Source organism: Bactrocera tryoni, chromosome 2, assembly GCF_016617805.1.
Source record: "Bactrocera tryoni isolate S06 chromosome 2, CSIRO_BtryS06_freeze2, whole genome shotgun sequence".
NCBI classification, from domain to species: domain Eukaryota; kingdom Metazoa; phylum Arthropoda; class Insecta; order Diptera; family Tephritidae; genus Bactrocera; species Bactrocera tryoni.
The window spans coordinates 10,436,881-10,680,673 of record NC_052500.1 but is presented as its reverse complement, the minus strand read 5'-3'; the positions used below and the strand labels follow the sequence as shown (position 1 = coordinate 10,680,673).

At 34.9% G+C, this 243,793-nt stretch overlaps 17 protein-coding genes across 28 annotated transcripts; 9 read left to right on the top strand and 8 right to left on the bottom strand.

Moving 5' to 3' along the window:
* Positions 1-10,007: 10,007 nt before the first annotated feature.
* On the bottom strand, positions 10,008-12,878 carry LOC120769173. Its single transcript, XM_040096056.1, has 2 exons — positions 12,793-12,878; positions 10,008-11,378 (listed from the first exon to the last, which is right to left on the bottom strand). Exon 2 carries the CDS (start codon positions 11,373-11,375, stop codon positions 10,101-10,103), a length of 1,275 nt encoding a protein of 424 aa, XP_039951990.1. The 5' UTR covers positions 11,376-11,378; positions 12,793-12,878; the 3' UTR covers positions 10,008-10,100.
* An 8,850-nt stretch (positions 12,879-21,728) lies between these two features.
* LOC120769174 (epidermal retinol dehydrogenase 2) lies at positions 21,729-29,649 on the top strand. Of its 3 annotated transcripts, none has more exons than XM_040096057.1 (6): positions 21,729-21,853; positions 24,982-25,130; positions 28,313-28,466; positions 28,568-28,722; positions 28,798-29,158; positions 29,226-29,486. In XM_040096057.1, exons 2-6 carry the CDS (start codon positions 25,108-25,110, stop codon positions 29,484-29,486), a joined length of 954 nt encoding a protein of 317 aa, XP_039951991.1. In that variant the 5' UTR covers positions 21,729-21,853; positions 24,982-25,107. The 3 variants fall into 3 exon arrangements, with proteins under 3 accessions (XP_039951991.1, XP_039951993.1, XP_039951994.1); XM_040096059.1 differs by lacking the exon at positions 21,729-21,853 and adding an exon at positions 21,862-22,002; XM_040096060.1 differs by lacking the exon at positions 21,729-21,853 and having other exon boundaries at positions 25,108-25,130; positions 29,226-29,649.
* Positions 29,650-30,161: 512 nt separating this feature from the next.
* Positions 30,162-35,242, top strand: LOC120767445 (rab3 GTPase-activating protein regulatory subunit). Its single transcript, XM_040093507.1, has 9 exons — positions 30,162-30,349; positions 30,443-30,749; positions 30,813-31,738; positions 31,964-32,828; positions 32,886-33,102; positions 33,162-33,289; positions 33,349-34,474; positions 34,536-34,733; positions 34,824-35,242. Exons 1-9 carry the CDS (start codon positions 30,274-30,276, stop codon positions 34,998-35,000), a joined length of 4,020 nt encoding a protein of 1,339 aa, XP_039949441.1. The 5' UTR covers positions 30,162-30,273; the 3' UTR covers positions 35,001-35,242.
* A 10-nt stretch (positions 35,243-35,252) lies between these two features.
* LOC120767446 (WD repeat-containing protein on Y chromosome) lies at positions 35,253-41,930 on the bottom strand. The gene is made up of 10 exons (XM_040093509.1): positions 41,336-41,930; positions 40,859-41,187; positions 40,603-40,797; positions 39,825-40,537; positions 39,465-39,702; positions 39,135-39,402; positions 38,864-39,062; positions 37,434-37,634; positions 37,142-37,313; positions 35,253-35,610 (listed from the first exon to the last, which is right to left on the bottom strand). The coding sequence occupies exons 1-10, from the start codon at positions 41,928-41,930 to the stop codon at positions 35,254-35,256; spliced, it is 3,267 nt and encodes a 1,088-aa protein (XP_039949443.1). The 3' UTR covers position 35,253.
* A 200-nt stretch (positions 41,931-42,130) lies between these two features.
* On the bottom strand, positions 42,131-43,260 carry LOC120767451 (60S ribosomal protein L7). Its single transcript, XM_040093517.1, has 4 exons — positions 43,167-43,260; positions 42,805-43,101; positions 42,401-42,746; positions 42,131-42,336 (listed from the first exon to the last, which is right to left on the bottom strand). The coding sequence occupies exons 1-4, from the start codon at positions 43,175-43,177 to the stop codon at positions 42,223-42,225; spliced, it is 768 nt and encodes a 255-aa protein (XP_039949451.1). The 5' UTR covers positions 43,178-43,260; the 3' UTR covers positions 42,131-42,222.
* Positions 43,261-43,390: 130 nt separating this feature from the next.
* On the top strand, positions 43,391-44,422 carry LOC120767452 (vesicle transport through interaction with t-SNAREs homolog 1A). The gene is made up of 2 exons (XM_040093518.1): positions 43,391-43,573; positions 43,632-44,422. Exons 1-2 carry the CDS (start codon positions 43,483-43,485, stop codon positions 44,225-44,227), a joined length of 687 nt encoding a protein of 228 aa, XP_039949452.1. The 5' UTR covers positions 43,391-43,482; the 3' UTR covers positions 44,228-44,422.
* Positions 44,407-45,988, bottom strand: LOC120767453 (ras-related protein Rab-19). Its single transcript, XM_040093519.1, has 3 exons — positions 45,737-45,988; positions 45,556-45,635; positions 44,407-45,489 (listed from the first exon to the last, which is right to left on the bottom strand). The coding sequence occupies exons 1-3, from the start codon at positions 45,834-45,836 to the stop codon at positions 45,034-45,036; spliced, it is 636 nt and encodes a 211-aa protein (XP_039949453.1). The 5' UTR covers positions 45,837-45,988; the 3' UTR covers positions 44,407-45,033.
* An 889-nt stretch (positions 45,989-46,877) lies between these two features.
* LOC120767448 (retinoid-inducible serine carboxypeptidase-like) lies at positions 46,878-49,984 on the top strand. The gene is made up of 5 exons (XM_040093515.1): positions 46,878-47,107; positions 48,403-48,974; positions 49,051-49,270; positions 49,361-49,546; positions 49,616-49,984. Exons 1-5 carry the CDS (start codon positions 47,047-47,049, stop codon positions 49,909-49,911), a joined length of 1,335 nt encoding a protein of 444 aa, XP_039949449.1. The 5' UTR covers positions 46,878-47,046; the 3' UTR covers positions 49,912-49,984.
* Positions 49,985-50,989: 1,005 nt separating this feature from the next.
* On the bottom strand, positions 50,990-52,277 carry LOC120767449 (26S proteasome non-ATPase regulatory subunit 14). Its single transcript, XM_040093516.1, has 3 exons — positions 52,149-52,277; positions 51,322-52,087; positions 50,990-51,246 (listed from the first exon to the last, which is right to left on the bottom strand). The coding sequence occupies exons 2-3, from the start codon at positions 52,084-52,086 to the stop codon at positions 51,085-51,087; spliced, it is 927 nt and encodes a 308-aa protein (XP_039949450.1). The 5' UTR covers position 52,087; positions 52,149-52,277; the 3' UTR covers positions 50,990-51,084.
* A 1,561-nt stretch (positions 52,278-53,838) lies between these two features.
* Positions 53,839-85,775, top strand: LOC120767447. Of its 5 annotated transcripts, none has more exons than XM_040093510.1 (8): positions 53,840-54,056; positions 65,788-66,891; positions 66,985-67,059; positions 76,412-76,767; positions 76,831-77,788; positions 78,957-79,055; positions 82,013-82,102; positions 85,035-85,238. In XM_040093510.1, exons 2-8 carry the CDS (start codon positions 65,809-65,811, stop codon positions 85,236-85,238), a joined length of 2,865 nt encoding a protein of 954 aa, XP_039949444.1. In that variant the 5' UTR covers positions 53,840-54,056; positions 65,788-65,808. The 5 variants fall into 5 exon arrangements, with proteins under 5 accessions (XP_039949448.1, XP_039949444.1, XP_039949447.1 ...); XM_040093511.1 differs by lacking the exon at positions 53,840-54,056 and adding an exon at positions 57,155-57,297; XM_040093514.1 differs by lacking the exon at positions 82,013-82,102 and having other exon boundaries at positions 53,839-54,056.
* Positions 85,776-88,391: 2,616 nt separating this feature from the next.
* LOC120769467 (diacylglycerol O-acyltransferase 2-like) lies at positions 88,392-94,010 on the bottom strand. 3 transcript variants are annotated; one of them, XM_040096480.1, is made up of 7 exons: positions 93,757-94,010; positions 92,746-93,031; positions 92,582-92,679; positions 91,234-91,365; positions 89,071-89,412; positions 88,829-89,007; positions 88,392-88,745 (listed from the first exon to the last, which is right to left on the bottom strand). In XM_040096480.1, the coding sequence occupies exons 2-7, from the start codon at positions 92,848-92,850 to the stop codon at positions 88,588-88,590; spliced, it is 1,014 nt and encodes a 337-aa protein (XP_039952414.1). In that variant the 5' UTR covers positions 92,851-93,031; positions 93,757-94,010; the 3' UTR covers positions 88,392-88,587. The 3 variants fall into 3 exon arrangements, with proteins under 3 accessions (XP_039952414.1, XP_039952416.1, XP_039952415.1); XM_040096482.1 differs by having other exon boundaries at positions 93,871-94,010; XM_040096481.1 differs by lacking the exon at positions 93,757-94,010 and adding an exon at positions 93,091-93,686.
* A 527-nt stretch (positions 94,011-94,537) lies between these two features.
* On the top strand, positions 94,538-161,958 carry LOC120768577 (polypeptide N-acetylgalactosaminyltransferase 5). 3 transcript variants are annotated; one of them, XM_040095329.1, is made up of 11 exons: positions 94,538-95,391; positions 142,997-144,641; positions 150,701-151,050; positions 151,214-151,380; positions 151,519-151,640; positions 151,721-151,917; positions 152,575-152,752; positions 156,514-156,694; positions 159,841-159,980; positions 160,060-160,293; positions 161,730-161,958. In XM_040095329.1, exons 2-11 carry the CDS (start codon positions 144,462-144,464, stop codon positions 161,874-161,876), a joined length of 1,896 nt encoding a protein of 631 aa, XP_039951263.1. In that variant the 5' UTR covers positions 94,538-95,391; positions 142,997-144,461; the 3' UTR covers positions 161,877-161,958. The 3 variants fall into 3 exon arrangements, with proteins under 3 accessions (XP_039951263.1, XP_039951265.1, XP_039951264.1); XM_040095331.1 differs by lacking the exon at positions 156,514-156,694 and adding an exon at positions 152,998-153,178 and having other exon boundaries at positions 94,539-94,747; positions 144,263-144,641; XM_040095330.1 differs by lacking the exon at positions 156,514-156,694 and adding an exon at positions 152,998-153,178 and having other exon boundaries at positions 94,539-94,857; positions 144,263-144,641.
* On the bottom strand, positions 114,177-115,053 carry LOC120767651. The gene is made up of 2 exons (XM_040093821.1): positions 114,837-115,053; positions 114,177-114,385 (listed from the first exon to the last, which is right to left on the bottom strand). The coding sequence occupies exons 1-2, from the start codon at positions 115,051-115,053 to the stop codon at positions 114,177-114,179; spliced, it is 426 nt and encodes a 141-aa protein (XP_039949755.1).
* Positions 161,959-166,923: 4,965 nt separating the features above from the next.
* Positions 166,924-167,788, bottom strand: LOC120767272 (60S ribosomal protein L37a). The gene is made up of 3 exons (XM_040093144.1): positions 167,677-167,788; positions 167,323-167,451; positions 166,924-167,253 (listed from the first exon to the last, which is right to left on the bottom strand). The coding sequence occupies exons 1-3, from the start codon at positions 167,677-167,679 to the stop codon at positions 167,107-167,109; spliced, it is 279 nt and encodes a 92-aa protein (XP_039949078.1). The 5' UTR covers positions 167,680-167,788; the 3' UTR covers positions 166,924-167,106.
* Positions 167,789-168,543: 755 nt separating this feature from the next.
* LOC120767270 (4'-phosphopantetheine phosphatase) lies at positions 168,544-170,422 on the top strand. Of its 2 annotated transcripts, none has more exons than XM_040093142.1 (2): positions 168,544-168,790; positions 168,869-170,422. In XM_040093142.1, exon 2 carries the CDS (start codon positions 168,873-168,875, stop codon positions 169,962-169,964), a length of 1,092 nt encoding a protein of 363 aa, XP_039949076.1. In that variant the 5' UTR covers positions 168,544-168,790; positions 168,869-168,872; the 3' UTR covers positions 169,965-170,422. The 2 variants fall into 2 exon arrangements, with proteins under 2 accessions (XP_039949076.1, XP_039949075.1); XM_040093141.1 differs by having other exon boundaries at positions 168,545-168,790; positions 168,860-170,422.
* Positions 170,423-207,599: 37,177 nt separating this feature from the next.
* LOC120767271 (inhibitor of growth protein 3-like) lies at positions 207,600-208,354 on the top strand. Its single transcript, XM_040093143.1, has 2 exons — positions 207,600-208,062; positions 208,282-208,354. Coding segments are annotated over exons 1-2 (414 nt in total). The 5' UTR covers positions 207,600-207,649; the 3' UTR covers positions 208,283-208,354.
* A 4,838-nt stretch (positions 208,355-213,192) lies between these two features.
* LOC120767273 (probable cytochrome P450 309a2) lies at positions 213,193-215,085 on the top strand. Its single transcript, XM_040093145.1, has 7 exons — positions 213,193-213,401; positions 213,462-213,720; positions 213,777-213,881; positions 213,936-214,358; positions 214,416-214,545; positions 214,606-214,869; positions 214,922-215,085. Exons 1-7 carry the CDS (start codon positions 213,202-213,204, stop codon positions 215,083-215,085), a joined length of 1,545 nt encoding a protein of 514 aa, XP_039949079.1. The 5' UTR covers positions 213,193-213,201.
* The last annotated feature ends 28,708 nt before the right edge of the window (positions 215,086-243,793 follow it).

The following is a 243,793-nucleotide window of genomic DNA, read 5'->3' as shown; positions in this document are numbered from 1 at the left end:
TATTATATATAAGTAGTATATAAGTAGCAAAGGCAACAGAAACGCAAAAAAGGTACTAAACTCGATTTTATTTTGTAGTACTTAATACAGTGTGTTTGAAAATTGTGCAGATAATGAACAGCATTTTTTAAAGGATAAATTATATTTCGAAATTTTAATAGTCTATGCTATATATTACAACATGTTAAACGAAGTATAAAATAATAGTTTAATTCTTCTAAACTAATCGGGTTACATATATATATACAAATAGAGTTATTTGTACAGTATTAAAATTATCAGGCTATTGTGGCGATTTGAATACCCTTTATCTATCTGTACATTTGCCTGAGTAAAATGATGATATATTGATCAAATTTCGTACATACAGATGTACATATATTCTTTGGTACACTGAGGAGATGGGTATTGCAGATAGACGAAATCGGTCTATTACTACGCCTTTCTGATGCCGTTAAGCATAAAAATGCACCAGCGTCTCATCATCCTCCGCGCATGCCCTGCATTCGGTTGACTCCACTTTTCCCAATTTTCTCAAGATAGGAGCTTAAGGGTAGTTGCCATGTGATGACCTCACAAAATTACTGAGTTCCTATATGCCTAGATGCAGAACATTTTTGGCCTTTCCACACTACCTCAAAATAACTTTGTGTTACGGTCCGTGTTGTTACTGTTCCAAGTCCTGAAGTGTTTCTCTAGGATCCATTGCTCCAAACAACTTTTGAAGTTGCTGAATGGTCTGGGACAGCTTGGAAAAATTGTGTCTCCAGCTGCCCAGGAGCGGACCAGCTTGTCTGCCTTTTTATTTCCTTCTATATATATGACTAGGATGATGGGAGATGATGTGAGCGGAGTTACCTACTGAGAGCCGAGTTATTGTCTGCTTGAATAACCGAATTCCAGTTAGACTTAGTATTGGATCTACAAATTGCAATACACTAAAAGATTTATGGCCTTTCTGAATAGAGTAGAAACCCACTGCACCTTCTTTTATGCCCACAATTTCAGCCTGAAAGGGGGAATTATAGCCATTTTGCTTAAAGCTACAGTCTTTGTATGGATTACTATAGAAAAAGCCCGCACCTGTTCCTATTAGTTCATTAACAAGGTTAATTATGATAGTATGATTGTCTGACTCGCTTGCGTATATATTGACCGAATTTTAAAGATAACCTCCAGAACCTCAGTTGACGTAGTTTTCATTGTTCGACAATAGACCATATGAGGTCGTAAAGCCCACTTTGGGGTAATGAATCTTCGGAAAGGATTCTCGATTGGAAAGGCTTTTGAAGCCCTGCTCTCAATGTGTTCTCTTCAGCTTACTTTTTTATCTAAGTTCACACTGGATAGTCGTTTAGGATCCATTCCCGAACAAAGAACAGTGAGATCGTCCGCAGAACAGACGAGCTTAAAATTCCCCCTGTCGAGTTGAAGTATGAATTCATTGATTAAAGTAATCCAAAGCAAGAGAGAGATAGAATGCCTCCTGGCGGGGCCACAATTGATCTGATGACCGATTTTTATACCTTCCCCAACGTATGTGGCTTGTATATTGATTAGCATGTGATTTAACCAGGCCAGCAGGTTGTGAATCATGTCAAATGTAGCGATAGCCGCTATCAGTGCAGCCGTACTAGCGTTATTGAATTCACCATCCTCGTCCCCTAACCCTAATATAACCAAATATAATGATTTCTACTCATCTGGTTGCCTTTCATGTCGAATTTATCGATCTTATTCCGATTAATTGTTAACGATTTACATCCGAACTTAGACGAACCGATGGACGAAGCATTAGCTTAATGTATAAGTTTAATATTTGTAGATTGACTCGTTCAGCACCATATATATAATTCTCAAAATAGTGTCAAAGTCAAATGAATGCCACTAAATTACAACACTAAGTGTATTCAATCAGATCCCATAATTGACTTTAGAGATTTTCGCGTGTGCACTGGCACACTAAACATCGAAGTTCCGCGAATAAGAACTCTTTTTTCCTTTAAGTCCATTCTTATATAACTGCCCTCGCCTGCCGCTGTTAAGTCTTCAACACTTTCCAAAAACTATAAAATACTAAAGACACTAACAATTCAAATGTTATGTATTTACATTTTCGTTTTTTCTTTAACTCGGACTCATCAATCGTATTGTACAAGCGCATTGTCCTCTCCTGCTTATCCTTCGATTGGCAACTATGCACGCACGTACACGTAAATATGTATTGTATGTATGTTTTAGCAGCCTTTGGCACCTACACACCTTCATACATTCATAGATCCATATATACAAGTAAGAATAGTTGACTCGCTGCCACACGCTGCGACTTTAATGGCTCTATCGACATGCACTCGCCAGGTTGTGCCCAAACAGTTTCCAGTCGCTGTTTGAAAACATTTCGGTTTACAGCAGTCACTAGGCACAGTTCCTCCTTGCAAGCAATAAATAAATAAATATTGGTGTGTGCTTATGTACTGACAATGGCCTTGCATACTTGCACATTATTTATTATGTGTACTGCTTTGTTGTTTTTGCTGTGTCACATTGTTGCAATTCACTTAAGATGAAATTAAATTGTCAGCGCGACAAGGTCGTTGCGATCATTAACAGATGATCGATACAGTAACATAAGCATGCCGCGCAACTCAACTGCCGAAGGTCAGTGCACAGTTGGTGCGAACATCCGAACATCGGAATTGTCAACACGCCAAGCCACCCACTGACTTGTCGTTTCGTCCTTTGCGCAGAGCTCCTATTTGTTTGCGCTCGTCGCTTTCGTACTTTCGCAACATTGTTCCGCTCACAACGCCAACAATTCGCTTGCATTTCGTGTATTCGTCGCCTGCCTTCGGTTGGACTTCGTTTTTTTTTCATACGGTGTATGTGTGTACGTATGCATCGCTTTGTTTGTTGCCGCTAACTCAGTTTGATTTCTATTTACGTTGGAAATTCAGTTCAGGTTTTGATCTTCAAATCGCTCTAATCGATTATGAATGCTTAGTGGGATCAATCGTTAGCTGGGACGTGGCGTGTATTCTCAGTGGAGCGTTGTTGTGGTGTCTTTCTGTTTGGGTGAATTTTCAGCTTCCTTATGGACAGTATTATAATAGATTTTGTGTTCGTTGGAAAATGGTAGTGATTTTGTGTGCGAGTAGTTGGATACGCTATGAGGCGGGTAGGTTGGAAAATTCAATTCGAAATGGTCGTGTTGGAAGTTATGTGGTTTTCACTGAATTTGTCTTTTGTGGTTTCCCAGTATGCCAGAAAACAGTATGCTTGTATGTATGTTAATTATAGGAATATCGATTCTAGAATAAACAATATATGGTGATAAAAAACATTTCATTTCGTTGAGTAAGTAAAAAAATCCATTAAATCTAAGTCTAGAACACGTTGTCTCACCGCTTTTGGAAAAATAGCCGAATTGCATCCATCAATTCCGTGGGATTATGATATCTTAAACATTCAAATTATTTAGCAAACAAGGTATCTTTTCTCTTTCATAATATATGTAAAGCTGTTCGCTTATTTAGGTGCCTATACGGCTGGGAGTCCTTTTCATATGGCGGGTCCCAAGCCCAGCGCTCGATCTGGAGAGGGACTGGGACTTTAGCTCGCCTTCAAGCGTCGGTTTTTTGGCTACCCAGAGGATACTTGGTCTAAAATCGAAAGTCGTGAGCTGCTTAAGCCATATGTAAAAGAATTGATCCTCGGGAGGGACAGGGACTTTAGCTCTCCTTCAAACTGATGTTTTTGGCTACCCAGAGGATAATTGGTCTAAGACCGGAAGTCGTGAGCTGCTTAAGCCATATATGAAAGGATCGATCCTCGGGAGGGACATGGACTTTAGCTCGCCTTCAAACGTCGGTTGACTCCCTAGAGGACACTTGGTCTAAGACCGGAAGTCGTGAGTTGCTTGAGTCATATGTAAAAGAATCTATCCTCGGGAGGGACAGGGACTTTAGCTCGCCTTCAAACTGATGGTTTTTGGTTACCCAGAGGATACTTGGTCTAAGACCGGAAGTCGTGAGCTGCTTGAGCCATATGTAAAAGAATCGTTCCCCAAGTGTATGGCGCTCAGACAACTTTCCTCACTTACGTAAACCTCTACACATGGTTCCATCCTCTGGAACGGCTGGAAGACTACTTATTCTGAGATCTAAATGGGGAAGCTCTCTGGCATTTTATAAGGTAATTTGAACCTGCTGCCTAGAGTTATACTGAGCACATTTGGTACATTACACGGCTTCTTAAATAATGAGATCAGATTGATTACAGATAGACGGTTTTACCCATTGCGCTTTTAAGACCACTCGAGTCGATTAATAACTTCTTGTTGTAACTGTCTTCTCGAACTTCTGTATTAGGGCATTTTCTTTAAAACGACATTTTAAAATTTATATTGGTTTCGCGAAATCATTACTTCTTTCATTGTACCGTGTATACTATAAATCTCCAACTTCCACCATGACAAAAAAAGCATCCCATACATTTTCACATGCTATTCAAAGAAATAGTAGGAGATCATTGCTGAGGTCGCAGCTAGTTTTCCCAATAATCATACGTATATCCTTCAAGCTTTTATGACCTTGAAATTATATTTATGAGATCTTCCGTTATATATGTCGAAATTATAAGCGTATTTAAGATACTTGGTATGTAATTTTTGATAGCGCGTACTTTTAAAGTGAAACTCTCTATATTCTACTATCAAAGAGGGGCTAAACCCACAAGTTTTGAGGCGAGACCAAATGGGTAATAATTTTTATGAAACACTATTTTCATAGGAGAAATTCGTTTGAAGGAGCGGTTGCTAAAAGCAAAAACATTTCTTGATCTACTTCTCTTCGGAACTGGGATCATCAATTCTATGTCAAACTTCATCATTTCTTTCGGCGATACAAGCCTACAGAGCATATTATTACATTCTGAACAGGGTTTATTAAGTTTTCCACGAAATTTCTAAGCCCAAGAGGAAACGTCGAAGACCTTATAAAATATACATACATATATGTACATATATAAATTATCAGCTACGCGCTAATCCTACTAGCAAAGAGATATCGAGCTTAAAGTTTGCACACATCCTTTCCTCCTCCATAAATTGCTTATTTATCGTAACCGCCAATATTGAACCATTATAGTATATAGCTGCCATACGAAGTAACCGATCAAACCCAAGTCATTGAATAGAAAATTTTTTATTTAAAAAAATCGCGGGCGCCAGCGTTGGGTAAAGAAATTAAAATGTTTAAATTAGCCGACGGTGAACTTCAAACGCTTAACAGCAAATTATACCGTAAAAGCACACCTACATACTTGATCTCACAAGCAGATATGCTTCGACTATTATATAAAACAAGTAAGGAAGGGCTAAGTTCGGGTGTCACCGAACATTTTATACTCTCGCATGATAAAGTGATAATAATTTACATATTTTTTTATTTGGCTGTAAAATTAATTAGATTAGATCTATTTGTGTACTTCGAGTATTGAATTGTATTTTTATTTCCTATGTATGTATATTATACAGAAAAGGCATCAGATGGAATTCAAAATAGCGTTATATTGGAAGAAGGCGTGGTTGTGAACTGATTTCACCCATATTTCGTATAAGTCATCAGGGTGTTAAGAGAATATTATGTACCGAATTTCATTGAAATCGGTTGAGTAGTGAGATATGGTTTTTGGTCCATAAGTGGGCGGCGCCACGCCCATTTTCAATTTTTAAAAAAAGCCTGGGTGCAGCTTCCTTCTGCCACTTCTTCCGTAAAATTTAGTGTTTCTGACGTTTTTTGTTAGTCGGTTAACGCACTTTTAGTGATTTTCAACATAACCTTTGTATGGGAGGTGGGCGTGGTTATTATCCCATTTCTTCCATTTTTGAATTGTATATGGAAATACCTGAAGGAAACGACTCTATAGAGTTTGGTTGACATAGCTATATTAGTTTCCGAGATATGTATAAAAGACTTAGTAGGGGGCGGGGTCACGCCCACTTTTCCAAAAAAATTACGTCCAAATATGCCCATCTCTAATGCGATCCTTTGTGCCAAATTTCACTTTAATATCTTTATTTATGGCTTAGTTATGACACTTTATAGGTTTTCGGTTTCCGCCATTTTGTGGGCGTGGCAGGGGGCCGATTTTGCCCATCTTCGAACTTAACCTTCTTATGGAGCCAAGGAATACGTGTACCAAGTTTCATCATGATATCTCAATTTTTACTCAAGTTACAGCTTGCACGGACGGACGGACGGACAGACGGACGGACAGACAGACATCCGGATTTCAACTCTACTCGTCACCCTGATCACTTTGGTATATATAACCCTATATCTGACTCTTTTAGTTATAGAACTTACAAACAACCGTTATGTGAACAAAACTATAATACTCTCCTTAGCAACTTTGTTGCGAGAGTATAAATATACTTTCATATATACATACAAACATACATACATACATATGTATGTATGCGCATCAATACAATTAATTCCATAAAAGCGATATTTAATGATTAATGATAACTTTTATGCATAGCACTTGCAGTGTTAAGCTATTAAGCCATATTTTATACAGAACCTACACTCAAATCATTTGCAGCTAATATCCTGCATATGTCGAGCACACTGTATACATGTACATATATGAATTACAGAACAATCATATACATATGTATACATTTGGTATTTAAAAGTCATCGCTGAATGCCTCCCTTGTGCCTTTCATGTAGAGTTGTTGATGATATTGGCGATAGTGACCGCTAACTCCACCACATCAACGCCACACTTGCCGTCGCCGTCGTCGTCGACTATGTGCCACTATCAGTGTTAATGGTTTTCCATTGCGGCAAAATAGCGCAATGCCAATGCTAGTTCTTACCAGCATTTCAGCTCATTTACGGTAAATGCGTCAACTGCGGTCAGTCGGCCAACGCCACTTGACTATTTCCATGCATATATGGCCATGTCAGACACTGCTCATATGTATTACATACATATGTATGTATGTGCATATGTATAAAATAAACTTATACGCATGTTGACTTACTGACATTAGTGGCTGGTCATTGGTTTCTGTTTGGCCGTTGGTTGGCTATTAGGTCGCTTGGCTGGTGCAGTGGGATTCCTTAATTTCGGACTGCGTTCGGCTGACGCCTAGCGTGACGATCGCAATTGCCTTTATTACATTATTATTGCGCCGTTTATGTGTTTGTGTGGCGCTCAACGGTTACGGTTACGCTTTTACGCAAACAAAAAAGAATAATAAACAATAACCAAAAAATAACTAAAGAATAAACACACATACACAGGCATAGCAATGTAAGTAGGCTGTAAGGCCAACAAAAATAGGCAAGAAGTCTCAGTCTGAAGCACTAAAGCAAAGCTTAGGTGTTGAAGTACACACAGCGTAGGCGCAGTGGAAGAGCCTAGGAATCGGTCTTAAATACTTGTTTGTGTGTATGCGTAGTGACGTTGGCTAACTAAATTGGCAACCTGCTAACGCTAAGCTAAAGCTTGTTGTGCGCAAGAAATTTGTTGTGCACTGAAATGACGTTGGCAGGCAATAACTTTTTATATTCTAATTAGTTCTATATTTTTTTTGTGGTATATGTATAGTAGTTTGTTTTTCAATGTGCAAAGTTGTTAAAGATGGCAGGCGGCAGGTAAGGTTAACGAAAATGTTGCATGCGCGGCAGCCAAAGGAGTAACGAACGACATTGTCCGATATTTAACGGCGTCGTTGAAAGCCTATCTACATACTAGGCAACCAGTTGTGAAACATATAAATACACAGCAATAGGCACACTCATAAATACATACATATGTATGCAATGCAACAATTCTCCTTCACCCCAGTCAGCAAGGACTTTGAAAATTTTTCTCATATGATATTATCAACCGATACCACTGAATTTATTGAAGGTGCTGCTCAACATTTCCATACAGGCATGTAAAGTTAACCTTTTTTACTGTATAAATATAGTAAATATAGGTATTTACATCAAATTACAGTCTGTAGCATTTTAGGTATTTTCGTAAAAAAAGGGGGCTTTGGCTGCACAAAAGCTATAAGACCCTTCACCGGTACATTTCTTTTCTATTTATCTTGATTTTGATTGGATAGTTTGTATGAGAGCTATATGCTACAGTGAACCCATATCGGTGTTTCTGACAAATATGCAGATACTTAGAGAAAAAGAGAGAGTGCAAAATTTCAGAATCATATCTCAAAAATTGAGGGACTAGTTTGCATATAACGGTATTTAATGGGGTTTTCAATAAGAGCGCTACAAAAGTATGGACTTGGAATATCAATGAAATTCTTTATTCCTGTGAAAGTACATTCGATGCCATTATGTATGGAACTCGATTTCTTTTGCATGACCAACAAGGGCATGCTTGCAGAAGACCGGACGCTGAACTCAAATTTCGACGGTTTTCGAGCATAAATCGACTGATATTGCTGCAATTTCACAGTAAATAGTCTAACGGCGTCAAATCGCATGACCGAGGTTGCCGATTGACTGGGCCATTTCGTGAAATAACATGTTCACCGAACTGGTTTTTCAATAAATCGATTGTGACATTCGTAGTGTGCCTTGAGGCGCCGTTCTGTTCTGTTGGAACCATATAATGTCCAAGTCCATATCATTCAATTCGGCCCATAAATATTCGGATATCATTGAGCGGTAGCGATTTCCATTCACAGTAAGGTGCCGGTCTTGATCAATACGGAAGAAGTACGGCTTAATGACGCCGCCGGCCCATAAACCGGAACAAACCGTAATTTTTTCGGGATGCAATGGTGACACATGAAGTACGTGTGGATTGCTGACTGACCAATAACGCATACTTTGCTTATTTATGAAGCCATTCAGCCAGAAATGTAGATGATTTTTCGATGAAAATCCGGATAATTTTCAAGTTGTGGCTCACTCCAACACACGAACATACGACGATTGTGCGGTTTCAATTCCTGCGCCAATTTGACCTAGTAAGGATGTAAGCCAAGATCTTTTCGCAAAAATCGCCACAACGACGTCAGAAAGATGCCCAACGCTTGAGAACGACGTGTGTGGGACTGATTTGGGTCTTCCTCAATTGATGCGCTTGCGGCAACAGCGGTATTCTCGACAGAACGGTCATTTTCTTGTTTCACTGGAACAAGAACATTTTGTACTGTGCCTGTGGATTAAAATTTTTCCACTAGACGCTCAATTGTTGATCTGAGAGGACGATTATGACAACTGTTAAAGTTGAGGCCACTGACTCCGAATTTTGGTAGTAATTTCTAATGCTTTCAACTCGTTGTTGGAACGTACATCATTCCATGATGAGATGGTAAACCTTACTGAAGTGAAATGTCAAAAAAGCGGAAAAAAGTATGGCGTCGTTTGCTGTCCCTATTGATCTACTTTTGTAGCGTTCCTCTTGATAACCCTGTTATAAGATGAACAGACAGACATACGTGGCTTAATCGACTCAACTCATCACGCCGTCATTTATATATATGTACATATATATACTATATAGCGTCTCCAAAAGTTTTTCTTTTGTCAGTCCTAATGGGCTCTTAGAAAACTTGAGATTCCTCAAGCATCTTCAGCCAAACAATTATTAGCAATATGCGTTTTGTTATTGGATAGGTATCCTAAGCTGTAATTGTATTTCACTGGGTCGAATCATATTACGTATATTTTTTGTTTCGTAAATTTGTCGATCCTTTGGTCTGTCCGCTTCTCTTACAGTGACGTAAATTATTCACCAAATAGTTTTAGGGATGGTTTACTACTCTAGGGGTCTATTTCGGTCACTTAGAACCCAGGATATAAATATTATGAATCAACGGTCGCGAGAATGGTCCATTCGTCGATTCAACTCAACAAAACTGAGAGTTATCATCTTCTTTATTTATTTCAATACTTAGTTATAAATGCTTCCAAGTAATAAATTTGTTAACCTATTAGATAAACCTTTTATTTTTCATTATTGCTACAATTTATCGATTATCCCTATACAAATCCTACACTTACAAATATTCACAACCTGTCTTTCTTAACTCTTTATCACAATATATAGCGTCTTGGAGAACAACTAAAAGGTGGCGGAGCGGCAGCGCTTCCATTTGCACGTTTTAACTGCAGCCACATCGTCATTTCTGGCATGTCCGCAATGTGGGCACTTCTCATCGGGTGGCTTTTTCCAACGCACGAAATATGTTTTATAAACGACGGCGTGTATTTTGTTTTTGGGCTTGGGCGCTTTCGTGCGCTTGAAGAACCAGCGAAATACGTTTGTGCGACGTTTTGTTGCCTTGCTTTCCACTGGGGATTTGGTGTTGTCCTTTCGAAAAACTTGCTTCATATCCAAGTCATCATCATTTATCCAGGCTGCGTGTTGTTCTAGCGAGACTGCATCGTGCAGGGATGTCTGCAAAGCACCACCGAAGAAAGATGGTGTTGGCGCCACTTTTAATGGCGTGTTTAAAGGACTACCAAAAGCGCCTTTATCAACTTTGTTATCGTTCTCTAGAACCGGCAAGCCATTCTCGGCGTTACGAGCTCCCTGGTAACGCAGGTCCAACGGTTCCGCTGTGTCACTTTTAGTAGGTTGTATTGTTATCACTTTTCCGGGCGCTTTCTGTTTCCAAAATAGTCCGAAAATTTTTGTGCGCGTGTCAAACACCTCAGGTGTTTCATATGTGCGCCAACAATGCGCTAGTGGACACTTTAGCGTGGAATGAGTTTTGCCAGCATTCGTATTCGCAGCTTCTTCCATTTTCACCCTACTCACGGTTGTCAAAGGTAGTACGCGTCGATTTCTTTGGCCGGGAAAATAACGCAAGAAACCTTTTCGTTGCGCACAATTATCACTCGATCTGTCTTCTTCTTCAGCAATTGTATCCATAGTGGCAACATGTTCCATTTGCGATGCAGGTATCTTTACCAAAATGTAATGATCATTGACTAAACAAATCTCCGAGACACGTTTCGGCCGTGTAGTGTTCGTCGTATTGAAAAAATCCGTTACATTGGCACCCTGATAAGCAATGAAATCGCCACGTGCGAGTAAATCATCTGGCAAACGATAAAAGCTTTGACTACTTCTAATGCCACCGGCCCCCGAATTCGGAGTGTTCGACGTGGTAGCGCTGCTATGACTCAAAGTGTGTGAAAAACTCTCATCAGAGTCATCCAGCGCAAGTTGTGGGTGACGTATTGATGGCTGTAAGCTGGCTGATTGGCATTCGTGTCTTCGTGTCGACTCTTCACTATGAATTTCACGAAAATGGACATGTTTTCGGCGTGTTGTATCAGCTGGAGCAGACGAAATATATCGAGTTTTTTGTATATTGCGCTGCACTGACATTTTCTGTTGAAACAAAACAAAAAGATTGCTATTAAATATACATACATATGTATACATATGGATGTATGTACATACGTGTGTGTTAAAAATAAAATGATGTTAGGGTGGTGCCATAAAACTTCAGGGGCATTATTTGAAAATTATAATAAAGACATTTTAGGTTTCAACTATTTCAAAATTAATTTAATAGTCGGTGAGCAGGGCTGCAAATAATGCATCAAAAGGGTAAACGAAATAACAATTTTTAAAAATATATATTTTTTTTTTTTTAACATAAAAATTTTTTTTTTTTATTTTTAACAATTCAAAATACTTTTTTTTTGTAATTTTAACAATTAAAAAATATTTTTTTTTTATTTTTTAAATCCGAAAAACTTAAAAAATCTTAAATCTCAAATATCGGATTGAAAAATTAACAATAAATTTTGAAGCCCAAAAATTGGATCAAAATTGAGAAATTAAAATTTAATTAAATTAAAAAAATAATAGTACTTAATCAAAAAATGAATGGCTCTTAAAAATAACATACTAAAACTCCCATCTTTTCGGTATGTGGGAAAAAATACTCCGCTTAAAATAATAAAAAAAATCCGGGACAATATCAATAAATTACTTTAAACAAAAGTTATAGAAAATAAAAATGTGTATAAAAATTGAATAATATTTTTTTATAAGATTAGATTAGATTTTAAGTTAGAAAAAATGAAAAAAAAAAATGTATTTTGCTGTATTTGATCAATATCGGACAGCTAGATAATTTTGGATTAGGCAGGACCAAAAATTGTAATAATTTTTTATTAGGGACTTATTTTTTCATGAAATATAAATAACCTTTTTAGTATTAGAAAAAAATATAAATAACACAGCTCCCTTCTTTCTATAAATATGTACATATGTACATATTTTCACCTAAAATGCAAAATAACATAACATCACTTCATAAGTTGCGAAGGAAAAACAACACTCATATTGAAACAAAATTTGAGTTCTGGTTATAAAATGGTTATATATTGGTTATATCTCAAGCGGAAGGCCAAAATTTTGTGATACATATGTACATACATATATTTTAAACATCTGAAAATATTTATATTGACAAAGTTGACATATGAGTAAAAAAAATGTAAAACCTAAATTTAAATTAGATAAGATGATACTAAAAATAGTTATGAGAATAGCCGAACACGCATTCACTTTCATCATCCGCCATCGAACAAACTGATGAAGGCGTGTTTTATTCATATAACAAAACTTGAATACTCATTTAATGGAAAGACACTGGTTTAACCAGTTGCTGTGTGAAAGAGGGAGGAGTCAATGCGCTGAGTTCATAAGCAAAGAAATCTTTTACACTCAATATGTTAAAACCTATAAAAAAATACTCAAAATACTATTATCTTAAAATACCATTGCATACTTCTAGGCAGGCGCATGCTGCGTCCGTATCACAAGAGGCTACCGCGCGAGTAGGTTGTAGTTAGGCGGTTAAACTTTTTATAAATGACCGTTAGTTTAAGTTTTTCATTGTAATTTTTCACATACATATGTAATTATTTAGCAACAGTTGCACATACACCTTTACACCAAATACACTGCAATGTCTATTGGTAGTGGTGAAATATTATTTATTTCCTTTGTGACACTGCAGTATTTTATTTATTAAAGCAAAAGCAAAAATAAATAAATTCACGTTGCCGCAGCGACATTGAAGTAGCGGTGGCAATGCCAATAAAAGTTCAGCATGCACACATACACACATGTACGTATGAATATACTATACATGTATAGCGCAAAGGCAACACACTCATTTCACTCGTGTTGAATCGTAAACAACGAAACGTCTATGAATTTCTGTAAGAGTCAATGGCACTGTGCTGATATTCAGAAAAAAGTTTCATGTGTTGTAATTGTAGTTTCAGTTGTTTATGTGCCTTTCACCGCAGCTGCAGAATTTTTCATTTCACTAGTTATTTTTCTGACTTCACTATTGTGAGTGCTACGTACGAGTATTGAAAGGTTCTTATTTGCTGCGCACACGAAACTCGACTGAAATTTGTTGAATTCTTGGCGCGTTGCAAAGCTCCTAGCACCGGCACACTGGCACACTATGTGCATGTGTGTGTGGCGGTTGTATATGTTTTATATTGTCGAGTTTTAGGCTGCATTGTTGCAACTAAAGTTACGAGACATACATATCGACAATTAAAATGCAAAGGAACGTAAATTCAAATAAGAAAAATAGAAAAAACGTCAACTTCGACTGCAGCGAAGCCCTCATACTCTTCACAGGTGTATATTTGATAGAATAAAAGGGTCCAGAAAATATTTATCTAGATTTTGATACGCCAGTTTGTATGGCAGCTATATGCTATATTGGTCCGATCTGAACAATTTGTTCGGAGATTATATCTTTGCTTTGGACAAAATTTCGTGCTAAATTTCGTGAAGATATCTTGTCAAATAAAAAAGTTTTCCATGCAAGGACTTGATTTCGAACGATCAGTTTGTATGACAGCTATATGCTATAATGATTCAATCAGAACAATTTCCTCAGAGATTATAGTACTGAATGAGGCAACAATCTGTGTTAAATTTCGTGAAGATATCTTGTCAAATAAAAAAGTTTTCCATGCAAGGACTTGATTTTGACCGATCAGTTTATATGGCAGTTACATACTACAGTGATCCCATAAAAGCGATTCCGATAAATGAGCAGCTACTTAAGGAGAAAAGAACGTGTGCAAAATTTCAGTTCGATATCTCAAAAACTGAATGACTAGTTCGGGTGTATACAGACAGGCAGACCATTTGCTCTTCTGGTGCAAACTTATGAAAAGTGATGTTATGTTATTTTGCATTTTAGATTGCAATATGTATGTATGTATGTACATATATTCATATGAATTTGTAGAAATAACCATACATTTTTTTTAACAATATATTTACTACTGATAGCTTAGTATTTGTAATTTTTTCCCACATCGGCTATTGAGCGAAAATCTAACGGTAATGCCCCACATAAGGGAAATGAACAAGTCATATATTTTATATTTAACGCTTTTACTGAGCAACAACAAACTGAAAGTTGGCACGAAATTTTAGTCATCCCAATAGGAAAATCTCTTTAAGATTTTTTTTTTGTATATTTCAACATACATATTTAGAATATGTTTAAATATAAAACCAATACCTAAATTTGTTTTGTTCTTTAAGACTGAACAATCATATATGCACAATAAATTCCCAAAAACTTTTGAATTAATATAATAGCGCTGACGATAAAATAAAAGCAGAAAAAATATACCTAATTGCTGCTATTAACTTCCCTTCGTAACAAGCTTCAATATTTCGTACAAATAATATCTGCTAAGAAGGAAAATATTCATATAAACACACCTTTTCAATATTTCTAATACCGATTTGTGAAAATAATTTTCTCATAAATATTTTTCCAGAAACAAAGTTGCATAAAATTTGAAAATATTAAATTTTTTATAACGCCTGAAGATAAATGTCGAAATACTTATCATTTCAGCTTGCATAACAATTTCCTACTGGGTTCACACCTAGTAAGCATATGCAGTCATTTGAAGTTGTACTCACACAAAATTAGTGTTTGTTGTTGCTTTCATTTTCGTATTCGAAGTGCTGCATTATTATTCGGTTGTTATTTAGCCAATATCAATAATCAAAGTTAGAGCATTCAATGAATCATTAAAGCACGTGCTACAACAGAACTACTGTATGTACATTCATATGTATGTAACTATATACCTGTATGTGTGTAAGTACTTTCGCTAACAGTGTTTCGTTTTGGCTGTCATAAGTAGAAATAACGTTTTTTGATGGAGATTTTCCAAGATAATTGGAAAAGGAGAGCACGTAGCCGGCATAACCGCGGCGGCCGTCATAAGGCCCATTGTGCTCCCGGCTGGTACCCAAATTAAGCCTTATCCATCAACTCAGTGGATTTGGTGAAAAATCGGTTTTTTCCACCCCATCCACGCTATATCCTTCAAGTCGGAGCATTGAGAGTCGTGGAATATATTTCGTCTCATCCAGCTGAAGAGGTTACATTGGTTTCCTCGAGTAAAAACAGCCTTTTTTCAAAAATTTCTTCTCATATAAAAATTTAATATTTTATTTTATTAGAAATGTTTTTTGTTACAAACATACACTATTAATAAAGAAATTTTGAAATTTTTGGAAAAAAATATTTTAAACTCGGCCATTGCGACGCCGTTTTCGATGACCCCTCGGAAAAAAGATTCGTCCGCGTTGGCAGTATAACTACTTACTGGACCTAAAACTTTAACTTTAACTTAACTTAAACTTAAACGAAGAAAAAAACTGAAAATCGGATTTTTGGCAGACGTTTTTACAAAATATTTAAATTTCTGTGAAAATTTCTCGACATTTTTTTTCAAATAGTTGGAATCGAAAAAAATCCTTCGCCCAAGCCTTTAAGAATTGTATCTTAAAGACCTGTGTAAAGTTTCATGAAGATCGTTGAAGATGAAGTTAATTAGTTCTCCAGAAATCTTTCCAACCATCCAAATTTCAAAAACACAGTTTCGAGAAAAAAACATTTAAAGACGGCGCACTTAGCCTAGCTAGCCTCGGTCGCACAAGTTCTCAAGAGTGTATCTCCGAAACTATTACTCGGATCAACTTGAAAATTTAGGACAATATTCTAGAAGTGTTGTAGAATTTAAATAGGACAATATAAAAATTGATTTTTTGAAACCCGTAAACCCATGTAACTGCGGAAGGCTGTCCATTTGTATAGATGCCGTGCCAGTGTCTCGTCATACTCCGCGCATGCTCTGTATTTTGTTGAATCCACTTTGCCAATTTTCTGAAGGTGTGAGTTTAAGGGTAGGCGCACTGTGATTACCCCTACAATATTACTCCAGAGCCTTTGCTGAGGTAGTGTTCATTGCATCCGTAAACCCCAGCAAGCAGACTCGTTGCACTTGTTCCAGGTTTTTAATACGGCATTTTCCCGATACAATATTCATTTTATGGTAAAATTACATACATACGTACATATGTATATATGAAAAATATTAATTATTTTAGCTAATTTAGGAAAACAAAATTATAATTTCTAATTTAAAAAAATTTGATGTAAAGATTAAATTTAAAATAAAACTTTTAATGATGCAAAAGCTCGGAATGAAGAATTTAAAATTTTATTATTGAGAAAGAAAAGTTAGTATTTTAACTTGTAATCCCAAAAAAAGAGAAATATTTACATTTTTATCTATTCTGTATTTATTTTATGATATTTAAATTTTTTTTTGCAATTCTGCTTTTACATTTCCAACCACTGTGTGTAATTGCTTACTATCTATTTGTGTGCTTAATCAGTGCATCAACTAAATATCCTAATAATTACTTTGTTTCACACACATACGCGCACATACATACAATACATACGTAATTGCATGCATGTTTTCTATGCTGTCGAGTATTAGACTAACAAAAGAATTGTGTATACACAAATACAATGTAATAATAAAATGAATAAAATATGCAATGTAAACATTGTCATGGACAAAATCAATTTACCTTTTTACCCCAAATAGATTTCCTTGCTATACATATTAGCTTACAAACTTTGGGTTGATCTTCTTCCAACTAAATTATTGTACATGTATGTATGTATGTATGTGCTAATGGCTGGTCAGTTAATTTTTTTTATAAAATGTTCATATGTTCGAAATTGTACTGAAAAAATCCTAGAGTTTTTAAGAAATAAATAGATTCATCACTGCTTGGTATTGAAAATATTCAAAAGCTAATCAACAATTTCCACAAGTTTTTATTTCTCACTTTATTTTGATGTAGAGAATATTTATGTGTGCTGTTATAATTGTTTAGCTTAATGACATACATACACAGCACAGAGAAATATGAATGTCCAAATAAATAACATGAGATAGGCGGTTAAACACCTCCTATGCCCTTCAAGTGCGCTTTAAAAAAGCGTTGTTGGTGGCTGTGATTAATGGGACTCCATGAAACCAAATTCGCAGCAATAAATATACTTACATTTTCTATCAACTTCATGGTAAAGCCTTAGCTTTATTTCTAAAACGTAGCCGTAGACCTAGCCGCGGCCAACATTTGAAAGGGATAATCTTCAAAAAATAAATGCCAAATAATGTTCTTTCGAATGACAATAAACATCCTCATTAAATTTGAAGTTTCTGTGGTTTGCTTTTTAAATAGGGAACCTCGCAATAACCACCCTATATATGTATGTATGTGTAAAAAATTTACTTACACTCCTTTCCACACCTGCATTTCTTTATTTGCTTTCGCCTCATTTATATGTAAGTATATTTCATGCGCTTGTTCGCAATCAGAAGCATAACAAAGTTAGCACTTACATACATATTTACGCACCGGTTCCTTAATCAAGCACATGTGCTATGCTAACTTCAGCATAAGCTCGCTGCATTCTTCTGCCACGCTAACCTTGAAAAGCGCAAAACTTGTCGCGATAAGCAACAGTTCAGTAAACAGGAAATGTGAAGGGACTACAAAGGAGTTAAAAATCTTAATAAATGTGCACACGTATGTAGCTATCTATACATAAACAATAAATAAATAAAAGTATACAAATGAAAAATACTGAAATGATCACAAAGTAAAGATAATATTTATATGGTTATGGCATAACCCAGGGAACAAAATGAACGTAGAACGAATGTAAATAAAATTTTATTCAAACAAGTAAGGAAGAGCTAAGTTCGGGTGTCACCGAACATTTTATACTCTCGCATGATAAAGTGATAATCGAGATTCCATTATACATACGTCATTTACATATTTTTCAAATACCGTATTTTTGTAAAGTTTTATTCCGCTATCATCATTGGTTCCTAATGTACTATATATTATACAGAGAAGGCATCAGATGGAATTCAAAATAGCGTTATATTGGAAGAAGGCGTGGTTGTAAACCGATTTCACCCATATTTCGTACATGTCATCAGAGTGTTAAGAAAATATTATATACCGAATTTCATTGAAATCGGTCTAGTAGTTCCTAAGATATGGTTTTTGGTCCATAAGTGGGCGAGGCCACGCCCATTTTCAATTTTTAAAAAAAGCTTGGATGCACCTTCTTTCTGCAATTTCTTCCGTAAAATTTAGTGTTTCTGACGTTTTTTATTAGTCGGTTAACGCACTTTTAGTGATTTTCAACATAACCTTTGTATGGGAGGTGGGCGTGGTTATTATCCGATTTCTTCCATTTTTTAACTGTATATGGAAATGCCTGAAGAAAACGACTCTGTAGAGTTTTGTTGACATAGCTATAGTAGTTTCCGAGATAAGTACAAAAAACTTAGTAGAGGGCGGGGCCACGCCCACTTTTCTAAAAAAATTGCGTCCAAATATGCCCCTCCCTAATGCGATCCTTTGTGCCAAATTTCACTTTAATATCTTTATTTATGGCTTAGTTATGACACTTTATAGGTTTTCGGTTTCCGCCATTTTGTGGGCGTGGCAGTAGGCCGATTTTACCCATCTTCGAACTTAACCTTCTTATGGAGCCAAGGAATACGTGTACCATGATTCATGTTTCATCATGATATCTCAATTTTTACTCAAGTTACAGCTTGCACGGACGGACGGACGGACAGACGGACGGACAGACGGACGGACGGACAGACAGACATCCGGATTTCGACTCTACTCGTCACCCTGATCACTTTGGTATATATAACCCTATATCTGACTCTTTTAGTTTTAGGACTTACAAACAACCGTTATGTGAACAAAACTATAATACTCTCCTTAGCAACATTGTTGCGAGAGTACATATAAAAATATACTATGGAATACATAATTTATGGGGGTTTGTAAATCATAAAAATTATGTGTCGATTTTCGAGATGGATTTCTTATTTCATTCTTTAGTTAAGAATTTTCCCGTAAATAAAATTTCAGACAAAAGTATTGTTATAGGTTATGTTGCGTCGGCTTAGTGAATATTCTGCGCCCAACCTCAGAAGATACCATATCTCGTCACATAAAAAAGTTTTTCGTATAAAGACTTGAATTCGATTGCTCAATTTGTATTATAGCGATATTTTACCAAATAAGGAAGTTTTCCGTACATAAACTTGATCCGATCGTTCAGTTTGCATGGCAGCGATATGCTATGGTGATGCGATATCGGCGGTTTCGACAATAGGGCAGCTTCTTGAAGAGAAAAGGACGTGTATCAGATCAAATCGAAAGAAGAAGAAATGCGCTACATTTAGAAATATTTGTATAAAAAGGGAAGAATGCCACGCAGGCCACGCAGGCCACCAATGAATTTTATGAAGTTTAAGGAGACGATGCTGTATCAGTTCGTGCAGCACAACAATGGTTCGCTCGCTTCCGTTCTGGAAATTTCGATGTGAAAGATGCACCTCGCTCTGTGCGCCCTATCGTTGAAAAAGTCGATGAAATGATGGAAAAGATTGACCAGAATCAGTCACATAAGCAGCCAAGACATCGCTAAGGAACTATACATTCATCATCAATTGGTTTTGAACCATTTAATAAAGGCTGGCTACAAAAAGAAGCTCGATGTTTGGGTATCACATGAATAGTCTGTGAAAATTTTAATGGACCGAATTAACATCTGCGATTTTTTGCTGAAACGAAATGAAATCGAACCATTTCTGAAGTGAATGGTGATAGGAGACGAAAAGTAGACCAAATACGACAATAATGTGCGAAGAAGATCATGGTCCAAGCGTAGTGAAGCTCAACAAATGGTCGAAAGGTAATTACCCACTATGAGCTGCTCCAGCCTGTTCGAACAATTGATTCTACATTTTACTGTCAACAACTGATGAGATTGAAGCAAGTAATAGAAAAAACGGCCAGAACTGAGCAACAGAAAGGGCTTCGTCTTCCATCAGGACAACGTTGCACCACACACATCTTTGCTGACGCGGCAAAAACTGTTAGAGCTTGGCTGGGATGTTTTGATGCATCCACCATATAGCCCTGATCTTGCACCATCGGACTACCATTTGTTTTACTCAATGCAGAACTCCCTTAATGGAGTAAAGTTGGCTTCAAGAGAAGCCTGTAAAAGCTACTTGTTGCAGTTTTTCGCCGAGAAACCAGAAAAGTTTTACACTGATGGAATATTGTCTCTAGCGGAAAAATGACAAAAAGTGATCGATCAAAATGGTACATACATACATATGTATTTGGTTCATTAAAGTTCATTATAAATATTATATAAAAAAAAAAGTTTAAGTTTGATTAGATACATATGCGAAAAGACTTTTTCGACTTCCTTTAGCTTTAGAGTACAAAAAATGATTTACTGGGAAGCGTGTTTGGTATGAAATATAAGATACAAGCATGTTCATTGCGTTAAATACATACATATATACAAACATGTATATGTACATAACTCAAATTGCATGCTGTTGCCATTACTTTACTGTTTATGCCGAGAACACTGGTCTTGTTTCTGTTCAAAAGAGACACTAATTGGAGTTGGTCATCGCTGACGTTGGGCAAGGTCAGTGTAAAGCGTTGATTTCATCAAAAGAAAAAGACAATATTTACGTGCATGTGCACGCACAGTGAACATGTGTACATATTAGTAAGAGTTGCTTTTTTATTTTTGGTTTTTTGTTTGTTTTTTTTTTGTTTTTTTTTTTGTCGTGTTCTAAGAAAGATCAAATAGTGTCAATTGAAGAAGTCAACAAAAGTGCGAAATGGATTGTCGATATGAACTTTATGTGCTTGCAGCAATCTGTGTAGTTGTACTTGTGGTATATACATACATACATACATATGTATTTATGTATGTAATTTTTATTATTTAATTTAATATTTCCAATATTTAGTTTGAAGAATGTTTTTGCAAAATAAGCTAGGAATTAGAATTTATACAAAGGCGACTTAAATTAGTTTTTTTTCTTATATAATGCAAAACATATATTTTAATAAAAATTAATAATAAAAATATATAAATTAATAAAAAATAATAATAATAAAATTTACTTACAAATATACATACATACATACATATGTACATACATTCATGAAAACCGTTTCGAAATTAAAAGCGCGCTCAACACATTCCAACTAGCGGCCGCATCTGGTTGGCGGGCAACTGCACTTGTCGGCTTTGTAATTGTCACAGAGCAGCTTTTTGATGTTGTCACCGCAAATGTAAGCCAATATACTTGTATGTATAGAAACTGAGCAAAAATGCGCAAAAAGCTTGCATTATGCGATGCTTGCCAAAAGCCCGGCACTCAGGCCGCAGTTAAGCCAGCGGCCACCAGCGCAGCACCAAACAGTTTGCATCGAACGTCGGCCGATGCAAGTTCAGTTTCCAACTTTAAACCGTTAAGCAAAGTACACAAACAGACTAACGGCTACGCGGACAATTTAATATTCTGAGCCAACAAAGACCGTGTGCTGTGCGCAGAATTTGAGTGAGGACAAGCCTTTGCATACTTAAAAGTCACAATAAAAACAGGAAAAAATTACTTAAACAAATACAACAGTGATTTATAGCATTTGTTTTTGTAAATGCGGCACAAATGTAGTGAACAAGAGGAAGAATTAGCTACAAGTACAAATTGTGAGCGTAATTTAAGTGTAAATATTTTTTTTTGTTTTTGCAGCATATAAATAAATTTCCAGTGCGTATACTTACATATTTATATTTTCCTACATTTACGTATATAAAAATATAAGTATATGTATGAATGTATACACGGACATTAGCCTGCATTGTGGCGTCTGCTCGACTGTCTGCCTGTGGCTTCGTTACCCATTGGGGAAACCAGTAAAAGGCCCACATTCGCTGCAACAAATCCACCAAAACGGCACTTCCACTTCCGCATTTTCATGCAGCGTGCACAAGCATGCACAGACACACACACACACACATACATATGTGCTTGCAAATGCTCTTATAGAAATACAGATTTTTATTCACAAACTGTAAACAATGTTGCTGTGCAAACCTACTGCTGTGTGCCACTGTTGCAACAAGTTTAATGTTGCACATAATGTCAACACACCAATTGCGATTATTGTAGGGTAATGGTAATGGCGTTTGAAGCCAGTTTTCGGTATAATTGACAGTACGAAAGGAAATTTAGGTTTTTGAAAATATTTATTCTGACTTAATTCTAATTTTTTTTCGAAGTAACTAGGAAAGTTACGACGTTTATTGTTAAATTTGCAATTATTTTGAAAGTAATAATTTTTCCGGAATTTTGCTAATTATTTATTGCTGCAATGAAGTATTTTTTTTTTTTTTGGTAATTGTATTATTTTCTCTCACATAAATATTAAGCAGTACTGCTCTCAGGGTTTTTTGAAAGACTTTTTGTTCGTAGAGTTTTTGGCAATTTCAAGTTTTAACCGTTTTGTGGATCTCCAGTTTGAAAGCGCTTAAAGAAATTTAAATTTAAGTGTTGTTATGCTCGAATTTGTTATGGTGTGGGGACTAACTCAGTGTGTGTTGAATAGAATTTTCAAATTCTAAAAAAAATCTGATAGCGGTTGGACCTCTTAAAGGCAGTAAACAATTTCTGAGGGTATTTACAACAACAAAAATTGTTAACTTCGGTTGCACCGTAGAGAGTTTCCATACAGCAACTTAAATTTTATCTAGCAGTTCGTATGGCAGCTATATGCTATAGTGGTTCGATTTAAACAATATGTGCACAGATTTTAGGTTGCCTTGGACAATAATCCATGACAAATTTTGTAAAGATATCTCGTCAAATGAAAAGGTTTTCTATACAAGAACTTTAATTGATCGGCCAACTTGTATGGGAGCTAAGTATATGCTATAGTGATCCGATCTAAACAATTTGTTCGCAGGTTCTGCCGTTGCTTAGAACAATAGTTCTCGCCAAATTTTGTGTAGATATCTTGTCAAATAAAAAAGTTTTCCATACAAGGTCTGAATTTTGATTGTTCAGTTTATATGGCAGCTGTATGCTATAGTGAACCGATCTAAACAATCTCTTTGGAGATTGTACCATTGCCTTCTAAAATGTTCTATGCGAAATTTTGTGAAGATATCTTTGCAGATCAAAAAGGTTTTCATATAAGAACTTGCTTTTTATTGTTCAGTTTGTATGGCAGCTATATGCTTTATTGATCCGATATCAGCGGTACCAACACATGAGCAACTTCTTTATAAAGAAAAGCACATATGGAAAATTTCAATATCTCCGAAACTAAGGTACTTATTTGCGTATATACAGACAGACATGGTTAAAGCAACTCAACTCGTCGCTGATGATCATAAGTATATTTTATAGGATCTCGGACATTTCCTTCAGGGTACTTGAAGTATACCCCACAGACCGCTTAGCACATCATTCGCAAAATTTTTCCTTGAGCTTTGTTGAGTAGTACGAGTATAATTACTCTGCTGCTAGATCTTTCAGGGCATATTAATTTTCTACGACGTTTGCAACACCCAGAAGCAAACAACGGAGACTCTATAAAATGTATCTATAAATGATCAGATTACGAATTTCGGTTAAAAAAAATGTCCATTACCTACAGCTAGTTTTGTAATTTTTTGTAAATGGTGGTCATTTGACCCCTACATCCCTTGACTACAACACAAAAAATCCACGTTTTAGTACATTTTTGCTATCAAATTAGGTTTTACCAACCAAAATTAGCAGGAAACAGACTCTAACAACACAGTTGTAAATTAACTGTTAACTAGTGTCTCACCAAAGCAATAGCAAACCTTTTAACGGTACATTTATGAATTATTTCACTTTTACTTTATTTACACACACTAAACTAGTTCGCACCGCAAACACGTTAATAGAACTTCAGCTAAAAGCACATAAGCTTCTTGAGCCGCTACCCACTTTTCTAACTTTTTTCACAACAATCCACAACAAATATTGAACAATTAACATACCGCATGGGCAAACAGTTGCAATAACACACAGCAATTATTTGCAACACATCCAGGCATGCAATTATCGTGTCGGCATATCCAGTTGTTGCGTTAGCACCAACGACAGTTGACTTACCCCTTCCTCTGCTGTTATCGCTGCCAAAGCACCGAAGCAAGTAAGAGGCGCGCCACTGGACACTGTGCAATGGAGTAGCGGAAAATTATTGCCGACTACGTTGCAGCGCAAAAATTTCGACGGATTTGCGCATGTCTAGCCAACGTGTTTGCCGCTCACCGCGACGCATAAAATCGGATGCAGAAGTGAGGTGGTGGCGGTGATTTGCGCAAACCGCAGTCTAAGCATTCGCATTTCATTTTTGCAACATTTAGCGTTGCATTAGAGCATAATCGCACACAGTTTTGGAATTGCAACATGCAGTAATCGCCAACCGGTCTGTCGGACCAGTTTCGTTCGATTAGTTCTCTGTCTGGCAACTTGTGCAAACGAAAGTGAATGTGCTGACGGCTAAAAGCTACGTTTCGCCGGCTCGAAAAAACATAAACAAACTTTGCTAGCGGTAGTATTTGTTGTAAATATTTACCTGTTTTTATATTGTGTGTGTATTTGTATGTTCGTGTGTGCATCTATGTTTATACATATTTACGTATTTGTAGATTCAGTTAGCCTAGACGTGGACAGAGCCGCAAGAAACCATACAAACGTTAATCACGTGTGACTGCGCACCTACGCAAGCCCCTTTATATTATTGTGTATGGTATAAAATATAAAAAAGTTCCAACATGATTGAGCGCGACGTCATACAGTAAGTAAATATGTGTAAAGTACTTAGCAATTTAATCGATTATTATTGAATGTATAACATTATAATAAATATATTTTTTGTATTTGTGTGTATGTATATATATTTTCAGTAACATATTCAAAATTAACGGTAAACACAAACTTTTTAAAAGCATTCTACGTGGTTTCTTTAGTATTTGAACCTTATTGGGTAAAATAAAATATGACATATTTAAATAATACTATTAAAACTTATTGTAAATATAATATAAACAAAAACAAAATAACAATTGCTATTTTTTTTATAAAGAGATTAATTTTTAATTTTTTTTGAAATTTAATTTATACATATATTCCCAAAATCGGAATATGAAATTTAAAAACTAATTTTTTAATCACAAAATCGGAATTAGAAATTGGATATTGAAATTTTTTTAAACTGAAAAATTGAAAATTTAATCTTTTAATTTGAGATCAAAATTGAAAAATAAAATTTATTATAATAATTGGAATAAAAATTGGAAATTTAATTTTTTAATCACAAAGTCCGAATTAAAAAATGGAAATTTAATTTTTTAATCACAAAATCGAAATTAAAAATTTAAAATTTAATTTTTTAATCACAAAGTCAGAATAAAAAAAATGGAAATTTAATTTTTTAATCACAAAGTCGGAGTTATAAATTGTAAATTAAATTGTTTAATCCTAAAATCGGAATTAAAAATTAGAAATTTGAACTTTCAACCAAAAAATCAGTATTAGAAATTGGAAATTTAATTTTTCAATCACAAAGTCAGAATTAAAAAATGGAAATTTAATTTTTTTTTAAATCGGAATTAGAAATAAGAAATTTAATTTTTTAATCACAAAGCCGGAATTAGATTTAGGAAATTTAATTTTTTATTCACAAAATCGAAATTAAAAAATGGAAATTTAATTTCTTAACCCGAGATCGAAATGGAAAACTGATAAAATATTTTTGAATTTCAAAATTTGAGTAATAAATTTTTTTTTTTTTTCAAAAGAAAAGGTTTCCTAAAAAGTTATAAAAAGGAAAGATTAACATTTTTCTTAATAAAAAAAAATTAATAGTAATTAAATGTAAATAAGACAAAAAATGCTAAACTATGTTGTAATGTTGTATGTAAAAATATATCGTCCTTTTACAAAGATAACTACAACATTTCAAAACCTTTCTTATTAAATTTATTCAATTATGTTTCAAAACTTGTTTGAACATGTATTCCTAAGATTCTTTGTATTAAATATATTTTTTTAATGTGGTATTTAGTATTAATTTTAATTTTTAAATTTATGGTTCGATTTTCGGAATTAAAATTATTGGAAATATTTTTAATATTTAAATCCGATTTTTCAATAATTTGAAAATTATTTTTAAATAAGATACTAGTTCAATTACTGTTCTGTTTTTTTTTTTATTTTGCACAAACATAAATGCATTAATTTTATGTACTGTGACATTATTTTTCTGCTTCACCAATTTGTTTAGTTTATTATGTAAAGAAAACCGCTTTCGTTGTTCCTCGTATTTAAAATTTAAGTTTTGTCGAGACGATCCCTGCCAAGCCGGCTGGCTATAACGTATTTTATGAATCAGAAGTCTTGAGGGATTGCCACATATACTTTTTATTCTGATCGAAATGGCAATCTTTTGAAATTACTTCTTAAGTAATTTTAAGAAATATTATGCAACTGCTAGCACTACAATATCTAAACTGCACATCAGAAACTTAAAGTACATTTCCATAACACAACATCATTTATGATCCAAGCAAATAGCAATTAAAAATTTAACGGGTTAAGACCACGGCACTACATAAACAAATGCTTTGTATGCTAAGTTAATATGCACAAACTACTACTACCAATTTATTTAATTGAAATTACTATCACGTTTGGTTATCCGTGTAAGCATATTTACAAACAAACAAACATTTGTTTTGCATTACCATTAACCAAAGTAGTACTCATATTGAATATGTTCCAAAAACGTAGCTTGAACTTGAGAGTATTATCTTTCCACTTAGCCAAGCACTTAACACACTTTCGATTTCCACGCTAAACACCGCCTACATTGCGTCATTCGCAATTTTCCGCCGGCTTGGCATACAAATTCACTAATTAAATTGACAAATTTCGCATTGCATTTGTGCATGAAATGCAATAAAACATAAAAAAATAGTCATTGCTTCACATTTGCGTGTGGTTATTAGGTTAATTGATTTTTAAACCATTAAATTAACGTTTTTTTTTAAGTCATGCAAATTTTTATATTTTCCATTAAATACTAATTGCAGTTGTTGCCACATTATCTCCGCAATCATATGATATTTGTTTGTGTGTGAGCCTACCACTGCTGTCAAAACACTTCTATCCTTACCTTGTGCACCATTCATAATGGCGTTGCTTTTGTTTACGTTTCGATAACACATTTGCCGCCTTCTTGCCGGCAACAAGTGCCAGATTTGAGTAGTGAGAGGAGGTGCGTGTGGGCAAACAAATACACATATGTATGTATGTATGTATATAAAAGAGATTGCTGCTTTGTGTACCATTATTGCAGCCAACAATGGCGTGACATGCAAGCTAGTCGGCCCAGGCTATAAAAATGACCGGCAATTACTAGAAATGCTTAATCCATACGTTAACGACGTTTTTTTTGCTTTATTTAATATTGTTTTTTCAGTTGTTTTATCAGAGTTTGAAATTTGCTTAATTTGTTCAGTTTTAATTTTTTAAATGATCGTCGCTGACTATTGCGAACATCAACATGTTTATTTACATTTCATTCAAAACGAACGAATTTTATTCGTTATTATTTGAACTAGTTTACATTTTTGGACGAATGTTAAGAAAGTGTATCAAAATCAAGAGCAGGTTGCAAATTCTTAATAATATTTTCTTTAATTATTAAATTACTAATAAAATATATTTCAATCGGGGTCAGCTAGGCGTATGAGAAACATTAATGTTCAAGAAAAAAAATGCGAAAAATCAAGTGCAAGTAAACATATGTATGTATGTAAATATATAAGAGCAAACACCATTGAAATAACAAATTTTCAGTTCGATCATTATAATATACTATATATTATAAATAAAAAATACAGTAACTTATAGCTAAAATTTTATTTAATTAAAACTTGCGTTTAAAGGCATGCTTGCACTTATTCACTTTTTCAGCACAAATAAAACTTCAAAACGCATAATGGACATCATGCAGGATATAAGTGAATTCTTTGTGGTATTTGTAAAAATACTTTTAGAGTTATTGCATAGTCTTTTCGAAAAGTTTATGACCAAAAAGCTGAAGGATATTAGCGGTGAGATTATATTAGTGAGTATTTGTTAATAAATTATTAAATGTTTGATTTCATAACAAATATTACCATAAAAGCAAGAAAAAAAATATATCTAAATTATAAATAAACTCTGTAGATAACAGGCGCTGGCCATGGTATTGGACGCGAATTGGCGCTGCATTATACCGCATGGGGTAGTGTTGTTGTCTGTGTCGATATAAATGAGAAGAACAATGAAGAGACTTTGAAGAAAGCTAAAAGACTTATGCAAAATTCTGTTTACGCTTACACGTAAGAAAACTGCTGATAAAATTGTATATATGTATGTAAGTAGTTTCAGTGTAAATAAACATTATCTTGTTATAGTTGCGATGTTGCGGATCGTGATGCAGTTTTGAAGTTAGCCGCCAAAGTTGAAGCTGAAGTTGGTCGTGTCTCTGTGTTGGTAAACAATGTCGGCATCATGCCGACACATCCGCTGGAGCAACATACTGCTGAAGAGATAAGACGCGTATTCGATATAAATGTCTTATCACATTTCTGGACACTTGAAGCATTCCTGCCGCAAATGAAGCAACAGGGGCGTGGTCATATCATATGTATTTCCTCGATTGCCGGAGTTGTAGGGCTAACAAATTTAGTGCCATATTGTGCAACTAAGTATGCTGTGCGTGGCATGATGGAGGCGTTGCATGAGGAAATACGCGAGGGACCCTACAAGGACTTTGTAAATTCCAAAATTGCTATGCATTTTATCCAATGAGTATTTAAGTACTTATCTATTTTTTTAATAGATAAAACTGACAGTTGTTTACCCCTATATGACCAACACTGGTCTCTGCAAACGGCCAAAAGTGAAGTTTCCTTCAATGCTTGGCCTACTGGATCCCAAGGAGGTTGCCAAACATATTGTGGAAGCACACCGTTCAAATGTTAATGAAACTACAATACCTGGTAGCCTGCTCCATGTCAATAATTGGTGTCGCTTGTTGCCTTTGCGTTGTGGTCTTTTACTTAAGGATTATATAGATAGTGGTGTTGAATCAGATTTGTGAAATTGTTTTACCTTCAAGCTAAGCTAACTTCAATGTTTATTTTCTAATTGGCTTTGTATTATAGTGTGTGGGTTTTGTTTTGTAAGTATGTATTTTATAAAGAGTAATAAAATTGATGTTCGGTTATATATGAACAATAAACAAATTACGAGCAGTAGGAAAACTGCGTGGTATTTTTTGCACTTAGTGAGACTTTGGTAATATAATTTTACTATATGTTTATTACTCAATTGGTTCCGTTGAAATGTAAATCATAATTAAAAGATAAATGAATATATATATTTTCAGATAATTGAGAATAGATTAAACATTTAGTTGATAAATAAATTACAGGACCTTTTCTTTTATTTTTTTGCATAAACATGGAGAACTTTTTGATATCCGAAATACAATCAGCTGTTTTACACAGGCTTTGAAAAACTTCCATTTTTGTTCTTATCGAAGCCTTTCGGAAATCTAATAAATACTTATCAGAACGACTTAAAACCGAAAAATTGCGTTTCGGATATCATTTTTTTATTAAATAATAATATTTCATAAATATATCGTAATTATGACAATTTAAAATTTTGCTCGCTATTTTTTACTGTGTATATAAGTCACCCTGCATTTTCTATCATAGCAACTCTGTCATTGTTGTCAAATCCGATCAGCTGTAAGTAGACAACAAAACAAAAACGATACAAAGATATAAAGTTCAATAAAATTGTGTATATTTATCAACTCTTTGTTAGTTAAAAACAAAAATTAATTTTGAACCTAAAGTTTATGCCGTGTAACTGCGAATATGTCATGCGAAGTCAAAACGTTTGGCGAAATCCGTGATTTCCACAAAGTACAAGAATACTTCGGATTGAGTCATGGTAAGAGCGTCGCCTCTATCGAATTCCCAAATACATTTAATTAATATAAAACAAAAATGTGTAACAAATTAATTATAATATTAACATTTTCAGACGAAAATTGGTTAAATGCCATAAATTTTGCAATTTCACCAATGGGTGAGCTCATCGCTTTGGGACAGGGTGAAAAATTAGCATTACTCTCATCCCAATGGGATAATAAAAGTCAAGTCAGTACTTATGTACTGAGTTGGTGTGGTGAGCTCGATGATCCCAATCAAATTATTACATCGCTACTGTGCCTGCCCATATATGGCAAGGGTGTTAGCGCAGGCGCCGAGTGGACTTGTATTGCAATTGGACTTAACTCAGGCATGGTGTTATTTTATACTGACGCTGGCATAAAAATATTTTCCCAATGGTATATTCGTATCTTTTAATTTAAATATATGTAGTAAAATTTATATTTTCTATTGTTTTGCAGTTATCATGATGATCCTGTTCTCTGCATTAAAGCGTACAGTCCGCCTCGACATTCCGAAGCCGATTCCTTCTTATACATAACCTACAATGAATGTATGTGTATTATTAAAGGCGCCGATATGCTACCACTTTTAGTTAATATGCGTCTTAATTTCAATCGCACATATGGACGCAACGCAGCAATTGACACTTCGGGACTACCCGCCGCCGACTTGTTGCAGTTTCAAAAATTTAAATTTTCTGGCCAAAACGGTGCAATTGTTAACGATGCCGCACTCACAGGTTCACGTTACGTTACTATGTATGATCATATCATTGAACAGGCGGTTGGTATTGGATGTTATGCCAAAGTGAATACATCACCTGTTCAACATTCGATGGTGGTAGGTGTGGGTGCTGAACCTTATATAGGTTTTTACTATGCAGAAGAAGGATATCGGACCACAACGCTGGGTGAAGTAGCCAAGGGAGTCCTAGACTTAACGTATCGAAGTGTTTGGGGTAAACTATTTGGCCAGCCAGAGAAGCCGACAGACTCGTCAGCTACGCATGCGCAAGAGTCGATGATGCGTACGCGTTGCCGGTTTCATGATGGCAAACGTGATGGCTACACAATTGCACTGGCGCCGAATGGACAGCTTGCCGCAGTAACCGACAACTTGGATCGCGTTGTGCTAGTCGATCTGCGGCGTGGTGTATTGTTGCGCGTTTGGAAGGGCTATCGTGATGCGCAATGTGCCTTTGTACCAGTTAAGGAACGTTCATTAAAAGGTGTAAAAACACAACATCGAAAGGCGCTTTTTCTAGTTATATATGCTCCACGTTTAGGTTGTTTAGAGATTTGGGCATTGCAAAACGGTCCGAAGGTGGCAGCTTTCACTGTCACAAAGAGTGGACAATTGGCATATAATACGCATGGCCTGATGGGTGAGTAAACATCCTAAATAAGAAATTAAATTGTTAAGACATTTTTAATTTGTGTATAAGTTTTGTTATAAAAAATGTTTATATAATTTTTTTATTTTTCCTTTTCATTCTATTTTTTATTTTATTTATTTTATATATATATATATTATTTTGTTTTTTATTTTAATTTTATATTATATTATTAATTATTAATGTATATAATTTTTTTATATTCTTTTATTTCAGGTGTCACACCCGGTTTAAAGGTAAAATCATCTACACCGAATTATTGTCTGTTCCTAGACCCCAGCGACGGCAGCGTAAAAGAGGTGCAGATACCCTTTCATTTCGCGTTAAGTGAGACAAACTCTAAAACCTCACGAGACATACATTTGTTCCGGCGTCTAAAGAATCTCTTGCGTAATTTGGATAGTACTGCCAATATCGAGGAAATTGTCAAAATATCAGCTGACTTTCAAACGATTGAAGTACGCCAGCAATGTTTGGACATGTTGAAGAAGAACAAGCAATTAAAACCGCAAATATTTCATAAAATTATGAGCGCATTCGCCGATACATTACTGTCAGAAGTCAGCGATGACGACCAAAGTGAATCGAATGCAGAGCATGAGAATTTTAAAACCATAGTAGACAACTATCAGCGGCTCGCAGAGTTTTATGTAACCATGAAGCGACCGACTGAGGTTGAATTTGATGATTACTTAGAGCTGGACGATTGTGATTTGGTGACCATCAATCAAATTATATTGCTGCTTGGTGACAAATATGCCGAATCAAGCCCGAACGAAAACAAAGCTGGCGCACAACTCAGCGGGAAAGTCACATTCCAGGAGCAGTGTCAAGAAGATGGCGACTTTGTTGACTTTTTGAGCATATTCAAAGTGGATGCTAATGATAAGCTAACGTTATTGCGTGAAAAAATCGATAGTTTTGGTTACATCAGTGGTCAGCTTTTTAAAGAGTTCTTCGCATGCGGACTTTGCTTCGAGGAGCTGAAGGCGGCAACTGTTAAAGCGAAGATACCCGCCGAAGATTTGCTGATATTAGCGCTACACTTTTGGATGGATAAACCGTTTCGTTACCAGAACTGGTAATATTATATTAGATAATACGCTTCCAATGCTCCAAAACACTTTTCTCTTTTCAGTGATGAAGTTATTGCGGATATGTCACGGTTGGCAGCCATGATACGGGCCATTTGCGAGGTTGCTGGTGATCGTGTAAACGATTATGCTTATAATGAAATTTCCCAATGGTGGCAGGATATACGCGAAATACTCTTGGATTGCCCCAAATCGTTTGGTTTACTAGCGGCAATCGTTTGCAAATCAGTTGCAGCCAAACTACGTCGCGGATACAGAGAGGTACGCCAAATAGTATTTAGACTCTTTCTATAGTGGTAATCACTTTTTCCATTCCTTAGGGCTCCTGTGACGAAGGTTCACAGACAGAAGAGGAAGAGAAGTGGGAGCAAATCTCACACGATCAAGCACAATGGGGTTTACTCATAGGAAAATTGGAGGACATCTCAATACTAGGCGCCACAGTGGAGTAAGTAGCCAAATATTATTTTGTTTGTAAAATAACTAAAGTACTTGCGTTTCCAACAGGCATCCAATTCAATGCAGCGAACCTGTTATGCCTGAACTGCCTTATGAACCGCCAGATTGCAGTTTAAAATTCATTGTCAACGGCGGTAAAGGTATCGTCACTGATCTTACTGCCAAATGGTTAATTAATTCACGTATACATCCAATGAAAATTGTTCCAACCGAATTGAAAGTAGAGGACGGCAATGCACAAGAAAGCTCTCCGACACCGACAAATAAAGAAGAGACAGCAGACAATGTAGCTGCGACACCAACTGACAGCGGTGATGTTGATCAATGCTTAGCCAGCAATGAGGATACTGCCGCTGATCCAGTGCTTACAAAGTTACTGCTCTTACGTGAACACTTTCCATTCAGCTTGGAACCCGGCATGCTACTCAGTCTTATGTCGTGGCACTATATGGTGCATTGGAGCAAAAACCTGCCGCTTTTGGAGTATATGCGTGCATCACTCGCTTGCTTGAGCCAATTCAAGCCGGAAGATTATGCGCTTAAACATGGCATCTGTTGTATGCTTTGGAATGCCGCATTGAAGTATCCACTGCAATCGACGATGAAGCTGATACAAAAGGCGGGTCGCTTGCCAAAAGATAAAATGTGCCAACAGGACATTGAAATGTCAGCGGCTTTGGTACCCAATTTCCTAGAATTATGTTTACAATTTTTGGAACATTTCATTAGCTCACTGGAACACGACAGTCGTGAATTGAAATTCGAGGAATCGTTAACCGAGGGTCCGCTGCCCTTACAGTACCTGGCACTGCAACAACACAATGCCATTGAGGAATTACTACAGTTGCATTATGAGCTTTGCGCTGTCCTGCACCTAATTGCCTCGTTGCAGTTAAAAATGCCTAAACCCATTACGAACGTATTCGATGCCATGGCCAATAAAGCGTTCTTCACCGATATTAACAAGGAATTACCCTATGAACTGCCAGAAGCGGATTTGGTATTGCAACAACAACGTGAGCATTTTCTATGCAAGGCTATAAGTGCCTCAATGGATTTGATACGCGAAGACCTGGAACAGCTGTACACACAAGAGCACATGGAGTTCATGGCGAAGATTATGGGCTTGGCTGAACGTTGGAAATTGAAGAAGACAGCACTTATACGTCAGCAGGTAAGTAAATATAATAAAACAAAAAGGAAAACAACAATAACACATTTTTCATTTATTTTAGGCGGTGGAAATGTACGCGCATTCTTACGATGCGCAAGGTGAAGTGCTTTTGAAACAGTTACGCGATGATGAACATGTTCCGCGCTTGCTGCTTGAAGTCGCTGGTAAACGCTTGAATTTGGTAGCAAACAGATCACGTGATGCTTACTTGAAAATAGCTTCGGTGGGTCAACAGCTGCTGCACTACCTCGATAGACTGGTATATATAATCATATCTCTATATCTTCATATACAATCATATTTATATATCTTCATACATTTATCTTAAACTTCCTTCAAATATTAATAGCGTGAAACACCCAGCGGCACCGTACAAATATCTGCCTCCGAAGCCAGCGAAATTAATATAATTGACTTGTCGAAACTGGTGACGCATTGCTTCGATTTACTCTCACAGCGAGAACCAACTAAATATGTACATATTGCCGGTCAAATGTTTGATGCCTGTTCTATATTGCAAGATTAGTTACGTAATAATATAAGTCTATCGAGTTATGTATATGAATTATGCACAATTATTTTGTTCTGTAAGGTTTTAGGTTTGTAGGTTTTAAGTTATATACGATTATGTGTCATGTAATTAGTTAAATATATATTTTATTTTTATTTTATAAAATAATAAAAATAGATCGTACGCAATTAAAGTCGTTAAAAATTTTATAAAATTTCTTAGAAAAACATTTCTTATGAGATGCGCATTATCTGCATATTTTCATTATTCATGAGTCTCGTTTCTTTTGTCCTGGTCGCTCCTTCTTGTTTGGATCGTAGAACTCCATATAGTCTTCATTGTTTATGCGACGTATGGCCGGCGGTGTGGGTGGGCGCTCAATATCATCTGCTTCGTGTATGCGCAAATGTGAAAATACCGGTATATACGAAAGCGATGTATCCAAATCGATGCGTTGCTCTGTAGCACTTTTGCCGGGCAAAGCGAAATATTTGCCAAGTATTGGTTCCCTCAGTGGCTTACCGTACATACGCGCAGTGGCCTCTGCTTCGACAGCTTCCTCATCTTCCGCACCTTTTGGATCGTAACGTACCGGTCGTTTTTCCTCTTGTACGCCAGAGATTACCTATGGGCGATAAAGATTTTAATTAAAGTCAAATCGTGAGTTATTAAGTGAATATAATGGTTATGAAATTATGGATTGCACCAAATAATGCTTGTTTGCACTTCGGACGTTATTATTATTAACGTAGCTTACGTATATATTGTTTAAATTAATAATTAATTTTACTCTGCGGTGAGCCGCTCACATGCCACTTAAATTCTGATTGTATACAAATTTCATAACGTTTGTACGAAGGCCTTAAAACTGTTTTGATTTATTTTTGCATGGCATACATATAGACAGCATTTTATTTTCCGTTTCCCCCTCTCTAAATTTCAAATTTGTCTCTAATTCATTGCTTAACTTTATTTTGTTGGCAGCAATAATAAACACCACCCTGTAGTTGTTTACTTGCGTTTCCGTACAGCTAACGGGATCTAACGAATGTCAAACAACGCGCCAGTATTTGTGCATAATTGTCCGAAAACGTGCGTGGAAATTAATTCTTACAAATTGTTCGCAAAATGTGTAATTTGTCTAGCGAATGTAAATAAAATGTGTACTAATCGCTTGCTAAATGTTTAAACATTATTGCAGAAGAAAGTGCATAAGGAAGAAAAGCCTATTTGAATAAGTGCGATGGTAAATATCTCGTGGCTGCTGTGTGCGGTGAAAATGTGTTTGTGCAAAATGTATCGCCAAATATAATTATAAAAGCGAAGTGTTTAGTGTAATTGAAAGTCAATTTGCGTTAAGAAATCATTAAGAATGTGTTTAATGTACATATGTATATATATTTATAAGAAATGTAAATGAAAAATTTGTGTGCAAGTAAATCCAAGTCAATCCAATTGTAATAAGCCGTAAGCATACATGTGGATGTGTATGCATGCATGCAGCTGTCAAATAGGCTGCCATTTGTGAATATGAGATTATTATTTTAATTGAGTGTTTCAACAAAGTGTATTTAAGTATTCATACGCGATTATTAATGTCTCAACCACGCAAATGCTGATATAAATTCAACAAAGAACAATAAAAGTTTGGCAACTAGCTGAAAACAAATTAATTTAAATTGGTAAGTTATTATTGTTATTAATTTATTAGGTTAAATATTATTTATACATAATATTTTAGAAACTTATAATTCTGAAATGTTTAAAAAAGATAAGAAATTTATAATTCTGACACGTTTAAAGAAGATAAAAATACAAAAATTGGGTATTGAAAATGCCACACTTTACGCGAGAGCAAACGAAAATTCTTATTTTTAAACTTACGTAATTTTTCTATACTGATAGTCTCCGAATCTAATATTGGGTATCTTGTAAATTTAATTTAATTTGCAAGTTTTGCAATAAAAGCCTTAGTTTGTTGGGGAAAATTTTAACACCCGTAAAGTTTAAATAACTGATGCAGAGAGCTTTTTTAGATATTTTTTTAGATAATCAGACTCTGGCATAAAGTTTTCGGTACACTATGGCTTTTAAATTGTTTTCTTATTCTTTTCGAAAACCAAACGTTGCAAATATTTTTTATTTAAAATTATTACCTTCATCGTTGTGGAACTTGCCACCTTCTTGATATCTGGCGGCATACGATATCGTTGATCCTCCTCCACAGATTCAAAAGGCGATAACTTAAGCCAAGGTAGAGGTGTACCCAAAGTACCCAGATAGCGACCGCCTAGAGACCAAAGGCGACAAGAGCAGTCGTGACTGCCGCTGGTTAGGAAGTTAAATGAAATATTGTAGGAAATAGAGAAATCAGTATAATATTATAAAAAAAATAAAAATAAAAACGAAAAAAAAATTAAAATTAAAATTCGAGGGAACAACACTTACGTTAATAATATTTTTGGCGTATTTATATAGACTATCGAATTGACCGCTTTTATATGCGCTTTATATGAGCTCAACAGCATTGGCTCCGGCTGGTTTCTAACTATGCGCTTTGAGCGTGTCAAAAAGCGTTCCTTGCGCAAAAATATGAATTGTAAGCGAAGTAGTGGCATACAAACGTGCTGCTTCTCGCGCTCCGGTATGCTGGTAAAGCCAAGTCATGCAATGTAAACAGAAAATTGCTCAGTAAGAATAATAAGTTTCTTATTTGGTATGTGGGTGATGCAACAGGTAATGGCAATTTATATGGCATGCCACATGCGACAAGTCAAAGTTCAGTTATGCATACTTATAATAACCAAATCATAAACCACAAAAGTCGTTAAAACGTCAACAGTTGTTTACATGTGTCTTACATTTTGACATGATTGTTGTAAGAATATGGCTGCAAGTCTGCATTCATATGCCCATCTCTATTATAAGCACGCACACATGCACATATGTTTGTTTCAAGGAAAAAAATTGAATATTACATTTATTTACTGGTACGCCCGTTCGCCATTTACTAAATTCCTTCAGTGCAGTGAACTAACTTCTTGTTAAATGAAACACGCAAGCCAAAGTTTACCAAATGATATGCAATTTACTTCTATAAATGTTCCTATTTATGCATACATTTGTATGTGCACACATTTTGTGGCTCACATTTTGCTCTAAGATTGCTTGTCCTATTGACTCCCACGAAAGTTTGCTTAAGTAGTTATTTCTTGTTTGCGGCAATTCATAAAATGTTTTCATAAATTGATTTTTTCCTTAGATGCATATGTATGTACATATGTATGTACGTAAATATGTCTAAATTATTGTAAGCATCCCATGTCTAGTTACTCTATTAATATATTTCGTAGTTTCAATCCATATCAATCAAGTTTCTAGATTTCCTCTTGATTGTGGCTGTAATCTCCTAAGGTTTTTTGTACAAATTTACGAAGTTCAGTCTTCGCGGCTTTTCCACTAATTGGAAATTCTGTGCTGTCATTTCCACTAACTGGAAGTCCTGTCTACATGGTGCTTCCACACATAGAAGGCTTCTTTCTAGAGGGCCGCACCGCACTTTCCTTTACCACCACCTGGTGGTGCAGGCACCTTAAAAATTTTAGAGAATTTTGTCTCTTATCATCAAATTGGTTGGACAGGTGGTCCTTGTGCTGCTGAAAAGCACTTAAAACATTTCAGACTTCGATGAAGCCAATAAGCATATTCATTAAAGAAAGTTCCTCTATCTACGAATTAAAATTAAAAGGCAGACCTACTATGGCAATGAAAATAAGGAAACATGAATATTTCGTTGTCGTGGCAGCTGTAACCTATGGATCTTTCTATGACGTGGTTTATGACATGACATGCATAAAAGAAAAAGACACTTCGCTTACCAATAGTTGAGAACATGCCAAATCTTAATATAACCAAACGCCGTGCCCGTAAATAGATAACGATTCTTCCGATCTGTTGCCATTGTTAGAACACAGTCGCCAGTGCGATGACTTGAATTGAACTCTTTGAGGTAACCGCCGCGCTGATGATGCGAATACACCTGAATTACGCCCGTGTCGAGGGCGACGAAAATGCTACCTAAACATTTAAAAGCACACACAAACATACACATACGACCATTAAAGATTTTTCTACGCTCTATAAACGCACCATGCTCCTTTGTCATTGGACGCGTCTGTAGAAAGAGTACAGCCTGCACGGAAACGGGTCTGGTAGAACGCAACGACACTGCATATGCCAAATCATCACGAATATCAGCATCGGAAAAGGTGCGATCAAATGAAGTGGGTCTCTTGTTCAGTTGCGTTTCGATCTTTAGTATGTTTTCCGATATTGATTTGCGCACATAACGCGAAATGCTCAGATGTTGTGAGACACGCCTACCGGATCCATCAGCCTCAGAATCTCTGTGTTTCAGCTAATCATATATTTGCGAAAAAATTATATTATTTAAAAAAATGAGATAGCGTCACGTTATACCTCGATGAATCGCGAAGGATCTGCTACGCTATATCTACGATATGGTTGACCGGTTTCAAGCTTCCAAAATATTAATTCGCCGGAGTAAGTGGCGGTTACGACACCCTCACCTAACTTTACATCAGCACAAGTGATATCGTCATTATGGAATTTTGTCCATTTCTTTGGGTCACCGTATTCTCGTCCTTCAACATCATTAAATTCCGTAACTTGTTGATCCCATCCAACTGCTAATATCCTATTGAATATATTGATATAATTTGAACGAAGATCATATGGAAGTGGTGGTGGTTTGTCTTGTCTTCTCCACCTCTAGTGTTTAAAGATTTGCTTTAAGAGTTAGCTTCTTATTTGACTCACCTCTCAACGACCCAAATTACGGCCGTGACTTCGTGCTCTGGTTTTATGCTCATATTACGCATGCAGACAGCGTTATTGTAATTCCATATTTTCAAGGAACCATCACGAGCTCCGGTCAGCAGAAATTGCTCCAAGGGATCAAAACATGCTGCCGTAATTTCAATGTCAATTGTTTCGCCATACTCCATTTTCGTGTGACAACTCTTCATAATAATTTTACGACGTCCGGTCCATGGATCCCAGACTATTATATAACTATCCAAGCCACAAGTGACCACATTGCGAAATAGTCCATTATACAGGACTACGGAGACGGGTGCGGCATGAGTATTACCATCGGTAAGATCAACACGAATGCGTGCGCAACATTTTATACTGATCAACTTACGACCACCAACGAGCAGGTCACGTGACAACGGATGATACAAATAACTCAAATCGGTTTCAGAAGCCAAAATGCGTACTAAATCGCCAAAGGTCTGCAGCAATGTGTACTCGGTCATGTGCCAGATTTTTATAATTTTATGATAATCGACGCTATAGATTTTTTTCTCCTCGGGTTGCACGAAGATATAAACAATACCGCCATTATGACCGGTCAGGATACCAGATGGCTTACTTGAAATGTACACATCCCAGACACGCACAAAGGTATCAGGTCCACCAGTGACAACGATGTTATTTTTTTCAGCGACAAAAAATGTCGAAACGCCCTAAATGATTACGGTACGTTAGCACAGCGTTATATACCTAATGTTAAAAGAAGGCATATACTAACCATTGGTATGCGGAAGTAGGTTTTATCTTCGCCGGAAGCTATAATTAAACCCGGACAGCGTGCACGATACTTCTTCGCATTGCGATATTCGGCGGCCACGAGCAGTGAATTCATGCGAATCGAAAAGTAGAGATGCTGTATAAGCTCACTGTGGATATTTGGATATTCACGTACGCTCATTAAAGGTAGTTTACCCTATTTGTCGAAACAAGGGACATAAATTTATATATGTATACGCTCGGAAAACGGAACTCACTTTAAGAACGTCGGACCAGAAGAGCTCAATGAGTGCGGCGCCGGGCTTACTTTGAAATGGTCCACGTAGAAATGATGTGAATTCCAGAATTCTTACATTTCCACCGAAATCTCCGAGCACCAGTCGCGAATTGGTCTTCCCTTTCGGATGAAAACTGTAGGACATGCAGCAGACAGCAAATGGTAAACTCCGAATCACAATGCGCAAAGTAAAGGTAGAGGCTACTGTTTCGTGAAAACGTAGTTCACGTTCAGTGGAAGAGGTACAAACGATACTGACGTCGGAGAGCGCTTGTACTTGGAGTATCCATGTAGGCATTTTGAGATTGACTTGAAAATTTTAAAATGGAATGAAGATTTAAATATTGAATAACAAAGGAGTAAAGATTACTCTTCTGCATTCATATGTTTTCTTAAGGAGCTATCGTATTTTTTCGGTAAACGTTCTTACTTTACGTAAACGCTTTAGCAAACTTACTACTATGGGAGACGCCTGTACGTAGCGGTTCAAGCAAATTGGACCAAAAACGTACTTGTCCCTCACGGCTGGCTGTTATCCACATGCCACACGCCTCGGGGGAATCTTCCAGCGCTCCATTCAGTTGTTTTCCAATATCTTCCTCATCAACATCATCGGATTGCACGCGCAATAAACTTATGGAACAAATTGGTGAACGATGCTCTGACTTTTTAACTATTGGTGCTGTCGATATTGGTAATATGAGTGCTTCTTTTTGGGTACTGGGATCGTCTTCTTGAAAGCCAAATATCAAATATGAAATGAGTTCATTCCAATCGCACAGAAAGTCACGATTCTGATTGATTTTCAGGAATAGACGGTTATATTCGATGTCGGTGAATTTTATATTGAGATTGTCAAAAACTTCTCGCAGTTCCTTTAGGTTGAGCTTTTGTAATGGATGAGAGAGGAATTTGTGCCTTATATATTCGATATCCTCCGCTTTAAGCCATTCATGTAGACGCTCTGGACGTTCAATACTAATGGAATGACCGGTTGAAGCTGTTTGGTAGTCGATTTCTTCGTCGACGAGGGAGTCATTTCTGCTAGACATTATGAAAATATATTTTTCTCGTAATTTTTTTCTTTTGTTTTGTTTGTGTTCCGATAAAATATTGTCTACGCAGCACAGAAGGAAATATCTTCTGAAGAAAATATTTTTATGAAATAAAATTCCATTACCACTCAATTCTCTACCTGAGCAATTTTTGTTGAGTGCAGTAAGATTTCAAATTAAGATTAATAAATACATCATTTATTGATATTCACTCAACTTATGCTACAATTTTATTTTTCAAAAGTAAAATAAAAAAAAATTATGCAAATACTTAACTATAATAACACATTTACAGACAACGCATTATTAGATCATTTATCGCATCACCTCGATCGCCATACTCGCCTCCTCTTTTGTAAGGCACGGAAACTTTGTTCTTCCATCCATCTCGCGGACTGGAAAGCTATCATAAATTATTATTAATATTATATTTGTCATGTAAGAAATATAATTTTTTTTTAACCTACCATAAAGCTGCAGAGGAACAATTTCACTGCATCGAAGTTTGGTCCTACTGTGTAAATTTCATGAATTATATCTTCCAAACAAATTATTCCTTTCTCTCCAAGATGTTCTTCTACCATAGCGTTAGATTGTATGGGCGTTTTCCTTGAATTGACACGCGCAAAACCTCTCTTAAATAGCAATTCACGTATTGTGCTTAGTGTTGGATATCCATAGACTACAAAAGGTTCTATGACTTTAAGTAGTACTTGAGTTTCCTTATCGTTGCGCAGAAATACAGCATTGTGACGAGTTGACAGGTGCAATGTATTTAAAATTTTATTTGTTGTTTCGTCGAAAACCTTTTTGCTGTAAATGGAAATATGTTACTATATCTCTATATTTTACGGACTAACTTTTAATTTACCCTGCATGCCTCATAACCAAAAGCAGTTTTTCATTGGTCTTCTCTGGTTGTTTGAAGTCAACTATGTTGTTGCGGCGTATAGTTTGCTTGATACGTTTTGCTGTACGCTCTGCTTTAAGATAATTCATAACAAATGATTCTGGACGTCGGAATTTGTGATGTCTCTTTGCTCCTGCAACCCTCTTAGTTTTCAAAGCTTTCTTCTGTTCTAGTGTTGCTTTATCTTGAAGAATGCGGCGTTTACGATGCGCCAGCACCGACACAGTTTTGCCTGGTAACTTATTGGGCACTGCGTATCTGCAATTTGATGGAAATAGCAAAATTGTTATAGTGTCCATGAACGAAACGTTTTATTCACTTACTTGTCCGACATTTTAATGTATTTAATACAGATATTTCCTGAAGAATATAAAAAATACGCACTGCAAAATTTTGTAAACACGTGTGGCAAATGAAAGAACGAAAATTGAGCGACTAGGATAAATTTTTGACATAAACCGATGACTTTTAAGTACTATTCACAATAATTTAAATTTGTTTTTTTTTGATATATTGAACTGACAAATTTGATCAGCTGTTTTTCATTGTGACAATTTTCTTTCAATATACTGTTTTAAGTCCAATATTTTGGAATAATATATTGGGAAACATATTGTTAAATCGAAATAGAATTTCAATATGATTTTACTTGAACAATATGAGCAACAATATGCTGTTTTAATAGCGGAAATCACATCTGAAATAGCTCAACTAAAGCAGTTGAAAGGGGGTAAGAATTTTGTAAATAAATCCTGTAAGATGAAAATATAACAGCTTATTCCTTATAGTGGAAAAACGAGATCTTAGCTCTAAAATAGATGGAAGTCTTGCTGAAGCACATGAACTGTTAGAACAAATGACTTTAGAAATTCGCGACATAGACGTAACATTACGACCAAGTTTCCAAAATAAGGTCAGTTGTGCACAAGTAGAATTGAAAAGGCTTCAAAATGATTACCGTAGTGCTAAAGAAGCTCAGCAAAAACAACATATGACAGTTTTAGAACTGGGCGGAGGAGACGGCGACTATTATGATGACGTATCCATTGGTAATGATCAGCGACAACGCTTATTAGAAAATTCGGAGCGTATAGAACGTACGGGAAATCGTTTGGCTGACGGATATCGCGTAGCGCTTGAGACAGAAGCTTTGGGAGCGCATGTGCTTAATGATTTAAGTCATCAGCGTGAAATTTTGCAAGGTGCGCGTTCACGTTTGAGAGAAACTAATGCAGATTTGGGAAGAGCTTCAAGAACACTAAACTCCATGATGTTACGAGCATTGCGAGAAAAGGCTGTATTATATGTAGTTGGCGTGTGTTTTGTTGTCGCTGTAGGTGTAAGTCTTTACTTGACATTTTCATCAAGTGCCCCTACCGCTTAATAAATTTATTAAGGAATTATATTATTTGTTATATTACTTTAGACAATATTTTACATACATATTTATTTATGCAATCGACTTCTTTGTTATACATTCCTCTCGGTTTATGACAATTTAATCTTGTTGAAGTGTATAAAGTATATTTTGGCGTTATTAAATTAAATAATCAAACGTCGTTATAAGACAATTTTATTATATTTGATTTTTTATTGAATTCAAAACTAAGCTGTGGATACATTTAGTTTCTATTCCTATGAGTATTTGAGATAAATGAGTTTCTTATTTTAAAAGAACCCATGCTATGTATTTTTCTGTAAGTTGCTAATTTTATCGATATAAATTTTACTTTTGTATAAAAACAGTATTCTTGCCCTTAGCCAGTTTAATTCGACAAGCAATTTAAGGTTTTTTGTTTGACTTGGCTTCTGATCCTTTCCCCGTTAAACTTGTCAGGTGTTAATTTTTTGTTCTAAAATCATGAAAGCTCCAAGAATGTTGGACGGATTACAACCAAAATTTTAGGTAACATTAAATGCAATTTATGTTTTGTTTTGTGACATTACAAATTGTTGTTGTTTGTGAGTTTTCGGTGACACAAAATAAAGCTTATTATATATTGTAAAAATAGAAATATTCGTAAACACATACAAACTGTTTTGATATAGTTAACATAAATACGTTTTAACATCAAATAATAAATAAACTAATAAATATATAGAAGCGCATTCTACTTCTAACACCACCATCATTCGTTATATGAAGTTCGTACCTACTTCTCTTTAACCGAACTCCACATTCCCCATTTGCTAGCAAATGCATTGTGAACTTTCTTCATTCGCATCAGCTTCGGCAGCTGAGTCGATTTTGAAGCTGTGCTGTTCCAAAGCCTGCAGTTCCATTTTAGAGCGATTAGCATCCACAAGAATACGAGATATATCACGAAACATTTCCTCAACACCATCCGATGATTTGCAGGATGTCTTGTAAGTAGCACTAATTAAACTGTGGCACTGTTCACAAAATGCTTCTACTTCAGCATCGCTCACTTGTGGTTCACGCTCGGCCAAATCACTTTTATTGCCACAAATGAATATCTTTGCATTTTCAGCGTAAGTTACAATATCTAGTAAATGTTGTGACAGGGAATGAAATGAGGCGGCATTATCCATGGCGAAAACTAGTATGGCACCCTCAGCAAATTTGTAATAAGACGATGTAACAGATGCAACACGTTCCATACCGCCGGTATCCCATAATTGTAGCTTGTTTTCCATAAAAAAAGAAATATAAAAGTGTATTTCAATTTTGTATAATACAAAGTGGCTTACCTTGATTTGTTTATCACCGACAGTATAGTCACGGTCTATATGATCCAAGCCTAATGTTGATTTGCGATCTGTGTCTGTTACTGTTGTTATAAATGAGGGAAAATCATTGTGTTTGTGTGCCAAAGATAATTATAAGTATTTATTTTGCTTTCCATCGTATTATACAATTATGCCTACAAACCAAATGTGTTGTTGGTGAAGCGACGAAACAGTGAACTTTTTCCCACACCATAATCGCCACAAAGTATCACCTTTTGTTTCGGTATGCGTACCGTAGCCATGGTATTAGAAATTCTTATCTACAGCTGCACTTAGAAGCCAGACAATAATAATTTTGATTATGGTTAGTTGTAGTTTTATGACTGCACCTGTGAAAATATGTTAGTTTTTCTTTAACCAATTAGCCGCACAAAGCTACCACTTGTTTACGAAACGATGATACTTTTTCATTACGTGAAACCTATTCACAATTGAATTTTGATATAAGTGAGAACAGTTGCTCTTTAAATACTGTACACAACAAGGTACTCTATTGATTCTATTGTGTAAGTCAGTATGAGGATGCGCAAAACCATTTTGTTTTGTATTTAAACCGTTTGTATTAAAACCGTTATTAATGCTATCTTTTAAATGACATGACAGTAAACGTTTTTCATGTCATTCGGAGTTTGCTATTTGATCTTTTTGTTTGAGTACGAAGTATTTATAAGAAATAATTTGATGTACAAGTAATTCTATGGCGTTGAAAAGTTTATTTAAAATTCATTCGCTTACTTATAATCCTATGTTATTGAAACTAAAAACTACTTTTATAATATCCATTCATATGTACATGTGTATGTATATCACAATTTAATATTATTATTGAGTCGATTTTTTTTTTGCGAAAAATCTTCTATGGATCATTCTGAACAACATTACCTAAGAGGCAAAGGGTCCAAACCGGTTTCGAGTCAACGATTTTTATGGCGAAGTTTAAAAAATCTGAATAATCGAATTCGCTGACTCGAAACCGTTTTTAGATCAATAGTCTCTTTGGTAAAAACGTTCAGAATGACCAGTAGAACATTTCCCGCATACGCGATTATTCCGTTTTTGGGCCCCTGTCAATCCACCCGCTCTAATGTGAGTAAGCACTTAGCATTTTATTTGCTATTTGATAGACTCTACAATTGTATATAATTAGTTCACATATTTTGAAAAATCCCTCTATTAATTTATGTATACTCCTCTCTCTATTAAGTCACGCGTGTTGTTGTAGCTGATAAGAAGCTGCCTAGCATATTTGCCAATAAAAGGCTTGATCAACACCGCTATCCGGGCAGAAGGTAATTCGAACACTTTCTCGTCGCACGCGACTTCGAGTTGTAAAGAAGTCTATAAAAAACAGTAACATCATAGATAAAACGTATTGTCGTTGAGTTTGCCCCATTTTCGCTTTTGTTTTATACGCGGTTTTGCTTTTTTAGTGTTTAATTTTATTGTCTTAAAATGCGGGTCGAATTAATCTGCACAGCAATTCTGTTGGCAATTTGTGTTACAACCACTACAGGTAAGTAAATAATATAAAAAAATGTATACAGAATTTAATTTAATCAAGAGTATTCACGTTGTATATAGATGTTGCACTTATAAAAATATTTCAGTTAAATTTCATTGCATTACTAAGATGTCTTTAAAAATCTGTTTAATTTTTTTATTTAAATTTTATTTAAATTTTGTTTTTTTTTTTTAATAAATAAGATTTTTTATTATATTTAAATTTATTTTTATTAGTAAAATTTTCCTCGCTTCTTTCTTCAAAAACTGTTCTCAGTATAAAGTAACGGTAATTCACTGCTGAGGTAATTTAAATAATTTTTTATGTTTTCTTGCATTTTCTTTTGCTAAATTTCTATGTAAAGAATTCTTATTTTGATTTATCAGCAAAAAATACTTAGTTTCTTTTTATAAATTATAATATTGAGAAAACAACCAAAGTTGATACTTATCAAAGTGCCGAAAGTTAAAAAAAGTAAAAAGTTATCGGTAAACTTATATGATAAAAAGCCAAAAATTTGATCTTCCTATGCCAAAAACTTAGTAATGCCGAAAAAATCATTAAAATTTGATTTGATCAACATTTTATCGTCTTTCTTGCGTAATTTCCCATCATAATATTATTTTCAAGTGCTGAATTAAATTAGGTATAATAAATAATTTTTGAAATGACAGCCACAAAGGCGTTAATACTTCAAACTGATTCGCTATAATTTAGTGCAGGATAAATATTATTTATAAATTGACAGATTCATACCCAAATTTATAGTGCTCATGTTTACGAAGATATACTTATAATGATAAGTGTTTATGCGCCTGTCATTGACTCTACAAATACAAATATTTATTATCTCATTTGCTTTGATAAAAGATAAATTTGCTGAAAACGAAACTGATATATTTACGACAAGCCTTCGGTAGTTTTATAGTTGTCTTAATTAAATCAATAGAACTTATCTCAAAACTTCCAGACAATTTTTATTTATTATCATTGCTTGTCTTTTGTTCATAAAAATTAATACTATTCGAGCCCTTAGACATGCAATAAATTTTCTTCTGACATGTAAATCTCTAGATGTTATAAATTATTGAAGAAGTTGTCATTTTTGACAAACTAAAATAAGTTGTGGGTTTTCTCACGCCATTTAAAGTTATTAACGTAACGGAAATGTCTCTGACGAATTTAGAATACCAACTAATACCCTTTAAAAGGCATCATTTCACACAAACACACAAACTTGACTGTCGCTTCACGTAATCGCTTATTTCCTTCCATTCATACATTTCCTCCCTACTTTTGTTGTTTAGCCAAAACCGGCTATGGCCCCGGTGAACAGGATTGGGGTTATGTTGATGTGCGGACTGGCGCCCATATGTTTTACTGGCTATACTACACCACAGCTAATGTGAGCAAATACACCGAACGTCCGTTGGCAATTTGGTTGCAAGGTGGTCCCGGTGCTTCGTCGACTGGTTATGGCAATTTCGAAGAGTTGGGTCCACTCGATTTGTATGGCAATTATCGTAATTTCACGTGGGTTAAGGATATGAATGTGCTCTTCATTGACAATCCCGTTGGTAGTGGTTACAGTTATGTTGATAGCGTGCTTTACTTAACGAAAAATAATAATGAGATTGCTTTGGACTTGGTACGTTTGATGAAAGGTTTCTACCAGCAACATCCCGAATTCGAAAGTGTGCCATTGCACATATTCTGTGAGAGCTATGGTGGTAAAATGGCACCAGAATTCGCTTTGGAACTGTATTATGCTATACAACGTGGTGAGTTGCGCAGCAATTTGACCTCGGTGGCATTGGGTGATCCATGGACGTCACCGATTGATTCCGTTTTGGCTTGGGCGCCATTGTTGCTACAAATGGTAATTATATGCTCTTATATATACACATAGTTACATGTGTTTTTATGTTTATATTATTTAACAATTATTTCAACAGGGCGTTGTGGATCAAGATGGTTATGAGAAAATCACTGCTGCGGCCAATAAAACGGAAGATTTGGTTAATCAAGGAAAATGGACGCAAGCCACCAACCAATGGGGTACTACACAATCTGTTTTATTGCGTGAGTCAAAGGGTGTGGACTTTTACAATATCGAGACACCAACCAGTGGTGATGCCTATGCCAACGTATTATTGAGAAGTAACAATATTCAGGGTATGTAATTACATCCTGGGCAAATGTGTACTCGATGTACTATATTTGAATTTATTCACCTGTCAATAACAACAACATCTACTTTTATAGATTTAATGTACCGCACTATGGTACAGTATGATATCGATGAGGATCGCGATCAAATTTTGGAAGATTTAATGCGCGGCCCAGTACACCAAGCTCTAAATATATCGTCTAAGGTAAGATGGGGTTCCCAAAGTAGTGTCACTTTCACCAGATTGAGTACAGACTTCATGAAGCCAGTGATACATATCGGTAAAAATATACCAAGTTAATTTAAAGAAAGAGATTCGATTAAAAAAATTTCTTCCCTTATACGCTTAGTTGAGGAACTTCTCAACAACACAACACTGCAAGTAGGTGTCTACTCCGGGCAATTGGACTTGATTTGTGCCACTCCAGGCACAGTTAACTGGATTGAGAAAATGCAATGGAATAATAAGTCTTCGTACGAGGCAGCACCACGCGTTGGCATCAGTGTTGATCGCATTTTGGAGGGCTATGAGAAGACCGCTGGCAATTTCACAATGTTCTGGATCGATCGCGCTGGACATATGGTGCCTGCTGATAATCCTGCTGGCATGGGCCATATTTTAAGAAAATATACCAACTTTGGTTGAAATGCAATCATTAGGTCAAATCATTGTATGAGAAATTATTATTAAACCTGTTATTTACACAAAATCTACGCAACTTGCATTATTTTTCAATTTATAATATGAAAATTTAAACTTTAACGAATATCGTATCCAGCACTTTTCCAATTTGAAAATGTTAAGTGTGTGCACCTGGCATTCATTTTGTCGTTCAGTGCTGCCAAGTTCAAATTCATGCATGCGAAATGTTAAGCCGCCGGAAACTGACAGTTGTTTACATTTTTTTGAGAAGTGTTCACCAAAATTTAATAACTTTCTTAACAAAGTGCAAAAAATTAATTTCAATACAAGAAAATTAAGGAGTAAACTTATTTTTAAATAAACCCAGATAAATGAGAAGCAAGAATAATGTGTTTATGCGATTTAAGCGAGCATAATGTAGAGCTACATACATACATACTATGTATATGTAAATGATTTTCTTTTACGAACTTTGTAACAATTCTACGTATTATTTTTATTGGGCTCCTCTGTAGATTTCGAAATTACAAGGTATTTGACCAAGTTTTATTTGCTATATACATATGTATGTACGTATTGATACCAATTTAAAAATTATTTTTATTATAAATTATATAGGGGATGTTCGAGTCTGAATCACTGCGGCAGTATAGCAAGGCATCATATTCGATGCAAAAATGTTGCAATATAAGTATCAGCTGAGTATCTGCAGAAAAACAACACTGCCGCAATATTTCTGCAGTTATTTGCTTGCTCGAACATCGCCAAACTCAGGTCAGAAATGGCCACTAACTATAAGTTCGCACAATAAATATTGTGTATATCGATGATTACTTTATATACTCCATTCTCACGACAGTCCGGTCTAAGTAAACGGAACGGGTTCGGATTGCCAGACAACGATTGTCAACTCAACAGCACTCCTCCAAATTACTTTAGAAAAATTCTCACTAGGCTACAATAACAACATTACGTTTTTGCAAACCTAAAGGGTTTAAATGATATGTTTCTGTAGTAAAGTACAAAAGTATTTATTATTTCTATATTTTATTTCATTTATGATGTTATTTTTAAAAATACATTAATGCGTGGTAAACTGAAGCGTGTTGCTCAGTTTGAGTGTTCTGTATATGCGGTTTTGAAAATTCAAGTCAAATGCAACAGGAAAATATTAGCTCACTTAAATACAATCGAATCGAGCATTGCGCCAAGACATTGCACAATGTTGTTTTGCATAACTTTGTCGACTTTCTCTTCCAAATGCCGTTTAGGATCTTGTTTACCAACATTTTTGATTGCCAATTGCTCTGGTGTCATTTTCTCTTCGTCTTCGAGTGACTAAAAGTTGCAAATTAGCGAAATATAAATATTAAAATATTTCAAGAATTTAGGTGATTTCAATTGATTAATTACCTTATTATAGTTTTTGGCTAATTCGAGCATTTCCTGCACGGTACTTTCATTGATGGAACAATGTTCATTATAATCCGCCAATGTGAGTCCATCCTTCCATGATTTCTTGTGCAAATTCAACAGCATCTTTTGTTCCAACTCATTTTTACGATAATTAATACTAATTGAGTAGTAATGCCGATTCAGACCATGAATCAATGCCTGGACTGAGGGTTTTTGCAGATGTCCCAAATTTGAGGTTGTCTGACGCGGCTCTTGACCCAGTACAAGCATATTCGGGTTGATTAGACGGAAGGCATCAATAACTACTTTACCCTTCACCGATTGTATGGGATCGACGACAACGGCAACGGCGCGCTCCGATAAAGCTTCAAAGGACTGTTGTGTATTAATATCCACACCGGATAACCAACAGCCAAAACCAGGATGTGAATGGTACCAGCCAACCACCATTTCTGGGCGACCAGTTTGTTTTAACATATCCAACATTTTTGCTTGAAACACTGGATCGACAGCTTCAACTGAGACGCCAGTACCAGTTTGTGGCATAGCAAAAACATCGATTACTTGTACTGTGTAATCATCGACAAATTCGCCCAACATCAAACCCATCACTTCCATAGGTACGCCAGCACGACCATGTTTTAACATTTTTAATAACGCCAACGAGGATATGTATACTTGTTCGGCGGTATCCACAACAGGGGCATCTGTTGGTGGTGGAGCTTGCGGCATTGCGCCACCCAAACGTAATAAACGATCCATGCTGTCAATAAAACAAAGGTGCTGAAATATAGTTTGATTAAATTCTTGATTTCTTAATATACCTTATATTTGAAATATGTAAAAAGACGAGTTTTAAATGAGTTAAATATTCCGGCTATATTTTGCAAGAAAAATGCACGAACACAACACAGCAAAATTTACAAATGTCACACCAGAACTTTGACAGCTACAAATGTGCACCGTCACAGCGATGCGGTGTGTTCAACGCAAGCTGTTGTTTAGGCTTCGTCGAGCGCGTTCAAATGAGTGGAAAACGAAAATTTGCTTTCTTTTTGCATATAAAATAAATATATTTAAAAAATTGATCGTTTTAACAAAAAAATAATTTATTATTTTGATATTATTTAAAGTTACAAGTGATTTTTGACAAATATCCTTATGCAATATTTTAAATTTTATGTTAAATATAATTAAATATAACAAATATACATACAAGTATGTATTACATACATTAATGGCCAAATAAATGCAATAATGGCCAATGAACGAGCGTTAAAACACCGTTCCGCAAGAAAACACACGGCTTTGTGCACCACGAACTCGGCTTAGAAATATGGTGCCATCTCATTAACTATAATAATAAAAATAAAATAGAAAAATAAAAATGCATTTATATTGAGAAAAAATATTGTGAATGTACGAGGATTTTAATATTATTAATTTATAAAACAAAAAAAGTGAATATATGACGATTTCTTTTATTAAATATTTATAGTAGTGTAAATTGTTTTTTTTTTTTTGTTTAATACATTGTTGAGCTGTTATCGCGGCTTTAAATAATAACAAACAAATTTTGCATATCTTATTATAATAATGAGGAGATTTCAATTAGACGTTATGCCCAGACATTAATGCATGTATATACATATGTATGTATGTATGTATGAACATTTACTTATGCATGTATGAAAACGGTAGTCGATGTGCATCTCATTTGAATTGTAGCGCATTCACTTATTGGATCACAAACCGCAACGGTTGATGCTAAATCAGACAGTCAGACTATACAAATTACACAGATAGGTAGTCAAGAGGCAGATTGGTTGAAAAGAGGGCACTTCGATACTAGGTAGTTAGTGTAACTACGACTGCCATAAGTACTACTATAATTATCAAGTTGTAGGTTTGTTTTAATATCTTTTATCGTCTTTGCTTTCTTTATTTTTTTTCTTTCATACACACAATCATACATACATCGTATGCATCATGTTTGCCCAACACTTGGAGGCTTTTTCGAGCGTTACTTTACCTTAAGTACTTACAAACTTTTGACTTTTTCTGCTATATTACACTCATTTCAAACTGAAGGTACTACTGCATACGTGTAGTAGTGTGTTTGTGTGCGTGCGTGAATTTTCAGTTGTGTTTTCTTGGCATTTTCATTTTTTAATTATGTTTAATTTTACGTTGTTATTGTATTTTGCCATGACTTACAACAGTTCTGTTTTCCACGATTTTTGTTACAGTTTTTTTTTTAGTTTTTTCTATACAATCAACAATCGTAGACTACAAGTCACATTGCTACATACCGACTTGAGCCATTTAGTAAGCTGTTGTGTTTTAATAAGTTTGAAAAGTTTCAGTTGCACTTTGTTGCCGGATGAGCGCTGTTGCTCTCGTAGTGTAAGAGTGAATATTGGACTATAATAACTTTAACTTTGATTCAAAAATTGAAAATTTTGGCTCTTAAAATTTTACAACAAAAACACGAGTGATTGGTAAATACAAATTAAAAAAATCGCTAAATTTGAAAATGAAAATTTCATAAATTTTGCAAAAAACATAGACTTTTGCGCACGCAAATGTGGAGTCATTTGTATATGTGGCACATGTGTTATATTGATTGCTGACGATGCAAATTGTCAGCTAACTGACTGCATTGTGATTTAATACACATAAAGATATTAAGCAAAATTGCAGCCTTCGCATATTATATGGTACATTGACAGGTAAGCGCCGCGATGGTATTATTAATATCAATAAATGCGCAACCATATACATACAGACTTACCATGTAAGGTTTGTTATTGCATTTGCAGAAGCCAAACAGATGCCTAAGCTATTTAAAAATAGCAGAAATATTGAAAAGTGTCAATCATAATACTTATATAGGCAGCTACTTGTTACTTCAACTTGAAAGCTAAGCTGAAACCATTTACCATACAAGTAACTGATTTATAACAAAAAAACATTAACTTCGGTTGCACCGGAGCTGCAGGGTATTAAACCTTCACAAATACAGAAGATTTCATACAAAAACTTAATTTTGATCGTTCAGTTTGTACGGCAGCTGTATGCTATAGTGAGCCGATCTAAACAATTTCTTCGGATATTGTACCGTTGGCTACAACAATAATTTCTGCCAAATTTCGTGAAGATATTTTGTCAAATAAAAAAGTTTTCCATATAAGCACTTGATTTTTATTGTTCAGTTTGTACGGCAGCTGTATGCTATAGTGAGCCGATCTAAACAATTTCTTCGGAGATTGTGCCGTTAACTGCAACAATAATTTCTCTCAAATTTCGTGTCGATATTTTGTCAAATAAAAAAGTTTTCTATATAAGAACTTGATTTGTATTCTTCAGTTTGTATGACAGTATATATGATGTAGTGATCCAATATCAGCGATTCCGACAAATGAGCGGCTTGTTGGATAGAAAAGAGTGTGTGGACTGTTTAAGCTATAAAAAGTTGCTCAAGACCATAAAAATGTGGAAAAAATATTTTTTAAAAAAATTATAAAAATACTTTATGAATTTGTATCTGTAATAATACAAGCCAGCACTATTTATTTTAATGCTAGCTATTTTAACGGTGCACACATGTTTCACGCTTCATTTCGTTTATCTAATATTTTTCATTTAACTTGAAATGTTGAAAACTAACTGGGGCAAAAATTACAATATTTGTAGGCCAAACACAGCTGAAATTAAATAATAACAATTGTACGCACACATGTCAATGTAACCCTTCACAAACTCTGACACTTAAACAAAATATAATAAATACATATATATGTATATGCATAACATACATACATACGTACAAATATTACTTTGGAACATTTTTTTTTCAAATTTGCTAGCAGAAAATAAAAGCAAAATTCCGAAAAATATTTAGTATCGTCTTTGTTGAAATGTTCTTTTCCACTAAAACAAAAATTTATTTACAAAATATATATTCTAAATTTAACATTTGTCAATCAGAACCGTCTACATTGAGTTTCGGTCCCCTTAATAATAAAAAGTAGACCATTACAGGTGTGAGAGTGTGTGTGAGGCTCCTAACAGCGAGAATATCTCAAAACCTTATCAGGAATGAGCGACAATAACAACACAACAAAGTGATAAGCAAAATTGCAACAACTGCCATTTAAGCAATTAGCGTTCAGTAAGCTTTTTTTAGGCTTTTAAAATAAAATCAGGAAAGGTAAATTGAACAAGAAAGAATTAATTGGAACACATAAATATTTTTAAACTGCGAGAACTACATTTAAATGTGCTTTTGTGCAAACGCAGGGAACACGTGAACTTATTCTGCATAGACAAGCACTTGAAGGGTGGTCCAAAAGAAAAGTTCGGAATTTTTTTAATATTCAAATGGTTAATAGTCACGCGAAATTTTGGAATATGCTTTGGAAAAATATTCCAAATAAAGATTCTAATTTTTAAGTTTTTGAAGGGTTTTTAATATTGAAAAAGTTTTTCGAAGTGTGCTTAAGAAGAATATATCTTATAAAAGTTTTTATATTTAAATTTAATATATTTTTTTTTTAAATCGAAAAAAAAATTTTAAAATTTTTTGGAATTTATATTTAAAAATTTTAATAAATACCTAAGTGTTTGAAGTGTTTTTATTATTGAAAAAGTTTTTCGAAAATTAAGTTTTAATTTTTTACTATATTTCAACTAGTCATTTGTCAAAAAAACGAGCTACGATGATTTTTTTTATCATTAAATAAAACATGTGTACCGTATTTTTGGCATACATATGGGGTATTCCATACCAAATCGACCACTTTTGAACCCGATCCCTTTAGATTTTGCTGAAACTTATCCATCCTTTTTTACCCTTTCAAAACATTTTTGAGAATTTTTTCAAAATTTTTTGTACAACTTCAAAAAAGTTATGAATTTTTCAAAAAAATGACTTTTTTATTTTCAAATAGCGATAACTTTTGTAGAAACCTACTTTTGGGGACCTTTTTTTAAATTTTTGTTTTTGAATGAACTTTTCGAAAAAATACACGAAAAAAAATTAACACGATCAATTATATAAAATAATCGGTTTTTTTTAAGTAAAATCGTCATTTTTTTTGTTTGGAAGTTCGCCATTTTTATTATTTTTTTTTCCTCAAAAAAAAAACTTCAATTGATTTGACAACTATCCCTGCTAATCCCGGAGTGGGCCGATTTTTTTTTTATTTTTTTCATTTTTGAAAATTTGACAATTTTTTTTAAATAAATTTTTTTGGAAGTTCGCCATTTTTTTATGTATGTACATATGTAAATAAAAATAATTTTAATTAATTTTTTAAGTATACTTGGATTCGAAAAAAATTGTTTCTGAAATTAAAATTGACCTTTTCTTTTAAATTTTAATTGATAATAAGTCCTTTTTGAAACCATTACATACAAAATTTACTAACTTTTTTCTTTCATATTAATTATATTTAAATATTTAATTTATAATTTCGTTATTTATTTATAATTATATTTAAATACTTCGCCTTAATTATTATTTTTATAATATTAAAATTTCTCATTTCCAAAAAAATCGTATAAAATGCTGTCATATAAAATTTCAGGCCTAAAAAATTGTCGGCTCACCCTAATGCACAAACACATGCATACAAAACGCGCCTATAAAAAACTTCACGGAGAGGTGAATGTTTTAATTGAGCTTTTAAAAATATTAAAAAACCGCAAAACATACGAAACTGTGACAACGATAGCGCTGTGCTATGGGAACATCAAGTTGCCGTCTGCCGCAGACGATCAGTAGTATCGCGGTCTAAAAAGCTAGTCGGGTATTAAATTTGTATACGCAATGGGCTCACGTTGTAATTTTATAACAAGCATGTAATTTCGTCGCGAAAAGCGGTGAAGCTCGTGTTTCTATCAGAAAAAACAGCAAAAACAATAATTTGTAATATTTTTATTACATCAAAGTGCTACTAAAGTCAAAAGGTTAATAAATGCAATGATACAAATGAGTGTTTCAAGATTTTTAAACCTAACTAACATAATATTGCGAGGTGGATGGTTGAAAATGACATTTATTGGCCTTGTTGCTGCGTATTTATTTTGGTGAACCTAATTTTTGTTAGGAGATTGTACCGTTGCCTTATCCGTGCCGATTTTCGTGAAGATATCTTGTGAAATAAAAGATCCTTTCTTAGAAGGACGTGATTTTGATCAAACCGGTTTGTTTATCATGTATATCCGATAGTCATTCGATATCGGCGGTTCTGATAAATGAGTTCAGGTTCTTAGAGAGAAACGGAAGTGTGCAAAATTTCTAATCGACATCTCAAACACTGAGTGACTAGTTCGCTTATATTCATACAGACAGTTGGGCGGATTTGGGTAAATCCGCTCAGCTTGTCTTGCTAATAAATTATATTTTAGTTTGCTACATATGTATATTTTATGTACATATGTAATGCAAATCCATTTAAAGGAACATGGTTAACATTTTTTTGATTTAAGGTGATTATCAATCGCATATAAAACGTAATATGTGCTCGCTTATAGATAAATGGCTTATCTTATATACTACATTCCGTACATATGTACATACATATGTATATACAAATGTATTTGCTATTTTAACACCTAGATTATCTTAAATAGAAACACATGTAAATTTCCATTTAACTGTGATCTTTGTAGGTGCGTTCCTTACCAAATTTTATATTCACTAAAATGCTACATATTCCTCTATAGGATTATGGGTGCGTATTTTTGGTTGGTTCTTCTTCTTCCAGATTTCTTTGTTCAGCGTAAACAATTTTTTTAATTTCATTTACTGTTTTAAAAAATCGATAATATTAACACATTTGTCCTGTCTGTTATTATTAACGTTTGAAATAGGTGGCAACCCTTCGAAAAAATATTTCTGACATCAATATGTTTGAATATATTTTGATTTTTCAATTAATCAATTTCATTGATTAAAAAATTTGAAACATGTGGCAACCCTTTTAAAAATATTTTGATCTATGTACATATTTGTTTAAATAAATTGTAATATTTCAATTTATCAGTTTAAGTGTTCAAAAAAATTTAAAGGGCTGCCAAATATTTTTCTAAAATATATTGAATTGTACAATTTTTTTAAATTATTTGTTTAAACAAACTATGTACATGTATGTATGTATGTACATACATAATTGTATGTGTGTACATACATATAACATTTGAATCTATCAATTTATTAGATAAGATTCGATAATATGATAACCTTTCTTTTTAAGCATATTTGTTTAAATATATTATAATATTGCAATTATTCAATTTAATTTATTAACAAAAATTTTAAAGGGTTGGCACATTTTTCTAAAATATACTTTTAATTGTAAGCTTTTTTAAATTTAATTGCTTAAATGTATTATAATATTCCAATCTCTCAATTAATTAGATTAAATAAATTCAAACATGTGGCAACCCTTCTCTAAAATGTTTTCTATTTTAAGCTTTTTAAGAATATTTGTTTAAATACATATGTATGTATATTGTAAAATACCAATTTATCAGTTTAACTGTTTAAACATTTTTAAAGGGTTGCCACATCTTTTTCAAAAAATATTTTCTACTGTGTGCTTTTTTAAGTCTGTTTGTTTCAAAAAATAAATATTTAAATTAATCAATAAAAAAAAATAAAAAATCGAACGCGTGGCAACCCTTTCTAAACATATTTTCATTTGTAAGCTTTTTTAAACCTATTTAATATTACAAAATATGTTTGTTGTGGTAAAGTGGTAAATTGTTTATTGAGTTAACATTTTTAAACATGTGGTAACTCTCCTTAAAAACATTTTCAACTGTAATTTTTAGACCTGGAAAACTTTCCGGCAAAAATTGTACTATTTTGGCATAGTTCAAATACATACAAATTTCAGTACAGTATATTGTAATAGGTTGTCAAAAAAGTCTTGCGGTATTTTCGCTAGTTGGCGCTGAACGCGCGTAGTTCTAGTTTTATTCGTCGCATCGAGTCATTTCACGCGCTAACACGTATTTGATTGATTGTAGTTTCTTTTAAGTCGTTCGTGAGTTATAGCGTCGCAAACATGGAGCAAAATAAAGAGAAAATACGGCATATTTTACAGTACTACTACGATAAAGGCAAAAATGCATCTCAAGCCGCCAATAAAATTTGTGCAGTTTATGGACCCGATACTGTTTCCATTTCCACCGCACAACGATGGTTTCAACGTTTTCGTTCTGGTGTAGAGGTGGTCGAAGATGCGCCACGCTCCGGAAGGCCTGTCGTCGAAAATTGCGATAAAATCGCTGAATTGGTCGAAAGACACCGGCATAGTAGCAGCCGTAGCATCGGTCAAGAGCTGGGCATGAGTCATCAAAAATTCATTTCAATTTCAATAAAAAAAAAATCAATAAAGACAAGCAAGACTTTTTTGACAATCCATTACAGTAGAGGCCCGCTAATCCGGATCAATTAAAACCGGCCCCTATCCGGAATATAAGGAAATCCGGATTACCAAAGACATACCAGAACTATGTATTATGAAAAAATATTTATAAATTTCTGTTTGTTTGTTGTAACAAATAATACACATGTTCCAAAAAAACAAAAAAAAACTTAAACCAATAAAGCATAAAAGCGAATGTAGTGAATAATAAACATGTGATCCGGATTAGAGAATACGGATAGAGAATGTCGGTCCGGATTACAAGGGACATAATAGAAATTTTTAGTTTTTTAACCCTGTCCGGATTACAGTGGAATCCGGATTAGGTCATGTCCGGATTAGCGGGCCTCTACTGTATAAACAATTATTTTATTAAATTATGATTTTGTAATTAAATGATAATCAAATTTTAAAATTATATTAATTTGAAGCTAAACATAATTTGTACACAATAACAAAGTGGTCTCATTAAATAATGACTAATCATTAGTTAAAGAGCTATAATTTTATATTTTTTGCTATTAAAATTATTATTAGTTTTAGTATTAATAAATAATTGATGCTTTAACCAAATGCCTTAAACTCAATGAACCAATAATTAACTTACGAACTCACACCTTCTAAGCCTTTGTGCTGCTCACTCACCCTAAATATTTTCTTACATGTACATAGTATATATTTGTTTTTATATTATACATAGAAAGTTGTACTATCCATTAATTGCATTATTGAAAACTACCATTGATGTATTTATGTATGCGTGTATGCATGTGAGCGGTAGCAAAAGCGCGAAAACGACGACATTAACACATTAGCGTTATACAGGAAGTTCACGTGTGTTTTTGCGCTGTAGCTTCCGGTCTTGCAGCTTTTAGTTTAACGGCTTTTACCACTATTTACTTTGCATTGTTTTTCTCAACGTTTTTTTGCTATTGCTCTTTCGTTACTTTTCAACGCAACACAAACGGTGTGAACGTCAAAATGTACCGCAAAGTGTGCTGATTCCGCTGTGTTGTTGTGGTTATGAAAATCTTTCGACATCTTCAGCTTGTACTAAGGCTACTTATTGCACATTTTGTTGCCACAACACGTACAATCCATTGTTGCACAGCTAAAAATGTGTGCTTGTAAATATCTACATACATATGTGAGTATGTATGTGTACAATATAATATATTAGCGCACAACTGTTAGCTGCTTAATTTTCCTTCGACCACTTGCTTGGTATGCGGTTGCCACATTTCTCATCCAATACGATTTTATGTGCATAATTTACATGCAACACGAGCGAAATTGTGGAAAAGCAAATATTTTTGTATATACATATATGTATGTATTTTTGTATATAATGATGTTTATGTATGTAGATACCTTTTCATAGCTAGCTTGTGGCAAGTGTGTAAGCTCATTGCAGCGCTTAACTGCAATTAACTCTAATTTGCACAAAAGTGTGGAGAAAAGCGTGGCTTTGTTTGCTTAAAATCTCGTTTCATCGTCTGCGCGCTCTTAAGTATGATTTATTTACTACGCTTACTCTAATATTACGAGTTTAAAAATCATGTGCATATATGTCTGTATATATACAATACACACACATATTAAATATATAAATATTTACTGCATCTATTCACTTGTGCGTGGTAAGCCGCTGTGTTCCAGTTTATTGGCTGTCTCGGATTTTCACTTTTCAAATAAGCAAGGCAATTAATTGGAATTTTAATAAATTTTTCGCGTTAAAATTCGCCATAAATTAAGAAAAAAACAAAAAAAAAAAACAATTGCAAATATGTAACAAAGCCAGTTGATGAATTTACGTGCGTGTTTGCGCAAATTTATTGGTAGCAAATACTTGTTTGAACCGCTGATTTATACTCATGGTGTATGCATTGGTTAAATTGAAAGAAAACCGTTCATGCGTTAACAAACATACCAACATATACATATACATACATATATAGTATGTGTATATGCAGCTTGTTTGGTTGTGCAACTGCATAGTGTTTCAAAAACGGCGAAGCTTTTTTATTATTCTCTATGCGCTAATTCGACCAGTTTATTTACTTATTACTTAATTAGTTGTTTCTTAATTTCCTGCTTGAAAAAATTCCATATTATTTTATTAATATAACTACTCTTTTAGCACGATATTTGCATATTACATATTGTTATACCCCGAGCAGGGTATATTCAGTTTGCAACGAAGTTTGTAACACGCCGCCTGTATGTATTTATAGAAATTATTCCCTCAGTTTTTGGGATATCAGACTGAAAGACGTCTTATTCTCCCCAAGAAGCTTCACATAAAGGGTTACATGGGTTTCCTCGAGCAAAAACAGTATTTTTTAAATTTTTTTAATAAACATATAAAAAAATAAATATTTTTTTAGAACTTTTTATTGTTACAAACATACACTATTAACAAAGAAATTCTGAAATGTTTGGAAAAAAGTACTTTAAACTCAGCCATTGCGACGCCATTTCCGATGACCCCTCAGAAAAAATATGCGCCCGTATGGGCAGTATAACTCCTTGAAGGATCATCTAAAATGAAAAAAATACGAGATTTAGTTAAAACCTTAATTTAGAACTTGGACGAAGAAAAAAAATGAAAATTGAATTTTCGGCAGACATTTTTACAAAAAAATGAAAATTTCAGTGAAAATTTCGCAACATTTTTTTTAAAGTAGTTGTAATCGAGAAAAATCCTTCAACAACGTTTCTAAGAATTGTATCTCAAAGGCCTGTGTAAAATTTAATGAAGATGGTTTGAGTAATTCTCGAGAAATCTTTCCAACCAGCTTCAAAACCACAGTTTCGAGAAAAACGCGTTTAAAGACGGCGCACTTAGCCAAGCTAGCCTCGACCGCACAAGTTCTCAAGGCTGTATCTCCGAAACTATTGCTCGGAATAACTTGAAAGTTTAGGACAATACTCTAGAGCCATTGTAGAATTATAATAAAAAATTGGGTTTTTTTATTCCCGTAAACCCATGTAACCCCATAAGTCGGAACCGCCGATATTGGACCAGTATAGTGAACGATACAAATCAAGTTCTTATATGGAAATTTTTTATAGTAGACAATATATGTATCTTCTTGAAATTTGGTACAGACTATTGGCCAAAGTAACAGTACAATCTCCGTACAAATTGTCCAGATCGAACCACTGTAGCGCAAAGCTGTCATACAAACCGGACGATGAAATTCACGAGAAAGATCTTTTCATACCCATTTATTCTATAAAAAAAGCAGTTGTGAAGGGTATTTAGCTTCGGTGCAGCTGAAGTTACCCGTTTTTCTCGTCATTTTTGTTTGCTTTAAAGGCAGTCTAATTACTTGTTTTACGACCACGCTGGTAATGAATGCAATCGGTTGTGTGAAATTATTTATCTCTTTTTTTAAATAAATGATTAAAATGTAAATGAGATGTCGTTGGATGTCGTGAAGAAATTTATAATTATTAAATTTATGTAGCTACGAGTATAAGGTGCGCAACTAAGTTCCACCTGTTTGTCAATAGACGGCTCCAGCAGCTAATAGCGATCGATTTTGATAAATCCAAAACATGATAAGCTTAAACTAAATATTTTGAAAAAGAAACTGCGTTTCCACATTAGCGATTTTGTTTATGTGTCATATACTTTTCGTTGGGCGAATATACCCAATATTATACATACATTATTAGAATTTCCGCCAAATAATTGTCATTTGCGGGAAGTGTTGATTTTATTCTTTTAGTCAAAGAAATCGGTGGCTGAAGCAAATCAGGAACTCCAAAAAAGTTTACGAAGCTGCTGCCTCAAGTGAAATAACGTGACGTGGGTGGTTTCGTGGGTTCAAAGACGGCGATTTCGATATTGACAACCGTACGCCTGAAGGAAGTATGAAAACGGTGAACTGTTGACGTTGCTCGATGAGGATCCGTGTCAAACGCAAATAGAGATTGCTTCAGCATTGGAAGCCACCCCGCAAAGGTGGCAGGAGAGGCACGAAAAAGTGATTCTGTTGTAAAACAACGCTCGCCCTCGCGTTGCCAATCCCGTCAAAAACCTACCTGGAAACACTGAAATGGGTAGTCCTACCTCACTCACCATATTGCGCAGTCCGCTGTCCGATTATTATTTGTTCCGTTGGGTGGCACACGGTCTTGCTCAGAAGCAGTTCCACTCACAAGGCGCCATCGAAAAATAGCTTGATTCTTGGATAGTATCACAAGATAAACAGCCGGCTTTATCAGAAAGATGGGAAAAAGTTATGACTAGCGCTTGGGGAATATATCGAATAATTCATTTGTAACCATTTTTTTCAATAAAATTGCATTTTCTTAAAAAAAAATTGCGAGAACTTATTTGCGCATCTAATACTAATGATTCTTTTAGATGCTTTATCTTCATATCACCACTTAGTTTTTTAGTTGCCAATTGCAAGTCACTAAAAAAACGAAGATCAATTGGGGCATTACCGCTTATAACTAATATTGCATCGCCTGACACTGTTTGGTAATGTTACCTTTAAAGCACATCTGTCCTTATCGCAGCTCAGTATAATAGGACTCTGATTGTCGTCGACATTAGCATTCTTTTTCTTTTTTTGGCTAGGGTCTTCTTGGTTGTCCATTAGTTTGCTGCTGCGTGCTGGATTCGTACCCAGAAGGAGGTAGTTTACTGCTTTGTGTCCATAGTCGTTTGCATACTTATTTCGAAGAGTATGTGCTTATTTGTTAGCGAAGTAGCTCCGTTTTTTTTCCGTAGCGAGCTAGAGGTTGTGTGAGTCGAGCCATTCTTGGGCCGTATAGTGGCCTGATTAAGCTTTCCTCGCACTTATTCTGTGTCTCTTGCTGTAATTACTGCTGCAATGTCGTCCGCGTAGTCAATTAAGTACGATTCCTCTGACATTTACATAAAGTTATAGTATAGCGTCGTAGCTGATGATCCAAAAGTTTGGGCCTGGATTGGATCCTTGCGTTGCTCCTGTTATGACTGGTATCTGTCGTGATCCCTCTCTCGTTTGGTACAGCAGTTTTCTGTTACTAAGGTAGCTCCGCACCGCAACTCTGAGGTGGTCGGAAATTTTAAAAAATTTTTCGAGAGCGTCGATCATATCCACCCGTATAGCGCTGTTGAAGGTGTCTCGGACATCTAAAGTCGCCAGCAATACTATTCTTTTGTATTTATGCCACCTATGATGTGCGGCTTCTACACTTTCAATGAACCATTTTACAGCTCCTAGATATATGTATGCCCTAAATCACATAGGGATATCAAACTTCACACCAGCATAAAAAAGGTTTCACTAATCTAGAAAAAAATGTATTATCAATTCGGTTCTCCCGGATAAAATTGATCAGCCCGATTCAATTTTGCTCAGATCATAAACTGAGCATAGAAATATTTTTGAAAAAAGCTCAACTACTGAAAATCTAATAAAGCCTTGTAAGCTTTGGAATCTGAATTGAAACGATAATAATTAATATATTTTATTTTATAAAAATTAGTTTAAATTTTTTATATTAAATTCCTTTATTTATATATTTTTTATGGGGATTCATTAATCGCCATCGTCTTTAAACTATTAATTGCTGCATTACTTGCTCATTACTCTACATTCATTTATAGCAAATCGCATAATTTAGCATCTAATAAGCCATATTAGTGGTGTATAGACAAGCAAATGGTTTTCGAAAGGAAAGGAAAATCAGAAGTGAAGTAATTACAAGAAAAAAAAATAAATTGTTTTCAAACATGAAACAGACATTCACTGCACTTGTTGTTGCTTTTTCAGCCGCCACGAATGAAAGTTTTAATTAGCTGGACCTGAGAAGCGCCAAATGATGCCGACAGCCAATTTTTTGCTTTTTATAATAATTAAGTTAATTAATCATGCTTTTATGCTGTTGCGCCAATTGCAGTAGCTCAACTTTACTTTGACGCTTTCCACTGCAAGTTGCTTTAAACGCCAAGCAACTCAATCTCACACAAACACTTATAACTACAAACACAACTAACTGCTCTCATCTTTTACAGTTGCAGTGACGTGACAAATCAATGACATCATTGTCAACGGCAACGACAACGACAGCGACAGCCACGACGCTTGTCGAAACGTCATGTGTTGCAACAACGACCGACACGGGAGGGGGCCTAAGCGACAAGATGGCGGAGACAGAGGCGGCGGCAAAGCAAGCGGTGATAAGTAACAATAACCCAATAACCGATATTGTGAAAGAAACTAATGCAATGACGGCTGTAGCAACAAATGGTACAGCAACAACTACAGCAAACACACCTAGCATTGTAGTGGCTGCCGTGAGTGATGTGGCAACCAAGCAATTGCCTTCAGGCGCAGCAACAACACAACTCACTACGAACACGAGTAAAATACCACACTTGCAGCAACCGCAACAACAACAACAGCAGCAACATTCGCCACAGCACTCACATGGCAGAGAATCGAAACAGTTATTGCACTCAACCGATCCACTACGCCGTTCCGCTTCATTACGCATGCGCGGCTCAAAGTCAAATCTATTAAACAGCACTGAGCATTATGTGGAAATGGAACGCAGCACGCGCCACCTGAGCAATATGCCGAGCACTACGGCCAGCCGTTACAACCACCCACTCACAGGAGTGCTTGAACCACACCAACTGCAACAACAAAAACAACTATATGAGCGCCATGCCACACACGCAGCCGGTTCGCTTGGGGGTGCAGCAGCAGCAGCAGCAACGGCAACGGCAATGCGTCGCAAGGCCACACTTTTGTTTGGTTCGGCGGTGTCCACGCAAACACCCGCTGTCACAGTTGGCAATCTGACGCGTTCGCAATCGCTGCGTCGCACTTACCTAAATTACAATTATAATTCGCAACAAAAATCGGTCAAAACGGATGCAATCAAGGATCAAGGCACTGGAGGCGGCTCATTTGTTGACTCTGGCGCAGGCACTGAGGCAGCAATTAATGGCACTGCAGTAGTGAATCATGTGGATACGCAGCATGAGCTACAGACGAATGGTGGTGCTGAAAACTGTGCCGTCCCAAATGGTTTTATGCAAAGCAATGACATAATGTACAAAGGCGATGGTGTTGGCGAGCAGCGCAGGATTGACCGGGACATGCAAAGAATGGTGAGTGAATAGCTTTTAGTTTAATTAAAATATTTTGCGTTTCTTGTCTTAAAAACAAATTTATTTGCAAATCCTTTAAATGCGCTTAACCAGCTTGGAAAGGGATACGTTATGCGATTGGGAGTTACGAGTTCTATTGATTTTCTGACACCAGTGTCGAAAGATTTTGTAAGCGCATATACTATTCTAACCTACGCTCGCTTACAGGGGCGATATTATATACACATAAACAGTTTTCATTCTGCCATATGGTTGGAAAAGACTTGCTAAATACGCTAAAAAAATTAGTTTGGCTAGTTGTAATACTAGATATGAAATTGATAGTGTTTTTCGCTGTTTTTAGGTCATAGGAGAATGAGTTTGAGAGCCAATTCGGCTTGTGCTGTCTGTTTCTAGTGTTGTTGATATGTAATGATATTTAGATATTTGTGTGCGAACTCCTTAGAGCTTAACGACCTCTCAGAGTTGTATTTAACAGCGTTTTGGTTTTTGCATTCTACGAACTCTACACCAATACCAATATAAGATTACAGTGCATACAATTTATATTCGTATATTTAACATACAACATAAACATAACATAACTTGTAGTATGTATCGTCACTTAAAATGCAAAATAACGTAACATCAATTTTCATTAGTTTACTGGCGAAGGAAAAACGATAAAATATTGGGTAGTCGAAAAAGTCTTTTCGTATTTCTATCCAAACTTCAACTTATTCTTTTACATTTAGAATAATAAATTAATAAACAAATACGTATCATTTTGGTCGACCACTTCTTGCCATTGCTGTAACTTTTTACAACTTCCCCGACTTTTAATTTTTTTGGTTAAATGAAACTTAAAACCTCATCTTTCCAACACTATGTGGTATGACACAATGTGATAAGTAGCACTGGAGATATACGAAAAGACTTTTTCGACTACCCGATATATTGGTTATATCTGTGAACGGAAGCTTGAAATTTTACAATATTGCATACATACATATATCAATTCAATTTTGAAGTTTTTGATGATACGTTGTTGTCGTTGATGTCCCAAATATCTAATTTACATATTTACACAATTTACTAGTTCAGTTTCGGTCTAAATATACCAGCTCCATGTTTCACGCTTCTTATTTGTTTAATTTTTCCAGTACAAAGTGTACCGGTTCATGACGGAAATATTAAAACATGAAGTACCAAGGTGGAAAATATGTTCAATAGTCGAATTAGTCACGTCATATACACATCTCTACAGTTAAAATATGAAGTAAATATTAGAAGAAAAAAACATGTGTTTATTAAAAAAGGTCGAAGAATATAAATTTCAGTCAAATTAAAATATCTTCGCAATGTACGCGATTTCTAAACTTCAAATTAACAGCATTTATCTTCAATTCGTTAAACTTTGGAGAGTAGTGTATCGAACACTCAACTGGTATAAGTCTCATAAAGTGGCATAACTAAATAAAAAGTAGCATTTCGAACAAACAACTGGGATAAGTCACATAAACTTGTGTAATCAAATAACTATAGCAGTTATACCACCTTAATGTTACTCTAATAAGAGAGCAGAACTCAAATTAATAAGCCGTATCTGAAACAATCATCATAAAATATCGTTTATCTTCAATTCGTTAAATTTTGGAGAGTAGCGTATCGAACAGGCGATGGTATAAGTCACATAAACTGCCATAATTAAATTGATAGTAGTATTTCGAACAAGAAACTGGTATAAGTCTCATAAACTGGCATAATTAAATAAAAAGCAGCATTTCGAACAAGCAACTGGTATAAGTCATATAAACTGGTATAATCAAACAAATATAGCAGTTATACCACTTTAATGACTTTCTATCAGAACTCAAATTAACAAGCCGAATCCGATTTAATTACTATCAAACCATATTTATCTTCCATTTGTTAAACTTTGGAGAGTAGCTTATCGAACAAGCAATTGGTATAAGTCACATAAACTAGTATAATCAAATAAATATAGTAGTTATACGACTGTATTGATTTTCTAATAAGAGAGAAGAACTCAAGTTAACAAGCGGAGAAGTGCTGAATCGAAAATGCCTGTTGGTTGAGCTCATAGAATAGATTCCCTCCCTAGATTTTTTATTTGGATTCATGGAATGGGAAACGACCTTTCTGTAGTAGGTGTAGTAATATAAAATATGGAAAATATACAAACTGAAATACTATTTCTCAAAAGTTGTAGATATTATATAATATTTATATACTTTGGTAAATTACTGTAGGTTCCATAGAAATTTTGCTATAAGTAGCAGCGGTTCTTACATCACCTTGTCCAAAACAACAGTTATTTTCATAGCTATAGCTTCTTTAATAAAGCTTCAGTAGAAGCCGAATAAACGAAAAAACTCCCTATAGCCACACTACCCAATAATATATGTATGATTTAAAAAAAAAAAAAAAACAACAACAAATTTGTTATCTGTTTGTAAACATGGAACTTCAACTGGATACAAATAATACTCATACTGCTGTGTGTTGTTACTTCCGGTGAAATGCGAAGAGCTTGCCACCACCAAGTTGGGCGCTCAGTTTTCACATTTTCTCTCTCTCAGTTCTGTGCGCTCACAAATCTTTGCAATATTTTTAAGGGTGCTAGTTTTGTTGATATTTTCGAAAACATAAACCCACATGCTTTGGAAAATTTTCATATGTATGTATATACTACACATTTATAGAAGGAAAGACAGAGAGAAAGTGGTGAGAAGAAGCACAAAATACCACTCACAAAATGAGTGTTTCAGCAATTCCTGACATTCCTTTGATTGTGCCATCTTGGCGTTTGGCGCTTGTGGTGCACAAATCTCAGGTGCAGACTTAGTTGATTTTCTGTTTTGGCGTGGTGCAAGTGTCAAGTTCCAAAAAATAAATAATAAATAAATTTGCTAATAAGTGTTGTTAAGATTTTCAAATGTCTAAACTTGTATTAATTTTTATTTTTTGCCTTTAATTTATTCTGTATTTTCGACGCCAACACACACGGTTGCATTTTAAAAATGTTGTTACGCGAAGTTGATATCAAGGAGTCAATATAATCGATGGTAAATTGTGACAACTTTTCAGTAGAAAAGCTATTTTTTTTAATTTTAGATAACAAATAGAGACAATAGAATATGTTAGTTGTGTTTTTGTTTACCGAAAAATATAAACTAATAGCAGAAAATAGCACATATACATACAGAGCCAATAGTTAGAAGTCGTTGGTTTGGCAAGTGTCCTTACCATACAAAGTATGTATGTATATTCTCACACAAACACCTTTCAATCAATCTCTTCCTTCCGCTTTCGCTGCTGAGTATCCTGCATATCGATTTACTTATTTCATACAAAAATACCGTTATACGTACATGTTTGTATTTCTCATTAAAATACGAAATCACAACATTGCCCATAAATGATAAAAATGTAAACGCTCATTCATTAAATATTATCAAGTGATTCCTGTCATTCAGCGCCCCGAACTAATTTGTAACGGAATTTATAGTTTCGTTCCCTTAATAGACTTTTATTGAAATGCTGGCAGCACGCCAAATCAGAAAAACCTTGCAGGATAATAACGAGAGTCCACACGACAAATTGGCTGGCAAGTTTTAGCGCACCACTACATACATACACACATACACAGTTGTGTGCATTCATTTAAATCATTGCAATCAATGATTCTCATTTCCACCGCTTTCCATTTCATAAAAGTAAGATATGTTCGTGTTAATTGAAAATATTTTCCTTAGTTACTTTCTTTTTCATATTTTTTCTATATTTATTTGCATGTGTACTGTGTATGGGTGTGTGTAGGCGCACGCTATAAAGTTGTCATTAGTTTTTATATCGATTTTCTGTGCTGTGAGCATTCAATTATTTGCCCACACACGTGTACAAGTGTTTTATGTGCGCACAAGCACACTTGATGCTCCTCCATACCTTTCCGGCCGTTAGCGCAACTATTCAGGCTACCTTCTAATAAAGACTTGTTCCGCGCTGTCAAGTGTTGTAGTAATTGCATAATTTAATATCTGCACTCAAAAGACTAGGCAGCATTGCTAGCCGCTTGGTTGGGCTTGCTCTATGGATGAAAAAGGAATTGACATATCCACTATACACACATACCTTCACGGATATGAACCTCCGAATTGAGCCCGTAGGAAATTTGTAACCTAATAACATTTAACTAACTAAAAGCACAGATATTGATTATTTATAACTTCAACAGGGTATATTAAGTTTCAGAAGGAAACGTCGGATGAGTGACGATCTGAGTCGACTTAGATACGTCCGTCTGCTTGTATATACATATGTATGTACATGTCCGAATTAGTGACTCACTTTTTGAGATATCCATCTGAAAATTTGTACACGTTCTTTTCTCTCCAAGAAGCTGCTCATTTGTCGGTACCGTCGATATAGGACCACTAGAGCATATTCTTCTTCTTAATTTGCGTAGATACCGCTTCCTTTTCGCTGTTTGGCGCCTATTGGAGATTCCAGTATAGCCAGGTTCTTCTCCACGTGGTCTTTCCAATGGAGTGGAGGTCTTGCTTTTCCTCTGCTTCCTTATCTCAGAGATGGAGTGTTTTCGTTCATTCGGTTGACATGGCCTAGCAAGCGTAGCCGCTGTCTTTTAATTCGCTGAACTATGTCAACGTCGTCGTATATCTCGTACAGCTCATCGTTCCATCGACTGCGGTATTCGCCGTTGCCAATGCGCAAATGACCATAAACCTTCCGCAGAACCTTTCTCTCGAAAATTTGGAATGTATATTTGGGTAGTATTGACCGAATATCTCTATTTTTACCAGTACCACATACTATTTACATGCCACTTACTAAAAAAATGTTCCCTGGGTTTTATAAAGGGACCCCACATACAATTACAAATCATATGGAGCGAACTCAGCCGGATATTCGAAAATCCTGATGTTACTTTTGTGGGGGCTGGGCCAAGTTTTCGCCCAATTTTATCCATTTTAGGCACAGAGATACACTACTATGAGTAAAACACCCTCGGTAATTGTCATAAGTCAGATAAATCAGATATTGGCGGATATATGCGGTTTAAATTCACCTGGAAGTTCGAAAAGCTTTTATTAGATATATGGGTGTTCAGGGAAGTATTGATCCGATTCAACCCATTTTTGATACACAGATAATAATATAATCGGGAAAGGATTATCTCTGAATTTCAATTGTATATCCCATAAACTTACCAATAATTTCGGTTAAAAGTCAACTATAGATACTGGGGTCACGTTATATTAATTTTTTCTTGATTTTTCAATTTAAAATTTTGCTATATGAGAAGTAGGTGTGGTTGTTAGTCCGATTTCGCCCATTTTTGCACTGAGACATAGCAATGTGAGAAGAACGTCACGCACCAATATTAGACGAAATCGGTCGGTCGAGTCCCGAGATATCCCTAGAGATCGTACAACTTTTACACCGGCTCCCATAACTCCTTCTCATGACATCTCTAGTGTAAAATTTTATGTCTCTGATATATTTATTTTTTGATTTATCGCACTTTTAGTAGAACCCATATCCAACGTGATTTATAACCTCCTCCAAATGAACCTGTGCATATAGTAACTGACTATTTCCTACAGGGCAGTTACAAATAAACCAAGCACACTTATACATATACATACATACGTACGTATATGTATTGTATGTGCTTACATTTGTGCAAAGAAAAGCCTATTTTTATGGCAGGTAAAGTGTCACTCATTCAGGTTTTTTGACACGACCACATTTTCTAACGTTCTTTTTTCTTTCGCTTTCATATTTTATTTTGCAACACAATTCGCATGAAATGTTTGCAAGCACATACAGACACATATACATAGAACTAATGACTTTACATACAAGAAGCTGGTAGTACTTACATTCATATGTATTTGCCTATTCATAGTTTAGTAATTTATATAGTATTTTCTCGTCGCTTAGTTGCATAGGTTCTCACGTCTTTTTTCGCTTTTCTATATCTACAGTTATATCTACACTCGTAAGTGTGCCAATATGGTTGAAAAAGTTCTGCACTAAAACATATTAACCTACTTTTTATTTAAAACTAAATACCAACATAAAAATTGTTCATATGTATGTATAGTATGTCCGGTATTCATCTGGTATGGGCAACTTTAATTCTGGTCGTTAATATTTGTGCCAATTTAATATTCATGTATATGTGTAATAAATATATAAATACATATGGTATATACATATGTATGTACATATATGTATGCTACTTATAGATATATTCATGTAAACATAGCCTACAAACGTGGTTTTAAGCCAAATTAGCTCCATTTTCTTGATTTCTGACCATAAAAATGCAGTGACAGCAGGTCAAGCCAAAGCATATACATACATAATATAGAATATGTGTGTATATCACTCTTAAGAAAGAAAATCAAATTTCCGCGAATCGTTCCCATGCTGCATTAACATAGGCCTATGGTTAAAAGTATTATGAAGTTCATCAATGAAATTATAATCCCATCAATAAGAATTTTATCGGTCAAGCTTAAATTCAAGTAAATAATAATAAATGTACAAAGATATCCTCTGATACTGCTGAAAAATGCATCTGCTTCTCAATTGCCCGGGTCGCAATAGTCTAAATAACCCTTTTCCTTCTAGTTATTCAAGTCTTCTCTGTTGATATATGTATGTATCCTGCTCCATAATGATTCTAGACCGAATTTGTCATCTGAATAATGACAGCTATATCTCTGATCAACTAAAAAAACTTTGTTTCGCCTTCAAATTGGCGACCTTCCTAAGCCAAAGTAGTCCTTCTGTGCCTTCAGCGACTTTTGGTTTATTCAGCTTCGCCTAATTTTTGAAGCAACTTTTCTAGATTGTATGTATGACACTTTCGGCGCCATACTCATAAACCGGCGTCTCGTCACAGGTAATATTGCGTTTGATGAATTTAGGGTTCTATGCTGCATTGTTAGGTATCTCTTTTGCGACCTTTACACGCTCTTGTTTTGGCATTGATAGCATTGACGCGCTTCATATCCAAAACATTAACCAAAATAAGTTGAAAAGTTTCTTCAAGAGATGTTGAGATGCTTTGCTATGTCTCTTAAGCCAACACGCTGATTTTCAAGCACTGTTTCTTCAACTTTTTCGATGTTATCATCATTAATGTCTTCATGACCTTCTTTGAATGCTTTGTGTCACTCAAAATGTTTGGTCAAAATGAGATAAATCGATGTTTTGGAGATGTTCAATTCCATTTCCATGAATTTCAATGATGATTTCGGCTGATTTTTGATGAATTCACGCACAGTTTCGATGGAATTTCCGGTGATCACGGACTTGACGTCATTTATGTCCTCAAGACCACTTTGAAAACGTTGAAACCACTCGTGCACTCTGCTATGGGATAGGCAATCAGCGCCATAAACTTGTTTCATCAATTGAAACGTTTCGGTAAAAGTTTTACCAATTTTAAAACAAAATTTAATGTTGGCTCTTAGTTTGAAGCTCATATTCGCACCGATAACACAAACATACTGAACTTAAAACGCAATAACTTCACTTCCAATCAATGAAATGTAATTCTACTGGACAACCGATTAAAATTCTAATGCACCAGTCGGCATATAGATGGCGCCACCAGGGGCGGATTCAAAAAGTCTTGTTTACTATGGAAAACGCCTTGTATGGAGATCAAACTCCGCACAAACATAAAAATGTTGAATTGGGTCAGTCCGAGCCAAATTTAATCAAATGGTATAATATGGTTTATCCTGAAGTTACGCTTGTTTAGACGTTAATCTTATTTTTCTGTCTTAAAAATGTTTAAATTCGGCAGTCCGAGTCAATTTTGATCAGATGGTATAATAAAGTTTATATCGAAATTACACTTGTTTAGACGTTATTCTTAAAAATGTTTAAATGGGCCAGTCTGGGTCAAATTTGATCACATGGCATAATATGGTTGAACCTGAAATTACACTTGTTTAGACGTTAAACATGTTTTTCCTTCTTCTTAATAGTAATAGTCCGACAGATGATGAAAGGAATTGTCAAAATAAATCTAGTAGAAGTAAACCCTTCCACATTGGCGTGATTAAGACTTCCCATGTAACTGGAGCACATAAATAAATATGCAAAATTGGCCAAATGTCGCGGTGTCTAAATAGCAAACGGTAAAAGGCATACGAGCTTTGTTGGAAGACGTAAAGTTTGGATAGAGTTTGAGATAAGTCCACTAATGGCCACGAAAGAGCGTTAGCGTTAGAAGACACCACAAGAAAGGCGTTGATAAAAATTAAATAATTATAGAGGAAATTACAGGTTTATGCGGTTGAAAGGTGTTGTGGTTAAACGGTGATGGACTACAAGTAAGCGCAGACCGTCGAGCCAATCAAGTGCACAAGAGCAGTGGTTGTTGTTGTTTGCCTTTCGGTCACACGCTGCAAAACGGGAACACTAATTTGCTAATCCAAAGTTTTACAATTTCGCTTGTGCATTCATTCATCAGTTTAGCTTTTCTTTAACTGCCATCCGTCCGTTCGCCCGGCGATGGCATGGTCCAGCTTATCGGCACATCCATCACTCGAGCAGAAAATTGACCACAACTATTTATGTTACAGCTATTAAAATGAGCTCGCCGCCATTATTTTGTAGCACTTGATTTTCTTTTATTTCTAATTTCATACACATTTTCGAACTTTTTTTTTGTTTTTTCGGTACGATAATCACTTAATAGTGCACAGGTTTGAGCTTTAGCAGCAGACGTAATTTTACGACTTCAGTGCGCTGCGAATGATGCGATTCATGTGGTTATTTCTCAATTTACAGTTTGCCGCAGCATCGGCAAAACCAAAAAAAAAAAGATATTAAATTAAAAAACAAAAAAAAACGAACTTCGCTCGAGTGGTTTGCGCGGTTCGCGGTGGCTGCGGCACGCAAACATTGAATACCTAATTTCGCTGTCTGTTTTGCTTTACGATTACCATTTTAAGCAACATTAAGCATTGCAAGCATTCTGCGCAGCTTGCAGCAGTAATTCATCAGCGGCGAGTAACTAAATAGTTCGTCATAAACATTGTGAGTAGAGCGCGGCTGTAGTGGTCGCTGCCACTTATACCCAATACGCGCCGGTTACCTTCACATTTCGTAAAAACAAAAAACATAAAATTATGAAAAAAGAATAACAACAAAATTGCAAGCCAATCGACCGCTTAGTAGTAATTAACCACAAAAATAGCAACAACAGCAAGCACACACTATCAAAATCAACACAATTTAGCTGGTAATACATGAATAGAAAGTATTGAAAACATTAATTTGTTAGTACACATCTACGTACATACGTACAAATCATAAAAGAAAAATTAAAAATATTGTAGCTTTGCGCACGTTTGTTTGTGTTTTTGCGCGCTGCCCATTGTCCGCTGGGCGTCGAATGCGCTCACTGCCCGAAAACTAATTTTTCACTTTAATAACATTTCAACCTTTCTCCACGCCGCACACACAGTCTTTGAATCTGAACGGTAGTGGCGGCGAACGTTCGACAACAACGACAACGAAATCTACAGTAGGGGCAGCAGCAGCAGCAGCAGGTACACCAGCTGGAAGCGGAAGCGTCGGCAATAGGATAACGGCAAACACCGCATCCACACCGAAAACGCCAAATAACGTTAGAGTCGGCACCCGTTACGTTAAATCTTCACCAACTGCTGCACAGGAGACGAAATTAACGCCGAAGACACCGCCCGTCACACCGGATTCGCCGTGCACGTACCTGGACGATGATTTAGATTCGATGTATTCGTTTGCGACCACAACTTCCGGCCGTTCGACCATGTCCTGTGAGCATCCCTATGTGGCACGGTAAGTCTAACCAACTGTAGTATATTTAAGTAATGTACCTAACGTCTCTCTTACCGTCCACAGTAATGGCACTACGTTTAGCGGCCGCAAGATGAAATACGTTGTTCACTGCTCCAACTATGCAGGTCAGGTGGGACCCGATTATTTAACGCCCACACAACGTGCTTCACGCCAGATACGCCGTCTCAAGGAGTTACTTTGTATGGCGCGGCAAGATCTTGAGCAGAAAGATTCGGAGATATTGCGCCTCACACGTGAAGTTGTCGAGTTGCGTTTGTTCAAAGCCTCGCTGAGCTCACCTGAAGAGCGTTCTGCCTCTAGCGATGCCGTTACCGTACGCGAAGCTGAACTAAAGACGTCGCAGGATGTTTCACCGATTGTTGATATGGTCGATGATGCGACCAAATCAAGTCCACGTCATATACCCAATCAACATCTGCATCATCATCATGCACATAGCCAGCATTTGCATCACACTCAACCGCTGACGTCGGAAATGCAAAGTTCCTTTGCCGATTCGGGTCATTTCGAAGATTTGTCGGTACATTCGAAGGATTCTTATGTTGCCCATACACAGGATATTGCGTGTGGTAGTGATGAGGCAATTGTCGCCGCCGACAGTAAATGTCACGATGAGACCTGCGCTGCTGCTGGTGCTGACACCGAAGAAGACTACACAGAAACCATCAAAAACTACGAGTTGCAACGTCAGGAGCTTATACGCATGTATGAACAGAAAATCGAAGAGTTGATTCGCACACAAGATGGTGCCAGCAGCGAGATGAAACGTTCCCATAATGACAAAGTGGAGGCATTATTGCAAAAATTGGCGGAGTGTAATACACGTTATGCCGACATTGTGCCCGACTATGAGCACGCCAAAGAACGTATTCGTGAGTTGGAGAAACAGTTGGAGGATTTGCAACGTAAATTGGCCGAACATGAGGATAAGCAGAACAAAATGTATTTGCATATGTACCAGAAGGGACAGGAAGCAGAGCGTATTTCTCGCGCTGATCAGGTGAGCTTTAAAGGATATGGGGTTGGATATTTTGGAAAGCCAGAATAAATGTGGAAATTCATGAATGTTTAACGTACTTATATACTAGAAAGAGGACTTTGTTCTGAGCTAGATTTTGATGCAGGATCTAATAGCAGATACCTTGAGCATCGGTTTAGAAGATTTAAGCTCTTTTCATAAAAAATTATTTTGAGATTTATAAAAATTTCAACGCGATATGGATTTTAGTCTTACGAAACGGTTTTTTTTCCAAAGTTTGAACGCTTTTTTTCAGAAAAAGGTGTAAAATAGTATAATTAAAAATATTACCCAACTGAAGTCATAACATTTTCTAATCTTTCTGGTAATTTATTGATTAATCCAAATAGCACTATGTCGGCCAAGAATGAATTGAGCCAATTTTTGATACCCTGTTCTGCTGTGAACCGTGTTGTAGTGACGGTACTCTGCATTGCTTGAAAAAAATGGTCGACAGAAGAGGCAAGGTTTTGGCTATAGGTCGGGTGAGAAAAATCTTCCAAGCTGCTATTTTCCAAGTAGTTTTTAACCGGTCTTGTAACGTGAAGCGGAGCTTTGACTATAGAAAATTATTGCCTCGTGTCTAGTCGTCATCTCTGAGTATCTTACGGCAAACGCTTGCTTTAATTTGACTAGAGAACAATACCTTGTCGTCATGAGTATTTGGCCGTTCCGTTGATTTGACTGGTTGGCTAGGTTTCTAAAATAATTTTTGTCTCCAGTCGCAACCCGATGCAAAACGACTTCTTTTTTTAGCGTTCAAGCAGCATTTGTGACAAACCATATCGTCTTTCTACGTCTCTTGAACTTTTTTGGACGCCAAGGTTCTTCGTCTCCTAAGCCAAACATTTTAAATCGTGTTAACCATTTTTGATACTCAAGCTCGGAAAGATAAACCTCCATCAAAATACGATGACTTTCGGCTATGTGTTTCTTCATGTTAAAGTAACTCCTCGAATTGTCGAACATATTTAAGTGAAAAAATTACGCTTCTAAAGAATGAAATATATGGAGAAATTTTCACAAAGACAGTAGCTTTCTAACACTTGGAACTTCTAGGATCGAATAACTAAATACTTACATACTTATATTAAATATGTGTGGATACTAACGCTAAATTTTTCCTTACTTCTTCTTCGTCTAATGGCAGGCTCTCGAATTAGCTTATCGAGCACCGGATAACAAGGTCTCCATCAATGAATTGTTGCATCAGTTGCAGAGTACACAAGATGAATTGGAAAATATACGCGTAAGATTTTTCAAAATATTCTTCATACTATTTTCAATATTATTTTGCATACTACATTTTATTGCATTGTGATTCTTAAGTGTTTTTCGTGTGTTGCATATACATATTTATATCATTATACGCATTACAATTGTACTTACATACATATGTAACGATATACATGTATGTATCGCGAGTTGCTTTCGACACTTTGCATTGCATTCGTAGGAGCATAATTCGTTGGCTTTTATGTTAATTTGTTAATGTGAGTGATGTTAGCTTAGCAAAGCAACTGTTGCATGGTGGCAATTTAGCAGCAACATAAAATTCGTACTTCATAAAAAAATCATAAATAACATTTTCATAAGCATATAGCATAACAGAAAATTTAAATTATTTTTTTATGATTGTTGAGTGTTTTGCCTTATTTATTAACATTTTATTTTGATTTGCGTGAACCACCAGCATAAATAACATCATTTCATTTGAGTTAACATAAACATTTGTTTGAGTTAATTTGTTTGCAAGCAAATTTTATTATTCAATCGAATGCAGAACGAAGCGAATGCGAAAATTATTATTAGTTGTTAGTTTTAAAATTTTTTATATGGCTTGTAGTTTAGAAAAAACAAAAATAATAATTGAAAACAAAAATAAAAAAAATTAAAAGCAGTTTATGGCAACAAGTATCAGTTTAATTTTATATATACATAAATGTATTTAGTCGCGTTTTAGTAAATAATATTTACTAAGTATAATATTATTGTATTAATTAATCTCTAACAGTGCAATTTTTCTTGCAATTATTTATTTTTATTGTTTTAAAAGTATGCATATTTCATTATTTATTCATGTTTAAATGTTTGTGCTTTTAATTTTTACTATATTTGCACAATAATTTTCTGATTTCAATTAAAATTTTGACAGTTTGCCGCAAAGCATTGTATAAAAAAAATTGTTTCATTTAATTAGATAGAAAAATGTTTAATTCGAGGTTTTCTTAATAAAGTGTTATTAGTATATATAGCGATAAAAAAGCTGATAAAATGTTTTTGTGTAAAATTATATAAATTAAAATTTATAAATTCATTAGTAATTATTTTTTATTTTTATTTGAGGTTAGACAATTTTAAAACAATACTTGAGGCATGTTTATAACATAATAAATTTTATTATTACGCTGTTGGCATAGTTAAAGCAAAATAATAAATACATACATATGTAAATAGACATCTTTGAAATATTTTTCGAATTTTTTTATAATTGAGGTTAGGAATTTTTCAACAAATGTTTGCTGCAAATTTATTGTTAAATAATAATATTTTATTATTACGCGGTTCTCAGTTCTAAATTAAAATAAAAAACTTAAATACTTTTTAGATATTTTTTATATTTGAGGTTAGGAATTTTTAAAATTATTTTTATTTGAGGCATGTTTCTTATAAAATAAATTTTATTATTACTCAGTTGGGTTAGGTAAAGCAAAAGAATTAAAAATATATGTAAGTAGGTATTTTTGTTATACTTTTTAGATATTTTTTATATTTGAGTTTAGGAATTTTCCAGAAAATGTTTGATGCAAATTTACTGTTAAATAATAATATTTTTTATTACGCAGTTCTCAGTTCTAAATAGATATTTTTGAAATATATTTTTCAGATAGTTTTTATATTTGAGGTTAGGAATTTTTAATACAAGATTTGCCGCGTATTTCTTAAAAAAAATAAATAAATTAGAAATAGATGCCTTTGAAATACTTTTCAGATATTTTTTATATTTGAGGTTAAGAATTTTTCAAAAAAATTTTGCTGCATATTTCTGGCATAATATTTTAATACTTGTAATATCTTATTCCGCAGTTCACATATATTTAAAGCAAAAATTAGACTCTCTCTTTCTAAACGATATAACTTTTCTAATAGCTTCTCTAGAAATTCATTAAAGATTATTTGCTATCCTTGTTTGAAGTTAGGATTTTTTAATACAAAACACACCTTTTTGATAAAAAAATTTTTTTTAATATAATAATAATAAAAATTGCACATTCCAAATTTATTAACAATTCCTTATAAAATGTGTAATAAAGTTAATAAATATGCTTATTACTAATTAAGCGCAAGTCATAAATCGAGCAAGCTTAACTATTAGATTAATATGGGTTCAAAATATTACTTTTCATTTTTACTTCAACATATTTTGCTTTGTAATGCAGCGTGACATTGAAACAAATTTTAATTAAATTTTTACTTACTTACTTACTAAACTTTTGAACTTTTCATTTGCCACATTTTATCAGCTTTAAATAACCAAGTTAGTTTGACCAGCTTCGAAAGTAGCTGGGGTTCCCCGCTGTGTGCGAACATTATGAAAATTGTGCCAGATTATTGAGTATGGCAATGCAAGGAGGGCATGGTTAAAACAAAAAAAAAAACAACTATTACTATTATTATTTAATAAAAAGCAGTACACTATAAATAAAACTGTTAAAAGCAACATAAACACACACACATACAATGGTAGCTATAGCTGCGCAAAAAGTGCAAAAAAAATATTCGTTTTTTTTTAATATTTGCTTAATAATAGAAAATGCATGTTTACAGTTGAAAAAAGAATTAATTATCTCACTAATATGTGCAAAGTACGTTTGTTAATAAAATTATACATTTAATGAAAAGTAACTGTAAAAATACACTATGTATATTTTAGGCGTATACCCTTGATTTGCTTCATAAGCGTATATTAACAATTTTCAATTGATTTTTTTTATTTAGAATTTTGCGTATTTACCTATTGTTAATTATTCTTAATTAGTCCAACTAATTTCGTTGTGAAACTCTGTAACTATCCACTATATTCACTTCTAAACTATTTCCTTTGAGACTCAACTTCTTTGACAACTTACTACAATCAGACATACTATGTTTTTGTATCTTTAAAAAAAAAATATCTACCATATATATACTACATATATTTTATAGGCAGCTGGGTGTAGAAAAGAAAGCGGCAGTAATCATGCTCTCCTTACTGCAAAAGAAGCAATTTCGTTATGGGTTCTTGGCGCCCGGAAGGTTTGTAAATTTCTCGTAGTTTAGTATACCGATTCCTCAATATTCCTTTAAATTGTTTTTCTCTTCATTTTTTATATGTTCTTTATTTTATTATTCTTTTATAGTTATTTTAATCTACTAAAATATGTGCATTTCATGCGTTTAATTTACTTTTCGGCATTTATTTGGGTTATTTCTATTTCTCGTGTGCTTATTTGTACTTGTATTGGTATTGTATTGGTTGGTATTGGTGTTCATCTTGATTTTTTTTCGAACCACATTTTTGCTTTTTTTGTATTCTGTCATTTGGTTTCTTCGGTGTTTTGGTTGAATTCTCATATTTCACGGCGGTATTGTTGTTTTTGTACATTACATACATTCGTACCATCTCTGGGAAGTGGCGTCAATTCAATTCAAGAAGGTGTGGATTATTAAAGAGCATAAGAGCATGCATAAATTAATATTTGAATAGAATATTGTCGTTTGATAGGGTCTATAGAATTTAGAGCACGCTTCTGAAAGACCACTTAGGTATATTAAAAGATTTTTTTTTTTTCAAATTAAAATGTACTCATAAAAAATTAAGCATTATTTTTTCGTGTCTTAGCAAATGTGAGATTTATAATCCGGCAGTAAATTCAATAAAATATTTTTTTCTCTTGGCTAAAAAAAAATTACAAAAATTTTTTAGCCAAAATTTATTCTTATTAAAAACTTTTGAATAAAAAAATTTGCCCAAACTTTTTTTTATAAAAAAGTTCTTTCTTAGCTAAAATAACGCAAGTGAGCTCAAAATATAGACAGTGATCGATCTTTTGTCATACAATTGACAGGCTGCTGTATTTTAAAGATAAGCGAGTTACTATTAGGTAGTGTTGACACAATGGTTCAATGAGTTAGAATATGTTGGGAAATTAATTATTATATTGTACATACTATACATACTTATATACGGATGTATTAACGTATTAAGGGGTTATAACCATTTGTAAGACAGAAAAAATTTCTTTTTTATTAAAAAAAAATAAACTCAAAAACGAAAAACAATACATAAATACAATGTATAGGGTAGTCGAAAAAGTCTTTTCGTATTTCTAATCAAACTTCAACTTACTTTTTTTATAATTATAATGAGCTTTAATCAACCAAATATGTATCATTTTGGTCGACCAGTTTTTGCCATTTCAGTGTAAAACTTTTCTGGTTCCTCGACAAAAATTGCGACAAGTAATTTTCACAGGCTTCTCTTGAAGCCAACTTTACTCCATTAAGGGAACTCTGCATTGACCGATATAAATGGTGGTCCGAAGGTGCAAGGTCAGAATTTTCAGCCAAGCTCTCCCAGTTTTGCCGAGTCATTAAAGATGTGTGCGGTCTAGCGTTTTCCTGATGGAAGACGAAGCCCTTTCTGTTGATCAGTTCTGGCTATTTTTTTTCGATTGTTTGCTTCAATCTCATCAGCTGTTGACAGTGAAATGTAGAATCATTCGTTCGATCAGGCTGGAGCAGCTCATAGTGGATGATTCCATTCCAATCCCACCGAATACTCAGCATAATCTTTCGAGGCGTCAATCCTGACCTTATGATCATTTGTTGAGCTTCACCACGCTTGGACCATGATCTTTTTCACACATTATTGTCGTATTACCCAATATTATTACTATATACACCAGTAATTTTCAAAGGGCTTGTCAAAATTTCGATCTGGCGGTTTAAAAAAAAAACCAAACTTTTTGTTTTTGTGTGAAAAAATCAATCAGAGTGGTTTTAAAATATGAAATTAGTATCAAAATTATAGTCTTATATCCTTGGACATTGCCTAACAGAGACACCTACGAAGATCGTGTGTTAAATTCAAGCCAATTTGTCCAGCCGTTTTGGAGAAATGTTTTTCAATCTGATAAAAGTGTTTCAAGCAAAAAACACTTCAAGTTTTAGGAGCCGTTTATACTAAGTAAAAAAATTCTTACAAATATGTCTATATCTCTGAAACGATTTACCGGATCGACCTTAACTTTTCAGTTAATATTCTCAAATATATGTACAAAGTATATATATTTGAAAGACACCTTTTTATCCAATTCCCAAGTGGTTATAACCCCCTAAACCTTCCTTAACAAATCCTAACTTACTTAATTGAGACTCAATTTAAGTTAAATTTAAATACTATATAATTTCAAAAGTAATTATTTGCATTTATTTCGTAAAATTCATAATTTCTGTGAGAAAAATATGGATCAAGGTATGTAGTGCCCTGTTAACTTACACTTGTAATCATAGATTATTAAACTTTATCATTTTTTGAATGACTTAGGCGTTTAATAGTCGCAAGTGACATAAATATAACAACATTTAGTGTACATTAAAGGTATTGCCAGTTTCTAATTATATTAAAAAAAACGCAACGAAACCAAAAAAATATACATACATACATATATAGCATGTCATATTAAAAAATAGAAGGTTTCAAATCACATCACCCATTAATAACTATTTACTATTCATGTCTGGTAATATTCATAATAATCGCAGCTGTCTACAATCTAAATGTCTCATTGTAATAATGCTCATAAAACATCAAATCTACATAAATATAAATATGTTTTTTATAAATTCATGCATTTTTTTACAAATTCTCGCATATAATATTTATTTTGTAGGTAAATGGTTTGAAATTTGAAATTTGGTTTGAATTTTTTCATGATTACCAAATTCGCAGTCAATTAGCACAAATCGTTTTTGTTCATTTATTGTAAATACTTTTTTACACGCAAAAATTTCAACATATTTTTTATTGAAATTTAATTAATTTAATTTTCAAAATCAACGAAAAAAATGAAAATTTTAATTTTTTTTTCAAGAAAAAAATATGTATGTAAATAAACAAAAATTTGGCGTCAAGCAAAACGCGCTCACTTTATACTGTTATTTCCCTTCCTTCCCGCACGTGCAGACAATTTACCGTCGCCTGCTGGAGGCGCAAAAGAACCGCACCCATGTCGACCCGGAGGTGACGTTGCAGTTCCTCAAGAGCGCCATTTACTACTTCTTAACCGACAAGGAGAACTCGCAGGGCCACTTGCAGGCCATCGAGAGCATATTGGAGTTCACCGAGGCGGAGAAGACCAACATCAATAAGGCGCGCACGGCCAAGTAGGCAGCGTGACCAAAGTAGCGGTACACACATATAAAATACGTAACATACACACACATATATATAAATACATACATAGAGCTGCAAGTAGTTGGCCGAAGCGGAGCTGCTTAAAAGACGGAGCTAAATTCGAAAATTCGAAAACTAAATTCAGCTTTGACCGCTTGGTTGAGACAAGTTTTTAATTAGAAATGCGATATATATATTTTAAAATGCAAATATTTCTAGGACAAATAAATTAATTAAAATTATAAAAATATATATACTACTAATATGCAAGTATAGTAGGCGGCTATGTAGCGATACGTACAGTGGGCGGTAAAGAGAAAATAAGACAACAAAAAAATATATATAATTCGAAATGCGAACGTTTAACTTTCATTTTATTTTAATGTTTTAAAATAAATTTTGTAAAGTTTTTTAGTTACACATGTTTATTTATTATAAAATACATATTTTATGGGGTTGATATTAGCACGTTATGTACAATGTATGTAAATGATAATTTTAATTGAAATAAAATCGCAAATCTCAGTTTCATTTATTTTATGTTAAATGAAAATATTGAAATGATATTGACGTCCTGTTGAAAATAAGAAAAAAATAAATTTTTTTAATTGTAAAAAAAAAGAAAATGAATTGAAATTGGCAATAGTAACAGTAACTATGTAACTGATATTATTTTATATGTTTCGTTATTAGGGGCCCAATTTTGAAAAAATTATTTTTCGTTAGTTTATACCTTTAAGCGGCTATAGTGTAACCCATGAAAAATTAGACGATTTTCGTGAATTTTTTTATAAGAAAGTATGCGATCGAATGTTTCCAAGTGTTTTGGACATAATAAGCTTTAGTTTAAATTTGTTTTTACAAACATATTGAAAAATAACGCAATTATGTGCTGCCTTCGGAAGTGCCAAAAAAAGTTCGCCAACTGCTGACATGATTCCGGCTGAATGTGTAGCTGAAACAAAAAAAATTCTAAATTTTATTAAACTTAAAGATATTTCCTACACAATCACCTACGAGCTTTGAAAATATCAGAAATTAACAAAATTGTGTAATTTTGAAAAAAAAAAAATAGTTTTTTAGGTAAAAAATTGTCGTTTTTTTAATGCCAAATTGACAATTTTCAACCACAAATTTCAAATTTCATTTATCTTAAGTCATTGTATAGTAAATGTATCCAAGAATATCAGCATATTAGTTTCAATTTGAAGTCGATCGGTCAATTTCTCGTTGAGTTGTGATGTCAAGAATTTTGAAAAATGTCGTTTCGAAAAAAACTCGTTTAAAGTTTCAATTGTCCAATTTATACCTGCGAGCGTTCGCTCTTTAGAGCGCTGCCATTCAAAAACTTTTCAAGATACGAAGCTTACCGATTTTACAGGATATTTTTATATTTTTGAAAATATAAACTAACGAAAAAGCAAAAAAAAATCGATTTTTTGAAAGTGTCACTCTGGTATATCAAATAGTTATTAAGTTACAGCCATTTAGAGGGTAGCCGCTGAGCTCAATCGGGTCCACCAGTTTATTTTTAAATATTTTTGCTCCAAACATAATTTTTTTGCTGCAGTAATAACTCGAAGATAAACGATCCGATCTTCATAAGATTTATCCTGTATATAACTCTACATACAGCGATTTGTCTGATCAAAAATAGAATATGAAAGACCAAAAGTGACCAAATTTCGGATAAGATTAAACTTTTTTTAACACGTCGCCACTTAAATTTTTTTTTTTTCAATTCCAAAAATCGACATATTTTTGGCTGTACTTCTTACTTTTATCACTTTATTCTCTAAAAAATTGTAGACACTTAGTCACCCGGAAGAAAATTTTTATATTCGGTATATGGATGCTCTGGGAATTATTGACATGATCTAACCCGTTTTGGAAACGATTTTCTATGAATTTCAATTGTATATCCCAAACACTGACCGATATTTTCGGTTAAAAGTCAACTATAGATACTGTTGTCCACGTATTCGGTACCTAGGGATTAAACAATTTTGGTTTTACTTTGAATTTTTGAACAGGGTATATTAAGTTTTCTATTTGTGACACCCAGAAGGAAATATCAGAAACCCTATAAATATACATTTAAATGAAATTATTATAGCTTCGTTATAACCAAAGTCAACATTTTTTCTTGTTTTTTGCTGTATTTGTTGATTATTGAATTTGTCGTTATCGAATATGATATCAAAGTTATGCAATTCGAAGTCGTTAGATAATTATAGCAATTAGATAAGACAGAGGCTTGTAGCGTTGAGTGGAAACTTGCACCTTTGAACTTTTTTCTCAAAGCCGTTTATAGCACACTTTTCTCGAATTGATTTTTTTCTATTTTTAGTACAAGTTATGTTATCGTTCCACAATGTATGCTTGAGTAAGCCAAACGGGTCGCACATTTCTATTTTACTTCTCTCGAGTTTTGAAAATATTAACTATGATTATTTTGTCATGGAAGTACTGAGCGTCCCTTTTTTAACCTCAAATTTTATTTCTTCGAGCCGGAAATAATTTATTCTTATATTCGTTCATTTCAATTCAGTCATTATTTATTTTTTAATTGTAAATATTTACCCACTTTGAAGAGCCAGGTCTGTAGTGAAGTTATTTTTTAGAAGTTTTCGGGTGATCTTCTTCTTTATTGGCGTCGCCTTGTCTAAAACCGCTCGGAGAGATCCTTCCTGATCCTAATGGAGCTTTTGGTAAATGCTCAACGTCAGTTTACACAGCTGTATTCGTTTTGCAGAGATCGATCTTCAATCTTCTCCTTACCTGTTTTGGACGAAAAAGTCCAATCATGTGGACTCTCGAATCACTTGATCGTGAACCATAGTTTAAAAGACAGTATGGTCGTTTCATAGGGAATTCGGCATTAACTGTATATTTATAGCGACTTTAGCTTGCCGAAAATCTAAGCGAAGTTCCATTTACGCTGGTGGTCGAGTTTCCTTAGATCCATGCTTGGATATTTTGTTTTGAAATATAAACTGAAATCTTTCACGGCAATAGCAAAGGATTTTATTCATTTTGGAATCACAATTTAGGCGAACTTTTATAGATGTACTTAGTTTAAAGAACTCATTTTAGTTATTCAATAAATTGTTCTGATGTTTCCTCCGTGTTTTGGAAAAATACTTATTTCCGGTTTATTGTGAGAAAAGTCCAACTTTTATTATTTTTTTATTATTTTACAAGTTATGCAAAGCTACGAAGTCCATAAGACAATTGCACAAACAAAGTTTAAAAAGGTCGACTTAATTCCTTTATACTCTAACATAAATGAGGGTTATGACTCTAAACCGAACTACATACAGTTATATCATAAGAAAGTTGTTCAAATTATAACAAGCTCAGCTTCTTCACTATTCTCAATATATTCACTTTTGTAAGTTTCGAATAGTTCACGTACAGCTTCCACAACTTTTGCGTGTATCTCTTCGATGTATGCCGAGTCCGGATTGGTAGTCCTTTTAACATCAATGGGACTGCCAACTACGGTATGAAAATTGAAAAATACACAAATATATTTACAGTTTATATTGTAAGCTTAATTTTTTTAATTATTAAACCCTTACCCACAAACGTTACCCTCTTCTTATAAGGCAGAAAATAGTTTCCACCTCGACCTTTCAGCAACATAGGTGTGAAGTCGAAAAATGTTTTAAAAAACTTTTGTATTACTCGGAACCAAGCTTTATCGAGTAGCGTATATAAATCATTTTCACCGAAACCAAAGGATGGCACAATTGGCGAACTATAAGCAGATGCCAATAAACATTTTCAGGAAATCACAAAAATATGGACGATGACAGCTTACCCCGTTTGTATGGCCAATTTCACAAAACCCAAACGTTTTTTCAACACAATCGTATACTTTCCCGGTTGAGTTAGTAGAGCTTCTTGTTCACCGCCCACCGCCAAAGCAATCATATATGATGTAAAGCCATCTGCATTATCAGGATGTGCTGGATCATTCGACTTATTTAAATAGTATGATAATGATGGCTTGGATGATGATATATAGCCAAAACAACGCCATATTTCACGAAAAAATGGCGGCCAAAAATTGACGCTTAAAGTGGCGGCCTTCGGCCGTATACCGGGAAATAAACGCATGAAATGCGTTACTTCGAGCAGCATATTCAAGCTTATACCTACGCTGAAAGTCATAATAAATGTTGGCGATTATTTCTTAAAAGAAAAGTCGTAAAAATAGTATTGATGTTTAGGGAGAATTCATAATTTTTTGCAAAAGCGATTTCTAACCTATAAAATATTGGGTTGTTTAGTAAGTCATTTCGTTTTTTTATGTAATTTAAACATGATTTTTTTTTATTGTGAAAAACATTTTATGAAATTATATATCCTCTATTTTGTTTCAATAACCTTTGCCATCTTTCGGGCGAGAGATTGATTCCACGCTCATAAAACATTTTATACTTCCAGCAATAAACCGATCCTAGTGGTTCTTGCTGTCCTGATTTAAGGGGTTAGGGGTAGTTAGAATTTTCAAAAAATTATTTGTTTTTTGCATTTTCGGTAAGTGTAATGTCTTAAAAATATTCTCTGAAAATTTCACGTTGATCCGATAATTAGTTTTTGAGCTATTCGACAAATAACAAAGCGAGCTCGGGCACTTCAAAGCGCTAGTGTGAAACTTTAAACGCGTTTTTCTCAAAACTATGTTTTTTGAATCGGTGACAACTGTAACTCGAAAACCGCTCAGTAGATTTTATTGAAATTTATACAGCTTTAAGAATACATAATAATCTCGGGCGTGATCGAAGGATTTTAATTTTTTTGAAAACTTCGATTTTTTAACTGTTTAATTAACTGTTGATTTTTTCGCAAAAATTTAGAAAAAAATTTCGTGAAATCCTTTAATTTAGAAAAAAAAAGAAAATCCTTCGATCAGGCCGGAGTTTATCTATTTATAAAACTAATTTTTTTTGTCCGATTGATTTTCGATGAATCTCCAAGGACTTATGGTTGTCACCGCAAGTACCTTTTTTTGTCAACACAAACAACTATAACTTTGGAAATTAAATTTTTGTTTTTGAAATTTTCGTGACTTGAAGTCAACACATTCTATAATAATGCCATATTACTACTTTTGTAAAATAACACGATTTAATAGCAAAAAAACTTTCTGAAAACTCTCATTTTTTCGTGCCTCTGACTACCCCTAACCCCTTAAGATGAACGTTTTCTAATACAAAAAATTTTCTAAAGACCGAAGCTGCCAAGTCTGGTGGGTGTGGTAGTATGGTGGGTGTGGTAGCACATCCGATTCCAGCTTCAAAATTTTTTGGCGAGTCTTCAAACTTGTATGAAATCTTGCATTATCCTGCTGGAACACTAAAACATTTTCATTGATCAATTCTGAGTCTGTTTGAAATCCTATCTATCGGCCTTCGAAATGGTTTGAGCTAGTTCATCTTTTTTTAGACCATGATCTCTTGCGCTTTCAGTCTTATAAACAAATGATCTTCAAAAAGGCACCACTTATTTGACGCTTGATAAGCAAGTTACAGTCGCTAATGCGACAAAGCATATTTCGTGCCGTAAGAACATGAGGAACTCATATCTGAGGTTTCGAAATTAACCCTAGACGTTTTTTATGAATGCGTACGGTCGCGTTAGACAAATTTAATCTTTCTCAATCTTTGTCAATGGCGTTCGATCAACACATCTTATCCTTACAATTCACATAATTTTCACTTTACTTGAACATCATTTTTACTCTTTTGATAGTGAAACAGTAAGATATGTCAAACATTCTGTTTTCGATCTTTCATCTTCAATTCAATAAGAGCAGCAGTTGTCATCAAACGAAATTACTTAGTAAACAACCCCATATATTGTATATCTGATCACTTTATTGTTTCATAGATCCCGTAAAAGGTTTTTACCAATATAATATGTGCTCTGTATATATACATACAATATATGATTTACTTCCAATATACAATGTACTTACGTCAATATTCCATGTGGAAAATATGCTAGCAAGTAATTACGATTTGGTGGAATATCGGCTGTCTTCCGTATTCTTACCGGAAAGTAATCACGCATGACGCCTAAACCGCGCTCCGAACGCAATAGCAGAGGACTAAGGCACAAAAAAGAAAACAAGAAATATAAAAATATAAAAATAGTACAGGACTAACGCACAAAGAGGGAACAAAGAATGTAAGCGACCTAAATTATTTTTAAAATAAAAAAATTCTGTAAAATTTGGAGAAATTTTAACCTTAAAAAAATAGTATAAAATTCTGATTTACTATATGTAAATATTTTTAGGATTAATAATTGCTGTAATGCTTGGCGGCATTCACACTTTAAAAAAATTTAATCAAATTTTGAAAAATTTTTGTATCCACTCATCCCGTAGCCGATCTCCAGAAGGACTTTCGATAAGTGGTGAACGACGGTTTCGAAGATTGTTATTTAATTATATCAATTCCAAAAACCAGGGGGATACATTCTTTCGATCTTTAACTGACAAATTTATCCTAGAAGGTCGTCTAAAAGTTTCATGTCAATACGAGAAATTTTCCTCACCGGCTCTGTAAGCAGCGTTTCGGGAACAACGCGTTTAAAATTTTGCAAGCCGATTACACTAAGTTAAAGAATTCTAATAAATAAGCTCATACCTCAGAAAATATTTGCCTGATCAACTTCAAATTTTCTGAGAATATTTTCAAATACAGTGAAGTTCTCATTGATGTATGGATTGAAGGATGGAGTCATGCGTAGAAATTCACGCATGAGATGAAAGATCTCTGAGCGCTATTTCCTTGGGAGTGGTCAGAAACGATTATTTTATAAATGGCTCAAGCAGCTCATGACTTCCGGTCTTAGACCTAGTATCCTCTGGGTAGCCAAAGAACATTTGTCTAAAGACGAAAAAAGACGAGAGAAGACGACCCATGCCTCTCCAGGGTTGTACGCTGGATTCGGGATCCGCCACTTAAAAAACGCCCCCAATGAAAAGGAAGTAACAGCCTCGGATGAGAGAGCCCCCTTTTGAGGATGACCATGGCAAGGATCAAAGAGCGAAAAGAAAGAGCGACTGGCGCGCTGTTGTAAACTCGGCTATAACCGCGGTCTTTACGCCAATAAAAAAGAAGAAAAACTTCAATTCTATTACGGACACTCCTCATAACCGGCCATCTCTCATAACTGGACGAATTTCATGAAAACAACGGTATAACCCCTTAAATATTTATTAAAAAAAAAATACATTATTAAAAAGTTCAACCAGTAATTTCGAATTCATGGAAATGGTTCCATTTTTTAAGCTATTTTGCATACTCAAAACTTACCCGTTGCCATCGTAAGTACAGTGGTAGACGTGGTAGTTAACCAGCTCGTATATTAAATAAATAATGACCGCAGTTCTTACAAGCAAACCACCAAAGAGCTGCACATTAATATTAAAAACATAATTATTACTTTATGATCAAGACTACTCTTTACAAACACTCACAAGTCCTTTTAGCGTATAATAATAGGCAATAAAACACGAAAAGTAGTATAAAAGCATATATATCTGTATTACAATGATCCGTATCACTTCTTTAATCGTAATCATTTTGTTGGCTTTCAAAGACACTCTTCAACAAAGTATAACTTTATTAGCAGTTGTCATAATTTAAATACAAAATTAACTATTAGTAAAATATGTAGTCCAGATTGCGACTAGACTGTAGGAAAACTGTGTCAACACTGAATCTGCGATTACGAGATATTTGTCATTAAACGGATATCCAAAGCTGAAAGGAAATGGCTGAAGTGAATATGTGTCGCAGATTTATTTAAATATTATAATTACCATTAGAAATGCATTTTCATTTGAAAACAATTAAATTCGATATGCTTTGTGTAATTCTACATATGCCAAACGAAAAAAAAAAATTCGCAGAAATAATAAAACAAGCGGATATATAGTAAATATATTGAATGTGCGCGGCATATGCGTTTTATAAGGTGAAAAATTGTGTTCAACCACCAATAAAGCTGTGATAAGTAAAAATATTGTTTAATTGAAATCGAGAAATATAAGCAAGTTGCCAGTCTCTACAGTTTTTAAGAAGCCTGGCCTAAGCCCCGTTTCTGGTAGCTTTCAGTCTTATCAGCTAGGTTTAATGTCTTCCAAAGGTTATTTTATCATTATAAAAATAAAAAATTTTCATTGGTTTGGCAAATGTATGCATTTATGTGTGTGCAAAATAAATACGAGCACTTAGCTGTATTTTTTTTAGAGTAAACCATTTTTCAAGTTATGCATATTATTATGGATTCTTATGATTTAGAAACGTGCAAAGTGCGTTAATATTATTTACAGGTAATAATTGGAATTATGCAATTAATTGGTTAGACAAAACTATAACGCGTGTTTTTAATAAAGTAATTAATTCTACGAATAATATCATTGCATACTCGGCTGAATGGTGGACATAAGCAGTTTTTTTTAGGTTGAATATAAACAATTGTTTACCTTTTATTTTATTTATAGAATAAATTGTGAAAAACGTTTTTCTCCATTTTTGGAAGCTAGCCTCCAAAATTGTTATATCTACATACATACATACATATGTATATCCCAACGTACTTCAAAATTATCAACGTTCATTTATACACAATATTATTAATTAATTCCTGGCAATGTCACAAAATAACACAGTTTTTAAAAAACAGAAAGTGGAAAGCCAAATATTATTTTTTTATCCCAAATGCTAAAATATTTCCTTACAGCTGACATTTCTGCAAAAAAAACTGTCAAAACGGCTTCCTCTTTTCGACAACATAAAAAAACACTTCCTAAACCAAAACAAAGGCTTCAAAACTTTCGTGTTTTTGTACTAAATTAAATTTGTATTCAAAAACATGGGCTTCAAAACTGTTTACTGTTTTCGTTGTAAAATAAACTCAAAATACATTCAATATTGTCAAATATTTGTGCAATATTCAAAGACTTGCATACACTCTGTAAATAAAGCATTTAAACACAGGGTGTAAAAGCGTATTATATATTCAAAACATAATTGACATTGCGTAAAATTTTATAATAAAGGTATAATTTCAACTTTCACAAAACAATAAATACAGTAATATTTTCAATTTTAATCATTTCAGTGGCTGCAAATAAGTTTCGGCAGATAACTTTTTATATTTTAGATGCAACACCCTCTGTCACTTTACACTTTATTTCTAAAGCAACTATTTAATTTGTGCTTTCGTACAAGATATAGCTGGCAACACTACAACTGCGCCAGTCACAAACGTCAAGTGTCAGTCATTGGATGAAAACGAAAAGTAATCGGCGGAGAAATTTAGACGGAAAAAACGAATTGTATTAATATATACAATTGTTGCAGAAAATAAAAGAAATTTTATTGCAAAAGTGTTTTTTTACTCCATATACGGTAGATATTTTAGTAAATAAGCGGCGTAGAGATAATGTACGCGTAGTGAAAAGTGGTTAACTGGTAAGGAGCTTGGCTAATTGATTATATGGGACAACTTTGGAAAATTGTGTGTGTTTTGCAAGTCCGATGTATACGTACAAAAGTGTGCAAAAAGCCTGGTGACCAGTCAGGTAACAAATGCAAGTATATGTAGTATTAATTTCGTCGTCGCTAGGCTATCCACGTAACCTGCTAATCAGAAACCATATTTCATCCCAATTAGAATACGCTGAGTTGGATTTTAAATGCATTGATATCAGCAAATATTAATTTTTTTTATGTAAATGTTCAAATGAAAATATTCTTGGGTTTGTGCGCAACTTCCGGTGCGGTAATAAAGCAAAATATTTAACAAGTGGCGTGAATTGTTGCTCTATTCATATTTGTATTGTGCACCTTTTCAATAAAGTTACAATGCAAGCGGTGGTACTGGCAGATTGCTGTTTAAAAAGTCAGTAGTCGCGTGTATGGAGAAAACAAGTTTACCTGTGTATATGCAGTTTCGCCTTGTAAACGGCAAAATAAATATAATCATGCTACTGTTGGACTGTAAAGATATAGAAATATTGTGATTACATGTGCGCAAAGATTCGAATAAGAGAAGAACGAAGAACGGCTTGGAATAGCTGCAAATATTAATATCAAAATATATTGGATTGTATAAGGTAAGTGTTGCATTGTTGTTTGTTGATTACATGTTATTGCTTTTTCATGTATAAAAAACATTTTTTCTTAAAGAAATATGTATGTATATTTAAAGATTTTTAAACCCGATAATATATGTGTGTACATATATGTATATGTATGCAGTGAACGCTAAATACACAATTTAAGTTGAAGCTCAGAAGAAAAACTTTATAAAATTCCACTTCACATGTTTTGTCAAAAATGTTTTTAAAAATTTTACCTATATATGTATACCATACATACATATGTATGTATGTAAGTATAATAATAGCGTTAGCAATTATTTAATTTTTCGATTATCAAACAAGTATGTAATCGATTTGAAGTCCGGCTAATAATGTACTACATACATTTATATATAGGTAGATATCGCATGAACCACAACAAACCGGTTAATCGGCATTACACAGATTTTTGTTAATATTGTAGTTGTAATTTCTTTTAGTGTTATTAAATCTTATTCTACTGTTTGGTTTACTCTGTCTTTCGAAGCCTTGGCTTTGTATGATGAATTGCTATACTAGCCTTCGACATATAACCACAATTATACAAGTTACAATACTTATTTCTGTGTACATGTATTTTCTTATCGTTAAATATTCCTTTGTATTGTACATTTCTGGAAAAAAAATAAATAAATGCGGGCCTGAAAATTTTAACATAATGTACGTACATATAGCAAACATATACATTTTTTTTTTATTTTCACAAAACTTCACTTTTTTAATATAAATATACATTGACGTGATTGTTATTTTACCTCACCTTGAAATTGTAGCGCTACTGGTTCGAAAGATAACCAAGGGTGGCATCTTGTCTTATCTACCTTCTTGTTAAGTATAGTACATGCCTTTTAAATATTCGTAACTGGTGGGCATAAAATAAACAAAATTCCTTCATATCCCTAAAAAGCACTTTGCGACATGCGATATACAATAAAATAGCCAGCATCAGCACGCTAAACCATTCCTTCTGCTTACTTACAAACATACGCCATATACTTATGGGTAGTTACCAGTGCAGCAACATGTTGTTGCTGGCTTTGCCACCATTGGTAGCAAGTACAAAAAAGGCTATTGCCTGATATAAGTAAACAATGCAATGCCACCGCAACTAGAATGCTGTCGAACTGGCTCTTTGCAAGGTTAGCATCAGTAATTTATGTTGGATGCACCTGAACTGGATGCAGTATTCCAGTTACCATGTTATTACTTACATATGCAGACGTACCACACACGCAAAAGCACGCCGCTTTGCTTTTTTGCAGGTTGGGAGATGATTATTTCACTATTTTTTAAGAAATAATATTTTTGATTAAAATATTCTTTATTTTTATTGAGTAAAACTTCCATGTCGTCTATAGACATATGTATATGTGATGAAGAATCTTGTTATTTTTTTTCTTAAAATTTTTATCGTATTTGAAAAGCACATACATATGTATTCATATATGTCTGTATATTTTAGCCATTCGGCTGCACCACAGCTATGATACCTTTCACAGGTGCATTTCTTATATTATAAAAGCATATAAAATAGTCTTTTATCCTGATTTGTGTTGTTGTTGTTGTAGCGGCATAAAATATTTCTGAAGTAATTTCGAGGAACGGTGCTGAGTTGACAATCCATGGGCCGGATAAAAGTCCGGGTGCGTTTCGGTTACTTAGACCCGACTGTCGTGGGAATGTTTGGGTCGGTCAGTTTGTATGGCAGCTACATATATGTCATAGTGATGTCCATATCTACGATTATTGTAGCGATGCCCTATACAATAATCGTCTCCGAATTTCGTGAATACAGTTTCTTGGGGAGTAAAGAAAATGTTCATAATTCAGATCAATATCTCAAAAACCCGTAGAGGCAAGACTAGGCACAGAAAGACGAACATGGCAAAATCGATTCAAAGCATATCATTAATCATTTATATAAACCTATATTTTTTATAGGGTCTTCGATATATCGTTCTGTACAGGGTATAAAAATGGTTGCCGAAGTTAAATTAGCGGTAAACCTAAATATATTCCAACTTTTCTTCAGTATGTAGAGAACTTGTAATTTTCGCATCTACACTAAAACCGTATTTCATCTTAAAATCACTCATTTGTCAGTTTTTTTAACCCTTCCATTGATTTTATTTTTTGTAATATTTTTTTTTTGCCGCAAAGCGGCACTAACAAAGTTTCTATGACAATTCACATCATCGCGTCTTTTTACGCCAATCCCACTTGACACTTTTCCGGCTTTCCAAGCACATAGCCTAATATAGACACACACACACACACACATACACGCCCGTCCGTCGTACCGCACACCGCACACAAAAAAAGTGCCGCATTTCAAGCATAAAAAATGTTGATGACTTTCGAATGATGCTGTCGGACACATGCTCAACCGACACCAAATGACCAAACAATGAACCAACCGACCAGTCAACCAAGTAATCGTCCCACCGACTGAGTTGTTTTCATGGTGCATCTGGCTTTAACGAATGTTACATTTCACGGTGGCTTTTCTGGCTGAAAGATTTTTAGTCTTTTTTCTTCTTATTTTTTTTTATTTTTTTTGTACAAAATAGATATTTATCACTGAAGCATACATTTTCAGATTTTACAGTACTATTTTAATGTTGTCATCAACATCTCCGTTCTGCACAGGAAATGCTTCCCATTTGCTCTGTGCTTGTGCTTGTTCTTCTTCTATCTATCTATCTATCTTCTCTTTATTTTTATGCTTTGTTGCCAAAACTTTGTATGCTTGTGGTGCTAGCTGGTGTTTTTGTTGGTGTTGTAAGTGGTGTTGGCAGTGCAAGCGGGGTAAGCAGCGTTATGCACCGTCATTGCGGACAAGCTCGGGCAACCAAGTGAACATGGACACTTGTACGCTCTGTCAAATGCTGCAAGTGTTGGTGCTGTTCTAAGCTTGAAAACTTAACGCTGGGCAAGAGCAATGTCATCGAAGTTGAGTACGTACAAGTGGCAGCACTTTTTAATATTTATAGTTTTTTCTATGATTTGCTTTCATTGTTGAGCAACCGGCAATTGTCAGTCACTTGTTGGTTGCCACATTGTTCTGTTCTCATTCCCCTTGACGCGCCTTAACTGCTATTTGATTTTGAGTTGTAACAATATTATTTCTTTTTTTTAATTTATCTGCTTTTTTAAGTGAAAATTCCTTTAGTTTATTTTCTTCATTAAATTTCCATTACAAAGCGTACTCTTCATCGCCACTTGTTGTTTATTTTCGATTTTAATTTCCATCGCAGCATATCAATTTTGCTCCTACTGTCAAGTCGTCATGCGATTTTCTGTTGTTGCTATTTTCTGATTTCCAATTTTAAATAGAATTCTCGCTGCTTTGACTAATGCTTTCGAAATGTGCGCTTGTGTTGCTTTTTATTTCACTTCAATCGTGCTTGCATTGCCAACATGCGCGCTGTCTTCATTCATGGCGCTCAAATTCCTCTAATGCACCTCCTCGCCGTTCTTTTGAACATATATCTACATTCATTTATGCGCATGTGAGTTGTCTTCATGTGTCCCACATTCTTGTTGATTTCGATTTATTTAATCATAACGGCATACAATTTCGAGTAAAATTTTGAAATCTCTCGTACTTATACGTACATACATATGTACATATGTATGTGTATGTAGTAACACTAGCTTACAAAAAAAATATATAATACCCTTCACATGTGCATTTCTTGTTGCATAAAATGGTATAAACATATATTTATCTGGAATTTGACCGATTAGTTTGTATATCAGCTATAGGTTATAGTAGTCCGATTCAAAAAATACAAGGTTTGTCCGGAAAGTAATAGAACTGAGTCGATTAAAAAAAAAAATATTGAACCAATCGTTACAATTTTTAAAAACTTCCAAAATAGCCTCATTCTGCGTCGATGCAGCGCTGCCAGTGCATTTTCCAAGTATTGAAGGCGTTACGGAAGGTATTCTCCGAGTTGTATGCTGCTTTTGATCCTCTCTCAAAATGCTTGCCTTTCATCGGCTATTTCGGGCAATAAAATAAAAAAAAGTCCGGGGTGTCATATCTGCGATGCCTTGTCGGACCCGATTGAACCGTCGTTTGAGTATGTTGAAGACATCCACATAAAACTTGGCGTTGACAAATTTATGGTGGACGTTGCCTTTGATGTCAAAAAAGACAATCAGCATTGTTTTCACTTTGGATTTGCTCATTCTTTCGGTCTTCATCAGCGACCTCTTTCCGGCACTCCAAAAGACCACTTCTTGCTAAAGGAACATCTGGGTAGCCTGCTTGATCATATCAAACGTCTCCGTCGCAGATTTACGAAGTTTCACACAAAATTTAATCGTGTACCTCTGCTCTAACGAACGCTGTTTTTTTCGGCTTGCACCAACCACAGAAACACGTCGCGCGTAAATGTTTCTCCTGACCCTCCATGTGCTCGGAGACAACTGACCAGCCGCTCGTTCGTTAGCTAGGAACGCCCTCTACCTAATACAGTCGGTGCTCCCACGGTCCTATTACTTTCCGGGCAAACCCTGTAACTTGCTTTCGGCAAAAATCTATTCCAAGTTTTTTTTAAATATCTTAAATAAAACAGTTTTCCATACAAGACACGATTGCGATCGGACAGCTTGTATGGCAGCTATTATATGTACTATAGTGGTTCGACATCGGCAGTTCCGACAAATGATCATCTTCTTGGAGACATAAGCATGTGTACGAAATTGCAGATTGATATCTCAAAAAGTGAAGAACTATTTCGCAGACAGACATGTTTAAACCGACTCAGCTCGTTGAATCATAGAGTTTAAAATCGAGATTAGAAAAGTTAAATATTTCGAGTTTAAAATGTTTAACTTTTTCGTTTTCTATTGAGCCAGAGCCGTCCTAACAGTTCTTTTTGGCAAAAAACTTAAATTCTTCATACACGAACTCAAAAAAGATTTCTTAATACTGCAATATTAACTAAAAAAACTTAAAATCTCCAACCATAGAAAACTTAGCAACATCAATCCTACAATCTTATAAAACAACTCTGAATTTCACACTGTGTTGTCACCTATTGAGCCCGAAAGTGCCATTATTTTTTCCGATTTCAAAAGCTTACGCTAAACTGTAGCTTCTATACTTCAATAATCTGCTTGAGCACTTAGTTTATTGGAATTGCGATCAATTGATTATCTGCCTTCCTACAGTGATAACCTTTTGTTCTATATAATTTACAATTAAAAACCCAGAAAAGCACAGATTAAATATGAAATATAAACATGGCAACTGTAATTCAAAATAATAGAACTTACATACATACATTAAAATTGAAAATTCATACAATATACAATGTATGATAATATGAGTAAATACTCCGATTTTCACGTTCAAGGTCACAGCGGCGGCCTTCGCCAACATTTCGACATTAGTCATTCATATTTGATCATTCATATTTCCACTTTAAACAAAGAAATGACTCTCTCAAAACATTCTTCTTCAAACCATTGGCGAAAGCAGCATCTCCAAGCGCTTAAGCTCAGCGTCTTCACCAGTCTCTTGTTCTTCTAACACAAATATTTGCAGATAAACTTAAATACAGCGCTTCGATTGGTGTTCGGGCGCATCTTTCGGCCGTTGGTTGTTGATATTAAAGATTTTGTTTTGCTTTCTATCCACGCTTAGGCGCTTTTATGTACTTTTTACAGCTAATGCTAGTGTAATTATTCAAAAGTCAGCAGTGAAATTAGTAGTTTATGTGGTCTTTAAAGTTAAATGCGCAATTAATGTGAATTAATTTTGATCCTAAATGAGATGTTGTCAGTTATTAGTTTCCAAAGAAATTGTGTTTTTATATGCAACCTATTTGTAGAAAGAATTTATCTTTGCTGCTCCTGATTTCTATCTTTTTTAGCTTCAGAGAAATTTTTCTCCCTAAATTTTTTTCATGGTATTATTAATATTTTCGAAATCTCGTCATAATAATTGTTAGCGTGCTTTTAGAATATGTCTACATTTATACATATTAATTTCCCACACGACCCCCCCACTGTCCTTTAAGAATTATTAGTTCTATTTTATCGACTCTGATAACAAAGTCATTGAATTTGCGTTCAAAATGACATTTGCTCCATTTATGGTTGGGCACCTTCTTAATAAATTTGAAAAGTAACTAGATATACTTTAGTAGGCACTCTTAATTAAAACTTATCACAACTAAACTGCCTTTATCTACTCATTGTGCTCTACTCATTATATTCTTTTATTAAAATCAGAACTAATATAGTCGGAAGATATGTGAGAAACCAATTTCCTAACCTTATATGTAGGAGTATATATGTACATATGTACGTCTGAATTTAGGTGTGCTTAGGTAAAGATAACTTTTATCTATGTGGTACAAAACAATAATCCAAAATTAGCTCACAGCATTTTTATTGCTTTGCATTAACCGTAATGAGAACTTAAGTCTGAGCAAAAGCCCATTTTCAATTATATTTATGCAAATGGGTTTCTTCTCGATTTTATTTTATGACCGCAAATTTGTGTCGTCAACTTATTGTGTTGCTAATTGTAAAGAATTACAAGATTGTGCTTATATGACTGACGACCCACATATTAAATTGAATGGCTTTGATTAAGTGCCGGAATTGCATGGGTAAATATTTACAAGAGGTTATTGACGGGAGAACGTAACAACTATTTTGTAGAAATTCTAATTTTTTGCATTCGTCATAAATTATATTAATTGTTGCTACTTGTAGCTTTTAGTTTCCAGCATTATTAATGAATTTAATTTAAATTTTTTTATCAGAACTTTAATATTTTAAATAATTTTCTTTGAAAAATTTAGTTTTCGTTTGATGAAACAGCCAAAAAGGACATTCCCACTAAATTTAATAGCATCTCTTACATGAAAAGAAGTATTTACTGTTAAATAATCTGTCGGTTTAAAAACGACGTTAAAAATCTCTTTTGAGCAGAGAACAATATCTGATTTTAAAAAATAATACCTTATATGCCTATGGTCTCTAAAGGGCAAAAGCTAATGCTGCCATTGAATCTGACATTACTAAAAAATTGCATATTCGCTATCGGAGGGTTTGAATAGTTTTGGTCTGACTTAGACACTTTTTGGTCATAACTCACAACCTCAAAGGCACTATTCATAAAATGTTTTTTTCATCTTGATGTGTATCTTGAAAAGTGAAGGAATCAGAAGATATTTAAAACTATGTTGTATGGCGCGGCCTTTGTCTGTTTCGCCCATTTTCGCACTGAACCGTAGAAATGTTACAATAATGTTGCCTAACAAAATTGGTTGCAATCGGTCGGGTGGGTTACGAGATTGTAAGTGGAAACCGTGCCACGTCCATCGTCTAAATTTAACACCGGCTTCTATAAAGCTCTCTCGTACCATCTTGTGAGCAAATTTTTTATAGATATATCCGACTTTTGGTGGTTTTTAACAAAACGGTTATATGGGGAGTGGGCGCAGTTATAAACCGAAGTCACCCATTTCAACAGGGTGGATAGGGATACCGAACAGATTTACTCTGAGCGGAATTGTTGCTATGGCTTGAATGGTTTAGCATATATGGTGCCACACCGACTTCAAAAAAATTGCAACCAATGATACCCTTCCCTAATGAAATTCGTTGCACTAAAACTAGTGGAACTTAGTTTTGTCGCTTTAAATTTTTTCGATTAATGTCGTCTTGTGGGCGTGGCAAAGGTCCGATTACACCCATCTGAAATACCAACCCTCTTTGGAAGGGAACAAGTGTACCAAATTTCATCAAGATATCTCAATTTTTACTCAATTTATCGCTTCTAACGGCCGGACAGACAGACAACCACTCGGCATTAAAATATAAAAAAAAACAATTTTTTTCTAAATTTCCTTTAAGTCAAATAATAACAATTGTACCCAAACAATTATCATTTAATTTTCATAGCGATTTATTACAATTCTCTTCAAGTCAAATTGGCAACTTATTGTAAGCTTTCAAAATTGTGCTCGAAGCTCTTGTCGTCGGAATTATACTATTGCGAATTTAGTTTCACTGAGTTTGTCATAAAAGGTGGGTCTCTCATCCGAGGTCGTTATGTTCTTTTTATTGCGGGTGCTTTTTACGTGACGGGTCCCAAACCTAGCGCACAACCCTGGGAAGGGGATATTTCCCTTCTCACTTTAGCTCGCCTTCAAACTAATGTTTTTTGGCTATCCAAAGGATACTTGGTCTAAGACCGGAAGACCTGAGCTGCTTGAACCATATGTAAAATAATCGTTTCTGGTCACTCCTAAGTAAATAGCGATCAGAAAACTTTCCTCACTTGCGTGAACTTCTACACATGTCTCCATCCTTTTATATATATTTACATCCATATCATTAGCTCTAATCTTCACATTTAAATTATATTATTTCCTTAGCACAATAAATAGCTATGTACATAAACGCTTCGCTAAGATTACACACAACACACTTTGCCCAAAATCCTCATCTTAATTCATTCAATATACTAATTCTAAGCACACAGACAATCTTTGTGCGCTTCTAATTATCAAAGCAAATGATTTGTACGATTTACAAAGCATTTAGCTGGCAAATTGCAAATCTACGAAAAGTCCAACATACACACATACTCTACTATTTGCCGAAATCAGCATTTTCGCCATTTTTCTTCCACTGCATTGCAGCTGAAAACACATAGATTATGGCGCAAAATTGAATTTATGGCCAACTTGGCTGTGGGAATAATTAAATTGTATGCAGGCAATTTAACCATTTAGTTGTGAGAGCAAAACAGTGTTCAACTGAAATACGACGATGTTGCCCATTTCCGACATTAACTAAAATTACGATCTACATACCTATAAATATCTATCGTGTATATCTATATGCAACAGAGTAAGTACCGTTGTACAAACTCTGTGTAGATGATATCGATAACATGCGCCAAACTAAATGTGCCAACACAGATAAGTTTTGTTTAATAATAGCTAGTGGTGTCAGCAACATTTCTCTAATCATTTTAAGTGAATGCCTACGAGCTTGGGAAGTTGCAGAAGCGTTCCATTTATATCTACATATTTCGAATATGGACGGTACAGTAAGCGTGAATATTATGCGAATGCTTTAAATACAATTATTGAACTAATTATATTCGCTGTGAATGATGCTTAAAATTTTTCTTTTCCGTGCCTTCAACGAGGGCTTTCAAAAATGATTTAGAAATGAAAATGAATGACAGTTATTAATTTTCTCATTTCTCTAATATTCCAACTAGAAGTGCTTTATGTCGAATAGAATAGTTTTTAGAGGTTGTTGTCGCTCTGGCGAATGTCGAGATAGCTGGAACTTTGATTTTAAAATTGGTCAACCAAATTCATTTCTCAGTCCTTTTTCTTTTATTCGACTTTTCAGCCCTATTGCGTTGCGGTCTGACGTAATAAAGACTATCAAAGGCCTCTGCTTCTTCTACTTCGTTACTCCAGCGAAGACACGGTCTACTTCTATGATTATTACCACCGACTCTCGCATCGAATCTTGCGAGGGACTTTTCTCTCGAACACTCTGATTATTGGAGTACTTTTTATCATCGTCCATGCTTCAGATCTATTAGCGACTTGCCGAATATTGGTTTAGTTTGTCGAGAGAGAGTTATACATCCTAATTGTGGTCTACTTCTCCTTCTTCTTTATTAGCGTAGACACTGTTTATTCATTCATCGTCCATGCCTCTGCAGCATAAAGCAGGACTGGGATGATGAGAGACTTATAGAGTTTGGTCTTTGTTCGTCGTGAGAGGACTTTACTTCTCAATTGCCTACTCAGTCCGATGTAGCACGTGGCAAGAGTTATTCTGCGTCGTGTATCGAACGGCTCACAGAGACCCTTCCCAATCGTGCCGGAGCTTTTGGTATTGCTCAGCGTCAGTTTACACAGTCGTATTAGTTTAACGGAAATAAAAATTCAGACTTAGCGGCATAAAGGCAGCTCCTTTCGTGCTGACAAAACAGCTATGAAATTGTTGCCTACTGAGCTCATAAAATTGGTATTCACAGTTGTTATCCTTGGATGGATCTCCAGGCTGGCATCATTATTGGATTTCCAGGATGGCGGTATAAAGATAAACAAAGTCCTCCTAGCTCCTAGATAGTAATTCGAATACCACGTTTATATACGAATATTATTTTGAGATACTGTGCCATATAGAGTAACACATATAAAACTATTTAGTGCGGCACTCATTACAGCTCCCTTGACAACAATTAAATCGAATGCGTGCATTTAGTTGGCATATCTAAAGGAGATATTTAATTACATATATTTGGCTGTGTGTAGAAAATATTCAATATTTATTTCGCATATCTTGTTGCCAATTTACGATGCCGCCTACCATGGGAAACCGACATACACACACACACGCCCCGGTGTTTACACTTGTATAAACATATACACACATTTCGCAATTGGCTGACGCCAATGGCCTTTACCGGCTGCAACATGCTTTGTCAATTTTAATTTACTGCAGTAAATATGTATATATGTACATATATATGTATGTAGATGAGTGTATGGGAGAGTTGAATGAACATGCACACGTGGCTTGTTCACACATTGGCCTTAATTGTTGGCGGAAATCTGTCGATGCACCTTACTTCACATACCATATATACACGTATGTATGTGTAAATACTCATTCACTAAGCCTTACTATCAAATTCAGTCTCCATGAGTGCATAAATATACAACTAAGAACCTACCATATATTGCATGTACATGTATACATACATATGTACACATGTGCAGGAATAATTGTGTAATAAGAACATAACTTCCACATATGTACATCCATACATACCCACATAGATATGTAGATACCTGGTAAGTGTAAAACAGCTGTCAGTAGATACAGCAACCAGCTGCTCTGCATCTAAATTACTGCACAAATCCTCTGCTGACTGACTGCCAGTGTCATCTCTACATGGTAAGGTGTATGTATGTATGTAAAGTGGTGCAAGAGATGTGCGAAATTTATGCATAAACGTACGTGCATGTATTGTAAATTCTCTTTGTAGTGTAAATTTTTTTCCAAGCCGTTTTGGACCAAACCAGAGACTGCAAAATTCTGCCTGCCTCCACCCACAAACCCAACGTGCTGAACGCAAAAACACCGAGTACCACATAGTCGCACTCTAACTCACACTTCAGTAGAAATGCTTTGAATACCATTATAGGTATTCGTAGCAACAGTCACAAATACAACTACACCTATGGTTATGCATATAAAGGGTGTTTTTTTTTACGAAGAATGGAATTAAGTTGTTGTGTTTGTTATTGCTGTCGTGGCAGAAAAGATTCCTGTAGTTAATTTGAAGAACCCTGCCGAGTTGAAAGTCTTTGGCTGGAAAAGACCCGGGTTTGTACCGGTTATCTGGACCCGATCAGCCGAAGAACGGAATACCGACTTCATTTTTAGTTCCTTAGATAAATTTGGAAGAATCCTGCCGAATTGAAAGTCTTTGGTTGGATAAAAATCCGGGTTTGTACCGGTTATCTAGACACGGCTGTCTGAAGAACAGAATGTCGACTCCATTTTTAGTTCCTTAGGTAAATTTGAAGAGTCCTGCCGAATTGAAAGCTTTTCGCTGGATGAAAACCCGGGTTTGTACCGATTACCTAGACCCGTTTGTCTGAAGAACGGAATGTCAACTCCATTTTTATTTCCTTAGATAAATTTGAAGAATCCTGTCGAGTTGAAAGTCTTTGGTTGGATAAAAATCCGGGTTTGTACCGGTTATCTAGACCCGACTATCTGAAGAACGGAATGTCGATTCCATTTTTAGTTCCTTAGGTAAATTTGAAGTATTCTGTCGAGTTGAAAATCTTTGGTTGGATAAAAATTTCGGGTATATGCACATTATTTTGATGTACGTAAATCTCATAAACTAAGCAAGTGTTCCCGAATTGCTTAACTGAAGTATGTACCTTACCTCATTTGTATTTCCAAAAAATATAGAACAGTACAGCCTTCTGTATGAAAATCATGCCCATTTTTCTGTTTGAAAGTTTCTTCAGGAACGAAGTTTTTGAGTCAATTTAAGACTATACTTTGTTTCTGAAATAAATTTCCACGATTTTTGAGTGCTTTTTATTGTAAAGTATACTAAATAGTTGACAATTACATCTATACTTATATACCCCTAAAATACACCCTATATACCTTTATATATTGTTACATATGAAAGTGTGCTTGGGGAAATTTTTTCTTCAGCATTGCAACAACCACTATACCCAATATCCCTAAAGCTCTCCGTTGCTGTCGCTGCCGCACTACGCATCGGCCTCAAGGGAACAAGAAATGGAACACTAATGTTTTTTTCGTGCCACCACTTTTCCAATTTTTTTCTTCTACGCTTTCTTTCGTTCAACTTTAATGCAATTTGGTCGACTTTCTGAGCAGAGGGATATCCCATGCCTGTAAAAGCAAATGTGCGTGGAAAAATGTGCTGGAAATGAACAAAATAAGGAGTGAATGGCGTATGCAGAATAGCTTTGCGTTTCGGCAAGTTTTTTTTTTGTTCGTGCTTTTACTTTTTCCCGTTTTTTTCTGCAACGTGCGAACTCGCATTAAAAACGAAATTTAAGGATAAAGTTGCACTATTTTTGTGGAAACTTCGATGGCTTTTCGAGGTGTCTCATTCAAAGTTCAAGTCGTTTTTATTATTTTAAAGCCAGGGAATAATTCGAGGAAAAAAAATAGTTAAAATTAATGTAATCAAAAGTAAAATGAGTTCTTCAAAAATTAGTTCCTAAATCTAAGTTCACACGCAGTCATTTTATTGCGGCAATTGGAAGATCCTTGTGATATTATTGGCCTGTTTTATTTAAAAAATTTTTAATTTCCTCAATTGGACTAATAATGTCATAAAATTCCTCTGTTAGCTTTAAATGGTAGCCATGAAAAAGAGTTTGTCGTACATGAGTGACGAAAGCAACGGTTCTTTTTTTTAATATGTACATAACCCCATATTTATATGTACATAGTATGTATATATCTCGTTTGAAAACAATTTCATAACACAAAATTCACCAAAACAGATTATTTATGCAGCTGCTTTGTCAAATATTAGTTAAAGTTTAACAAATATTATGCAGCATTTTCAACTAAAACACAAGCTTAATGTTAAATAAATAAACTGAATTAAAAATATTGTGCAAAAGGTGTCTGCTTCTGATGTTTCTACTTTTTATTCTTCCTTACTGACGTAGACACCGTTTACGCGGTTATAAGGGAATTAACAACAGCGCGCCAGTCGTTTCTTCCTTTCGCAATTTGGCGCCAATTCGAGATACCAAGTGCAGCCAGGTCTTTCTTCACCTGATCTTTCCAACGAAGTATAGGTCTTCCTTTTCCTCTGCTCCCGACGGCGGGTACTACGACGAATACTTTCACAGCTGGAGTGTTTTCATTCATACCGACGACATGACCTTGCGAGCGTAACCGCTGACTCTTAATACGCTGAACTACGTCAATGTTGTCGGATATCTCGTACAGATCATCGTTCCATCGACTGCGGTATTCGCCGTTGTCAATGCGCAGATGACCATACCTCTTCCGCAGAACCTTTCTCTCGAAAACTCGTAACGTTGACTTGTCAGTTGTCATCGTCCATGCCTCTGCGACATATAGCAGGACAGGGATGATGAGTGACTTGTAGAGTTTGCTCTTTGCTCGTCGAGAGAGGACTTTACTTCTCAATTGCCTACTCAGTCCGAAGTAGCACCTGTTGGCAAGAGTTATTCTGCGTTGGATTTCGAGACTGACGACCAAGACCAAATTATTTCCGACTTCAAAGTTATGACGGTCAACAGTGATGTGGGAGCCAAATCGAGAGTGCGACGACTGTTTGTTTGATGACAGGAGATATTTCGTCTTGCCCACATTCACTACCAGACCCATTTGCTTTGCCTCTATGTCCAACCTGAAGAAAACAGAACTAACAGCGGCGATGTCATGGCTATCGATGTCATTGGCGTACGCCAGCCATGATACACTCTTGTGGAATGTTGTACCTTCTCTATTCAGCTCTGCAGCTCAAATTAGTTTCTACAAGAGTAGATTGAAAAAATCGCACGAAAGGGAGTCGCCTTGTCTAATACCTCGTTTCGGCATGCTGATGCTCGATTTTCCAATACTTGTGTCTATTTCTCAAGACCCGATCTGTTATTTTACTTCAAAGTAATTCTGAAACCGAATTTAGCTCTCACACAATGCACTCTTAAAATATTGAGAGCCAAAGTAGAAGAGTAAACCGAATCTCCAATCATCCACTAAAATATTGAATTTGAACTTAAAGAGATAAAAACGTCTCATATATAAACATATGTATACTTTTTGGTGAAATTTGTGCCTCCACCTCAGCCATCTTCACGCTACAGTAATTAATTCCGCTGAAGTAAATCATACTCCAATGCAAAGACTCTCACTGACACCCGCTTTGATTTTTGCCGCTGAGCATCGATCTTACTCTTTAATTGAATGAAAATTGTTTGTGCATTTGTATTTACATACATACATATATGAATGTATGTATGTAGTATGTCTCAGCACAATTACATGATATCAGCGACTTTATTTCCAACCTTCAACAGTGTCTTTCTGATTTTCTCAATTAAAAACATCAAATCTGATGATGAAAAAATGAAATGCGCGACAGTCAACTTTCTTCAAATATCAATGAAATCTTATTGATGAAGTAGCTGACAATGCAAAAGTAATATTTTTTGTTAGCCTCTGCTTTCGACATTCGCATCGAATCTGAGTTGAAGGAAAGCTTGCCATAATACTTCATAATTCGTACATACATTATCATATATGTATGTATGTATGTGCATATTTATAAAGTTAATGTAAGGCGATGCTTTCATTATTATTGCCTATGTAAACTTCATGAAAAGTCAAAATAATTAAAAACGAATCATGCAAGCACGTATCGCTTGTTTACATGCAAAGTGGCATAACTAAAAAATCACAAAAAAATTTTATTTATGCGAGTTAACTTCTATTGCCTGTTTTAGCATGTATTTAAATGTTATAACGGCATTTTGATACACTTGTTGCTTTATCATCACATTTACTTTTTATTCTGAATTTTTTTGTCCGAACTTGCCATCTTCAAGCGCTCTTTTTATTACATTTACTTCTCTTGAGTTACGACATTCTTTTGTTCAGTTAATGTTATATGTTTGTAAATATATTTAACTTCTTTAAACTATACGAAATATGCTAATCTTGCAATATTTGGCTATTGCCGAAAGCAGTTTACTTTCCGCTGTCACGTCGGTCATGATGAAATCAAAATTTTTTCCATACCCATATCGTCATACACATTTGTCTTTTTAATAAAATGTAATTCTGCAGACTTGCAGACATTTCACAAGTAAAAACATTTGTGCAATAAACGCCATTGACGAAACTTTTCTTCTAAATAAAATACATATGTACACACATATATTCATATATAAAAGTATGCTTGTAACTATGTTTGTTTGTGCAGAATTGGCTTGGCACCATAAAGCAAGTTAAATATTTCCCTTGTCATATAATAGATTTTTCGTAATTTTCATATGTATGTACATATGTAGTATATGATGCGCAATATGACAACGTATTGCTTACTCCAGCAGAAGCGATGAGCTGTAAGCCGTAAAGTAGAATCATTGCTTTCGTTGAATTCACTGTCAACAGCAACTCTTCGCATATCATAAATGACCACAGAACGTACTTACATATGCATGTTGACTCTAGATACCATAGTATATGTAAATTCTCATACATATGTACATACATAAGTGTATCTACATAGTGTGTAAATAATTGGTCATGTTGGTGGTTATGGACTGCAATGCGAAAACAACTAGCGACTGTTGCTTATGTATTAGGATGGATAGTTTTAAAAAATGCATAAACAGCAAATATTCAAAAAGGTATTTGTTTAGTTTTTGGAATTTTTTAAAAATTAAAAAACATTGTTTAGGTCTTAAAAATGCTTTTTTTCAAATTGTAGAAGTTTGAGATATTTCAGTTTTCTGATAGTTTTAAAAATTATATAAACAACCGAGGGATACGAAAATTTTTAAACTCTTGACACTTTCTTATTCATAGGAAAATAATTTGTTTTTCAAAATTTTGAAGGTGGAGATGTTTCAGTTTTCTGATAGTTTTAAAAATTGTATAAAGAACCAAGCTTTCGAAAATTTTTGAGCTCTTGACACTTTTTCATTTATAGAAAATATTCAAAAATTTAATTATCTTCGTTTTAGAAGTTATTTGAAAATTTAAATACGTTGTTAGTTCTTAAAAATGATTTGTTTTTCAAATTCTGGTGGTTAGAGATGCTTCAGTTTTCTGATCGTTTAAATTATAACAACTTAGGATTCGAAAATTTTTGAGTTCTTGACACTTTCTCTTTCATAAAAAATGCTTTGTTTTTCAATTTGTGGAAGTTGGAGTTGTTTCTTGATGAGGTGGAGAAGGACAATGTGTTATTCGAGCCAAATCTTAGAGAGAGAGTTTCGGCAAATATCTAGATTAATGGGCTACATAGGTTCCCTCGGGTAAAAACAGCATTCAAAAAAAAAATTCATATAAAAAATTAAATATTTTATTAGAATTTTTTTTGTCCCGCGTTGTCTGGATAACTCCTTCCAGAATCATCTAATGTGAAAAAATATGTATTTTAGTTAAAACCTTAACTTACAACCTGAACGAAGGAAAAGAACTGAAAATTGGATTTTAACAAAAAAAAAATTTCAGTGAAAATTTCGCAACTTTTTTTCAAATAGTTGCAATCGAAAAAAAATGCTTCATCCAAGTCTTTAAGAATTTTATCTCAAAGAACAGTGTAAAATTTCAGGATGATCGCTTAAGTAGTTCTCCAGAAATCTTGCCAACCGACTTCAAAAACACAGTTTCGAGAAAAACGCATTGAAAGACGGCGTGCTTAGCCTAGCTAACCACGAGCGCACAAGTTCACAAGGCTGTATCTCCGAAACTATTACTCGGATAAACTTGAAAATTTAGGTCAATATTCTAGAGGTGAAGTAATAATAAAATAAAAAGATTTTTTGAAACCCGTAAACCCATGTAGGTAGCCCCTTAACAAAGGACTAGTCAAAATTTTGATTTCTAACAAGAGAAGTTCGTGTGAAAATTTCGAAATTATTGCCCCAGCCGAAGGAATTTTCCAAACCGACTCTGAAAAAAAGGTTTTGAGGAAAGTTTTTTTACAGTTTTTACAGTAAACTAAAAAATTCTAACAAACCACTTTTTGACTCAGTCACCGATTTTTTCCTTACTAGATCTCCGCATTTTTAATTTTGCTTTGTACGATACACACATGATTTCGGGGTCCGAATTCATTATTTATAAAACTAAAACTACAAATTTTCTAGGTTATGTTCATTACATATAAATCTAGAATAGCAGAGTTTCTAGGTTATGCTGTTGTCGACTTCTAATTATTAACTTTTGATTGCAACCTTTGACTAAAGGGAAAGAATGATTCCACATTAATTTACATATTTGCAAATATATTTCCACACATGTATGTTTATACGTATGTATGTATGTATGTTGCTTAAGCCCTTCGTCAGCCATTCAAGAAAGGCTTTACTTTGTGCAATGAAACTTACGCTTTCTGTAAGCACACGCACGCACATACCGAACTCACACAAAACAAAACGATTAGTGTGAAAATAATAAGAGAATAACATGTTTAATACCATTACGAATGAAGGATGACAGTAACGTCGTCTATACAGACAATAATGCAGCAGCTCAAATCCCTTGTAGTAATGAAAACCACAACAACAACAACAACAACGATGACAAACAATTTTTAAGACCATCAAGATTTGGCTTGTTGTTGTGTATTTAAGTGTATTTATTCGTTTACAGGCAAAAAAATTACAATAATAATGCACAAAAGAAAGGAAAAACGACAATCCACAACAAAAATGAATGATAAGCCGAAGAAGCGCCAACGACACGAACACCAGCGCACATCTATATGTACCTACGTATGTATGTAAATATATGCACATAACTGCTATTGCACTTGTAGTTGTGTAGCCGGGTGAATATTTGGCCGGGACCACGAACTGCGGCGAAATGAGCACAAATTGTATTGTAGTCAAGCGTAGACTTACAAGAGTTGGTACGATGTGAGGTTGCGTGTAGTGGGAGCGCAAACGAAGTAGCTGTAAGTGCGATTTACACAATGGGAAAAGTCAAACCTTAAAATGCAAACAACACCGTCAATGCACACACACATACATACATACACCTTCATACCAAAGTATTCGTTTATTTGTGTCGTTGAAGTTACGAATACATGAAATGTTGCTGCATCGCCATGCTACAACAAGGCACAAGCAGCAGATGATGCGAATAATCACGACGCTGTGCTGTGATGATACGTTAGCGTTCAAGATGACGCTTCATCCTCGACTTGTTGTTTGCCTCCAGCGATAGTGTATACAGTGTATTAGTTTTCAAATGAGTTGTTGCTGTTGATTTATGGCTTTATGTTTAGTTTGTGCAGTTTGCCAGTGGTTTCTACAGGTTGCCTCTGCGATTTATTTGCATCTCATAAAATTTTTTATTCTAACTGGAATTTGTTACGTTTTTAGAAGGCATTTTTGGTATTGTGGAAAAGTCCCCAGCCTACTATGTATTGTAAAACACATACTTTTTGAAAAAAATATTTTTTTTTATTCAACATAGTTCCCTTCATCGGTGATACTATGATTATAGCGGTCCTTAAACTCATCGATACCATTTGCCATTGATGTGTCCTTTGTTTCAAAATAGGCCTCAGTTTCAGTGACAATCTCCTTATTCGATGAAAATTTCTTTTCAGCGAGTTTTTTTTTGAGATCTGATGACAGGAAATAGTCGCCTGGACCAGATCTGTAGAATACTGTGGATGTGAAAGCAATTTGAATCCCAATTCATAGATTTTTGTCTTGGTAAAACAGCATTTTCCTTTTCTTAAAATGTTGCCGTTTTTAGGCGATTTCCTCCTTCAAACGGTTCAATAATGCTATGTAATAATTGCTGTTAATAGTTCTTCCTCTTTCAATAAAAATTATTCCATGCCTTTTCCAAAATACAGACGCCTTAACCTTACAAGTCGACTGCTGCGTTTTTCAACGCTTTGGAGCGGGTTAATCGTGTGCAGTCCATTCGTATGACTGTCAATTCGGAGTAAAATGGTGGAGCCAACTCTCCTCCATTGTCACATATCATGCAAAAACTCGGGTTTATTACTCTTGAACATTTCCAAACACTGCTTTCAAGCATCAACTCTTCGTTTTTGGTCAAAAGAGAGCTCCCGCGGCACCCACTTCGCACAGAGTTTTTTCTCATACCCAAATATTCGTGAATGATATTATGTACATGTTCACTTGATATCTCTAAAGTGCCTGCTATCTCGAACGACTTCACAATTTTGTGGACTGTTTTGATGTTTTCTTCGGTAACGACCTCTTTTGGGCGTCCACTATGCTCAACGTTTTCTGTGTTTATTTCACCACGTCCAAACTTAGCATACCAATCCTTGATGATTGATAATTCTAGTAGAGCCATCTAAAGGTCGGGCCGGGAAATTTTCAACTAACCTGTTATTTAGATAGATTAAGATGGAGTTCTTGTATGAAATCAAGTCCTTGTATGAAAGTTCGGTGCAACCGAAGTTAATGTTCTTTCTAGTTTACCAAAAAATTTCAAAAAATTCTGTAATGAAATTATACTTGGTTGGTGGTCAGAACAGCAGCAAAAACGCTCCGAGCGTATTTCTGTCGTGCCATAAACCACTGTACAATGGCAATTGTCATGGAAAATAAGATGGAACCATGTACTATGTAACGGAAGATGCTACATTAACAGCACTCCTCTTCAAATGCCAAAGTTCAGCACTGTGGAAAAGTTGTTTTGAAATGCGGAATTCGAAAAGGAGCAGCTTGGCCAACTACTTATGTAAGTACAGATGTACCTACTACATACATATGTACATATGTATGTTTGTGTGATATGTATGTCGCAGTTGTACGTCACCACGACGACGTTTTGTGCAATTTTCGGCAAATAAAATTAATGAAGCGCCAACTTTGCACTAAAATAAAATATGCACTCGACATTAAAAAGTCAAAGTTGAGACACGAAGAGGCGAAAGCATAACTTGCAGAAGAAGCAGAAGAAGTAGAGTGTAAGTGTGGTAGAGGACGCGCCGCAGGGGCATAATGAAATTGAAACCGCAAAATGCCAACATTAACATTTCGCCACTTAAATTGCCATACTTGGAAAACTTTTCGTAAGCATTTTGAAGTATGTAAGCAAAAGTCCAAAAAATAACAAGAAAAAATGTTAACTCGGCTGCAACGAAGCTATAATACCATTCACAGCTACGTTTCTTATACCGTAAAAGGGTATAAAAGTAGCTTTAACTTGATTTTTATCAGTCAGATTGGTATGGTTGCCATATGTTATAGGTGTCTAATCTGAATGATTTCTTTATAGAATGTAGCGGTGCTTTGGATAGAATTTTATGCCAAATTTCATCCGATCCGAACAATATCTTTGTATATTGCACTATTGCGTAAGACAAAAACTCATATTAAATTTCGTGAAGATATCTTGCCAAATATAAAACTTTTCCATACAAGAACTTCATTTTGATTGATCGGTGGTTCGATCTGAGCAATTTCGTCGGAGAATGTGACTATGTTTTGGATAATAAATTGTACTACCATATTTCGTAAAGATATCTTTCAAATCAAAGGATTTTAGGTAGAAGACTTGATGCAATTTCAATGGCATCTGATTGGCATTGCTATAATTGTTCGATCTCGGTGGTTCCGATAAATGAGCAGCTTCTTGGGGAGAAAGAGACATGTGCAAAATTTCATAACGATATTTCTAAAACTAAGGGACTAGTTCGTATATACCTACGCAAGTACAGACGGAGTTGGCTAAATCGACTTAGCTTGTCACGCTGATCATTTATATATGTGTATATATGCTTTATAAGGTCTCCTATTTTTCCTTCTGTGTTTTACTTCATCTGTTTTATTGGCGTAGACACCGCTTAAGCAGTAATAACCGAGTTTACAACAGCGTGCAAGTCGTTTCTTCTTTTCGCAATTTGGTGCCAAACCGAGATAGTCAGGTCCTTCTCCACCTGATCTCTCCAATGGAGTGAAGGTCTTCCTCTTCCTCTGCTTACCTCGGCTGGTACTGCGTCGAATACTTTTAGAGCTGGAGTGTTTTTATACATTCGGACGATATATCCTAGCCAGCGTAACCGCTGTCTCTTAATTTGCTGAACTATGACTGTCAACAGTGACGTGGGGGTCTAGATTGAAGAAGTCACACGAAAGGGAGTCGGCTTGTCTGAAACCTTGTTTGGTAACGAACCACTCGGAGAGGTCGGAGAATATACCTTATTCAGGGTATAAAAAGAACATAAACTTTTTTAAATATATATAATCATTACATATGTACATTAAAAAGTAAGCATTTGCAAAAAAGTTAAAATTGTTCCAAGCGCTGACAGTAAGCCATATGCAGCTGACATTTAAACGTGATTAAAAAGTTAAATACCTACACATACATGCATACATATGTGTATGAATGAGTGTATGCAAGCCATATAAGAGTGAGATGCACCGGCTGAGCGCAGATGAGCTGAGCTGAGGAGCAGCAAACGGAAGTTGGCCAGCCGGTGTGACTACAAATGTGCGCTCGTTTGTTTTATTTTTTCACTGTTTCATCTTTAATTCATTTAATTTCGTAAATTATTATTGTTTGTTTTTTCATCTTACTTTCAAAGCAAATACGCTTGCGCTGCTCAGCGCACAGAGCCGGTTGGCAGCGCCGGTCATTCAACCGCCATCGCAGTGACGCGGCTGCCCACGACTTGTGGACTTGTGCGTCTGAAAGCGTTTATTTCATTTGTTTAAATGACTAAATATACGACATTTATATATATGTACGTGTGTATATTGGTGCATTTGTAGTGTATGTAAGTGTCAATGCTTCGATAAATGCGCCGCCTGCCAAGCGGCAAAACGGCGAAACGTGATGCGCGCCGTCACCGTGGCAGACAGTCTGTGGGCTGAGTGTGTACCTTCCGCAGCCGCTCGCATCACAATTGTGCGGTCGTTTAATTGTGGCCTATTGTTGTTACTATTTTTGTTGTTTGCACAATTTTATCACTTGACTTTTGCCGCTGCTGCCAACTAGCCACACTTTAAGCTGGCAAATGTCCAATTTGTGTGTGTGCGCCACCTGCGTGTGTGTGTGCAGTTCTATTGCCACCGCGCTAGAATGTGTATAGATATACATACATATGTATGTATGTATATATAGCTTTGCACGCGTTTAGGTGTAGTTAGTATTTTAATCGAAACGTGTCAACCTCGTTGCTGACTATTCTAATTAAGATTTCAAGTGCGCCGCGTAGCTAAAAAATTTGTTGACTTTGCCGCAATTACTTTTTATCTTATTTATCATAGTTTTTCATTGCATTAGTTTTTGGTGCTTTGGTGTCACCAGTATTACCGTTTCTGTCATTTGCTGACTACCTTAAATTCCGTGCCCGTTTTAATGCGTAAAAGTGCTGACGGAACTGAAACTGTGCGCAAGTAAATATTTTTTCATTTTATTTTACGAGTGTCTACCCGCTCACGCCGTACTGTTCGTTACTGAAAAGCTTGTATTCGTATCTATTACGCACAAATACTTTTTCTAGCCATTAAAATTCAAAGCATGTCTTTATATTTATTTGCCGCACTGTTTACAGTGTTAGCATTTCATTTGAAACAATTATTCTAACTATATATTTTAAACTAAAGCGAGTAAAATTTGTGTGCCTGTGAAGATGTACATAGATACATACATACATATGTGTAATGAATATGAGTAAAAAGTTTCAGAAAAATTTAGAGAAATGAAGCCGAACCGTATAAATGGCTGTCGACTGCCCTGAATATGCGATGAGTGTGTGGCGAAATGCCGCAAAATGAAATGTGTGCAATAATTTGACAATGCTTACATACACTGATGGTCAAAAAATAAAGACAATGTGTTTATGAATTTCTTTTATGCAAGTTTCTGCCATCAAAGTTTTTTTATTACCAAATTTGTAAAACGCAGATGGAAATGTCGAAGACTTTATAAAGTAAATACATACGTAGGATGCCTTTAATATTGGTTAGTCGAAAAAGTCTTTTCGTATTTTGTCAATAGATGTTGCATTCCTATATCTCTAGTCCTACCAATCACATTGTGTCACACCATACAGTGTTGGAAAGGTGAGATTTTAAGCTTCATTTAACCAAAAAAAAATTTGGGGAAGTTGGAAAAAAGGCACAGCTTTTCAAAAATGAGTGAAAATAATGAAAAAATTCGATATATTTTGAAATTTTTGTTTAAAAAAACGCAAGCCACCAATGAAATTTGTGAAGTTTATGGAGTTCGTGTAGCACAACAATGCTTCGCTTGCTTCCGTTCTGGAAATTTCGATTTACACTGATGGAGGAATATCTCTAGCGGAAAAATGGCAAAAAGTGGTCGTTCAAAATGGTACATATTTGTTATTAATTAATTATTATAACTATAAAAAAATAAGTTGAAGTTTGTTTAGAAAGATGAAATTTTTTGATTTTTCGACTACCCAATATTTCGGTATTAGAGAACAAAAACAAATCATAAATATCGAAAATTGCTTTATTGTTTTTTTTTTTTTTAAATATTCTCTATTAAGATCTCTACACTTTTGCATGCGTCTCAAAAACATGCGTTCTGAACGCATCAATCGCCTCTTCAGGTGGCGAAAAACGTTGATTTCTTAGTTTATGTTTTTCGTACGACAATAAAAAGAAGCTATTCGTTGCCAAATTAATAATTTAAGGTAACGTAAGGTGCTCAAAAATGCAGTTGTTTCAGTCGATATGTGAGGCCGCATGGTCATGAGCCGTCTTCGGTGGTTGGTTTTCTTAATTTCTTGTAAAATAACTGGCAACAATTGTTTATGTACCATTCAGAATTTACGGTTCTACGTTGTTCTAGTGGTTTGGTTGCGACATGTTCAATTTTTCCTAAAAACGGGCAACCATTTGCTTGATAGTACTGGGTATTCAAACAGCATTTGTTAAATTCGGCTCACTTTGAAATATCCATGCGGTCGACTGCTGTTTACTTTTGGGCTCATTCGTATAAATCCGAGATTCATCACCTGTAACGTTGTCATGGACATGTTTCGAAACACCGTTATCGTATTTTTTAACTCTCGAACAATCTACACAACCCTTTTTGAGCGATCAACAAATTGTGCGGGATCCCACATGAACATTTTTTTTTACAATCAAATGTTCATGCAATATTAAATGTATGCTAGGACCACTGATGCTTTTACTTGTCTCAATCCCACGATAGCTCACATGACGATGTTGCAATATCATTTTGCGTACTGCATCATTAGTTTCCGGAACAACTGATTTTCAGCGACCTTCATTAAATTCGTCTTGGAGTGATCTACGATCTCGATTAGATTCAATCCATATCATCCATAAACACTGATCCTTGTTGAAACGCCATTGTCAAAAAGTGAATTAATTTCATCTATGCACTTTTGTTATCTAATCGACGTTGAAAGTTGTAAAAACTTAATCGCGCGAAAATGTTAGTGATTTAATTCCATTTCTTGTCCGAGATGAATGTATTGTAATAAAACTTATAATCCAGGTTCAGTCGAAAGACTGACAACTCCGCAGCATTATTTGAGCTTTTTTTCAGCCACGTTCGTTATTTTCTACCGCAAGTGTGTAAACCCTTGGGTATGACTACCTATGTTTGCGAATGCTACCTTCACTTTAGAAGTTTATTTATGTCAACACGCGCACGTGCTCACTTCAAGCTCTACAGAATCAAAGCTGTGGACATACAGGTATATATTTACTTTTTTTGAAAAATTGTTGTCCCCTCGTTAATTACGGTAGTACAAAAAACAAATACAAGCGTATATCAAAATAATACATACATATGTATGTATATGGCACATAACACCCATTAGAAAAAATTCAGTTCTTCACATGTAGTGATTTTGACCAATTCACGGTTTCTTTTCAGCAAATGCAACATATGATATAAAAATCGATTCATTCTGAAACAGTTCTTTGAAAATTTTGGCAACCTGCTCCATTATAAAATAATAGTTTTCACGCCTAACACTAGATTTTCTTATATGGCGTCAGTAGTTTTCAAAGCAATACTATTCTGCAGTGACTCGTGGAACTAAATTTTTAGTCGACAATTTTCTTAAGAGGTTACATGGGTTTCGGGTTTCAAAAAATCGATTTTTTTTTTTATTGTCTTATTAAATTCTACAACACCCCTAGAATATTGCCTTCGATTTTCAAGTTGTTCCGAGTAATAGTTTCGGAGATACAGTCTTGAGAACTTGTGCGCTCGAAGCTAGCCAGGCTAAGTGCGCTGTCTTTAAACGTTTTTTCCCAAAACTGTGTTTTTGAAATCGGTCGGCAAGATTTCTCGAGAACTACTTAACCAGTCTTCATTAAACTTTACACAGGTTTTTGAGATACAATTCCTAAAAACTTCAACGGAATTGTGCTTCAAAATTTTCCTCATTAAAAAAATATTTGGTGTACTCAACAAATTTTCACCCAATAAATTTTCAATTCATATTTTTCCTATGGGTTAATCATTCGTCACTCATACGTACATTTACCGACCGTGAAGCGAAAAAGCAACAAGTTGTGAGGGTAACCACAGCGTTGCTCAAGCATTATTCTTTCTTTGGGCTCACAACGTTGTTTGCCGCAAGTCTTTTATACTATTGGGCCTTTGTATACATACATACTTACATACAAATGTACATATGTAGGTATTTTTTATCAAATGAAAGAATTATTTGATACATTAACAGCTATATATTTACAGGTTAATATAATACATATGTATTACATAGTGTGTCAAGTGAAAGTGTCAAAATATTTAGTACACTTTTATTTTTGCAATCCAAATTTGTGCTTCGATAACCAAATTATTAAAAAAAGAAGATGCAATTGACATATCTTAACTTTCGAATGTTTAAATAAATGTTTTCAACTCTTGAGTCAGTAAGTTTGCCGACATCGACCTACATATTACCACAAAAACTTCATATTTTTTATTTTCTATTAAGACATATGTATGCATAAATTAAACAAAAAAACTGGCAATCATATTGTATTTCAGTGATATTAGCAACTTAAGTAAAATTAAATTTCAAAACAACAGTTGTTCACACTGACCCCATATCTCAATGTATGCACAAGTGCCGTAATCATTCTCGCCACATCACCCACCGCAATTCCGAACGAGTTTAAATAAATATTTTTTACGTTAGTTGTCGCTAATATTATAAGCTGTGATACATTTTTTTTCTAAATTAACTCGGCTATAATCGCGTAAGCGGTGTCTACGCCAATAAAAAAAGAAGAATATAAATGTTTCTAAACCACAATTATTTGCTAATTATTTAATCAGCTGTATTTAAATGCCGTAGCAACTGCTCACACCACTGAAAGGGTTTGAGACGTTTTAAGTACAGTTGTGGGGAAAATTTTCATATTTTTGTAATGAAATAATAAAAAAGATAGATAAAGACATCTCATAAAAGTTTCTGAACCTGCAAAGCTCTTTATGTTAAAAGATTTTTTAAATAAATATTTAAATAGCCTCTGTTTTTTATTACGAATTGTTAGCGGATATTCTTGATTTTTTTTATTTTCTTAGTCGAAAAGTCTTTTCGTATTTATGATCAAATTTTAACTTTTTTTATTTAAAATAAACTTTAATGAACCAAATATACACCATTTTGGCCGACCACTTTGTGCCATTTTTCCGCTAGAGACATTCCATCAGTCAAAATTTTTCTGGTTTCTCGGCGAAAAACTGCGACAAGTAATTTTCACAGCCTTCTCTTGAAGCCAACTTTATTCCAGTAAGGGAGTTCTGCATTGATCGAAACGAATGGTAGTGCGATGGCGCAAGGACAGGGCTATATGGTGGATGCACCAAAACTTCCCAGCCAAGCTCTCCCAGTTTTTACCGAGTCATCAAAGATGTGCGTGATCAAACCTTGTCCTAATGAAAGACGAAGTCCTTTTTTATGTTCTCTAGATTCAGATTTTAATTTTTATTATCGTAAAAAGTTATTTTAGAGATAAAAAAAATATTTCCATTTCAACTTTTAAACACTTCATTGTCATCACTATCTCAAAATTAAAAAAAAGACTTAAAATCAACAACCTGTAAACATCAAAAAAATCTCTTTACAACCGAGACCTTCAGTAAGAAGTAAACACATCAATATTGTAAACACTTTAAACTCAAGGTTCATTTCACAAAAGTAAAAATATGATAGTAACAACTAAACCATACAAACAATTTCACCCAAACCCCCGCACACGTCATAAATAATGCGCACATCACAAAAACATAGCCACACATAACTAGGAAGCCCATAAAAAGATTACCCACACCATATTTGATGAACAAATAAATTAAATTATTCTCATAAAACAATTACAATTACAATTACAAGTGCATAACATGAGCTCTTCAGTTAAATATGAAAAGTGCTCTCTAGATAAACTTGACCAACATAATAATGAAAACGAAAAGGCCTTCACGCTGGGCGAAACACGCTTCTGCATAACCGAAAAATGTGCAGATGAAAAAAGAAATTCAACTATAATAAAACAAAAGCTTAGCTTGTAAAGAGAAACCCAGTAATGCGTGCAGAAAATAATAAAAATACAAATTATTTTTGCTACATATGTATACATGTGTGTGTGTGTGTGCTTATTAGATCGACTTGGGCGTCGCGAAAATTGCAAACATTTCGTCGAAATATATTCATAATTGGGGTATTCACTTAGTTAGGTAAAAGAATCATAATTCCGATCCACTTAAAAATTGATTTCCTTATAAACTCAATAAATTTAGTTATTAAGGGTGATCTGTCTCGACGTTCCTTACTTTTTTTTAAAGAAAAAAACAAAAAACTTCAAATTTAATGTGGAATGTTTATTATCATTCGAGAGAACATTCTTCGGCATTTATTTTTTGTAGATTATTTATCAAATATTGGTCGCGGCTACGTCTCAAATGGCCCATCCGTTGAGTCCAATTCAGTGACTCGTTCAAGCATTTCGACTGGTAACTGGCGAATGACACGCGTGATATTTTGCTGCAAGGCCTAAATCGAAGGTGAATTGTCCCCATAAACTTTAGACTTTACTTATCTCTACAGGAAAATGTCTAACGGTGTAATATCAGACGATCTTGGTGGCCAATCGACTGTTCCAAAGCGTGAAACTATCTGCTCACCGATGTGTTCTCTCAATAAATCCATTGATTGAAGCGATGGGTGGGACGTGACGCCATTCTTTTGAAATCAAAAGTCGCCGAGATCACGAGCTTCAATTTCAGGCGTCAAATAGTCGGTTATCATGACGCGATAACGGTCGCCATTGACGGTAACGTTCTCACGGCCTCATTTTTGAAGAAATATGGACCGATGATTGTACCGGCCAACAATCCACACCAAATCGTTGTGTTTTCTGAATGAAATGGCAATTATTGAATCTCTTCAGGTTGCTCTTCATCCCAAATGCGGCATTTTTTGGCCTTATCACTGACAAAAATTTTGGCTCGAAAACGTCGGAACGTCTTCTTGGAACTTTTCAAAAGCCCATACAGCGAAGCGATGTCGCTTGGGAAGATCCAATACAAGCTGTACGTTTGTACGTTTTCAATTTAAGATCGCGACGTAAAATGCGTCAAGTCGTTGGAGTTGCTGCGAACGGCGCCGAATCGACTCTCCACAGTCTTCGTGTACACTCTCAGCTACGGTTGCTATATTTTATTCACTGTGAGCTGGACGTGGTCTGTTCGGTTGAATATTATCCAATAATGAATGCTGGGTTTCAAGATAGGTGATGGTGTTGCGAATAGTACAGTTAGTAGGCCGATTATGTTGACCATAAGTTGAACGATTTGTAAACGTTGTTTAGACGTAAGTCTTTACATGATGAAATGCCAAACAATACTTAACAAAAATAACATAACAGCTTGACACGACTTCCACGTGATCTGTCAAAAAAGGCTATTGAAAAAAGTTCCTCTACTTGGATCACCCGTTACAATCGAGGATTACCACAAGCGTTCACATATAATAATACTATATAAGTATATACATGAGTAATAAATTAATGGATCCATGACTAATTCATGAAAATCCTGCATTCTTCAACACTCCTCTTTGCCAATAAAAACTTAACTCATCACTCAATCGCGAAATGCATTAGCAGTAAATCGTGTTTTTCAACAACCGAAGTGCAATGACCCGTTGCAGTTGCAGAACTAATGGTGTGAGTCCAATTCAAAGAAATACTGTTACTGACTTCACCTCAATTGAAGTTCCTTAATTATTTATTTAATGATTGTCAGTGATTGAGATGCTATCAATAGGTACTTAAAATGAAAAAAACATGCACACACGTACATAGATATGTTTTTAAAGTACTTGTCATTCAAAACACGCAACAACGCCCACATTTAGTGTCACTTAAAATCGTATTAATCTCCTCCTGCCTTTCCTGTTTCATACTGATTACAGAGGGGCGGGCGCCGTGTGTGCCTTTTTTGTATCGTTCACATCCTTTTTTTCATTGTGCCGCTGATAAATGACACTGCGTACATATTTTACAGCGTCTTATTGCTTTTTAAGACACTTATGGTATATTGAAAGTTTTTCTTCCTTTTTTCCATTTGCAATTTTATCATTTATATACATACATACATAACGGAGTATGTGTACATTATTTATCACTTGTATTTTTTATGTGCACCTCATTTGCCCTACCTTACACTGTAGCTATTTTTATACTCTTGCAACATGTTGCTACAGAGTATAAGACTGTCTGTCTGTCTGCCCGTCCGTCCGTCCGTGCAAGCTATAACTAGAGTAAAATTTGAGATATCAAGATGAAACTTGGTATGCGTAAAAAAATGAGTTCGTAGACGGGCGTAATCGGACCACTGCCACGCCTACAAACCGCCATCAACCGAAAACCTATAAAGAGCCATAACACAAATTAAGGTATAAGACGAGAGATCGCAGTGACAAGGGCCATCTGTGAGAAAACATTTTTGAAAACGTGGTGTGGCCCCGGCCTCTAATAAGTTTAATGTACATACATATCTCCTAAACCACTAAAGCTACAACAACTAAATTCGCCTAGCACAAATATTATAAGAACTTTTACCGACGGTGTGAAAATTGATGAAATCGAAAGATAGCCCCGCTCACTCTCCATATAGCGCTAGAGTTAAAGTCTACTACAACTACAACAAATTAATAACTAAATATACCGGACATTAAATTTTACTCCTCAAGTTGTATGACAGGGCTTTAATGGTGTCGGGGTCAAAATTAGATGTTAGTGGTGACAACGCCGGCTTTTTGGCGAAAACACATATCTCGAGACCCGTTCTACCGATTTCAACCAAATTTGGTGTATAACATTTTACGAATATTCCTAGGTTACAGTGTGAAAATTGATGAAATTGGATTAGAACTACTCAATTTTAAATACCATTTAAAATTTTCTTTTTCCAGTTTACAAATCAAGAATCTATTAACATATCAGGGTACAACTTTTTACGAATAGACCATTTGAAGTGTACCACCTTATGACTAAAAATTATCTGAAAATTATCTGAAACTGCTCAAGCCCCAAGGCACTGAATATGTGGAACCAGTGCTTTTAGTTGACTTTTCACCGAAAATATCGGCCAGTGTTTGAGATATATAATTGAAATTCAGAGAGAAAGCTTTCCTGGTAATAGTATATCTATGTGTCGAAAATGGGTTTAATCGGGTCAACCCATCCCTTAGCCCCCAAATACCTAATATAAAGATTTTCTAACTTCCTTGTGACTATATAATATATATTTGTGTTTAGAGTGAATAAAATCAGTTGAAAAATCGCGCTAGAACCCATATAACTAACAAGCCTTATGTACCTGAAGGTACTTCCGCTGCTTAACATATGCAAGAGCTAAGTTGGTTATACCCGAACTTAGCTCTTCCTTACTTGTTTATTACATTGCTTTACTTATTGTCTTCAGTTAACATTTTGAAAATTTTCACTTCAAGTTTATTGCCATAAATCACTTTGAAATGTCTTCGCGCATTCAAATAAATATAATTTAAACTGTTTTCCTCAATGAGAATATTGTAATATTTTTTTTTTACTTCAACTTAAAAAAATTATAAGCAATTTTTATCAACAGAAAATCCTTTAAAATTTCACAAAATTATTTAAGCGTAAGTCGAGTCGATATTCTAAATTCAGTTGCAGCATCTCCTTCGAAATCTTTTCTCATTATTAAATAATTAAAAATAAAAAAGGTCCGAATTTCCCACTGATGCAGATACCCTCCAAAAGGTTCCATATCTTTCCTAAATTTCAGCACACTGCTGATTATAATACAATAGATGTTGCTCGTCGCCATCCACCTAAGTTTTGCACCAACTGAGGAGCAAACAATGCGATTGAGTTGACTGTCCTTAGTTGCATAAGTATATCTTACTTTCGGGACCATTCGAATCTGTTGACTGTTATGGAAACAAGTGTTGCCCTCAGCGACGTTGTAGTCGAAATAAATTTCATAAATAAATTAAATTGCAATTTTTTATATTATAACTCACCCTAAACGTCTATAATATTCTTGCTAAACATATTTCGAAAAATCTGGAAACAAAGGCTTATAAGTGTAACACATCCCAACCCAAAAAAGAATTCTTAAAAAATAATTAAAAACTTTTCTTCAAAGATTGACTGTCTTGTCGAAGTTGTAAAATTTCAATATTGACATTAATCAAGGTCTGATTTTGAAATTTTTCAAAATACATTTTTACTGCCCCTGAACCAAATAATACTTATGTACTCATGTACATATGTAAATTAATATTAATATTTGCTTTTTACAAAATGCGTCCTTAAAAGTTAAACTTGTTCAAATTGATACACCGAAATTATACCATGAACTAATAACAACTGTGCAAACATTCTGAAATAAATCTATTTATTTTGACTACCTATTTTTCTACTATTCTACTTTTCTCCAATGAATATACATATAATAGCCTCGACACCAATTTTCCCATTTGAAGTGACAAAAATTGGGCTAGAATAAATGCTAATAAATTCATTAACTATATTATATTAACTCAATTTCGAACAATAATTTTGTAATTATCTACGAATTTCTCAAATTTGCTAAAAGCACACATATCTTTTTTCATTTTCAACACCGTGTTGCCTGTTGCCTGCTGCCAACACGCCGGAAATATTGCACGCAGCCATAAAATATATAATTTTTTATACCGGTATTTTCTGTAAAATTGTCCAGTTGTGTCCAATTTATTGCCGAGTTAATTAAGTGGCTTGTTTCAAGTAGTTTTTGTGGTTATTTGTTGGTGGTTTTTCAAAATGAAATTTAATAAACACATTTTAATGAATTTTGTTCCATGGCTAATTTTTAATATATTACACGCAATAAAGTAATACAAATTAAATAGTGAATTTAATTAGAGTATCTATATTTATAGCGTATGTTATCAAAATGCAAATGTAATTATTTATTTATGCCGGCTAGCAACGTTTTTTTACCGGCTTCTATTGCGGTTGTGAGCAATAAAAATGTATTTTAAAACATAAAATTAGAATACAGTGGAATTTGCCATTACGGACAGTCTTTAATGCCAGACACCTCCCATAACCGGACAAATTTCGTGAACATTACGTTTTCATTTATATTTACATACAAACCCAATTCCTATAACCGGACATGAAAACGTTCCAATGACCGGACACGGTACTAATATTTTTGTTGAAGTGGTATTTCGGACCTCTATCCAAATATATTTTGTTCTTTTCTCTAAATTTATATACATTTTTTTAAAGGTTAGGGCAATAACTTGTCCCCACTTGCTTATATACCGAAGAATTCATTCGAAAATGGTAACTTCTTGCTTATGACATAACGAAGAATTCGTTCGAAAATGGTTTAATAAATTCCACTCAGTTCATATGAGCCCCGAATACGAAGAATTCAATATTAGTCCCAAAGAAACCTTTGCGATTAACTTTTTTAAGGGGTTACATGGGTTTACTCCAGCAAAAACGGCATATTTTTAAAAACTTTTTGTTTTCTTAAACATAAGCAATGGAATATTTGATTCAAACTATTTATTATTTCAAAGTTACAAAGGTTTTATGAAATTTTCAAAGGAAAATATTCAAAAGTCGGCCGTTACGACGGCATTTTCGACAGTCCCTCGGAAAAAGATGCCTCCGTATTGATAGCGGAACTTCTCTTAAGACCATTCGAAGCAAAATAAAAATAATACGTATTTTAATTAAGAGCATAAACTAGGTATTGGTCGAAGGCAAAAACAAAAAAGTGAATTTTTGGCAGAAGTTTTTACGAAAACATGGAAATTTTGTTGAAAATTTTGCGACATTCTTATTTTTTAATTAGTTGTAATTGAAAAAATCCTTCTTTCCAGATCTTGTAGAGTATATCTCGAAGATCTGTGTAAAATTTCATTGCGATCGGTTAAATAGTTCGCGAGAAAACTGGACAACCGACTTTGAAAATACAATCGATAAAAACGCATTTGAAGTTTAAAGTAACTGAACTCGAACGCGAAATTTTTTAAGTCAGTATTACCGAAACTATTACTCGCATAAGCATTTGGGAGATGTTATAGACTTCTTATAAGATAAGAATGTACATTTTTTGAAGCCATGAATCTCTTAATATTATCGAGATCGTTGATGCCTCAAATATTTCAAAGGAACTCTAAGAATTTGGGTATGGGAATGCTTTCTTGAATACGCAGTCAGTCTAAAGTCAAAGAAGACGATACCACTAATTGCATGAAGTAGGTTTCGAATCTACCATATTATAAAAATCTTGTCCCGTTGTTTTTTTTTTTTTGAGTTTTTATGAATTGATGCTAACGGACTTATTGAAAACAAGTCTCAGCTATGTAAATATGATGGATTTGTTGCGAACTCGTATTCAAGAAATGCACTTCATAAAAAGCGGTCAGGGTTACATGTAACTTCGCCACCCAACAAAAATATGTATAGCAGCTTTATAAAGAGCTCGCAAACGTTTGCAAAATTTTTCTTAGCGCTGAAATAAATCGTGAAACGTACTACATACAAAGACTGTATAGAACGACTGCTTATCAGTGAAAGTGCGCTGTTAAAGAAACTGAAATGAATAAAACTAAATGAACGCTTGCAAAAAGCAACTGAAAAATATTAATTTAATGAAAAAAGTGCTGGAATGTCCCAATGGAAGGTTGTTTATATACAAAACAGCAAACACTTTTGTATATATGTATATACAATCATACATTTTTATATACATACAAGCATATATTTGTATATATGTACATACATATATATACTTATATGTATATTATACAGGCGTACGTATTACTGTACAATAATGTGCGAATGTACACGACTTGTTTGTCGGCATGCGGACAAACGCCAAAGAAACAAACATAAATTGTCGGCAGTTACGAAAATAATCAAAAGGCAGTAAAGAGCGACAATAAACAAAAAAGAAATTTTACTCAATTTAGCACTCAATTTGAGGCGCAATCAAAGTGTTATTCAATTGGTGGCGCAACGTGGATAAAACCAGTGCAAAGTATGCCGTACAAATAGTGTCATCAACATCGAAACGAAAGTGTAAAATGTAATTAATTTTAAATTAATTACTGATTTTGTTCGGTTTTCTCATTGAATTGCCATATTGTTTTTGTTGCAATTGCTGTCGCCACACTTATACAGTGTGTTTATAACAAATGTGTCTAAAGTGAAAACAGTTGTTGCAAACAACTAATTGATTGACTAACTGGCTGTGACAGAAATTCAATTTTAATTTTCACAAATTAACACCGACAGCGCCAGCGACCAAATGGAGCACGCTATGGGGAATGGCGCCGTTGAAAAACTTCAGCATATACATAGTTGCGCTTTTATACTTCTTATGTACATTGTGACAAAAAAGTGCACGGACTTTGTAAAAAAAACGCAAAATATTTGATTATTCATTAATATTTATTATGTCGCCTTCAAAGTATTCTCCACCAGAATACACTATTGACAACAATTTTTCCAGTCCTCGAAACACTTTTCATAAGAACTTTTTGGGATGGCCCTCAGGTCCCTCAGCGAATTTTGTCTCTTCGATCGACTGAAAACGGGTTCCATGGAGCGGCAATTTCAGTTTGCGGAAAAAGCAAAAATCAGACGATGACAAATCTGGTGTATACGGTGGTCGATCGGTGGTATTCATTGCGTTTTTGGCTTCAAATTCGGCCACAATCGTCGCTCCAAGCGATGGTGCATTATCATCGTGAAAAATCAAGAATTGTTCTTCCATAATTTCGGCAAAAGCCTAAATACGGCCAAACAGAACTCTTTATTACCTTCGCAACAAATTTGACGGCTTTTTTGGTTTCGTCTCGTTTTTTCTTTCATTCCGATAACTGTTGACTTCTTTCCATGTCAAACTCATAAACCCATGTTTCATCGGCGGTTATATTGACAAATCATATCAAACATGTCCAAAGATACCTGTTTACGATACTCCTTTTGAGAAAAACTTTACTTTATCGGTACGAGTCGAGCAAGAATGCGTTTCATACCTAAAATATTCACCAAAATCATTCGAACGGAATCGCAAAAGTTGTCGAGCTCTCTTGTAATCTCTCTAACACTTGTCTGACGATTTTCAAGCACCATATCCTTCACTTTTTTAATATTTCCAACAGTTGAAGAGGTTCGAAGGTCGTCCAGAACGAGGCGTGTCTTTGACGATCTCTCAACCATCTTTGAAGGCTTTGTACCACTCGTAAGCTTGGGTTTTTGATAAAACTGAATCACCGTAAGCCTTTTCCAAATTCGCAAAGATTCCGCACACGAAATTTGGCTAGAAATACAAAATGTGAGACAATTTCTTTCTACGGTATTTTTATTCATTATAAAAATCGCAACGCACTACTGAGGTGTGTCGGCTTAAGTCGACCGCTGCTTTAAACAAACTGACTGACAGATCGCGTTCAAATGTGACATATTAATTAAGGACAGTCCTTCCAACTTTTAGCAAAAATTTTTTGAAATGTCATTTACCAGGGGAATTTACCTACAATTTCCGGGTGCTGTTTTGTCACAATGTATGCAAATATATATACTATATAAGCAGGTATGTATTTGTATCGTTGCAATTGCACAACATTGTAAGTTTCGCAATTCAAAGCGCTTAATATCCGATATCGTCCGGTCAGTCTGCGTATGTGGCGTTAATAAATTCGCGCCATATAATGCTTATCAATCGCTAAACGCCCACATACATATGCTTGTAAGCAGTAAACACTTGTTGACTTTTTTATTAAATATGTAAATATAGCGCGTGAAACGCCTATTTTATGCCGCTTGCAAAGGCTCCAGCACAGCTTTAAAGCAGTGCCCCTCAAGTTCAAGCGCCTCGATAATGCAGGCACAATTGAGCTTATTAAGATTATATACTATAGACATATTTTGTTTATTCATTTATATGTTTTGTGCTGGTACTTTTGGTCATCGATATTTTTTTTAGTGAATACTTGAAATTATCGATAATTTTATGAAGGATAAAGAGAATTCAACAAACTTAAATTTTTATACCGTTATTTTAAATTTAAATGACATTTTTTTCTACTCTTGCAACATGTTGCTACAGCCTTACCACAATTAACCATATGCTACATAAAGGATCATGAGACGAGTTGAAATCCGGATAACTGTCTGTCCGTTAACGTGAGTTAAGGTAAAAGTGAAGATATCGTCATGAAATTGTGTACTTCCTTGATCGAATGGGGCGGATTAGTAGGTGGACGTAATCGGACCATTGCCAAGCCCACAAAACGCATTTCATCGAAAATATATCAAGCAATATCTCCCAAATCTTTTCAATGCCACTAACGATTGTAAAAAAATACGTAATAACCCCGCCCACTTCGCACTTAACAGTTTTGTTAAAAACCACCACAAGTGTGTTAAATCAATCGAGATATTAAATTTTACTTCCGGGATGGTAGAAGAGGATTTTATAAGAGCCGATGTCAATTTAGACAATGGACGTGACACTGCCCACCTTTAGGTGAAATCACATATCTCCGAATCTACTGAACCAATTTAAACACAGGCACATGGGGTTATTTTGACATTCTCATGTTCCCATTTCATTTCTCATGCAAAACCCACGCCTACTTCCCATATTACACAACTTAAATTAGATCAAATCAAGCACCAATTCACATACCGGGATAAAACTTTAAACGAAGGTATGCCATCTCAGGTCTAAAAATTATCAAAATTGAACTTTAACTATTCAAGTGTGTGTCCGGAAGTGTAGACCCCAGAGTTCTAGACCGATAATATCGGCCAATGTGTGAGATATAATAATTTAAATTCACCAAATTCAGAAACACTTTCCTGATAATAGTATTTTGTATATTTCTGTGTTTCAAAAATGAGTTGAATCATCTGCCTTAACCCTCATAGAAACGAATTTTCACTTGACTTTATACACCATATATAACCTTCATTAAATTGAGTGAGCGTGTTCTTCTCCTAACGGTGCATCTTTGTGCCTAAATTGGATAAAATCGGGTGGAAATTTGCCCTAGCCTCCATATAACTAATATTAGCATTTTCTAACATCCGGTTGACTTTACACCTTACATATTGTTGTAGGTATGTGAGGCACCTTAATGAAACTTAGTAAGCATCTGATACTGTTAATATTATGTAGTAATGCCAAAAATAGATAAAAACCGATCAATATGTCTATCTCTCATACATATATAATATAATATTGGGTATTGGGTATAGTACATATAATATTGGGTATACTGTAGTTTAATGCCGAAAATATGTGAAATTAATCCAAGAATCACCCAAACTCCCGTACACTGTATATAATGATTTTCGTTATTCTAACAAACCTCATGCCTAATATGTATTTGTTGCCTAAACGTTTGTTCTTGACCTTACGATGGTATTTCCTCGACTTCGCTCCTAGAGTTGGTTACTTAGTACTAAATAATGAAAATACTTTGAAATTATTATTTTTTATTTCCGGCAAGCTTGCTTAGAAATGATAAATAAATGGCAAATTTTATACAGAAGTGGTGTTTTATCAAAATAATTACCTAACATATTTCTATCGCTGATTAAACGGTAAATATAGTATGATTCCGAATTTATTCTTTATACGAGTAAAAGAAAAAATTATCGACAATAATCATTTCTTCGATGCATTCTAGTGTAACATCCCCAAATAATATACAAGTATACTTCTACCATTCTGCTTGCTACACAGCATCTCTGCAGTCAATCACAGCATTCGCTAGTCTGTCGCATGGCTCGAGGCAACTGCCAATTTAATTTAGTGACAATAGCGCGATCATAAAAATAATTTAACTGCCACCATTGAAAACAATATTTCTTCATTTAATGATAGAAAATGCTGTAATTGCATTTTACGATTGTAATTCTTGTTATTCACTCAAGTTTCACTCAATAGCAGTTAGTTTTGGAAAATGTGGTATCGTATACTACATATTGGGTAGTTTTTTGGTGGAGCATATGAAAAGTTAAACTGTCAATTAATCAATTGATGCCGGATATTTTACCCAAGTAATGCAATCAATGAATTCCGCATTTGTTAGGGTATGTAATGTTCTTAGACTGCATTCTGACTAGTTGTGTCGGTCCATTTGGTATTAATATGCTTTATCAAAAATTTCCGGAGTTTTCTAATATACATTTATTCCTTAAACTTTATTATATAAATTTTAAGTTTTTCCAATTTTCATGTTCGTACATAAATATATACTTATGTACATAAGCGTATGCGGCCCAAGCTGTTGCTGTCAGCGTTAAAACTAAGTATCCATTTTAAAACAATACCTGCAATCAATCAAAATACAGCAATCAACTGTCAATTCGACCGCAATCGATTGAGCCGAGGCGAGTATTGTAATGGTTCTCTTGTGGCATGTAACAAATGACAGTTTCAAGCCACTATATTTTCATCATAAATCATTGTAACCAAATGCAAAAAATCCTATACTATATACCAGAAACACATATATCTATGTACATACATACATATTTTTTATTACAGTTATATGCAGTTTGAAATTCGAAAAAATATAGAAATGTTAATAAATCTGTATGCCATTGCTTTCAAACTTTTTGTGGGCAATCAGTTAACACTTGGTTATTGTAACTGCAATATCCTCCAAAGTGATCGAATAAAGAAGAAAATCTAATAAATCTAGTTAGCGTACAAAATGATATATTATTTGAGAAATTGAGGGACCATTTAGAGCTGGTGTACTCAAATTTTATTAAACTCAGAACTTGTTTCTTTTCGTTTTTTGTATATTGTCACCTATGTAAATTGCGAAACAGCGTATCACAAACAAAAAAATTGAAAATTCGCTGTCAAATATTGGGTAGTCGAAAAAGTCTTTTCGTATTTTGTCAGTAGATGTCTTTGCAGTCGTACATATATCTCCAGTGCTACCAATCAAATTCTGTCATACCATATAGTTTTTGTAAGGTGAGATTTTAAATTTCCAAAAAAAAAAATTAAATTCGCGGAAGTTGAAAAAAGTTACAGCTGTTCAAAAATGTGTAAAATATTAATAAAATTCGCTATATTTTGAAATTTTTGTATAAAAAAAGGAAGAATACCATGCAAGCCACCAATGGAATTTGTGAATTTTGCGGAGACGATGCTGTATCAGTTCGTGTACCACAACAATGGTTCTCTCGCTTCCGTTCTGGAAATTTCTAAATTTCGATTTACACTGATGTAAGTTTTACACTGATGGAATAATGTCTCCAGCGGAAAAATGGCAAAAAGTGGTGAACCAAATTGGTACATATTTGTGTATATATTTATTAGTATAATTATAAAAAATAAGTTGAAATGTGATTAGAAATACGAAAAGACTTTTTTGACTACCCAATATAATAACCAATATATAACCGATTTGTAAACAAAACTCAAATTTTGTTTCAATGTGAGTGGTTTCTATTAAAACGCCTGTAAACGTTTGAAAAGTGATGCTACGCTATTTTGCATTTTAAGTGACGATATGTATGTATGTATTTCGGGCATATGCGAAATCTTCAATTGTTCCATAGCAAAAGCTAAAAACTATTTTTAATACCTGCCCGCCGTTTTGATCACGTTTCAAGTCGCGCCCAGTTAAAGCTTAAATGAGCATTGAAAGCACCGTAAATTATTTAAGCTCAGAAAAAGGGTTTAATAACCAGTTTATCGATCCACAGCAAAATATTTCAATTCCGAGAACAACCTAAAAAGTTTTTTGAATCTATAAAATAAATATGATATTGCAAAGTCAAAGAATTTGTGGAATTTTTGCCGTTATGAGCTTGATTTTTGCACACAAGTATAAAAATACATAATATATACATATGTAAATAAAGCAATGCGAGCGAAGCATCGGCGCTTATTTGGATCCACTCGCATTTCAACGCATTCACAATTTTTCGCATCCAACTGTTGGCAGCTGTTAACTGGCGGTTGCTAACAGCTACTAGCTGCTGTGCGAACGCAAAAGTGACCATTGAATTGTGAGTTTTGAGTTTATAAAACGATCAAATGAAATGCAATGTAAATTAAGCTGTTGCGAATTCATTCGCCTTTAGCCGCTGCTGGGGTTGTAAGTAAGAGTATTAAAAATTTTTTATGTATGAATTGCCATTGCTCTGCTGCGTAAATACTGGTGCTATAAGAATTTCATTCATGTCGGTGTTTGCTTAAAACAGCAAACGTTTATTTTATGAAGCGGTATGGTGTGGTTGTGCTGGAACTTGAAAATATTTTTGGATATTTGGTATTTGGATGCTGTCGAAAATTCCTCAAATTCGCATTTCCTATAATAAAAAAAAAAATTTATTTGTTTTTATTAATAAAATGCTTCATTTCTGATATACGAAACTTTGTTACTATGTGTGCAAAGTGCAACTTTTCTCGCAGGAGGTATTTGGTAAGATTATGACGGATAGTATAGTAAATCAGTGCGATATTCACGTTTTTATAAACTGCATTTGCATTTAAAGCATCAATTTTTTGTAAAATATTTTAACCTTTTGAAAAAATATTTGTCAAAACGATAAAAAAGTGTTAATAATGCTGAAAAAAAATATATATATATTATATTATATTTTTATTAGCGCTTACACCAAAAAAAAAAAACTTTCAACTAAACTATTTATTATCAGTATTTATGAAAAAACATTTTGCACAAAACTGGCAAAATTTCTGGTATATTTAGGTAGAGCAAAGTGGTTTAACCACATTTAGTTTTTAATTGCTTTAAGGGGTTAGGGGTAGTCAGAGGCACGAAAAAATGAGAGTTTTCAGAATTTTTTTTTTGCTAATAAATCGTGTTATTTTACGAAAGTAGTAATATGGCATTATTATAGAATGTGTTGACTTCAAGTCACGGAAATTAAAAAAAAAAATTAATTTCCAAAGTTATAGTTGTTTGTGTTGACCCTGTTCCAAAAAGAGGTACTTGCGATGACAACCATAAGTCCTTGGAGATTCATCTAAAATCAATCGGACAGAAAAAATTAGTTTTATAAATAGATAAACTCGGGCCTGATCGAAGGATTTTCATTTTTTTCTAAATTAAAGGATTTCAGGAATTTTTTTTCTAAATTTTTGCAAAAAATCAACAGTTGATTGGTTTTAAAAAATCGAAATTTTCAAAAAAATTAAAATCCTTCAATCAGGCCAGGAGATTATTATGTATTCTAAAAGCTGTATAAATTTCAATAAAATCTACTAAGCGGTTATCGAGTTACAGTTGTCACCGATTCAAAAAACATAGTTTTGAGTAAAACGCGTTTAAAGTTTCACACTAGCGCTTTGAAGTGCCCGAGCTCGCTTTGTTATTTGCCGAATAGCTCAAAAACTAATTATCGGATCAACGTGAAATTTTCAGAGAATATTTTTAAGATATTACACTTAACGAAAATGCAAAAAAATAATAATTTTTTGAAAATTCTAACTACCCCTAACCCCTTAAGGGGTTACATGGGTTGCCTCGAGTAAAAAACAGCATTTTTTCAAAAAAAAAATTTTCTCATATAAAAAATAAAAAAATAAATTTTAGTAGAATTTTTTATTGTAACAAACATACATTATTAACAAAAAAATTCTGAAATTTTTGGGAAAAAATATTTTAAAATTGGCCATTGCGACGCCATTTCCGATGACCCCTCGGAAAAAAGATGCGCCCGCATTGGCAGGATAACTCCTTACTCGAACATCTAAAGTGAAAAATACGGGTTTTAGTTAAAACCTTAACTTGAACGAAGGAGAAAAACTGAAAATTGGATTTTTGGCTGACATTTTTTACCAAAAAAAAGAGAATTTCAGTGAAAAATTCGCGATTTTATTTGTTTCAAATAGTTATAATCGAAAAAAAAAATCCTTTGACGAAGTCTTTAAGAATTATATCTCAAAGACCTGTGTAAAATTTCACGAAGATCGGTTGAGTAGTTCTCGAGAAATCTTTCAACTGATTTCAAAAACACAGTTTCGAGAAAAACGCGTTTAAAGGCCTAGCTAGCCTCGAGCGCACAAGTTCTCAAAGCTGTATCTCCGAAACTATTACTCGGATCAACTTGAAAGTTTAAGACAATATTCTAGAGATGTTACAGATTTTAGTAAGACAATAAAATAAAATTGATTCGTAAACCCATGTAAGCCCTTATTTTTAGAACATAGCAAATTTAGGTTTTTCTGATTTAATTTTATTAATATAGACTTTAATAATATAAGTTCCCACAGCAAACAATTGCTTTAAATTGCTCAAAATTGTGTAATTTGTAAAATCCTTATATAGACATTCATACATACATTCGGTTATGTTACAGATACTATAAATTTAAATCAAAACCCTTAAGCCTTTGTAAAAAAAATATGCCGCTATAAAAAATATTTACATGCGCTGTGTTGATTTTTGAATAAATAATTTCCAAAAAAAGCAAATTTCGTCAATTTTTTAACGCTTTTAGAACATTTTTCCGTCTGCTCAACGTGGCGTATGAGTGATTTTCATATTCAAATATGCATGAATAATTGAAGCGGAAGCAAAGTCTACCAAATTTATTGTAAAAATATTTGTTTAAATTGTTCGCAAAGCGCGCATTTAACCGAAATCACACTAAAATATTCTATAACGGTAAATTTATATATACAAGTATAAACTGTTATTACCGCCTTTTTACAACTCATTTCCCAGTCAATCATTTAGTAATGAGTCGTGTGTGCAAACACAGTATATAATATGCGTTTAATTAATTCCGAAATCACTTTGGCAAAAAATTGCAATTTTTCTCCCGCTCGCAATGAAAATAGCATGAATTGTATGCCGCGCCAGCTGAGCTTTAAGCATTGGCTACATTTTGTTCATGTGGTACATTTTGCCTGCGCCAACAGCAAAACAGTTGTTACAACAATTGCAGATACAAAACGCCAAAATCAAATGCAGGAGTCATCAGCCGGCCGTACAACGAGTTTAACAGTTCAAACAGGAGAAAAAAACAAAACAAAACAATGCGAAAAACGAATGCCAGCAACGGCAGCAGTGAAACAATTTCCATTGCATGATTAACCGTTGCCAATGGCGGCATGTGTGTGTGTGTGGAGCGCAGCCATACTCACAAAGGCCAAACACTTTGCACACACACACCAATACCAATTAACGTCTACTCGGGTGTACATTGCGAATAAATGCTATTTAACGGTATTTATTTGCCATGAAAGTTAATTTATTTACAAATTGCAATAAAACAAACAACAATAAGCATAACATTACTCTTACTGGCAAGTAAAGCCACAGCGACGGTGTGGAGCAGCAGCGTCAGCGTTAAAGCCATAATAAGCAAGCAAGCAACACATCAGTATTTACCATTTAATCCATGGCAAAATAAAGGCGCATAGATAAATGAAGTGCATGTGTTGGTCTATGTGGCTGGACTGCATATTTCTCACTGGAAACCCGTTTCTGCTGGCAAAAACCAGTCCGCAGCCATAAGAAATTCCACAGAGGTGAGACGACATTTGCTCTGTTGCTGCAGCGACGCACCTTTTTCAATAGCACACCCCGAGCACCCGGGCGGAAATCTTTTGAAGTAACACTTAGTTGAGATTTGATATAATAAGTGTTATATGAGAAAGCTCGTAATTTATTACAACAGCAAATAACTACAAGTAAAGTAACAGTATTGTGTCACAATAGTTCTTAATGTTGTCTACAGTGTTCGAAAATTACTTGAAGTTCCATAAAAAATAGATATGAAAACTGGAAGCAGCCTTTGACATTAGTCAAAAATGATCGTAAAAGGAAACTCTTTGAAATGTTACAGGGCCCAGCTAGTGTGACAACCAAAACAGGCAAATTTTGACAATTAAAAAACCTATTCTATCAATTTTTAATAATTTTAACTAAATTTTTAAAAATATTCTAAGAACACGCTATAAAATTTTAAAATAGAAACAAATATTTTTCAATTTACACACAATCTGTCACCATTGTTAAGTAATTCCGGTCTTCTGCTTGGGAAAAACATAAAATAAATTCTCTATTAGCAGAAATTCTCCGTTCAATGTTCTAAAAAAATCAAAAATTGACAAAATGGCGGCGTTTTAAAAAAGTTTAATTTTGTCCAACTTTTCAGTCATTTTTGATCTGACGCAATTTGATTTTTCATGAGAACAAAATACTGTTATGTGAAAAATATTGAATTGTCTTATTAAATTTTACAACACTTCTACAATATTGTCTTAAATTTTCAAGTTAATCCGAGTAATCGTTTCGGAGATACAACCTTTAGAACTTGTGCGCTCGAGGCTAGCTAGGCTGTGTTTTTGAAGTCGGTTGGCAAGATTTCTCGGGAAATACTCTACCGATCTTCATGAAATTTTACACAGGTCTTTGAGATACAGTTCTTTAAGACTTGGACGAAGGTTTTCTTTCGATTACAACTGTTTGATATTTTTTCCAACAATTTTAGAACTTTTTTGTTAATAGTGTTTGTAACAATAAAAACTTCTAAAAAAATATTTAATTTTTTATATGAGAAAATTTGTTGGAAAAATGCTGTTTCTACCCTAGGAAACCCATGCAATCCCTTAAATATTTTATAAACTGATTAAACTAAATTAACAGAGCGGCTACAATTTAGAAAACTGTAATTCAAAAACTATCTGAGATATCCATTTAAAAGTTTAATATGCAATTTTTAAAGGTATATCCGATTGAAAAATTTCACACAGTAATATTTCTCTATCCCTTTATTATTTAAAAAGTAATTTCTCAAAATAAATGGTGGCATCAGTAATTTTACAGTGGCTGCCATCAGTTTTTTTTCAGCTTTTAGCAAAATTGTTCAAAACACAAATGCCGATATTGTTTTTGTTTTACTAAAAAAAATTTAAAAAAGGAACTACAATCAACAGCTATGAGTAATTCATAGAAATGAACTCAAATATTCAAATTTTTTTCTCGTATTTTGTTTTGCTTGTATTCAGTTTTTTTGGAGTTTTTTTTTGTGTTAAATTCGAATTAATTACCCAGCAGGAATTATTTACACAGAAATGACATTAGACAGACTTTCTTCAACAATTTTTTTCGCATTAAAAAAAACAAAATATTTTATTAGATTTTTTTTATTGTCTAAATTATTGAAATTCTAAAAATATTGGAAAAAACATAAAATTTTGGAAAAAAAAATATTTTAAACCCGGCTATTGCGACGCCGTTTCCAGTGACCACGCGGAAAAAGTAGGATAACTCCTTACAAGATTATCTAAAGTGAAAAAATACGTGTTTCAGTTAAAACCTTAACTTAAAACTTGGTTGAAGGGGAGGCGAAAACTGAAATTTGGATTTTTAACAGATATTTTTACAAAAAATTAAAATTTCAAGTAAAATTTCGCGACATTTTTTTTCAAATGTTTGTAATCCAAAAATTGTCTTTTGTCCGAGTCTTTAAGAATTGTATCTCAAAAACTTGTGTAAAATTTCATGAAGATCGGTTGAGTGGTTCTCGAGAAACCTTACCGCAGAAGCACAGTTTCGGAGAAAAACGCCTTTAAAGATTTAGATAAGAAAAAATTAAAATTCACTTAATAAATGTTGGTTCGATAGCCTTAAAATAACAATTTGTCAAAAGTGTTTAACTCATAATGTCAAAATCAGCTGTTTGGTTTTGTTTTTTTATGATTCTAAAATAGAACTTTCACACATTCTTGTCAATCAAATATTTTTTTTAATGCCAACTGCATATGAATAGATCGTAAAACATCCAAATTCATCAAAATCTAAACAAGAAATTCATGCGAAAAAGATGAAAAAGTTAATTTGACTTTCTGGATTAAAAAATATTTTCCTAAGTTATCTCAAATAACAGTCTTATATACTTAGCATATCCACAATTATTGTAAGTAAGTAATTCTATCTTTATTTATAGCTTGTTTGGCTCATAAAGAGAGAAGGAGCGAGATAGAGTGGCATGCCAATCCCATGAATCTGTGTACATTCATTACTTTTACTCATTTTTTCATAATGCAAAGAAATTTCATCTCCTGTGAGAAGTTAGAATAGTCAATGCTCATTTATTGGTTCTTAGAGCAAAGCTGAATCCAAAACAAAAGATCAAAATCAGAAGTGATAATGAAGCAATAGTATTAATATTTTGCATAAATATTTAATAATGTTTTATCTTATCTGTCAATATACATAGATATATGTGCTAAGTAGCCAGTTGATTGGCTTTTGTTTATTATTTCTACCAATTTGTATCATATGTAGTATGTACATATATACATACCATACCATGCATACACACATGTATACATGCATACATACACGTGTTACGTTACGCTTTATCTATTGGAGTTGTAAGTAACTTCAGTTGTTGACAACAAAACTGAAAATGATTAATGACTTCGACGTTGAGCTATTGTGTTAATGAGCTGTTAAAAATATATACATACATATCTGTTATTTAATAAGCTTTCAATTTCGTTGACATTTTTGCAAAAACAACCTGACGATTTACAAGAAAATAGATCAAGTTCAAATACTGCCGCCTACGTTTTGAATTTCTGAAGGCCGTAGAGCGTTGTTAGGAAATCATTTCACCTGTTATGATAATACATACGTAAACAAACATACATACACACCATTTACATGACATTTATATACCGCTGCCTGCATACCCATTCATTAATGCTTTTATTCACATTGTTTTTTCTTTTCCAGTTGAGCGAGACGACTGCGCGTTTCAAGGCCTTCCAACAACAGCAAACGATCTACATTGCGGATTGAAAATATTATTGGTCATTTGCATTTTAATACGCCGTAACGTTAATACAAGCAACTGTTTCACGCTTGATAAGAACGCGAGAAATACGACGAAAGAGGCACAAAGTATGCTGCAAATATTGAAGAAGTTGGTTAAAAGCGAACCAGTAGATCTGTGCGCGTAAATAATCCGAACAAATAAATAAAATAAGCTAAAACAAAAGAAAATTAAAGAAAAAAAATTGTAAAGAAACCGTTCAACGTTTGCTCGTATTACCCATTGACCAAGAGACCTACTGATGTGGCCAACTTGTGCGCACAGCTGATCGACGCGGTAAACAGTGAGCGCTGTATGACGTCAGTAATTCATAGTAGCTGTAGTGCGTGAAAAATAGCAAATATTTTAAAATATTCACTAAACGGGCTAATACACTGTATAATAAAAATACAATAATACACTTACTTACAATCAAAAATATGATTCGAAAACATAAAAAATATTAAAACAACAATAATCCGCCGTCAACGATCGTCGCTCACCGTTCGCCAGCGTGTTCAAGGCGCTAAACCGCCACGCAAACGAAATATTCCCATGCGATTTTTATACAAAAACAATAGCAATCAAATAAAAGTAAACATAAAAAATCCAAACACACACAATAAATCAGCGATGAGCATAAAAGTAATAAATTTTTATTTGTAGCAACCATAAAAAGCAAATTCATCAGAAAAAACACACACACTCGAATGTCACAGCCAAAAAGCACTGAGCTCAATTTCCAAGAAGGCGACGATAACACCCGAAATAGAAATTAATTAAAATTGAATTTGCCAACAATTTAGAAACGTTAACAGAGTACTGTTATCTCAAACCGGAAGAATTCTGCATATCTACATTTGGCACGCTGATAGTGTTAGCAGCGCTGCGCCAGCCATTCCCGCACTAAGCAACAAAGGTCTCAAATCGCAATAGACAGTCGCGCAACTAGCAGGCTTCTGAGACACATACACACCCACACGTCGTCACCTCCATCGGAAAGCATGTCACAAGTGCCAACGCAATTTAAACTCATCCTCACCGTGCCGCCGTCAAGTTGAATGCCAACATCTGTGTGTTCAACAATAAAACACCAACATAATTTATAAAATACTCACCATAATTTGTTGCTAAAAACCCAAGTTGTTTGTTGTTTCTACACGCGTATCTTTTTTTCCTCGTTTTAGTTCATAATTTGGTTTGTGATGCGGTGCTCATAAATTTAATCAACTATTTTAAGCTGTTACGTTTAGCGTTTAAGTGCAATTCAAAGGAGTAGAGCAGAGAGCAAAAGTAATTTAAACAAAAACACAAACTCATTCTTACACAAACATCAATTCAAATTACATACCCGCACATACACACGTATATACACATTTGCGCAATATGTCCGCCATGAATTTTACACGTAAACTGCGCGGTCGCATGCGCTCCAATACCTGCCGCATCGTCTTGCTCACCTCCTTGGTGTGGGTGATTGTGGATTTCGTGCTAATCGCCCGCTATTCGGATTGCATTGGACGCGACGGTTGGCGGTGTAAGCGGCCCGGGGAGTATGATGTGGAGGTGAGTTGAAAGTTCATTTCATTTTGAAAATAGTAATGTGAGATATTAGCTCCACATGTGGGGAATATATTAGCGGCATTATTATGTATATACATATATGAAGTATGTTAAAGAGTGGCGCGTTATATCAAGTCGTCGTTCGGTGAATGTAGAAACAATTCAATATCTCGTATATGAGTTACTGTAAGACTTATTATTCGGCTTGTGAAATTACAAGCCATTTTGGAAAATGTAATTTCTGATTCGAATTTCTTAAGTTATGTACACACATACATAGGTATATAAAATTCAGTATTACGTGGGCAAAAAATAGTAAGACTGTGGTCATAATTTTAAAATTCTTAATTTATTCTTCAAAATCTAAGTCGTCTCCCTTAAAGTGATCCCCTGGCCCCAATACATTCGTGCCAACGTTTTTTCTAATCCTCGAAACAGTTGTTAAAGTTAATTTTCGGAATGGTCTTCAATGCGCATAGTGAGTCACGTTTAATGTCTTCAATTGACTTAAAACCCAGAAGTCACACGAAGCTAAATCAGGCGAAGGGCGAAATATTTACGAAGAATCAATGTGTTATGCGACGTTATTGTGGTGCAAAAACCAAGAGCTGTCCGGTCTCTTTTTACGAATATCTTCGCACATACGACGTCAGAAGGAATGCGGAGTGCACCATACCTCGATAATCGAAGAAAACTGTCGGCATAACCTTGATTTTTGACTTGCTTTGACATGATTTTCTCGGCTTCAGTTTACCCTTCCACGACATTCGGCCGATTGATCGTCTATTTCCGGTTCGTAAGCATATTTCCCACACTCATCGGCGGAACGTTTCATGACATCCGCTTTTCTTAACGATTCCGCACTCAAAATTTAATGAAACTTCTTGCACTTACATACTTCTGAAAGACAAGCGTATACTAAACACTAATGACTATTTTGATGTAACATATAGCACAGCCAAGAAAAAAAATATTCAGCCGAAATAAGCCTCATCGTTGAAGATCATTTTTCGATGAAAATCCGGATCATATTCAGCCCAATTCACGAACATACGACGATTCTGGTGTTCAAGCGGCTTCAGTTCTTGCGTAAAAAATTCGCCACAACGATATCACAGAGATGCCTATGGATTCCACTAGACGCTCAATTGTTGATCTGACAGGACGATTATGACGACCATAAATTGGATGTAGCGCTCCTAAAGTTGAGGTCACTGACTCCGAATTTCTGTAGTAATTTTTAATAATTTTGACTCGTGTTGGATCGTATTCTCTCCATTATGAAATGGTAAACCTTACTGAAGAGAAATATCAAAAGAGCGGGAAAAATATGGCGTCGTTTTCTGTCCCTATCAGTCTACTTTTGTAGCGTCCCTATTAAAAAACCAAACCACGTTATTTACATAAATAAAACTTCAACCTACCGAAAATTTAGCGTTGTTGTTAATGAAACCATTTCCAAAAAACAGTTGGAGAAAATAAAGCTTACATTAAAGGTGCAGTGCAATTATTTTGCTCATATACATACATACATATGTATATTATACATAAGTATAAGCAGTATGCTTAGCTGTGTTCGTTTCTCGAAGCGTTAGAGAGTAGCGAATCGAACTACTCCCCTTTAGTGGAGAAATGCTTCTTTTCAGGCCAAAAAAAGACATTTTAGTATCGAACGGGGCATCCACGCTTTGAATTTCTAAAAAAAAATTACTTATTTTTCAAGATTTATGTTTTTAAAGTCAACAAAAAAATTTTGGGTATCCTATAAAAAATCTCTTATTTTTCAAGTCCTATGTTTTTAAAGACAACAACAGAAGTTTTGGAACTGCATTTTTGACAGTACTTTGTTATTTTAGCCATACTCTTAAAATTGGTGAAAAATCAGTAAAACTAAACTTGGTAGCATTGAAGATATTGTTTGTTCCACTTTAATAAGGTATCACCGCTCTCTCATATGGAATTGAACTCATTAACTTTGTTGTTGCTTTTACTTTGTTCCAAAATTGTAAAATTCATAGATCTCGAATTTTCAGGGCAACTTGATTTAAATTCTTCAAAAAAAAAAAGAAATATCTATAAAGAAATAAAATCTGTAAATAACAAATTTTCCGAATAAACTGACTTTGAAAACTTATTATATTTAGTTGCATATCTTTTCTCTCCAGCATAGTAACTATGCAGTATACACGAAAGTAGCGTGCTAATTAGTTTCCATTAATTATTTAGTAAAAAAAGTTATTAACCGCGCACACAGGTCGTGCCGCAAAGCACATAAATTTAGCAAAAGTTTGAAATTATAACGAAACGAAATTACTTTTGTTTTAATTAAATGACATACTATTTTACTCCGCAATATTGCACACATATGCAGATGTGTACATATGTATGTATATGGATATGTGCGAGTGTACCTGCAAACGTAGTATATTTGTGCTGATGAATGTGTTCGCAGCTTAAAAGTTAAATGCAGTAAGACCATAAAGTTCGCAGCTAAAATACAGGGAAATATTTGTCCGCGCTGATGCAAATTTGCGTTTGGGCATGCATACATATATGCATACCTATATCTAATGTATGTACATATGTACATATATGTGTATTTCATCGTGCTTGCTCATAACTTTTAGTTGCCATTGTTGTTGGAAGCTGATGCGCCAACACTTCTGCCACATATAATGAAGTTGTTGTTGCTGCGACCAGTGTTGTTGTCCCGAAGAGACACCGGCTCTGGACTATAACATTTTAATTAACACGTCGTGAGCGGCATTGTCGACGTTGTTGTTGATCCACAGTTACAGTTCTCCTTGCTGCTAATGTTGTTGTTATTGTTGTTGCGGTGCTCCACTCTTCCTTCTTGTTGTTATTATTGCTGCGCTGCTCCACTCTTCCTTCTTGTTGTTATTGTTGCTGCGCTACTTTACTCCTCATTGTTTTTTGTTGTTGCTACTGCGCTGCTCCACTCCTTGTTGTTGGTGTTGTTGTTGTTGTTGTTGTTGTTGTTTTAGTGTGCTGCTCCACTCCTCCTTGTTGTTGTTAGTGTTATCATTTCTCCGAGCTGGTCATTTGCGGCCCGTCGGCCATCCGTTGTTATAATTATTATTGTTTTGTTGTAATTGCCTGTTGTTGTATGCGTCCACATGTGTGTAAGTATGTATGCGTGTTTGCTGTTGTTGTTGCAGCCAGTCAACCAACCGGCATTGCAATTAATTACGCAATAAATCTTGCCTTAAATCAGAATTACAGTGTTGAACTTGGCTTGTGGCACGAACCAGCAGCAGACACAACATAACGCAAACTAACGCATTGCTCGCAATGTTGTTGCTGCCTTTGCGCACACGCATACGCACACGCTCGCCAATGAGGCACACAAAAAATTGTAGCCCACACAGCCTTGCTGGTCCGACGTTGTCTTGCAAACCGCTTCAGCAGCTGCCTGACGTGCTTCATTGGCTTTTGTCGACTGCTCGACTGCATTTTGCTCCGCTTTGCTCTGCCAGAGCTGTGGCTAGCCATTCATGAGTTCACATATCGCAACCCTGCGCCTCTCTGTCTGCCACAGAAATTTTTCAATGTTTGTTGGCTGCACTTTGCATTTATACATATGTATTTATGTATACGTACATACATAGTATATGTGTGGCATATTAGTTGCGACTGTAGGCTCTGCTTGTTGCTGTCGTCACTGACACCAACAACATTAGCAAAGTCACTGCCGACAAGGAGGGTTTTTGTTACAAGCGGCATATGACCAACGACGACAGAGTGGCTAACGTACATACACACATATTTCCTCCGTTCTTTCATACGCAATAACAATCATAATACATATGTACATATGTATGTGCGTGGATATGAGTGTTTACTCGCGCTATAAATATTGTAGTATTTTCATTACAAAAACGTTATTTGTTGCATGCCACCGGTCCGTGCCTTTCTGTCCAAGTTCTTTAAGCAAACTGTGTGTAGTTGCGAATGAAAAATAATATAATTTTTACAAATGAGTCGCAGCTTATCCACATCTGTATTCCTTTTTTTTAGCTGTAATTTTTTCTGATAAATATGCCTTCATAGAATTAACTGATTAAAACATGTGCTATTTTATTGCTTTCTTTATTTTTTTTATTATTTCTTGTTTACATATTTTTTATCTCCTCAAAGTGAGTCTGAAAAACTTTCTGCGTTTAAATTGAGACAAGATAGACATTATAGTTTTATAAGCAGTGGATTAGCCTGATTTTCCACAAGCAAATCACTTTTAGATTTAGCAACTTTCTGTTGTAGACTTATGATGATAATTTGGTCTAGTTTCACTATCCATTATTTGTTATCTTTTGTTTATTTATTTAAGAGTAGAAAGAAGAGATTCAAGAAAAAAATTTGAAACAAAAATGAGCGTATAACTATGCGTTCTTCAAGTTGAGAAGAAGAAAAATAAGCCGTCTGCCCGCCATATCGGTTTCTACCCTTATGGTCATCTTAAAAGTAAAAGAATGACGGATTTTTGATTAGTAAAAATTTCATATGAAAAAAGTGAAAGAATAATTTTTAAAAAATATGGTAGCTAATCAAAATTAAAAATCGGTTCTTACAATTTTTTTTTTCAGTTTTTGTTGGTTAAAAGAATAGAGAGATATACAAGGCTCGTTCCAAAGCAAACAAGAATCTAGGAATCTTTTTGAAACTAGTGCCCCCTGGTGGCGCCATCTACATATATGTCGACTGGAATGCATTAGAATCTGCTATCTTTATCGGTTGTTCAGTGAGAATTACATGACATTTCATCGATTGAAAGTGAAGTTATTGCGTTTTAAGTGTCAGTATGTTTGTGTTATCGGTGCAAAAATGAGCTTCGAACAAAGAGCCAACATTAAATTTGGTTTTAAAATTTGGTAAAACTTTTACCGAAACGTTTCAATTGATGAAACAAGTTTATGGCGATGAGTGCACGAGTGGTTTCAACGTTTTCAAAGTGTTCGTGAGGACATAAAGGACGATCAACATGTGAGCCAATCAAAATCCGTGATCACCGGAAATTTCATCGAAACTGTGCGTGAATTCATCAAAAATCAATCGAAGTCATCATTGAAATTCATGGAAATGGAATGGGACATCTCTAAAATATCAATTTTTCGCATTTTGACCGAACATTTGGGCTTACGAAAGGTGTGTGCACGGTTTGTTCCACACAAATTGACTGACGACCAAAAATTGCTCAGAATCCAACATTTGAGTGACGCTTGTGACCGATTATTTGACCAAAAATCACATTTAAACCATTAACCACTCCCCGTATTCACCTGATATGGCACCGTGCGACTTCTTCCTTTTCGAAAAAATGCATTTGCCCATGAAAGTAAAGCGTTATGCAGACGTAGAGGACATTCAAAGGCCTTGCACCGGCATATTAGCGGCCATACCGGCCAACGATCTAAAACACTCGTTCGATATGCTTTTGGACCGTGCAAAAAGCTGTATTGCAGAAGGAGACTATTTCGAATAAAATAAATTGATTTTGCCGAAAAAACCAGTTGTTCTGTTTTTTTTTTAAGTCCTGTTTACTTTGGAACGCACCTTGTATATATAATATATAGCGTTATAGGTTTTTTTTTATTTGATTTATCCTAAATTCAAAAATACGTAGATATTTTTCTTAATGTACTATGATAAAAAATGTATCAAATAAAAAAATGTTAGTTTGTTAAGCTAAAAATAATTTGCAATATTTTATTTTATTTTTTAGTTTTTTGTTTTATAAACTTAACACACTATGCGATCAAAATCGAAATGTTAATTTATCAATAACCGCTATTCGATGTCACTGATTTCTTCGTAGCTGGATTTTTCCTGTGTATGTCACATTTTTACAGCGCAACATACTTCCACATGTGACAGATGATTCAATAAACAGTTTTTTAATTTAATTATCGCCGCTCAAAAAGTAAACGCAAAAACTCACATATAAAAGTGCATGTTTTATTAAATTTAATTTTTCCATTACGAAAATTGTTGCTTTTTTCCACACCCTTTCATAATGCATTTTCCTTTCGGCTTTCCGGTTGCAGGTGCCAGATGCACAAAAGCTTATCGACGAACAAAATATGGTTGATGACAGTGAAATTAACACAGAAAAGAGTTTGGACGGCGGAGATGCTGGCGGTGTGGGTAAGGGTCCCGGTGGCTTTGCGGGCGGCGGTATTTCGATGACATATCGCAGTACGTTATTGAAGAAATGGCGTTCGGCGCCAACGGTAAAGGAGGAGAAGGGCAAACAAGGCGAATTGGGTAAACCAGTTAAAATACCACCGGAAATGAAGGATCTGATGAAGGAGAAATTCAAAGAGAATCAATTCAATCTGCTAGCCAGCGATATGATCTCATTGAATCGTTCGCTGACCGATGTGCGGCATGAAAAGTAAGTACACACACGAGAATATACATACATATGTGCATGTAGAAAATATAACCTCAAATAAATGATTTTTAATTTTGCATTGCAAAATCTCAGTATAAATGTACATATATAAAATGTAATTTAATTTTTGTGACCACAACATATTCGCAATCTACATTTACAGTTGCAAGAAGAAGCTTTATCCATCGAAACTGCCAACAACCTCAATTGTGATAGTTTTCCACAATGAAGCGTGGTCAACGCTGCTCCGCACCGTTTGGAGTGTCATCAATCGGTCGCCGCGCACCCTACTCAAGGAGATTATACTTGTGGATGACGCCAGCGAGCGTGGTAAGTACGAAGATAACTATAAAGCAAAATTTGCGTAATTAAATATCCCTTGAAATCATTAATTTATGTAAATAAGTAGACATTTTTACTAAAAAAATTTTTTCCTTTCGCTTTTTTAACTCTTCTCATCGCACACAGATTATTTGGGCAAAAAGCTGGAGGACTATGTGGCGAAATTACCGGTGCATACATTTGTGCTGCGCACGGAGAAACGTTCTGGCTTAATACGCGCCCGTCTGCTAGGCGCCGAGCACGTGACGGTATAAGCATTGATAATATTATTTTCTTCTGGTTTTCTTTTTAACCCATTGCCTATGGTGTACGCCTTTTGTTTTTGTAGGGTGAAGTCATCACATTCCTGGATGCGCATTGCGAGTGCACAGAGGGTTGGCTGGAACCGCTGTTAGCACGTATTGTGCAAAATCGTCGCACCGTGGTGTGCCCCATAATTGATGTGATCTCCGATGAGTCTTTCGAATATATAACCGCTTCGGACTCAACGTGGGGTGGTTTCAATTGGAAATTGAATTTCAGATGGTAAATTGAAAGTTGAAATTGTGATTGCATTGCTCTAATGAATTATTGTCAGAATTGATTATTGTTAGACGGACGCTTGGTCTCGAAATTAAGCGTTATGTGAATATTGGTAGCTACATTTCTGTAAAATGTGTGACGGACATAGCCATGTGAGAGTTTTAAAACCGTTTGTTAGACATTTTGACTTATGGTAATGGGTTAATACTTCAAAAATACTGTGGTGAATCCACTGCGTGGTTAAAGCTCCTACTAAATAGGAGATTTTAATTAAAATTCCGAAGAATTTACGAAGTAACATCAATACTAAATAACACTCCTGTCCGAACTGACATAACTATATACTGTGGCGGATCCATGGAGGGGTTTTGGGGTCAAAACCTCCACAAAATCGTAGATTTTATTTTAAATTCAGAAGAATTTTAGAAGTAACATCAATATATAAAATATTTTGAAAGGAAAGTCTAACCCCCCCTCCACATTAAGAAAAAAATTTTTGATCCGCAACTGACTATATATTCTACAAATTAACCATTATATTTTAAGTGTGAAAATATTTAATTAATTATTTTTATTTATTAATTTTTTTTATTTATTTTTATTTTTTTCTTAGTTTTTGTCATTTATTACTAACTTTAATTTTTTGCAATTCTATTTCAGGTATCGTGTTCCTCAGCGTGAAATGGAGCGTCGCAATAATGATCGTACCGCGCCACTGCGCACGCCCACCATGGCCGGTGGCCTGTTCTCGATTGACAAAGATTATTTCTATGAAATTGGTTCATATGATGAGGGCATGGATATATGGGGTGGTGAAAATTTAGAAATGTCCTTCCGGGTAAGTCAACCACTTCAACTCACAAATTTATTTACAAACTATTTTTTTTTTATAAAATTTAAAGCTTAACTTAATTTTCAGTAAAGTATATTGCCGATGTAATGTAGGCAAAAAGCATAAATGAAAAGAGTTGCTAATTTTTTTTTTGATATAGCGACGAGCTTTAGTTTAACTCTTTGTGTTATTTGTTGTTTTGCTCGTGTTGACGGCACAGTTTAAAAATGAATTTTACTACTACACTTTAGATATGGCAATGTGGCGGCATTTTAGAAATTATACCCTGCTCCCATGTGGGTCATGTCTTCCGTGATAAGTCGCCTTATACATTCCCTGGCGGTGTGGCCAAAATTGTGCTGCACAATGCGGCGCGTGTGGCCGAAGTGTGGTTGGATGAGTGGCGTGATTTTTATTATGCAATGAGCTCAGGTTCGAAATTGTGTCTTGTTCACATTGTTTCCTACTACTACTTACTACTACTACTACTGCTACTACTACCAATACTACTACTTGAAATATACATGAATACATTTGTTTCGAAACTAAAAACTACCGACACTTTTACTACCACTACATAACTACACAAATTACCAGCGTAATCTAAACAATACAAAGCATATTTTTTTATATATTTGGTATAATAAATCACCTACCACCTGTGTATTAACTTTTTTAACCTCAACTTGACTAACAAACGTAAAGTTAATTACAATTTTTTACATCACTAAATGTAATTAAGATTTATTTTCTTTTATTATACATTTTATTCAAATAACTATTTTATTCACATTCTACTTATTCCTTTTATTTTTTTTTTACCATAACCAAATTTGAGCTACATATATTTTATTAATAAGCGTTAATGTTGTAAACACAAAATTTTCTATATTTAAATCACCTTTCATAGATGGCAATCGGAATTTATATGCGAAAATATTATTGCGCCGATATTTAATGTTTTATACGCAAAAATTTCATTAAAAAGGAGTTTTTTTCATCATTTAAGACTAAATACCGTTATTATTACTAATAAATTTGTTAGATTTTAAGTGTAACGCAAAATTTTCAAAAAAAAATTGAGGTTATGTGCTAGTTAGCGCATAAAAACTAATTTTTTGATAATAAAAAATATATTATTAAAAAATATTTACAAATATACATACATATGTATGTACATATATAAAAATAATAACGGTCACAACTTTTTATCGCGCCAAAATGCTAATAATCGCTAACAGCATATAAACTCGATTTTTATTTATGCTATATATCGTCACCTAAAATGCAAAATAACTTATCAACAAAAAATTTGAAATTGATTTTTTTATTGATTACGATTCATATCATGTATGTACATATGTACAACATTTTAAACTAATGTTATAACAATTATTACCAAATTGTAATTAAAGTTTTTTTAAAAACATTTTTTTTTTTAAATATCAACTATCAAAATATCAGTAACTTAAAAAAAATTATTATTTTTTAATTAATGCTATATCCAAATTATAATGAAAATTATTTTTTTTTAAATAAAAGAAATTAAAAAATCAATTAATAATATTACATAATAATTAATTAATTAAATGATAATAATAAATAGCTAATTTTTGAGAAAAAAATTTTAACTAAACTTTTTTAATTGAAATTAAAATTATGTAAGTTTTTTCAAAAAAAAAAATAATTTTTTTTAAATTTGTTTCCAAATAATATTATATAATAATTAATTCACTAGCTAAACTTAAACTTAAAGTTAAAAGAAAAACATCAAATTTAAATTAACTTTGTTTTTAATTAAACTTTTTTCAAAAACTTTTCCTCATATAATATTATATAATAATTAATTAATTAATAATTATAATTAACTAATTTTTCAGAAAATTTTTTTCTTAAACTAAACTAAATATTAAAATAAAATTAAATTTTTGCAAAAATTTTCTCTATTTATATTATGTTTTGCTATTTAATTAATGCTAATTAATTAATTAATTATAATAAATACTTATTTTTCTGAATTTTTTTAAGCTAAGCTAAAATTGAAAAGAAAAATTAAATTAAAATTAACTTTTTTTAAATTAAATTTTTGCAAAAACTTTTCTCCATATAATATACATACATATACATAATTACATAACTAATTTTTAGGAAAAAAATTTTTCAACTAAACTAATTTACAAAAAAAAAAGTATTTGTTGATAAAACTTTCTCCATATAAATAGTTTTAATTGTATCGTTTTGTTTTCTTCTCCTGTAAACTTCTGAAAAATGTTACTAGGTTATTTTACATTTTAGCTCACCATATGTATTTCCTCTAAAAAATTAATATAGCTGGATTCACATTCTTGTGTGTAGTAATTTTTATGATTGGCTTGCTTCCTGTTTATTTAAATGCTGTTCAAAAAATATGCCATAACCTTACTTTTTTAATTGGTTATTAAAAGTTACATAAAATATCTTTAATTATTTTTTAATTTAAGTCCTACATATATATATCTTTTACTTTTTATTTTTATATATTTTTTAACTAAATTACCGTTATTTTATTATATTTTTATCTCTATAACCCTTTTGCATACCAAAAAATTCTGGCTCATCGCAAAATATTTCAAATCTATATTCTTAAATAGAACCAAAGACACTAATTTAATATGCGTTTCTTGATAAATCATATAAACCGTCAACCGGTACTAAACATACACACACAAACAACAGTACATATTTGCTTAAAATATTTGTTTCTCTAATTTTGGGGTCAATATTTGCTAGTAACTCGCTAAATATGCTAATTAATTGACTTCTATGTAGAACTTTGTGACGAAATTGTCGTATGCGACATAACTCGTACTAAATACAGTTTAATGTATTAAAAGTATTTAAATTTATTGATTTTCGTATGTGACTTGGAAGAGTCTGCCGAAAATTCCTAACGCCTATGAAATTCATTTTAGATAAAATATACATATTAACCCGTTAATGCCACCCACACTTACATACATATAATAAATTGATGTATTTTGAGTTCTTTTACATTTAGATTGTTGATTAGGTTTGAGTTATGTTTTTAGGAGTAATTATTGTTGGTTGTTGTAGTAATTGCACCTCAGCAGTGCAAAATTAAAATCAAGGCCGATTATTTACACGGCTGATATCTTCAGATGTATAAAATTTATTTATTTTTCTTCGCTAAAAATATTGAATTGCATTAAATTTAATCACTTTCTTCATTAAAAATATTTTTCGAACAAAATTCATTGAACTGCGAAAATATCAGAATTATAACTGCATATAGTACATACTATATATTATACAATACCAGATTGTTTAGTTATTAATGCAGCGTGTTGAGAAGTAAATTTCTAAATATACTTTATCATTTGTTTTTCTCTTTTCTCCCTCGCTCACTCGCCCCCGCTCTAATGTCTAAATGCTTACAAATAATAATAATATGTAATAATAAAAACAACATGCGTAACTAATTAACGTGTATTGCTTGTGTTGGCTAACAACAATAACATTAATTATGGTGCTAACAACATTAATGCTAACTTCAAATCCAACAAAAACAACAACACATTACTTCATTAATAAAATTTGGAACAAAAACTAAAATTAAAAAAATATAAAACGCTCAACGAAAACCAAAAAAAAAAAAAAATAACAATGCTACGTACGTTTCCCGGCATTGGCAACAACACACGCGTAATTATGCTTCACTGAAACAACTTTCTGCATTCGCGCATGCGCAACCACATATACGCGCTTAGGTCTGGATGTGTGGCGGCGTGCTCGAGATTGCGCCCTGTTCGCGTGTGGGTCACGTGTTTCGTAAATCGACGCCGTACACCTTCCCCGGTGGCACAACGGAAATTGTCAATCATAATAATGCGCGTTTGGTTGAAGTGTGGCTGGACGATTGGAAAGAGTTTTACTACAGTTTTTATCCAGGTTAACAACAACAAAAGCACTACATTGCTCAGCATCGCTCTCTCTCTCTCCCACTATATATGTGCATATAGTATATACCTAACTCTCTCTCTTTCTCCTATTGCAATTTATGCACAATTCGATTAGCGAACATTTAATATTACTACATGCATTAATTTATTAGCATATAGTTTTTTATGTTTTTGTTGTTGTTTTTTTCCTATCGTCTTCATTTTGATTGCTCATTTTTTTGTTTTTTGTGCCTGAAATTTTTTATTTTATTTTTTTGGTTGGTTTTTGCTAAGCAAACAGAAATGTAGCAAAATTAAAATGAAATTAGTGAATTCAGTTTTAGCAAAAGACCAACCATATTTACATAAAAAAAAACTCTTTCGCAAGTCTATTACCACCATACATACTTACCACATGCATATTACGAAAACCGTAAAACTCGTAAATACACTGTATCCGCCACTGTATTCATTACCCTTGAACATGCGTATGCAACATCTGTTTCTGTCCCCCGCCCTCACTCACTTGTCTTGTATAGTCCACATTCCACTTTACCGTTGATTTGTATGCGTTCCTTGAAAATTACCTTAATTTTATACCGTTATTTGTATGATTCTCTTCATTTATTTGTTTGCTATTTTATTATTTGTATGTTTGTATGTATAGTATACATTTACATTTCAAATTTGTGTTGTGAAATGTGAGCGAAAATACCGACTCCTTGTCTCGTGTTCTTGCAACAGCTGGCTTGTTTCTTCATAACAGCATTTTTTCTCTGTTACACAACTCTGCCAACTTATTTGCAACAAGTTATTTATGTATAAAATTTTTGAATATTTAAGGTTATGTTGAAAACTTTTTATTGTATATACATATAAAATAATTTTTTTTATTATTGTATATATATTTATAAGTATATGTAATAAATAATAATGATGTTGTAAAACAGTCGTATTTAGATATTTCTGTATCCATTTTGCATGTTCTAATACTCGGTATGCCAATTTTACCCGTTTGTAAATGCTTGCATGCTCTTTGTTATTGCTTATTAACTACATATATTTCTCATGATTCATATACCTGCTTTGTATAATATTGCTTATATGCACTCATTTATATAAATATATAAATTATATAGAATTCAGTACAAAATCTTTGCATAAAAACATTATTTTCTTAACAAAAACGAAATATAACAGTGAAAAATTACTTTGTTTGAGAAGTAGGTTTTTTGAAGTCACGTTAAAGTAATGTTAGAGGTGAGGTGCTCTAATATATTCAGTGTTTTCGATAAAACCGACCTTAGGGATTTCAAAAATTTATAGAATTGAACTTTACACTCAATCCAACATATTTTTTTTAGGTTTTTTATTCTCGATATCGTTATATGTAGTATTGCGAAGTATCTCTATAGGCTAGAGATGTAATCTTAGCTTAATCTTCTTTGAATCTATAAGTCAAGATTCCATCTTCTTATGCTATCCTTCAAAAATTAGTTAAAAAGCAGAAAAAAAGTTAACTTCGTCTAAAGCGAAGCTTTAATACCCATCTGAGGGATATTTCTCGGAAGCTTAAAAAAAACTAATTAAAAAGCAGAAAAAAGGTTAACTTCGTCTGAAGCGAAGCTTTAATACCCATCTCGGTGACCAATGTTCTCTTTTCGTATTTAGCCAAGCTCATAACCTTTGATTACATTTAAGGTCAATGAACCTTTTATTTACACTTTGTGGAGTCAACGATCACTTGGTTTACATTATAAGGTAAATTACCCTTTCGTTTAAATTTAGCCAAGTCAGCAACCTTTGTTTTGTGTACATATTGTGGGATCAATGACCGATTCGTTACAATTTTTCGAGGACAATGCCTCTTTTGTATCATATAACCAAGTCCACAACCTTTCTTTACATTTAGCAACAACCTTAACATACATTTAACCAATGTGTAGTGGTCAGGTTCCGACAAATGTAAAACTTCTTGAGGAGAAAAATTCAAAATTTCAGATAAATATCTCAAAACCTAGTCGGTGCGTATATATAGACAGACAGACGACAGAAATCAGCTTCGTAGCAAACGAACCCTATTCAGGGTATAAATACTATTGTATTGAAAGCAAATATGTCCGAAAATTCCACAACCAAGTTTTTTTGACAGTCAGAGCCAGCCACTTACCTTAGGGTGGACTATAAATACTTGCACATAATGTAATTTTTACGTTTAAGTTTCCAAACCGCAAGCCCGCGCCAAACATCTCGGTTTTCACGACAGTCAGGTCACATTACCCGAATGAAACCGGTTTTATATCCAGCCGTACTCAACTCGGTAGCATATCGTTTGTTCGTTGATTATTAAAATTGAAGACAGCTATAGTTGTCAGGGCGCCTGAATATAATTCAATTTGGTCTCTCATCAATCTATATCCATTATATTCGATAACTTTAAGGGGCACCCTCATTTTTATATGCTTTGCGACCCATAAAATCTATTTACTTATACCCTGTGAACAAATTTAAAGCTGTAATGCTATATGAATCCGCTAAAATATTTCTAAATCCTTTAACAAATCGATCAATAGCTTTACTCTCGGTAAAGAATATGAAAAAATTTTAAAATTTTTTTTTAAATAGCTGAATATGTTGACATTTAAGTATTTTGTTCTCATAACAAATGAGAACAAATATTTTTTTTTGGCAGATTTCCAACTGAATAAATAACAGAAGTGAAAAAACAAATATTTTCACGAAACTTTTAGTTACTTGCTAGATAACACATTTTATTATGAATAAAAAAAACACCAAAAACGCCATGATGTGCTGTTGAAACTTTTCATATGTTACTATAACAAGTTACGTAACCAAACTATTAATATATCTTTAATAAAATATTACTCATTTTGTTATAAATGTTACATTAACACACTCTGCAACAAAAAGCATGCAAACCCCTTAACTTTCACTTTGTAAATAAACGCTAAATATTAAAACCACACAGTTATCACAGTCACACCCACCACTGTTCATTAATTTATTTTCCATTTCTTCTCCTTACAAAAGTAAACAAACAACCAAAAACATATGGTTTTTGTAGAAATTAATTTTACTCTATTTTACAAATCTCAATCTCATTTCAACGCGAAAATTGAAACTGAAAATTAACAGGTGCACGCAAAGCTGTGGCCGGCGATGTGAGCGATCGACGAGCGCTGCGCGAACGTTTACAATGTAAGAGCTTCCGCTGGTATTTGGAGAATATTTATCCGGAAAGTTTAATGCCATTAGACTATTACTATTTGGGCGAGGTAAATCACAAAAAATATACTCTCTGTTGATTGTTTTATTAATATCTCACATATTTATTTGTTTTTATTTCGCAAACAGATTCGCAACGCCGAAACGGAGACATGCCTCGACACAATGGGTCGCAAATATGGTGAAAAGATCGGCGTCAGCTATTGTCACGGCTTGGGTGGCAATCAGGTGTTCGCCTACACGAAACGACAGCAGATCATGTCCGATGATCTCTGCTTGGACGCATCGAATGCGATGGGTCCGGTGAATATGGTGCGTTGCCATAATATGGGTGGCAATCAAGAGTGGGTTTATGATGCAGAGGTGAGTAGGAATTCAAAAAATTTAATTAATTTTACTAGTTTGTTAGACCTTTGACGATTTTTGGTTTTGAAATTACAGTAATGTATTTTATTAAATTAATTAAAAGCTAAAACTTCCAATAGAAAAGCATTACTGTAATTTCAAAACTAATAACCTTTAACTTGCCACCAGCTTGACTGAATGTCTGAAAGTATGCACTCCCAAGTATTTAAGTCTTGACCTTCCAAAAGCGGGACAGTCAAGTAGGAAGTGTGGAGTTGTTTCCACCTCATCTTCTTCTATATATGTAAGTTCTGCAGATGTCGTCTGGTAGGATTGCGAGCCTTATTGCGTGGATGCCAATATGGCTATGGCCTGTTAAAAGCCCCAAATCTATGGAGAGGCTAGCTATACTGAGGGCAAAGAGATCACTAGATCTCTTGTGATCGATCGAAGACTTTTGCGACAACTCATGTACCGATGGTGGCCCAGCTCTGGGGAAGCTTCCGCGAAGCCCAGCTATCTTGTTGTAGAACCGACCCGCTTCATTTCTACCAATAGCGGTTCTAGGGTGCCTTTTATTGCTAGCTCATCAGCTTTATAGTTTCCTGCGTTTTCGCTGTGGCCTGGCACCTGGCTTCTTTTCACAAAAACACTCGACGCTATTAATAGCGAGGTTAGGCACTCTTTGATCACCCTTGAACGCCCTGTTAATGAGTTCAAAGCTGGTATCGCCGCTCAGCTACATATTTGAGTGGATGGTCACTTCTCTGAAGGAAGCTGCCGCCATAGCACGTTTTGGTGTCTTCATAATCCAAGTGATCCGGTATAAAGTCAAAGCTGTAAGAGCCTATGCAAATACAAATGATTTCTTATAAGAACTTCGATCGGTCAGTTTGTATGGCAGCTATACGCTATAGTGACGCGTTCTGAATAATCTCTTCGAGGAATAAACCGTTATTTTTGACAATAATGCATTATTAATTTCTTGAAGATATCTCGTCCAATGAAATTGTGTTCTATACAAGCACCTGAATCCAATCCGATAGTGGTCCGCTGTCGGCCGTTCCGACTTATGAGTGCTTTCTTAGTGAGAAAAGTACGGGTACAAAATTTAAGATCGATATCTCAAAAACTGAAAGACTAGTTCGTTTATATACAGATTTCCGGATAGACGGACTTGGCGAAATTCACTCAGCTCATCATGCTGATTAAGTATACATAAGTATATATAGAGTCCCTGACGATTCCGTTTGGTTGTTACAAACATGCTGCCAACTTAATAATCAGGGTATAAAAATCGAAAAATCACCAAAGGACATTATTAATATACAAATATTTCGTTTATATACATACATATGTATATAAATACATATTACAAAATTTTTTGCAACCTATTTCGGTTGCTATGCTTTTACGATTAAAAATTTCTTACTATTCCAACATGAATCACGCAGGATAAAACGATACGACACACCAATACTGGCAATTGTTTGCAACGTCCGTCGCGCAGTGACCCGGTGACGCCGCTGTTACGGCCATGTGATTACTCAAAGGGTCAACAGTGGCTGATGGAATCTAAATTTAAGTGGCAAGCACATTAGTTGTTGTTGTTTCTAATCATGATATTTACAATTAGTTAGATAGATAGTTATCATATATATAAATATATAATTTTTTTTATTACATGTTAGTTAACTTTTTATTGTTTCACACTAACATTTGCTGATACATACTATAACTATTATATACATATACACACAAAACGTATATGCATACATACATGACTTTGACTACTGATTTTTGTTTTTTACTATTAAAATCTATTTGTTCTAAATATTAAGCGATGGAACTATTGTAAATTTCGTTTTTAAATTTGTGCAAACAGCAAAGAAAATCTCAATCTCCACTGAAACAGTATGTACGCGCAAACACACATACATATGTACATGCACATGTGAGTATGTACCGCAAAAAAATATATATCAATTTAATAGTAAACAAAAAATATGTGCAACAACAAAGTAATTGATTATCTTTGTAAAGTCTTCCCTATGATTAAAGAAAATGAGAAAATATATAAAAAATATATATAACAGACAGACATACAAACCACGCCAGACACACATACTTGTAGCATTGTGTAAAAATATATTTGGCATTGACATAAAGTGCAAAAAAATGTTTCAGCAAATAACAATTTTTCTGTAAATACTTATAACATTTATGAAGAGTTTCCGCCAAAATTCACGAAATGACAATTTTGTTTTATAAAAATTCACGAAATGGCAATCTTTTTTTATAAAAACCACACACATAAAATATTTAAAACGTCCATTCCAAATGAAAAGTTAGTAACAACAGGTTTTGTGGTAATTTTTAGTTGAAGAAAAAAGAAATTGTGGAAATTAAACTCAAAAAGTTTCTATATAGTAAGTAATATAATTGAAAAAGCGAAAAAATAGTAATTGACTTATTAAAATTATGTTTCACTTGTAGTAACGACACATTTAGCAATAAGTCTTATTATTTAGCTTAAGCTTATACTAGCCGTTACATGAATAGTCGAAGTGTTAAATTAGAAAAAAATGATAATGTTCGTACCAACCGATTGGCATTTAATAGTACACGTCAAAGTTAATTTGAAAATTTAAAAAATTACAACAAAAACACTTGTGTAAACCGATAATGTGTCATAAAATATTTAACGCATATGTACATACATATGTACATATGTAAATTTTATATATTTTTTTTGTTTTAATTTTTTAACGGCAAGCCAAACTTTTGTTACAGTATTTATTTTTTAGTTTATTTTACTTAGGACTTCGCACTAATTTATTGCTTTCTATATTTTACTTATAAATGTAAATATTTGAAATGCGATAGTTTGCGCTGACTATTAAATTTTTATTTACTACAAATGTGTTATGAACTTGCAAGCATAAATTTCATAAAAAAATAGTTTTGTTTGTAGAGTACAATGTTTATATGCTAACACTGAAGTAAAAAAAATTAATCAATTAAAAATTAAATAATTTGCATCTAAATGTGTTGACAGCCGCACATTTGTGTAAAATAGAAATTTGTTGCTCACGCAGTAAAGCTAAAAATAATGGTTGTAAACGTTTACAGGTAAAAATTTTCTGTAATTTTTTTCAAATTATTTGTTTTTAATTATTTTTTTTAATTTTTTTTTTTAATTATTTTAAATTTTTTTTTAATGTTTTAAATATTTTTTTTATATTTTCATTAGCAATTTTTTTGTAATTCTTTAAAGATTTTTTAATTATTTGAATTTTAATAATTTTTTTTATTATATGTAAAAATTTTTAGTAATTATTTGTTAATTTTTTTATTTTTGTTTTAGTTTCTTTTCTTTTATTCATTTTTTTAAAAAAAAGAATAGATACATACATATGTATGTATGTACATATTTTTTAATTTCCAAAGTGTTAGACTAAAATATTAACTACAATTTATTAGCTGTAAAATTTCAGAAAATTTAAACGTTTACAGTAATTTTTTGTTTTATAAACTATTTTTGTATTTTTTTTTCTTAATTTTTTTTTATTTTTTTTTTATAAAAATATTTTTTTTTTATTTTTAATTTCCAGAATGTTAAACTAAAATATTAAATACAATTTATTAGCAGTAAAGTTTTAGAAAATTTAAGCAAAAATTGCAGTCTAATAATATGTAAATTATTAAAGGAGGTAATATAATTTTCAGGCTAAAGAAATTACTATTTTTATTATATTTTTAAGCAAGCAACAAATAACTATATTTACAAAAAAATCATGAACTCTTTGTTAATATTTATATTTTTGTATATTTAAAACATTTTTGCTATAATTTAATATTAAATGTTAGCAGGCAGCAAGTTGCCTGAAATAAATGTGTACAGACTTACACATAAAAAATCAAAAAAATATCAAAAATATTGAAAACAATAAATTTTAAAGAATTTCCACGCCAATTTAAATAACAATTTCATCAACTTTGTTTAACATTTAATAAATAAATATTTTCATTTTAATATAATTTAATAACGAATGTCAGTTTAGGGTGTCTCAAATAATATGAATTTAAAAACAAAATTATAAAAATTAATAAAAAATAGCAAACATGTTTCAAACAAACCATTTGTTCATATAACACTAAAAAATGTCCATAATTAAAATAATAATTTCTTTAGCCAAAAATATACTAACTGAAAACCTAACTGCAAACGATTCAAAAACATTATGTATAATGCAAAAACAAAATATCATAAAAAAGTTAAAGATTTATCATATCATAAAATATGTATTTAGGCAAGGAATCGTATGTATGTAAATGCCTAGGACCAACTAAAATGCGCGCATGCGTAAGCGAAGTATGTGTCCTGCAGAAAATTTATTTAGGTAGTCTAAGCAAGGCACAGCAAGTTTGTTCACAAAATAAGCAAAAAATAGCAAGGTAGTTGGCTCACTACTGTTGAGACTGTTGTTAATTTTTGCTGTAGAATTATTGTTTTTGTAATTTATTGCTATGCTATTTTTTCTATGTTATGTTGGTTTCTATTTGAATTGGCTTTAAGAATTGAAAATTTTTAGAAAAATGCCAGAAAAAAATATGCTACGAAAGCATTTACAGATCTGAAAATAATTTAAAAAAATTAATTAAATTGAAAAATATTTTTATTTATATGTATGTACATATGTATGCAATCAAACTGTTGTATTTTTCAAAAATATTTTTCCAAATATTTTGCTTTTCATGTACATACAAACATATACTTACATAAAAAATCTCACACAGCTTGGATTTACATTTTCTTGCATAAGTAAATCTTTGAAACATTTTTTGAAAATTTTCTGATTTTTTTATCTTAATATTTATGTTTATAATTATGTAATCTCAATTCACTTTTTTTCATTTTCACTTTTTTATTGTTCAATGTAAGCATTTAACGCTCTTTGCAATACCGTTAACACTTCAAACACTCCTTTTTATAAACTGTTCCTATATAAGTAGTTGCAAGTAATGAAAAAAAAAAAAAAATCAAGAATGTTTGCATCTCTCAATTTGTAACTAATCATAATCATAAACAAACTAGCAACCAATATAGTACATACAATATCATAAAAAGTCACAACAACAATAACATAAATAAAAAAATATATATACATACATATATAAATTATAGTATAGTAATAAAAAAAGAGCTAGCAAAAGATTTGCTCTATAAGAGAAAAAAAAATCATAAAATCTACACGTACAACAAATATCGTTTGTATATAGTAAATAAATGAAATTTAAATGCATAAAAATTTTTAAGTGATCTGCAAATACATATGAATATATTTAAAATATTTCAAAGAATTTTGAAAATAATCTTAAGCAAAAGCAAATTAATATAACGATACGTAAATTTATATTGTAAAAGTACGATAAAAATTTGTAATTTTTATAGCTCATAATTGTAAAAAAAATTTAAAAAAAGTCCAAGAAATATTTATTTCAATATTTGTGTGCGAAATCAAAACATTATTTATAAAGCAAATGTCTACGTCTAAGTGCAATCGACTTCAAAAGCAAAAATCTCTTTGTATAACTATAGTTTTGTATTTAAATATTTTGTACGATATATATACATATATTTATACATATTTCATGAATTTTTTCGGATGGTGCGCTTTATGAAATGATCCGGCTTGCAAAATATCCATATCAACTGTTAAATAATTATTTTCTATCAATTTAATAACTTTGTAATTATGTTTGTTTAATTTTAATTTCTAATATTTTTTAATTTCAATTTTTTTAGCTTATGAGTCCACATTTTTCATTTATTTGCCGCCAAATTAATTAATTAGCTAATAATATTTTTCTTTTAATTCCACGTATTGTATAAGTATTGAATAAGCGTACACAAACACACATTTGTATTTTACAATTTAAAATGAAGAAACATTTTAAACGAACTTTTGAAATGAAATAAATGAAAATAATAATAATGACCTACAACCTACGCTGTGCAATTTGTTTTATTTAGCAATTAACATTATTTGCAAAAATATTGCGTGAAATACCCGCGCGCTAAGAATTAAAATCTAAAAAAAAAAATTCATCTGAGTCACCCTGTTGATTTCTGATTTTATGCAGCAGCCAATTTTGCCCAATTCTACCAGGCGACCATAAACGTGCAGAAAGTGTCGCAGAAAATTTGCGCCTTGGGGGTATGCTACATTTTCTGGCCGGCTACATGCTTCCTGTTCGTACAGTACATTTCGTACACCGCCTTAAGGATAGGCAATGTTTCTGTGACGCTCAGTGGCTGCCAGGGATTTTTAACAAGAAATGTGCAACTCGCATTTGCACCAGGCCACCAGGAGTGTGCAGAAAGTGGCGGCAAAAGGAAAATAGCAATGAAATGAAATGTATATTTTGTTGTTGCTCAGCATATGCAAAAGCTTTTAATGCAAAACCACAAAAAATACGCGCGCATTTGTTGGATTCTTGGTTTTTAGCCCCTATATACAAGTTTTTGCACGTAAATATTGGAAATTCACAATATTTACGTAAAATATGCACCAAATCTAATTTCTACCACTAATTTCAGCTCCTCCTGCTGCTTTTTTCACAAAAATCACAACACTTTTCACATTTGTTCTAAAAAATCCTTTTTTATTTTCTTTTTCCTTGTACAACAAAGCGTGTCCGTAAGCCGCTGGCCAAACAACGCTACCAAATTGAAATTTGGTATAGCACAATCCGCGCCAAATTTTATGTAAATTAGACTATTTACTAGATGAACTGAGGAAATCAGTTCGGTTTCCAGACAGGAATTTACTGTTCCTTGGTTTCACGCAGACGACGCACAGCCGAACGTACGGATGCTGCGGCGGTGGTGGAGTACACCCAAGCGCCACCGGCAACAACACGCTTGCAGCGTTTGCAGGACCAGATACCAACGCAAGCACGTTTCATCGAGTCCTATACGATGAAAAATAGAAAAAAATATTTAGTATTTAAAGAGAACAATAGAGCTTGATGCGAACTTACCTTGCCGCAGAAGGTGCAGGTGTATTTTGAATGCTGGGTCACCTCCATCTTCTTGACCATCTTACGTAGGGAGGCACCATAACGGGTACCATATTTACCTACGATTCCAACCTTCTTGGTGCGCTTGGCCTAAAAAGTACAATAGAGAATTTAAGCATATTAATAATCATCGCACTTAATTGTCAAAATAGTCTACTATAAATTAACACTTGGTTAAACGCATTAAAAAGAACAAAAATCCCAGCACGCTTAGATTATTAACATTAAATAAGCTTAGTAGTACATTTTTCACTTGAATTTATTTTTCTCCATTTTTGGATTGTAATAAAATTATTCGATTTATTTATTCCGTACCATTTTTAAGTTGTTGATCTGTCAAAAATTCAACCGGAAAGAACCGAACGTCACTTGAAGTTGGCTATTATTCCTTCGATGAGAGCTGCCACACAACAGTGTTGCCCGAACTAAATGTCGTCGGTGTGTGTCACATACAGTGATGGCAGAGATGGTTGGGCTCGTCGAAAAATTAGGCTAAAACTGGAAAAAACGAAATGGAAATTATTATATTTAATTGTTATATACTAAGCTAAACACAAAGTAATTAAAGCACCAAATTTGAAATAAATTCTTTAGTCGCACCCATAAAGTGTAAAATTTTAAATTTGATATATGCGTATTTAGGTTAGAAGGTATACTTCTCCTAATACCTTTTTATTAGTTATTATATGTTTTAATTTCAGGAAATAGTGTATCATGTTTTATTCTTATTTTAGGATTTTAATTAATTAATATGTATAATTTTTTATTAATAACTTTTCTTATCCTAAAGCCGCAACAACTTAAATTATTATAAATTCACACGGTTAAAGATGATAATAGCATGTTGTGGCTTGATATACAATTTTTATGAAATAATAAAAATGATCAGAAACCACAAAATATTTTTATTATCAAAAGGAGTTGCCATATTTGCTTATTAGATGACATTTATTTTAGCATAATAGATATAAAGTCTTTTTAAAAATTAATTTGTATGCTTGTGTTTATAATACAAAGACACACAGAGAAGCTCAATAGCTTCTATAAACTGTTTATGTAAAATGGAAAATGTATTTCAATAGCATTCACGTCGAACAATTAACAAAATTAAATATACTCAAATACAAATTCCCTAAATTTGAAAACCTCGGACAAACCTAATCGTGTGGCAACACCAATCAGCTGGTAATCACTTGTTTTCGTTTTGTTATGATTTATCGCAAAAATATACGACAGTGAACTATTTAAATATTGATAAAACTGTGGAAAAGTGATTACTCTTTAATTAGCGTCAAACGAGAATAACGAAAAAATAAAAAAGGCCAAAAATACATTAAGAACAAGTAATAAAGAAATTTATTCTACATACGCAAAACAAGCTTGGTGTCGTGGGTGTGCAGATAGTTCTATACTTTTTAGGAAGTTGAAGGTATTTTGTGATCTGCATTAACAGCAAAGCATATATGATCAGGCGTATAAACAAATTGTTTCATTTAAGCTACGTCAGAAGTATGGGCGAATCGAAGTGTTATACACTGCTAAGAGATCCTAGTACATATACACCAGATACAATCGACTTGAACAAAGATACAAAGGCGGCTGCATATTGGTTCCCTTGCTTTCGTGACTTGGTTGCAAAATTTGCCACACAGGCAGCCGAAAGTCAATGCCAAATTGACGACACAGCCACAGAACGAGCGGAAAACTTCCGTAAAGCCTATTTGGCAAAACTAGACGAATACCAAAGAAATACAGAAATTAATGCGACCAACAATGTGGTGCTGGGTATACGGGAATTGCTGGAATTGAATGAGACGCAATTGCGTTTATTTGGTTTTGATGATCCATGGAAACAACAAAAACTCTTAGAAAACACAGCTGCCGTTGCCAACTTAAAGAAGCGGTTGGAAGAGTTAGATGCCATCGACGACAATGCAGCGCGTTGGACAGAGCTGGTACGCGGTGTGCTTGCTGGTAACATGTTCGATTGGGGTGCACAAGCTGTTGCGAGTATTTTGAATGAGGATACAAATTTCGGTTTGCATGCAGCACTGGAGCGTATACAAAAGCGTCCCTGGCTTATAGACAACCTGGACGCTTGGCTGCAGCGGCTGCGTGGCAATGCGCATAAATGTGCGCTTATTTTCGTCGACAATAGTGGTGTAGATGTTGTGCTAGGCATGCTGCCATTCGTGCGTGCACTGCTGCAACGTGGCACTAAAGTACTACTATGTGCAAATACCGAACCTTCGTTGAATGATGTGACAAGCGGAGAGCTGTCCGAATTGTTGGATAAATGTTGCATACATTGCAGCGTGCTCGCAAAAGCAAAGCAAGAGCAAAATTTATTAGTGTATGCGAATGGACAGAGCGGTCCCTGCTTGGATATGCGTACATTGCCGAGTGAATTATGCGATGCTATACAAAAACATGAGACTGACTTGCTAGTAATTGAAGGTATGGGGCGTACGCTGCATACAAATCTCTATGCGAAATTCAACTGTGAGACACTTAAACTGGCTGTCATAAAGAATAAGTGGCTGGCAGAGCACTTGGGCGGTGATACCTTTGCAGTTATATGCAAATATGAAGATGCAAGCTAGTTAATACCACCTATGTTGTACTGCCGTTTTATTTGAGATTAGATTATCTATTTTGGACTACTTGTATTAAAGAGATGGCGACGCGTTATAATCGTGAAATGTGCGTGTGTGTTAAACAAAGCAGAATTAATCGTTTATTATCATCACGTATGTATGTATGTATGTAGATATGCAAGATAATACGCAATAATAAACTAAAATATGCATACAAACATCAAAACAAGAAAATGTTACGATATGGATAATTTGCGATATGAGAAGATATAAGAATATTTGTGTCAATGACCAACTGATGAATGATCTACTATAAAATACATATAAACAATATATTACTTGTTGAAAAAAAACACACATTTTAACGATTTCTTTGTAGCAGGCAAGCGCGCGTTTTCGAATTTAGTCTATGTCAATTGTTGTGAACAGAATAAAATTTGTAATTTTACTAAAAAAATACTAAACTATATAAAATAATCATTCAGTATACAATGGAGCAGTGCGTTTGATTGTCTTTCATCACACGTTTTATCATATAATCGGCACTTATACTTAATCTAGGGAAATCTACAGATGTCTGTGTTTATTTTAGTTTTAGTTTTAGTTTAGTTGCCTCTGTTAAAATATTTGCTGTGCTTAAGTGAGCTAACGCTTAGGTGTTGCTTAGTAACATGTGTACATATGTATATAATATCATTTTATCATTTATTTTTGAAAGGCATCGTGTGATGGCCGGCCCTGTTGCTTGTAACACCCAGAAGCAAACGTCGGAGACCCAACAATATACATATATATTTGGCATACATCATTTTCTTTCCAAGAAGCTACACTTTTGTCATCGATATTAGACCACTATAGCATATAGCTGCCATACAAACTGAATTATCAAAATCAAGTTCTTGTATGGAAATCTTTTTCTATTTGACAATATATCTTCACGAAATGCAATGCAGATTGTAATTATGATTATTATTGTTGTTGTTGTACCGACAGAGTTCTGCCGAGTTGCCAGTTCTTGGCCGGATAAAACGCTGCATTCTCCAAATAAATCGCTCAGATCAGACCACTAAAGCATATGTATATCAAAGTGATCAAGATAAATATTATTTTCCACAATTTTATGCTGTAAGAAATGCGTCTTTGAAAGGTTCTAAAATTTAGGTGCAGCCGGAGTGAACATTTTTTGTTTCACTTGTAGAAATATCTCAAAGAGTTACGGAAACAAATGATCTGATCGTTTTTAAATTTTTAGGGTATAGTTCTCCAGGTTCTGTATATAGTTCTCCATACATTGACACACCTGTTTATTGCTTTGATCAAAAATCAACTTTGGCAGACCGAAAACGACCAAATTGTGTTTTTGTAAACGCCGCCATTTTGCCAATTTTTCACTTCGATCTTAGAACAATATGTTCTAGTACGGATTGTGATTTAGGTTTGATACACTGAAAAGGCCGAGTTCACTTTGTCACAATAGTTGTGCGTTCCAGTTTATCAGCGCTAGTATACATACTTATATGTACTTATGCAAATGTATTTATTTTACAACATAGTTTGGAGCTTACGAACACATAATTCAAGCGCTACGAATTGCCACCTAAAAGTTTCTAATCTCCTACATCAGGTCATACAAATCTTGTGGAAGGAGTCGAGCAAGCTGTTGCGCGGACAAAAGACAAGCATTTGAGCGGGTTTAGTTAGTGCGCGACTTCAGAACTTCCAATTCCATAGTGGTGAGACATGATTGCTGACCAATTTGAAAGTGTAATTAAAATTAACACAAACGGCTGCTTCAGTCTAGCCTTGAGACAGTCGTGGTGCTGAGCCATGGCACAGACAGACGAATAGCGAAACTAGCAAACTATTAAAGCACGTACAAATATTACACGTTTCTATATGTACTTATGTATGTGTGTATTATTGTATATATGTGTGTATGTATGTATATATGTATGTATGTTTATATGCATTTCACCAGCGTTGTTGCCATAATCCATTTTAGAATGACTTTGTTCAACGCTACAGTATGTAAGTATGACGTAGACGCTGCAAACTTTTGCCGACGCACACAAATTCCACTAAAAAACGATTCACATCAGAATCATTAGCTTGTGGGGTTGCAATGAAAAGTTTGGCGTTAAAAAATCAGTTATTGTCGTTAGCGCTTTCAGCGTGCAGTGTCACCAAGCAACGTTGCTGTTGCTCTTGCTCTTGCAGTTGCTGACGGCATTCAAGCAAGCTGCAGTTTGACGCTGCGCTCAGCACATGACTGCAATTATAATTTGGCCGTATGAAACTTTTTGGCTGCGATTACACGTTTTAGATTTCTAGATTTCATAAATTACGCAATTTTGTGGCTGAACTTTATGATATTGTGGACTCGTCGTCAAAAATAAATTTAAAAAAATTTTAAATTAAATATCAAGCCATTAAACTTTACAACTAAGTATCACCAGCAAACGAAGCAAGCGCTTAAAGTCAACTCTTTTTCCTTTCTTCAAGTGCACTTACTGCATCTTTTCTTCCGTTCTTTGGCCCCAGTCTAATGCTGATTAATTGGAGTTTTTTCTCGCTTTGTGCGCACAAAATTTCGCCGCAGCAGCAGAAGCTCTAAAAGAGCAAAAGTTCTAGCCACCACTTAAGCCAGAATTAATTGATATTTATGTGGCTCATTTGAATTACTTAATACAGCGCGAGTGTGAGCTGCGTTGCCGGCGCAAGAAGAAAACATATAAAGTGAAAAGTTTTCGAATTAAAAAATGCAAATGAAAAGAAATGATTTGCTGGCGTGCAAGGAGAGACAAGGAAGCACTAGAGGCAAGAATGGAGATTACAATAGATTTACAATGAGCTCGGCGTTGGGCAAAGCGCAACTTTGGTTATGCAAAAAAGTTCGGAAGTTTGCTTTAAATTTGAAATCGTAGATTTATATTTTGAGAACTGCATGAAATGTGATTGCCTTTGAGCGTAAAGTAAAAATACCAAAAGCTTAATAAAAAGATATATATATTATGTGAAGAATTAGCGAAAGAAGGGGATCTGATTCTATATTCTAAATGTACTTCTAGAATTCACCAAAAAATTATTTTATCGGGTAGTCGAAAAAGTCTTTTCGTATTTCTAATCAAACTTCAACTCATTTTTTTTATATTTTTAATGAACTTTAATGAACCAAATATGTACCATTTTGGTTAGAGACATTATTGCATCAATCTAAATTCTTTTCTGGTTTCTCGGCGAAAAACTGCGACAAGAAATTTTCAAAGACTTCTCTTGAAGCGAACTTTACTCCATTAAAGGAGTTCTGCATTGACCGAAACAAATGGTAGCGTTGTCCTTATGGAAGACGAAGCCCTTTCTGTTGATCAGCTCTGGCTGCTTTTTTCGATTGCTTGCTTCAATCTTATCAGTTGTTGACAATAAAATGTAAAATCAATCGTTCGACCAGGCTGAAGCAGGTCATAGTGGTTGATTCCTTTCCAATCCCAAAAAACAAACAGCATAGCCTTTCGAGGCGTCAGTACTGGCTTTGCGACCTTTTGTTGAGCTTCACCATGATCTTCTTCGCACATTATTGTCGTATTTGATCCACTTTTTGCCTGTTTCCTGTCACCATTCGCTTCAGAAATGGTTCGATTTCATTTCGTTTCAGCAAAGAACCGCAGATGTTAATTCGGTCCATTAAATTTTTCACAGACAATTCATGTGGTACCCAAACGTCAAGCTTCTTTTTGTAGCCAGCCTTTCTTAAATGGTTTGAAACCGTTTGATGATGAATGTTAAAATCCTTAGCGTTGTCATGGCTGCTTATGTGACGGTCCTGGTCAATCTTTTCCATAATTTCATCGACTTTTTCAACGATATGTCGACCAGAGCGAGGTGCATCTTTCACATCGAAATCTCCAGAACAGAAGCGAGCGAACCATTGTTATGCTACACGAAGTGACACAGCATCGTCTCTGTAAACTTCACAAATTTCATTGCCGGCTCGCATAGCATTCTTCCGTTTTTATTACAAAAATTTGAAAATTTTTGAACAGTTGTAACTTTTTTCAACTTTCCTGAATTTACGAAAAGATTTTTTCGACTACCCAATATTTTGTGAAATAAAAAAGTTTTCAATACAAACATTTTATATTACTCGGTCAGTTTGTATGACAGCTATAGTGGTCCAATATCGGCGATTCCGACAAATGTGGTGTTCTTTGAAGCGAAAAATACGTGTGCCAAATTTCAGATGGATATCTCAAAAACTGATGGAACTCCGAGTTTGGACAAACAGCCGGGCAGTGGCTAAATCTACTCAACTCGTCAAGCTGTTCTTTTACATATGTATGTTATAGTGACTCCGATGTTTCCTTTTGTTTGTTACAAACTTCGTGGCTAACCTAATATACCCCGTTTAGAGTACAAAAACATGTGTCGGCAACCCCGCAACTTAGAACCCATTTTAGTGTAAGATTATCTTACATAGAACTTGTTAGAGGAGTCCGGGACTATTTTCTCACTATTTCAATAAATATATAAATATCAAAACAACTGGAAAACAGAAAATTAAAGTTTAAGCAATTGCTAAGACTTTAAAAAGATCTTCGAAGGCATCGAGACTATTTAATAACTAGATATCAATCATCAATTACCAACAACAATCAATATTTAATAGCCAATTAAATAGATGATAGCGAAAAAATGAACGAAAAGTGAAAGAGAAGAAAGAGAAATAAATCTGATATTGGCTACGAGTGCTGCCACTTAGAATCAATATGGCGCCAACCATAAATATTGTCGCCTTGCTCAGCCAAAAAATAAATAATAAAAAATCCAAATACTACAATAAAAGAAATCATACTTTCCAAAAGGCAACGACATGCAATGATCTGCAAAAATAAGCGCTTGACGAATTTTGCGGGCAAAATAAGTTGTAAAAAAAATATAAATAATCTCCGAGCACAGAAGCGGCGGCCAAACAGTTTAGATGACTTTCAGTTTTCGCATTTTTTTCAAAATGCTCAAGCATTTCTCTCAAATTTATTTTCATATCTCTGACTTAATCTAGCATTTTTGTTATTACTTTATTGTACATTCATACATACATACACACAGACTTCTTTCTCAGCGCGCTTTATCATATAAACGCTCTTCTTACTGCCTTCGCTAGTTATTTTTTGAAAAATAAGTAAAATTGTGGCGAGCGCAATCTGGCGCTGAAATTGCTTTTCAATTGATGTTTTCATTCAGTGCAAAGTTTTCTATTTTCTTTTATTATGATTTTGTAGATTTTTTGCTTTATTTAATTTTTCATACACTTCCTCAGTTGGCCAATTACCTTAACGATTACGAGCGATTAAGCGAATTGCTGCCACACGCCACTGCAGTTGCTTCCTTCCTAGTCGTTTCCTTGGCATCTGTTTCTATGTATGTGTGTGTGTGTGTGTTCGTCGCGTGCGTTTGTGTGCCATGCGACAGTAAATCAGGCAAAGCCAACGGAGCGTATGAGTGACTTATTTCCACACAATTTTTGCTCGCTCTCGCTCTCCCTCTCTTTCACTTTCTATTCGTAGTCAATTGCTATTTGTACCATTTTCGATTTTTATTTTCCTTCAATTACTCAGCTAATAAATCTTCGACTTGTGAATTTTAAAATATACACACATACATGTGTGTACGAGTATTTATAAAAAAATAAATTGAAAAGAAAGTATGATGAATAACTTGCGATTAATTATTAATAGTGCTTGACACTAAAACAATTTTTTTTGTGAATTTTAATTTGAAATAAATTTAATTAATTATTTGTAAATTTTTTAGCTCAATGTTGTTGTTTAATTGCATGAGATATTGAAAACAAATGCCTGCCAGGTGAGTTCCCATGGAAACAGGTTGGTAAGGCAATGCCAGCATAAATTATACGATTATATTAAGGAGTATATGAATACTATTTGAATTATTTATTAATTATTGTCTAAAATCTTACTCTTTCTATCGATAACCGACAAATAGATCTAAGAAGGGCGTATGAAAATTTCAAATCGATCGGCTCTAGCCAATGTAAAAATTTCCGTCGTCGGCGTTTAGCCGATTACATTATATTAAAAAAAAAAAACTCTTAAAAAACGTTCATATTTATGAAAATACTGGGATTTTTCAATAATATATTTATATTTAATATGTTAATAAGACAAAGAACCGCTTGAATTATTCAAAATACGAGTATTGCCGCCTTTCGAGCAAGTGTTGCTGAAGACCGTAATTTGTAGGTTTCAAGACGTTCTCAAAAGTTGGCGCTGTCTTAAACAACAACCTGACGGATTTTCAGAAAGTATTTGGGCTTGCATCCTAATAAAATAAATCTCACTAAAGAACTGAAGCCGTTGTACCAACGCAAACGTCGTAAATTTTTTGATTTTGCTTTGGAACAATTTGAAAATGATAAGAATTTTTTTTACGAAAATCATCTTCTCCCATGAGGGTCATATTCATTTGAGTGATGCGAAGAAAATCCGCAAATTATTCATGAACAACTATTACATTCACCTAAATTGACAGGTTGGTGTAGTTTTTGGTTTGGTGGTATCAATGAAGAGCGATATATATCGCTGATAACCAACTATTTATGGCCGCAATTGAAAGAAGTTGATCTTCACAACACCTGGTTCCAATAACATCCGAATTATTGCGAGAAAAGTTTGGAGATTTGATTATTTCAAGAAATTGTGGCATTGAATGGTCTCCAAGAAGTTGTGATTAACACCATTATACTGTTTCTTGTGGGGTTATTTGAAGTTATTAGTCTTTAGCAATAAATCAGAATCTCTTCCAGCTTTAGAAATCAATATTGATCGTGCTGTTCATGACGTATGTCTTGATTCGTTCCTGCAAAAGAAGTCGTGGTGTCCATTTGAATGATCTTTTATTCAGAACTTAATTGTATCAATTGTAGTTCACATTAAATAAGAAACATTTGAATTTCTTTAACAGATAGTGTTTTTTGGAAAATAAATAATTTCACGCTTATTGGAAACGCCTGTATTTGTTGGATAAACTTCGGATATAGAGTATTCCCAAATATCACATATGTATGTATGTATACATATTTTTGAAAAGTCGATATAACCTTTTGAAGTCACTATAAGAGGGTCGACAAAGGCATTCGAGTGATTTTATTCAATTTCCATTTGATTTTATCGGTTTATGCTATTTATACGAGTTGCTTGTTCGATTCGATAGTCACTAAAGCTTGATGTAACTACGGATAAAAAGGAAAGTTTTAATGGAAAGTAGCCTAATTTTGTCAATAATAAATTCGTAAATAAATAAGACATCACTTTACACATTCCAGACAATTCTATAAAAACAAGCGTTCAATATTTGGTTTTAATATATGTTTTTGTGATGTCATTCTTAAATTTTCAAAATGGAACAACATAAATCCATAGATAAGTATAACGCCAATATTTACAGATTTTTTCAGCAGCCCTCGATTTTCAAATACAAGGGAAATCACACTCGGTGATAGTTTAACGACACCCATGTGTCAGTCGACTGATAAATGGAAAGCTGTCACAGAAGCGTCAGCATGCATAATGTCAGAACTGAGACTTTTTCAACAGATTAGGCGTCCATCGTCCGCACAATAGAGGAGACTTAAATGTCTTGTCGCTCCCACGAAGTAATACTTAGGCGGTGGTTCCGTGGGAGAGTCTTGAGTTGGTAATAGGTTAGATTTAGCGGATTAAAGTTTCGCTCTCCGGCTTTCGATGCTTCCCCCTACTATAAAAAAAATTGTCATTCTGTAAAAAAATATATACATATGTACATATGTATATTTTATTTCAATTTGAAGCTAATAACAACTATAATCCTTGCTGCAGATAAATATCCGGTCGGCAAAATCACACTTATCATGCTTGAAATGACATTTTCTAAATTAATCCGCATGAGTGTACATACATATGTATATATGTATGTATAAATTGATATAAGTGCAACACATGCAAATTTTATTGCTTACATTTTATTTTGAATTTACATAAAAGTCTTTCACTTGCATGATTTCAAGAATAAATAAGCGCGTTGTTGTTTGTAAGCACTTGCTTGCAAACATTTAATCATCCAAACAATATAAGATTGCATGTTATTTACTGGCTTATTTATTTGTTTGTTTAACAAATGGCAGATTAAATACTCTCAACCGTTTCCGGCAACGAAAAAACAGAAGGAATAACAAAGTAATTAAACTTTCTTTAATTAAATGAATGATTGAGTTGTTTAAACTCAAATGAACTAGAAAGCAATTAATGTAATCAATTTGAAATAAATTTCGGCAGAATATATTATTCGCAATTTTTTTTTGTTAAATTTTTTTTTTTGTAGAGCTTAGGTGATATTTAAATTTTCTTGACTGCTACGATATGTGCAATAAAAGTATTTTTTTCTAGGTTTAGGCGAAGTAGAATTTTCAGATAGTGAAATAAGAGCAAATAAAGCGACTTACAGGTATTTGCTCGGAGATATTGAATGGTTTACCGACCGATTTAGGGTGGAGTTTTTAAAATCGGGTATTAATGGACCAATCTCTATATCACGAAAGGCAATATGGAGCTCAAGTGAAGGTATTCCATAATTCAACATATGTCAGGATCAGTCTCGATAAAATAACAGTGGATCAAACGTTTCGGATGACCCTGGTAATAATCACCTAGGGTAGCCAGTAGCATGGTAATACGTGATAGCTCGCTTTTCTAGGTACATATGACTACTGGCGGAGTGAGTTCCTCCCCTCGTTGAAAGGTTGAAGTACTTGGGTCTTATCCATGATAGGAAACTCTCATGAAAGCCAACATCGAGTAGAACGTGAGGAAGGCATCTGTCGCTTTATAGTGTTGCAGAGGAGCAATAGGGAAGAGGTGGGGCCTCTAACCAAAATGGTGCTCGGGCTCTATATAACCATAGTTTAGCCAATAGTGTTTATGTGGTTGTTGTTTGGTGGAGGGCTCTTGGACACTAGCTAAGCAAATGAAGCGTGTTCAAAGGGCGGTCCTCATCAGACTCCGTGGTGCACTAAGGACTACACCAACAATGGTACTCAATGCCATTCTGCACGTTGTACTTGTAGACATAGCTGGTAGCTAAGTGAAGGCTGTTATTAGACTTGGACCTCCAGTGAGCGTTGGTCAACAACCAGAACTTATGCGACTGCAAGATCCTTCTGGCCCGGGACCGTAAGAGGTCATCCGAACTAGTGGTTCTTAGAAAAACTAATCTCGCCACAATTATAGATGTTCTGACTGGACATTGTCCAATATGTTTACATGCGCTGAGGCTCAGCGTTCTGTTGGACGCTCATTATCAAAACTGTATGAAAGAAGGCGAGGTGGAATCATCTTGTCACCTACTCCTATATTGCCTGCCTTTTTCTGGACTGAGATTGAAATATCTCGGATAGATATTAACCGCCTTAGCAGTGGCGTAGCTACAACTTCGGGCGCCCGGGGCCAAGGATGTTCTGCCGCCCCCCTTTATCTACCTATCTACAAGTTTCATGAGGTGGTTCGAACAAAAGTGAAATTTTACAACATATCTTCGATATTAGGTATATAAAATTTAGGAACTAGAAGCCATGCAAATTCTGAAGTTCCAAAATTCTCACAATAGCTACGTCACTGCGCCTTAGTAAGTTTATTGTAAGCAAAAAACGATTCGTCGATCGCCGAGGATCTGATGATCCCACATTTTTGGAGTTTTTGGGTAACACAAATGACGAATTTCTGTCAAAGTGAGATTCAACGAATGGATCAATCCTACGAACTAACCTAAGTCCATTGAAATGTGATTTTACCGATAGCGGCATTTATTTTTTGGGACGGTTTTAAAAGACTTAATAGCTCAAAATATTTAAACTTTACGAATACCAATGTGTTAAGAATGTTCAAGGCTTAACAGAAACGCTTACAAAATACGATCCATAAAAGCATGCGCTCCCAAGTATATTTAACAACAGTTTTTTGTTACAAATTACGCATCTTATGGCAATATAGTTCATGTTATGCAGCGCAGACCTCTAAAAGTAGACAACAAGAATGTAGCAAACATTTTGCGGTCTCCACCACAACTGACGCCGTGCTCACACGTCACATTATGGCTTGCAATGCCGGCATTATTGCCACATAAAATTCACGTTGAATAGCGGTACGCTTTAACACTTGCAAATAGTTGGGCAACAGACAGCAACGGACCGCGGCGCACCAACGGTGTGAGGTGCCAACAGTTAGGTACGTTTGCTGGCAAAGGGAGCGGCAGAAAGGCCGGCAGTCAGCCAGCCAGCCAACCAACCACAGTGTTAGCAAAGCTGCTGCGGCTCGCCAAGGAATTTCTAGCGCCAAAGCGTACAACAATAGAATGGCAGTGAGCTGGAGCTGCGACAGTGGCGGCGGTGGTGGCGGCAGCAGGAACAGCTTAACGACAGTAACTGCAACAAATTGCTGGCAACACACACGACACAACAGCCAACATCTTGCCAGCTGTTTGAGCAGTGCACAAATACCGTGAGGAAGTGCCACACACACACTGGCAGATACGTCGAGACGCTAACAGACAAATCAATTACGAAATGCAAGCAAAAACAATGAAAAAAAAATTAAGAGAAAATAAAAATATGCAAAGGAGTGTGGATTAAGGGAATGGAGGGGTTCGTAAAGTGTGAGCAGGTGGAGAATGGAGCCACACAAGCATGCGGCCAGCACGACATGTGCAACGTGGCATACAAGCGACATGGAATGCTGCTCGGGCTCTTGCATGAAGTGGCAAGCAGTTCACCTCCGCCACCGCTCAAGGCACAGGAAAAGGAAGAGGAAAATCAGCAAGCCATGTTGTACATGTAGCTTGCGTAGCATGTGCATGCCGTTATGCTGGAATGTGTGCAAGGAAGAAGAAATGTGCAACAGCAGTTGTTTTTGCTGCAGCAGGCAAATGACGGCCAGGTGAGAAAAGCAGGCGTGCAAGCGTGTGCAGAGATACTCCGTTGGCTGTGGAAACCGGCAAGAAGGCAGACATTCGCATAAATTGCAATGCAGACTCACAGCCAGGTGAGCAAGGCAGACAGCCAGGCAGGCAAGCGGCCAACCAGCCATCCAGCCATCCAGCCAGCAGTGATAGACACCGAGGTCGACACGCAGTCAACGCGCAGGCAGGCAGTTCGGTTATCCAATTCCATTATCGCGTGCATTAAAACGATTTTTCATGTGCGTGCCCGGCTTCTTTTTGCACCGCCTTAACATTCCACTCTGCCATGGGTTTTATTTCTCGTTTGCTTTGCCGGCAATTTTTTCTACACAATCTCTCTTCCTGCAAGCGCTTCGCTTTGGCAGTATGCACCTTGCCTTGCATTGCCTGCCGCATAATGGCAATGGCAATTTTTATTTAACTCTTATTAAAACAGGCGTGAAAGCGATAATGGTCCTCCGGGGTTGTGGAGAGCTTGGCAATAGTCGCCGTGACGTGGTGTGACCTGCTTCTGCGGTAGGCAGGCGTTGCGGCCGCCAGCCGCGGTTGATACGAGTAATAAAGTGTGGCGTTTGTAGTGTGGAAATTGGCGAAATTAAATAAATGTCAATGTGTGTTTGTGTGTGTGTGCATGTGGTTAAAGGTGAATACAATGAAAAAGCGATCTGCGCAAATTGCAAACTAAGTGATGAAATGTGTAAAATATTGCGAATTCAGTGCAGGCATGGATTTTTCGGTTGGACTACAGGGCATACGATAACAAAAAGAGAAGAAGAGAAACGGACGTTCCGAGCATACAAATTCAACTTCTGGTGTATAGAGAGTAATATATCTAGAATATGATCTTAAATTCTGTTGTTGTTTCGACTTGTGGTCGAGTTTTCAAGTTTTTCTTGGAAAATTTCACAAAATCTTTTTAAAATTTGTATTTCAATGAAGAAATGGAAAACCTTACTGAAGATAAAGGTCAAAAGAGCGGGAAGAATATGGCGTCGTTTCCTGTCTCTATCTACTTTTGTAGCGTTGTTATTGAAAACCCCTCTATGAAAAAAATTATTGAAAATACCCCGTTTTTGTTCGAGCAAAATCAAGCAACCCCACAATGTGAGAAAGAAATATAGAAAGTAAGCCGTATAGAGTAAACAAATTTTACAAATTCACATTCTCAAAAAATAATAATTTTCTAGGCTATAACTTCCAAGTGGGTAGTCGTTTTTTAATTAAAAGAAGGTATTAATGTTAGTTTGAAAATAAAATGTTGAAACAAGTTCAACTTTGCATCATTTAGATAATTAGTGAGTAAAATTAGCTCTCTAGAATCAAAATTTAAGTTCAGATTGATTTGAACAAATACTAGAGAAAGCGTTCTCGAGAAATTTATGGATCTAACTGAAGTTCTTGTGCTGTCGATTAGCTGTGGTCGAGTTCTCCCGGTATAAGCTCAACCAACTGATGGAAAGAAGAAATGTCTGGCGTGCTTTCATGATTTTGTGGTTTAGAACACACAAGGACTTTTAGCTGAAATCTAAATTTTTAGACCAAAATTATCTAGATGAAGTCTGTTAAGCTCAGTAGTAGTTCAGTAAACAGTTCTTTTAGTGGCAATTATTACTATTTGAAGTAAATGCTTTCGCCATCGAGTAAGCATACATTTGAGAATATTCTCCGCAAAATAGTTTCGAAGATATGAACATATTTGTGAGGTTTATCTGGCTTGAAGCGACTCTCAAAACTCACATCTGGCTGTACAAGCGATAACTTAAGTAAAAATTTACCCATCGTAATGAAACTTAGTACATCTGTTCCTTGGCAAAAAAGGTAGAACGAGTTAGTATATGTGATACGTCCAATGCCATGCCCACAAAACGCCATTAAAGGGAAATGCATGAAGTGCCATATATCAGGATCGCAGACACCTGTTGGCTAAAAATGTTGAAAATATTCGCGTGACCCCGCCTTTTAAAAGCTTAATATACAATCTTACGATATAAGAACTAAATTCGCTCAAGTGGAATCCCTCAAGCACCCCTACTGAAACTGTGAAAATAGACGGAGTTCACTCCCATATGACGATTCTGTAAAAAACTATTAAAAACGCCATAAATTCATAAATAAATGAAACATTCAATTAAACATCCGATATTGTACGAGAGGCCTTTATAGGAGCCTACATTTTGCTGAAAACCTCTACTTGACCGATACATGACAAACTGAGAGAAATCGGACTACAACCACCATACTTTCTATAAACATATTTCTGAATTCCTTCTGATTTTTTCACTTTCCAGTATGCAAATCAAAACCAATAAATATATCCGTAAAAAGCTTTGCCCAAGTGGTAATGCGCTTAGAAACCATAAGACCAAAATTTGTCAAAATCGGACTAAAAAATTTAAGTCCCCAGATAGCGAATATTCAAGTATTGACTCTAGTTCTTAACGCGAACATTTTATCGAAATCGAGATATCTTATTAAAATTCGGAGAAAATAAACAAACATGTACCATTTTGGTCGACCACTTTTTGCCATTTTTTCCATCAGTGTAAAACTTTCATCAGTGTAAATCGAAATTTCGAAATTTCCAGAACGGAAGCGAGCGAACCATTGTTGTGCTACACGTAGTGATACAGCATCGTCTCCGTAAACTTCAAAAATTTCATTGGTGGCTTGCGTGGCATTTTTAACATTTTTATAAAAAAATTTCAAAATATTGTGAATTTCTTCATTATTTTCACTCATTTTTGAATAGCTGCAACTTTTTTCCAACTTCCCCGAATTAAATTTTTTTTGGTTAAATGAAGCTTAAAATCCCACCTTTCCAACGCTATATGGTATGACTCAATGTGATTGGTAGCATTCGAGATATATGACTACAACGGCATCAATTGACAAAATACGAAAAGAGTTTTTCGACTACCCAATATATTTCGAAATTAATTTATGAAGTATTTTTTAATATTTTTTTGTGTAAGCACTAATATTAATTAATATTTATATACCATGCATATATCCACGGAAGCTAACTATCATCTCCGAAATGCGATATGAAGATCCAAATATATATTCAGTTACATAAAAATATGTGCGAGCAACAGTTTGCTTATCTCAGCATCCGGCAATTTTATCAAAAGGCTATGGCGGTGCTCACGTACAAGGGTACTTGAGACGTTATTTGATATTAAAACGACGGCATATACATACTATATATACTATCTATACTGATATGCAAACATACTAACTACATGCATACACATTTATATCTATGTGTATACACACACTGATATATAATAAATATGTTTTGCTAGAATTATTTGCCTGAATATCCTCGACTGTTAACCAGGAGAATTTGCAACTCACTGTCTGACTTTGACATTACTGCCTCCTAAAAAGCTTTCATTCGCCATTCGCTTCAATGCAAATTTCATCACCTTCCACCCAACCAGTTAAGCGCCGATCAATTCGATATTTATTATTCATGCATGTATGTACATATGCATTCACACATGTATCACACACATACATTATTACTCGTTGTGGGCTAAGAATTTATGCCTTGCGTATTTTTATTGCAAAATATTACCACAGACAATATTTTCATGAATATTCCTTACACATTTTCGCATCACGCTTCCAACTGAGTGTGTAGGCGTGACTATTGCTTACGTTGTTACGTGCGTATGTTAGCGTTTGTCTGCGTTATCGTTATGCGTTTATTTATGCGCTTATTTCCTCGGCGGCGTATTATCAGTTGCAGGATGGCGCAATCAAATGTGTGTGTCTGTGTCGGGTTGTCGTATTAGTTCGCATGCACGAATATACGTAAGAGGGCTGAAGACGTTTCTGATATTGTCGACATATATTTATGGCTATAATTTGTATATTTGTAATCAAGAAAATACTTTTCATACAATCCCAACGGGAAATTTTTAGAAGCCACTTGTTTAGGAACCTTAAAGCAGAATATTTTTATGGAAGAGTTTTAAGAGAGTTTTTCCTTGAAAATAATTGGACATTAGGATTGCCATCGGGTGGAAAAAATCCACCGCCAAATGTAATAGATACCAAAGTATCACGGCGAAGGCAGGGACGGGAGGTATTCATTTAAGATCTGACTTTTTATCGAGGTGTTCCTTGCTCCTTATTAACACAATAGCACAATACCGCAATCGGATGGAGAGTCTTATTAAGGTTGGGGCTATAAAAATGGTGAATGCAGGTGTCATGCGACTCGTGGTGAGGATCAACCTGGCTGGTGGACATTAAATGAACGTTTGGAATGTAGTTTATGGATAGCGGGCGTCCTAGATTGTCTTATTCGTGTAGCGGACGCAATTATCCTACATTGTGTGTCCAAAATATGTACCAAAACTATAAAAATAAAAATGTAGGATTAAAGGAGTCTCGATGTACTCAAAGTAGTTGTTCCGAAAAGAGGTCAGCTTTTGTAACGAGCTCGAAAGCAGACAGCACAAAGGCAGGGGTGAAGTTTGGTTTAGGTGCAACAGTTGGAACGAGCACTGGAGCCTATTTCCAGAAAGACAACAAAACCAGCGGAACCAAACCCTGTGCCCAAATATACAGAAGCTCTTGGGGAGAAAATGAATTGTGCTGAATCTCAGAACGATAACTCAAAAACAGACAAACTATAATAGTGCGCTCACTCAGATTGAAAGACGAATATTGCGAAATCTACAGACCTCGTCACGCTGATCATTTACATTTCTATCTTATAGAGCCCCCAATATTTGCTGCTGAGTATTACAAACCCTGTTCAGGCTATAAAAATTCAACTTTGAAAGTCACCTTGCCGTTTTTACTTTCCTACTTTTCTACCTTCTTCCGGGATTGTTTTCTTCCCCCTTAAAGTCAAAAGTCTTTATTACACAGAGCGCATATGCTGAATTTACATGTGATTTTGTCGGTTTCACAATCATGATATCAGCATATACGTACATACACTACTATGGATATATATTTATTCCGCAGATAGCTTTCCTTAGAAGCATCCAGCTGAGGCCTGCGTCTCACATAAGTTGCCTTTTATGTAGGTATGTCTGGCATATAAGCTGAAATTGCATTCACAAATTTCCCATAAAATCTTCTTATCGACGAATTGCAAGTGCATGCAAGAGGCTTGCGATTGCAAATAGAAAAAGGAAGAGTTATACAAGTTCTAATCGAAAAGGATTTGCTGATATTACCCAATGTTTGCAAGAGTATGAATTTTTGCAACACACATACTTTTATAAAGGGTGATCCGTTTCGAGGCTCCCTAAGAAACTTCAAATTTAATGGGGTTTGTTTATCATCATTCGAAAGAACATTTTTTGACATTTATTTTATAAAGATTTTCTTTTACAAATGTTGGTCGCGGCTACGTCTCAGATGGTCCATCCCTTGAGTCCAATTTTCGATGACTCGTTCGAGCATTTAGATTGGTAACTGACGAATGACACGCTTGATGTTTTGCTCCAAGGCGTGAATCGAAGCGGCATTGTCCGCGTAGACTAAAGACTTTACAGGTCCCCACAGGAAAAAGTCTAACGGTGTGATATCATACCATCTAGGTTACCAATCGACCGGCCCAAAATGTGATATTATCTGCTCACTCAAATGTTTTCTCAATAAATCCATTGATTGTGTGGGAAGTGGCACCGTGTTATTGAAACGAAATGTCGCCGAGATCAACGAGCTTCAATTTCAGTTGTCAAATCATAGCGCGATAACGGACGCCTTTGATGGTTACATTCTCATTGGCATAATTTTTGAAGAAATTTGGACCAATGATTCCAGCGGCCCACAAACCACACCACACCGTTGTTTTTTTTGTATGAAATGGCAGCTCTTGAATCTCTACAGGTTGTTCTTCGTCTCAAATGCGGCAATTTTGCTTGCTTATATACTTGAGGCAGAAATGGGCTTCATCGCTGAACAAAACTTGGCTCGAAAACGTCGGATCTTCTTGAAACTTTTCAAGAGCCCATAGAGCGAAGCGATGCCGCTTGGGAAGGTTGAGCGGCTTCAGTTCTTGCACAAGCTGTATTTTGTACGCTTTCAATTTAGGATCTCAACGTAAAATGCCTCAAGTCGTTTCATACGTCAGTCCAAGTTGCTGCGAACGGCGCCGAACCGACTCTCCACGGTCTCTCGCTCTGCACTCTCAGCAACGGCTGCTATATTTTCTTCCCTGCGTGCTGGACCTAGTTTATTCGGTCGAATGTTATTCAGAAATGAATGCTGGGTCTAAAAATGGGTGATGCTGTTGCGAATAGTACGCTCAGTAGGGCGATTATGTTGGCCAAAAGTTGAGCGAAACGCACGAAACACATTCCTTACAGAACGTGACATTTCGTAATCAAGTTTAACGATTAATAAACCTTGTTCAGATGAAAGTCTTTCGATGATGAAATGCTAAACCTTACTGACCAAAAAGAATATGACAGCTAGACATGACTTGAGACTTACTATCTACCTCTACTTGGATCACCCGTTATAAAAGGAATATAAATAGAAAAGGCGTCAGTTTATGAATGTTAGTTGAATAAAGTTTAAGTTAAATAGAATTCGAAGCCACAGTTATATAAAATTAATACTTGGCAGTAGAGACAGCATAACTAAAGTATTGATTTTAGAAAGCTAAATATTTTTTTGTGATTTATTGCATTTAATGATTATTTTATTGACATACACTATATATATAATAATCGATATTTGATTGTATTGATTACAACTTGCTTGACACTTGGCTATTTCGACCATTAAGCAGTAAAGAGAATATAAGTGGATGGAAAAAATTTCAAAAGATTTAGGTTATGGCGATACCGCATCAAAATGGAGCGTACCTACCTACATAGTTTAAGTGATATCTCTACACCCTGTACCACCTTGAGGCATTCCAAATGACATTTTATTTTGAAAAATCACTATATATAATATGCATAATAACACTTCTAAGCGTAAAAAGTTACTCACGTATAAAAATTCTCTAGCCCGCTTACACTTTAGTGACAATATTATCCTCAAAGCGTATAAATGCACCGAAGCGAGGTGTTTGGGGAGCAGCACTTCATTGTCTCGCAGCGCTAAACAAATGTCAGCGATGCAGCGACAGGATTTGAATGTTGCTGTCAGCGTTGTTGCCTCTACACTATTGGCTATTTGAAGTGCTGCTGCCACATTATGCTGCAAGCGACCGTTGTCGTGTGGCACCTAGCGCCGGGCTATTGTATTTACAGTTGCTCATTTCGCCAACCTTTCGCCACAGTTGTTTAACTTTTTCATAAGCGAATGCACTTCAATGCAATTACCATTCACGGTGGAGGTGCGGCTTTTGTGGAAGCGCATATGTTCGCTGTGGATGGTAAGTGCTACGGCAGCAGTGTTGCGGCGTGAGCTGGCAAATATTTAGCATGGCGATGTAGTGGATGTAGGTGTTTGAGAGCAACGCTCATTTCTGCGCTTTTTTGCAATTTTCACTTTTATTTTTTTTTTTAACTGTGATGGTTGTGTTGAATGGATGGTGTCATGCGTAGAAGTTCATGCAAGTGAGGGAAGTTCTCTGATCGCCATTCACTTGGGATTCTTTTATATATGACTTAAGTAGCTGACCACTTCCAGTCTTAGACCATGTATGCTCCGGGTACCCAAAAACATCCGTTTCAAGGTGAGCTGAAGTGAGAAGGCGAAACATGCCTTTCTAGGGTTGTGCGCTGGGTTTGGGACCAGCCACGTAAACACACTCCGCCAATGAAAAGAAGAAAACTATCAACATTTGTAATGCATTAAGAAAGCAATCGACCTAAAACATTCAACTCTAACTAATAGTAGAGGGATTTTGTGTCATCGGGACAACGTCCGGTATAGATTTATGTGGCTTTAGAGTCTCAGCAGAAGTTCCGGATGTCAAACGAACACCAAACGATTAGTACTACCTGCTCCTGCCTATGGTGAACGAAATAGCTGGTGAAAAGTTCGTCTAAAGAGAAGCTTGTGAAAATCGACAGTACCAGTTTTTGTCTATAGCAAGGAGGGTTAGCTTCAGAGTGGAATAGAAATTTCCTTCATAATTCTTGGTGAAAACTTCGTCTTCAGAGAAGCTGGTGAAAATCAACTGTACTAACGTTTTTCAATAGGGACAAGAGTTCCTTTGAGAGTGGAATTATGAAATTTCCTTCAAAAGGGATGCTTATTTGATCAAAATGTGGCCCTTCTAATTCTGCTAAATAAAACCTTTTTTTATGACTTTGTAAGGACCTTATACATACATCGAAGTAGTGCTCTTTTCCTCCTAAGTAACTTAACCAAATGCAATACTGGCTTCAAATTCAAACTACATTATCACACACTAGTTTACATTCTCAAGTTGTAGCTTGAGCATAACCCTTTAAGAGGACGGAAATGACGGCCGGCCTTATCGTATGATACAAAACTGCTGAAACTCTTATCAGTTGCCATTTTAAGCACAGGAAGCTGCACACTCGCCCTTGCAAACAAGCATATAAGCTGCTAAGTGACCCAAAAAAAGTTTACATGACTGGCAGTCAGTTGAATACACACACACACACCCGCACACCCCCACCAGCAAAGCACAGCTGCGAATGCCGGAAAAAAGGAGAAACTAAAAAATTAGTAATCTAAAAATCATGGCTTTAGGGCACTTCGATAAAAGCGGATGTAAATGCTGTGTCCCATAAAGGGCACGATATAATAGAGATTACTTTACTTTTTTTTGCACAAAAACGCCAATCGATTTGCTCAACTTTGTATAGAGGCAAAAGCAAAAAATGGACAGCAGTTGTCAGTGGGCAAAGTAGCAACAGGATATGCGCACAAAGGCAACAAACAAACAAACATAACAACAAAAACGCAAAAAAGTGTCCCCTTTGTACAATTACAGTACATCAAAATGCTATTATGAGCTTTTTACGGCTTAAAAATGTGTGTGTATTTTTTACAGTTACTCAACATGAGTTGCTAAGAGTTTCATCACTTGCTTGTGTTGAGATATGACTTTTCGTAAGATTGAAAAAGTACTTTTTGCTCAACCTTGCGCCTTTGCTATGCAGAAAAGTAAGCTCTCAACAGGAAATTAGAGATCTGTTATCGGCGAAAAAGCAATCTATTATATGTTTTCTGCTTTTTAGCATTACTTGACCTTCTCTACAATGACCAGCTGCGTTCGGGTTGCCGAAGTATAAACAAAAATTGGCTGTTATCATTTATGTTTTTTCTTTATGATATATATTTGTCTGTTTTTGTGTCTTTTTGTTGTTGTGACACGTATTGGCAATAATGACGATGAATTCAGAAATAGATGCTACTACATCCCTCTCGCTGTATGATATATTTACTAAATGTGCTATATTAGCATATTAACCGCCATCGATTCGCCATTTCTCTGAATGCTAATTTAGGTACTGTTCTCTTGTTACAAGTTTTTCATGTAAAAGCAACAATAAAGTTAGAGAGTTGTAGTTAATACAAGATAGAAGGCAAATACATTTTAAATTGATATCTTCACTGCTACCAAGTTTACCTTTACTGAGCTTCGACAAGTTTTATCAGTTAATGAGAAACAAATCACTGTCAAAAGTAAATATATACGATTTTTTTTTTTAATTAAAAAAACGGAAGACTTGACATAACTTCTCTTACGACATAATTGCTCATTGAAATTGTAAAGCAGCGATGCTGCTTGAGTTTCAAGAAGTTACTACAATCTTTAGTTTTTGGGTGTAAAAAACATTTCAGCATCAGAGAACCACCGCAAGTGCTGACAGTCGATTTGAATAGCTAGTATAATGTGTTCGATTTGCTAATCTCTAACCATTGGCATGCCATATACACCTATTATTTATTAGTAAATATGCATATGAATGACGATAATGGGCATCGGAAGCTCATAGATACTTATATAAATTGTATTACTCAACAAAACTGTAGAAAAATTTTGCTACTCATAAACTAAGAGGTCTGTAGAATATTTGAGGTCTCCTGATTACGAATTTGACTTCAGAGTTCAAAAATTTTACATCACGTACAACTATTTTTGTCTCTTAGTAAATTGTGGCGGTTTGACCCCTAAACTTTTTAACTGAAACACAAAAAATCCTACGTGTTAAGAAATTTACACTATTATTTCTGGTCTTAGCAACCCAAAATTCGCAAAAAAGAAACTCTAACATCACAGTCGCAAAATGACTGTAAACTAGTGTTACTAATGCCTTTATATCGTGGGATTTGGCACCCTACAGTAACTTAAAGTATTCATATCGGCCAAAAAACTGGAATTAAGTCGCGAACATTTTCATGCGATAATTTTTACAACTTTCGACGTAAATTAACGCAGAATATGAACATAATTAAATTTTTGTCGAAAAAAGCTCTATCAACGACCATTGTTTATCGATGATATGGTAAACTGAATAGGAATCATATATCACCCGAAGACGAATTGCATGGATATGCTCACGTTTTATTCCACACAATTTGTCAAAACGCTCAAAAGTAGATCCGTATCGATTGGTCTAGAGAAATGTTAAAAAAATACTATAGTGCTTCGATCTTCAACCAAAATACCGATTTGATGAGTTATACACAGTATATTCCTGATTTCGTACCGAATGATTTCTTTTTATTAACGTATGTATGTCTAAAATAACCTAAGAGGTCACCGTTTCTCGACCCCTCGCCTATTGACATAATTGCTTTTATTAAATTATTCTTTTTTTAAATAGAAGAACGCGTTAACCCATCGGCTTGTTGGCCTAATTTAATCTAATCTACCTAACCTTAAAAATTTATATGAAGATATGCGCTTACACATGAGTAGAAGTTAGCTAATAACGGGTGATCCAAGTAGAGGTATTGTTTTCTGAGCGTACTATTCGCAATATTATCACCTATCCTGAGACCCGGCATACATTATTGGATGATATTCGACCGAATAGACCACGTCCAGAACACAGTGACGAAAATATAGCAGCCGTAGCTGAGAGTGTACTCGAAGACGATGAAGAGTCGATTCGACGCCATTCGCAGCAACTTGGACTTATGTATGGAATGGGCGCATTTTACGTCTTAAATTGAAAGCGTACAAAATACCGCTTGTGCAAGAACTGAAGCTGCTCAACCTTCCCAAACGACATTGCTTCGCTCTATGGGCCCTTCCAGTTCCAAGAAGATCCGACGTTTCCGTGCCGAATTTTGTTCAGCGTTGAGGTCTATTTTTGGGTCAATGGGTATGTAAGAAAGCAAAATTGCCGCATTTGGGACGAAGAACAACCTGAAGAGATTCAAGAGCTGCAATTTCATGCAGAAAAAACAACGGCTTGGTGTAGTTTGTAGGCTGGTGGAATCATCGGTCTATATTTCTTCAAAAATGATGCCGATAAGTATGTAACAGACAATGGCAACCGTTATCGTGCCATGACGAACTATTTGATGTCTGAAATTGAAGCTGGTGATCTCGGCGCCACTCCCCACACATCGCATCAATCAATGTATTTATTGAGAGAACATTTCAGTGAGCAGTTAATTTAACGTTTTAGGTCGATCGATTGGCCACCCAGATCGTGTGATATCACAGATAATTAAAAAAAATGAATCAAAAAGAATGTTCTTTCGAATAACAATAAACATTCCCCATTAGATTTGAAGTTTCTGTGTTTTCTCTTTAAAAAAAAAGTAGGGAACCTCGAAACGGATCACCCTTTATATACATAAATATCTATTTGGTCTTATAATTTGCATTTGCCTCTGCCTTTTCATAACAATAGAGCTACTTCAATCATTTTTGTCTTCAATAATTTCAGTGGAGCATACACTTAGGCGCCAGTGCTCCGAAATTGTTTCAATAATTAATTAGTAAAACCAACAAGTCATTGCATTAAAATTTTAATTATTTGCCAGACCGGAAATGCTGTCAATTTGTAATATTTAAAAATGCACGTTTATTATTGGGCATTTACAGAATTCATAGCCACTGTTTGGCATTGCTGGTGACATTTCACCACTGCCGCGCAGCCATTAACACCTTTGCATAATTAAGCGCGACACATATTCGTATTGCGAACAATTCAGGGCTCATTTCTGTCACTTGGTGACTGCAATTACTTATGCAATATCAATAACAATTTATTAATAATAAATTTCCGCCACAAAACATTCGGACAAAAGAATGCACCAATGCACACGCGCACACACGCTCACAATCGGACACTGCAAAATACGCAAATTATGGAAATTCTGACAATTTTCGCAGAAATCTGCCGGAGCACTTTGCTCACATGCGTATATGTGTGTCTGTGTGTGTGAGTGTTGAAATTGCATATTCCGAAGCGCTTATTAAAACAATAAATATTGGAGATTCCGCATGCATATGCGATTGTTAATATATGTCTGTTACATACAGACATACATACATGTGTACACACGCAACATTATTGCAGTTGTGTGGCTTGAATGTTGGCATTTTGGCGCGCTTAGTTGCTTCCGACGCTGACGCCGACGCCGACACTGCCAAATCGTGCGGAATTTATGCAAATCACTGGCATAAAGACAACAGCTGTGCGCGCCGCCTGTTGTGGTTGTTGCTGTAAGTGAAGAGCATGGCATTTTGTTGCAGTTGGCTGTGCAACTGTCAAAATTGTTTGCGCCTGCGGTTGCAAATATTGAAAATGCAAAATGGTCAAAGCGGCGTGCCAACAAATGTTGCCACTTCATTTCATTGAAATCGAAATGGGGAAACGTTGTTATTGCCAAAAATTGCTTGTAGCCGAAGTGGTAAGCAATGCATTAGTGAGCACACGAATACATAAATACATACACACACACACACATGCATGCTTATTGGTTATATAGCACTAGCCATGGGTTTCAGCAGTTGCAGCTGCTGCATTTATCGCCACTTTTTGGCCATATTGCCAACCAGTTGTTTCTGTGGTTGTGATTTTAAAATGGCCGGAAACAAAGCAAAAATGTATGTAGAAAATAATAAAAAAAACAAAAAACAAAGCAGTGTTGCTGTCGAAAATTAGAAAACCACTGCCAGAGGTCGAGAAAATAAAAGCATTGTTGCTGGAAGTTTTAACAAAAAAAAAGAAAAACAAGAAAAAACGTTATTTTAAACTGCAATGAAACTATAATACCCTACACAAGTGCATTTTTTATAGCATAAAAGGGTATAAACATAACTTTGTCTTGAAATTTATCAGTCAGTTTGTATGGCAGATATATGCTATAGTGCTCCGATCTGAATAATTTCTTCGGATATTAAAGCTTCGTTTTGGACTATAATCCACGAAAAATTTTGTGAAGCTATCTCTTCAAAATTTTTCTCACATGGACTTGATTGTAATCGATCGGTTTGTATTACAGCTATATGCTATAGTGATCCAATCTGAACAATATCCTCAGGTATTATAGCTCTGTTTTGGACTTTAAGCCATGCAAAATTTTGTAAAGATATCTTATCGAATAAAAAAGTTTTACATACAAGAACTTGATTTCGTTTGGTCAGTTTGTATGGCAGCTATATGCTATAGTGGTCGGATATCGGCGATATCGACAAATATGAAGGTTTTTGTTGAATAAAAGATGTGTGCAAAATTTCAGACCGATAACTCAAAAACTGAGGGACAAGTTTGTGTCTTTAGAGTTGAAGGAAACTGCCTGGCAAACTCAATATACTCTGTTAAGGGTATAAAAAATATGCGAATACAAAGCTTCTGCGCGCATTCATGGCATACATATACAAACACATATATGTATATTTGTATATGTACAGAAAATATTTATATTTCTAACCTCTGTGGTTGCGCACCGCAGGCTAAACATTGGTGGCAATATTCGAAACCGGAAATTATTTTGCATGCTTTTGGCAAACTTGAAATAAATACTTTACTCAATAGAAAGTACAATAAAAAGTATATGGAAACACATACATCTATATTTGTATATGTACAGAAAATAGAAATAAAACTTCGGTCAATAGAAAATACAATAAAAAGTATCGGTCAACCGCTTTCCAAAAATAAACGCACACACCCACATTCATGCAACACATGTTACATTTTAAATGATGTGGCATATTGCATTTCAATTTGTTTTTCGCTGCCAACAACATAATATTTTTCGGTTTTACTTTCATCAAATCAAGCAATAAGTGAGTTTGGAAATTGAAAATACCAAAAATATGTGCACTTTTAAATTCAGCTTGAATAGCAAAAAAGTTTAAAAATCTTATTGCATTTTCATAACGGTTATAAAATCAAAGTATTTTTGCTGCATTGTTTTGTAAAATTTGTTCGTGTTTTTGTTAAATATAGGCAATATTATTTACATATATAAAGGTAATAACTGAAATTAATATATTGGTGAACTCTGTCAGATTAAGCGAGTTAAGATCACATTCGTTCTCTCTGTAAAACTGATTATAAATTAAATTCTCGAAATAATAACAGCAATACTGACAACAATAACAATATCCAAACCTGAAAATATGTAAATACAATATTTTTCATTTGAGTAGTGTGTTAAAGCTATATGAGCAAGCATGTGACCCTCCGATGAATTTGGCTTCATGAATTGTGTTTGCTTTTACTTTAGCTCTGTAGAGCAGTTTTATTCGGTTGGAAACCTGCGTACTTAACAAAACTCAATAAATTAGATCAATTATATTTTTATTTCTTATCTTATCGCAGTATTCTTTGAATACGCGTCAAAGAGGGACACCAGCTAAGTGAAAATATGCCATATTTTACAAAATTTCTTCGATAAAAGCGAAAACGCAAGCCAGATGCCTAAAAGTGCGAATAGTGTTTATGGTCCTGTTGATGGACATACAATTAGATGTAATTTTGGTTGAACTGATTCAGTTCTTTACATTCTGCAGAGCTAAATTGAGAAGGTGTAATCACCAGCGGATTGCGCCTCTCACGTCGTACGCCGATGATATTGATATCATTGGCCTCAACAACCACACTGTTAGTTCTGCTTTCTCCACACTGGATAAGAATGCGAAGCGTATGGGTCTGATTGTGAATGAGGGAGGACAAGAGGAATTATCTCCGGTTATCAAACAAACAGTCGTAACTTTCGCGACTTGTCTCCTACGTCAATTTTGACAGTCATAACGTTGAACTCGTGGATAATTTCGCCTATCTTGGAACCAGTATTAATACCAACAGCAATATGAGTGTTGAAATCTAACGAATCAACACTTTTGCGAACAGGTGCTACTTTGGACTGCGTAGTCCATTGAAAAGTAAAGTCCTCTCTCGACGAACAAAGATCAATCTCTACAAGTTTCTCATTATTCCCTTGTTGTTGTTGTTATAGCAACAACTGAAGTAATTTCGAGGAATGATACCGAGTTAACAGTGCTTAGTTGGATAAAGATCTGGGTCCGTTCCGTTTACTTAGACTCGACTGACAAAAGAACAAATCATTAGGAGTGTTGGAAAGAAGGGTTTTGAGGAAGTTTTAAGGTCCTTTTATACGTATACTGCAATTGATGAGTTGTATGAGCTGAACATTGACATAATTCTGCGAATCAAGAGACACCAGTTGTGTCATGTTATCCGAATGGATGAGAGCACTCCTGTTGTGAAGGCATGCAATTCAGTACTCGCCAGTGGAAGCAGAGGAAGAGTAAGACCTCCACCCGTTGGAGATGGACCTGGCTGCACTTGGTATCACGAAAAGAAGAAACGACTGCGGCTCTGTTGTTTACGCCAGTAAAGAAGAAGATTTCATTCTGATAATGTCGATAACTAGTTGGTCTTGCAATATATTTGATAGGATTGACAGGGAATGATTTACTATGAGCTGCTCCTTTTCAACGTCAGGTTGACTGGAAGTTTGTTCAGAAAGTTCTTATGCAGGTGAATATTAAGCCTTATCTGCGTTAGGCAAAGCAACCATTCGCAAGTGCGCGGTTAAAATCAGTTCATGCCATGTGAGGACAGAACCCGATGCATCAAATGGATTTTGTTTCTATTTATATGAATAGTGAATACGGTTCAATTATTTTACTATATTCAAGAGTCCAATTGAACATCGCTTGAGAAAACTGCACGCAACAAACTAAATGGAACTCGTGAAACGATCCAAAAATTATTCGCTAAAGAAAAGAACACCTATAGTTTGGAGTGCGCGAAAAAGGCTCAAAAGCGAAAGGACGAAATCGGTAGGTGAAATGAGACTAGTTTTTACAGACACTCGCATCAAAGATAACGCACGATTCCACTGGGATAGCTATGAACACTGGTCAACTTCGGTCTGGCAAAAGCTCGACAGTTGAGCAGAAAGTGTCTAGATAATTCCACTTCACCTTGGCAATTTGCATACGATAAGTCACAATTTCCAGTCACAACCCCTACCTTAGCGACGAGATAAATCTTGCTAAGACCAGAGCCTTGCTGGACGGATAGAATCTTCATTGTAGTTTCCATTGGTATCACTGTGAATCGGCACCTTAATGAAATCGCGGTAATTTGAAGAAAAAATTTGAGTCAATATCATATAAACCGTTTATCTAGACTCCAGCGACCTTTTCCTGTCGTCAGACCTCAAGAGATGCAATTTTAATGAAACTAGATAACTCAACTTCCCGTGCCAAGGGAAAATGAAAACCAATTCATCATCATTTCAATTGTTATAGAAACCTAAAGTTCGCAGCTTGATTTTACTTTTTGTGTGATTTGGGTTAAGTATACAATAGTGAGCTCGAAACAACAAGCCATTTCTCAACCACTGCTTTTTTTTGCAATCTCGACCAATCATGATACGGAGATATTATTTTTAGTTTGACTGAGCTGCTTGTGATTCTTATGGACATTAAAAAAAATATTGCACATATTTAAACGACCGAACTATCCCTCTAATAAGCCTATCATTCATTTGTAGCTACGATTGAAATGACAATTATCTGGACTACACATACATATGTATCAAGCTGAAAAGTAAATTGCTTAAGAAACAAATACAATTTAAAATCTTAACAACAGTTCTTAATTAAATATAGCAAAATTAAATGCAACTACTTATTAAGTAGCTCAAAGCTAAAACTACACGCAAGATCAAGTCCACGTGCGAGTTGCTGCATATTTAAAAACTTTACTTTAAATATAAACAACCCTCATTTATTGCACTTTTATGCATTTAGTGCAAGCGTAATATAGCGCTTTATGGCACTTTCATGGATCAAATTCATAAAGCTAAGAAAGTATGCTATGCACACGACATGCAAGTCGTCGCTGTAGCATTGCAGCGTGGCCGTAACACGCGTGCAATGGCGGCAGCAGCAGCAGCGTAAACGCTTACAACGAAGGGAGTGAAGTGAAGCGCAAAGTTGACACGTAATGAGTGCAGAGTAAAGTGGCTTTTTACTGTCAGCTAACAAACGGCAATGTTGCTGACAAGCTGCTGTTGTTGTTGCTGTTGCTGCTACAATATTTTTTCCACCATATTGTAGGCATTTGACACATTTATGACACAATAGAGCAGTAAAGTGGAAATATACGAGTGTACACATATATATCTTATATGGTATATATAAAGTACGCTTATGTATGTATGTATGTATATGTGTATGTGTTAGCAACATTAAGGTCTGTTGAGTGGTGAGCAACTGTATAAAGGCGCACGCTCTTCGAGGTACGACATGATAGTAAGCGTAAGTTGGATATGCAGAATGCCTTTGTAAGCACAAACACACACACACACACACACATATGTATATATATATATACAGACGCAGATACTTATTATAAAAGCATATTTATATATTTTTGCTCTTCTTTAACAAACACGGCAAACCGTTGTGTGTGTGTGTGTGTTGTCGTGCATTGAAAGTTTCGTTTACAAGTTAGCACGCTTCTACAAATGTAATAATGTATGTGGATGAGTGCATACATCTGTGTGTTTGTGTATGTGTTCAGCATTTTGTGACCGACTTAATAAGCACTCAACGTCTGACAGCAAGTGGAAAAAACTCCTGCCTCATTACCAGTGTACTAGTTACTAACAACGACGACGACGACGACAACGTCGGCAAAGGCAGCGTTAGTGACATAGGTAGTGGCGGTAGCGTAAAGTCGTCAGTCATTGCTGACAGCAACAGTCGCCGTAAAAGCAGAAACATGTATAAATAAGAAGAAGCAAAAATACAGTTCTTAATATTAGTGAGTGATTATGATCTCACTGCAGCTCTTGTTGCTGTTGCTGCTGCTGATGATGAAGATTATGACGACATAATACTCGAAAATATCAACATCAACGTTGACAACATAATTGGGGTCGTTGTGATGAGTCAAGTGCTGCTGGGTGAGTAAGAGGCGTTAGGTAGCGTTATTATGGAGTGTAGAACAGCTCCAAACTAGGTGATTTGCACACACACTTACACATATTTGTATGTATTTACAAATGCATATGGAAATATGTTTTCGTTCTTAGTCCTAAGTGGGTGCTCACAACAATTATAAATGTATTTAGGCCGGTGTTAATGACAACAGAAATGAAGGAGTGAAATTAGTGGTGCGAAAATATACGTTAATGGGATTAACGAGAAAAAGGCGATAAACAAACTGTCCGAATTACCGAACAAATTGTTCAGATCAGACCACTATAGCATATAGCTGTCATACAAACTGAACGCTAAAATTCAAGACTTTGTATGAAACAATTTTTTATTTGATAAGATATCTTCATGAAATGCTGCATGTATTATTGTTCAAAGGATCTCTATAATTTCTAAACAAATTGTTCAGATCGGACTACTATAGCATATAGCTGCCATACAAACTGAACGCTAAATTCAAGTCTTTGTATAGAATGTTATTGATTTGACAAGATATCTTCACGAAATTAAGCATGTATTATTGCTCAATGTATCTTTACAATTTCCGAGAAAATTGATCAGATCGGACCACTATAGCATATAGCTGCCATACAAACCGCTTGCTCAAATTCAAAACTTTGTATGTAAAACTTTTTTATTTGATAAGATATCTTCATGAAATGTTGCACGTATTATTGTTCAAAGGATCTCTACAATTTCTAAACAAACTGTTTAGATCGGACTACTATAACATATAGCTGCCATACAAACTGAACGCTCAAATTCTATTTTTTGTACGACAAACTTTTTTATTCCCCAAGATATATTGACGAAATTTAGCACGTATTATTGCTCAAAGTATCTCTATAATTTCTGAAGAACTTGTTCAGATCAGACCACTATAGCATATAGCTGTCATACAAATTGAACGCTCAAATTTTATGTCTTTGTATGGATTGCTTTTTATTTGACAATTTATCTTCACGAAATTTAGCATGTATAATTGTCCACAACATCTTAATATTTTCTGAATAAATTGTTCAGATCGGACCACTATAGCAAATAGCTGCCATACAAACTGATCGCTGAAATTCAAGTCATTGAATGGTATGCTTTTCTTTGAGAAGATATCTTCGAATTTTTAATACTTTTATGCATATTTGATACAAAAAAAAACATTTTAATAGCTAAAAATTATATTCATGCCAAAAATATTTTAAAACCGTAGGTTGAAAAATAAATAAAAAAATACTTTAAGTAATTAAGGTTCAGCAAACAAAAAGACAAACAGAAAATTTCGATTAAATACTTGTAAGCCTAAAATTTTTTTAAAGTGACGCTACCAAAATTGATAAAACAATACCTTCATATAACTCCGAAATAATATAACCACCCAACAAATCAGTAATATCTAATAAATTGTATTGACTCTCCAAGAACCTTTATCATAATATGAATATTCTATGACTCTGCTAATCACTTCCAATAATATATTAATATTGCTATTCTGACTACCTATTGCAGTCATATAATGGTGATTGTTGGTAAACATAACCCTAAATTACTCTAACAATGCGTCATGTAATGCGATAGCGAGTAATCAAAGCTGTAAATCAATAAAGTAATTTCCACCAACAATTGAAGTGTCGCTCATACGTCATGTTGGGCATACATAAGCTACCACAAATCGTAGGCAACAAGACGCTGAAAGCATATGCAGGCAGAAGTATCGATTAGCAGACGGTAGCATGTTGGCATGTAGTGTGTATATATGTATATACATTTGTACCATATATGTAGAATCTAAATTGTAGTGTATATATTAAATTGTTTATGTTTGTATAGCTAATTGGCTGAGTGTCTGTTTGTTCTGCAGCGCCTAAGTTATTATGAATGAATTCTGAGTAGTGCAAATACAATTTGTCAGGTTGTTAGCTGAAGTCCGAAGCTTGTAAACTGAACTATTCTGCAGACGTTTATTAGTTCAATTCAAATAAACAAATATATGTACAGACATATTAATGTAAATTATATTTAAACTTCAGTCAATCATTTTCACTACAATTGCAACCAACTTGTTGACTATAATAATATATACGAAAAGCATACGGCTATAAGGTTTTATATTTAAGAATTCTCAGTAAGAAAAAATAGCGATATCTCTTAAAAAACTAACTTATATTAAATTTAACAGTTCATGTAAAAGGTATGTAAAAGGTAGCTTTTAAAGTTAAAAGCACAGCCTTGAAGCATAAAAAAATATATATTTATAGTGGGTTTCGGTATTTTCCATCTGCTAATAATCATAATTAAACTGTAAGATTTGACTGTTTTGCGTGAGTAGATGAGTCCATTTAGCTTGATACGTCCCTCGATTTTTGAGATATCGAACTGAAATTTTGTACTTGTCTTTTTTTCCATTAGAAGCTACTCATTTATCGGAACTGTCGATTTCGGAACAATGTAGCATATAGCTGCCATACAAAATGACCGCTCAAAAACAGGTTCATGTATGAAAAAGTTTTTCATTTGACGAGATATTTTCATGAGATTTTGCACAGACTATTACCATAAGAAAAGCCACAATCCGCGAAGATATTATTCAGATCGGTTTACTACAGCATATAGCTGCCATACAAACTGATCGATCAAAATCAAATTCTTGTTTGTAAAACATTTTTATTTGACAAGATATCTTCATGAAATTTGGCGTGTATTATAAACCAATACACGGTTACAATCATTGAATATATTATTCAGATCGGACCACTATAGCATATAGTTGCCATACAAAATGACCGATCAAAAACAGGTTTTTGTATGGAAAAAATTTTCATTTCACAAGATATCGGCACGGAATTTTGCACAGACTGTAAACCAAAGAAAAGCCAAAATCCCTTTATATATTTTTTTAAATCGGATCACTATAGCGTATAGCTGTGATACAAACTGATCGCTCAAATTCAAATCTTTGTATGGAAGACTTTTTTATTTGATAAGATATCTTTACGAAATTTAGCATAGGTAATTGCCGAAGACATCGCTAAATTTTCTGAAGAAACTCTTCGTATCGAAATACTATAGCATATAGCTGCCAAACAAACTGATCGCTCAAGTGCAAATTTTTGTATATAAAACTTTTTTATTTGATAAGATATCTTCACAAAATTTGACATGGATTATAAACCAAGACATGGCTACAATCACCAAATATATTATTCAGATCAGACCACTATAGCATATAGCTGTCATACAAACTGACTGATCGAACTCACGATAAGGTTTATTGTATACCATTTTAAGTTATAAGAAATGCAACTTTGAAAGGTATTATGGCTTCGAACTTAAGTAATTTTTTATTTTTTTCAATCTTTCAAAATTTAGTTCATATAACATAGAACAATTTTCCATCATACCTTTAGTGCAGCTCTCTCTCTCTATATATCCCCACTTTGCAGTTGCTAATTATATTGCGGCAAAGCAAATAAAGTTAAATAAAATCGATTTTCGACAACGCAATGCAATGTGCTCACAAACATCATCAGTGCTGATTAGTTTTCGACACATTCGCAATACTTCTCCAATGGCGCACTTTACTATACACCAGCGTGTGGCATGTACTCTCAACTTTATGTGGCGATAAACACTTGAATGAGCATTGCTCAGATTTGCAGCCTTGACCGAAACTTCTGCATCTACCCATATGTAGTATGTGTATTTGAATATAAAGTTTGTAGCACAAATCTCATTTTCACATCAAATCAAATTCTCATATGTCATTTTCCATTTGCATTACAAGCACATAAGAGTATTCCAAGTACATTTGTAGCTAAAGATGTATGTGTGATTTTATGTCACGATGTATGTCTGCCTATGTGTGCATTTGTATTTGGGACGAGTGAGTGTAGGCGTACACTTACTCTCTTAAATAAAACTTGCATATTTCCATAGCGACAATACAAACCAAATGAAAGATAGTGGCAGCCATACACACATACCGTATGTACTTATATGTGTGTAGGTATACCAGTGATCATGTGTGAGTATTTAGAAATATGTGAGAGGGCTCATATGCAAATGATTGCACTGATTGCAGTATGAAAGATGTCAAAAGAAATGCAACTTGTTTTCAACTGAAAAACACACACCCACACAAGCGCAGAAAAACGAGTTAAGGCTTAATGCAGACGCAGGTAACTTTACATGTACGCTTTTATCTATATATGGCTGTGTGTACAATCGTCACTGTGTGCTTGTGTGAAAGCATATGAAAATTGCAATAATCATAAAGACATGTGGCAAAGTGCATTTGCAGCTGCAGCATACGAACGCTGCAATGCCATGTGGTTTGTTGTTGGTTGCATAAAATGAATACTAAATTTGACTATACATATGCACGTAAGTATGTATGTATGTGTGAGCAGTGCTGTTAAATAAATGTATGCACTGTAGGTTGAAGCAAATGCTGTTGCCACTAAAAATTTATGCCCAACAAAAACAAGAAACAAACAAACCGACGTGAACCCACAGCAAACTTTGCATAACTACTGGCAACAGGTGTTTGCTCCACTTCCGTTGCAGGTCAGGCGCTCATTTTGTATTCATTGGCGGCGGTTGTAGTACCGACGATAATCATGTTGTTGTTGTGCACTTCTTACTGCTGTTGCAATAACTATTTTCGGCATCAAATGGTAATGCGGAATGAAAAAGATATGAAATGTACATCAAGAGTTATTTTTATAAGCAAAACAATTTAGAATGTTTACTATGTTCTCCTGAATCGCTGAGTTCAAAAGTCGAGTATGCAGCTAATGAAATCGAGAGGAATTTGTGTAATACGCTTAGCTAAGATTTTGGGAAAATTTTTGATGAAAATTCAGTTTTTCTTGGTCTAGTATTTACTAATATTTTTCAACTGAAAAAAATTCAATGATAGCTGAATTGAACATAAAATGTATATATGCTTGAGCAAAACAAAATTGTCTTGCTGGATTGAATAGCAGAAAGATAGCTTTCAAATTTTCAATCATATTAAAAAATTATATTAGGAGCTTAATGATTTTAAGCAGAACAGTTATCTTTAATGAAATAACTTGCAGAAGAACGAAAGCTTCACTAATATAACCATCGAAAAATATTTGATAATTTTTCCCTTAAATTGTTTAGTCATTTAATTTATGAATAAAACATAAAAAAGAAAAATAAAGAAAAACAAAAACAATACCACATAGTTACATCATAGTTCATGATAGTATTTGTATGTATTTGTATATTTGCATTCTCTTCACACGGTCAGCGTAATGTTTTCTTATAGTCAACCACTGCGTATGAGTGACATTAAAATAATAACAGGTGTCATACTAATTTTTTATTTTTTTTTGTATAAAAAACAAGGAAAACTGTTAACATCGGCTACACTGTATCTTCAACACCCTTCACATTAGCAGTTCTCATAGCATAAAAGGGTATAAAAACCTTTATCTTGATTTGGATGGGTCAGTTTGCATGGCTGCTATATGCAATAACGGTCCGATTTAAACAATTTATAGGCAGATTGTAGAGTTTTATTGGATAATATTCCTTACCGAATTTCCTGAAGATATCTAGCCAAATAAAAAAGTTGTCCATACAAGAACTTGATTTAGTTCGTTGAGTTTACATATATGGCAGCTGTATGCCATACCGGTCTGATATAAACAATTTAAGAGTAGAGTACTCTGTTACCCTGGAAAATATTCCATGCCAAATTTCAGAAACATATCTTGGCAAATAAAAAAGTTTTCCATACAAAAATTTAAAATTGATCTGTCACTTTGGATGGCAGCTGTATGCTATAGTGGGCCGATCTGAACAATTTGTTCGCAGATTATAGAGTTTTTTTGGATAATATTGCGGTTCAAATTTCGTGAAGATAACTTGTCAAACAAAAAAGTTTTCCCTACAATAATTTGATTTTGATCGAAGAGTTTGTATGGCAGCTATATGCTATAATAGTCCGATTTCATCAATTCCAACAAATGAGCATCTTCATAGGGTAAAAAGAGCGTCTGCAAAATTTTAGATCGATATCTCAAAAACTAAGCATATATATAGACATTTTTTTTACAAACTTCCTGGCAAACTGAATAAACTTCAAAAAAAAAAAATAAACACATCTTAGAGCAAGTCTAATTTGTTTACCAGTTTCTCATTTATTTCATCAAATTAGTTCAGTAATTGAAAATATCAAATTTTGACTAATAAGAATCAATTAACCTCAGACACTATTGATGCATTTCATAAACAACTATCCCTACGTCTGAGCCGTCCTAAAACACAAATCATGTGTGTGTGTGTGTGTTTAAATATTAGTACATGAACATGTGTGCGTGTGTTATCTCGTTTAATTACCGTTGCAATTGCGTGTAGCAAATAAAATTGCTTATGCGACAGTTGCTGCTCTGCTGCTGGCAAATTGCAAAATCAATTTCGGCCAAGAAGCCAACAACGCCGACAGAGTGAGAGGCACAGACATCTAAAGGACACTTGTTTACATGTCACGGTCGAGCAAATTACGGCCAGCACTTGCAGGCCGACTGATGTATTTACATATGGACAACACTGCATGCGTGCATGTGTGTGCGTGCATGCGGAGTGCGACTGTAGTATGCTGCATAACTGGTTTATGTAATAAGAAATTAATTTATTCCATTTCGTATGAGATCCAAGAGACAACTCGAGTTCGAATGCGCAGAGATCGTCACATGCTTACAAACACGAATGTGGGATTATTGCACTGTAAAGGCACTAGTCGGCTTGGGTGCTTGAGAAAGATGAGAGGAAAGGTGTAGGGGGTATCAAAGGCAAAGTCCCAGCTAAAATGAAAGAATGATGCAATGGAAAAATGAAAATTTCGAATTGACATGCAGCAGTGACCGGTAACAATGTCAAAGCAACAATAGCAACAAAGGACGTTGCCAAACTGCGGACTGGAGGGATTTGTATGCTTATGGTTATGTAAGCACGCATGGAAGTCCGCTTGTACGCATTCTTGGCATACAAATGCAGTATGCCTTAAGTTTGCATTTTAATTTTTTCGTGTTGTCTACGTCGGCCAGGTCAAGCGTACATAAATGGTTTGGCTGATGAGAACGCATGGTTGGGGCTGCAGTTTATACAGGGATTTTCAATTAGTACTTGATTGACTTAACAGACGTTACGGAAAAAAATTCGAACCCACCGAAGTTGCTGGGCTTGATAATAACTGCCTAAATAAATTTATAGTGAGCTCAAAATTCTTCATCGATCTATGAGGATCTGGTGATTCTCTTTTTAGGAGCTTATGGGAACACAAAAACGAATATCTGTCCAAGTGCTATTCACCTTAACCTAACCTAACCTAATTTCAACTCACACCAGTTCCATCCACTGTAATGTGTAGTTACATTTGTATAAGATAATATGAAATTTCGGCAGCCCTAATGGAAGCACCCTCTCGCCAACGAATGCACAAATCAATTTGACTCCTCATTTGCCTGCTATCGATACCAATCTTGTCAGCAATGGCAGCAGCGACAGCTCAAAAAATTCGATAGTATAATGTGTCTCTGCTTGTTTGTGCGAGTGTTTTTAAGGCCTATATGCGGCATGTTGCACGTTGCACAATTGCAATGTCATTATGCACATATATCTCCGCTGGCCTGCCCTGGTGAATGTTGGCCATTCGAATTACCCTGAAATGGAAGCAGTTTGCGCCACCGAATCATTGGAATGAATTCTGTGGATGTTGTGGTCGTAGATCAAATTGAGTTGCTGATGTTGTTGATGTTGCTGATGGTGTTGGATGGCGTATGTTGATTATGGGAGGAATGAGGTTATTTGGCTAGGGTTGCCAAGCCGTTTCAATTTAGATTAGGCACTTATGGAAGGGATTTGTGAGCAGGAGAGCTTTTTGAAATTTTGTTTTGAGAAAGAGAATATGAAGGTTTTAATTTATCAATTGAAGAACCGGGTTTGTTGCTCGACAATTTTGGAGTCAAGGAAATGTTTCGAGTAATTTTAATGAAAGATAAATATTATTGTTGAATTTTAATATCTGAGTTCAGAACAGTTCAACAAATATTCTCTCTAAATTTAATGATCCAGCTTGAATTCGTTCATTATAAAACACAAAAATGTTAAACCATTTAAAGAGCACCCTGTGTGCTATAAATTTCAAGTCAGTTCATTACTTTGTTGGAAATTTTTTCAATTTGTAATGAAATTTGTTATTTCTATTCGAACATTTTTGTAACTTTCTTTCGAAAATTTGTAATATTTGTGAAACTTTATTTTCGTAATTTTAATTTTTGTAAACTTCAACGTCATTATCATGTTGCCGCAGCCACTAAAAGCGGAAGCGCATGAAAAGGAGCACCCCACAACATCGTCAGCAGCAGTAAGTTGTCTCTCGACGCCGCTCCAACCGGCGAAAACGACAAACTCCATTGCCACGCAATACTCATGCTCGAGCATATACGACAATGTTATGCTGACACCGCCAGATTTGCCTTCAGACGAAGACGAAGTACTGTGCTACAATCCGAATGAGCCGCGCTATTGTATTTGTAATCAAGTTTCTTATGGGTCCATGATTGCTTGCGACAACAAGTTGTGCCCCTACGAATGGTTTCATTTTCAATGTGTGGGTGTTATACGACCGCCAAAGGGCAAATGGTATTGTCCGCTCTGTAAAGCGTCGATGCAACCGAGTAGAGGCTCAGCACGAAAGCGGAAAATTTCTTGGTAATAAAGTGTAGGATTTGATTTTTTCGTGAACTTTTGAAAATTTTATGCTTATTTGCAAAATGTTTTAATTTTTGATACCTTTTTGTGTTACTATACATACAATAAATATTTGAAATAAATTGTTCATCCTAAATTTCGCCAATAAAAATTGTCTGCAAAATTATTTGATATCAACGAAACATCATGCAAATCAATGAACTAAGCTTTATATTTCAGATCGATATCTCAAAAATTGTGTGACTAGTTCCCGTATATATAAACAGACGGACATGGCTAAAAGGACTCAAATCAACAAGCTGATCATTTATATACCTCATATCCAGGGTTTGTCCGGAAAGTAATAGGACTGAGTCCATTTAAAAAGTTTATTGAACAAATCTTTACAATTCTTTAAGAACTTTCAAAATAGGCTCCTTTTGCGTCGATGCAGCGCTGCCATCGCGATTTCTAAGCATTGAAGGCATGACGTAAGGCATTCTCCGGAATAGCCTTGAGAGCCGAGGTGCATGCTGGTTGGATTCCCTCTGTCGTCTCAAAATTCTTGCCTTTCATCGGCCTTTTCAGGGAGGGAAACAAAAAAAGTCCGGGAGACCACATCTGGGCTGTAGGGCGGCTGCGGAAGCGTTGGGGGCAACTTCCAATCGGCTGCAATGTCTTGTCGGACCCGATTGATCCTTCTTTTGAGTCTGTTGAAAACTCCCACGTAAAACTTGGCGTTGACTGTTTGTCCAGGAGGAACAAATTCATGGCGGAGGATGCCTCTGATGTTAAAAAATACAATGAGCATCGTTTTCACTTTGGATTTGCTCATTCTTCCGGTCTTTATCAGCGACCTCTTCCCGGCCCTCCAATAAAACCTGGTGCCACCGAAACACACCACTTCTGGGTAGCCTGCTTGATCATATTAAACTTCTCTGTCGCTGCATTTTCGGCTTGCACCACTCACAGAAACACATGGCGCGAAAATGTTTGTCCTGACTCTCGGAGACAACTGACCAGCCGCTCGTTCGTTAGCAAGGAACGCCCTCTACCGAATCCAGTCGGTGCGCGCACTGAAGTACAGACACGGCGGAAGAAAATCAGTCCTATTACTTTCCGGACAAACCCTGTATCCAATAAGATAGCTACTGCATATATTTATAAGATATAAGTACAAAACTAGGACCGATCGGTCCATAACATCACATACATAATAGAACACAAATATTTCTGACGCCATATTTTTTATGGAATAAATTTCCTCAAATTTGAGAATGATAATAAACATAGGCACCCAAAAATCAGTTCGGATGAAACCTGTTTATAATTTCGCAATTTGTAAGGCAGCCAAATACTTCAGGCTTTGAGCGAACTTTATGTTAAAAAATAGTTATTGTTTCGTCAGTATACTGCTATTGACTACCGAAAAGGGTTCTTGACATGGCTAAAGGGCTTTGAACTTCGGAAAGGATTTTTGTTGTTGTAACAGAAAAAATCGCTGAAGTAATGTTGAGGAATGCTGCCGAATTGATGGTACTTGGGCGGACAAATATCCGTGTCCGCTCCGGTTACGTAGACTCGACTGTCATGGGAGAGGAAAGAATCATGGCTTCGATAAATGTTATTAACATATCTAAGTGTTGGCGCTAGTGGGTCACACGAGGTTATCTTAACAGTCAAGGACGTGCGGACAAGAAATTTTTATATATACATATATATATGTATATGTCTATATTTATCTTGATAAGTGCTAGGTATTACATCAAGAAACGTCGGATGAACAGTTACTAATCTCGGTGCAACATGCCTGAAGGGTATAATAGGCAAAATTATAAACTATAAGTACCGAAAGCAGAAAAAGCAAGCGCTGCACATAACTTATTTCTTTCATTTATTTAAAGCTCCCAGAAGTATCTTCATACTTATTTAGGTATGTATGTATGTAAGTACAGTTTGCATATTTGTAAATACTTTGCCCTACATTCTCTGCCAATTTGTTGGCATTACAATATTTCGTAGCAGCGGACGAGGGTTATAAGTTATGGCAAACATTGTTTTGTCAATTTTACATATTGCCTCTACAATCCACGCTTCAGCAATTTTTGGCAATTTGTTATTGTTGCCATAGTTTTGCTGTTACTTATTATTTGTTTGCGTGTTGCATTTGTTGCTCTCTCCGCTCGATAAGTCGTAATCCCTTGCGAAAGTTTGTGCGTTGTGCTGCCGCTGCTGCTTATTCTTCGTTCTCCGTTTGCTTCTCCATTGGTTCTTTTGTAACTACTCATTGTTTACAGTTGAAGTGCTTTTGTTAGTGTGTGTGCACTTTAGTGCTGTTCTGCTTGTACTTTTGTTTTCAATTTGCTGCTTTCTTCCTTGCTTTTTGTGTTGCCACTTCACCTCTTTCGTACATTTGATACTTCGCCTAGTATACATCCAGGCGCAATGGCAGTTTTTTCTTCTTTTTGCGTTGTTTCTTTTTTAGTGTTTCTTCGCACGCATTTCTTGTAGTGAAAGCACAGTTTTGAGCTGTTGCATGTTGCAGTGTTGCAACTTGGCAATTTCCATATCACAAACCAGTTGCGACTGCTAAATTTGTGGCATGTGGCAGCATACGATGTGGTACACTGGGGTACTCATGCTTGTATGTATGTTAGTGGGTATGTGTGTGCACCACATTATGTTGCATGTGGTTTTGTGCATACTGGCAGATTGCTTTGTGGTTGTGTGCAATTTGCTATTTTGCGGTTGACGCATAAGAAAACAATTTTCGAAGAAAAGTGCAGCAAATCCATTAGCAAAATTACTGTTAGTTCGTATTGTTATTTAAATCTAAAGCTTAAGTAGCATTAAGCTGCTTACAAATCTGTCAGCGGATTTGGGAGATAAGGTTTAAACTGGGAAAATTTGAAGAGTACAGCAAAACATTAAGTTGGGTTAATCTGGTAGGCCAAAAGGCCGAGCACAGACCAGTTTGGTCCTTTGCGATACCAAAAAAAAAACATTATACGAGAATGAATGATGACTAAGAGAGCTGTGTGACAAGCAATATGCCATCCTTTAAACTTCTCAAATACAACAATTAAAACAACTTAAAATCAGAAGAATCTTCAACATTAATAGAACTGAGTGATCTTTCGATTAAAATGAAATTCATCAATCGGTTTCAGTAGACTTTCTATGTAGATCTGATTAAAAAGCAGCTATGCGATCAAAACACAAGTTTTTGAATCAAAACCAACAAGTTTCGGCTTATTGGAAGAGTAATATATTGAGCTAAATCAGCTGGTAGTTTCCACACAAGGTCTGTTGAGAGAGTTTTCGAGTCCTTATCATTCATAAGTCTCATCTTCTCGCAGCAAAAAAAAATCAGTTACTTTAGAAGACAATCAAAAGACTGAGCCTCTACAAAACCTCTAGATTTTTACACCAAATCTCCGAAATATTTACTTTCTCTCATAATTCTTGTAAAATTTCACAGAGTACATACATAGTATCTCCTACATTATGTCTTAGCTCACTACGAAGCGAATCTTGCTCACCGAAGTATCTTCACCAACGTAAAATCAAAATTTTCGATGTGAGATTTCGGCGGGTTTAAGAAACTAGTATGTAATCTCTGCCGATAATTTCGTGAGAAAACATAGATTCTGTAAAACAAACTTCTGACTCGAAAGTAAAATTATACAAACAAACTAGTTTGAGAGGTGAGGCCCATAAAAAAGTTATAAGTTTTCTGGATATAAAGCTCTCGGAGAACTGCTCAATGATTACTAGATATATTTAGTCATACAAAAACCTCATTATTCGAGTTCTCCTATTTACATAGCCGAATCATTGAAATCTTTCACTAAAAATATTAATTGCTATAGGATAGAAACACTGCATAAATCTAGTCTGCACAAACTTATACAGTAATAAGAGCTTCTGCATGGGTAACCGACTTCATGCATGCGTCCCTTCGGTTCTCAGATCAATATTACTAAGCCGGTAACATTTACAACATCGCATTACCCAGTAGAATGTACTCAGAAGCAAGGCGTTAGTAGATGTATTGGCTGCCGGGGAGCGGTTGTATATATACTGAGTTAGAGGTCACGAAGGAGTTTCGAGAAACGAAATAACTGAAGAGATTGGCAAGAGTGCCATCCGTCTGGCTAACGAACCAGTACAGGAAATACGGTAGTCATTTAAAGCGATAGGTAATTAAGTTTCCGAAATGGCTGACAAACAAATTAGGGCGAGATGGAATGTCTTAAGGACATGCAGAAACGTCAAGATCATGTGCAAGAGTCCCTAAGGAAAACCCTCAAGCAGTTTACTCACACCGTCTCGAAAGGACTGCGGGACGGTTGTTGAACAAATGACAGGTCACATTCTGATGGCATCCCATGCGCGGTGGATGAACATAAATAGCGACGATACATGCAGAAAGTGAAGGTAAGGAGGCATGAGAGAGATGTTGGAGCTCCTCCTATGCTTCTGGTTCAGAATTATGTATAACTCGTCTTAGATAGCCAGGATTTTCGTAGTTCACGGGAATGAAAATTAGATATCAGGTCGCTTTTAAAGTTCGCAAAAAGCGTTGACGCCCTATATGACGAATGTTTCAGCTGAAATTAAAGTGAGCCTGCATCTGAAATTATTAAGAACCAGTAAATCTATGTATAGGGTGACAGCCGGTAGATCTAACCTAACCTTTTGTGCCAAGCGTCTTTCAACATAATTTTTCCTAAGAAGCATAGACTACTTTTATTCCTCTTATTGGTTTGCCAGTTTTAAAATGGCATCCTGTTCACTAATCGTGAGTTATTTGGTCGGACTAAAAGCCTTTCCTCCACATATGAAACTAACAAAATGAGAAACGATGATCTAGACCATAAGCCAGAGCCCATACCTATAGATCTTACAATGAAACATTATGCAAAGAATCATATATAGAGAACTACTTTAATAATATTTTCGTTAGCTTCATACAAAATTTAATCAGAAATATCTGTCTTGTAAAACAAAAAACAACAAACTATAAAAAATTATATTATTAAGAACAAACAGACAAAATCAGTGAAAAGGAGCTTCACTTATAAAGAAACAAAAGGATAAGAAGCAGGAAAAGAAGAAACAAGAAAACTAAGTAGAGAAAGACAAGGAAAACAGGGGATGTTGGAGTGTCTCTTTTTTCAAATTGTTTTCCTCTTACATCTTATATTGCTGCCAATTTATTTTTATCTCACATGGAACTTTAATTACTGGCGAAAACGAGGGCTTCATAATGCATTGCCGCTGACATTATTCGGCTCCTTTCCGAGTATTTTGACACGCAATCGGAATCTTCTTTACGAAATCGACAGGCTTTACCGGTAAATATGGCTAGGCATAAATTAAAAGGAGACATAATCCCGTGAGTATTTCTTTTATAGACGCTACAAGCACCGCCGACGCATGGTCGGTATATTTTTCGTGCGTCAGCCGCAAATCTTGGTGGTGGACATGCGACTGGCGCACGAGATACTCGACACCAATTTCGGTGTTTACGAATTGACAGCTGCTTGTAGCTGGATGCGCCACCGCAGGCTGAATAAATTGGACAAATTGGCAGCGTACAGCGCGCTGTGGAGCAGTGGCGAGCATTGGAAGCTCAATCGCAGTGTGGCATGTGCGGCTTTGACGCCAATACGGGTGAGTGCAACGCGGTGCAGTGCAACATTTTTTAACTTCATGTGACAAAATTGCAGCTGAAGCAGACGCATGAATTGTGGCAGGCCAGTTGCAAGCGGTTAATGCAGTTCTTGGAGTACAAATGTAAGGGCGCAAATCCAGAAGCGTTGGATGCCATTGATGTAAGTCGCTGTGGGTTTTAATATTGATAACATTTTTATGAATATGTTGTGTAGCTTGTTAAGCGTTTTGTTGCCGATGCGCTTTGCATCACCATTTGGGGCGTAGACGCTGGTACATTGACGCGTTCGAAAAAACCGAACCTCTTCCTACAAATGACCGAACGCGCCGTACGTCAAACGTGCAGTTTACGCCGCTACTCGCTGCTCTCAGCCGTTATGCCGGTGTTTTGGAAGCTGTGGCCATTTCGTTTGATCTCCAAGGCGGTGGAGAATTATTTCGCGCAATTCACCAGCGACGCCCTGGAATGCCACAGAGAGCTGCGTAACCCCAGCGGCATGCGTGACGTGCTCAGCTATTTGTACACGCAGCAGCAGACGGGACGTCTGAGTGATGAAGCTTTGACGGGGCTTTGCATGGCTATGCTGCTCGATGGCTTCGAGGAGATTTGCAGCACTTTGGTCTACAGTATTTACTATGTAAGAGTGGCAACACAGGTAATACAGTTTTATAAGTAAAATAAGATCTTTTCACAGCTCGCTAGAGATTCGCGCGTGCAGTCCAAATTACGCGCCGAAGTGTTGCAAACGCAGCAGCGTGAGCATTGCACGGCATTCGGTCTTGAGACGCTCAAATCACTCAGTTATCTCGACCATTGCGTTTTCGGTAAGTTTATGCTTGAATTACTCATAATATTTATGTTCAACCACAGTATTATCCTCAAAGAAACACTACGTCTGAGCCCAACAGTACAATATTGCCGACGCATTTGTAGTCGCGCCAATGTGATTCAACTTTCTAAGCGAAAATCAGTGCAACTGGAGGAAGGCACAGTGCTATGCATACCGGTGTATTCATATCATCATGATCCCGTTATATTCTGCGAGCCAAATTCATTTGTACCCGAACGTTTCGATAATACTGCGCCGAAAGAATTGATGGAACGACGCGTCTTTCTGCCATTCGGCACCGGGCCCAGAAGCTGTTTGGGTATTATTTGCATTCTCACAAAAAAATATTTTTATTTATTTCATTATGATAGGTAAGGATATGTCATTGTTGATGGTTAAGGCAGCAATCGCGTCATTAGTGTCAGAGTACGCTATAAGGATTTGCTCGCAAACTCAACATGGCTACAGTGAGGCTGTTGATTCATTTCTACTCAATTTGAATGGCAAGCTGATGCTGGAGTTTAAGAAATTGTAATATATATATGTGTGCACAATTATTGTATTTTGTATAAAACATTGATTAATATAATACAGAGGTTCGAGTGAAAAATTCTTAGAATATAACGGGTTGACCATGGCACATTCGTGATGAAAATAGTCAAAAATCTTGGTATTCCTATGGTCAGGAATAGAGTAGAGAACAGCAGAAATAACTGTGAACTTAAACTCCGCACTAAGGTCCACTCCAACCATGGCACTTAAGCCGTCTTGCACACAGTGGCCATAGACATCGTCGGAAGGTGTATGGCTGCGAAAGTTGCTATCAGGTTTAAGGAATCTGGGTTCTTAAAAGAACACGTATCTGAAGATTCGGATATCCTCACACATTTTGACTTGAATCATGAAGACGCCCAAACGAACTCTGGCGTTACCTTCTCTGCCCATATACAGACGTTGGTGTTGTGGGTGGGAATAAACCGTTGGAGGAGAGGGGCATTGCGCTTCTTTATGGGGGGAAGGTTGGTAGAGGGGTTTATTGTCAGAAGTTCTCTATTAACTCCGGCTTCAGACTTCCAAGCCAAAGTTGTAGCCATTAAAGTAGCAGTAGATCTACTGCTCAGGAGTGCGGCCTCCTTCAGAGAAGTGACCATTCACCTAGATAGCAGAGCGGCGATACTAGTCTTGAACAGTGCGTTCAGGAGTGCCTAGCCTAGCTATCAATAGCATTGAGTGACTTTGTGATATGATTTGGTTGGTTAGGCCATAACGGAATCGTGGGAAATTGCAAAAATCGATCGCAAGTCATCTTTTTGCCCTCACCAGGGCTAGTCTCTCTTTAGTTGTGGAAACAACACAACACTTCCTTCTTCACTGTCCCGCATTTGGGAGGTCAAGACTTAAACACTTGGGAGCGCATGTCTTCAGACATCTCATCGATCTGGCGGGAGTGGAAATTAAATGCCTGTGCAAATTTATATTGGGTCAAAGCGTTTTGCTAATTTATAAGTTGGAACACAGGAGTTCTCCTTTTTTATGGCTTCACAAAGGACTACATATAGCAGTGCACATGCGATTTTTGATCAGCCATCTGATCTAACCTAACCTAATCTGTACTCTGTAATCATCCAAATCAATTAGCTAAGTTCACAGTACACACAGTCCTGTAATTAAACTCGCTAAAAAGGAAACATCTGTCGGCCCTCTAAAGAGCAACGTATCATCAAGAAAATTCAACAAATAAATAACCATTTTTCAAGAACGTTCTCAAAACAGAATAGGAAAAAAATTCTAAGGCAAAGATGAACGAAAACGAATGAAGTTCATTTAGTTTAAACAAAAAGGGGAGAGCTAAAAGAATGCGACAATTCGAATCTTAAGTCAATATTTTTAGTATACTTCGAATTAAGAAAGTAAGGATGAACTAAGTTCGAGTATAACCGAACATTTTATACTCTCGCAAAGCATGCATATTTTTTTAGATGTTGGTAAAACTTTATATTAAACTAAGCATTGCGCTGAGTTCATTTATTTTAGGCAAGAAAATAAACTGGTATTAGAAATAGATTATTTCCGGATTTCATCAAGATTCCTTTGATATTAACCGAAAGAATCAGATGGAGTTTCAAAGTTAGTTATATGGAAAGTGGGCGTGGTTGTCATCCGATTTGTCCCGTTTTCACAGAGTATGATGAAACTTATGGGCTATTTCACATATTCAGTTTTGTTCATGTAGCTCCTAAGATATAGGATATCTCCTAAAAGTGGGCGGTGCCATGCCTATTATCCAATTTTTACACCGGATCCTATAAAATCTTTTTCTACCTACACTCTTGGTTGTGAAATTTATTCTTTTAGTAGTAGTTATTTAGTAGCTTTCAAATGTCAAAATGTATGAAAAAGTATAAAACATACATACGTAGTAAGTTTAATCAAGATATCGTACCAGACGAGCACGCTGATTTTCGCAAACGAATCTTCTTACACGAAAATCCTACCTAATTTATATATAGTTTTTACATCCGGTATATAGAGACATAATACGGCCCGATTTGAACTATTTTTGGTATTGGAGACCATTGTGAATAGCGCATAATCCTCAATTCTAACCTGGGCGGGGTATATTAAGTTTGCCACGAACTTTGCAACCCCCTGAATAAAATGTGAAAGGGCTTATTGAGACAAAGTATACATACATACATATATACTATACATAGGTATAGGCACTATCCGAGCAAATTGTTGAAATCCGACTACTAAAGCATATAACTGATATACAAATTGACCGATAAAAATGAAGATAACAATATTTTTAAACCCTTTGAGCAGTATAAAATGCATCTGTGAAAGATATTATAACGCCCGCCTTGTCTTGCACTCACCTAAAATTTTTCTATAAATTTTTATAAAGGCGATAAAATCAGCATCAGACACTTAAAGCGCGAGAAAAAGCTGGTTTAAAAAGCTTGCGTATACGAAAAATAAATACGAATATTAATTACCACTTATTTCAATGAAATAGTATTTTTACTTATATTTATTCAATTATCTTTAAAGTAACATTTGCATGTACGCTATAATCTGAGGAAATAATTAATCGAGTACACATGCAATTATTGTTTGCTATTTTAAATCCCTTTAGCTCACGTAGTTAAGAGTAAAGGATTCATTGTGCGATCTGTTCTGAGCGAATATGTGGAAGAATATATGCGAGAGTATGAAGGTAACGAATGGAAGCAAGTTATGCTGTGCAAATATAAAGTATTTCATTTATGCTGGTGTAAATAATGCATAAGTAATCCAGTAGAGGGAGGAGAGATTTGGGTAGCCGAAGTAGTTTTTTGGTCATATAGGAGATAAATACTGTTTTGGTTCAGAATAAGAAATTTTAACGCTTAGCAAAAAAAAACCATTAAATTAAATTTTAAAATTGGGAAAGAAATTAAAAGTTTGAAAAAAAAATAACTTAGAAAAAAATTAAAATATATTAAAAATCAAAACAAAAAAAATAAAATAAAAAAAGAAAATTAGGAAAAAATAAAAATTATGAAAAATTTAAAATAAAAAAGTGTAAAAGGAAAATTTAATATTAGAACAAAATATTAAAACTTAATCCATAACTAATTTGTAATAAAAGGAAAATATTTTGCAACAATTATGCATTAAAATAAATAAAAAACAAATTAAAATTAGGAAAAAAATAAAAATAAAAAATTTAAAGTTAGAAAAAAATAAAAAAAAATTAACAAATTGAAAAAAAAGAAAAAATGTAGATTAAAAAAAATTAAAAAGAATTTTAAATATCAGAAAAAAATTTAATTCATAAAAATTAGCAAAAAAAAAAATAAAAATAGAAGCAAATAAAAATTAGCAAAAATAAGTAAAAATTAGAAAACAATTACAAAGTGGAACACAACTTAAAAATTAGAAAAAAATTTTCAATAAAAAAAAATTAAAAGTTAGAGAAAAACTAAAAATTAGGAAAAATTTGTAATATAAAAAATTAAATATTACAACAAAATATTAAAAATTGATGCCTTGAAAGAAAAAAATATTAATTCATAACTAATTTGTAATAAAAAGTAAAAACTTTTCAAGGATTTAGTACTAAAAAAATAGAATTAAAAATAAAATAAAAATTAGCAAGAGTAAAAAAAAAATGAAAACATTTGAAAATTATAAAAATCTTAAAAATGAGAAAAAATAAGAATAAGAAGAAATATCAAAAAAAAATTAAAATTAGAAAAAAATAAAAATTTGCAAAAATTAGAAAAAGATTAAAGTTAGTAACAGAATAAAAATTATAAAAAAAAATCAAAAATTAGCAAAAATAAATAAAAAATAGAAAACAATTGAAAATTAGAAAAAACTTATAAATGAGAAGAAAAAAATAATCTAACTTCTATAAGTTAAAAATATCAAAATTTGAGTTTTTAGGTAAAAAACCAACAAATAAAAAAATGTTAACCCTACATAATCGTCTACTGGGATATGCAACTACACCTGTCACTCAGTAAGCTCTACTCATACATATACAGATTGTTTTATATCATGCCCTTTGGCCACAAATGCAGTTGCCACGACTGATTGGCCGCTTAATTGATGCGCGTGTTGAGCGCAGGTGACACTACAAAAACAAAAGTAAATACAACAAACATTGTGGTCGGTTATGACTGTCACTATGCATGTGCATGTATGTTCGTTGCATTTGCATATACGCTATTTGATGGCAGGTGAGTGTATGTGTGAGCTGTGCTGTCAATCGGCTTTTTGTCACGTGTTGCATTTAATCATATTTGACTCAAGGGAAGGCTCAATGTATATTGCACGCCACAAACACATACCGGACGTGTAATCGTCTGCATGTTAAGTGTGTGTGTGTGAGTGTGTGAGTGAGTGAAAAGCACGCATATAAATTGAAATGCATAACAAAAATTGGTGAGTTGGTGAAATGAAATTCACAAAGATCTTAAAAAGCCGCAAAAGGGATTACGATGGAAACAATTTTGTTGGTAATGGTGTGGATTATGTATATGGAAAATGCAAACTAAGTGGTTGAGAATTGTATTGGGTAAATGTAAATACTGTTAGTTAACTCATAATTTATAGAAAATATTTTATAAAAACTGTTCTATTCAATAATTTGAAAAATTAAACAATTGCATACACAAATTTTTACAGTATTTAATTTCAGTTCTCAAATTGTAATTATGATATTCCTGTGAATCAACTGAGCTGGCAGCACCAAATTGAATTTCGAGCTTCGATATTTGCATGCAAATCGACAGCAAACGAAGAGTGTGGCAAGCAGCCAAGTGAAATTAAAATGTAATTTGTAGCACAACGGCGTGTTGCACCAGAAAAAAAAAGTACCGGATATGCAACTGTTGCAGCACATTGACAATTGAGAAACTGCCAAAGTGTATGCGGAAAATCGACAAATGAGATTTTGAGTTGTTGCCAAAAACTGTTGCAGGCAGCACAGTTGTCGAGTTACTGACGAGGAAATGCAAGTAATTACAGAGTGCCACAGCGAGAACTGCCAAAGGCTGATTGAATGGGTGCAAGGGGTGGAAATATATTTCTTCTTTGATTTGCATTTAATTACAGAAGGCAGAGAAAAAATAAAATCTACATGTGCTTGATTTAAATATATAGTTGGTATATACATTTTTGTACTTACCACACTCTCGTGAAATTTTGTGGCAATTTATTTAAGTTTGAGCTTTGAATTTTTCGAAAATATGTTGTGTCCGATACCTGCAAATCACTAAGATAAGAAAGGTGAAAAATATGTATCGATACTTAGTCCTAAAATTATATGTAAAGAAGAAACACTGTTAACCCTGGGTGAAGTTTTTATAGGCATATATTTTCGTATTTTCTCAATGGATGTCGTTGCAGTCTATATCTCCACTGCTCCCAATAGCAAAGTGTTATACCATATAGTGTCGAAAAGGAGAGATTTCAAGCTTTATATAAATAGAAAAAATAATTAAATTCGGGGAAGTTGAAAAAAATTATAGCTGCTCAATAATGTGAAATTATGGAAACGATTGACCAGGACCGTCACATAAACAGCCATGAAAATCATCAAACGGTTTTGAACCATTTAAAACAGGTTGGCTACAAAAAGAAGCTCGATGTTTGGGTACCATATGAATTGCCTGTGAAATTTAATGGACCGAATTAACATCTGCGATTCTTTGCTGGAGCGAAATGAAATCGAACCATTTCTAAAGCGAATGGTACCAGGAGACAAAAAGCAGGGTGAAGCTCAACAAATGGTTGCAAAGCCAGGATTGACGCCTCGAAAGGTTATGCTGAGTGTTTGGTGGGATTGGAAAGGAATCATCCTCTATGAGCTGCTCCAGCCTGGTCGAACGATTGATTCTACATTTTACTGTCAACAACTGATGAGACTAAAGCAAGCAATCGAAAAAAAACGGCCAGAACTGATGAACAGAAAGGGCTTAGCCTCCCATCAGAACAACGCTAGACAATACACATCTTTGCTGACTCGACGAAAACTTTGAAAGCTTTGTTGGGAAGTTTTGATGCATTCACCATTTGGCCCTGACCTTGTGCCATCGGACTACTATTTGTTTCGGTCAATGCAGAACTCCTTTAATGGAAAAAGTTGGCTTCAAGAGAAGCCTATGAAAATTATGAAAAATTTTACACTGATGGAATAATGTCTCTAGCGGAAAAATGGCAAAAAGTGGTACATATTTGGTTCATTAAAGTTCATTATAATTATAAAAAAATAATTTGAAGTTTGATAAGAAATACGAAAAGACTTAAAAAAAAAAGTGAAGTTTGAATATTTAAGAAAAAGCTTTTTCGACTGCCCAATACTTTTTGCCCACAACAGTATGTAAACACATCCGATCGCTATTATAGGATATAAATTATCATTAACAAAAAAGGGTTAAAACTGAGTACGCAAGCCTAAGGTTCGATTGGCCAAGACACGCCAAGAAACAGTTAAAATTTTACACCATTAAAAGTCTAGAGAATACTTCTTTAATTATTACTATTAAAACTACATATTTTAAGAGCTTTATCTGTAGAAATATTTAATAAATAAACATTTTGTTTAATTTCAAAAACTTAAAAAAATAATTGTGCAAATATAAACTTCTGGAAGTATTATTTACAAAAATAACTAAGTATATAATATCACATGCAAGTACATACAATTGACTTTTTATAACAAGCCAACAAACTTTTGAAACAATGTGCAATAACTGCCAGCGACAATAAAATCATCAACAAATGATGGCAATTAAAAGTTTGCCAGCTGTACACATTTCATACACTGGAAGCTCTTTTTTTTGCTGCCGCTCTTTACTAGCTGACTATTTTACTCTGCTTAAGAAAATTCTTATGACAAGGAGGAAATGTATCTACTTATACATACTTATATAAAAATACTTATGTATGTGCTTATAAATTTTCCTGCTTGCTTTATATTTATATTTGTGTGTGTGTGTAGCCATGTGAGCGGGTATAAAACTTTGCCGGCTTCCCTTGTCTTAATCTTCACTCATCAGCACATATTTTGCAACAGAAGAAAAGTGCGAACTTTGCTATTTTTTCTTGTAAGTCAAACACACAGATAATGTCGTGCACGATTATCTGCAGCGTGACTATATATGCAAGTCATACAGCACTTGTGCGATTTTTGAACCCGGCTGGAATTTGGAATAAAAGTTTTACGTATTTCAACCGATAAAATTCTTGCTCATATTTGAGTATTGATAAAACCAAAGAATGCTTACTCTTCTATAAAAATTTGTTTAAAAGAAACTTGTAGCCAGTTTATTAAAATCTTTCTGCTTATTAAAAGCTACCGGATTTAATAAAAAAAAATATTTGAAAAGCTAAGGTGGATTATGAAATTTAGGTTAGGAAACTAATTTGTCTTGTATATGTCTACAAAAAAAGCTATCGCTAGATAACGCTGCACATTTTTTGCTTTCGTATATGGTTCTTTAATCGGTAAGCCCTTCGAGGATAATACCTAATTCCAAGTGAGCTCAAAAATGTAACAAAATGTGAAAAAATGTACATTATACAAAAAGATACATTAGGAGTCCGTAAAGTATTATCGAACAAATGTGAGCAGATTAAATGAGTAGTGGTTGATGTTTTCCACAAAAAGCTTATAATCACATCAAAAAGGTATTTTATGACACTGAACTGCTGAACAGCGGATTTTCTGGCAGTTTTTTCTATACATCGGAACTCTACAAAAACCACCGAAACACTTCCGTATTCGACTTGACTCTGTCATTTTCCGACATAACTACTTCGACTTTATAAGTGTATATGTAAGCGTAATACTTGTATACATACTATATGCCTGTTTGTCGAATCATTGTGGTAATGAGTTTGCTGTACTGTGGTAAATGAGTGGTGTTGTTGTTTCTACATATAAACATATAAATATATATTTTAAAACTTGTATTATAGCTTTAATGTCAGCTGAAAACTTTTTTGAAATTTTTTTATTTGTGTGGGCGCTGCCAGGGATCATGTAGCAGCACAATGCTAACTACATTGTTATCGTTGCGGTTTGTTGTCTGAGTTTTGTGATAAATAGTATTTACTTTTCAAATTTTTGCAGCAAACGCTTGAACTCACATCATAAAATAGATTTGTGATTTGAGTTATAATAGGAATTTGTTGGCACATGAAAACACTGAAAACAACTAATTTCATAAATATTTTCGCAATACGGCTTTATTTCATGTGCCAACAAATTCCTATTATAACTCAAATCTTTTTGCACTAATTCATTTATTGCTTGACCCTTGATTCATAATGTCGTATATAGAAAAAATATGGATGATTAATCGTTATACTTATTACTATTTAAGATATTGTAAGAAGGTTATGACGCCAGATGCTTCCGGTTCATTAAAGACGGCATGCCTTGAACCTTCTATATATTTTCAACCACATTTCAATAAGGCATGCCGGCTTAGTATTTTGTTTATCTACATATATTAATCAGCTGTTTAAGCTAATTTTCAATATTGATAGAGGATTCTTTGAACGCTCCAAATCTTGGCACTCAAAGAAAAAAACCATCTCCTCTATTTCGAGGTTTGCAACAACATTGATCAACTTTAATTGGACCCTACTCCAGGGAAATCAACAGCTGAGAAGTGGTTTGCTAAGTTTGAAAGAGGCCAAATGAGCATCGAGGACGATAAAGGCACGTTCCAAAATAATTTCGGATGTCCGTAAGGTGAAGTTGTTCGAGATAGTAGGTACTCTAAAGATATCAAGAACGTGTACATCATATTATTCACGAATATTTGTCTACGACAAAGCTCTGTATAAATTGGGCTCATTTTTGACCAAAAATAACGACGAGTTTGGAGCAGTGTTTGGAGATCTTTAAGTGTAATAAACCCGAGATTTCGGGTCAATATGTGAAAATGGATGAAACATGACTCCATCATTTTACTCTGAAGTCTTATCGACAGTCAGTTCCAAAGTGTGGAAAATCGCACAACTCGGGGGGCAAGGCGTCTGTATTTTGATGTGCGAATGGATCAATTTGTATTGACTACCTTGAAAAAGGAAGAACCAATAACATGTACTATTACTTGGCATTATTGGACCGAAATCGCCAAAAAAAAACGACAGCATTTGAAGGCCAAGTCTATGCACCGTGTCACAAGTTAGTGAAATTGATGAGAAAAATCCGTGAACTGAGCTTTGAATTGCTATCACATCCACCGTATTTTACAGATTTGGACGCCAGCGACTATTTCCTGTTCACAGATCACAAAAGAATGCTTGCTGGAAGAAACTTTCGTCGAATGAAGAGGTGATCCACGAAACTTAGACTATTTGGAAGCAAAGTACAAATCGTACTAGAAAATGACATCAAAAAGTTGCAGGGTGGCCTTAAGCCGTGTGAGGAACAGTGAATGAAACTATGTTGAAAAAAAAACGAATTTTGTAAAAAATATGTATTTTACTATGAAAGGCTGGGGATTTTAGGAATGACCTGTTATAATACACTCATATAGGTTTTTCCTTACCCAAGTTGTTCGAGTTTAAGCATTTCTGCAACAACACTACAATAAGACATATGTACATATGCACACTTTTGTTGAAATAAAACAACCTACGAAGAATCGTATATAAATGTAATACAAACGCTTCAAAGAGAGAAATGTAATGGTTGGAATTTCATTGTTGTTCCAGTGGAGAATTGCATTGCAAAAAAAGTAACGAAGTACAGGTATGCGAAGAAAATAAAAGAACGAAGTGAACACAGCAATTGTTAACGTTTGTTGGCGCGATCGATGCATTTGGAGCACACTTCAATACATTGGATGCCACTCACTTGTCGATTTACATTTTGTCGAGTTTGCTGACTGAAATGTGAAAGTGTTAAGGTAGAGAAACGTGAGTGGGCGCTAACTGTGACGGATGTGCGCGATGTACCATACTGTTTGTAGTATAGTCTTCAGGCAGAAAAAATACAATCGTATGGCTTTATAGAATATATTTAAGTCGGAAGCAGTCACTTTTATACGAAATAAACTTTTTTTATATCGAAATATTTCTTCATGCAGCTTTTACAAAAATAATTCTATTAATAAGCAACGGTATATGCTTTAGCTCGTATTTTTGAAATAAAATCATAATTTATTGAACATATTTTATACAGATAAAATTTTCATATATGTATGTTAGAGTGGTGAATTCGATTGTTTTTCCTTGATTCGTGGCGTTAGGAATTTAAAATATCTCTAAACTAAATCCTGCTCATCTTTCGCTTCATTCGGCCTCAATAATATTCAACTGATTTTGTGTCAAGCTAAGCTTCGCTCTTATCACACCACTACACCACAGCTGGTTAAACATGAATGCATATTTCACATACATATATGTATGTACATCCACTAATGCTGCCAATGCCAATTATTTTCTATTCATGCAGTGATACAAGTGATGACAGTGCATTGAATACATCCAGTTTAATACGATTTCGCATTAGTTGTCATGTAAATATAGATTGTCAATTGTCAGCTTCATGTTTACGACACACTCTGTGTGGTGAATTACAAGCATTTGTTTCTAGCTACAGCGGATAACGGTTAAGTGTAGTTGAAGCCAATGAAGCGTCTTGTTTACCGGCATACAATAGCTTTGATTTGACATGGTCAATAGCGTTGATGGTCATTACTCATTGGAGGACTGGATGACTGTCACTAAAAACAGCTGCGAGTGTTCTAAACTGATTGCTGACTTACAATTGACTCTGCATAGGTACTTATTTGATTTAGTTGCTTGTTCTCTTTAGACAATTGACAATTAATTTACATTCAGTTGTAGCTGTTGTTGATATTGAATAAGCGAGAATATTATGAAGCTAGCGAAGCTGAACCATAAATCCAGAATTTTTTCATTAAATTGAAGGTTTTATTTAGCATGGTTAGAATGATCAAATTAAGAAGAGGTGTACAGCCTTTGATTCGATAACTTATTGTCATTTTGAAGGTAATTTCAGGTAGTAGTCACTTGGTGCCAGGGGCGGCTTATAAGATGGATTTATGAGAACCTCCCAACCAAGCTTTCAGATCTTCTTGCGATTTACTTTCGTTATGCGTGTTGATGAAACACAATTCCCTCCGGTTGGTCTCCTCTTGGCGATTGCCTCCTTCAGACGATCCAAATGCTGAGAGTATAGATCCGTATTATGAGTTCGGCCGTAGGGGCAGTTTATAGCAAACAGGGTTTGACCGTAATATAAAAGGACTGATTTTCTAACGCCGCCACTGTACTTCGGCGCGTGCTCGCACCCACTGGATTTGGTAGAGGGCGTCCTAGCTAACGAACGACCGGCTGGTCAGTTGTCTCCGAGCACCTGTAGAGTCAAGACAAACACGATCTGTTTCCGTTAGAGCAGAGAAACGCGTTTAAATTCTGTGTGAAGCTCGGTAAATCTGGGACAAAGACGTTTGATATGATAAAGCAGGTTTATCCAGATGTTGCTTTAGCAAGAAGTGGTGTGTATCGGTGGCCGACCAGGCCTTTTTGGGAGGCCGGGAAGAGGTCGCTTATGAAGACCGTGCTGGGAGACCTGCGATTTCGACAAACACCAACAATATGTGCGCAAAGTTTTAAACTCAGACCTTCAACATGCGCAATATGTGCGCGAAGATGGTCCCAAAAGTGCTCACTGACGACCAAAAATTGCGGCGAGTGGTAGTGTGCCAAGAAAATTTCAACATGTGCGAAAGAGACCCCCAATTTGGAAAAACATAATCACAGATGATGAGTCATGGATCTTTGAGTATGATTCCGAGACAAGGAAGCAATTTTCCGAGCATTTTGAGACGACAGAGGGGATCCACGCAGCATGCACATCGGATCTCAAGGCTATTCCGGAGAATGCCTTATGTGACGCCTTCAGAAGGATGCTTTTTTGAAAGATTTTAAAGATTGTAACAATTGGTTCAATAAAATTTTTTAAATCGACTTAGTCCTATTATTTTTCGGACAAAGCCTGTATTTCCTCTCAATCAACCAAACATAAAGTATGTTGCTGTTGTAGCGACACATTTCTGCCGAGTTGACAGTCCTTGACTACATACAAAATTTGGGTTCGTTCCGGTTACGTATATTAGACTGTCGTGGGAACGGCCGTCCATCCTGTCTTGTCCAGCGGTTGCGACGACTCACCGCGATGGCGATTCGACGACTACCGTTTTCACCTGACGTAGTTGTAAGCAACGATACGCAGATGGAGTTCGATCCATGAGGCTTTTGTTTTTGGTGTTACTCAGCTGGCACCTTTATTTCGAACTTATTTTTTTTCTAGCTTTAGTTAAAGGGTTCAAAACGGGTTTTGGTGCAATGTGACTGACCGGTACGGCTTGACAATACTTTGGATTTGCACAGGGAATATATCTCTTTTCACTTATTGCTCATCTTTTGTAACATTTTTAACCAAAATCTCTTGGTAACACAAGAGAAAGAGAGAGTGGTCAAACAATTTCCCAGTAAAAAATGTAAACTCGTCTATGATTTGATAAACCCTGGCTAAAGATATCCCTCTCACCGCAATCATTATTACTAAGAATGAATTCGTTGAGAATAAAATAAATAAGCTTATAGCTTTCTAAAGCGAAAAGCAAGAAAATGCCATTGTTTGTACTATGACGTTATTATTTTCATCATTTCTATTTCTCTACCACTTAATTCTTTTTATTTCCAATGTTATTTAAACACTTCGGAGAACCACTGGCAGCTACGGCAGCAAACAGATACATAACTTAAACCAAATTCTGCAAGGCTTGCAAGAGACAGCGAAAGCGATACCGGCAGCGGTGAGCCACCCGAAGACCCACTAGAGCAATTAAGTAATTTGAAACTACGAGTATTGTGAGAATTCGTTGACATTCGCAAAACTGCCAACATTTAGCTGGGTCTTAAGGCGGTCAAACTTTAAGCGCCGCACACTCGCCTTGTAACTTTTCGGCTTTCATCCATGGAAATGGAATTGTGTGGCATTCAATTTACAATTTACAATTTCAACTGAAGATTTATGATGACACAATACAATTGTACCGCCATGGTGTATGTATGTATGTGTGTGTCTATGTGCAACTGTAAGTTGTAAGAATAGCTGACGGACGTTGAAAGGTGGTAAAACAAGAAAGTGGTTAAGAATAATTGAATTGCAAGCTTATGAAATTTGTTGAAGGGAATTGCAGAGAAAATGGAAATGAAAGTAAACGTTTTTTTCGACTGCGAGGCTACAATTAACTTTTGAGAGAATATTTAGAAAATATATTATCAAGTTTCAGCATCTATGTGATTCTTAAAGACACCATTTTTTGAACTAAACTAAAATGCTTTAATGCACAACTAATTGGTAAAATGTCAAAGAGATTCTCGCTTTTGAACAAATCTTGTGTTTCTCAAATCGCTTCTGTGATTCAATCCTCTCTCTCTCCCCATCTAAAAAGTGTAAGTGATTCTAAATCGGTGCACTTTAGCTTGATATCGATTTCGTGTACCACCGTGAGCAAAAAATAGTAAAACATTTTAATTCAAACTTCGCGCGAAAACCCATTGGTCGAAATATATTTTTTCTAGGTTGGTATGACTGTTAATGGTATCTGTGCCAATTGTCATATCAAAATAATTATTAGTTTTAGTATACGCTTGTCTTTCTGAAGTACATAAAGTGCATTCGGCGATTTTTACAATGAGTGAAATTATTGAACGATAAATTCCCCTAAACTTTGTGTTTGTAATCAAATTTCTGGTGTTAAAACATTCTGAATGATGTAAAAGGCCTTCGGTGATAATTGTTTGCCGCAAGCAAAAGTTTTTGATGGGTAAAAATTATTCAAAAAGGGTGGAGCGTTGACGACGAATCAAGCCCAGGACGGTCATCATCAACAATTGAGCATCCAATGGTCAACAAAATTAAGGAATTGGTGCTTGAGAAACGACAGTTAACAGTCAGAGATCTTACTGGCATCGTTAGAAAATCGGAAGAATCAGTGAAAACCACTTTCAAAGTTTATTTGGGATTAAGAAAAGTGGAAGTACGATTGATTCCAAAAACACTAAATTTTTTCGAAAAACAACGTCGCGTTAATGTCTGTGAAACAATGCTTTCCGACTACTAAGATGTCATGAAACGAGTTATTACTGGCGATGAGTCTTGGATCTATGATTACGACCCGGAAACAGATGATCAATCAGGCGAATATCATAGCAAAAGTGGGTCGAATCCGAAAAAACTACGTCAAAAGCAGATCCAAAATCTCGGTATTCATTACTATTATCGCGGTATATGCACTCAGAATTCTTTCCGTCGTAAAAAGAGGCCGACAACTCTTGCACGATAATGCACCGTCGCATATTGTATTGATTCTTCGTGAGTTTTTCGCCAAATTTTCAATTCTTATTTGCCTGATTTAGTTCCGTGTGACTTCTGGGTATCCAGCAGATTTAAACAATCGCTCCGGGGAAACCGTTTTGAAACATTGAAGACATTAAACGTGAAGAGCCACGCGCATTGAAGGCTATACCGGAAATTGACTTTAAAAACTGTTTAGCGGATTGGAAAAAACGTTGGCACATTTGTATTGCGGCCATGGAGGACTATTTTGAACGCCAAAATCGAGTTGTATTAACATATTATATTTCACAAATAAGTCATATAACGAGTAAAATTTCAGAGGAGTGTCCAAAATAATTACATACGGAGTGGAGGTTTTCCTCTTTCTCTGCTTTTCCCGGCGGGTACTGCTTATGCTTATACTTTCAGAGCTGGAGCGTTTTCGTTCATTCGAACGACGTAGTCATTGTCTTTGAAGGATTTATTCATTTGTAAAAGTTCACGGAAGTGACGAAAGTTCTTTGATTTCCCTTCACTTTGGAGTGGCCAGCAACGATTCTTTTACATTTGGCTCAAGCAGCTCCCGATTTCCGGTCTTAGACCAAGTATCCTCTGGGTACCCAAAAAACAACCGTTTGAAGGCGAGCCAAAGAGAGAAGACGAACCATAAAACTGGTGCTGAAAAGTTGGTAACTTACGACAACGACAACGTCAAGCGAAAACGGTTTCGTATGGATCGCGATGAACCGACGTAAACGATGGTCCAGGCAGAATTGACAATCAAGAAGGTTTTGTTGTCTAGTGGGGTTGACAGGGAATCGTCTAAATAGTTTAATTGATCTCCTTCGCCCAAACTCTTAATTCGGACCTGTACTGTTAACAATTACATTGTCGAAAGGTACTTGAATTGCTTAAAGCTGGCTGCTTCCAATCACAGTATGTCAGAATAGACATTGTATTCCATCGGGACAACACCAGGCCACACACCTCGATAGTAATTCGCCAAAAGTTCAGGAATCTTAATAGAGAGGTTCCTATGCTGATAATCAGAACCGGGCACTACGTGCTTACTACCTGAGCCTAGCGAATATAATTTTGCTGGTGAAGAAAATTCCACAAGAAAAGCTTGTAGAAATCGACTATTCCAGATTTTTTTCAATAGAGACGAGAATTTTTCTGAGAGAGGCATTACGAAGTTACTTTAAAATGGCAACAAGTTAATTAACAAAACGGTGAATAGTTCAACTAAACTGGATAATACTAATTTTGCTAAATAAAACCTTTAATTTAGTGAAAAAAGTATATATATCGTTTTACTGGAATATATAATTTGTTAAGGGGGTATTCTCAAGTAATCACTTCGAAAAATCGAATTTTTGTTTTTATATTTTGACAGTAAAACTTATTGAAAACATGCTGAGAAAAATTCAGACATCATTTTCTGAAACTATCATGGTCCTAAAAAAAAAGTATTCAACCGATTGCCTTAAAATTTACATATGTTCTTCTACTCATTTATAGTTATCATCCCTAGCAGAATTGTTTATTTTCGAAAATATTTTCACATTTTTTAAACGATTTTTAACGAAAAAAACAAGATTTCCGTGACTTTTTTTTGAAGTTCGGCATTTTTTTTTTTAATGAAATTGATTATATTTGGTAGGTACGATCGCGGCAGAACTACTGAATAATAATCCATTCGATTTTTTTATTTCAGACAACATGAACAGCCGCTATCACCATGACCAGTGAACTACTTTTTTTGTTGGGGAATACTTTGATTTAAAAAAAATAAATTAAAAATGTTAAAAACGAACATTTTTTTTGTACATTTCAAAATACAAATAAAAATATATTAAAAAATTAAAATGATTGAATTTTGTTGTCGCATAAAAAAATTTTCCTAAAAATTGGTAAAATGTATGCTTTCACATGAGAGTGCCCCCTTAAATCTTTGTGAAACAGTATACAATAAAAAAAATTAAAAATTATATCTTCATTGTGACCGATGGCTCGAAGCGGATAAAGTAAATTTTAAAACAATTTTTCAACATTTTTAGTTCCAGTCAATCTACAACAACACCATCAAAAAAAGATTGTTATTTCGTAATTAGACAATACAAAAAATGTTATACCCACCATAATTAGCGCAATATTGCATTCAATAAATATTAAATTTCCGCTTTAAATATATTTCGCAAGCAAACAATGCAGCGCATTTTACAACGTTCTAAACCTCATTAAAAGTGAAAGTGCAAACGAAATTTACAAAATCAACACACAATTTGTGCTTTCGTAATGCAATTTTTCGCTCACGCCAACACGTGGATACCTCGGCAGTGCGTGTGTGTGGGTGTATATTAGTGTAGTTATATATGGGAAGCGATGAGTTATATAGTTGCAGGTGCTAAGTAGCGAGAACCGCGTCATCAACACAATCGCTGCTCCTGGCGCTCAACAACTAGCAATGAAAGTGAGAACAAAAACAAACACCATAAACTGCCACAGCAAACAAATGCAACATTTGCCACACTTTCCCCACCCCAGCCACCACCACGCGTGTACGCCTTCGCAGCTTTGCACCGCAACAGGTGTTAAATTAATTAGGCCGCCACTGCTCGGTGCGGTGACTTAGTTGCTAGTTGCAACGCTCCAAGGCAACACGGCACTGCAACAGCATTAACACAAGCGAATTTGCGAGAGTACATAAATGTGCTGTAAATGTGCTGATGCACTAACGACCGCAAAAACAATATTTGAAAATACCAGCATTTAGGTGGCGTCTATATATGGGTATATATGTATGTGTATGCAGCATATGTATATGCTAGTGCGTGTGTTGGTGTGCGCATTACATTGTTGTAAGTGAAATTGACAAGTTTAATCAGCTGTTTGTTTATCAACTGGACTCTGGCGCTATGCTTGGATGAGTGTGCACCGGCGGTGTGCGAAGGTGTCCGGCGAGTGTTGTCATGTAAGCGGTTTTAAGGTAGCGCTTACGGTTAACTAACTAGTTGTTGTTATTGTTGTTGCAATGTACGTATACCACAATTTTTGGAACTTTCCGTGTTTAAATTTGCATTTCTGATTGTTTTTCTAAGCACTTCTATGGCGTGTGTGTTATGACGTAGCATACATGAAGGCGCAAAACGGAGTAAAATGTTATGGCAGGTTGATTTGACTGACCGCATGGCAAAGTTACGTTTCTATTTCACAATCTAACAGCTGACAATGCACGTTTTTATGCAAATATATTCATTACTACTTTTTATTTATGCCCCATTTTCGTAGTTTTTAAATATGCAACGAGTTTCTACATTCATAACAGATGCTACAATGATTTTGCGCATAAAATATGCAGCTTTGTTTTTCGATGATTTGCATAATTGTAGCAAATGATGTAAATTATGCGAAAAAAGAAAAAAAGACAAAAAAATTAAATAAAAAAAAATAAAATAAAAAAAAATTAAAATACACGATTAAATTAGCTGAAATTTGAATTTTTCCATAATTTCTCATCCGTATTTTATAATGAAAAGCTGATCGAACTTTGTCCACTTGTATATATGCGAACTAGTTCTTCAATTTTTGAGATATCGATCTGAAAATTTTCAAAAGTCCTTCTCTCCTCAATAAGCTGCTTATGTATGGAAAGTCGGAAGTGTGGTCCCACTACTGAAACCCGGGAAACGCGCCAACAAAGGGGAGTTCTATCGTCCGACACACTCTCTCCCACCAAATCCACAACGAGCATATTTACAAACTGGATGAAGAAGTACAGATTTGAGCTTAATATTGGAGTCGATGTGGTCAAGATTCCGACTGACAATAACCCTAAGATTTTATGTGTTTGACAGTCTATGCTCTTTCACTCTGATGTTTTCGCAGAAATCACCCATGCAGTCACCTGCTTGTAGCGGAATTGCCTCTTTGGAACATTGGAATGGCGTACTTGGAGAAAAACCACCTCTCATCGCAGATATATGTCCTGTGTGCAATGAGTCTCCGCATGACACTGGCCATCTGTTTGCATGCCCGACAAACCCCACTCATCTAACAGTCTTCTTGAGTCGGCCGTTAGATGACGTCGATGACAACCTGGCTAGCCCTTATCATCGTAGGTACTTGTTATAACTACAACAACACCGCCCTAAATCAATTGAAGATCTCCTTATACCCTTTTATGTCATATTGAAGGCACTTGTGAAGGGTATTATAGCTTCGGTGTAGCCGAATTTAAAGTTCTCTTTTATTTATATGAAAGGAAATATAAAATGACATTTACGGATTATAAGTTTGAAAAAATATATATTACAATTTAATAAATATTATTGGAGACTTAATCTTCAAATCTTGCTCAATAAAAATCTCTCAGGTAAAAAATTTTAATCTTTTAGTAGAAAATTATTTCATATCAGTACAGTATATAAAAAAAAAAAAAAAATTAAATGGTATACAAAGAGCAGCATGTGCGGGTGTTACTGGGGCAATCAGGTCATGTCCGACTGATGCGCTCAACGTGATCCTGCATTAACTACCAATGGACATTTTTATTCAAAAAACAGCAGCTATTGCGGCGACAAGAATAAAAGAATTGGGAGGTTGGAACCAGCAGAACTATGGACATAGTGTAATTCTAAACAAGCTCACCATTAATAAATCAGACCACATTCTCCCAAAGCTGGACTTCAATAGACACTTCCAGGTAAGGATACCATCTAGACGAGAATGGAGAAGAGGCTCAATAGAAGAGGAGGATACCATCTCAGTCTATACCGGCGGGTCCAAAATGGACTGCGGAGTAGGCACGGGGGTATTCTCCACTGATCTTGGCATATCTCTCTCTGTATGTCTACCGAACTCGGCTAGCATCTTCCAAGCAGAAGTACTAGGCATAGAAAAAGCCTGCGAAGCTCTATTGGAAAACCACGGGAATATAAATAAAGCAACTATATTTACGGATAGCCAGGCGGCGCTCCTGGCCTTGTCTTCACCCATGACAAACTCCAGCACAGTACACAACTGCAAGAGAGCACTAAGCGCAATAAAAGACAAGCTCCAACTAAACTTAATCTGGGTTCCCGGCCACAGGAACATTTTCGGTAACGAAAAAGCAGACGAGTTGGCAAAGGCAGGAGCTTTCCTCAACGAATCCGAGGCGGAGATAATACCAAGTCCGCTAGGATCAATCAAAAGTGAGATCAATAGACAATTTCAACAAATTGCAAATAACAGGTGGAAAAACATCACAAAATGCGTCATAACTAAACAATTATGGCCAACATATGACAGGAAAAGAACCAACGACTTACTAAATAGGTCAAGGAAAAGTATTTACAGAGTAACAGCTACCACAACAGGGCACTGGCCATTTGGGGAACACGCATCCAAAATGGGTATGCCCTACAATGACATCTGCCGTGGCTGCGGAGTAGCAGGGAACAAGGAAACAATCTTCCACTTTCTCTGTGAATGCCCAGCTCTAGCACAGATCCGACACAAAACACTTGGAATCCATCTAGCACCAAACCTTGTATGGATTTCCACTAAAAGCATAGCGGACATAAGTAGGTTCATCGAAACCTCAAAATGGTTTGAAAGAGAAGGTGAAACGTAATAGCAGATACAGGAGGTTCTACGAACAGTGCATCAAAATGGCACATCAAGTGTTAATTGAGCCCGATAGGGCTGCACTCCTACCTACCTACCTATAGCATAGTGAAAATAGTATTAACTAAAGAAATATGCTTGTTTAATTAATCCCTATAAAATAACTACTTTCAAGTGTCCCAAAAGTGTTAAAAGTCTCTAACATTCCGTTGAATTTAGTTATAATTAATCTTTTTAGCTTAAAGTTACAATGCTGAAGAGCATTTCGAGAAAAATTGTTTTTTTAACAGTTAAAAATATATTTTTTATAAAAACCAAGAAAAAAGAGTACAAAGAAATTCCAACTATTAATAAAATACTAAAAACGAATTCAAAATTCACTCCATTTTGTTTAAAGTTAAAAATGGCTTTGCTAAAAAGTCGTCAAAACCGACAACAAAATTACAAATAGCACCGACATTCGCTGAAGCGCCTATATATATGCTAAACTAAAGTGTTGGCTTGCTTCAGTATACTACACATGCATACATATGCACATGTGAGCGTTTTCGAAATTGAAAAGTTGCAATAAAGCTTTTGCTTTTGTCTTCAAACAAACACAAATGCTGGAACTTTTCAAATAAAAGCACACACACACACACATATTCATATTGAAAGGCGCACATACATATGTACAAACGCACACTCATTTTGCTCTCATACACTTGCGCACGCCACTCTGGCCGGCGTAAGCGCCTTATGCGTATGCATCTGCTAGTTGAGTGCAAGTTTTCAATTAGAGTTGCATTTTAAACTACAGTTGGTAAAAAGTTTGCAGTTTTGTGGCGCTCTTTGTGCCGACGAGCAGATGCTTCTGTGTCTGTGTGTGTGCATGTGAAAGCCTTTCAAATGCATTGTGTGCCTACGTGGGTGTATATGTGTTTGTGTGTGTGCCGGCATTCGTCATAAAGTGAAATTGTTCGGGCTCAACTGGTGCTTAAAGTGCTAGTCTACTTTTAGGGGTTACTTTGTGCAGACAAATTGATTTATAAGCACATTGTTAGGAAAAGGATTTGGTCGAAAATTTTTGAATGCTACAAGACTTTTGATGTGGTATTGGTGTAGTAGGTATGTGTGTGTATGTATGCGAATGAGTGCAAATACAAATTAGAATGGAATAAAGGAATGGTAGAGGCGACTCAATTACAGAAGTAGGTAAACAGAGACATAGTGTAGATGTTTGTATAATTTTAGGAATGTTGTGAGCATAATTTCTGTGTTCAGAGTTTTTGACGAAATCTTATACATGTAAATATACATATACTTACTGGGTAGTCGAAAAAGTCTTTTCGTATTTCTAATCAAACTTTAACTTACATATATAGGAAGATATACATACGACTGCAACGACAATCTACAGAGAAAATACGAAAATACTTGAAAAATATTGAAACTAGAAAATTTGGATGCGCTTACATAACTCAACATTTAAAAATATTTATTAAAAAACTCTCCAAGTTAAAATTTTCTTTGAATGACATTTTTTTGTATTTTCGAGCCAAACATAACTTCACTTTATTAGAAAAAAATGTTTTAAAACGTCTCCAAACGTGCTATATGTATTTCTCCTTGTTTTCACCAAACAGAAAATTTCCGTTTTAATGTAGATTAACAGTTGTCACTACACTAACACATATACACTCGTGGCTATGTAAGCTGTAAGTTGGGGTAGCAACGTTGCAGCGATAAGTTTATATTTAGAGTATTGGTGCTGCAAAGGACAAAGTTTGTCCTGTTTGCACCGCAGACGAACATAAGTTAGACATTACAAATGCGGCGAGTTAAAATTTAATTGTAATTTATTCGAGTAATTACGCCAGCATAGAGTGCAAAGTAAAGGTCAGAGGCAAAGTGAGAATAATACCGTAGCAAGTGACGTATTTCTAAAAGGAAAGGCTAGCAAAAAAATAAGGAAAAATTAATATAAATGATTTTCAGAAACCCAGTGAAAATGAGTGCGAAATTTTACACAGACTGTGTGGTGAAAGATGGTCTCATATTAAGATAAAATAAAATTAAACAAAAATCGTAAAGACGGTTACTAACTATTTTACTAAAAAAATATTTCGTGGGTAAAATAAAGTCTCTATTTTTCACAATATTCACCTCTTAACTCGAAAGCACAAAATTCGGCGTTTCACATTTTTTTTTTATTTAAAAAAGGTAGACTATTTTTCAGCTGAACTCTTAATTGGTTGCGTTTGCCGATTATTTGAGCCGATGGGCTTTTAGCGAGCAAATTGAAGGCATCGAGCGCAGTTTTAATGAAATCGCTGGAATCGCGCATTCAGATCGTCAGTTTTGCTGTTTGCATTTGGTTCTTATAAAGTGAAGCTCATTCCAAAAGTAAATCCTTTTTTTCAAGTTATTTGTGGTATGAAACTTTCGAAAGTCTTTAGTGTATGACTACCTGCTAAAGCAATAGATGACTACTTTCCTTTTTTGGTTATAACTTTCCTTCGACTACTCAGTTTTACGGAAGATTCTAGTTTATAAGTACTTTTAAGAATTAGTTACTGTAAATCAATATAAAAGTGTTTTTGAGTTATGCTTTGTACTAAGAACTGAGCAATTTATCAATAGCAAAATTTTAACTCATTTCAACATAGGGATTTCGACTTCGCTAAAGATAGGCAAAAGGGTGAGTCACCTCAGTAAAGGAATGGTTGTTGGCCGCGCTAAATATAAACGGAAGGTTATTGACCTCAGCAAAGGCATGGTTCTTAAGTTCGTTAAATGTATATGAAATGTTGAAAGTCCTTATGAAAGATTATTGACTCGGGAAAGGTGGTTAGTCTCGCTATAAGTAAAAAAAAATGGTCATGTATCTCGACGTTGGGTGTTAACCTCGCTAAAGGGAAACAAAAGGGTCATTTACCTCGGGAATAGTTGTTAGCTAAGCTAAATATAAACAAGTCATAAACGTCAGCAAAGATCATTGCTGCTGAACGTTTTCAGATAAGAAAAAAGGCCATTGACCTCAGCAAAGAAATGGTTCTTAACTTTGTTTAAGGTAAAGAAAAATATGAAAGTACTCATCAAATCTTATTGATCTTGAAAAATGTGGTTAGTCTCGCTGGAAGTAGACAAGAGAGGTATTGACCTCACTAAAAAGAAACAAGAGGTTCATTAACTTCGGAAATGCTTCTTGAACTCGCTAAAGGTAAACAAAAACATCACCAGCTTATATAATGATATTTGACCTCACCAAAACTGTCAATGACCCTTGCTTGTTCTTCTCCCCAAAAGTCAGTGACCTCAAAAAGTGTTGTTAACCTCGATAAAGACAAAGCGCTATTAAAATCAGCAAAGTAATGGTTCTTATCTTCGCTAAAGGTAAATAAATGTGTCATTGACCTAACCAAAGTAAGTGTTTTTGACCTTGCTAAAGATAAAAAAAAGTGTCATTGGCCTTAAACTTCCTTCGGAAGTCATATGATTACCAAAGCTATATAAGTATTATATATTATTTGTATGTAAATAACTAAGAAAGTTTACTTTCGGTTGTCAGTATATATACTTATTTGCTGTACATTTATAGAGGCATGTCCGTTGTACGCACTCTGCACCATCCTTTGTCGGTCTTGTGGTCAAAAATAATCTTTGTGTTCAGTGCGCGTAAACCACTCAACTCCATTTTTTGCTAAAACCCACTAGTTGTGATTTTGTAAAACTCGCATGTTTTTCACTTTTTTGTGCTTTTTTACGGCTGCAACGAAAATGGAAAAAGTTACGTGGGTGTGGCGAATTGTAAGACCAGGTATGCTTGCTCGGCAATAATCGCAAAAGCGAAATGTCGGATTTGTGGATTTTTAGAGAGCATTTTTGAGACTTTTTCGCTTTGCGTGGTTTGAGTTAGCTGCTGTTCTACGGCGAGTTTGTTTTTTGGTTCGCTTGTGCTTCTTTTCACTTTTTTTTTCTATTGTGAGCATCGCAATAATCGCATTTGGTCAGCGCTCGTCGCTCGTTGCTTAACGCCACATCCTGTTGCATGTGTAGTGTTGTGGGCTGTGGAAAATTGGAGGTGGTACAACTACACGACGCATAGTGTAACCGCAATCAGCTTAGCGGTGGTAACTAGAGAATAAATTCCGGTTCGTTGTAGTGCGGCTACAAGTTTTTCGTTGTAGTTGATATGAACGGAAAAAAGGTGGCGATTTTTTTAATATTATGGTGAATTTGGGAATATATATTTGTTTAGTTGAGGTACATGTATAAACATGCTGGTAAAATATCGTTAGAAAGTTGACTTTAAGAATATGGAAACGCTGCGCTACCATATTGACTCAAGTCTCCTTTCTATATACTGCATTAAAGCATATTTTCCAAAAAATTTTTCTATTAAATTTATTGTTGAGATTCAAATGTGCTAGGATTTTTTAATTCTCTGTTTCTCATGTACAAGCCACCAAGCGCTTAACGACAAAAGTTTAAGTGTTAAATTGCTGCCGCCTACATTGGCGCACTCACGAGAGCACAAACTCGCACGTGCACCAACTGCCCCCGCCGCACCTAGACAAACTGCATATTGCTTTGAGCAATCAAGGAGTACCTGCGCTTCCTAAGCCGCGCTTGACTAAGGCTACACACATACATATATGCACATGTACATACAATTTTTTCGCCGCTCTTTCAAGTTTTCAGCTTTTCTTTTCACTTTGTGATATTTATGTATTTGCGTGTACTTGTGAGTTTTCATCAGCTGCTTATCGCCGGATAAGGAAGTTGCTAACAAAGTCGCTGCGACGTATTTTCGTCGGAAATGTGCCGTAATGGGCGACATGGAGTTGAAAGCGTAGGAAGGCATAAGAAAAAAGGAAATAAAAAATAAGTAATAGGCAAAGTATTGTTGTAGCAATGGGACCAACCAATTTGCAGGAGGAGTGCAGGGCGTCTTTAAATCTATATGGCAGGCGTTAAACAGGTGATTATGTGGGCTTTAATGTGACAATGAATCGTTAAATGTTGAAAACAATAATCAGCGGTTTCTGAGTTACATAATAAATGTGCTTTCATGCTAAATATTTGGAAAGTTTGGTTTTGTTTATCTTTTTGTTCCACATTTCTAAATTAATTATGTACCTTGGAAGTGAGGAAAATTTTGGTGCAGTTGTACCAAGAAAATTGCTTTATAAAATAAGAATAAACTAAAATAATGAGATTTTAAAAACTTGCTAAAATTTCTGTCTAAAAATTTGGTGATATGAGCTCATTTCGCACTGTAAGGCAGGATGGGATAATGATAATGTACCAAGTTTGGTTGAAATTGATAGAGCATTTCCCCAGATATGGGGTTTCACTTAAACATGGGGGGCCAAAGAACTTACGTTATCTAATTTTTACTCAAGTTATCGCTTACAGGAACAGATGGATGGATAGGTAGTCAATGGAATTTCACCTCGTCTTATATCTAACTGTATATCTGGATGCTCAAAATTTTACGAAAAGATGCGGCAACTAAAAGAAGGGTTCAAGTCCGGAACCCTCAGTATAAAATTATGGAGTGAATGGCAGTAAAGCAGTAAAAGCATAACACCAGGAGATGGTGAACCCGATTCCCCAATTGATTACGTTGGAACAGACGTCCCATTACCCGACCATGAAGAATACCCGTCTGAAGAATAACAAAGCGGTGGTGATGGATTACCGGCCGAGCTTTTCAAACACGGCGGCAAAGAACTGATAAGGAGCACGCATCAGCTTCTTTGTAGAATATGGTTAGACGAAAGCGCTGATTAGAGTTTAAATTTGCTCTGTCCAATCCCCAAAAAAGAGAGAGCCCAATTTAGTATTCCCGCAAAACTAATACGGCTGTGTAATCGGACGTTGATCAATACCAAAAGTTCCGTCAGGATCGGGAAGAACCTCTCCGAGCCGTTCGATACCAAACGAGGCTTCGGACAAGGCGACTCTTTATCCTGCGACTTCTTAAATCTACTGCTGGAGAAAATAATTCGGGATGCAAAGCTGAATAAGCAGAAACAATCTCCTATAAGAGTGTACAACTGCTGGCGTATGCCGAGGATATTGATATCATTGATCTCAACACCCGTGCCGTTAGTTCTGCTTTCTCCAGACTGGACAAGGAAGCAACGCAAATGGGTCTGGTGGTGAACGAGGGTAAGACGAAATATATCTTGTTATTAAACAAACAGGCGTCGCATTCGCGACTAGGCTCCCACGTCATTGTTGACAGTCACAACTTCGAAGTTTTAGATAATTTCGTCTATTTTGAACCAGCATCCTCGGAATCCTACGCAGGATAACTCTTGCCAACAGGTGCCACTGAATCCGCAATTGAGAAGTAAAGTCCTCTCTCGACGAGTATTCTATGGAACGATGAGCTGAATGAGTTATACGACGACATTGACATTGTTCAGCGAATTAAGAGACAGCGGCTACGCTGGCTAGGTCAGGTCGTTCGTATGGATGAAAACCCTCGAGCTCTGAAAATTCGACACAGTACCAGCCAGGGCAAGCAGAGGGAGAGGAAGACGTCCACTCCATTTGAGCGATCAGGTGAAGAAGGACCTAGCTATACTTGGTATACTCGTATGCAATTAGTTTTAGCTGATACAAATAACCGTTAGGTGAACAAAGCTATTATTCTCTGTAGCAACATGTTGCAAGAACATAAAAATCTGAGTGATTCCTTAAAGATATTATCAAATCTCTATCGTAATCCATACTAGAAATAGTCCACGCAATCTAATTTTAGAGAATATTTCGATTGTGAAGACAATATATTGTTATTGTTTAAATTTTGGGACAAATTCTTCTAAAAAAGTTTAAAATTATTTGAATACTCAATATTTCGAAAATTCTGTCAATTTTGATTGCATCCAATTTGTCACTCAATATCATCCATCATACACTCTCTTCGAGGTGTCATGTTCTTTCTCGCTATGTTTATATACATATATGCGAGCTTTTTCTCTCTTGTCGAAAAAAAATATACGAGAAAGCCACAATAATACCAAACAGTATTCAAAACTACTCTCTTAAGTGCATCTTTCATTAAAGTGGTATAACTGCAAACAGTGGTTTGTTCGATTTGCCACTCTGAAGCGTTTAGAATATAAATAGCGGTTAGATATCCTCACAAATTGTGCTACATGCAATCTTTTGAGGAATTTTTAGATTCAGAAAACTATTTGTACGAAAATGTCTCAATATCAGTACAATTTATATTATACCATATGCCATTATATAATATACATATATACAAATAATGTCTCTATATGTATATTACACATAAGCACATGCGTTTATTTTCATCGGCTCTCTGTTAACCCAGTTCTCTTTAAATGCATATTACTCGCATAGCAGTGTTATTAATTGCTAAGTGGCTGTTGGCCAGTTGCTTGTTTGACTATCGCAATGTCTGCATTTCGTCCTGCCCATTTGTCTTCGGTGCCCGCTGTCCTGCTCGTTTGTATGTACTGTGTCAGCGTTAATTGCTGTTAACATTTTACGCTCAATTAATTTGCCTTTTCCCAACAATGTTTTAAGCGATTCCCGTTTTTCCACACGAATGTTTTTTTTGCTGGCGCTGGTTATTTGCGCTTGTCTAAGGGGTGTAATTAATGAACGGCTGGCTGTAGGCCATTTAAATTAATGTCAGTCGCATAGCATGTCAGCAAATAAGCGCTACATAAAAGTACATATGTCCGTGGTAATAAAAAAAAATATATATAGTATATATTTCTACGTACTATATAAGCTGAAATATAGGAAATATATTGTTTTTGCTTAGAGTTGGAAAATACTGCTAGCGATATATAAATAAAGAAGGATATAACAGGAAATATTTCAGTAAGCTTTATATTCTAATTTAGATTATTTACTTGACTTGTATGTTTCTAAAATTTACAAATTAAATATTTATATATGAAAATTTGCTAGCTGGTTATACTCTACTCTACAAGGCCAGGACCAATTCTTCTTGGTACAATTACGTGTTCTAAAGCTAAGCATTAACATTAGCATACAGCGCGTGAATCTTATGGTATTACCATCGCCGGCCTCCTTATTCTAGACTAGAAATTATAAAAAAATCAATTTCTTTATATATTCAAAGCTTAACTAATCAAGAATGCGTCTATATGAAGATTTTAAAACTAAAATTATTTTCTCAGATATGTAGGTATATTGCTAACCCGGCATAAAACTAGTTCGGCCAGTTCGAGAAACTTTAAACACTTCTTTTACGAAACTGTCTTTTCCGAACGATTCCCACGATTTCTCAGGTTCTGCAGGAGCGCTTTACCTGAAATCTTCATAGAAACTATCCAGACCCACAAATTAAATTTTTACTGTTTTTAATAAATTCAAAACTGTAAAAAAAATTGAAAAATTTGTTTTTTTTTTAGGCAGTCGATTTTGTGAAAGCATTTTCCTTTGCCTTGCAACCAGTCATGACGACATTATTCTAATAAATTATGGTTTTTTCTAAGAGAATTGAAATCGTGTGTTTGGTCACCTGGCCGAAATACATGTATCTAGATCGGAATACCTCCTTAAGCCACAAGAGAAGCACATATATGGATATAAAACAATAAAAATTAAGACGAAGACTAAAAGGCGATATGACAGTATGATATATTCCAGCAGAGGGGGTTCGGGTTTCGAATCCCGAAAAGACTAGACGACTCATATATTTGATTTTATTTAATTTTATTGAAGAAAAGAGTTCCAAAAAATC

What these genes read in the sequence shown, in the direction of transcription:
- LOC120767449 (XM_040093516.1), bottom strand. Translation starts at nt 52,086, where the DNA reads ATGGATCGTTTATTACGTTTGGGTGGCGCAATGCCGCAAGCTCCACCA. An exon ending in TAGCCAAAAACTATAATAAG is followed by an intron (nt 51,247 to 51,321) that starts GTAATTAATCAA and finishes TGCAACTTTTAG; the next exon opens with TCACTCGAAGACGAAGAGAA.
- LOC120767272 (XM_040093144.1), bottom strand. An exon ending in CCTGCACCTTCTGCGGCAAG is followed by an intron (nt 167,254 to 167,322) that starts GTAAGTTCGCAT and finishes TTCATCGTATAG; the next exon opens with GACTCGATGAAACGTGCTTG.
- LOC120769467 (XM_040096480.1), bottom strand. Translation starts at nt 92,850, where the DNA reads ATGATTACGATTAAAGAAGTGATACGGATCATTGTAATACAGATATAT. An exon ending in TGTACTTACGATGGCAACGG is followed by an intron (nt 91,366 to 92,581) that starts GTAAGTTTTGAG and finishes TTTGTGCCTTAG; the next exon opens with TCCTCTGCTATTGCGTTCGG. An exon ending in TTTCCACATGGAATATTGAC is followed by an intron (nt 89,413 to 91,233) that starts GTAAGTACATTG and finishes TATGACTTTCAG; the next exon opens with CGTAGGTATAAGCTTGAATA.
- LOC120767448 (XM_040093515.1), top strand. Translation starts at nt 47,047, where the DNA reads ATGCGGGTCGAATTAATCTGCACAGCAATTCTGTTGGCAATTTGTGTT. An exon ending in TTGTGTTACAACCACTACAG is followed by an intron (nt 47,108 to 48,402) that starts GTAAGTAAATAA and finishes TTTGTTGTTTAG; the next exon opens with CCAAAACCGGCTATGGCCCC. An exon ending in CGCCATTGTTGCTACAAATG is followed by an intron (nt 48,975 to 49,050) that starts GTAATTATATGC and finishes TTATTTCAACAG; the next exon opens with GGCGTTGTGGATCAAGATGG.
- LOC120767445 (XM_040093507.1), top strand. Translation starts at nt 30,274, where the DNA reads ATGTCATGCGAAGTCAAAACGTTTGGCGAAATCCGTGATTTCCACAAA. An exon ending in CCGTTTCGTTACCAGAACTG is followed by an intron (nt 32,829 to 32,885) that starts GTAATATTATAT and finishes TTCTCTTTTCAG; the next exon opens with TGATGAAGTTATTGCGGATA. An exon ending in CAGCACTTATACGTCAGCAG is followed by an intron (nt 34,475 to 34,535) that starts GTAAGTAAATAT and finishes CATTTATTTTAG; the next exon opens with GCGGTGGAAATGTACGCGCA.
- LOC120767447 (XM_040093512.1), top strand. Translation starts at nt 65,809, where the DNA reads ATGACATCATTGTCAACGGCAACGACAACGACAGCGACAGCCACGACG. An exon ending in ACCGGGACATGCAAAGAATG is followed by an intron (nt 66,892 to 66,984) that starts GTGAGTGAATAG and finishes GCGCTTAACCAG; the next exon opens with CTTGGAAAGGGATACGTTAT. An exon ending in GAGCATCCCTATGTGGCACG is followed by an intron (nt 76,768 to 76,830) that starts GTAAGTCTAACC and finishes TACCGTCCACAG; the next exon opens with TAATGGCACTACGTTTAGCG.
- LOC120769173 (XM_040096056.1), bottom strand. Translation starts at nt 11,375, where the DNA reads ATGTCAGTGCAGCGCAATATACAAAAAACTCGATATATTTCGTCTGCT.
- LOC120767270 (XM_040093142.1), top strand. Translation starts at nt 168,873, where the DNA reads ATGGGCGAATCGAAGTGTTATACACTGCTAAGAGATCCTAGTACATAT.
- LOC120768577 (XM_040095329.1), top strand. Translation starts at nt 144,462, where the DNA reads ATGTCCGCCATGAATTTTACACGTAAACTGCGCGGTCGCATGCGCTCC. An exon ending in TGGAAATTGAATTTCAGATG is followed by an intron (nt 151,918 to 152,574) that starts GTAAATTGAAAG and finishes ATTCTATTTCAG; the next exon opens with GTATCGTGTTCCTCAGCGTG. An exon ending in ACTATTACTATTTGGGCGAG is followed by an intron (nt 159,981 to 160,059) that starts GTAAATCACAAA and finishes TTTCGCAAACAG; the next exon opens with ATTCGCAACGCCGAAACGGA.
- LOC120769174 (XM_040096060.1), top strand. Translation starts at nt 25,108, where the DNA reads ATGATTGAGCGCGACGTCATACA. An exon ending in TTAGCGGTGAGATTATATTA is followed by an intron (nt 28,467 to 28,567) that starts GTGAGTATTTGT and finishes TAAACTCTGTAG; the next exon opens with ATAACAGGCGCTGGCCATGG. An exon ending in AATTCTGTTTACGCTTACAC is followed by an intron (nt 28,723 to 28,797) that starts GTAAGAAAACTG and finishes ATCTTGTTATAG; the next exon opens with TTGCGATGTTGCGGATCGTG.
- LOC120767651 (XM_040093821.1), bottom strand. Translation starts at nt 115,053, where the DNA reads ATGGCTCTACTAGAATTATCAATCATCAAGGATTGGTATGCTAAGTTT. An exon ending in TATCATTCACGAATATTTGG is followed by an intron (nt 114,386 to 114,836) that starts GTATGAGAAAAA and finishes TCACATCCACAG; the next exon opens with TATTCTACAGATCTGGTCCA.
- LOC120767273 (XM_040093145.1), top strand. Translation starts at nt 213,202, where the DNA reads ATGTTGGAGTGTCTCTTTTTTCAAATTGTTTTCCTCTTACATCTTATA. An exon ending in CGGCTTTGACGCCAATACGG is followed by an intron (nt 213,721 to 213,776) that starts GTGAGTGCAACG and finishes ACAAAATTGCAG; the next exon opens with CTGAAGCAGACGCATGAATT. An exon ending in AAGCGTTGGATGCCATTGAT is followed by an intron (nt 213,882 to 213,935) that starts GTAAGTCGCTGT and finishes TATGTTGTGTAG; the next exon opens with CTTGTTAAGCGTTTTGTTGC.
- LOC120767271 (XM_040093143.1), top strand. Translation starts at nt 207,650, where the DNA reads ATGTTGCCGCAGCCACTAAAAGCGGAAGCGCATGAAAAGGAGCACCCC.
- LOC120767453 (XM_040093519.1), bottom strand. Translation starts at nt 45,836, where the DNA reads ATGGCTACGGTACGCATACCGAAACAAAAGGTGATACTTTGTGGCGAT. An exon ending in CTTCACCAACAACACATTTG is followed by an intron (nt 45,636 to 45,736) that starts GTTTGTAGGCAT and finishes TTATAACAACAG; the next exon opens with TAACAGACACAGATCGCAAA. An exon ending in TCGGTGATAAACAAATCAAG is followed by an intron (nt 45,490 to 45,555) that starts GTAAGCCACTTT and finishes ATGGAAAACAAG; the next exon opens with CTACAATTATGGGATACCGG.
- LOC120767452 (XM_040093518.1), top strand. Translation starts at nt 43,483, where the DNA reads ATGATTTTACTTGAACAATATGAGCAACAATATGCTGTTTTAATAGCG. An exon ending in ACTAAAGCAGTTGAAAGGGG is followed by an intron (nt 43,574 to 43,631) that starts GTAAGAATTTTG and finishes TATTCCTTATAG; the next exon opens with TGGAAAAACGAGATCTTAGC.
- LOC120767446 (XM_040093509.1), bottom strand. Translation starts at nt 41,930, where the DNA reads ATGTCTAGCAGAAATGACTCCCTCGTCGACGAAGAAATCGACTACCAA. An exon ending in TCTGGTCCGACGTTCTTAAA is followed by an intron (nt 40,798 to 40,858) that starts GTGAGTTCCGTT and finishes TTCGACAAATAG; the next exon opens with GGTAAACTACCTTTAATGAG. An exon ending in ATCCTTCGCGATTCATCGAG is followed by an intron (nt 39,403 to 39,464) that starts GTATAACGTGAC and finishes ATATATGATTAG; the next exon opens with CTGAAACACAGAGATTCTGA.
- LOC120767451 (XM_040093517.1), bottom strand. An exon ending in TTGGTTATGAGGCATGCAGG is followed by an intron (nt 42,747 to 42,804) that starts GTAAATTAAAAG and finishes TTCCATTTACAG; the next exon opens with CAAAAAGGTTTTCGACGAAA. An exon ending in TGTTCCTCTGCAGCTTTATG is followed by an intron (nt 42,337 to 42,400) that starts GTAGGTTAAAAA and finishes AATTTATGATAG; the next exon opens with CTTTCCAGTCCGCGAGATGG.